The 248,016-nt window shown below is 41.0% G+C and overlaps 2 protein-coding genes across 2 annotated transcripts; one reads left to right on the top strand and one right to left on the bottom strand.

The window, feature by feature from the left end:
• Positions 1 to 19,489: 19,489 nt before the first annotated feature.
• Positions 19,490 to 20,499, top strand: tcima (transcriptional and immune response regulator a). Its single transcript, XM_084551012.1, has one exon. It carries the CDS (start codon positions 19,628 to 19,630, stop codon positions 19,928 to 19,930), a length of 303 nt encoding a protein of 100 aa, XP_084407138.1. The 5' UTR covers positions 19,490 to 19,627; the 3' UTR covers positions 19,931 to 20,499.
• Positions 20,500 to 107,973: 87,474 nt separating this feature from the next.
• Positions 107,974 to 207,633, bottom strand: zmat4a (zinc finger, matrin-type 4a; the record flags this gene model as incomplete). Its single annotated transcript, XM_084551171.1, is given in 7 exon segments — positions 107,974 to 108,126; positions 120,686 to 120,907; positions 135,425 to 135,581; positions 159,566 to 159,655; positions 184,682 to 184,783; positions 207,416 to 207,532; positions 207,535 to 207,633. Coding segments are annotated over 7 exon segments (888 nt in total). The 3' UTR covers positions 107,974 to 108,025.
• Positions 207,634 to 248,016: the final 40,383 nt, after the last annotated feature.

Below are 248,016 nucleotides of genomic sequence, written 5' to 3'. Positions count from 1 at the left end.
AAACAAAATGTACTACCCGACTTGACCATTAGCAAGCAGCGCAAACTGCATTCAGCCAGCAGGGATTAGCTCATGAGTAGCGGATCCGCTACTCATGAGCAGTGATGGGAATAATGGCGTTAAAATAAACGGCGTTAACGGCGTTATTTTTTTCAGTAACGAGTAATCTAACTAATTACTATTTCCTCTGTTACAACGCCGTTACCGACAGTTAAATGTGGTGCATTACTTGCGCCGTCAGCCACAAGAGCTGCATAGGTTTTTTTTTTCCCTCTGGTTGGGGTGGGGACGGTAGCCATAAGTGATGATGATTGGCTAAGGTAGGGTAAGCTTTCATGGTAAGCCAATCAGCGGCAGGGCAGTGTTCAGTTTGGCGGGTGTTGTTTACACACAAACACACAAACGCGCACATAGCAGTATCACTAGTAACGTTATGATACTGAATCTCACTGGAGCCTATGTTGTGAGTGAATTAATAGCCTACTCTGCATCCACTCCACGTACATTTTAGACCATAAGAAAATAAAATATTCCTTCATAGTAGTGACCCTGACCTCATTCTTTTTTTTTTTTTTTTTTTTTGCACAGCTTAATTTTGAGCTTTAGGTTTAGGCGCATATGTAAGATACTTGATATGATTTTATCACAACTGATAAATGGCAATAACAGGTAACTTTAATCATCATTTATTAGGTGTTTACTATGATTTATTATGTCTCAAGTGAATGTACTGGAAACACTTTCTTTCGCAATCGGGCCATTTTGGGTCAAGTGACTCAAGTGACTCGCAAAACCCAGCTCATATCAGTGAGTGACTCAGACTGATCCGAATCCATCAAAAGATCCGGGTTTTACACTATTAATTGTTACTCAGGAGGGTGTAAGAGACATGTGGGTATTTGCCTGCTATTTACATATGAGTATATACTGTAGCATGGTATAGCAAGGCACGCACCTTGTCTGTAAATAACAGCTCAAGATTGAATCACTGCTATGATGACTAAATTTTTAGTCAAAGGTTCCGTCTCAGACCTTTCTTTTGATGACAAGGAATTAGGTGTGCCCAGTAATCTGGTGCACCTTAATACGAAGTTGTTACTGACAGAAACACCGGCCACGACTGTTCAGATGTTGTAAATGAGAAGTGAATGAATGAATTGACCTTTAACAAACAAACTCATGTCTAACTACAGGTAGAGTTGACAGTCGTTGTTGGGTTGGTTTTTAAAGGTTAGTGAGCGTCAGTGGGGGAAAAGAAATCCAAATGTTCCTGCTGAATTAAGTCTGTTAAACAACCAAACATTATTTTTATCTATTATTAACCTCGAAAGTACCACGTATCACCTTTAATCATGTACAATTGTTTGTATCGTATTTTTATGCTGCATGCATGAATTTATGTGTCTCCTTCCAACTTTCCTCCGATCCCTTGAAAAAAGTATGCGTCCCGTATTGAAACGGGTGTACAATGTCAGTGGAATTAATGATAACACAGCACTTTATATGAAAACTTATGGTAAATTTATAACCAGGCCGTCTCCTGCTCTGTGACCAATGAGCTGACAGCGGGAATCCCACTTATCTCATTGGTCTTTTGCAACAAAGCAACAACTTTTCCTCACACTTTATATTTGCACTTCTCTTATTGCACCATTGCAAGAGGAATGTTCTGCTTTCTATTGTTTTATATTAATTTATACAGTTTTAAAGGGGAACTACTGTTTTGTACAACCTGGACCTTATTTCTAGCATACAATAATGGGCGTGGTAGTGGGGGGAAAAGGGGACTGACTACCCAGGGCCCAAGTAGGGAGAGGGCCCATGAAAATCCTGAATTTTTATTTATTTATTGAATGAATTGGGGCCTGCAATTAATTGGCGTCATAATGTATTTCAAATATATTGATAACATCAACTGAGAGAAAGAACTTTGTGTCACAGCCCTCCCAAATATATTGATGTTACGCCCCTCTGTTCGCGATGTCAGACCTGTTGTCTTTTTGTTTGTTTTTTTAATTAAATAAACCCTTATTTTTCTAACTCCGTCATTTGTCTCCACTTTATGTTGCGCCTCTCGTGCCGGGTCGTAACATAAATGGGGGCTCGTCCGGGATAATTTTTGGACCTTTTTTGTGGAGACTGAATGCTGGAGTTCTTTTTTTTTTTCCCTTAGGGTGAGAATTGGGATTATTCGAAGCTTAATTTGCAGTTGATCTTTTTTTTTTTTCTTGGATGTTTGTAGGGTCAAGCTAATCTTGCCACGTCAGGTAAATTCAATGTTTTAGAACTTGCCTGGTGTAGAAAGCCTCCGGGTGTTGGTGTGACCATCACCACTTTATTGTTTTTTGTGCGGTAACCCTGGGGTGGCCCCTGGCGTGCCTGGGAAAGCCGACGAAGACTAGCTGAGGTCTAGTTATTTAGAATTTCAGTTTGTTTTGCTAATTATGTGGTGGCATGTGGTAGAATTCAGTGGTCTTCATTTTTACAGTATTCTTTGTCGGGATGGTGATATTTTGGGTGAGCTGACTGGAGGAATTATATGTGAACATGCCCACTGTGCAAACATCAGCAAATACAGGTGCTTTGTTTTGTGTTTGTGTGTGTGTGTGACCTTTAGTTTTGTAGGGAAGTTGGCCCAATTTTGGTGGCTACCATAGTGACATTACTAGCTGGGTGAAGGCAGTAACTTTGTGTGGTGCCACATTCGTTGTGGGTGTGACGATCCCTCCCACTCTTCATTATTTGATGCTGGTTTTCAGGTGGAGCTGGGAGGGTCTGCTGTAAGTACCTGCCCATGTGGGCTCGGTTTCTTAGAAGGACATAAAGGACGGCCCTTCTCAGTGTCTGTCTCTCTCTCAGCCAGGCCTGCTGCATCCTCGTCATCATGATACTTTTGTTTGGTTTATTGTACCCTCCAACATTATAATAATTTATTATTATTGTTTGAGTTGAATTAAATTGATTTGACGGTTACTTCTGTGTGTGGCCTCCCTCTTTGTTGCCGATCTTGAGGCTAGCGGTAACAATTGAACATTCTTTTTTTTCTGCTAGCGCACTTCGTGCATTGGCATGGATAGGGGCCCACTGACATTAAGAGTGTACAGGGCCCAGAATTTAGTGCTACGCCCCTGCATAAAATACCTAAAATACCATCGTTTACTCACCAATATCACTTTTGTTTCATTTTCATTTGTTTCGGTGCCCTGGGCACTCCCGCTACATGGATATACGCTTATCTAATTATCTCCTGAACAAGTGCAAATGAAACAAAAATGATATTGGTGAGTAAGAAAGATATTTAATGTATTCTGTTAGTTGTGTTATTTTGTATCTTTAAGAATCAACAGGTCCTGCCAATATTATTGGCCGGCCCTGCCAATGAGGTGTCCCTTATTTAGTTTTCAGGGAGATGGCAACCCTAGTCCCCCCATATGAGCTGAGTTCTGCTAAAGTTTTCATCCTGTTAAAACGGAGTTCTTCATCCTCCAGAGGTTTCAGCCTCTGGATTCTGTGAAGGATCTTGAGATGATTTGGACTGGTTATAAATAGAATTGTTGCTGAACAGTGCCCAATGTGGCAATACTTCATGATGACTGTCTTTCCGGATTGTGAAACTCCTTGGACTCGACATCTACTCTACCATCACAAGAGACAACAAAACTCAGGTATTCATAGCCTGGGACAGCTTATGTCTCTAACCTTTGTAACAAAACAAAGAAGACTTTTGGCTCATGACCCGGCACTGAAAGGAAATAGTTCACCACGGGAAAAACTCCCTCAAGCACTTAAGAACATAATGAAACAAAAAGAAAGAAACCTCTGGAGAGGAAATTCAAATGGAAATCACTGCTCCTCAGTTGACCTGTTGGGCAGCTTGGATGATGTGCAGTGTGTGACAGATGATGCCATGTTAATGGGGGGGCTGCAGTAGATGAGAAGTGGAGGAGGCCCAGCTCTTACAGGCTAGGAGAGAAGAGCAACACTGGAAATAGAGATGCCCCAACTAGTGCAAGGGGAATTAACCTGCAGGGTGCAGAGTCAACAGCAGGACAAGTCTAGAAGGGACACACATTTTACAAGCTAGGCAGGCCAGATGTTGGAGAAACAGGGGAATCCTGTGTCTACATGATCTTTATGACTAAACGCCATTAAGTATCTCCACTAGAGATAAACTTGTTGAAACACATAAAAAGGAAACAAGAAAGAGCCGGAACAGAACTAAGTGTGACGAGAAAGCTACTTCAGAGAAGGTAAAGCTATATATGTCGTTTTTGGAGTACCAGCCAGTGTGCACACCCACTTGCAGCACCTACTTAACTTACCACGCATGTGATAGATTGCTCTAAAAGACACAGATTTTGTTTTTCTTATGTTTTATAGTGTATTTATGTTGTATTTTCACACCAGGAGATGCTATTCAAGTCTGTATTGCCTTTTATTGTGTATTAGCCCTAGGCTGGAGTATCTGAAAGTTTATCCCCACAAGAAATTGCGCTTTTTCTTTTCCTCTGTATGAACAAAATGAATGAATGGTATGAGAACACTCCTAATGCATTTGTTTTATGTTTTATTCTATTTTTTTTATTTTCATTTTTTTACTTTTATAACAGGAGGTGTTTTTTATTTTTCTCAGTCTATTGGTGTCTGTTCAAAATAAATGACAAAAGCTAGTCTTATACGTGTGTGAGTTTTTGTTACTTTTTTCCTGTTGAACCGAACCTGTACTGAACCGTGACCCCCACACAGAGGTACCGAACTTGACTTGTGTGTAGTATCTGTTCTGTCTGACCGACAACCAGTTGCAGGCTCCTAGGGTTAGGGCTCAATGCTGCTGGTGGACGGTTGAAGTGTGAGAGGATATACATATATATATATTTGAGATGCTGTGCACTTTTATATTTCTGTTCTTACAGTGCTTACTGATATCATTTCAAAAATTAAAACAAAGATTTTATGTGTAGATGCAAAACTAAAGAGGCAGAAGTACTGTTATTGTCCAAACTATGGACACTATTTAAAGATGAACGACAGCTCCTCAGAGGTGAAACCAAGATATTTTGGAAATGGACACTGCCATCTTGTGTTGGGGAAGTGCTATTGAGGTCCCTCTCCTTAACTCTTAATACCTGTGTAAGACCATAATATGAGGACTTTTTCTATGAGGAAAAAGTAGTTGATATGTAGTTGTAAAACTAACAGTTATCAATCATTTATCTGAAAAATACAACGCATACAGCGAGTGTCCATGACAGTTCAAGACATTCAGGCAGGAGGTGCAAGTGAATTGCTGTCTGTTTTTAAGTATACAGCCAGTGGTCTGCATAGGTAACTCAAGTTACAGATCTGGGGGGAATTTCAGACTAAAATTTGAAACGGGAGGTTGTTGGATTTCTAAAAAAATTCAGAAGCAGGTTATTTTCTATGTAAATTGGTGCTTAAAAAAAAAATCAGTTAATAGAAGTGCATTCAAACTACAGGATAAGGAATGAACAAAACACTACAACTACGCAAAGCTGCAAGTTAACACAGTCTGTTAAAAAATGTAGGTGAGGCCTAAAAGAGTCATAACGGCCATCTGATAGCTGGGCACTATACTAGTGCTTAATCCCAAAATGAGGTCCTCCTCACTTTCCATCAAATGCTCATTGGTAAATCTGAAGAGAAGAATCTGAAGAATGTGGAATTAACACTGCTCATTGCATCAACATGGTATAGTTAACCATTATGGCACCTCAATAGAGGCATTAATGCAACCTGAAGGCACCAGAACTGTACTGACAATCAATCATATAAATATACACACCTAATCTAGAAATTATTTATGTGCTGATGAAACTAAATCTTAAATTAAACTTTAAACCTAAATGAGTGAAGGTCAAATTAATGTCAACATGTGGATGAGTGAAAAAAACTCTGACTTCAGTAGCAAAGATGATCAAAGATGACTTGGCCCTTGACTCAGACGTATGATTTTTTTCTTTTAAGTCATATCTCTGTGAAGGTTCTCAGTCATCCAGGTCATGGCATTTGGATATTTAAGTCATATCACAATAACTGGCTTGCAGTTTGCAACATCATCAGCAGATGGCGACTTCTTCATTCCATAACAACCCAGCTCCAGTGAACATGAACCGCCTGTAGAGGGCTCCAGCACAACATCACCGCCATCACAGCAAATCTGCATATGCAGTCTTGAAGTCATGTTTAAATTCTGTTCATTTTAGAGATTATTATCTCAAAATAAGTGAAATAACACCACCAGCGTGCATTCGATTACAGAGTTAGTACCAGAGATGGATTTTGTGCTCAGTATGTGTTCTGTCTGGCTGACAACCAGCTGCAGGTTCCTAGGGTTAGGGCTTGGTGCTGCTGGATGGGTGAAGTGTGAGAGGATATTTGGCTTGCATGAGCGGACCTCTGCGGAAAAATGTGACTTTATCGACTGCATGCACAAAAGGTATGCTATTGTGGATGATGTTCTGCCAGGGACACAACAGTCTCTCGCACACTGCTGGTCTGACCTTGAGGATGATAACAGATAAATCAGGCTGCAGTTTTCCAATTCCCCTGCAGGCCAAGATCCATATCACATCAGCGACAGTGGGACCAGTTCAAATCCATCCTGACCTGACAGAGCTTGGCCTACAGGAATCCAGAAAATATTTTCGGTATGAACTCTAGCCTATATAAAAAGGAAATTTAGCATTTTTCTGACTTGTAGCAAAACCATAATGCAAAAATATTATTTTTCAATTCCTTTACTAGAGCACAAGTATACACATACATACATACATACATACACATGTATTAGCAGCACATTATACAAAAAACTAATAAAAGTTAAGATGCACATTGTAGAGCTATATTGATTTCATAAATAAGTGATGTGTTATTATTTCTATTAACGTGTAGCCTCAACAGCCTTGTAATGTTGTAGCTGGACAAGAAGGAAACAGCAACTCCACAACACAACAAAAATAATTAAAAATATATAAAAATATGTCTAAGAAATGAATAAAAATATCAAAGATATTAAAAAATGTACAATGCATTTTTAATACATTTGTAGCATCTGTACCAACTTGAACCATTATTTTGATGCCTTTTTATTTCAGGTCTGTGTGGCTTTATATAGACTGGTCTTCACTGACATCTCTGTCATACCCTTGTTAGTTATAAAGTGGGAATTTAAAACTTCAGCAGTCTTACTGAGATCAATTAAATCCCAACATAGTCTTGCACAAGTCCAACCTGACCTGGGATAAAGAAGAGACAACAACCATTGGCTTGAAACTGAAGCCAGAGCAGATGTACCTACAGTCTCTGAATCTCTGGCTCCACCAGACTACCATTCAAAATGTGTCAGCTTCACTAATCACTCATGATGATGCAATTAGTTATGATTACTCATTCTGCTTAGTACACAGGTGGTAATTCTGTCATCAAGCAGATAATAGGCCTCAAAGAGATGTATGTTTGGAGGAGTGATTGCCTTATTGAAATGATTGGCCAGGAACAAAGGAAGTCAGCTGGCTCATTTCACCTGTGAACTCAGGTGACAATCACATTGTTTTGATTTCGTTGTGATATAATGACTGTCATTTTGTTGTCACTAGTTGGCATGGTAGGGAATACATGTTCCACAGACAGTTTTGTGTCTGTGTGCTGACTTGTTTTAATCAGTTTTCCATTCATTATAGTTACAGCTTGGTCTCTGGCTATTGTACTAACAGACACTAGGGTTTTTTGTTGTTGTTGTTGTTATATAATTTGTTATATTATTGTTCATATGTGGAATGCCTACAATGCACCTTGCCAGTAGCCTTACATACATGCTGCTGTAGACTTCAATCAGGTTTCTCTCCTCTACCGTGCTCCACACAATTGAAGAAAAAAAAAAAAAAAAACGATTATCAGGCTTCAGTTTGGCTCCAGTACAAAGCATTGTGTGACGTCTGGAGGCTACCAGTAACTACAAACACACGTCAGCAGGGCCTTTAATCTGTAATATTGCAGTATTCTTTATAGGTTGACCTACAGTTTGCTTTTAAAATCAAAGGTGGTAGCTTTTAAGTGAATGCAATGGAGTACAAAATACAGTATATCGCTCTGAAATGCACAGGAGCACAAGGGTCACCGTCTGTGTATGAAGTTAAAACACACACACAACAAGGAAAATACTGTCAGAATTATATATAATTTAAAACTCAGAATCTCTGGAGCACCCTTTATGCTGATGATATCTGATGGTAATTTCTGATTATGTATATAAGGATAACAGCACTTTATTAATCACAAACAACGTGAAAAGCTTTGTCTTCCAGCATAGGGTTCAGAGGAGTAATGCTCTGAGCACTTGTCATCCAAAAATGCAGTTTGCACTCCAAAACAGAACCAGAGAAATGAGTCAAAACAGCCTCCTGGTGATGGTCTAGTGCAGAGTATTGGGCAGGAACTTTCTTAAAAGCAACATTTACATAACACCACACATATTTCATGCAGACAGATCCATCTTTTTTTGTCTTTGTTCTGTCGTAGTCTGGTACAAATGATCCCATCTCTGCAACCCATCACCCTAGGATTAACTTTGTGAATGTCTGAAGCTGTATATTCATGTCGTGTCCTTCAGCTATCCTCGGCCTGTTTTGCATCCATTTCTTGCCGTAAAATATTATCTGTTTAGAAGAATTGGGGGACGCTTGCGATGCTTTCACTGTAATTCTACTGGATCCTGGCTGCAGAGCTGTTGTTGACAGCTTGAAGATGAGGCAGCATTAGCCACACACATGGCTGGATATTTATTTGCGCCACGTGCAGCCACCCAAACTGGAGCATGGGGGATCATGCCTGCCTTGCTGTCCTTTCTGCTGCAAAAACACGGACTTACACTCTTCTGCCCTTTGGTTTCATGCTAAATTCTAACCCTCATGACTCCATTAGTGTTTTAACAGTGTGCATGCTGTGTGGATCACTAATGCTGTAGTGATGGTGCGACTGTTGACCTAATTTCAGTGTTTCCCTCCGTATCTCTCCCTCCCTCCCAGTCTTTCATCTTAATGCTGTTGTTTTATGATGAAGTCACGTGAAATTAAGAGGCCTCAAGTGAGATAAGAGACATACTTTTAGTTTTGCCTGTTGATATTTGCTCTCTCGCCGGCTTTCTCTATTATCAGCTCCAGTCATAGATACAGCAGACCCCACAGTGGTGAGCTATGTCATCCGCCAGACTGATTTGTCTTACCAACCAGCCAGCGGACCGGTTCAAACCAGCCTGAAGCTGAAACTAGCCGTAGCTCTCAGTTCCATATCCAGCCTACCACACTAAGCACTTTTAAACCTCCCTGAGCTCATAGAATTTCTTAAAAGACCAGCTGATAGACTTCCTCTTAATCCTTCTACTTTCATTGCTAATTCTGGGTTTTTTTCTTTCAGTCTTTTAATTCAGTTTACTGAAAAGATCCGCGCCAAAACTTTGTTTTTGCATCCCAGAAACTGGCAGGGAGGATCCCATAAAACTTTCAGCCAATTTCATTCCAGTGTAGTAAATGCCTAATACCGGTAAATAAGAGGTGCTTTGTTTTGCATAAGTGATGTTTTCCCTTCTGTCTCAGCAGTGGTCTAATTGTGCGAAAGAACGTGTCTCTGTCTGTCCGTCTGTCTGTCTGTCTGTCACGCCCGCTCTCTTAATGAGGTGTGAGTCATTTTTGTTGTTACCATGTGTCCGCTTAATAATGAGAGACGATGTGCCGGCGATTTTCAAGAAGTGCAGCTACTTCACGCGGGAGAAAGTACTTGAAGTCACAGTTCTTTAAACTCTACCCCACTTATCACGCAGACACAAACAGTAGATCAGTCGGCTTACTGGCTAGAAACTCTCAAGCTTCAGTCAGGTTGTGCATTTTGGATTGATTTCAGTTAAACATGCATTGAAGATATAAAAATTATAGGGTGTTCGGTTCACTTCATTTTGAAGATACTTTTTTCTGTAAGTGGTCACTTCAGTGTAAACTGTATGTCAGCAAGTGAATGTCTGTGAAGGTTCTCAGTCATCCAGGCCATGGTACATCCAACAAAGGTTAAAAAAGGCAACTGGACTTGTTCTCAAAAAAACTCTACAAGTCCAGTTGCCTTTTTTAACCTTTGTTGGATATCAGCAAGTGAATGTATATTGTAAATGGTTGGGCATCCTACTGTTTATAGCTGAGTTATCAGAATTGTTTCTGTGGCTTAAGCAGTCTTTTGATAAACTTGTAACGCAGAAATAATGCACGGTGAAACACAGCTGAGCTAAAAACTGCACTCTCAGTCGCAGGTGAATGTGGCTCTACTCCTAAAAGCCACTGATTCTCTAAGTCAATTTACTTGCTCCTCTAGATTTGGCTAGATTTGGGACGTATTATAGAATTCTGTCGTCCATCGATTTCATCTGAAGCTACTGCCAGGAGCTGGATAGGTAGATACAACCTTCCTCTGTCCAGTGCACCTCTAAACCTCACTTATCAACATTTCTATCTCCCTGTTTAACGTGCAAAATCCTAACAGTACTATATATACCACAGACAAGACACACAAGCACACTCAGTGTGACACCTCCTTCCAAAGAGTGTATTCTCTCAGATTTATCAAGACTCAAATCACTTGTTCATCAGTTCAGACTTGTGTTTTCCTCCCTCCGGTCTCTCTGATATGACCTTGCCCTCCCGCCTCGATGAACAATGGGCCTGCTGTGTGCCGGCTCCAGCACTTTCCTTTACCTGGCGCTGGACCAAGCGCCGTCAATTCATGTGCTTCTCTGCTGTGATTAATATGGGGTCAGAACATTTGACCGTCTCGCATCCGTCCATTTATGCATTGTGGTTGCACCGTGAAGCTCCTGGTAGTGTGTGAGTCAGCAGACCGATGGAGAAGACTGGAAGCTCGGCTTTATTATCTACAGGTGTCTGTTTCAGTTAACCTTCTACTCTGCTCATGTTACATCCTATAATTATATTTATAGCAGCCTGCATATCTGTGATATAACTGGTTACCATCAGACATAGTTTTAATTACAAATTACAAAAGTCTTTGTGGTCTGCATATTGTTATAACAGTAGCTTACCCTCCAAGCTGTTCTGTAATTAATAACTAAAATAATAAAATAATGATAAAACTCTGAATGGGGCGGCACAGTGGAGTGGTGGTTAGCACTGATGCCTCACAGCAAGAAGGTTCCGGGTTTGAATCCATGGGCCGACTGGGCCTATCTGTGTGGAGTTTGCATGTTCTCTCTGTGTCTGTGTGGGTTCTCTCCAGGTACTCCTGCTTCCTCCCACTGTCCAAAGACATGCTGGTTAGGTTCATTGGTGATTCTAAATTGGCCGTAGGTGTGAATGTGAGTGTGAATGGTTGTCTGTCTCTCTGTGTTGGCCCTGTGATAGACTGGAGACCTGTCCAGGGTGTACCCCGCCTTTCACCCAGTGACAGCTGGGATAGGCTCCAGCCCCCCGTGACCCTTCACAGGACAAGCAGTTACAGAAGATGAATGAATGAATGAATGAATGAATGAATGAACTCTGAATACTGGTTATATCCATTTTACCCACTGTCAAACTTTTTCATGTATATAAGCTGCAGGTATCCCCTCTTCTCCTCCTCTCTTCTTGTCTGTTCTCTCCTCCCTCTTTTGTTTTCTGTCTTTCTACCCAGTCACCCCCCATATGTGTTGGTTTCTGTTCAAGGTTTCTTCCTGTTTAAAGGGAGTATTTCCCTTTCCACCGCCACCCTTGTGCTTGATTCGGGCACTTTGTTCTGCGCAAATAATGTATTCTTTGCATTCTGTGTTACTAATATCTTTGTTGTCTCATTCTCCTCTTTTCTATTCCGTCTCACCTCCATCTTTTTTTCTGTCTCGCTATCTGACCTGCCTCATTCAGGTTTTCCTTTAGTGCTTGCTCTGAAAAAAGTGTTTTGAGATAGTTTTTGTTGAAATAAAACAGAAGTGAACCGAGTAAATGAAGTGTAAAATTAGGGGGAAGCATGGTGGACTTACAAAGGAACAGGAACTGATGATTTATAGTAATCTTTTCAGTTATGTTGTATCAGATAAGACAAATAACCACCTACATACGCTCTAACCTTTTCCAGTTTACTCGGCAGAGCGTGAGACTCACCCAGGTTCCACAGAGACTGTTTCGGCCTTCAATATAACAGGACGTCACAGATCGTCAAACTCACTGAGTCACTGCTTGTTTTCTGGCTCAGTGTTATGGTGACCCGTTCAAACACTAGCAGTATCCTCTTTGTCGCTCCGCCTACACTGGCTCACACGCTTGTTGTCTTCCGCTGTATTGCCATGGCGACAGTAAGGCATCTGAGCTCCTGCTAAGCAGTCAGCGGCAGTGCAGGGTTACCTCACAAAGGGTTCAAGAGTGCTGTGCAGTACAGCAATGCTTTGCAGGCTCTGCTAATGATAAACAGAGACTGTAACTGTGTATGTGGGCATGCGGTTTTATAGATGTTATGTTCTCCATGCTGATTTTTGAGCTTTGAACTGTGTTCTGATGAGGGTATTCCCATTCCTTCAAGTCTGCATAACCACGATTGTTATCATGTGTTCCGTTTGTATCAGTATCGTTAATTTAAAGCACATGCTGAACTTAAAGTGGTACCCCGCTAATTTAGTACTGCACTTTTACAACACTGTGGGAAAAGTGTCCGTTAACCCGTTCTCTAGGCGAATTTTTCAAATATTCTCCATCCACACGAACCTGGGTTTTGAGGACACTTGGGAGACTTTTGAAATACATGATGTCTCATTCACCAGACCTGCAGGACAGAGAGAGACTCAACAATCAGTCAGTTAACACAGAGGTTATTGAACATGCTCTAAAAATTCTCAGCTCAAACGTACTTAACAAAGAGCGTCCATTTTCGTCACAATAATGGCAGATGGCCTCTTCATAGAATTTGGCAGGATTGTCTCTGAGTGAAAAGTCAGGGGATCGCCAAAATCAGTAGGAGTCACCGTGTGGGGAATATGAACGTTTGTACAAAATTGTAGGAATGTTTTATATTCTGATAGTGTTAAGCTGGTTATCTAAGATTATGGGAGCAGGCCCTATGAAATAGTATTACTGGGAAAAGTAGCCATGGGTACAGTAAGGGTACCACTGAAACTTGGAGCTGTGAGGAGGCCGTACCACAACCCCATCATTCAATAACCCCCTCCCCGTAGATGAGTGACCTTAATATGATCCACCTGATCCAGTGGGGCCCGCATGTACAGGCAGTGTTCAGGATGCTGACTGGGGAGCATCGCGTGAACAGACGAACAGTAGGTTTGTCTTTGAGCCCCTCCGGCGCAGCCAGCCGTGAATCGAGCGGTAGCCGGATTGAACCGGTCGAGAGCAATGGTGCCTCGCGTTGCCTGGGTGTCCATGCGAACTCAGCGCTCGGTCATTTAATCTGCATGTGCTGGCCGGGTCCCTCGAGGGAATAGGGTAGATCAAGTGAGGGCGGGAGGAGCAGAGGAAGGAGGAAACATGAACTCCGCTTTGCGTGCAACTGTTACCGCCTGGTCTATTGTTGCTCTGAGGCTGCTCGCCCCAGCAGATTGTGAAACAAAAGTTGACGATTAAAAGAAAATTTGGCGATTCCCCTAAACCCTTTGTGCAGGCCTCGCAGCAATTCATTTGAGATTCTGAAATGAGCAAGACATAAAAACAAAGGACAGTGTCTGAGTGTTTTATGAGGCAGCTGTATAACTCATATATTATGTTAAATTAAATGTGCCTTTTTTCTGGGAAATCCAACACTAATTAGTGCAGCAACTGTTATTTCCAGCTATTATTTTCTATAATTGGCTTGTTTTTAGACCTCCTGCTTACACAATGTGCTTGCAACTGCAACACTGTCTCTAATAATATTGCTGTTTTTGAGTGAGTCAAAGTTCACCTGTGTTACCGTCGAGGCACCCGCAGTGCTAATAAAATCTGAGTTAAGTCCGTCTGCCTCACCGCTCTGTACCACCATTCTGAAATATTTTCTCCCTTTTCCCTCTAAAGACTCACACAGTGGGGGACGTATTCACTGTCCCCTATAATACACACAAACACTAGTCCCATGGAGACACCAACTCTCCCTAAATGGCCTTCCCTTCCTGTGTTAATGTTGCATAAGCTGTCGCTTGACTAACAGACATGCTGGCTGTTTGCTGCCAAAGACAGATTCCAGTAAGATCCCGGGGTTTAGATATAAACGCAGGCGTGAATAAAGACACGGACATAATCCTCTAACTGTAATCACAAAGCCTGTGGGGCGGCGTTATTCATCATTATTACCAGTTGCGGTGCAGCGTAAGATGCCATGAGTCATTTAACTCAGTTTACCGCCATTGAATACGGACACAGCTGTTAGTTTGTTTTCATTAGTGTACCAAACCGGAACATATCTATTAAGCGCACCAGTAAAATTCCTTCTCACAAGCTGTGTTCTGTGTGTTTATTTACTTCTAACACAAAATCATTTGATCGACTGTGAACTGAATGGTCAATGTGTCACAAGAACGGCGAGCCATTTTCTGATAAAGCGCTCTGCTTACTTCATGTGTTCAGAGTTGAAAAGTCAGGGCAGATTAGACACGAAGGACAGCAAACAGGAACAGAGGCATTTAGAAAACACTGTGTGTCCATACCAGAGGAAAGCAAACACCCTGTAACCAGAGATCATCTGAAATAATAAGGGTTTAGTGTGTCCAAATGTGTCATTTTGTCTTCTTACATCACTCACCGCCCTAACAAGCCTCTCTGTTCAAAGGTTCACAGGTCATTTTACCAATATCACGCATGACGTAGATTCGATTTTAAATGTAATTTTAGTTTGTACTACACCCGTTGTAAAGTCATTATGCGCATGACTTCTACATGTTAGAACAAAGGGAAGTCGAAAAAATTAAAAACTGATTCTGCTTTCTTGAAAGGACTATTTCATAATTTGAGAAATGCCCTCATTCACTTGAGAAGACTGATCACGCTCTTGCACGTGTCTTTTAAACATGAAGACTGCAGCAAACAGACTGGAAACAGAGGGAAACAACTGGTCTGGCTCCATCCAAACTATCATCTGTTGTACTGTCAGTTGTAAAGAGGCCATGCAAGAAATACAAGTATGGAGTCATTAAAAATAACTAGCACATATAGAAATGAGAGCTTTAGTCCAAAATAACAATAAGGTTAAGTCAGCACTCATCAGTCTTTATATTCAAAAAACTTCAGCTCAGTTCTCTTAATCTTAAAGTCAGACATGCAGCCATTGCATATCAATATCCATTCAAATCTGGACAGTTTTGTTTTCAAAACTGCAAAGTCTGAACTGGTTAAACCACTAATCAGTAACTGAAAATACACAATTCAACCTGTTGCATTGTTTTGATTTTTCAGCTCTGTCTCCAAAACAAGACAAGAGTCAAAGAAACTGCCGAGACAAACTAAAGAAAGACACAAGGCTTTGGAGAACTTTCACCCAGAAAGGCTGACAAATGTACTAATAAACAGTGCACGGGATGTTGATGTACCTCCAGCACAAATGGCTTTGCAGCATAACAAACAAACATCCATGTTCTCTCCGAACTCTCAGCAGGAAAAGCAAATAAAACAGAGTAGCACGTGACACAGGAGGACAGGAGGACGAGGATTGAATCTGTGATTTTCAAGGCAGACACCACCCTTCGGACCACTGTGGGCCACACTGGGTTACTGCCAAGGTTAACCCTCTGCGCTGAGATCAGGATGGATCTGCTATTAAAAACAAGTGTCATCTTTAAAAGGTTGCAGAACATCCAGTGGAGATCCCACCTTGTACTGCTAGCTCCATTTTTTATTTTTTATTTTGCAATACATTTAGAAGTACAGAGGAAATTGAGCATTTAAAATAGCACCTATAACCTTAGTGTTAACTGACTTATTGTTAGGCAGCTTTTATTTACTGGTTAGTTCAGACCTCACTCTGTCCTGGTGATAGAAACAAACAGACAAACTGTATTTCAAAGTGTATCATATCCATATACCCCAAGGTTGTTTATTCAGGCCTTACCTTGAATCTGTCTTTGGGGATCAGGTGGAGATTTAAAAAGGAAGTTAAAGCAGATATTAGGTTCTGTGTTTTTTAAAGACTCTGAGAAAGTATGTGTGTTTCAATTTTAAACTGCCCTAAATGCACATGAGTAGATCTAAATCTCACTAAAGAAGACTTTACTCTTTGCTGAGGTGGAAACAGTGGTTGATGGACAGAGCTGAAATCCAGTGGAAACAGATGCAGTGATCAAATAATACTGTACACAAAGCATGGGGCTCCAACTCCCAGTGAGGTTTCTAAACCGCTGGAGCAAAATAAACAGCAGCAGACAAAAAAAAAAAAAAAAAATAAAATCAGCCTTACTATCGAAGAAATACATGAAACACACAGAATATTTCCATATATCCAACTTTTCACTGGAGCACCTTTAGCCAAAGCACCTTGTTGCACACTACTGTTGCACCTGAAGAGAATTAGCACAGTCCGCTTTATGAACCATTTGATAATGTCTGCAGTGCAGCTGACGATGGAAACTGCTGATGATGTGCATTTTCTTTTGCAGAATTTCTTGCAATTTTATTCAGATTTGAGCTCCATTTGGATGGAGATTAAGATTCACTGTATGAAGAATAAGTGAGGTTGCTTTAGAAAGCAAACTATTGTGCATTGACTTCACTGTCTAGTTATCAAACACGGCAACACAGAACTTACATCTCAGGGAATATTGGCTCTGTGCTTCAGTGCAGGGCTCCACATGAAGTGGCACATACTGTACAGCAATTAACATCTGGCTACCTGCTGCATTATGTAACCTTCCTGAGGTGTTGCAAACTGTGGTCATAACACATGGTGTCAGCATTTCATAATGCATCCAGTTGAAAGAGTTCTGAAACTGAGGATGACAAACAAACCCTTTGTTATTCCAGACATCTCACGCCAGGCTTCAACTGACAAATAATTTCTGGAGGCAGATTCTGTGACATGTGCTATCGGGTTTTATTGCCTAAAGTCCAGCACAATCATAAACAGAGATGAAGGACAGAAACGCAACAGAGCTGGTCCAGATAGATAATGTTAAACATTGACCCTGTTACTTAATCAAGAAGACACAAACCTCTGACATTCTGCAAGTCTCAACATGCCATGAAGAGTCTTATCTGTGACCTGGACTCTATTTAGGGACATGGGAGACTGATTATGCAATGTGAGCCAAATGTTAAACAGGGGATGGATAGGGGAGTAAACGCGCTGTCTCCTGAGAATACCTCTTCAGGGGGAAAACGCTAACCGACCCTTTGAACCCTGGGTAAATTTAGTGTCTATTTTGTTATGATGACTCTTGAATGCTAAGGGTAGGGCAGGGTCAGCAGCTCAAGGCTCCGTTTTCCGTCTAACCGCTGAAACCTCATTGTGCATTGCTCTTATATAGAAGCCCGGGGACAGCTTTGGGGTCATAAATATGCCTTTTCCTTTTGCTTTTTAAGAGGAAGTGCACCAACATTCTCCGTCTCCAGTATGACAGAAGCTGTCATAGTAGCTCGAGACAAGACAGGTATCCTGTGGCGACACATTGTTCAGACAGACCTGGAAAACAAAGCTGTCAGCGAGGATCTGGGTATTATTTCCTTGTAAACTCAGCAAGGATCTCTGGCTTATTGTTCATAGTCAGTGCCACATGCCTGGCATACCGTGCATAAGTTTCAGTCTGTAGGGGATTTAAAAAAAAAAAAAACACTTCCTCAGACACTTATATTCCTGAATGCCTTTTCCATATAAGGACCCAGGCTGAGGTCGCACTGGTAGAGGGGACATTTTTGGTCAAATGCAAGTTTCTCAGGACAGCATGAGGGTTACAGCTGACCAGCATTATACTGACACTTGCTGTTGTTTATGAGGAGAGCCTCAAGTGGGGAAACGCCTCCGGCCTTATCAGCCCAAGTCAGCCAGCCTGCGTGGGCCACGGGTCACCTCCAGTTGTAAACACAGCTCAGAAACCCTCTCATGTGCAGCCCAAGGAGCGAAGCCAAATATTTTTAGCCCACTGCTAACTGGAATAGGAAGATATAATCTTCTGTAGCCATTTTGGGAACAGTAATAGCTTCAGTTAATTCCAGGGAAAATTATTCATTTAAAAATAACCCTTAAAAGAGTATTAAAAGAGTGCAGTGTTTGTAGGTGGACTACATCATGAGTGGTGATGCTGCAGCATGACATGAACAGTCCTGCAGTAAACAAATCTCTGTGTTTGAGAACAGACTAACAGTTTTATTTGGCTTATTCGTGCTTTATAAACTACTACTCATCAACCAGCTGGGATAGCAGGTGCAAAGAAGCAAATGACTCAGATGAGCCAAGGCACCATGTCACATCTGTATTTTACATCACATTAAGAACCTGTCAGTCACACAAATATACCAACAGTGCTGCAGGCTTTCTTGCTTTAACTGCTTACAGTTAGCGGTGGCAGATATTTTTTTTTGTTTGTGTCTGTTTATTCAGTGTAATTCACGTATTTTCAGTTGTGGTTACATCAGTTGTCTCTGTAACACCTTGAAAGGTGTTATAAAAGTGTACTATTATAATAATATAATTCAATAGAACATTTGTTATTTACAATGCTTTGATTTGTCCCCACAACAATGAGGTTCTGTCCACCTTGGCAGCTACGAGATGAGAAAGCTGTTTTTTACATGGATGCATCCTTAAAAATAATCCAATAATAGAAATATGACAACTACATAGTCTTTTAACTTCTTCTCTGTAAATGTGGAGAATACTACTGTAGTTTTATTTTATTTTGTATTTTTAGTTTTTGGTTCTTCTTCCTCCAAGTAGACACAGTCTGTGAGTCAACTTTATTCATTCATCTTCTGTAACCGCTTGTCCTGTGAAGGGTCACGGAGGGCTGGAGCCTATCCCAGATGTCCTCCGGTGAGAGGCGGGGTACACCCTAGACAGGTCTCCAGTCTATCACAGGGCTAACACAGAGAGACAGACAACCATTCACACTCATATGCACACCTAGGACCAATTTAGAATCGGTGAGTCAAGTTAGATAACATTTAAAAAAAAATAAAAATAAAATAAATTTAGGGCAAGAGTGAACTTTTGCACAGGATCTAGTGATTTTGCAAAAGCAGTTCAATTCTTTCTAATATATTCTTGAGTCCAAGTGGGTGCAGAGATTAATCAAATTATTAAATAAATGATCATTTCAAACTATCTCAGGAAAGTAATTGTTTCCGTCCCTCATACCAATCAGAAGGATGGATGCTTTGCACCCATCCTTTGGTTTCATCATTCAGAGCCAGGCCCACGGTGTCCAGGGCGCTGCGCTCCGAGAGGCGGCGCTTCTGTCTTCTTTACGACTGCTGATGTCACCGCTGGAAGTGCGTGCCGGCCGGGTTCAGCCCACACAACTACTATAAATACAGACGCGCTGCTGCGTCCTGCACTCACTCGCACCACCGCTCCAACCCAGAGCTTCCAGCGAAACAGTGCGCACCGAACAACTCATCCTCGCCGAGTTGGAGGGCCACAGTTGGAGCACAGAAAACCCGGAGAACAAAGAGCCAAGATGTCTTCCTACGTGTACTCTGAATGCCGCCGGGTCAGCCCGTCTGTCCACGGCAACAAGTTTGACACGGCACATCGCAAGAAGGCCGTGGGCAACATTTTCGAGAATGTCAACCAGGACGCCCTGATGAAACTCTTCCAGAAAACGGGCGACATGAAGGCGGAGGAGAGAGTGCGGAGCATCTTCTCCTACACGCAGGACCCGGAGGAGACGGCCCGAGCCCTGATGGCGCTGAAGCAGCGAAAGAAGGACAAGTTCCTCCAGATCGCGGGCATGGTCCGACATCTGCTGAAACTGCGTTGACTGTGTTTGCCGGTCTTTAACCGACCGTGTCTCTGTTCGCTCATGTGTGAGCCGAATCTGAAAACACTCCCAGTGTGACTGGGTTACAGCCTGTCGCCTGGAAACGCGCGTCAGGTGTGGAGGGGAAAAAGCAGCCCACCGCCTGGAGGACATCATGCGGCAGCTGTCGCCTCATGGATGGAGGCGGCAGCTTGAGTCCTGCCTGGAGCGGATGGAAAACGATGATGTGATTGGAAATAAGAAGGGAATACACGTCTTCCCTCAAGACTTGAATTCACTAAAGCATTCCTGTGGATGCGTGACTGTGAAGCAGCCCCCAGTACAGGTGCACATCACTGTGTTGATGCTGCAGAGCTGCAACATGAGACTTACAGTGCCGATGAACCTGCCTACATGAATGCCTGTCCTGAACACATGCCTTGTCTTTCAGCTTCATTTTGTTGTATGAACACTTCTCATTAGTGGCCACTAATGTGTTATTGTTACCAAATTCCAAAAGCACAATAATCTGCATTTATGAAATGTTCCTTGTTTGTCATTTTTTAATAAATTATTTAATTGTATTCTTACATGAATCTTTGTTTGTCCTTTGTTCAGATGTGTCATTTACTGAACCTGTATGGCAATGATGCTGTACTGGTCACTACTATAATCTAGTTCAGATGCAGTAGATTATATTACCAGCAGCTGAAGCTTAATATCGACTTTATTAAACTGTATTAAGGTACAGAGGGAACATAGAAGTGCAGAGCTTTATAGCTCAGGGATGTGTGAGGAGTCAAAGCATGAGGATGGATTGCACAAAAACAAGAACAAAAGGAAGCCTAATTATGAAATGAATAGTTCTCAAAAAAAAAAAAGGAGTAAGGAGTAGAGAACGCCTTGTATGAGTTTGTGGTTAACAAAGTGAAACAAACCACATTTTAGTCATCTTCCATTAAACAGGATGACCTCTGTATTGGTCATCCACAGGGAAATCCCTCACATCAGGCATCCAGACAACCACCATGGAACCAGGAAATAGTGATTTTAAGTGTAGATGGATACAACAACGTAACAGCTCCTGTGTGTAATGCTGAGTCAGATTATTTATTAGCAAAAGAAAGAAATGAGCAAAGAAGGGGCATGCTACGAGCATACTGTATGCCTGCCTGAGTGTTTTTCTTTGAGACACAACAGAGGACATCTGGAGAGAATAGAATCACTCATGAGACGATGCGGTTAACCTTTCATTGGGTTTCCCTCATAGACTGTACATGTATGCCAGACCGGCGTAAACCAGTTTGGCTCAGGTTGTGCAAGGATGAAGAGGGTGGGGGTGGGGGGTTGGACGGCTTTCGCCTCACAGCGTGTTTGTGTTGGAGTCTTTTTAATCGTCCCTGCGCTCTAGATAAGAGCCTGTCTAAGTAGCATTACAGGGTTTAGACGCGTGGAGGCTTTGCTTCTTCACCCTTTGATTCTTTACCCCTCAAGCAGAGTAAAAATGACCCCTCCATTACTGCTACCACTCACATTTACAGCCTATTTCTAAAGGTTTTTTTGGTTCATTTTATATCTGCGGCAGGGCGTGTATGTAGGCTTAGCTGCAGACACACATCACTAGAGTGGATGCCTGCTAATCTGCTTGCTTTGATAGTCCCTCTGCCGGCTCAAACCAGTTCCCTGGGTTGTTGTGCATGACGACATCTGACTGCAGGCGGCTCTCGCATGTGCTGAGAGATATGGGAAACTCCGGTATCTGTTGCCCCAAGGCGTGGAAGTCTGAGGTGAATAATCACCTGTGACTCCTCAAAAAGGTGTGCTCGTCTCCTGATGTCAAAAACAAATTACTGACCATGAACGGCCAGGTGCCCACGCTTAAACCTACTAATCCGGAGCACTTTTTATGGTGAGATAGGAAGGGCTTTTCCGTGCATGATAAATAAAACCTAATGTGATCTAATCAGTATGAATAATATGGCAAACAATTCAAAGCCACGTGTATGTGTTTATTAATACTTTAAAGGATTTGACACGGTTAGTGAGGCTCAGTGAAAACTTGTAATGTTTCTTATACAAAGGAATTTTATAAGGAGAATTTTTTTTTTTTCAGCAGTGCATCAAATGGCATGATGAACCACTAATATCTTATTTATATTAATTATATGTAGTTGCTATTAGGCGTAGCTCCACTTGGCTTTACAGAACAAGCCTCGGCTTATCGTTCTTATCTTTACGGCTCTCACTGTTTTGTTTTACTCTCACAGCTCTTGTTGTGTCAAATTTGGACACAGCAGGAAGTGGTTTTCATGAAATAAAAATCTACATTAAAAAGTCCCTGTACAGAACCTGCTCATGACCAAACATCAGACAAACACAGTGAGCAGTTAGCCTGTGGAGAATTTAGCAGCTAACAAGCCTGATCGCTGGTGGAGGCCAAATCAGAGCTAAAAGAGAATGAAACTTGCCACAAACGCAATTAAATATTTGGAACTACAACTGCAAGGGTTTGCTAAAAAAAAATGCCAAGATCAAAAATTCATTTATTCATGTTCTTGAGAGGCAGCACAGTGGTGAGGTGGTTAGCACTGATGCCTCACAGCGAGTTTGCATGTTCTCCCTGTGTCTGCGTGGGTTCTCTCCGGGTACTTATTAGGTTAATTGGTGGTTCTAAATTGGCCGTAGGTGTGCGTGTGAGTGTGAATGGTTGTCTGTCTCTATATGTTGGCCCTGCGATAGACTGGCGACCTGTCCAGGGTGTACCCCGTCTCTCGCCCGATGACAGCTGGGATAGGCTCCAGCAGACCCCCCGCGACCCTCAACAGGAATAAGCGGGTACAGGAGATGAATGAATGAATGTTCTTGAGAATGTCTTGAGGAGACAGATATCGTTACAGAGCTAGCGGCCAGTTAGTTTAGCCTTGTTGTCACCATAAAGTTCCAGAAGGAGCTACTCAGGACATTCTGATACTATTGGACAAAGCCAGGTTATGCTAAGCTAAGCTAACTGGCTGTTTTAGTAACTGGAAATTTAATGTGCAGACACAAGAGCGGGAACTCTACTAAGTCTGGCCAAGAAAACTGACAAACACATACCTCAAAATAAATAAAATAGTAAAAAAAAAAAAGTAGAATTTGAAAATATATATCGGTGTGTTACCACTTCAGCACAGTTTGTTAATAATACAGTCTATTTTTGCTCTTTTATCTCGCAGCTGTCCCTTTTGTTTGGCTCGTGTATCTCGCACCAGGCAGGTTTTTTTTTTCTTTTATTGGCCCCATTTCCCTTTTAGGGCTATCCGATTGTTAAGGGAAAGAAAGCTAAATATTCAAGGCAGTTGTCTTGGCTGTCTTTGCTGTGTTGGCAGCGGTGTGCAGCATTGGACCCGAGCCTGCACTCTCCCACCCTCTTCCTGCCTTTCATCAGCCTTAGAAACGGCAAAAGCTTTGATGTCAACAGACACTGTGGCAGACAGCCTCCGAGCCTGGAGGACAGTAACCGCAGAGACAGAGGGAGAGAAAGACAGAGAGAGACGAACATCCAGGGTGGAGGTGTGAGTTGAGAAGGGTCAGGGTTAAAATTACAGTTGAACAAAAGGTGTGTGAAACATCTTAATGTAATGTAAGGAAATAGAATCATAATTATATAAAAAAAGCCACTTGAGAAAGGTTGTCTTTTTTGCAATTAAACTAAATACATAAGTCATAATTAGAAAACCCTACAAATACATATTTATTTTTAATCTTTGCTGGAGTATTTTTCTATTTAGAAAAATGTGTGATTCAGTATGTGCGTCTGTCTTCCGACAAACATGCACACTGACGACAAACTGAGAAGCTACATGACCTCAAAAGAATCTAGTCAACCATTTTCCCTGAACAAAGAAAAATGGTTAGTGCATGTTTTTCTCCTTTGTTCAGCTGAAACAAGATCTGGCCTGCTCCTCGAGGTTAAAAATTCCAGTTTTTCTATAAACACAGCCACTGGTGGTTAGATAAAGAAAGCGCGAGAGAGAAAAAAAGGGAAGCAAAACGGAGAGGTGCTAGATTAGTGATTACAGTGCAGGGAGTGGCTGTCAACTCGGTTCCAGTGCAGACCGGTTCAAACCAAGATCTGCGATGAGGAACTAAGCATGAGCTGTACACAGGCTTAGGATTAGTCAGCTCACTTCTGGGAGATGCTGCCATAAAATCAGCAGCCCTCGATGTGAGTCTGTGTCTCGCTCGATGGAAGGCTGCAACACTTGGCCCGTCTCACATTAACAAAAGGCTTCTCTAGATTGGACATTTAGCTTATTTTGATCATAAATTCACCCCGCCTGCTGGATCTTTCCTGACAAAGGCAAAATAAAGTGATCCAAAATCGGAAAGAAACACGCTAAAATGATTCTATTTCTATTTATCAGAGGGGGAAGAACAGACCTTACTCACATTGCTTATTTTAAGAGCACTTTATAAACAGATGTGGCAGTTAATGTCAGCCAACCAGCCTGGCTGCTAGAAATAGTCTCACAGTGCTTGGATTTATTTATATTAATTATTATTATTATTATTATTTCACTAATACGTTAGTCTATAAGTCTACATCCTCAGTTAGGAGTAATGCTAGTTTAATGTTTAATGTTGAGAATTAGATTTAGGGTCAAAATGGTTTTAGAAGTATGGTTGGACATGTCGGCCTGTCTTTCTTAACCTCTGTTTGAATGAACAATAAAATGAGTTAACATTCTTAAGGGTCAGCATTTCTAGACATTTATCATTTTCCTTGTGCTCCAACAACAAAAAGTCAGCCTGTTCTCTTCACAAAATACAGTATGTGCACGCTGATGCAGCTACTAGGACAAAGTGGCACCACTTTGAGCATCAGAGTGTTAAAGCCCCTTATTATATATTCTTTGTACGTTTTGTATATTTGATATTGTTCTTATTGCTTACTTAGCATTTGTCACACCAAACACGAAGACAATTTTCTGATTCTGATTGTTTTCCGGTGAAAACGACGTAAGTCTTTCAGTTTTCAAAAAATAAATCTGTATTTATTTCATTTGACACAGAAATATAGTTTTGGAGGTTCCATCTTCTTCTGAATAGCCATCTGGATGTCTGGCAGTAAGCAACAGGAAAATAAAGCAGTCATTTAGTTTTCTGGTTAGAGCTCACTTAGTGACTATGCTCAAATGTTCCTGCTTAATCATCAGTTCCAGGCTCCTTGTGCCTGATCCTGTCATTATAATGAAATTAAGCAGGGCCTGCCATGGATGACTGTGTAATGTGTCACAATCAGATCCTTCTACTTTACTCCCGCTGACTAAGTTGCCTGCTCTGTTGAAGAATGTTTTTGATGGTTCAGTCCGAAGCCTTGGCCTATTTTCTGCACCACGTGTCAAAAGCAGCTGGTTGACTGGCCAGTCAGGATGGAGCAAAGGTCAGAGGGTTATGGTGATGTAAGATCCATACAGGAAGAAGGTGAAATATGTGAGAAGAAGAAGAATGCAGGAAAGGAATGGGCATTGACTGTCCGAGGGTTTTCCTTGAAGCGCCGGCCTGTCTGACTCACTGCTTTTCCTACAGGGGCCCCATCTGTAGTGGCATCATCCGGATTAGCTCATGATGGGAACACAAAAGAGACCGAAAATGAAACGCATTCGTCGCCATCAAGGAAGGATTCCTGGAATTTGGCACATTTGCAGTCTCTGATTGTCTCTGGACAGATGTCGTTCGCTTGGGATTAGAGCAGCACAGTCTGAGGGTCCTCTTTGTTGTTTTTGGACGAGTCACTGCATTGTGCACGCTTTTCCTCAATTTGCTGTGGCCTCACATTAACGTTGACATGTTGCGTCAATGGCCTGCGTCGAATGTGACCCCTTGGACCTGAAAGGCACCCGCAGAGGGACCGAGCAGACACCATGACGCTTCATCCACATCCCAAACAAAACATTCAAATCATCATGGCAGCTCACAGTCACACTGTGGTTTGCGAAAGCAGTCCTTCCTGTTTCTGTGGCTGCTTGCCGATATGACAAACATGGGATAGAATGTCCACGGTACTGTGGACAGAAAATATGACTATGTAGGACAGGAGTGCTTTTGTTAAAAGGAAACACTGTCTCCATGTGGCACATTTGGAAGATTAAATTGTTCCCCCTCGAAATTTGTCACGTTCTCTTCATTTTTGATAGGGCTTCATGGTTCTGAAGTTTAAAGTTCCATGTTCTATGACGTTTTAGCAGTTTATCACCAAGTTTGTCCAAATGGAATTCAGGGTTTTCACCTGCACACAGGTTTACTTTGGCAGTATACATGAACTCCAACCAAACTGCATATTCCTCAAAGTGTTGTCAAATACTCAGAGTCTGTTTCATGGCCAAGTGAAGTCAAGGTAGGAATAAACCAAAATGAGCTTAACAGGATGGAAATGAACCAAACATTTTTATTTTTTTTTTTAAACTTTTTTATTTATTACATGTCTTTACTAATTTGTGAAAGGAGAAAAAAAAAACTGAACTCTGGATTAAAAGTGGTGGACTGACCGACCAACACGGCCATCAACACTACTGCTGAAGACGCTAAACCAGACTGCAGCAAATGGAGTCTCTTTTTGTTTGTAAGCAGAGCATTTTGCATACAGCATGCAAACACGGTAAATTCATGTTTCATTTGAATATACTGACAACCGACTTTTACTCTTTGAAAAGCATGAGTAGGATAAACGTTCACACAAGCATTAGACCTGGTTCTTCTGTGATTCTTTTGATATGATACGAAGCATCGAGTGTAGCATTATTATTCTAATGTTGCTTATGATGAGTATCAACCAGAAGTCACACTGTCTCTGCAGCTTCTTCGTGAACATGTTGTTTTACTTGAACTTGAGATACATGAGAAAAACAGGATTTTTCTGGTATGAACTGTCCACCTTAGAGAGTTTGAGCTCCGTAAGCAGATAGTGATAAATCCCTGAAGGTTTGAATCCTCCACGAAATGTTCTGACCTTTAGTAACCTCTCAGCCTGTGTAACAGCCCCCCCTGACAGGACAGCCTGTTCTTTGAGTGTGAGTGAGATGACTCCCTGGAGTTGCGGCAGAGTCATGTCCAGGTCTCGGTCAGGATGGGGGTCCGCTATTGTTCATGTTTGTCTGTATCAGTGTGTGATTGAATGTTGTGTAAGGACTTGTGTGTGTGTGTTTTAGGCAGGTCTGGAGAAAGCCCTTTCCTGTGCGGCGCTGAAGGCTCCTTCTGGGGCTGGTCGGCCGGCGGCCCTGCAGACACACTGTCTCGCTCCAGTTCCACCGCAAGGCCTTACCATTGTTCTGCCCCTCACTCCCTTTGTCCTGTTCAGTCTGACAAAAGCCCCCCTCCCACCCTCCAACACCTCCACCCTCTCCTCCTGTCTCTTGCCCTGCAGGTGCAGCTGATCCGTGGCCCAGAGAAGGAGGAAGTGCAGGCCTAGAAACAATAGCAGACTCCAGCTCCTATTTATATATCAATTCTTTGTCTTATCCATGGGCCGCTTAGCTGCTTATTTTGGGGCTTTGACATCAGTTTGTGCAATTTTGTAGCCACACTTAACTGTAAAATCCCCTGTGTCAGCATACAAAAATGTTCAGCTTGTGATTGTTGTTGATGGCCAACAGGGTTATGGGATCCCCCTTTGACTTGGGTAAAAAGTCCATGTTTTATTGTACGTATATATTCAAGGACAGCAGGTACAGTATACTGACTGATTTTATAATGTATTATAAGAGACACTGATTCTTGATGCCAGAACTTCACCTTATCACAGATGAGGAGTAGTTGCAGTTTCCACCTGACTCATCACATACTTAAGGAGGGTGGCAGGGAAACACCCCTGGCCAGGCTGCCAGCTCAGTACAGGAAGTAGAATAAATCTACAGCATGATGAAATAAATGGATTTTGGCACAGTGCAGGACCAGCTCTATCTCTGCTGGTCAAGTGCAATCTGTCGATGATAACGTCCTTTTGTGTGTCCCAAGAGTGCTTACGAGATACACTGATGGCATAACACGGATCAAAGTGTTTGGCCGGTGAAGTGTGGCAGACAGATAAGGTGTAACAGGGCAGAGAGTGCATGTACTGGGGGCAGTAAGGCCATTCTGGAGGGTTAGTCAGACGGAGTAGACTCTGGACTCACTGATAATGGAGCGAAGTGAGGCTATTGCTGTGCATCCCCACATCAAATCACAACGGCACACACACCCGATAGTCCATAGATTGACCTTTTGTTCACTTTCACTTAGAGTATATGATACTGGCGGCCAAGAGATTGCTAAATTAAAGTTTAATTTTTGTAGATGCAACAACAGGAGGTGTTTCGTTTGGAAGGCGTACCAATCTGCGAGTCCTGATTAAAAACCACTGGGTGCGAATACATGTAACATTACAATCGGTGGCACTCCTATGCATGGTCAAAGATGCTCACACATTAGGTTCCACTCAACGGATAATTAACTACAGCTACACAAACTACCTCGCCTACAGATGCAATGAGCATGAAACCTTTGGCACGGGCATCATTTTACTGAAAAGAGAAAATGCTTATCAACTTTCCAGCAATATATTTCACAAACTAGTCAGCAACTTGAGAAAACACTGCTTGATTCAGCACCACTATCTCCTCAGCTGTGACGTGCACTCTTCTACATGTACTGCAGACTCTGCTGAGAGTATTGTAAACAATGGAGATGGAGCATGCTATGCTGGGCAAAATACTGTCGGGGTTGGTAGGGTTTCTTGATATTATGAGCTGCAAGGAAGGTCATATTGGCAACATATGCAGACACTGCTATGCAAATTGTGATATAGACTAATAAACTGTCTGGGCTGCATCTGCGCACACTGCAACGATGGCTGAAGACACTGGAATGCAAATGTTTTCTTGTGTAGGATGGACATACGCAGCAACAGAATAACCCTCCCTGAGGACTGCTCACCTAAATACAAACAGCGTGGCAGTTTGACTTCTCTCTGGTGCAGTGAAGACTGTGCATGGTGATACTGAACACTATCTAATCAAACACAGCTTGCTCAAGGGGGCCTAAAGAGCACGGCGTGTTCTGCAGTGTCATATCTTTACGGTCAAGTTCGTTTTTTCATGCAAATTTATCACAGGTTCTAATCACATTTTCAGAAAATCTGTAATAGTGAAATCTATGATAGTTTTCCTTCAGCGACCGGATATGTACTCAATAACACTAAGTTACTTTCACATTACCCAGCCTGCCATCACCTTATATGAGCAGGCTTGTTGAACTGTCAGGTTCAGGAAGTTGTAAAAATTGCAGCCGTCCTAATTCAGATGATGTGTAAAAGGTGTGGGTAGAAGGAGTGTCACCCTCATTGTGACGAACATTAACTACACACCTTAACTACACACTCATCCAAACGACCTGTCAGAGTGAAACAAGTTACAGCATGAAACAGCATAAGCTCTCAGTAAGAGTGTCTCTTAATTCGAGTTCTGTGATGATGGCTAACATTGCCTGTTAGCGGGACTAGTTGTTCATGTCTTACAACAGGGGTGTTTTATTTTAGTTTGGGGGCCACATACAGCCCATTTTGATCTAAAGTGGTCCAGACCAGTAACAAAACAGAATAATAACCTATAAGTCACGACAACTCCCAACTTTTTCCATTTGTTTTAGTGCAATGAACTAAAGATTACAAATTAGAGATTGTTTACATTTAATAAACTATTCTTTAAAAAAATAAGTGCAATATGGGAACACTGCTGTCTGCTGTTTAGTTCTGGGTCTCAGTGCTGTGTTCTGTCCACTTCTCTTTCTAAAACAGTGGACAAATGAGGAATCGAAGTTATTTTCATTGAAAAATTCCCATCTTCTATGTAATTTTTGCACTTTGCAAATTCATGCTGCGGGCAGGCTGCTTTTGCCTGCAGGCCGTATGTTTGACAACTGTGTATTACAAAGTCTAAAGGGACTGCCCCATTGAATTTCAGAGTGTAAGATATATATATATATATATATATATATATATATATATATATATGGAGTTCATGAAAGCTTCAGAACACTTCTGCCAAATCTGTGAACCTGAAAATAAAAAAGGTTACTGGTTAACCCATCTATTAGCTGTAACCAGACAGACTGACCAGTAACAGAGAGAAGCTTGAGTTTGTTTACATCCTCCCTATTGCTTTCACACAAATGTTCATTTTCACAGCGCAGTGTGAAATGCGCACAACAATAGCTGCTTCCAAACACATAAACTCGTTCAACATCCATCATCTGCGACGGGAACTTGAAAAAGAAAAAGGAAACTGATAAGGCTCAATTGCTGTGAGGCAGATTCATATCTGAGCGGGCAAACGTCAGGCATTACGCCACTGGGAGGGCGGATATGTAGTCCGTCGGCTACAGTTACGCCTATGGTCTTCATTAGCAGCTAATGCATTGAACAGCTGCTGGGTTCAGTTCATTTGGGGAAGCTGCGTAATGGACACTCGAGGGACAATGCGCTTTGTTCACTTGCAAAATCATTTGTGCATCATTTAGCTCCAAAGATATCGTGCAAATCAACCTCGATCTATTCTTCAATCTCACACTATTAGGAAATGCCTGTGCAGACACAATGGCTAGCTCAATTCCCTAAACTTGAACCATTTTTGCTTTACAATGCTTTTTGCGTGGGTTATCATGGTCATTAAAACCATCAGGTCGTGATTGCGGGAGACATTCTTGTAGATAAAGATCCTCCCTCCTCACTTAACTGTTAATCTTCTGCCTAAAGAAGTAGTCATTTAAGAAAGCAGGTAGGGTGGAGAAGATTTGAAGATTTGTGGACACAGAGCTAGAGGCTGCACTTTCAGTAAGTACTGTAGTGCTTTGTGCTGAATGCTTGCAACAGTATGTTAACATGCTCGCAATGATAATGCTGGCAAGTGTTATTTTCAACATCTAATGTTATGGTGGTGCTGAAGGAATCCCCAAAACCTCTTCCAGCCATTATGAATGTTTGGCACCGTTGAAAACTTGGTACCAGTCCGTCACTAAACCTTTCAAGTTTAAACACAGTTCACCCTGGTCATGGTAAGGTCACGGGATTAATTTGCTTGGGACCTTGAATATCTGGGTCCCATGCGAAGCTACTTGGATGAGCAGTGAAACACCTTCAACAAAACTCAAACAAGTCCCCTTGTTTCAGACTCTTTTCTGGATCTGTATGGCGTTCCATTTAATTAGTTATGTAAATGTATTTCAGTCTGAACCAAAGTGGTGGACTGACCGACAGTCTAACATTCCCTGCAGCCACACAACTAACAAGATACTGAAAATCAGACATGTGTTGCTCTTTAGCCACTGAAGGCTCTGCTGTCACCCAAACCGGTCTGTAGCTGTGTCTGTCCTTTGTTTTATGCTGTGCAGCCAAAAACATAAAGTTGCCACTTGGAAAAACCAAAACTTGAGGTAAAAGCTGCTGACAGGCTCTGTAGAGGAGATGGAAATCTGCAGACTGAGGACATTGTTTTCTTTGTCAGCATGAATGAACCTTCTCATATGTGATCAATTACTATGACAATTTATAGTTGCTTTAATGAAAAATACAGCATTTTAATGTGTTGGGGTTAGCTTATTAATAGCTCTGTTAACTGTAACTGTAGTTTGGCAAAAGCATGGTAAGTAAAAAGTCAGGGATCTCCAAAGCCATCCTCTCTGGATCATGACTGTATGAACCATATCCATAGAGTAACAGTAAGATATTTCACTCTGGACCAAAGTGCTGAACCAACATACACTCCTACAGCCCCAAACTGCCAGTATCTTTCTAGACTGTCAATCCAAAAAAAAGTTGGTCTTCTAAAAGTTGTCCTGCAGCATAGCTCAACCAAAATGACATTTTATCCGCCCTCTACTGTTCTGTTCCTCTTCTCCTGCTAAGAAGTGAAACACTGTATTTATCTTGGCCTGTAATCAACATCACTATGTTAATTAGAGCGAGAAGGAGGCAGTTGGTAGTTGCCAGCGTGTGGCATTGACTGCTCTTAATCTGGATGCTGATGTCGGCTCAGTGCAGCAGTGAAGATGAAGGCTTTGGCAAACCAGCAGGGCCACATGATAAGAGTATGACTGGTACAGAGACGAGATTGTGAGAGAGGGTCCTTAACGGGGTCAGCGGTGCAGGCAGCCATCATGGTCGTGTAGTAGAGCGTAAAGGCCCGACTTCCTGCTGGAAGAGGAAAAGTGAATCTGAGTGTGAATACAAACATGCTGTTGAATTTAAGGCACGGCAAACTTATATTTATGAAAATTATATAACAATAATCATTAACGCTTCCTCCAAAAGTCCTAATTTGATGTTTAGTGTCAACACCGAACTGTTCTCACAAATACGTGACGGCCTGAGATGTTCTAGATCGGAGTGTTTCTCTTGATGTGTGATTGTCAATAGTGGCTGTGTATGCGGGCTGGGAAAAAACATGCTTTCACAAAGTTTGGATTAAACTGAACCGAGCATAAACAACGGAAAACTAGACCTGGCAGTCTTTGGGAGGGTTGCTACAATACCGAACAATCCAGCATGTGAGCTCTAACAAATGAAGGTTTAGAGAAACAAATGTTCTGAGATATGGCTCCTAAAATGAAATAGATGGTGATTTTAGAGCAATGTACAACACAAAGTTAAAATAATCACACACTTAATAACTGTGTCAACGTGTAAAACATGCTTTAAGTGAATATGCAGCTTTGTTTTGAACATGACTGATATGTGCTTACATTACCTACAGTGTACAGATTTAAACATACAGTATATTCTAGCCGCCAAGTGGCATGACATTTTGTGCAGACATCCCTGGCCCCCAGAGGATAAGATACTTTGTAATCCCGAGTTTTCCTCAAAACAAGGTTGACATTTTTCGTATTTATTGCAATATCTTGGCTCCTTTGCAGATGTTTCAACACTTTTGTGTATCGAGCACATTAGCAAATGTACCTCAGTACTAAACAGAATATGAATCATGCGCTGCTACTATTTCTGCTTTTATTGCTCTGTGGCCGTTCTAAAAATATTTAATTGAAGTCATGTGATTGATAATGGGTTGCACAAGTAAACATTGGCAGCCGTCCTCCATCATAGCAATAAAAAGAACCCTCCGCAGTGAGACCAATCCAATAGAGACAGCCTTAATGCTGAATCAGCAGACTCGACAACAACAACAACAGTGAGTAAAATCTACAGAGTGTCTGCCTGCATGTGCTTGGACCAGCCTGCCTGCCTCAAAACCGGTTTCAGACTTGTTCAGATTAACCCCGTGGGTCAAGTCAGCAGGAGGGAGCAATCAGAGCACACCACTGCGTTATCCAGGCAGCCTGGCACCTGCAGCAAAGCCTATAAGCAGATCAGCTGTCAGCTGGCCAGAGCAAACGGACCGCACCATACACAAAGAGTAACCTGCACCGAGCAGGCAGAAATTTGCATTTTAGTGATACACATATGTGATTCTCTCCTTTTTTTGCTTTAGCAGCCAAGCAGACAAAAATAGAGCCATAACTGCGCATGATGAAAGAGTCATACACTTTTAATCAGATTTAGAGAACTGAGAACACCCAGGTGCTGTAAGAAGTTAGAAACACTAAGCTTATTATTGCCCACCGTTATGAGTCATCCCTTTAGCCTGACTGCAGTTATGTCACAGTGCTGGGCCGTCAGTTTTTTTTGTGTTATTTATTTTTTTCTGATCTGTAGCATTTCTTTGCTCTGATCCAAACCACCAGGAGCTTTCAAAGTTGCAGTAATTACCAGAATTTAACTGTTCCCCAGAGAAGGGCAAAATAGATGAGTGTGGATGACAGCTTCTTTGTGTGACTGTGGCCTGTTTGCTACGTGGAGAAGGTGAACACTGAGATGAGATGGATGCGATTACTGCTGGCATCCACAAGGAGCCACGAGAACTGGTTCTAACCAGCTACCCTCAGCTTCCTTTGTTCTCTGCACCTGCTTCTTGCAAAGCTTGTTTTCAGTGTAAATGATCTGTGCAGGACAGGGGCCCAGGTAGCAGCCTGCGGTGTTTCTCGCCAGGAGCCTTCCATCCTCTGTTACTGTGGATTTTAATGTTGTGAAATGTGATAGGTGAGTGAGAGTACATCCAAATAATTTATCAGCATTTGTCAAGGAGATAATTTTTCTTGAACCTTCTAGATTTTTTCCCCTGCTGTCATTTGCATCACTGTTACATAGTAAATGACGTCCTTAAGGGGCTTGGAGTGAGTTCTAGTTCACTCCAAGAGAATAATTAATATTTGGATTAGAGAAAAGTCTAGGGAGGCTCCTTGTGGATGCAAAGTGGAGAGCGCCATCTGGTGGTACAAGCTGCTGTTTTACTTTAGAAATATAATAATTAAAAAAACATCTTAGTACGCACTCACTCATGACACAGAACCAACAAGGCACATACGGAAAAACTGCTAGAAGATACTGCTAGAACTACTTCAGTCCTCACTGACTGATTATTGTTTATAGACTAGAAATAACAGAAATGCCATGTATTTGCTGTATGGTGCATATTTGGACAATTGCAGAAAAGTAAAATATATCATTTGATTGTCTAATATAATTGATTGTCACATATATTTAATTGTGGAACAAACTTAATTAAGGCTATTAATTGTACTTCTGTGTTTCATGGTAAAATGCTTGGTGTGACAAAGGTCCAGACTGAGCGAATATGAATGCATGGATGTCCAGTGTGTTTTATTCACTTAACAAAAAGGTGGAAAGCTTCATGTTAATATCTTTAGAATAAATTCACAGCATAATACATTGTGTTAATGTCAGGAAAAGTTATTTTAATCATGAGTTTCGGCGCCCTCCTTGCAAACACGCAAGGGAAATTCAGACTGAACTGCCAGAAAAACAAATGTATCCAATGCGCTGCAAATATGTGCATAGAAATATATCCCATATACCACTGTTACAACCTAGCTCAAAGGCCACAGACCAGACAGCAGAGTTACAAAAATAAATGGTTTAGTTCCTTAAATTAGGTAAAAAAACTTCTGCAGGCCTCTCCAGACATGCCTTTTATCCTTCACTGGTGTGGTTCTTTAATGTGATCAGGCCTGTGCACCCTACAAAGACACTTGAACTTCCACTGCAAGGCAAGTGGAGAGAGTTAAGGCATTTACCTAAAGAGGCTGATTGCAACCAACCAAACACCCCTCCTATTGGTTTGTTCATTCTGAGTCACGGTAGAAACAAGACAACAGGCCTCACTCTGAGCTAAAGATAATACAGTAATTCATAGTTACAGGTAATTATACTACTAATAAAGTACCAATGAAAATATGACTATGAATACTATATTATATTCCTGTTAATAAATCTCTTAGTCATGTGAGTTTCAGGTGGGCTTCACCAGGTTTTTTTTAATTTATTTATTTTTTTAAACTAAACTTGGAAAAGCCGTCTGGGTGATGGTGAAATAGCTTCAAGAGAAGCTGTACTTGTTTAAGCCTTATTTTTTTCAGATATCACCCAGGTCTTCGATGACTTTGATTCAAATGAGTGTATTTTGTGTGGTTGTACACTGGTTGTACACTGACTTTCTTAGGGAGCCTACCAAACCATTTAATTATTCTGATTGTTTAATGGGCGTACACTTCATTTGCCTTTATGTTGAGCAGTCTGCTGTTTTATTCCTTCATTTGAATGCACTGAAAATAAAATCTGCATCAAACCTGTGTGTAAACATTAAAATCACAGACATGATAAGACAGGGGCTGTAACACAGCTGTAAAGCTACACTGGTCTGTTTCTTTGGATTATCACCCCATCTAGTGGTCAAACTGTATACTTCAATTTGCTGCTGCTTGGATTTTAAACCATGCACAGACCTGACAAAAGCCCTGCTGGGTTCACATTTATATTGACTAAATAAGAAACTTCTTGTCCTGCAGCAAAGCAAACTAAACAGGAGTGTGAAATAGGTATGCATTGCCTTCTGGGTGAAACTACAAACAGAAGAGTCTGAGGCACCTAAAGAAAGGCGCTTCCTGTGTTTGCATCCAGCAGCCAGAGCTATTTTCTGTCCATTTGGCATGCCGATTCCTTACATTGTGCTTTGTTCAGATTCCAGTGGTCATTGTTTTTTTTTTGCTGTTAATTCCGCAATTTGTCATGGGCAAAGCTAAACAAATAGACGTAGGGGGGAAAAAAGCCCAGAACAAACATAAGCTTATGAGTCACTGTGTTTGATGCTTAGTGGGGGAAAGCAAAGAAAATGCTTTGATCTATTCAAAGGAGGAATTAGTCACACACCAAGATATACAGTAGGACTTTAAGTCTGTTAACTGACAAGTCATTAACAACACAGCGAGCGAATGAATCCACTGACGCAGCCATGTGGAGAATAAAAAATGGGCTGAAATTATTCAGGTGGTTTCTTTAAATACACTCACTTGCCAGTACATTAGGTACACTGGTTAAAACGAATGTTCTGATAAAACCGTCTTGCACTAAATCCCCCTTCATGACTCTTATAACGTTCACTTTAGGATCAGTAGATGAGTACCTGTATCCTACCCTCAGTGCTACATGAGTTGTGGCTGATAAACAATGAGTCCAGTGTCGTTATTTGAAGCCACCTCATACTGCGTGTTATAACAAAGGCGTTGAATATTTTGGCATGGCTTATTGGCCATTATTGCAGGACATTTAATGCAGGGGAAATAGATCAAGCAACGGGATAAAAGAATAAATCTGTATACATGAGACAGAATGACTGCTTTGAATCATTAAAGTGATAAAGTGGCATACCGCTCTAACCTGAACTGAGAGTTTAAAAGAGAATCTGCCATTGGGAAAGTTATTTGGTCACTGTGGTCCTGCTAAACCCTGCGGTGTGGTTCAAGGCCCCAGCACAGGACCAGCTGCTCTCAGTGATTACTGCTGCCAACAACCTGATTAAAAGCCCACTGCCTCTGTGACGGCACAGGACCAGGCCCTGGGGCCACTCCATAGCAATATGTTTCAAACCTATTCAGAGCATTTAAGGAATCAAGGGTAAAGAGGTTATAGAATGTTTACCACTGGTGAATGCTCGGGGACCCCGTGGGGCCAGTAATACAGGCTGACCTGACAGATACTATTGTTGCTGTTGGTAATCTAATGCTACAATGGTCCAATTTCCTCTCCTTCCCTCTCTCTTTATTCTGTATTTTCCTCCTCTGTTATCCTCCTCCACCCACTTCTCCGCCTGAGCCGAGCATCGCCCACCATACATGGCTATAATTATCTTGACAAACGGAAATATGGTCGATGGATTTGACAAGGCCATTTTGACTTTAATTGCTGTTTGGATGCCAGCAGCTCCTTTTGTCATGCAGTGCATAATCATTATAAAGAGGCTGCTGTGATTGCAGCACCAACCGGACAAACTTATCAGCACGGAGATGAGCTGAAGTGTCAGCCATTAACACATACACACAGTGGGCATGCAAGGGCCAGAGGACAGAAGACTAAGAGCTTTTGCTCGTAGTCAAGTGCAAAAACAAAAGCTTGGTTCTTGAATCCTTCTCAGAGGAGGAAATTATTGATGTTGGTATACTGCTGAGCTTTAACTTACTATTGCAGATTGACAGACTGGGTTGCTGTGTTGGCACTGTGTTTATCTCACGCACACTTTATTTAATCAGATACAGAATTATTTTAAAATTATTATTTCTATTGATGAAACTAAAACCTAAAAACAAATGAAAACGATGAAAAGGGTGTTCATTCCACCATCTGTGCAAGATGAGGAAGCCATTGGCTAATATTTACCCGTTGGGCCTCTGTTTTTGTTGTCTAATAAAACTACATTTTATCAAATACATGTGAGCACAGGACCCCCTAAAAAGACAGAACCGCAAAATGAACTAATGAAGCTCAGCTTAAGTTCATTCAGGCAGACTATCTTTATCCTCACTCATTCACAACCTATTTTAACCATTCCAATTTTGCCACGATCTCAATTCGCCAAACCACGTCTTGCTGTCAAATTTAAATACATTTCTCCTCTGCTGCGTTTAGATGTCACTTCAGTTTGAACTGGAATTGAGCTGGGTTGATTCTCCTCCGCCACCGGTCTTCACATCCAGGGTCCAGGTCAAAGTCATCAGGTTCCACTCATCATCTCATGCAGAGCTCAAAGAAAAACCAACACATGCACAGGTTCAGTGAATCTCAACCTTCTGGGGCTCTTGGTATTCATCGGCCCCTGTGCAGCTGCTCGCTTTCCAGCCTTAAAAAAGGAATTGTCAAATTTGACGTGACATCAGTTGTTATCTCCTAGTGTGCATCAAGCTCCAAAAACACTATAATTTCCTTTTTTCCTTTCTCATGGTTAGACTTTTTCTCGCAAAATAATAGCTCCCTGAACAGTTTGTAGGCAGGAGTTTCGTTAAAAATCTCAGGTCTTCATGCAACTTCACGCTAAAGGGCGTTATTAATATCCTACTGGTTTAGACTGGAGATCTGCACCTCTTACTATGCCTTGCTATGTGGGATTTGAAAGGATGTACACTTACACAAACAGGAATTATGCCACCTTAGCAGTGGTATATATATTTAACAAATCAGAATTTACAAATCAGACTTTTTTACATTCCATTTGGGTGAGTTTAAAGTTTCCAGTACCGGCACAGTTACTGGCTCTTAATTCAATACATGCATATGGCTTTGTCAGAGTTCACATCTAAATTCATGAGAGATTTCCAGGTGTCAGATGGCCAATTCTATCTACGCACAGGAAACCTGTTATGTGCCAGCAGACGGGTGAGGAGTTAATGAGAGAAACACTCTCGTTGGGGAGGAGCAGGGGAGGTAATGTTGGATAATGATTACTTTGTGGCTAGACAGACATGCTCTCCAATGGCCTTAAATGACAAAGCACAGCTGTAAACTCCCAGTCTGATCTCTGCCTTGCATGGAAATAAATGCGATGTTGTCAGAAATAGATATATATATATATATATATATTTTTTTTTTCTCAGGATGGATTGATGTAATTTCAAGTGATCATGTCACTGTGATTGACACTGATGAAATGCAGTCCTTCCGTTATGTTATGGTGAGTTAGAACCTAAACACAGGACACAAGGGGTGGCAGGGAAATTTAATGAAAACTTACAAAATGTGGAAGCTGCAGGGTAGGCAGCGCTGCAGGGCAGGCAGGTAAAATCCAAAAAACTAATCCAAAAAAATAGTAAAATCCAACAAAAAGAGAAAGCAAAAACCAAGCTAATGAAAATAGACTGGAACACTAGGAAACAAACAAGTTACTCAACAGACGACTTGACGAAGGACAAAGGGAAAGGCAGCGCTATATACATAAAATCAATACCATGACATCTTCCTGTGCGAAGCGTGTGCCAGACTTATGATAGTCTGAGACCCGTGAGAAAATGTCAGTCCATTATTTTCACTGGAGCATGTAGCAATGAAACAAATCACGACAGCAAGTTAATCGATGATCGAACTAAAGAGCTGCTGCAAAGAGCCTATTTCCAGACAATCTCGTTTGTCCTCTGGGTAGATTCAAAGCAGGCTGCCCTCTCTGACCTCCTGCCCAGTGCTTCTGTATAACCCCATTAAGCTGAGCAGGATGTAGCCCTCAGTCACAGGAAGTGTGAATGTGCACCGATGCAGATCCAGGTCACACTGTACGGCCAGTTCAGTATTATATATGTTTACCTTGTGCCGTAAGTTCTATCACTTTAACGTGCAGACAGTTTGAAATCATCCATATAACTGATTAAGAACATAAGAAAGTACACACACAGGCACTAAAATAAAGTGTCTTGAAAACAGCACCAACTACTGCTACTTCTCTACAGCAGAGTGGTTTGAGGCAGCTGGCCAGGTTGTAGTTCTTTATGACTCTGGCTGAGTGTTTGGGTGCTTTGTCTTCCTGCAGAATGAACTTGATACGGATCGGACGCCTCACTGACGGTACAATGAATGAATTACAACCCAAGAATCTAAAGATCGAAGAGCCTAAAACCTTCACACAGTTCTCTTTATGACATGCCTGTAGGTAAAAAATATAAGCGCTGTTTGCCCCGTTCACGGTCACATCGGAGGTTGCACACACAAACACGGTCAACTTGTTCCGCATCAAGCATGACAATTATGCAAGTGTCCCCGTTGTGTGCATGCGGCTTAAAATATGGAAGCAGATCTAGATCTATAGATAGGGTGAGAAAATCTCTTGCCTGTGAGGCGCCTGGAGGCTGCACGGAGACGGAGAGAGAGGGAGAGAGGCAGACGGGAGAGGAAGTGCATGTCTGAGCGTCGCTAATTCCCACCGGGCCTCACGGAAGACAACAACCAGGGGGCACTGAGAAATAATGTAGATAAAGTTGGATGCAGCTAGAGTGGACGGCATCAATGTTTAATAGTCTGCCATACAAAGAGACAACACATTCAGTATGTGGCGAAGTGTGACGGGAGGGAGGAGGTGGAGGATGTTGTACATAAGGGATACGGCCCATGGAAAATTAACAGAGCAGCACAGATCGCACAGACATCTGTCCTTGCCTGTGACACGTCGGGTGATTGGTGTTCAAGGTCCATTTTCACTTGTCTTTATGTCCTTCCATCATTCTGCACTGTGAGATGATACAAACGGTCAAAATACTTCATCCAGTATGGCTCATTGCCGATGCTGGTAGCTGCGTATTTAACAGGTAAATATGCAAAGGAGAGAACTGAGAGAGAACTTTGCTTGTTTTCTCTGAATGATCTTTAGATCTTCAGTAACACCCTCATGTAATGCAGCAAACGTTGAGTAAGTTCACCCTTTTTTAATTAAAGCATTCACATGCTAATGTTTGCTAATTACCCTAAATACAAATTACAACAAATTCTGATAGGAATGTCATTATTTTTGCAGAGTTTTTGATCAGAAAAGAGTATTGGACAACCTGACATTTTGACCAGATGATGGCACTAGATTTAAAATTAGGGGAACCCAAGACTCCTCTTCTGGGAACCATCTATTTAAAGACAATTTCTACTCATATTTTGACTATTATTTGAGATAATCTGACTAATTCAGTGTTCTAGCAAGGTAGTAAAATTCCAGTTGTTAAGTTGTCATTACGCCGGGTAACATTTTATCCAGACAGGACTGACAGTAGTCTGACTCCCCATTGCACACCTGACACCCAACATAAAGATAGATAAAGAGATAAAGATAAAGAGCTTTTATTTGTCATTATATTATACAAGTATCATATAACGAAATTACGTGGTCAGACATGGAGGGTTGGTCCTGAGCTGCTGCACTCGCGCGCGCCGCCACTGTGGGCCAACCTGACCGGTGCCTAACACCTAGCATGTTTTGTAGTCTATGGTCTAAACCCAATGGAAATACTGACACGGAGATCAAACCATTTTAAGTTTAATGTTAAAAGATGTTTTTCTCTTTCCAGGAATCCAATCTTAAACATTATTACAGTGGATGTTATGCTTCCATTCTATTATATTTACAATAAGCACTGATAGTTCTGGTCTATTTTATCCACGCTCTAATATGACAAGAAAACCCATATTAACATTACACTGTAACTTACATGATACACCGATCCTACTGTCACAACTAATGAAATATACATCACATGCCAGGCACTTCACCTGGGGCTCCATACTACTCATCTGTGCTCCTGGTCTCATCAATCTAGAGGGGAATCGTCACTAGGTAGAATACAGAGTGTGACCCTAACTCCAAGTGTGCCACTGAAAGTAAGAGATATTTGTTTCCATAATTCGGCCACACCTGGGCATTCCCTGTACATATGCATAAAGGACCCCAGTTCACAGTTGCAAGATGAAATCACTTGTTTATATTCATTATCAATCTCTCATGTAAAATCATTAGCTATACTTTGTATTTGTATCACGATTAGAGCTACATGTATGCTTATGTCACATGTATGTACTGTATCTATGACTAGAGTGTACATGAGACACAGTATGTTGTACGCATGTATCTTGTTCCTCCTGCTGCTCTCTTCTCCTCCTCTCTCCTCTCTCTTTTTCTGTCTCTAGCCGACAGGCCTCAAGCACTTGCCTCCCTCCATATGAGCTGGGCTCAAGGTTTCTTCCTGGTAAATAGGGAGTTTTGCCACCGTCACCTTCACGCTTGCTCTGGGAGGTTCAGGCTGGGTATTGTAAAGCGTCTTGAGACAATTTGCATTGATATTGATGCTATATAAATAAAACTGAATTAAATTGAACTTCTCTGCCCTTCTCCAATCTCCTCTCCTGGAGCTTCATTCCCTCAACTTTTTCTCCCCCTCTTGGTTACTATAGACACTCCAGCACCGTACACATACAACTGTTATCCAGGAACACATGAAAGGCTTTTCATTTTAAATTCATGAGGTTATTGTCAGGGCTATGTAGATTAGAGAGCCAGAATTGCTTGTTTACCAGGTTGGAGGAATGCACGTGTGTTGTGATCTGCCAGGCTTCTGAAAGTGCCACGTCACGGTGCTTTCACTTCCTGTCTGACCACACCTGTTACTCCCAAGACTATTTTTCCAAACCTCATGCAGCAACCTTTTTTTTAAGTGTAGCAGTATTGAGTGACCACATAGCTAAAGTGGTAAAGCCATTTAGTAAAGGACAGTTTGTGACTGTATAATGCTAGTCAGTGTATTTAAAACAGCTCATCTGAAAACACAGTAAGGAGGTGAATTGTCAGAATTTCATGACATGTGTGATCAGTAGTGCAACAAATCCAGAGAAGTCTGAGCTTATTCTGTTCTCTCTCACTTAACATACATAAGCGACAGCGCTCAGCTTGCTATATTCCTCTGGGGTGTTGATGATGAGTTTGAGGTGAAAGAAGAGCTTCTTTTGAGTGCAAAGCATGGGAAAACTGCAGCTAATGATTTATCACAGCAGTATGTGACACAGAACATGCTGGTCTGTCACAAACACAGATGGTGTGTTATCAGTGACAGGAAGTCAAATGGACTTGTATCAGTAGAAAAAGCTGGAGGGAGGGAATGTGAGTCCTGCTATGACTCTGCCCTGTCCTGGAATATCAAGCTTTCATGAAGGAAGGAGCTCAACATATTCTGAAGATACAAGGCCCAAACTGAGTTGGAAGTTTAGAATTGTCTGGAAAACTGGCACACTTCTGCTAATTCCTAACATGTAACTCACTCGTGGAACAGGCAGCAGCTTTCAGTAATGACAGAGGCTACAGAGACTGTTTGACCAGCTGTTTCCTGACAGTTTGCCACACCACGGCACTATCCATGTGTATGCAGACGGGTTTCTCCTTTGATGTGGATGATTCTTCAGACACTGACTAAATTCACTGACTAAAGGAAAAGGAAAATCACCTCACCTAAAAAAACTATTTTACAAAATGAAGCTGTGACACATTTAAACTGTTTGTTCAGGATTTGAAAACTGGTTGTCTGAAAATGTTTTCTTTTTTTAATTTACAAACCTCCAGTCATTTTTTGGATGTGAACCCCACAACCAACCAAATGGGTTTGACTCTGATTCAGTGGTCAAACTTGCCCAGCAGAGAGTCCATTTATTGCGCAGGATTAATTCCTTCGGGGTCTCCAGTTCTATACTGTGCACTGTGTATTTGTCATATATTGAGAGCCTTCTTACCTTTTCTTTCATTTGTTGGTTTGGTAACATTACAGTGAAGGACCGAAACTGTTTAAATAATATTGTGAAAGTCTGCTCCAAAATTATTGGAATTCAAATGTGCGACCTGAATTCTCTTTGGGAGAAACGTGTCCTCCAAAAAGCAAAAAGTCTGATGAACCAACATCATATTCTGGAAGATGAATTTGTTCTTATGCCATCAGGTCGGCGTTACTTGCAGCCGCCCAGAAAGACAAACCGTTACGCAAGATCATTTATTCCTTCAGCAATTACACTACTAAATACTGAGCTGAGGAAATAATTATTGACTGATCTGTTCTTGGCACAATGCACTTTAGGAGCTAGGGATATGTGCAATTCATCTTCCATTTATTTATTTATTGCGTTTTTATTACTTTTTTTGGTAATTTTTAATTTTGTATTTATTACTGTGTTTTTATTAAGCACACATTATCTTTTATTCTGGGCTGCTATTTTTATTTTTATCTTATTTTTATCTTATTTTTATTTTTCTCTATCAGGACAAGCAGTTATTTGTATTCTTTTTATCATTATTTATTCTGCTTCTGATGTCTTTTTATTTATAAATTGTATTTGGACCCAGACCTCATCGCGTTACTCCTGCTATATACTATTGCTGTGTGAATGGTTGTATGTCTAGATGGTGGATTGTAGAAACTGAATTGCCCTTCGGGGATTAATAAAGCTTTCTGTATCTGTATCTGTATCTACAGCCTAATTAATCCGACTGTGTCCTCAACATTCTTTTCAAAGAGGAATCTATCACCAGACTGAATCCTTGAGAATGCCACATAAAGACTGGTATTAAACCAACAAAGGTCATCTTCTGGTTGGCTTCTGGAACTTCATATCAGTTTGTCTGCGGAGCTTTCTCCATGCCTGCTGGGCTTTGAATACCAGGGAGGTTATGAAGTCTGTCCTACACCACTGTAGCCACATCGTCAGTCTCCCAGTAGCGGAAAAGAAAGATGGGTTAAGGCTTTGTCATGCTGGCCAACACAGTGTATTCCAGAGGGTTTTGGGAGCAATCGATGGCTGTCACATGGGGATCAAAACTAATAATGCTACCAGTTAAGTGTGGTTTATGCCTCTGCGGGACTAGATGCACGTAGCCTATGCCAGTGCGAGGCATTTATACGTGAGCTCTTCAGTATGGCTCGCTCTGTAATAATGCCCCCCAAACACTTGTCGGCGCCTTGTCTTTTTTGCCAGTTGGGTTCATTTTTGTTTCTACTTCCTGCTTCACATTCACAACAATGGCACCTGAAACGTTTGGTGAAATTTCGCTGAAGACGAGTCGTACAAATACTTGTACCTTCGAACCTCCTCAGCCAGTCTTTCTTTGATGTGCTCCATCTTTACTAATACCAAACAATCAAGAAAACTGAGCAGCTGGGAAAGCTGCTCAGGTTTCTAGATGTTTTTTTTGTTTCGTGGGTATCCTGGGTCAGCACCTTGGCCACCAGATTACCATCATCATGACATACATGGAGCTGGTCCAGGAGACAATACTTACAGAAACACTGCAAGGTGCATTGACTGTTTGATAATGCTGCTTCTCAACTTCCAGTGAGCTGACCAATTGTTATTTAGTTCTTCTCTACTAAATTTTTGCCTTCAGTTGGAATTCTTGCTCAACATGGAACCATAACAAAACTTTACTTAAAATCTGGAGTTTTCTTTTGGCTGCAAGCACAAGCAACACTAGACCCACGTGACAGATTTTCAATTAAATGTGACATCTGTGCATTGACATGCAATGCACAAAATGCTCTGATCTGCCAGTCTTACTCCTCCATCTGTGACCGCATCCACGGTGTATCTGCAGGGCTGCATCAGGCTCAGTATATCCTCTTCTGAATTAGTTATCTGAATCTAATACTTTGGCACTCTTGGGATGGATCTTCTGTCGTTCAGCGCTGATAAAATAATAGCTTGGTTGTAATCTGATGAATATGTTTATGATTAATGGTTTCGATGGAAGAGCTCTTGTAAATTAATAACTACATGATTTACTTGATATCTATATTGTATATTCAGTGGTGACCATATCCTTTTATATTTCATGAGCTCTGGGTCACAGGATCCATGTGAATCCAATTAAAGGATTCAATATCCCTGTTGATTTATTATACAGGCATGTTCCATCAGTTTGAAAAAAACAAAACAGATACATGATTGGATTGGAATCAAAGATTTTTTTTTTGACAGTCGAACAAAGGAAAACTGTTCACAAGAAAGTATGACAGTGTGATTGGGTTAGATCTTCTCTGGACTGTGACAGTTACACAGAGTGAAAATAAGAAACTTTTAATCTGCATCTCTGCGGTAGTCACTGCTAATCTATCAGAGATAATGTGAATTTTAAAGTCTGTCAGACTAAAGACTAATCAGAGGTTAATAAAGTATTACAATCCAAGCATATGAATGTATTAAAATGACACTTATACAGAAGTCACGTGATGTCAAGAGTTTTCTTCCTCCTATTTACCTGTAGACATACAGGTATGCTATTCAAGTGTATGTACTGTTCAAATTATAGTGAAATACATGAATGAACTTAGGTGAAAAGACACCAAATACAGTTGCTCTATGTTTTCACTTTTTACTGCACAACATATTACTGGTTACACAATTTCAGATTTTTTAAAGCCGACTGTTATGTGGTGAAAGTCAAGTTGACACAGACTAGTCGCTGATGATATCTCTAATAAAAACACAACACAATGGAAAGTAATGCTTTGCAACAACTAAATCTATATTCTTCACCTGAATAAACAGACAACTCAGGTGCTGCATACTGTGCAGTGCAGATATGTATAGCCTGTATAAAAACAGGCAGCAACTCAGCACCATAAATAGCATTTATTAGTACCACAGCGTGTTGTACGATGGGAAGGGTGTAGCCAGTTTTTCAAAAATGCGGTCTTTCTCTGAAGCCTTATCTGTGTACTGCAGCTAAAGGTCTAATAATATTAGATAATGAGATTATAGATTATTAATAATAATAATAATCCGCGGCCCTTCACAGGACAAGTGGTTACAGAATAAATGAATGAATGAATGAATGAACAGTAATAATCTCTGTGTTACTGCAGGGTGTTTGGTGAATTTGTTAATTGACTGCTGTCGAGAGGATTTGGACCGTTCCTCTGCTAGCGTTAGCAGGTGCCTTTTCTAAATTGTTATAGCTGACAGCTAGGTCAGAGAATTTCCAAATTGACAGGACCTGCATGATGCTCTCTGTCAGCATCTGAGAGGTCCTACTAGATGGGGAGTTGTGGGAGGTGCTTAATCGAGTCTGATCCAAAGCAGCCCTGATGGGTCCATGCCGTGTTTGTGAATGACCAATGCATTAGGCATCAAGACATAATGCCTTGCCAATTAGTGAACGTACGATGTCTGTAACTGTGTCAACAAAATCCCGGCAAATGCTTTTTATTCAAACTATACAGAGCAACACACATCACAAAAACATGTTTTGTAAAAAAAATTATTGTTGCCTAAATTTAGTTCATGAGGATATGTTCAAATATGCTAAGTTGGAAAATGTTCTCTTGCAACTGTTTTAATGAATGAATGAAAAATGGTTTTTAATATTTAACAAAAAGCCTTGTTTTTAACACTCTTTGCCCACCATCCACCCTGACCACCTCCCTATAACACTCTATACACCTGAAAATGATGTTGCCAGTCAACATAATCCAATTGATAATGCAAATGGATTTGATCTGTTGAACAAAGATTGTGCTTTTAAAGAAGCATGATTTAGAGATGGTAATTGGTAATCCAAAGCTTAAAATAACAAAGATTAATCGAGCTTCATCTAATATGTCTCTGTAAATAAATTTGTTAACTTATTAGCCTAAACCTTTGTAGCGCTCAAAGATCGGTATTTGTCAAATTGCACAGCTATGACATTTAAAAATTCCTCTATTCTGCAGCCATGTATGCACTGAAAGTCGACTTCAGTTGATGAAGATGAAACACAGATTATGGGATTCAGTATTAAAAATCACTGCGCTAATTAAACTCAGCAGTCAGATATCACAAACAGGATCATTTGTATTGAACAGGGATAAAGAGTCTCATATGGAAACAGCAACGTCTTCATCTTTAATGTCGCACTGCATTATGTAACCAACATTAGCTCGGTTGACATTTTGCTAAACCGCTCACTGGAAAGTGGTTGCTGGCATCAGTAGAGAAACTGTACCAATGTCCTTGGTACAGTCGGCAAGTCTTGCCACTTGGCAGCCGTCTTTTTAATGTCCCCAAGCAGTTATTCCAGGTTAACAAGGCCAGGCCCTTATCCATATAAAAGGGTAGGGGGCCGGCACTGTAATTCCAATGGTCAGCCAGACAATCTGATCCATTATAGTTTGAGCCTAACCCCCTACCCCTGTTGCGATCTGACCAACTTCTTAAGGGGGCATGAACAAATGCCAAGTCATATAACAATATTGATCAGTAAGGATAAGTATACTTACAATAACTGTTCAACACCCATTTGCAGCTGTTGCAAACTGTCAACTAAGCACTTGCATCAGTTCAAAATCATTCTTGACTTGATGCTTCCATGTTTAGTTGCTGTAAGGCTGACAACTGGATTTTGGAGGAGAAGCGCGAAATATGTGATATGCAGCTTATTCAAGTTTCCTCTCACTTTTTGACTGTTGTTTCTCACAACAAACCATGATTGAGACATTCCATTAGTAACAGTTATGGTAACATTTCAGGATGCTTGTCTTTAAGCCGTTTAGTTAAGTTTGGGGTGATTTGTTTGCATACAGGATTTTGTTGGTATAACTTGTCCCTAACCATTAAACTCAAACACAATTCTTGCTTTACTTGTTGCTGTCCCATTACTTGCCAATTGTTGTAACTGTCCAATAGATATTCCATCAGTGTTTTGCAAGTCTAGAGTCCTGCTGATTTTTTTAAAATGTACATTATGTTATAGCCAAACAGTCAATAACACCAATACTTCCTTTGTGACATTTACATATAATGTCAAGGTGGAATGTTAAAAGCCATAAAAAACACAATTTTTAAAACAAAGTATGAAATGTTACATAAATACTTCTTATAGCAATATATCACCATTACAGAAACACTCACATCTACTGTTTACTGTACATATAATAACAGATCACAGTCCTTCTGTATTTTTATTTTCTTATCAAAGCCTGCAGCTGGGCCCCAGTCAATGCCCACCTCCTTCATGCATTTGAAATGCGAGAGCAGAACGACTGACATTTTCGAATGTCAGGGATCGCTGTGAAAAAGCCTTGAAATATTGAGCAGGTATCTCCTGGCACACATCTGTTCTCTGCCTCCGCATTTTCTCATGCAGTATTAACCACCAGCATTTAAGGGAACCACTGATACCTTTTAATATTGATATGACAGCATCTCCACAGGCTTGCCAATTAACTTGCGAGGCTTTAAACAAAACACAGAGTGAAAAGCTCTCAAATGACCTGTGCCACCGGGGGAAATTAAGGCTACATGGAGCTTTTCCCCGGGATCTGGTTACAAAGAAGCGATAGTGTTTCAAATAACACAGCTGCCACTCAGGTTTTGTGAGACAATGCAGGAGTTTCCCCAACTGACACCAAATGTTTTTTTAAGGTGAGCACAATGGATTTGTCCTAATCCACACATTTTCCATGTCATTGTGTGACAAATATGGACATGATCCATTCTTGGAGCTGAATAAAAGCAATAATGGAGACTGAGGCAGAGGCAGCGTTCCAGTCTTACTACAAGAGTGAGGGTACATGCTTCCCCTTAGCATATACACTTTGTCCTACCTTCCGAAAGGCTGCCACCCCATCGACAATGCTACTGTAAACCAAAGGGTAGCCTATGGATTTTTGGGGGTTGGCAAACATCCTGGGAGGTACATTAGTAGTAGTGATTGCATCTGAGGTGTTTTCCAAGCACGACTACACAAACAGCACTGGACCCACTATTGGATCCAAGTTGCACATTGATGTGATACTGTAGAAGGCCCTGAATTGACCTCAAGCTTAATTGCTTTGGACCGCTTTTACATCATTGTATCACCTGACAATCTAACCATATTCTTAAGTACTATTGGGGTAAATGTCCTACTGCGGTACATGTCCCCAATTTAAGTCCATTCTGATCACTGCTTCCCGTGGGATTCTTTTTATCCTCTCCTAGAAAATGCTGTATTTCCCTCTCTTCATCCTCTCTGCTGTTGTAAGTGTGGTTGGAGTTTTTATAGTATATTCAGTATTTTACAGTTCTTAATATACTAAATTTTAGAAGCAGTAACTGTTGGCACAACTCCATATATCAGCCTGTGAATGCTCACTTTAGCTGTCTAAGTAACAGACACCCCATCCATGGCAGGAAAACCAGACAAGTTTTCTCTGTTATATTTGCAGCTCCATTCCAGGTCTGATCAGTTTCACATTTAATCCAAGCCTGGGATATAGTGGCTGTTTTTCAGCCGACTCGACTTCACTTATCAGGGCTGCCACCTTCCCTCCAAGGAGTATGAGTTTGCTAAGGTGGAGATGATGAAGCGCCTGAAAAAGCTCCATAAATTTAGGTTCTTTTAGAAGATGGTACCTCCATTAATCAAGAAGATTTAGTCAGCGGTTTTACCACTGTTCTCAGTGCTGCCAAAGTCAATGTCTAAACAGCCTGTTCATCAGACTCATCAAAGAGCTATCTTTCAGCAGGAGCCCGTGTTTGACTCCTACTCATAAATCTAGAGGAAATGCCTCGCACTATTGACTGCGGAGGCCATTCATTATTCACCTTTTATAGCAACAAATCAATGATCACAGTGATGGAAAGAGGAGTGAGATAGCCAAGAATGCCGCTACCCTCCAGGGTCAGATTCCCATTTTGGAGTTAGGAGTTGTTATTTCAGTGACGTATTGGCTAAAAGTAAAAAAAACAAAAAGCTTTCTTGAGAATAAGCACATTGGAGACAGTATGCCTTGTTTACAGATGAGCTCCACGGATGCTGCACATTCACATTCACATTTTGAACTTTTTAGGCTTTAATAATAATGCCACCCAGAAGGCGTTACCAGTTGGGACTGCGTTCACTACATCATCGTGGGGATGAATTTCAGCTGGGATCGGCCACTGATCTGTGTTGAGCCTGTCACTGACATGCCATTAATTCTAAGTGGATCTATCTGTAACTGAGAACTTAACATTCTGCAGAGAGTTCCATCCATATGGTAAAATGTCACATGTGACATTCAGTTGTTTGCTGCTTAATACTACAGTTACCTGCAGTACACACACACACACACACACACACACATACTTATATACTATATACTATGTATATAAAAAAAAAAAAACAACAACATCCCTCTCACCCTCTTGGGCTGGTATCTGTGTCATCCTCAAGCTCGGGTCCTCTACCAGAGGCCTGGGAGTTGCCCCGAGTGCTCCTACTACCACGGGGACCACGTTTGCACGCTCCACATCTGTTCCAGCTGTTCTTTCAATCCTTGGTACTTTTCAACCTTTTTGTGTTCCTTCTTTCTGATGTTGGCGTCTGCTGGTATCGCTACATCTATCACCACCGCCTTCATCTGCTCTTTGTCTACCACCACTATGTCCGGTTGGTTAGCCAGGACCTGTTTGTCAGTCTGGAAGCTAAAGTCCCACAGCACCTTGGCCCTGTTGTTCTCAGCCACCTTCTGTGGTGCGGCCCATTGGGATTTGGGTACTTCTATTCCATACTGCGTACAGATGTTCCTGTACACTATTCCAGCCACTTGGATGTGTCTCTCCATGTACGCTGACCCGGCTAGCATCTTACACCCTGCTACCATGTACTGGACTGTCTCAGGGGCATCTTTGCATAGTCTGCACCTTGGATCTGATCTACTCTTGTAGATCTTGGCCTCTATGGCTCTTGTACCTAGGGCCTGTTCTTGTGCTGCCATGATCAGTACTTCTGACAGGAAGTATATATATATATATATATATATATATATATATACTTCCTGTCAGAACCACAACCTTCATCCTGGACAACTATAAAATGTTTTAACTTGTAACATACATCAACTTGATGCAACCTGGACACATCCTCAGTGATGATACCTGGGATTTTGGATTGTCATACATTCTCTCCCCAGCGACCCAGCTAGGGTCAATCAGGCCCCAGCTTGTGTCCAGGCAGCGCTACCTCGCCCACGGCTCTCCTGTCCTCATCCACAGCCACTTTGAGGCAACTTCTGCCGCCTCAGTGACTTCCTTGATGACCCTTCGCTTACTGGCCCCTGTAATGCCAAGCATGTTGTAGGCCCTGCAGAGAGACTGGCCCGCAAACCCTCTGCATCCCACCTCAATGGGCTCATACCGCTCTCGCCCCCTGTTGTTCCGGCACTCCTCCGCTAGCTCGGCATATCTTGCCCTCTTCCTCTCATTAGCCTCCTCGATGCGGTCCTCCCAAGGGACAGTGAGCTCCAGGAGAAAGACCTGTTTGGAGGATTGTGAGATGACCAGTAAGTCTGGACGCAGTGTTGTAATGGTGACAGTTTCTGAGAATTCCAGTTGCTTCCCCCGATCAACTTTCAACTCCCAGTCTTGTGCTGTTGCTAGTAGGCCACAAATTAGGAAAGATTAATTTTAGGATAGAACAGCAAATTAATCTACAACAAATCACAGTAAGCATTTGCAGAGGGTTAGGCAACTAAAACTCTTGGTTAAGATTAGAGAAAGATTGTGACTGAAAATTATATTAATGTAAATTATGGCCTGAAAAAGTACACTGTGATAGCCCTTCATAAATGATACATTACTTCCTGCATTTATAAGCTGTAGTTGTGGTGGGCTCAACCAGCCAGCCACAACTCAGTGCTGAAAGCTTTATAGTTTTTTAGAGGCTTTTTATTTGTCACAGCAGATGTTTTGACATGCCGTAGCAGGAAAAGCCCGGTGTAATTAACACCCCTAATTACGGTTGCATTCAGTTCGTGTCAGCTGGTTCGGTGTCCTGTTGTTGTGCATGCTGGATCGGTATTATGACTTACTGGATGTCTTGAAAGGAAAGGGGACACTGCTAATGCCAAATGTCTGCTGTGAAAAGGCCTAGTGATTGGGTGGCAAAAGTGCAACCACAAGCAATTAAAGAACACAACCCCCCACTTGATTCCATGTCAAACCAGCAAAATCCATATCTCAAAAGCAATTAAAACTGCTCTCTACATTCCACTTATTTTGTTTCCTCAAGAAAAATCCTGAGAAGCAGAAACTCTGTAAGGCACAGCATTTTAAAATAGGAGTTGTTGCAGTTAGCCATCTGTTCTCCATTTTTCAGTGTTGCCTTTAACGTCTCCTGTCGTTTGTTTGACACAATGCAGCTGGGTATAAAATGGAAATTGGAGGAAGCCTTCGTCTGAAGAGTGACATAAGCTTGACTTGTAGCCTTTTTTCATATTTATACAATTTATCTCCAACAAAGTTTTTGTTTTGATATTTGAACCACAGTTTTTTGAACCAAGTTCCCAGATGTCAGGTAGAGTTAGTGGGATGGGCCACTGGTTTTGGAGTGTTTTACCCATTTGAGTTCAATATCTTAAGTTTCCCTCTTGATAATATAAAGACCCCACTAGACTCACTTTACCCATTTTAATCCATGGTTAACATTTAGACAAGTGGATACCACAAAATCATGCAATCCACATTAAACTCCAGTCATTGTGTAGTGGGCTCTGAGGACTTCCAAAACATGATTTTCCCATGCTCAGCAGTGCACCTGAACACCTCTGGAAGCAGAAAGAGCACTCATTGCTGCTTCTGCTACTTTGGAGAAGACACTGTGTTAATTTGCAGATTAAAATCTGTTTTCTCAGCAGCAAATCTTTAGCCTCTGTCTTTTGTCAATCACAAACACACTGCTGTAGTTACATTCCTAACTTGAATTCATTTTATACCTTGGACAGTCATCTTTTGTGCTGTTAACTAAAAGGAATTTAGTGCCACTCCTAATTGTAGAAATGTTCAGAGAATCCAGAGTCAAAATTTCTGCCTTGGCCATAAATAAGATCTATTGTCATAGTTTATGTCGAACATCCTTTTTGTCCAGTCAACTGTTCATTAGAGATGGGGTTTATGGGTCTTTGAAGGGAGCTGGTTCTTGTGGATACCCAGTCTGGGGGTAACTTATTTTATCCTTCGAATAATCACTGTGATAGGGGAAGATTTGGATCAGAATCATTCACAGTAGCATCACAGAGAGCAAGAAGAAAAAGCTGGACAGTTTAATGAAGAAGTATAGCTCTGTCCGAGGCTGCTCTCCGGACTCAGTGAGGTAGGAGGGTGACAGGAGAGTCCTGGCTAAACTGTCATCCATGCTGGACAATGAGTACCACCCCCTGCATGGTGACCTGACAGCACTGAGGAGCAGCTTCAGTGACAGACTGCTTCACACTCGATGTGTGAAGGAAAGATACAGAAGATCTTTCCTTCCTGCTGCTGTTCCAAAACGAACATTCTTAATATGTGTAATAATATTAAACCTCAAGGGACAAATAAAGGTTTTTCTTAATTCTCTTAATTCTTAATATATTGTAGATAGACAGATGCTTTATTTATTGCATGAGAAATTTGGCAAACACTTTGCGCTAAATGGGAATCGAACCCTGGTCCACTCCTTTACTCACCACTATACCAGCTCCTCGGCCCCCGTTATTCGTTTTAAAGAGCTGGTCATGATATTTTGTCCATATCACACAGGAAGGCCATAACTATCCACTGAGAAATTCAGTATATACTGTAGATATCCACAGAATGGCACATATCTAGAGTGTGTGTGCCAGAGATTCTTATTGCCCTGAAGCTAAACTCCCGCAGTAAAGTCATAGCTCAGGCCCACTGCTTTTATAGCATCCTTCTCCAAACTGACTGATCCTAGCCTTTATCCCGCCATCAAAGAAACGAGAGAAAACATTAAAGTGGAATAGAGAGCAAAATGTCAACACTTTATTCTCTGTTGGTTTCCTATCTCTGCAAAGATTCGGCTGAGTCTGCAAAGAGCGATGAATCCACACATGACGGCCTTCCAGGTTCCAAGAGTTCAGCTGTTGCCTCCACTGCACATCTCTGGCTCGTTTTTTAATAATTCAATTCAATTCTTCTTTTTACAATCCTCGCCATTGATGGGGGCTAGACTGCAACGGCAAAGTCGCAGATGAGAGCACTGGTGTGTAGGAACAAACCTTTGAAGCTTTTAACGTTCTGCTCTTACTCTGTTCAGAGTAAATTCACAATGCAGGACAAAAGAGGGGCCCTGGATACACAGACATTTTCATTTAGGTCTTAGATGAGACACAAGCCACAATCATTCAAATCAAACTGGATACAACATAGTGTGTTCTTTGTTATTTTCATCCAAAGAGAAATTATGTTAAATCCAAACAGAAACTATGTTGATCGTCCTGTGAAACTATTGGCCTAGATACCATGTAATACCAATTACATACCGAGTGCCAAACTACTAGCGTTCAAGCAGAAGTTTAATTCCATGTCTGTACGAACTCATATAACACAATGCATTACATTAATATAATACGAGTTTCACATTTTCAAGAATGCAAAGTGATGTCGCAGTGACCTTAACCTTTGACCTCTAACCACCAGAATGTGATCATCTCATCCTCCCTCAGTGTTTGATGGTGATTGGAGATTATATTGCTCAACCCTGATTTGTACATCAGATACAATGAAACAATGAAGTGCAAAAATAACCTCAAGAGTCAAATGGATTGCATCAAACCAGGCATCAAACATCTGTATAAAAGTTTAAAACAGCAAAGGGGGTACAAATGGATGTGTTTTTCTGAGAATTTGTGCTTGTCTTTGTTCAAAAAGCGCAACTTGTTGGTTTTAGCAAGTCGTCTGTCGTGTCCTGAAGCCGTCGGGAAAACACAGATCGCTTTATTCTCCATGCAACCACAGTAGTCTTTTTAGTTTGAAAAGAATGTAGGTTGAGGCTTGTCTCCCATCAACCCTTCATCTGCTTCTACGTTTTCATTTCCTCTGAGGGCGGAAAACCACCCTGTTCAGTTCAGCGATACGAGGTTTAAACAACAAGCAAGGTCAGCTTGATTACAGTCTCAGGAGTGAAGCCACATATTGTGTTTGAAACATTTATTTGTGCTAACCTTTCCTTCAGTCTTTTAATGTTTCATTACAAAAACAAGCTCTGCACCGTCCCCGTAAGATTTGTCAAAATGTTTTCTGGGAAAACAACACCAGGCTCTTTTCAAAAGTCAAACTGAAGTACTGAACTAGTTTATCTCTGGAGCTTTCACTTTCATCCCTTTAAAACAAAAAGACAGAATGTGCGTGGTAGCCTACAAGAAAAAACAAGACCCCATCCACTAATGGAGCTTTAACCGGATTAGATCCTCCTTCATCATAACAATAAAGGTCAGTCCACCATCAGTGGGACAGAGACTAAGTCCACTGTCATAGCTTGAGCCCATGTCTCTGGTACTGCTGCTAGATTTAGACTGCAATATGAGACTAATATATCCTTTAATTCAAACAATGAAATGGGGCAGTCATCAATAATGTAGAATGAATCTTGAAAGAGTAAATATTAATTGATTACATTGCTCCTTTGTAGAAAGACTTGTGTTAAACTCAGTCTGATAGCAGTAGCTGAGCTGGATGCAATTGTAATTCTGAAAATTAGTTGATAAGACACCTTATCACCTTAAATTAAAAAACCTGCAATACCAGATTAATTGGGCAGACAAAACAAACTGGAAACACAATACTGGCTTATCACCTGTTAAGGCTAACTTGTTAGTAAAAACTTTGCTAACAAATTTTAAATGTTCTAATTCACATTTTCAAGCGATAACGTGCAAGGAACATTAAAGCGAGTCAAAGTCAAAGTCTGCTTTATTGTTAATAATGCCAGCACATATAGAGGATTTAAACTGCGTTACTCTAAGACCGACAGTGCAACAAGTTAAACTATAACACTAAAAATATAAAAATCGAAGATAAAAAAGAAGTTAATCAATATAAACAGAAAAAGGCACACAGATTAAAATGGCATGTAGTGCCCAGAAAGCAGTCCAATGCTGCATAAAGCGGTAGGTGCAACCCCTGAGTTTAGTGTGTATATGTATATATGCGTGGGAGTCATTGTTGTGATTTCAATTACTGTCTTGATTGGAACCGAACAATTTGTTGGCGCTGCAACCACTGCACCATTGCAAGTGCAGTTACACATATAAAGTAAGCACTACACTGTGTGTTTAGTGGGTTAATTTAGCAGTCTGTTTTGATTCTGTAACACAAAATGTGGCAGCTTGTGTTAGCTCAGCTACGCCGATCAAATGCTGCTGTTGTCACTCCCTGTGGTGCACGACATGCGGTGCTCAATTTGAAACAATACTACCCTACTAAAATCCCTTCATGCAAAAGTATAAAGTACATATTGTACACAGTATACTTCACACAAATGTATTTGCAATTTCAAGCATGCCAGCATCCATTTGGCGTTCCAGTGATACTAGATATTTTCAGATGTGAAACACATGCTATTAAGTCGCTTAGTGATAGCTTTCACCAGTTATAGTTTGGAAAAACAGCACATTTTCAGAGCGACCTCTCAAACACTTGTAATGATAAGAATCCACTGGCATATGAATGGATGATCTTCCTTCGTTTCATAGTGTCCTTACTGGCAGAGAACGCAGTGTTATCAGCTTCTATCCAGCCATAACTTGTATCAGTGTTCCTAGATCGCATTAACTGCTGCACTTTGTTACCTCAAGATGCAACCATGTTCAAAGAAGTGACAGAAGTTACAGACGCTTTTGAAGGTAATGAAGCAATATCTGAAACTGTGCATGCTTCCAGTCCTTTCCCTGAATCATGTTTATCGCTGCAGATAAGAAAAGCATCCGTGCTTTTCTCAGGGTCATCTCTTTTTGAATACCACCTCTGGGAGATTGCGCAGAAGAATATCATATAAGCTATCTCCTGCTTATAATGAGTTGCCAAGTCTGCCAAGTCTCCGTTCCGTTACAGCTCCAGGAATTGTATTTTTTAAATATTCCCAGCTGCGTAAAATGCATAATCATCTGTCAGGACTCTTCTTGCAGACAAAGACAGAATTCTGTGGCTCACAGATCAAGAGATGAGCTATGGACTTTCTTTAGAACTGCTGAGAGGATGATTTACAAATCCATACGTTTCCATGCTTTTTCTTCTCCTTTGAAACCACCTTAAAACTCATAAACAGCAATGCAAACTCATTTTATGCAGGTGGTTGGAGGTTGTTTTTCACTTCTCAAAAGAATGCAACAAAACAATTTTTTGTACATGACATTTAGTTTGTGAGACTAATAGATACTGGCTACTGAAATCCTGTATTCTTGTCTTGACCTCATTAAAAATATATCAAAGCTTGTGTTTTGTTAAAAGGGTCACTGGCTAGCCGTAGCTATCCCTTGAGAAGCTCACATTCTATGACCATTGCCGTTTCGATGGAGACTTTGCTGTCATGGTTAGAATCATTATCATCTATTTAAGGTTAACGTGGTTATTTCAGTCATGAATACAATAAACAGCACTGCTAAAGTCAAATATTTTGTCAACCCATCCATCCACCCTGACGTCCTCCTTGGTGACTTTAATGCAATACGAGTCATAATTCTTGCTGTTGGTAGATTCCCCCACTTTTTCTATGGGAGAACCGTCTATAATGCTACATATGATTTAGGTATGTGAAAGACACTTAAAGCATGCGTATCATTTACATACTACAATATACAGTGGGTCATCGGAGGGGAATGTTTCGATTCATTTGATGAAATTATTTGCGAAACTTGTCACAGTGAAGCTAACCTTGTGTGGCATTTTATCATAATTAGGATATGAATTCTTTATTTATGGGCAAAATCATGTCACAGTAATCAGTTCAGCCTCTGTGGAAGTGACAGCAGTGTAACAGCAGACGGAATGGAAAAATATGATAACTAGAACAAACCAACAACATCAACAACATAGAAATAATTAAAAAGATAACAACACAACCCTTGATAACACATACACTATATTACCAAAAGTATTCGCTCACCCATTCAAATGATCAGAATCAGGTGTTCTAATCACTTGGCCTGGCCCCAGGTGTATAAATTCAAGCACTCAGGCATGCAGACTGTGAAACAAGACATTTGTGAAAGAATGGGCCGCTCTCAGGAGCTCAGTGAATTCCAGCGTGGAACTGTCATAGGATGCCACTTGTGCAACAAATCCAGTCGTGAAATTTCCTCGCTCCTAAATATTCCACAGTCAACTGTCAGCTCTATTATAACAAAATGGAAGCGTTTGGGAAAAACAGCAACTCAGCCACGAAGTGGTAGGCCACGTAAAGTGACGGAGAGGGGTCAGCGGATGCTGAAGCGCATAGTGCAAAGAGGTCGCCGACTTTCTGCACAGTCAATTGCTACAGAGCTACAAACTTCATGTGACCTTCAGATTAGCCCAAGTACAGTACGCAGAGAGCTTCATGGAATGGGTTTCCATGGCCGAGCAGCTGCAGCCAAGCCACACATCACCAAGTGCAATGCAAGGCGTCGGATGCAATGGTGTAAAGCACGCCGCCACTGGCCTCTAGAGCAGTGGAGACGCGTTCTCTGGAGTGATGAATCACGCTTTTCCATCTGGCAATCTGATGGACGAGTCTGGGTTTGGAGGTTGCCAGGAGAATGGTACATTTCAGATTGCATTGTGCCAACTGTGAAATTTGGTGGAGGAGGAATTATGGTATGGGGTTGTTTTTCAGGAGCTGGGCTTGGCCCCTTAGTTCCAGTGAAAGGAACATTGAATGCTTCAGGATACCAAAACATTTTGGACAATTCCATGCTCCCAACCTTGTGGGAACAGTTTGGAGCGGGCCCCTTCCTCTTCCAACATGACTGTGCACCAGTGCACAAAGCAAGGTCCATAAAGACGTGGATGACAGAGTCTGGTGTGGATGAACTTGACTGGCCTGCACAGAGTCCTGACCTGAACCCGATAGAACACCTTTGGGATGAATTAGAGCGGAGACTGAGAGCCAGGCCTTCTCGACCAACATCAGTGTGTGACCTCACCAATGCGCTTTTGGAAGAATGGTCAAAAATTCCTATAAACACTCTCCTCAACCTTGTGGACAGTCTTCCCAGAAGAGTTGAAGCTGTAATAGCTGCAAAAGGTGGACCGACATCATATTGAATTCTATGAGTTAGGAATGGGATGGCACTTCAGTTCATAGAATGAGTAAAGGCAGGTGAGCGAATACTTTTGGTAATATAGTGTATGACATGGAGTTCTGGGCTGAATCATGCATCACAGATTTAGAGTACCTCAGGGTAGATGAAACTGACTGTTTAAAAAAAATGCAAACACAGTCTCTTACAGAATTAAGGCTCTAAAACCTCTTAATATTATTGGATTGTGAAAAAAGAAAACATTGACACTTTACTAATAGCACTATTACAAGCAGAAATGATTCAAATAATCAAATAGTCAATGGAGAAACTGCATAATACTTGTGTGGGCCAGTCCTAAGTGCACATAATCAGATTTTTTATAAAAGCCAGTACCTGCCAATAGATATATTAGTCTAACCATTTTGCGGTCTTTCACACTGCAGGATCTTCTTTTCATGCGCCTATTAGTCATGCTTAAATCGGCCAGAGAGACTGTCAGCACAGAGCGAGTAGAGAAGGCGGTATCAGGTTATGTCTCCTCATCTGGCCTGGCAGAGGGATGGACCCATCTTGGAATCTCTGATTCCTCTCACAGAAACTTAGAGTAGATTGGGAGAAAACTGACAACTTTATCATTGATTTTCTGGATAAACCTGAAAACATGTTTTGACAGGCTCTCTCTTGCTGAGGGTCTGAATTCAGAAAAAGGAAAGTGTAAGAATATTGGAATCACTCTTCACTTTCCCTGCCCCCAGTAAAAAGAGATAAACTATTGATGGTATGATGGATTGCTAACTTTGGAATGTGGTTAAAATGTGATAAATCACGACCCCCATAATCTCAAGAAAGAAGAGGTTCAGACCACCTATATGTCTTTCACAGGTCACTGGCTCCAGCATGCTAGCACTTTACCATTCGCTACAGAACTATATACAGGCAGATCCACTTTAACATATGTTGGGCCTTTCAACATAAACTTTTCTCAACTGCACACACAAACACACTGTATTTTAAACAAAGTCAATAAAATCTGTCACCTTTACCACCTGTACTATTAAAGTGATGAACACATAAATAGATCATTCTGCATTGTACTTTTACTTATATACTACATCGATCAGGAATAACATTATGACCACCTTCCTAATATTGTGCAGGTCTCCCTTGTGCCTCCAAACCAGCTGTGACTCATCAGAGAATGGACATGGGCCTTCTGAGGGTGTCCTGTGGTGTCTGACAACAGGATGTTGTTAGTGGGGGCCTTTGGGTCCTATGGTTTGAGGGGAGGGGCCTCTGTGGTTCATCCCACTGATACTTGATCAGTTTGGGATCTAGTGAATTTGGAGGCCAGGTCAACACCTTGTGCTGTTCTTCATGTTTTTTAAGTTGTTACTAAAGCGTGTGTGTCTGTGTCAGGCTGCATCCTGCTGGGGATGGCTGCTGCCATCAAGGAGTGTCATTGCTGTGGGGTGGGGGTGCCTGATCTGGTCTAGGTGGGTGGTACATGTCTAAGTGACATCCACATGAATACAGGTCCAAAAGATTCCCAGCAGAACATTGAATTGTGACAAGCTGGTCAGTGATGTTCATGTTAAATATTGCAAACTGACCAAATAATGAGGTCAAACTAATGCTTGATTACCTACGACTACATGAATGTTCATACCCAGTTGACGTCAGCTCATCATGGATTTCTTTTTACAAACAGACAGCAGTCAAACAGCAGCCTTGGTCATAAATGCACAAATGTGCTCCAACAAAATTTTATTATAAGCATTTGATATAATGTACACCTCAAGGAAGCATTTGTTTGTGGTCTGAGACAAAGTCAATAAATAATTATAGGAAGTCTGAGATGTGCAACCTGTTTTTTACTCCCCTGTTGTGTCATTCATTAATCAGGTAATGCCACATAAACAGGCACTGAGTAATATTCACCAAACATTCAGCTCTAATCTTGCTGCAGAAATTTGTGCTGTCAGACATGTAGAAAGGGAGTTTCAGTTACTCTTACAGTCTTACAGTTTGCTTACAGAATTTCCACACCAGTGTTATAGATGTTCTAGTTTCTGTGTCAAAGATAGGACTTTTAGGGAGGGTAGCCTTAAGGAGTCAAGAAGTATAACTGTTTCAGACAGTGAATGATGTGAGGGGCTTTGTAATTGTCAAGTAAAAAAGTATGCAGTCAAGTGTGAAATCATAAAGTTGGAAATATAATAAACAATATAACAGTAAGAATCTGGATGCAGCACTTTCAGTTGTAACATGGTATTTTTGAGCTGTATTTTACTTAATGACAAGATCTGAGTATTTATTTTACAGCTGTCCAACATTTAAGACAGTTGCCAGCACTCACTAACACACACTGCGACCTATTGCTATATCAACCTTTGTGAACTTTGCCAATATCAACAGCATCTGTTTTAGCTCTGCACCACAGACAAACAGTTACAGTAACGTTCCAGGATGTAATTTGTGACAAACATCCTGAGCATCAAGCTTACAATTTTTTTGTTTGGACCTGGATGTCTATCTTTGGGCTGCTTAAACAAGTTTAAGGAGTTTCCTCCGTTCATTTAAAATGTAGTGGGGCACAGTTTGCATGCTGGTTTTTGATTGTATATAGTTCCTAATTATCCAGTTTAAATACTTTACATCCATACACGAACCTTGGAAGACAGTTCCACACTAATAATTAAATTTTTTTTTTTTTATAATTCATTCAGCTACAATCCTCATTGCTCTTACTTGTTGACAGCACTTCTGAATCCTGTATCATAATTTCTGCGATAAATCGATGCAAAGGATAACTAACCATTGAATGCATCGCTGTAATTCTATCAAGGTGGAAAAATTCAATTACTTTCTGACAAATTACGGTGTCTCTATCAATAGGGGCAAAAACAACAACACTGGCATCCAAATCAATATGCCTTCATGGGTCAGTCAGTGGTGGCAATTACTTCTCTCCTGCCAGCAGCTCATTCATCCACGGCTTGCGTTAACGTCTTACTCTGACAGAGGACTGGAGATTAGGTGGACAGTTTTTTTCTTCACCCTCAATCTCCTGCAGACAAAGGAGATCCTCTTTTCTCAAACCACGATTAGCTAAAACCGCTTCTCATTCTCCTCAGCTCCGTCTCTTTGGCTTCAGCCGCTATTAACAAGATCCAGATCATGACGGGTCCTCGGCTGAAGCATTGCTAATCAGGAGTCAGGCTGCTGTGCTTTGAGGCACGAATGTTGCATGCAGTTATTCATCAAATGACAGTTGTCGCTTTCTCCTCCTATTTAATGTTTTTGTGATGTGAACGTACTGCATCAGTATTATTAGTGTGCTTATTTTGCTGCGGCCCAGCGTAATACTTTGTTCTGTCAGTTACCGGATCAGCATTGTGTGATCTAAATGGCACAGCGAGAGTCCAAAATGAAAAGCTTGGTCTTCTCATTTGCATATCCAGCTAACATGTTACATTTCACTGGAGGTGTTAGGTCATGTTGTTCTTCCACACTCACAGGGAGCAAGAAAGGCATTTAGAGCAGCCCCTTTCACATTCATTTTTCAAGATCCATTAGCAGTATAAAAATACTGACCAATCTTTGTTTTATATATATATATATATATATATATATATATATATATATATATATATGTAACCTCTGAGCTCCTTTATGGTGGCAGCTGAGATATTTGAAGTAGGAGAATGTGGAATGTGATGCTCTATTTAAGTCTATCCCTCTGCAATGTCACTGAGATTGTTATCATAAAAACATTGGACCGTTTAAACAGTGTTCAGTAGTTGGGAACCATGTGAAAGAAGCATAATGCCACGAAGCCCGTGCTTGAAATCACGCAGTGTAAAGAAAACCTGAAAGTGACACGGAGGATTACGTCCTTGCTTTTATTTCACCCCTGCCAACCACTAGTCATCGTGCTCAAATGTTTCAAGGTCATGCTAACGATAACTGCGGTGTAAGTGCCAGTGTCTGGGATATTTATGGTCATTTACTGCAGCATTCAATCGGCTTAGAAGAACATTCCAACTGGCTGCGTTATTATGCAGGATGTGAAAATAAGACTGCTGACAGTCATCTTCTTCTTTGCGTGCGGATTGCAGATAAGGTGCCTTGCTTGCCTTTCAAGAGTAATTACATCCAACTGTGTGAAACTGACTGCAGTTGACTATGACATACAATAACAGCTAAAGCCCTTCCCTTCACCTTGATAAATGCCTGTCAAACATCCTTCAGAAATTACTCTGTCAGGTTATTCACCAAAGGCTAGGAACAGGGGTGTGCCGTCATGACAGGCAAACCAAGCAATTGTTTGGGGCCCCCAGATGGCTACCTCTTGGCATATTTTGCAATGACAACCCTGAACACCCTTAAAGCTGTGAAGGCCCTATATTGCACCGACTCTACAGCTCCCCCTTGGGGTCTCTCTTATATATACCCTATGACGGATTTAGCTAGTTTGGACTGGAGGGATAGCACATGTACATCTGTGAACATCTGACATTCCCAGCCAGTGGCACTCCTAGGTTCGCTACTGGCTGGGAATGTCCTTGTTTCTCACAGCTCATATTGTTGGCAACTTTTGGCCCACCTGCTATCTGAGAGACCTGTCCTGATTCTGAGAATAACTCTGTTAAGTTTATGAGCAGAGAAAAGAGCAGGCCGCACATCATCCCTGTCACACGGCTGAGAAATCACCTCCGAAATATTCCCTACCTTTGCTCTTCATGAATTCTTGATGCAATTACCCTGCGACAAGAGGGCAGAATGGAACTGAGGAATGGATTCAAGTTGAAATGTCAAATGAGATCATGCTGAATGCGTGATGTATGAGGCCAAGGGTAGAGCACAAGGACAGAGCTGAGAGCAAAAGCACTGACTCACAGCAGTGGCTGACAGTGAGATGTGTCTCACTAAGACATATTGAAGTACTTACTAGTTAAGCTTAAAGATAAAAGTACGTAAATGCATGAGGGAGCATGCGTGATGTCCAAGTGATGATGAATATATTAATATTAAATGTCTTCGTTTAAAGTTCTGATGCCTGAGATTTCAGTTCACGTTGCATTTTACACAAGGGACACATTAAAGCTCTGATGGAAATCACATGTAAAAAAAGTCTTGTCTGTTTATGCAAATAAATACAGTGAATGGCACATCATATGGGGTTTGATGTAACCATTATAAAAAGAATGTAACCCAAGTAGAACCTGGTGCAGTAACTTAGAAACATTATTATTACAAATGTATTTTAATTGAATTTTTCCATAATTCACATTCTCATTTGAAAGAAAACAGTTCTTTACAAATATGGATGTATGTGGATGGTATATTAAAACTACAAAAAAAAAAACAAAACACACAAACAAAGCAGTGTTTGTGATCTATTTAAGACCACAATGATTATTTTATATTTTGGTCGTCACAGGTTTGTGTTTTTGAGCTCTGTTAACTGACCAGAGATATTTCTTCCTTGTACATACATATGAAGTTTTAGGCGTGGTGACATGTTATTAAAATTCATTGAACAGAAACACTTCTGGCCTGTCCTTGAGTCCTTGAGACCCACTTTTCAAAACGCTGTTGAGACAAACTATTTTATATCAATACAAAGCAATGAAAGACACTGATTCTGATTTTTTAAAATTAATTTGCTATTTGTGCTTGGTTTATCGGTTTATTGGTTGAGCCTTTGTGCATAATGTCCTGCTACTCTCCATTCGCAAACCACTTTGTATAATTAAATAACTCCTGAATCTATCTATCTATCTATCTATCTATCTATCTATCTATCTATCTATCTATATTACAGTAAATCAAGTGAATAAAAAAGTGAGAAATTATAGTTGCAGCTGTGGGGACTTCAACAGACATTCTAAATAATAGCAGATCTGGGTTTTAGGGGTTAATAAGTTAGAGAGTCGAGGATTTAACCCCAAAACTGCAGCAAAGATGTAGTTCACCACCATCATGCTACTTAGGCAGCTTTGGCCTTGTGGTTTGAGAAGCAGGCTCAGCACTAGAGAATCACCAATTCTAATCCCACGGCTCAAAGGGTGCAGTGAATACCCTTGAACCAAGCACCTGACCCCTGCAGATAGTTAGCTCCCTCTGCACTCGCTACCTTGTCTGTATAAAATGCAGAGGAAATCTTTCCATTTGTGTAATAGACTATAGGACAATAAGGTACTCTTGTTTTTATTTCTAACTGTGCACAAAATACATACCTGTTCACATCATCTTTCTGACAAAAACAAAGAGGAGAAGTAAAGCAGAATTCTAGTTTGAAAGATAAAATCGGGCAAAACAAATGAACCCTGCTACTAAAATAAAGCTGCAAATATTGACAGAACCGACTGAAGCAAATAACTGTAAATGCTCTGTTAATCTCATTATCAGAAGGCAACACCGTCACCTGATATGAATTGCTAATTTGAAACCCACTGATGTTTTTCACCGATATGCAGCAGTGCATAATTTGTTTGACTGTGTGATTACATTTATCCTGCTCTAATGCTAAATGACTCGGTTACTGTTTGATAGGGAGCCCGACTCACTGATTGATCCCAGGAATGAAAAATAGAATCGGCTCCCTATATAGCGGCTTGGTCTGTTCATTAGTTCTCATACTCTGGCGAGTGCCCTTGTCTCAGCGATACATCAGAAAGCTGTTAAGACCTGTAAATAACACCGTGTTTACTGCACTGCCTGGGAAATGATATAATTACAGGCCTAAACTAGCCCCTTGTGGACGCTCAAGTATCAGTATGCCCCCACTGTGGGGGTAGATGGAGAGAAGAAGACTCGCTTGGAGCGGATGCGTACTATCTAATGTGTCTAATGTATCTAATTTACAAATAGCAAAATAACCTAGAGGATTGAACCAAAAGGTGTAAAAAACCCCAGATGATTAGAAATTCAACCAATTAGACAACAAACATAGCTATAACCAGAGTAGAAAGCACCATCTGGTAGATGAAATACCAATTCCATTAGCAGGTAGGCCTCTTAAAACTTCTATGTGGAGCGTAAGTCTACTGAAAACCATCCTATTGAGTGTATGCAATGACAGCAGACAATTTTAACCCTAATATTGCTGCTAATCATCAGATGAATTCTTGGGATGCAAATGAAATCAGCAATGAAGCCTTAGACGACATCTGCGGAGTGACACTCGCATACCCACTCTCCTTCTGTCAAGACGCAGGACAGTGATAACCCATTTAAGCAAGCTGGGAAAGTCATCTGTTGTACAAGATGCATGATTCAACTGCCTAAGTATAGCCAGAGAGACAGCTGTAATATTTATGAGAACGTGTGCTAAATCTCTGCTGAAAAAGAAGTCATTCGCAACCACAGTCCGACGGAGGGGCGTGGGAGTGGAGCTCCCAAGGATACGCCACACAAACACACAGGCGGGCACACACATGGCTCTAATGGAGGGCTCTTAGGCAAAATATGGATTTCCAAAGCAGGGTTTCAAGGACAGCTCTTTCACAAAGATATAAAAGATTCTCAAATGTAATATTTAGAGTAAATAAACATCCCTTGCTGCTACTGCTGCTGCTAAACAACAACAGACAAGAACCAGTTCTGCTTAAGCTTTCTTCAGAGTCACATTCTAATGTATTGAGTGTCCAGATACAGGATTCAGCTGCAGGTCATGTGCCCCATATCGTTCTATTTCCTGGGCTTATCTATAAAAGTGTGTCCTGACCCTTCTCATCCCTCCATCCATTTGACTCACGACCCCTCTATCAATAAACTTATTCGCATCATTTTAAGGTGTGGTCTTTGTTAGTGAACTCTTAAATGTTAGGCATGTGACTGAAAATTAATTTTATATTCACAACAAAAATCCAAACAGACACTTTCTGTTCATTGATATGAAGACGTACGCTGAGATAAATCTGAAACATCTCTTCACCAGTTCATCCCATATTTGAGATGCAGCGCAGTTTGACTGTGCTGCTTGAGTGTTGTTTTAACCTACATATCTAATGTTATGGGAGAATGTAGGAAAATAAGGAAGTTAGAAGCAAAGCTTCAAAGCTTCCATCTTTATATACAGACAATGGTTTCTTCTACATTCACACAATTTCTACATCAGCTCCGGGTTCTTGTTTTCTCCCTAACCAAACTTTTGGACTGCTTCCTAGTCTTGACTTACATCTGCTCTCCAACAGCAATTTAGTGAAAGCTACTGATCGCTAGAGTAGCTCTGCACAAACATTGTTGTCTCTTGACTTTTCAGTGTAATTTCTTGCTGACACTAACTTGCACTGCTTTTAAGTTCTTTGAGACTGAGCAAAAGTATAAGAATTTATGTGACATACAAGATAAAAAAAATGGAATCTCATATAAGATCTCAGATAAGATGTCACTATAATAATCTCCTGTATGGGAAATTCAACAAAGGGCTGAAGGTTTCTTTACAATCCACCACATCAAACCTTGAGTTTAACAAGCAAACAGCAAATGACAAACAGCAAATCTAAAGGCTAGTCCCCTGAACCATTATGAGCGCACATTTGGAGATGATGAGGAGGAACAGTAGGACACAGAAACCTCTTACCAGTTATCACTTATTAGCAAGACTGGTGAAGGATGGCAGGAGGTACAGGATTTTATATTATCCAGTGAATGGTTCTGGCTTACATTTATCCACCTCCATATCAGAATACAGATATTTTAGTGCAATAAACAGATATAGTAGCTTTACATTGCACCCCTATTGACTATAAGCCTAATATGACAGTATGAGACAGTAGACCCAGTTTTTCACAGTGCACTCTGCTATAACTTGGAAAAGCTGAACCATTAGCTTAAAGTTATCTCAGCAGTCTGAAAGTGTTGTTTTTTCCAAACTTTTGACGTCTGTCTCTCACAAGAGTATGTTGAGTTCCAACTTTTTTGCGAGTGAGAGCAGAGCTAAATAGTGTAAGTAAAATGAGGTTAGATTTGCCAACAGCTATTCTTAACCTTAGGGTTAGAACTGCCTTCGGCTAAGAAGGGAATCATTAAAAAGATCTACTACTGCCTAGATTCAGACAGCGGTTTGTTTTTTTATTATATCCTGTGTATGTGTATATGTACTCTTTGTACATATATAAATACACCTTTTCTTTTCAGATTAACACAAAGACAATGCTATGCAGAAATGTTGACTTAATTTGGGTTCGATTTTACAGATCTTTTTTTAACATTGGTCTGCAAGCGTTCCACGAGCCTGCAGCAGGACCCTGTACTGGATTTATTTATTTATTATTTATTTTTGTGTGAGCGTAACAAATTTTCTGTGTTCCAGGCCAGGTTAAGCAGAATTTCTGCTGCATTACTGACGAAGGCGTTTCCTAAACCTTGCTGGCTCTGCAGCATGCACCTGAGCGGAGATTGATGGGCATGTACTATGAGAAGAGATTTTCACAGATTTTATTTTTTCTACGTTTTTTTTTCTCTGCCTTGAAAACAATTTGTCAGCTTGAGCAGGTGACATTTCAGATGACACTGCATCACAGAGCCTGGATGAAATTACTTTCTACTCTTAACTATGATGCTTGCTGTGTGTGCTCAATGCATTTGTCATTTCGGATGGAATTTAATTTATCCCAAGAAATCTGCATCCTCCGGCTACAAACTTTTGACAAAACTTTAAAATTACCAAAATACTTTTGCGTGAGCCATCAGAATCATTCATGTGATCTGAATTAATGCTTCAAGACAACCAGGATATAAGGCCCCTATTCCTATGTGGCTGTGCCACAAAAGAACTGTACGTCTAGATATTGTTTTCACTCAGACATATAGCCATTGATTTCCCAGTAGAGACAGAGTTTCATAAACTATAAGTCACATTCCCTGGGTGATAGAACTGTTGAGGATGAGTCAAAGATTCAGCAGATTGTCTGCGATCATTTGTTGATTAGTGTTTTTATTTTCCATCCACGTCAGAAAAGCAAACCCTGTCATTGTGTATCTCTCTAAATATAGACATAAATAGATCATTTTGTTGTGGTCATTAACACATTACATTTAGTTCTCAGATGATCTATGAGCAGACATGCATAAGTTAGAATAGCTTCTAAGGGGAGAGCAAATAAGAGGGCAACTCACTGCAGATACAATATATTGACGTTGTGCCCCAACCTTGTGGTTCGTGGGCAACCCACTCTGGATCTCTGAGTTGTTACAGGTCTTGCGATTGGCAGCTATACAGATCAGACATAACATTATGACCACCTTCCTAATATTGTGTAGATCTCCCTTGTGCCTCCATATCAGTTGTGACTCATCAGAGAATGGACATGGGCCTTCTGAGGGTGTCCTGTGGTGTCTGGCAACAGAATGTTGTTAGTGGAGGTCTTTGGGTCCTATGGGTTGAGGGGATGGGCCTCTGTGGATCATCCCACAGATACTTGATCATTTTGGGATCTAGTGAATTTGGAGGCCAGGTCAACACCTTGTGCTGTTCTTCATGTTTTTTGAGTTGTTCCTAAACTGTTTTTGTGTGTGTGTCTGTGTCAGGCTGCATCCTGCTGGGGATGGCTGCTGCCATCAAGGAGTGTCAATGCTATGGGATGGGGGTGTCTGGTCTGGTCTAGGTGGGTGCTACATGTCTAAGTAACATCCATATGAATGTCAGGTCCAAAAGTTTTCCAGCAGAACATTGAATTGTCACAAGATGGTCGGTGGTTTTAATGTTGTGGCTGATCGGTGTACATTCAGACCTATACCAGTTCAGATATGCATGATGACTTGGTTTTAATGCCTGCAGAGTGTGGAGAATGCTCAAAATCGATACCAGCCTTCGGTGAATATTATTATGACTGGCGTCTGTACTAAAAGATACATAACAAACTTTCATAATATATAGGTCTTCACATTTGAAGCTGTCTTGGCAATTGAATGAAACATCATGCATTATGGGAAGTACATGTGTAACATAACAATCTAACAGAAGACCAATCCATTGGGTTTTTAATCACGTCATGATTCCGGAGGTGACAGTCAACAATGGATGTGATTACACTGAATTAATAATGACTCAATAGTTTATTCATTATAACGTTATGCAATTTTATATTGTAAAGGAGCCCTGCTCATGTAGATACATTAACATCAAGCTGCATGTTGCTAATTGAGGATTTAATTACTTATACCAATGAATATAAGTTGACATTTTTACAGTGTAGTGATACTGCATCAAAAGGCACTCTGCTTCCAACCAATATCAGCTAAACATGAACATATACTGTATAAATACACAAGAATGGCATCTGATAAAAGGTTAAGATGTATTACAGGAAAATCTTAGAGAATGTGCTCTGCAACTCTGCAGCTTCTTCATTCAATGCACTTTAAAAAACAAACAAACAAACAAACAAACAAAAAAAAGTGGTATTTTTGTTGTTCATTAGGACTAATAAGACTACTATTCTCCTTGTCTGTGGTCCAACAGAAACTCTAACCTTTAATATTTCAGGAACAGGAATAAATAATCCACACGTATTGATCAAACCACTTTGAACTCTCCTGATAAATAATGGATATTATGTTCAAGAAACACTAAAATAGTTGTAAGGGATTTGTCATTTTAAGGTCAAACAGAACTGACAGGAATGTTTCATTTGTTCCTATCTCTAAATACAGTCAGTGGTTCCTACTAATCTTTCTTTGTTATTTAACAGATTCTCACTGTTAATATTTTCCATTTTGTGCTTCAGCTTCCTTGACATAAAGACAAATATTTGACCTTGTGTCTGTCACTTTGGAGACTTATACCCCTGGGAGGAGATGGTGGTGGACAGTTTAATAATGAAGATCAAATGAAGTCGATATGATTCAGTGAGAGCAGCCGTAACCGGAGCAGTCTCAGCTGGCTGCCAGCGCACGCTGCCTGTTTATAGAAGTGACACTGGATCCAGAGCAGAACCACGTCTGCAGAAGCCTGGGCAAACGATGGCCTGCACTGCTGCTGCATCCTTTGAGAAGATTGACAGCGGGACAGACACTCTCTCCTGGCTTGTCCTGTCTCACTTCAGCTGATGAACAAAACCTGATAGGGTTCAGAAAATGCTTTGAGGGGGTGCTGCCTGATATCAGCTCGCCAGCCGCTCAGCCCGACAGCAAGCGAGCTGAGATCCTGTTGACAACAGGCTTTCATATCTTGTCCTGGGGAGAACGCACTGAACTTCACGCATAACACACATTCTCGCATGTGTGTGTGCGCGTGTGTATTTCTGCTCAGAAAGGACTTCATGGTGGATGTGCTGTTTTGAAATAAAAAATGATGTGGGAAATAATCGTGACTACCTCGCACTTATAGTTATGGGATTTGGCTATCATTCATGTATGTGGATATATGTGATTCGTTGGAGTGATGCCACATGGCCAAACCTACTTTGCAGGTTTCCATGCCCTCATATGTACAAGTGCATGTATATGATAGCTTGTTTTCATTGTAAAAGACTATTCTTGATGACCCTGACGAAGGCCACGAGCCGAAGCACTCAGTCTAATAAAGTTATTCCATGTACTACAAGTGTTGCTGAAGGTTGAGGACTTACTTAACATATATTTTTTTCACTCCTCAGAAATCCCCGTCAACAAAAAACTATCAAGATGGCTGGTCATAATGTCGTGTTTATCTACATCTCACTAGGCTCTCATCAGTTATAAATATTGTGCTCACATATATGAGTTCATGCACGATGAATGTTATTCAAATTGTAATTTATTCCCAGACTTTTTTTAAGTGTCCATTTTAAATAAGATAACCAACTTAGCAGTTCTGACCTGAGGCCTACAACTTCAACTGAATCCGGTTTGTGAAAATCCCTTCCAAATAAGATACTTTCTAGTTTCTGTGCTACAGTTGTATTCCTGGTGAAAGCCTTCTTGTGTTCTTTAAATGTTGGTTTCACATTTTACTGTATGTATATATGACTACCTGGTGGTTCCTGAACAATTTTAGCTTGCTCTCTTTCACAACATGCAGGATGCCATAAGGAAGGAGGCGCCAGAGACTGACTACGAGTCCCGGCCAAATTCACGTCTTCACAGCTTAGAATTATGATGACTTTTTCCTACCATAATACATTTTAAATAAATGCTTTAAAAGGAACTTACAGTGTCCAAAGAAACACTCTGAGCTCCTGTTGTTTGACATCATGAAACATAGTGTGAAGCTGTTGTATTTGATGAGAGGAGATTGTCTTTTTGATGCACCATGCAGGAAAAAACATCAACCCCAACTCCTTTTCTATAGGATGGATCATTACTGAACTGATTTTGTGTGCTGTGACTTTAAAAATTACGAATCTATCCTTTAATGAGTATGTCTGTGGCTCGGCAAGACACAATGTATCCATTGTAACAGTAAAAAAAATTTAATAAAAGAATGATCAAAACCTAAATGGAGAGTAAAATTGGTTAAAATTTTATTGCAGCCACCAGAAAACATCTAATAGATTATATCAGTAACCATGTGGCCTTTGATTTACAGGTAGTAGACAGTTTCCCGCTGAAGAGCAGAAAAAGAAAGGGTGAAAACCTTTCCTGAACATGTGAATTTCTTCAGTTATGCCATACCTCATTTCCACTTTCCAGCATGAATATGTCAATTCTTTTCTCGAGATAGCCTTAGGCAGTCTGTAAAAACTTCTGCCTGATCTGTTCTTACAGCCGATTGCACCACAGATCGTCACCATTCCAGCAGCATTTCCTGTGTCTATTTCCATATGAATGCACAATGGCGAATGCTGCTTGCCGGATGCTTGCCATTCAAGGTGGAGTAAACAGCATCTTCTGCGTACATTGACCACACATGCAAATGGTCCATACACCACAATGTGACAGTATTTAAGGCATGTCCACCCATACATCTCCTGAGTGCTGCAGCATTTTCACGTGTAACATTATGCATCCACTTCGTTGACTCTTGATCCACATGTTAACTCAGCATAACACACAGATTTTGAGTGCTTATATAAAAAGGACATTTTCTCTTTCTTTACTCAAGTGAAAGTTCCAACAAGTAAAAATCCTGTATTTGAATTCTTTACCACAAAAACAAAAGTATCAAAGTAAAACATATTTGGACATATTTAACAATGCTGAGGTATTCAAGTACATAAAACTGAAGAAAATACTTTTTAAAACCTTTTGTAAAATGTACAAGTACAATTTCTGGTGAGGACACCCCCACATTTATTCCCACTTAAAACAACTAAAATCACACACAGGTGTATGATAATAACATTGTTATTTAGCATTTTGAAAAAGGCTTGCCCTATTTAAAACTCAGACATTTAGAGGAGGACATTCAAAACAACTACCAACATGCCCAGGTCTCACCCCGAGAGCAGACCTCAAGAAGTCACCAAAACTCCAGCAGGCTCTTGCTACTGTTGATGTGAAAATGCATGCCTCTACAATCAGAAAGAGACTGTGCAAGTTTAACTTTCATGGGAGGTGTGCGAGGTGTGCAACAGACAAACGGAGAAACATAAAGGCCAGAGAGAATGTAGACAAAGACCATGACTTCATTAATAATGTTCTTTGGACAGATGAGTCTAAAATTGAATTGTTTGGACACCAGAACAGAGAACCAGCTGTGAAGCATAGAGGTGGAAGCGTCATGGTTTGGGGATGCTGTGCTGCAGCAGGACCTGGCCAGCTCACCATCAAATAATCCACCATGAATTACCTTAACTTGAGAAACAAGTTGACTATCTGTAAAAAAAATTAATCCTGAAGCGGACCTGAACCCTGCAACATGACAATAACCCAAAACATATCCGTAAATCTACCAAGGACTGGCTGAAAATGAAAAAATGGAGAGTGCTGGAATGGCTGATTCAAAGAACAGATTTTAATCCCATTGGGAATCTGTGGGGTGACTTGAAACAGGCTGTACATGCAAGAAACCCCGCAAACATCTCACAGCTGAAAGAATTCTGCATTGAGGAGTCATGCAAACTTTCCTCAGTCTGATGTCAGAGACTGGTAGATGGCTACAAGAAGCGTCTCACTGAAGTTTTGTATATACTGTTTCTGTCAATATTCCTGATGCGCTCTGAGCCATTGCACCAAAATTTAATTTTGATGTAAATCTAAATGACAAATAAAGTCTGCCTATGTCTATAGCTAAGTTATTTCAGCCACATGACTGTATTATTTTGAGAACTTATTAATAGTGTAGGGGGAAAATGAATGTGGTGCACAGTGTAGTATGCATTTAAGTTTTCACATTGCGTTCCACTTGCTCTGGAAACTTTTTACAAACTTAAAATGTCCATAGATTAAAAAGTCATAAGCATTAAAAGCAGATCTTGTTTGCAGGTGAAGGTATCCTATCAATTGTTGTAAGGACATCTCTTTTAAAGTGCTACAAGGAAAACTTGTTTTCTTTCTGTTACAATACAGCAACTACAAAATTGGCAGCAAGGCTGATTGGCGGTGCTATATCCAGGTCCAAACAGACCACATATCTCCAGGAAATAACCGCATACATACAATGGTAATGTCTTTTGGCCACTGGAATATATTATGAAACTGTCATTTGATATATCCAGTTCCAGGCAGTGTTACATGTGCTACATTCAAGTTCTTCATTCAAGTCTCTGAAAGGGCATTTTTTGCATTTAGGAGGCGCTTGGTTTAGGATTGCATCCCTCCCAGGGTGCTGAGCTCTTTACACCTGGGACAGTGTTTGCGATGAGCAGTCTTTTAACCAACCATTAAACTAATTGAACAATTATGAGTCAAGAGTAAAAGAAACCTTGGGCATTCCCCGACACTCAATTTGTATCAGATCTGTCCCAATTATCACATGGTTGGTAAAGTGATCTGTTTACTCTTGTTTTGGCTGCTACTCATTTGGCCTGCACTGTAGTTAAAATGGGAAAGTCGTAAACTCAAAGGGTTTATTTTTCCAAATGTGCACATAATGAACATTCAGGCATGAATATTGTATAAACTTTCATTAATTCTCTGTAATAGCATCCACATAAGTGGAAGATGAAAGGGTGACATTTGAGTGGGAAGAATTCATGTGCCATTTAATCCTGGCAGTCACAACCAATTTAGTATTAAAGCATTGCGGGAAGCTGATAATTATTTCTTTGACCTTAGAGACCTAAACACAAGCTCATCAATTAAATTATCCAGGTTCATTATGTTTCAAGCTGTGATTTCTAAAAACAAGGTTTACATAGCTTGAAGTCATCAAAATGAGGAGAAAACAGAACAACATGAATAAACAGACAGGCTCTCATCAGTTCTGAATCATATTTTTGAAACCAGTACTGTTCCTCATTGTACCAGACAAACCAACCAAAACCTGTATAAATACAGCTGATATTTTATTTGCCTAGCAAAATTCAAACTCCAGGAAATGGGCGGTAGATTGATCATCTGTCTCTTTTTTGCTTTCACTGCTCAATTTTTTCCTTAACACTTGAAACAAAGCTGGAAACAAAGGATTAGCATATGACAAACAAATGAAGCATGTCAAAAGACTGCTCTGTATACATATAAAATGCCTGCCACCATAAATTTCTACTTGCAACAAACATGTCAAAAGTGCACATATCTGAATATTTCAAATGTCACTTCCACATTCACATTCATCCACTCCTGTCTTATGTTGCATTGGCTGCATATGCAAACAGGAGAGCTGAGACAACAGTATCCTCGACACAGATTAATGTCTGTTTCTTTCAGGTCGTAGCCAGTGGTGCAGATTTAATAAAAAACATCTCATACGTGACTTTGAGGGGGATAAGCTGTAACCAAAAAGTCAAAACGGTGTCCAAACCAGCTTGTAAACCTTCTCTAATATACCCAGAAAGGATTGATATAATTTTTAAGTTATTTGTGGAGTTACATTGTAGACAAATTCCTTGGAACCCACATCAGCGCGAATGTCACCTGGTCTCACAACACGTGGCTGATCATCAAGAAGGCTCAACAGAGACTCTTCTTCCTGGGGAAATTTGGATTACCCTCCAAACTCCTCAGCAACTTTTACAGACACACAGTGGAGAGCATCCTGACAAACTCCATTGCGGTGTGGTATGAGAGCTGTACCATTCAGGACACTGTTCACACTCTTGCTGTCTGGCAGACACTACAGGAGTGTGAGAGCAGCAAGCACAACCAGCCTAAAAAACAGTTTCTAGCCACAGGCTATCAGGCTACTGAATCACTGAATCGTCACTGATTGAATGCAATTTTAATCTTTTTAAAACATACAGTCTCATTGCCTCATCTGCACCTGTCAGCAACAATGTGACATGTGCACATATCTTTTGCACATTAGAACAACCTAAAGCTTGATTTATGCTCGTGCGAAAAATCGTCTGCGTCGGTACGCAGAGAGTCTGCGTCGCCGCGAACCCCCTTCGCAGAGAGTCTGCGTCACTTGACGCGCACCTCCAAAAAATCCTGACTACGCGTCGAAACGACGCCGACAGCAGGGACATGCGACGCAGACCTCAAGGGCTGTGATTGGTCCGCTTTACGTCATTTCCGGTTCTCAGCTTTTCCGGTTCGTTCTGTATACAAGGGCGCCATTTTTAAAATTCTTGGAGCTGCACTTCGAGTTCAAGATGGACCAAGCACGTCTTCTCTTTCGTTTAGTTTTAAGCATTTCCACGAGAAGCATTTGTTCTTCAATATCGATCAGCTCCAGCTCCAAAAGTGTCCTCTCTCGCTCAGTCGCCATTGTTCACTGTGCTGTTCACTCTGCCGCAACCATAGAAAAAAGCCGGAACCGGAAATGAAACACTCCACGCACGAATTCAGGAGATTTCGCGACTCAGCGCCCCCTAGCGTTGTGGCTGTAAATTACCACGCACTGCAAAGAAACCGACGCACAAGCATAAATGCCAAGTGACGGCGATCATGTTCGCCGAAGCTTCGCAGACAAATCGGCGCAGAACCCTAAATCAAGCTTAAACGATATTTGCACATTCTGAATGTCTTACCACCATTTTTATTTATTTATTTGTCTGGAGTAAGTTTATTTCCTTCATATTAGTTCAGTTTAGTTGTTTATTTTAGTTGTCTGAAGGGAACTCACAAAGTAAGAGTTTCATTGCTCAGTGTAACCTTTTCTGTTTACATGACAATAAACTTCTTGAATGTTGAATCTTGAGTTGTGACGTTCACAAACGAGCCAAATCTATTGACCGGCTCTTAAAAATGAACGACTGGAACCGAGTCGCAGTTACACACAGGGGTAAGGATAGCAGTGATCCTGCGTTCGAATCCTGGTCAGCGCAAAGATGTTTACTGTATTTTTACTGTTTACTGTAGGTTTACTGTATTTCTGATGCAATAAATAAAACATCTGTCTATCTAATATTTTAGATGTACATAGACTCAGAAATCCCACCAAGAGAATATGTATTGGTAGGATGTCTAAGTTTGAATGATTCAGATCCAAATCTTTCCCTAACTCAGTGATTATTTCGAGGATGAAATTAGTTACACTCAGGCTGGCATCTTAAAAATAAACAAATATCAAAATGAGCCAGTCTAATGAACGGATCTTTGAAAGGAATGGATCTACAAGATCTGGCTCCCTTCAAAGAGCCATTAATCCCATCTCTAGTCATTTGTTCGGATAAATTCAGTGTAGGATTAAATATATACAAATAACTCTGCCGTAACCAAATTACTGGAAATACACATTTATTAATGAACCTGTAAAGTATGCAGGTCCAGAATTGCCAGATCAGCTGAATTTGGCTCAATAAAATTTTATGTGTCAATCAAGAAGTATAATGTATAGTATAATGCCATGGCATTCACTCAAGGAAGTAGAGGCATCTATGGTCCCATCAGGGTAAGGACCAGTTCAGTTGTCTTTAGTTTGATACTAAACATTTCCAGATGTAGTGAATAAAATAAGAGGAGAAACCTGATCTAATGAACAACTTGACCTTATTTCCAGCAGAAGCATTAATGTCGACCTAATAAAATGGCAAACATATACAGAAAAGATGCAAATATAATTAATTTTACTCAACAGAACTTAAGAAACAATTCAGAGTTCTCCTCTGAGCCTGTCAGCCAAGGGTAGCGCTCATAGTTGCTGTCCTGAAAATTTTCCCGGCTGGGTCAGACTAGCAAGCTCCGGGATTGGGCGGCCTTTCCTCACAACATCCAACTTTTCCTGGAAAGTCCTGTGAAACTGGCTTTCAAAGAAGATCTCCAACTAAATAAATAGCGTCTCCTGCTTCGACATCGTGACTTCTGAAAATAGCTATCAAGATGTTAACAGAATTACTTGTGCAGCTTGCAACAGATGGACATGAACTGCTAGCTTGGCTTAAACAGAGCAGCTCTCTGACCCTCTAATCAGAGGACATGAAAACGCTGACACTACCGACACGAAAACACACAATAATACGAACTTGAAATGTGATTGGTTAAAAGAACAGCATCATTACAATACATTTCAAGCTTCAGTCACCTGCATTTTTAATTGTGAAGGCCCAGGCAGATTTCTTTGACTCCGGCAACAGATGGCAGCTGAAATATGATTAGATAAAAGCTCTAATGCAAAGTTACTACTCTGCCAGAAACACTGTAGTTGAGAGACAGACAAGCCATAAAATGAAAAGAATAGGCTATTGGGAGTAATTTTATAAGATATCATGGGAAGATATTTGTGATTTTGATAAAGTTCAGGCTAGCAGAGAAGGGCTTTCTGGCCCTGGCAGCCCACCACTGTCATAACATCTTGATAGGTTTGGATTTGCTGCCAGTGAATAAGGCACTGCTGGGATGTGAACCCAGGATCTCCTGTTTACTAGACAGGCACTTTAACCAACTAAGCCACAGCACACTAAGAGCCACATATGGTTAGGAGGGGACATAATTTGGTAAGTTATAATGGGAGTTGTGCTAAACTTACACTTTTGGCCATAATTCTGGATGTCTCTAGGTTCACAGGAATGTCTCTGAAAAAGACAACTAAATGGCTGAATTTATCTGTAGCCGGGATATGGCCAATCACATTCAAGACAGCCAATATTCTTGCTGGGATCTTTTATGTGGAAAGATGGTGCCTTTGAATCCAAGTTTTCATACTCTCGAAATCTCAGACACAGACTCTCTCTTTCTCATACACACACACACACACACACACACACACTTGTCATTTTATCCTAGGGATTTAGAAGTGACAGTTCCATTTACCCTATGGAGAGTGCAAAGAGCTGGAGTTGGACAGTCCTCATCCTCTTCCATCTGTTTCCATGAGCAGAATGGATTTTACTTCATCCCAATGAGGGTGTATTTGTCGCTACTAAGAGTTACTCTTAAATGATTCTTAATTAAATTAGCTGAAACACCTCATATTTAATGCCAAATAAACTGCCAAAAAGAGTGCAAAACAGATTTATGCAGCACTGTGTAACGCTGATGCAGCAACATCAGAGGTTTCACATCAGTTGTATGTGGCTGTTTTGGTGCCTTAAAACGCAATATTAAATGTATAAAAGATTGCAAGTTCCACCAGCCATTTTTCCTTTAAATTAGCTTGTATGTATTTATTTTATTATTTAATACTTTTCCACGAAAGCTTATCTTTCACACCAAGAGAGGTGCCATATGTTTTCTGTTTTTTATTCACTATCCTGTGTGGGAACAGCTCTTCAGATACTTCCCTAATGTTAGATATTTCCTCAGGCCATCACTCGCTAGTTTTTCCATGCGAACTGAACTCCCTGCACCACACACCCACCCTCGAACAGAGGACCAAATGAAATGAAGATGACATACAGCAGAAATGTGACCCAGTAGCTCTCTGGGAAAAGGATAAAGCTGTTTGCACCGCACACAAACACACACAGGCATGTGCCTCCACAGCATAACCATCATTAGAGGATTCCAACAGTACTGACCACCCGGCTTGCAGATCAATAAGCTGGCATTCTCTGTCACAGAGCACATAATAGTGTCATCAGCACAAGCTCAGTACAATATTCAACCAAATGAAGCCTGGCCACAGAAAGTAGGGATCGTTTTCTACTTGGTTTCTGAGAAGTCCCATTAATGTTAATGGGGATTTTACAAGCCAGTCTGGTGATCTTAATTGTCTAGTTAGGAGCCTACAGCTCATCCAGATTGTGCTAGGTCATCAGTATTGATAACAGCCTTTGTACTGTTAAAGATTCAGCATTCAGTATCAGTACAGTAATTAGTATGCTCATACTATATGTGAAAAGTGTCTGGTAGCGCTTTTGTTGTGAGCTTGATTGTCTGTCATCAGTTTACCAGGAGGCAAAATGTTGACACACTTTGAGTGACAGACCGCCTCATTTGCATAATGAAGCAAAAATGTTTAAAGAAATGTGATAAGACAGACATAAATAGGTTTGAGGAAACAAATAAGGAAGGGAATACCAGGTGAAATAATCTAGAAATAAATATACTGATGAATGCATGAACAAATGCATACAAAAAATGAAGCAATTAATAAACGATAAAGCTTCTAAATTGGCCGTAGGTGTGAGTGTGAATGGTTGTCTGTCTCTCTGTGTTAGCCCTGAGATAGACTGGAGCCTCCAGCCCCCCGCAACCCTTCACAGGACAAGCAGTTACAGAAAATGAATAAATGAATAAACAATAAATGGAAAAGTTAATAAAAAGCTTACAGATTAGAGTCATGTTTTTTTGATGAAAGTATTTCAGCTCTCAGTTGTTCTGGACAAACTTTTAGAGCAGTCGTGTCTCTACTTTCCTTTCCTCCATTTGTAGCCAAAGCAACTGAAGGCCAAACTTTTTCAAAGGAGTGTAGGTTTGTGAGATCTTCTGGCTTTACAAGTTGAAAGTTTGGCCTCAAAAACTATTGGTGCATGCTTGGAGCAGTGAGCAGCCACACAAGGCACCTCGGGACAAGTTTTAGTTTTAGGTGGCTTGCTCAAGGTCTTGACTCCCATGGCTGTCGAGGGGATTCAAGCCAGTAACCCTGCAGTGCCCCTAAAATTATAGAGCAGACAGTAACTACAGGGCAGAGCTGGGATCTGAACCAAGGACCTCTTCTTTACCAGACAAGCACTTTGACCAACTAAGCCACAGGACAAGAGCACAACTATCTGGAGGGACAGTCAGAATTGGAACAACAGAATTTACACACAAACACACAATAAATGAATAAATAAATTATTTTGTATTATATCATTTGCTTCTTTCTTTTTAAATCTTTTAATCATGACAGGTTTGGTCCTCCATAGAACAAGAGCCTCAGCAAATTCTCCTACAATAATAAAGATATTATGATACTACAAGATAAAATACAACATTTTACTTTCGGTGGGATCTTATTGAACCCACAGTGCACAGATATTAAATCATAAGTCCAAAGATCTCTGTAGGCCTAGTTTAGATCAAATTAAACAGTCACATATATGTGTACTCTTAAGAAGTATCCCTTGGGACGAAGAAAATGCTAAATGAAAAATAAAATACATTATATGTAAAATATTAAAATATCTGAAGGAAATATGTAAATATAAATGAGGGTTTTTACGGCACCACATGACACATGATGTGGAGTGTCTTCCAGCTGGGCTGCATCTCCATAGGTGTGATTTAGAAGGTCAGGCCTCCGTGTTGCCCCTGGGGATTGGGTGACTATAAAAATCAGTGGCATGTGCCAAGATGAGACAGGCTTATGCCTAATGAGTGTAGTCAATAAATCTTTGATAAAGTCAGCAGTATAAGTCACTGTGCTGGGCCTCCCTGATGTGCACATGCACGCAGATAAGCAGCATGAAATCGCAAGTCTACCTGCAGTAACCCACGCATACGCAAAAAAGTGTTAATTAAACATACATGACTTGGCTTATGGGAGGGAATGCCAATTTACATACATTACCTCATACCCCAAAGGTGCTTCCAACAATCGCGTGCTTCTCTACATGCAACATGCCATCCAGCGTTATGTAATTAAACTGGATGAGCATGCCCAGACTGCAAAAGATTCAACCAGGCGCAGTGTCCAATCACTGTAAAATGAACAGTTACATGTGTCAGCGGAGGTGATTCTGACAAATTGATCATGATCTACGCACCCTACACACGTGCAGTTATGAGGAAATATGACAGTAATCTAACCAACCACTTGATGAATCTCTGAGGAGCAGCTTGCAAGATGAGACGCAGCAGAAACAAATTATCTACAGCTAAAGGTCATGTTTCTCCTGTTGCCATCGCTCTGCTATTATAATAATCTTGAGGGATTCATGATGCTTTGCTCTAGTAATGTTTTCAAGCTGTCTGGGGGCTCGAGATTGAGTGCTAATGGGAGGGAGGCCATCCTGCTGCCCTTTAGGCCCATCAATTATGAATAGGTAACATTTGTCGCTGAATTAACAAGAGCCTGTTTGTGACTGGGCTCCAGAGCGCTTGAGATCTGGTTCTGGGTGATCGCAAACAATGCCAGACAATTGATATGTAAATCCAGGAAGACTACAATGAATAAGGAATGACTTTTGAAACCTCTGCGATATAAAATAGCTGAAGACAACACAGAAGCATGTCACCAAACAATGTGGTCATTTTCTTTCTATTCAGTTTCATTCACTATTTTAGTCCAAAGTGAAATTACTGGATAATTTGAAAACTCACAGAAGATGGTTCCTAATGACATTTTCTCATAGTCCCACCAGCAGGTCAATATTTTAACTGAAATAAAGTAAAATCTCCCCACGACCCTTAACAGGAATAAGCGGGTACAGAAGATGAATGAATGAATGAACAAAGTAAAATCTTAATTCCAACTAATACTAGGCTCAGACCAAATTCACCCCTCCCAACAACTGGTACCTTGCCCAGATTCGGCCCAGATTATTTGGCAATGCGAGGCGTTTACATATCCGCTCTTAAGCCTCCTAAAAGGCTCACAGATTCATTAGGGCCAATATCGACATGATTGATTTTTAGGATTTATAATTCCATCACAGCCAAGGAAAGAAACAAGTCTAGAACAGACATTTTCCAGGCTGACCTTAGCCCGTATAGAATAACGGTGACAGATATTAAATCTCACCTCCAGTTCTCTCTGAAGAACAGACACCATGGATGAATCTGCACAAACATTATTTCATGCACTTAAGCATTAAGCATTCTTTTTTTTCTCACTGCAAATTATTAAAAGGAGAGATGAGTCCTTTTGGTTTGATTGGTGGTTGGCAAACCAGCCTGCACCAGAATGGAGTCTGGAGCAGTGGATTAACAGGAAGTCGTTGCACCACGGTCTCCAATAATAATAATAATAATAATACATTTTATTTAAAAGCGCTTTTCAAGATACTCAAAGACACTTTACATAAAAAGGACATCAAATTAGCAAAACAATGTGAAATATAACATCAAAAACACAATAAACTGAGCTAAACATTAAAAGCAATTTTAAAAAGGTGTGTTTTTGTCAGAGATTTGAAGGTAGGAAGGTCGGTACAGTCGCGGATGTGTTTGGGGAGAGAGTTCCAGAGGGAGGGGGCAGCTGCAGAGAAGGCTCTGTCGCCCCAGGTTCGATGCTTGGTCTTGAGTGGTGGAGTAAGGAGGTTTGCGTCACATGAACGGAGGCTGCGGGATGGATTGTGGCGATGGAGCAGGTCAGTGAGATAGGAAGGGGCCTGGTTATGGAGGGCCTGGTTATGAAGTGGTTGATTCAGTGCTTCCCAGTCTCTCACAATAATCTAATTGATATTCTTCAATGTATGTTGTGGTATTATTTTCAAATCTTGTGGTGAGTGCAAGGTTGAGATTAGAGAGAGGAACATCTCTCACACTTCTCCTGTGATGCAACCCGGGCAGGATTTTGGAACTCCTGTAGTCTGAGCCCAGCATGAGTAAAATATGTCATATGTCCTCATTATATCTGGATTTCCATGTGACTTGTTTAACTTCTACAGAATCACTAGGGTTTGCATTAGAATATGGAAGTACAGTAGTCCACAGGCGCAGGTACGCTTAAATTTGAATAATGATGGATGAACACTAAACAAGAGATTTCACTGAACCACATCTTGTCTTTGCGTTCTGTGCCTGTTAAACAACACATTCAGACTTTTAAAGGAAAACTGCAGTAAATATCAACCTGACGGTTTTTCATTAAAAAAAAAAAACTCCAACTGAAAGTAAAACACAAGAATAGCCACTAGATCAAATGGATTAAGATGATTGATTTTAAGGATCAACCAAATTGACCCTTTGTTGTTCATTAAGAGAAAAAATGCCACATAAGGATTTACCATAACCTATAGGCTGATTTGCAAGGGTTTGGCTTGATTTATACGCATGTGTGTTCATGAGTGTGTGTGTCCAAGGGGATCAGGCGGTCAGGGTGCTGCACGTTGTTTTACTCCATGTCACTTGTGTATGGCACGCTATGCAGCCACAAGAATGCTGCTCAAACCGTAGCCTGTCATGCCTCACACAAACACAGTCACACACAGGCACATGAAACCCACCTGCAACACTAAATTGCTCTGACAAGTCCAGAGCCCTTCAGGACAACAGACTCTGGAGGATGCATGTTTGCTGGGAAAAAGCGGCAAATGCATGTAAGAGTGCTGTTGTCGCAGAGTTTGTTTTCCTTTTTCTATTCCCATCTTTGATTGAAAAATACACCAGTCAAATAATCTGCCTTGTTTATATGTGACTGATTTTCACTTGATTAAAACTGCCAATCAGTGTTTTGTGAATGTTTATTATGATGCAGATTGCTTGACTGACAGTTAATTTTACATGTTATCTGTAGGAGGACATTATAAATTCAGCCTACCAAAACACTATGATTGGATTCATCAAATTGTCTGTATCAATGTGAGTATCATACTGTGTTTCAATCCAAAGCTTTAGTGTCCTGCTGGTCGCTTGTTTCTAAGGAAACACTGAACACTTTAATCTTACTAGCATCAAAGTGGTCTCATTTGGAGACACAGAAAACAAGCAATCAGGGCAGCTTCAAACTAAAGTCATTTCATCCATCAAATAACACTTTTCATATAAACAAAATGATATTCCATGACGTGGAGGCACCGGTGGAACATGATTGATATGCAGACTGATATACCTTGACAAGCGTGAATTCCCTCCAGACATAATGTAGGAGTCCAGCCATGCAAGAGCAAAGTGCATAAGACAGCCTGCTCATCTATTCCCCTTTCTGTATATTTTATCAGCAACTCATGTGTCACAAGAAATGGTGTGGCTTTTTGTGCATTGATGCACATTGGGCATCTTTGAAGCAATATCAATGATACACAATCACGTCTGCAGCTTGTTAATATTGTTCAGAGGTTATTCTTGTCGTTATAAAATCAGTTCATGCCAACAGTGGGTTAGCAGTGGTGAAAACAGAAGCTTACAAGCATGTGAGAGACCAAACTCTCAGGTCACAGACAGCGGTCATAGCTGTAGAATGTAAGGGTTGCACAAAGTCAACTATTGCGTGATGAAAGTCAAGTCGACACAGACTAGTCGCTGATGACATCACTAATAAAAACACAATGTAAAGTAATGATTTGCAACAATGCAATCTATATTCTTGACCTGAATACATATGCTGAGAACAGACAGCTCATACGCTACATACTGTGAGCTGCAGATATGTATAGCCTGTATAAAAACAGGCTACAATAGCGAGACGCCAGATCAACTTCCTGCAGCGAAAATTTGGTGGACAGGAGATGTCTACAACTAACTACAACCGCTGAATGAATATTTGTCCAAACTTTGAAAGGTACAATACAACAATACACAGTATGTGTTGAGGATGGATTTAGGGAATGTGTTTGGTTCTACACGAGGCTCATGAAAGGAACATGAAAACGGTTTCCACATATTATGCAGTACACTGATCTCTCTCCATTACCTCCAGACTCACACATAAACAGAAATATTTTTCACTGTAAAAGGAGCCACAGCCACACCAGCAACACTTCAAGGCCAAATACTCAATCTTTAAAGGTGAAGGAAATGCTGCCACAAGCATCTCAGCTGGTGATATAGCATGAGAACGAAGATCAAAGATGTGTATTTGAAGCTAAATGTTTTTGTTTTTTTTCATCGTGTTGTCGTTGTTAAAACAAGGAAGTGACTTACCTTTCTTGAGAAGGGCTTTTTTCTGTGTATTCTGCATTTATGTGCATGCGTACATGTCTGAACTCATGTAAAAATGTGTAGTCTATTCATACCCGTGTGTATGTGCTGTATGTGCAGCACACTCTCCTCTCTTCCTCTTCCTGCATATCATATGTAAAATTCGCTCCGGTAATGAGAGCGGAGCTTGCGGACGGCTGCAGGGAAGTTTAAGGGGGCTGCGTTTTAGCCTCAGGAAATTAGGAGGCAAAAAAAAAATAATAATTTATTAATGTACCATTAAAAATTGATTTGTGTTCATTACTTTCTCTGATAACTTTCATCCACTTTGTATGCACAGAGAGAATTTCATTTCCTCCAAGAAGAGGCATTAGTGGTCTGATGCAATAAGCGCTAAATATTCTTTATCCATTGATGGCTGAATTAGAGCCAGTGCTACAGTCGAAGTCTGCCAATCAGGACACAGAGCTATAATAAACTCAATAATCATGGGTTTAGTGAGGCATTCAAATGAATACATGGTTAACTTTGCACACTGCATGCAGGGACGATTTAACATGAATCATAGGAAGAAAGGATGTGTATTACAATTATGTGTATGCATTATGTGTTTTCCTTTTAAGTATACATTAGACCATAGCTAAACACATTGTATGGCTATGGTCTAACCAAGAATCATGACTGACGTTAGGAACAAAAAATTCTATGGTTGGGTTCACAGACTAAGATTGCACATCTAAATGCTGTCTTGCACTTACTCCTGCAAAGACTTGCATTTTGTATTAGCTAGTCTAGGCTGCTGTCTGCTGGAACACAATAGAAATGCAAAACTTTTCCCGATGACAAACAATAAAGGAGATGCAAGCTCAAACTTGTTTCTATAGTGTCATAACAGGTTATATATTGACATGGTCAGTATTATGAATTTAAAGCTGCTGGAAAGCAGTGAAATTACTGTTTAGAAGTGATTTTGCATCTCCCGACCTTTTTAACCACCTTGTATTGACATCTGTCAGCTGTGGTTAGCAACATGACACAATGAAATGGGAAACAGTAGCTAATGAAAATTAATCAGAAGCCTAGTGCAGATTATGTATTGTGAAAAATGAATCATGACAGCCCCAACACATCAATCCTGCTGTTTGACTGTCGCAAACATTAAGATTAATTATCACGTATCAACGTTGTACATTTTTCTCTAAATATACCAGACATTGTCGTTTTAGAGTGCTTCATGTTAGTGATTTTGGAAAACTAGAAGCACAAAAGTCTAAATAAGTGATAAATAAACATCATAAGTCATTAGGAGCTTTGCTATATTTAAAACGTTCTCCCAGCAGTTTCAGTGTAAAAAAAATCCACCTTTTTTCAAATGCAGCTTTTACAAGACCACTGATATCTAATTCTGAGCTACAGTATCTAAGAGGTTTGACTCTTGGGACATCGGCTATTTCCAAACCACTAGCTACTGTATGAATCGATTCATACAGTTTAAGCCACAACAACCCATTTGTGCACCTCTCCCCTTACTTTGTTGTGTTTTGATTTGAATGAGCCATGGCAAATTCATGTCCCAATGAAGAAGCAATTTATTCAATAATTTAAGGCAAAAATGTTCTCAACGTTATAAACAACAAAATATGTATTACAGCATGAGCTAAACTTCAGTTTAATTCATTGTTTGACTCGTTTTTCAGGACCACCCAACCTAAAATAATTTAAATAATGTTTCAGCACTATACTGAAGATGTGTATAGAATATAGTCTGCACATTTTCCCTTGGATTGTTCTCACTCTGCCACTGGCACACCATGCTACAGCAAAGCTACTTAACTCACTCCTTAATTCCTTCAGAACTGAAAAAGAGCAATTGCACGTATTTTGTATGCATAGTAGGAATCCATAAGGGACTTTCACTGGATTGGTTGGATTTTGCCCCAGATCTGTAGGCCTTCTTTTCGCAGACCTTATGTTTGTTCTCTCATGGCTTAAACTGGCACGCATGTGAGAGTGTGAGATGGGAAAAGGAATAAAGATTTCATACTCACCTTAGCCTCCTCAGAATAGCCCTCCTCCTCTTTCCTTAAAGGCTGGGACTGAACAGCACGCACACCCACAAATCTCTTTGGCTCACATGTTTTCAAGCCTGCGGGTTCCAAGTCCTCTCCATCACTCTTATCACGCTCAGGTAGAACATTAGAGATGATATGATTCCATCTCTGGAAACTAAACTTCAATAGATCAGGGATAATCTGGGTTGTCAGAAGGTTACAGTATAAAACTGTGCGTGCTTATGTTTATCCCAAAAAACTAGAAGGAAAATTTGTAAAAAAAAAAGAACGGTCCCAGACTAACAGCTGCAGCCTTATGATCTGTTCACTTTTTGATCGATGGCTCAGTTTTAAAAAGTGTCGTTAACAAAGTGATCAATGCAGTCTGATCCTCTTGTGTTAAGAGAGTCTGAACGACCCTTTAGAGGTCGGCAGAGATACTTCAGGAACACTTTGGCTTCTTTTCCCGACACGCCTCCTCATGCAGAAACCAATTTGGGAGCCTTTCCCATTTACATTCTATTATTTAAATTTTGAAAGAGTGAATTAATGAGTCTTGCTTCCTGATGGGCCACTGTTGTCTGCATAGCTTAATTAGAATAATCTATCTTCATGGGTCAGGACTCAGCGAAGCCTGGTACTGCTGGAACATTTCTCTGGGAAAAAAAGGAAAATAATGAAATGAGCTCCGCAGCAGTGAATGAGGGAAACATGCAGAGGGTTGGAAATGTGACACATCTAATTCTGACTATGATCATCCTTATGTCAGTGACATTATACATGTTCAGTTGTCCCAAATGTGAAATGCCTTATTGTGAAAATGGTCAATGCAGTTGTCTCACTTGGAAATACTAAAGAGAGTGCTCTGTGGGGTTAACGAGGCTGCATTCACACATGTAAACAACATGTAAATACAAGATTTTTTAATTAGTATTGACCATATGTTTTTGTCATGGCTCAGCTGCAACCTGTCAGGACTTATGGCTAGGCACTGAACCCAAACACAGGACGCGAAACATTGGTGGTTAGGCATTTAATAAAAGAGCAGATCTTGATGTAGAGGGCCTTCTGTGAACATAAGCAGGAAGTGAAACAGACAGGGCAGCAGGATGGAGCTTAAAACTGGCCTCTGGAAAACAGGATCTGTAGGTATTATACAGGTAAAGATCAGCTTCTGGAAGTCAAAGGCTTGGTTGGGGGAATACAAAGACGGAACTGTGTGTAGCAGAGGCACCCCCCACCCACCAAGAATGGAGAGACCCTGACCCTGAAAATGCTGCAAAAGCAGACTTGAAGCATAAGGAATTCAACACAAAGACTTTTCACTAGCTTTGCCAGAGTGTATAAACTAAAGCATGTTTTAAACCATAAGTTTAGTAGCCACTATTTGTTATAAAATAACCTCGATATTGTCAGTAGTGTGCAAAGACGTCATCACAGCAAACAGAGCCATATAAAACATATTTTGGTTTAACACTTTAGTGATTCTATACCTTTTCTTTCATAACTGTCATGTTTTGTTCCAAATTATTATTATTTTTTTAATAATAATCAAAAACTCTTCATAGAGAAGGGCTTTCGCTGGCACTGTATACACTCACCTCTTGTAGATGGACACTCTAAAGTACCATAACTCACCAGTCACAAGTCTGACTTTGACTTCATCATCAAAATCATGGCAACCATCATCCAGACAGAATGATTTTCTACTGGTGCAAACCTGGATCCCTGTAAAATACAGCCTGATACAGTTTAGAGTGTCATGTACAGCAGAATTTAGCTTTAAATCAAAGATTTCTCTGTGCACTGTTATAGCCAGGTCAGCTGCAGCTTAAGCTTTTCTCAGTGTTTAACCACTTCAATTGACTATGAATGAGGAGCACTAAATATGTGCTTAGCAGCAATGTAAATAAGTACGAATTAAACCTTTCAAAACATATGCCATTTGAAATAACACAGTTTGAGAGCATTACTCCCTTGGCACTGGTGACTGCGAATTGCTTTTGTCTCCTGGTATCCATCAAGTAAGGGTGTAGCAACAATAATTATAACTTATTACACAGACAAGCATAGACATTATAATTATTCTGAACAAAAAGAAGAAGCTACATATTAGGCAAGACAAAACAACTGTAGTTGCAAGTGTCTTTTATTGTTTTCTCAGACACAATAGAGCACATAACCCAGAGCACAAGAGGACTAGAGGGTGTATGAGAGGTGGGCGTCCTGTGATGAAGGAGAAACGACTGATCCAAAGCAACATTTGGTCAGAGATGGTATCACTCAAGATGAGCAAAGCAGTTCATTGGAGTTTTTTTTTTTTTTTCTTCTTCTTGCGATAACAAATTATTCGTGCACGTCTTATTTGCAATATTAAAAAAACACACTTCTATAAATTATCGTTAATGACGTCTGCGGTGGAGTCGTTCCCATCAGCTGGCGGCTCTGACATCAGCCAGCTACAGTCCTTTCAGTTTTCAGTCCATGATGCTTAATGATTTTCTCTTTCTCTACAGTACAAATCTCCAGGTCAATGTTCAAGTGGTTTCAGCTGTCAATAAAATGAGAGGTCTCTGCAAAACAAAATGCTTCAACAAGTCAAAGCTACATTTCGATCAAACACAAGTCTGCAGTTGACACAGCACTGAAAATGACAGTAGGTGAAATTACTTATACTGTAAACAGATAGCAATTACAACTTAATCTGATCACAACAGTACTAGATTATTCATTTATAGTTTACCTCCTAGTTTTTATTTATACAATACTGGCTTTTAAAGTCAACATCTTTAATTTCTTAACATGACATGTAAGAAAGAAGACTGCTACATAAGCTTCAAATAATATATATATATATAGGTATACAGTATATAAAGCTGGATTACCCTTTAAAACACTCCACAATATTAATATTCATTTGTGAAACCATTACAGTTATGGTTTAGTCCTTTGCACCTTATCTACCGACACATTCTACAAGGCTCTAGAGTGGAATGGATTCAGTATGTGTGAATGTTCAACTCTCCACAGCAGTGTTAAATTTCACAAAAGTAACCACTTACACCTCCCTGAGATGAAGACCATACTGAAATGAAAGGAGATTTTTCTAAACCTCTGATCACATACAGTAGACTGTATATGCTGCATTACACAGTAAAAGAAAAATACAGTCTTAAACTTGCAAGAAGAGGTTGTGTTTGACATCTGTTTGGACTATGAAAAATCTGCCTATTGAGTTTAGATTGTGGCCCATCTTAACTCTGATCAAAGTTTTGTAGCACTGGGTGTAATTTCTGTCACCTATGAGAACAATGTCCTCACAAAGTAATCAGCTCTGCTCTTAGATCTAGGGTCACTTTGGTAGAAAATTGCACTGGGACAAGAAACATGAAAGGTCAGACAATCAGACACTTTAATGGTCAAAATGAAACCCAGATGTGAGTTTGCAAACCGTGTTTGGGGTTAAAATGGACAGTTTGTGTTTAAACAAAGTCTGAAGGCATAGCCAAGAAGGGAACATATGACCACGTATGCGGAAACTTTTTATTAAAGCAGTTCCGAACGATTACTTCCACCTGATCAGTTTTGTGATCAGTGACTGCGTTTTAATGTTACAGAAATTGTCAAATGGAGCCCTCCTTGCCTCCTGTGGGACAATATCAGAAACTGTTCAATTGTTGAACATACTCCACCATTAGAATTGCATTTCTACTTTTTACAGATGCTGTTCTGTTTTCTTCACCAGGCCATGATCTCCAGGGTACAAAGAGGACGTTTTCAGTCAAATGTCAACCTCAGAGTCTGAGGTGCTAATATTCTGCTGGAAGAAGGACTTGGTTGGTAATAAGTCACTGCCAGAAGAGAAGGGGTCATGAGGGTAAAATGGATTCTGAGATTGTCAAGCAGAATTGCTTTTGCAACCCAAATTCTCACTTAATAAGCCTGAGACTGACACTGCAGACACATCTGGACAAAAGTTTCCTTTGCTGGGTGGCTAAACTTCTGTAACCTGAAATGAACATGGGTCTTTTGTAGACAAGACAAGAATGGGATCAACCAATAAACCTTGCACAGACTCACAGTACATGTCAATGCAAGGGTGTCATCCACAATTTACAGTTCCCTGTAACACCCTTCTCTGTACAGGTTTTCAGACGTGTGTAAATGTGTCTCCACAGGAGAATAATTCCAGTTTTAGATAGATGGGGAGCTCAGATGTTTGAAATGCATCGGAGTGGAAGCCACTATTAAGTTGAAAGGAATACAACTGGGTGGAGATGTTGGGGTAAACCCAGGACCTGCTGAAGGCAATATATAGCCCAACTGGCCTGGGAAAGATACAGGGAGCTGAGAGATGGGTAGAAAAATATCTGGACTACTTTGTTTGGCCTGCTGTCACCTGGAAGATAATGCAGCGCTGCATGGATTCAGGTGGAGCAATCAATTTAGTTTGACTTTTTTTTTTCTTTTTCTCACACATTAACTTGGAGGGTTTTATATGACCTGAGTGATTGTCTGTTAGCTTGTGTTTCTTGCCACATTGCACTTCTTCTTCGTATTGTTACCATGTTCCTAGATCTCATCAATAAACTTGGCGAGCGTGAAGTTATTACCAATATGAATGATGATGAAAATGGGAAAATCAAAAGGTGAGGAGTATTCCTGTGTAGATGCAGACATATGTTATCCATTTTGCTGGACTACCAGATCCTGTATAAAGATAATACCTTTACAACATAGTAAGAATCCAACCAGTGTCATTATTGCCATCAACCCCTTTTAAGCTGCAGGGGGATTTAGGTCCACTGCCAGAAAGTATGCAGCAAAAGCTTTACACTGTTTGTACCATACAGAATGTGAGGGCAAAGAGAGTGAGAGTTACTCATAGTTAGAGCCCACAATGCTAAATAATATATGTCATTTACTTTTTATTTGAAATAAATATGCATTGTTTCATTCAAGTAAAAGAAAACAGACCCTTATGTTCTTAATTCAAACTTCCGCATACTACAAAATTCCACGTACTGCATCCTGCAAAAAAACATAAAGTAAAATTTTGTCCATGCATTTCTAGAAAGGCTGCTGTGCATTGGATCCACTCTCAGACTGTCAGTGGATTTGAAAAAACAAAAAACTGGACACAGCTGCAGTGGAATGTCAAAGGTCAGTGATTTACGAGTGGCCGGCAATGCAGAGGAACTGTTTAAACTGTACTATATATTGATAGGTGAGAGAGCAGATGCAATGCCAGAGTGTTGAAAACAAGTCTCCTAATTTTCCTCCTTGTCAGGGCGGCCAAAGCAGACAGAGTGAAAAGCCAGGACAGAGAAAGAGAAAGAGAAAGAGAAAGAGAAAGAGAAATGATGTTGAGGGGAGAGTGAGAGCAGGGCAGAGGCAGAAAAAGCAGGGCAAGCTGACCACAGCTTGTCTGACATCAATCCAGTAGTTGGTTTTCATCATCAACCCCACGCTCACTGGACACATATCTGATTCTTCAGACTGTTGGAAAAAAAGAGACATAGAGAGGAAAGGTTTACGAGTTATTCCCTGCAAGTCTCATGGAGTTGAAGAAGCACATGGCAAAAAAATGTAACAATTAACCATCAGTCAAACTAACCTCAACCAACAATTATTTAAACCTAAACCGTCACATTACTGACAGTACAGTAAGTGTTGATTCCTAGTGTTGTTAAATTCAATCAGTTCAGTTTCATTTAATTGGACTCAGACCCATGCAGGTCTACAGAACATTTAAGATGACTTTTAGAAAGCATTAATGAATTCTGTAGAATGGACAAAGTGCTGCAGTTGAGTACTTGCATATATCAGAAAAATAGATTGTTCATTTTCTAGTGGACATAATAACCCCAGAGGACAAAAAAAGGTTCTTCCAGTAGTTTCAAGATTAACATTTGATTTAAAAATGTGACCCTTAAAGGAGATTCATTTAGTTCTGTCAGTTTCAATCCACAATTCTCCATATTGCAATGGAGTGAAAATTATAATTCTACATATCAATAATATGTTGCATGATAAAAAAAAAAAGGTAAAAATGAAGCGTACAGCAGCAGGATTCATCAAATATTCTGTCCTTCACTGTGTTTTTTTCCCTCACATATTGGCCATATGTTGATGTAGCAGACTGGACCTAGGCCTCATCTTATGATTTTATCACAAGACAATCTCTCTTGAGCTTGCAGGACTGAGTGCTCACAGGCTCACTATGCCCATTGAGGACGGAGACAAAACAAGCTGGTGGGTGTTTGTCTCCCAGACAGTATGAACGGCACCAGCAGTGCATCTGTGGTTTTAATATCAGTGATGGAAATAAATCCTGAGGCTTCCTGCGGTGTGTCCCGGTGGGGATACACTGTGACAGCGTAACCGGGGGCCCGGAAACATGATGGATTGACGGCTGGCATTGTTTTTGTTGCTTTATTTTTGCTGCACATAAACAATGCGGTTTTCTCTGTCAGCGTTGAGGGAATTGCATGTTGTCTTCAGGTGAACTAAGCAGAGTAATCACAGCCTCCACTGTAAAAACAGCACAACACAGTGGGACGCAACAACCGCTTCGCACAACAAACTGCCATGCTTATTTCACCGGAAAGCTTAATGCGACGGAAAGCACCGACGCATGCAATCACACTTACACCTCAACACACAAAATACTTTGCACTGAACCTTCCTTGACCTCTAGATCTTCTAACCCTTACAATGCTACACAAAACTTTTAAATCAAGCAAAAAAACATTACAAATCACTCACATGGTTTTAGTATTATCAAGCACACTGGCATAGAAATGGTAATAAACACAACAGCTTGGAATTATGAGGATAAAAACTACAGTCGGTGGATAATTAAAACAAACTATGAAGCAAGTCTACATTTCAAACATAAGGAAATAAAAGAATGAACATTCCAGAAATTTCCATGGCAAAGCTGAGCATGAGCTTGTTCCACAATGGACGTGACATATGGACATTTCCCTCTCTCTCCACTGCCATATATATATATACTGTGTACAAAACAACCTTGAAAAAAGCCTTAAGTGGTGGGAAATGCTAGAGAATGTAATGGATTGCTTCCTTTTTGTCCTATGCTTTAATTTGTAGTGCTTTCCTGGCATCATCCATATGTATGAATATACACTCAGCCCTATGCTTTGCATTGCCGTAGAACCTGCCTTGATTACAGTGCATTCAGGACTACTTGGAATCTCCTCTCCTCTCACAATTCCCTAGATGAAACATGCAGCAAAATGATCCCATTCAAGGAGTCTGTTTTCTCCTCCGATGCATTCTACGTCACCGTTAGTCAGATTTCTCTTGATTCGATGCAGCCGGCTGTCCCAAATAGCCCTCCAATCTGGAAGTCTGGGGAGCGGAGTTCGTATTTGTTTAATTTAGCACCTCATTACACCAGTGAGCAATCTCACAGACTGCACCTGGAGGGCATGCCACCCCTGAAACTCATATTCTTCTTGTTTGTGTGGTCAGTATGGTTGATGAGAAGTGCAGGTCAGAGGTTTGATCTCTACAGCAGTCAGTATGCTTGTCCCTGTCCACATGCAGTGGCTTTAAAATATCAGATGAACCCCTTAAACACATCTCAGCACCCTCTTAAAACTTGACCTATAGACTGTGTTGTTCATTCAATCCTCCAGGGCCAAAAACATTTTTTTTTTCCCTTTTCTTTCCAGTACTGGCCTCCTGCTTGCTTCAAACTTCTTTGACAAATAAAATCGATGAAGGATGAGGCTGTGGGTTTGCTTATAACTTTGGCAGAGATGTTATTTTGGACGGCTAAAGCGTGGGTTTGTACTGTATTTGAGCTGAAATAACCCCTAGCCCTAACCACTAACCCATTTTGACTTTTAGTTTTATTAATTATACTCTACTGAGCCAAGACATCATGACCACCTGACTAATACCCTGCTGGCCCTTTGCCACCTGCAAAACAGCTCCAGCCTGCTGTGGCTTTAAATCTGTAAAATCTCATAAGGTGCCATGGTGAATCAGGCACTAAAACATTCATATAAGAGCCTTTAATACCACTTAAGTTGCGAGCTTGAACCACTGTTGATCAGACCTGTTCCAGCAGATTCCCCACCCCTTCATTGTTTCTTTTATCACTGTTAACAGGTACTCACCAAAGCTTACCTGGCACCTGTCTTACAAAAAAAAAATAATAAAAATTTGTGAAAAAGATTTACTTGTAGTACCAGAACCGTGTCTTTACAAATTATGTTTCATTTGAGTTGAGTCTGAGGTTACTGTCTGAGTCTGAGTTAATTTGTCACAGTTTACACAGGTAAGATGATTGCATGTTGTAGCTCGCATGTTGGAAATTTCATTAACCTGGAATTGAGAGCCTCCCACAAGCATGGCTGTTTCTGAGATGTTCCTATAGTATAGTTTCACTATTCAAGATGTTTTACTAGCTATTTGGAGAAGAGGAATTCATGCATGTCTATGTTCATGTTCACATGAGGTAGTAATAATTTCTCTCAGGCTTTGGTTGATGTTCTTATTAATGACTTTCCTGGTACACCGATTACACGGCAGAGCTCGGCCAACGGCAACGTTGCGAGGACTGATGGAAGGCAAATTTTATTTAAAAAAAACTACCTGGTGGAAGCCTTTCATTCTACCTGATGGAGTTTTGTGAAAATTGAGTTAGCATACCACTGAAGCACTTAAATCCTATGGTGGCATCTAAATGCAAAGCATATTGCAGTGAGCACAGAAACCGCCAGAGCTATTAGCGCTAGCAGTCCCGGTCCAATACGGACAAGAAAGCCTTTAATTAATTAGACAAATTTTTTCTAATTGCCAACACTGCAAATACTAGGGCCACCTACACTAACTGACACACGGCCAGCCAGTGGCTTGGTGTGTCACGACCCTTATGTCATGACAGAACAGCAGTGAACATTTATTTTGTTAATGATACAACAGCTCAACCATCCCTCTGTGTCAAGGGTTTTGCTACTGTCAGAATGGGTTATAGAGAAAGTAGAGATGGTGCAAACGAACAAAGTTTAGTTTGATGTGAAAATAACTTTGAACAGAGCTAGTGCTTCTAATCAAGCATACATTAAACTGGACAGAGTGCAGTACCACTGTGGACTCATATGCTAATGAAATTCAGTCCCTAACCTACTTCAGCTTATATTAGAAAGCCAGATAAGATTTTATGGCTGTTTTTACCATTTGTCAAACTCAGACTGGAACAGTAAAAAGGCTTAGTGACAAGCACAGTGATTACCATTTCTTAAGCTTCTGTTGCTCGGTGCAGGAGGGAGAGGAATATTATATTAATTGGTTTATGCATGGCAACAGGAACGTTCTGTCACAACAAATCAAACGGTCAGATTTACAATTTAACTCACAGAGGATCCTGACCTGAGAATGAACTTCTGTCAAGTGGTTATTTAAAAGCACCTAATGTCATTGGAGGGTCACTAAGTTACACTCTTCCAGGCAGGTAAGGGCCAGCATCCAAGAAGGACTGAAATCTGATTGTCTACTCTGGTTTTGGACATACTGACCATACTGATCATGGAATTTAGAGTCTTGGTTCTTCAGAGTAGACATGTGAAGACTCCTAGTTTGAAAGGCCTTGACAGGAACCCACAGTTAATGTACGCTATTGCATGAGAGTACTGTGTCTCTTTATTAACCACCTCTGGAGAGAGGCAGAGTAGAAGTATCTGCCATTTAATAATTCCTCTCCTGCACGGCATGATGTCTCACACATTAATGATGAGCGCTTTGGAGAGTTGAGTGATTCCAACACATCTTGGTGCAAATGGACTCAGTTTGACCGAAAACAGATTTTTGTCAGAATATCTAAAAATCCTTGCTGCTTTCTACTTCCTTTCCATGAAATCACCAGTGCTTAAATGCGCATCCTCCCCAAACTGACAGCCGGACAGGCTTTCAAAGACCTTGAAGCTGATACATGGCTTTAAACCCAGGCTTCAAGAACTGTGCAACGCAGCACACTCACAATTTCAGAGATTTCAGTCAAGAGTAACATCTTTCAAGCTACTGTATGGCTTGAAAGCTTGTAGCTTTCTTCAGAAGTTGAAGAAGGGTCTCATAAGTAATTCACAGACCAGGTGGTGTAGGTTACACGGCCGCACAATGTCCAATGGCCCAGAGCGAGCACATGACCTGACCGCATCAGCTCCACAAACACGGCAACTCTGCAACTTATGTATTCCTATGGCGTGTGACAAATTGTGTCAGCACATTACTCTAGTGAAGCATTTTTCATGCATAATTCATCCTCAAGCCCACATTCCACATGGACATATTCAAATCCCTTTGAAGTTAATTCCCTCTTCATGATAAACAGCCTTGCTTGCTCTGACTGTGCTGCAGCTTATGGTCGTCCGTGTTGAAAGAAGTCACCTGTCCGAAACTATTTTACTCTACAATACTGGAGTGGTGGAGAGATTTACATTGGATAATCCAACATTCAAAAAGCTTTTCTAAGTGAGATTTTATAATAGCTGCCTTGTTTCGTTCCTTATAATAAGTGGCGATAGTGACCGCTGAGGCTACTTTCAACAGCACAAAGAAGATGCATGCCATCAAGTGGGTCATTGCTATACCTAAAGATGAATACTTTAAATAACATAGAGGTGGTGACTGTCATTTTAACCTAGATTATTTACAGGATATTAGACTTCTAATTTGTATTTTTTGCAACTGCAGAAATGGGCAATTAAGAAGTATTTTTGCAGGATGATTGTGAAAACTGTGGCTATTCACATTTAACCATAAGAGGAAAAGTTTGAAGATATTTCAAGTGACATGTCTGCCCAACTGGTGGTGTCAAAATAAGAATTGAGGGAAGTGAGTAGAATTCATCCTCTGATGGCCATGAATGCATGAACAACATTAAATGAAAATGTGCTGGCCTGGAACAGGGGAGTAGGACTGAGTGAACCTGTGCAACCATTCAAAGAGCCACAACCACAGCTTAGAACCATGCTAATATGATATTTGTTGGATAACACTGCTCAAAGCAGTGGTATTGCTAGATAGCACTGGCTCAAATGCTATTCAACTACGTGGCCTTCTTCAGCAGTGATGGACGATTTCCAGCCAGCAACATTCAACAGGAAACAAAGTGAATATTTGATTACCCTCCGACAGTGAATAAACTGAATGAGGGTTGGCATCTCATCTAGCAGCAGGCCCCAGGGAAACTATCAGCAGTAGAAAGGGAGAGAGAGAGAAGACAAAAGCAGGTAAACTGACGAGCACTTGCCCCACTTGGAGGTTGACAATTGCCTGCTCTGCACCCAGTCCCTGAGTTATCTCCCGGTGCACAGGGGAATTAATTAAGGGCTTGATGATCGGGGGGAAATGAGGCTGAATAATAAAATACGTGACGGCCTCTCTTTGTGGAGTTGCTTCCTTTGTCCTTTGTCCTTCCCAGCTCACGATGATTGTCATGCCTTAGAGCTGCTCTTGTCATCGATACCCGCCTACCACGCGCACATTAAAGTGGTTTCGAAAAATCCCTCCGCTGAGCAGCTAATGAGTGCACAGTGTAAAAATGGCCCGCTCCTTTGCAGAGCTCCCACTGCGCGCTATTGTAAATCATAGAGCCATTACACGGGAGATGAGTGCTGTGAAAATATGGGCACAGACAATTCCCCCCAGCCTCAGCCCTGGCTGTTTTCTGCTTCAGCACACAATGCACTGTACGCACTCAATATTTAGCCGTCCATCGCCTTCAGAACCGCAGGTGCTCACAGTCATTTCCCACAACTTCCCACTGATGCAATCATTTCTAAAAAACAGTGTCCCCAAGCCTCTTTTATTTCTTTCCATTTTCTATGTTGGATGAAGTTGTTGTAAGTGAAAGTCATCATATTCAGTAACTCACCAGTTACGACTGGCCACCACACTTTTCACGGCTCTGTTTACTTACAGTAACAGTGACTCATAACTTGACAGAATGATTAGTTGTGAAAAAGATGAAAGTCTTTGATAGAGTTTTGGGCCATGAAAAGCAAAGCATAGGCATAGCCTCTCGCATTGACTTTAATGGCAGACTTTCAAATTGGGAACACAGTATATTGTATGACTGATGTTTTCCAAAGATGCCCGAGAGGCCATTTTCTTTCCATGTCCAAATAAGCACCAGACTATTTCAGCTCTGCTACAACTGTACCAGCCTGTGCAAACTGTACGGAAAAACAAATGCGGCCAGCTGAATCTCTCCCGCTTTTGAAACCACAGAGTAAATATGTTGTCTGAATTGCAATGAGGGAAACTGTCAAGGCTTATTAGAGAGCGCTTTTTCCCGCTTTGAAGACGTGATTTGTATGCGCATGTTTTACTTGTTTGAACCTGCTTGAATGGAAAGGAAGAATCATGCTGCTGGTGATGGTGATTTGCGGCGGGGAGGAAAGCGCCCCGAGGGGCTGATTGCCTCCCAGGTTAGCCTCTCGCATTGACTACCATGCCTGAGAGCACCCTAAAGGAAAGGAAGACCTGGACAGACCCGTCAATGACACACAAAGGACTTCTTTACTGTTGTGCTGCCCCAGTGGTTGCTGCGAATTAAAGTCAATGGGCGTCCAATCAGTGAAAAATAACATCCAGTTTTATAGCGTTTTTAATTATGGAGCTGATTGTGTGAAACTTCATTAAGACAGACACTGACATGAGCTTTTCAAAAACAGACAAAGATACACATAGGATTATGATAGCAGAGTTTGACATTTCAGTGCATTCAGCCAAATGACAAATCACCTTGAACTGCAGTGTGACAGACAGAGAGCTCCTTATTGTTTGGCTGAGATCCAGGATTTATTTTTACAACTAAGGTGCTAACTTTAGCTGTTGGCATTTGAGTATTTTTTTTTCGGTTTTCCTCATTAGTGAGGATAAAGCTACGATTCAATATGCATTTATGAGCGATACCAGTGGGGTGCTTTGCATCTGAAGGGGAAACAGTTCCAGAAAGACTCGTGTTTAATGTTCTATTCATAAAAGTCAATGAACGCTAATGAAAATTTATTTATCTCACCATCATGGTGCTCAGTGGAGCCAGGGTTTGAATATAGAATTATTTGTATTGATTTCTAAGTTTATGATCTTTTAAAATAGCAATGTTTTAATAGTGAGTTCTGGTATATGTAAATATACTGTACTGTTTACAGTTTTCTTTCTTAATGTGCATGGCCATATATCTAGACCTCATGGGATCAATTACAAAGATGACCTTTCCTTGTAGAATGCTGTGCATTTATGCTGTAAGCTGTGTTACACATTATGTAAAACCCACAGACGCCCTGTCAGGACTGATATGTGTTTGGTTGTGCTGACTAATAGCGGCACATGTGAACGTTGGATGATTTGATTTCAGAACATTACAGGCACAACAGACACCAGCTATCCGACGTACAGTGTATACACATACGTATGGTGCCAGGAAAGAACTATACATCCGCCGTGCGCTGCCGCAGGCATGGTTCTAAAAAAGGGACGTGTGTGACGTCAAAGCGCTCTGTGGTAAATTGAAACTTCAGGGCAGAAACGATTCTGTTTCGTGTCTTTGGGCTGAGTGTGGAGCAAAGTGCCAGGATAAACAGGGTAAATACTGCTGCGCCTGTCAGACAGTGCAACCAGCTGAATTTAGCTTTCCTCAATACAATATGTATTGCACATTATGTTCTCCTTGCATAGCAGAGCGAACAGTATGAGTCAGAGCAGCACCCTACACACAACCATATCATCTACCGAGCCTTACCACCATACTGACTAAAAAAAATGACAGTAAAAACCTTCCTATTATGTATTTTTAGACATGGTACCATCTTGGATTATGGATGGCAATAGTTAATCCATTTTTGGTTCCCTAGAGGATAAATCCTACAGGCCTTTGCTCTGGTCCAACAACAGAAACAGTTGGTCATTTGTGAAATGCCCAGCAATCCCCAGAGGCTGAATTCCTGTTATTCGCTTAATGTTTCATCTATCTCCTCTAGAAGGTATGAGTTTTACCCCAAAAAGATCAATATTTACTAGATGGATTGACACTAAAATTGGTATAGATGCACACTTTCCTGAGGATAAATATAAATGGATTTAGTGATTTCTTTATCCTCTGGCGCCACAAAAAAAAAAAGGTTGGTTATGGTTTTAAGTAAAATGTCTCAACAGCTGCTGGGTAAATACACAGCTGGATGATTTTTGGCACACACATATTTGGCAGGCTTCAGGAACATTTGCCTCATTTCTATTTTGTCACACATTACATATACAGCGTATCGGGTATTTACATCGGTGCTAAACAGGGGCAGTATGGGCATTTTCACTGTGAGCATTTCAGCATGTCGGCATTAGCATTCAGCTCAAAGCACCACTGTGCAGGAGTACCACCTCAGAGAGCTGTTAAGCACAGCTGTAGACTTTCTTCTTTGATGCTGAAAGGGCTGGTAGGTCACAACGGGATCAAGTGGTTGTGAAATTGTAACCTCAGTTCAGAGCAAAGGATTTGCATGATTTGAAGACATAGAGCATGGATTTATTAGATTTATTTAGGGATGACTGTTGGCACACGTAAGTAAAAATTGTGTGTAGATTAATTATTCATCACTTACCATTTCTGGAACAATTTTCTAAACGACTAGCTGACGGTAAGATACACCACAGTAACTAAACACCTGAAATCCCGGTGAGACGTCTTCCACAAAAGCGACTTGTCAGGGGTTTTGCAGGCAAGCCAGATGCTTGACATTTTTCTTTTTGTTTGTTTGTTTATCCAATTTATCTTCCCTGATGTGTCTGACAATCTCACCATAAAGTTTTTAACAGTTTCCAGACCATATGAAGGTCATGACAGTAGCTTAACTGTGAAAAAAACAATATCTTTACAGTCACATTGCTATCTTCAGGTATTGACTATGAACAACATAGTTATATACACAAGGTTTGAAAAATAAAGCATCCAGCTGCTGCATCAAATGGTCTGCAACATATTAACATGCTCAGTAGGACCTCTGTGGCTAATAAGTTTCTGCAGCCATTAGCATTAGCATTCGGTCTAAAGCCTATTTGTATGCACACACATCTGAGCTCATGCATGTAGGATGAATACACACACATGCGCACACACACACATACGTAGCGGGCATTGATGGATGGCTGTCCTGGGAAGAGTTGATCGCACAATAATTACGCTGTCAGCTTGAGTTGACCTATTGATAGCAGCAACGTCCATCTATGCAGCACAATTCCTCAGATTAACAAGCAATTTCTTTCGTAGAGTGATGCCAAAGACAGATAATTGATATTGATGAAAAGTGAAATATTTTTACACAGAGCAGAGTTTCATTCAGTACAAATGCATTATTGTTTCTGCATTCTGTTGACTTAAGTAACACATGTTTAATTAACACAGTGTAATTTCTGTTGCATTATACTTTGTACATTTAAGAGAGTCAGTTATTATCAGTTATTGTGCTATTGCTTACTATTCTGGAGTAATTAATAATACCACAGGCAATACCTCGTCTTAAGATTCAAATTAAATATCCCAGAGTCACCATATTTACTTACAATATGCATCATTATCTGATGGTAAAACCTGTGGTTCCATTAAATAATCTATATTGCCTTAGTGTCAGGCATGCTATTTAAAATCATCTGGTGACATAATTTATTACAAGAGACAGAGTTTTAAAGTCCTTGGACTGACAGTGGATAAAGCCATTTGAATGGACCATTGATCAGAAAATACATGCAGCTAATTTAGGAGTGGTCTGTGTTGCGTTTCCATGTGTTTGTATTAATCATTACCGTTTAGTTTAATGGTGCCTCTGTTTTTTTTTTTTTTTTTTTCATGAAATAACTGTTACTGCTGTTCTAGAAGATAATAAAGAGGCAGCCTGGCGTCTGTTCCTTTGAATTAAACTGGATAACTGAACAGAAAAACATGTGACATGTCAACAACGCTCCTCTTTACAGTTATCATGCCAACTCTGTCCCCTTTTAGGCTCGAGTGGGAGCAACCATAGTAGACACAATGAATCTCATGTGTTATATATATAGTATTCCAACCTAAGTTTTACCCACAGCCTATAACATGTACCCTCATATGCTGAACTTGTTTGAATAATGACTGACGACCAATTTCTCCACAGTGCCTTGAGGTCAAAACCTCAACTAAACACACCTCAACTAGGTCCCCCGATTGACTGGTAAATAGTTGCCATCCTGTATTTGCTTTGCCTTCTCAGTGGAGCAACACAAGGAGTTCCAGTAGGTCCTCTCATGCAATGGTCGAATCCTTTTCCTTTCCCCTTAGCACTGACCAGTCCCACCAGCCTGGCACCTCTTGGCTTCTTTGCTGTACTCACTACTAAGCTCCTTCCCTCCTGCTCCTTGGCTAAGGAGCACATAAAGCTGCTTGGCTATTTTAGTCCTTCAGGTTTACCGTGAAATTCCAAGAGAGTCAAAAAGCGTCGAGCTACTTTAGGTTTTCTGTACTTCTCGTTTGGAATCTGGGGAGGTGAGAGCACGACACGAACACAACTAAGAAAGAGAGAGAAGCAATATGTATGTAAATAAAACTAGTAAATCTTCCATTATGTTAGAGTTTCCTCTAACTTTCAGGAAATCACAGAGTTTAAGCATTACTGTTGTTGTCCTTCAGTAGCTGGCTCGATAAATTAGTATTGATCACACTAGCACAGATCTCATTAGCACACTTGTCATGGACGGTTAATTTGTGTCCTTCCTGAGTCAAAATTGAATTTCTTTATCGCTAAGTTCATTTTTGCAAAGAAGGGCTGTATATTCTAGCAGCTTGACAGCTTTGTTTCCTGTCTTGTACTACATTTTGTGACCCGTGATCTTCATGTCTGTGTGACTTAATCATACACACATAATCCAACTTTAGCAGAACTAGTCGACCGCACCAACAGTAACCACTAACAGATAAAGACGTCAACAACTGCAGATACAAACTGACTTTGGTGATGGAATTTTTTCACTTACTGCTTCAAATCTGCTTATTTTTTAAAAATGAAAATCAAGCTTGTAGTGGATTTTTACATATTTACGTTTGTATGAAACATTCACAACTTTCTTTTTGTTAAAGGAACAGCATAAACATTCCACTACAAGGGTAAGGTTTCCAATTTCCACGCAGTTCCTTTCAGCCTTAGATAGACTAAACAGTGTCATTTTTTTCCAGCCTTATTGTGATAAAGAACATTTTTGTTATCCTCAGTCCCTTTCTGAAGTTTTGTAAGACACAGACCTTTCTCTGTGTAAGCTGACATCAAGCAAATAAACTACATATACCTGCAGTACAGTTGTTGCTGTTTCCTATATGGATCAAGTCAGGCTTGTTGGGGTGGAGCTGAGAGCCTGTGGTTTAACTTAAGTGTGACAGATAGATTAAAACCCAGTGGCTCTGACAAGGCAACGCAAGCATCTGTGACTAAAGCATGGGGGTTGTTAAATGGCATGTTACGCCTCCTGATGCCAGCATCTCCTTGGACACGTGCAGCCAGAAAGTGGCCAACAGGGGGAATTAATTCCAGGACACGCACCATGTTAGCGCCATCAATTCACGCCTACCGCCCAAAGCCCACACAAAGCCAAACACAGTTTGCAGTCCACTTGTTCCTCCTAAAACTGCTTTAGGTCAATTATTCGGTGCAGAGGAGACGCCAAGAAAATAAATACTCCCATAGGGGACTGAAGAAGAGAAGAGAAAACAAATTCAAGGCAAATCACTGTTCCAAGTTTGAAGGATGCCACTCATCCTGAAATCACTTAACACTATGTCAGCTGGTAGTTGGTGCTTCAGTATTCATTGCTTACTTGTGCCTGTCCATTGACTCTAACCTGGTCGAGGCAGATGGCTGCCCACCCTGAATCTGGTTCTGTTGGAGATTTCTTCTTGTTCAGAGGGGGTTTCCTCCTTCATGTCTCCAAGTGCTTGCTAAAGGGTGGATTGTTGAGTGTCTCTCTATAGTACTGTAGGATATTCATTCATTCATTTTTTGTAACCGCTTCGCCTCTGGGGGTACACCCTGGACACCTCGCCAGACTATCACAGGATTTAAACTTGAGTTGGTTAAAGGTGCTGGCATGTAACTTTAAGTTTGGACAATTCCCTTTTCCTAATGCTTCCAGAAGGTAACCAACGGTATTCAAAGGTAACCATGTTGTAATATTTTCTGTACAGACAAATGTGGTAACTGCCGAAGATCCCCATGACCTACATGCACCCTGGTCCAGTCTCAACAATAGAGTATGGATATTTCCTTAAAAATAAGAAGGTAAGCTTTTTCTCTGTGTTTTGTGATTTTTAAAACTGATGGACAGATGGTACCCAGAAGCCAGTGTTCACTTCAGTCCAATCTACTTAGAAAAATTAGTAGATTTTCTTAATAAGCTTAAACATACCTGATTAATTTACCAGATGTGACTAGCGGGGAAGTGGTTGTACGCAGCCTTTTAAAATCAGCTTCTGTAGCTCATTTGGAGATAAAAGTCTGCTATAGAGAGAGGGCACCGGGGAGCTGTCTGTTTGTTGTGACTGAATTGTGAAAGCTAGCTGATTCTCATCTTGAGATAGGCTCCACAGCCTCCATTTAACTGCAATAATCTAAAAAGAAAAAATGAGCTTCGTTCAAAAAAAAAATCCATAAAATTGTTGACTGAAATTAAATGAGGGGAAAAAAAAAACCATCACTGAATGCCTTCTTTAAATGAGCCCATCTGAAATGTCTGTCTCAGCAGTGCAGCTCTCGACAATGTTCTCATCATTTATGTATGACTGAGAAATTCACTCTTTCTGAAGTGCGTAACCCTCCCTTAAGAAGCGGGGATCTCAAGGATGCAGATGAAAGCAAAGAAAACAACATATTTTCTAGCCAGAAGATGAGTTGTAGCATTTAGCATTTTGCACTGCGGCATTAATAGTTAAAAGTGGAGATGGGCTCTGTTGCGAGGCAAAATCCACTCACTTGTTTTGGTGCTTTGAGCCCTGGAGATGTGCGTGGTACTGTGCCACCGAGTTGAGCGTGACGCTGCAGACTTCACAGGTGTAGCTCCGTTTCAGACCTGGAATCAAACACACACACATTTATTAAATAAATAAATCTAGGAAGTGAGTACCCAGTCTGCTTTTTGTCCTCTGTAAATAGCAGAGTGGCGTTTTTAAATCAATTTTATACTAATACTATTCAATCCATCAAACCTAGACAGCCACCGCTGCAAAACCCATTTCCTTTATGCAGATACGTTTCAGCCTTACAGCAGGTGAGCATTCTTGTGCCTTTTCTCGATTGCCATGACTGATAGAGGCTGCTGGTGATGAAGCGGAAAAAATCAATTAGACTTGCAGAGACAATGAAATGTCATGCATTTCAAATCCCAGGGAAATACATTTTTCCGCTCAAACTCAAAGCAGCTCAACGGCTTTAGTTTTTGTTTTTTATAGCTTCACAGAAATGTTTATCTATACAAATTATATTGTTTTGTATTCAGATTTATCTGTGTTCCAAAGCCAGTTCCCCAGATTGAACTCAATGAGAACGTCTATCAGTGCAGCACTCTGTATAAATAATCCTGTATACAGTATCTTGAAACCTTGTGCTTGATTTATTTGGCATCAACAAAATTTGTCTAATTTTCTAAAACCCCGTATGATAATGGTTGCATTGAGTCAGCACGCTGTTGCTGCATATTTGGAGCGCCCTGCGTAATCGCCGTCATGTTGTACTAATCTTATTGTGGTATGAAAAATGGCCGCCCTGATTGCCTCACTCTCACAATTGAGTTAACTCCTCCATAAATATGCCTTGGAGCAAAAGGCCAAGAAAAAATAAATGTCACCCCGCACTCATTGAATCACATTTCCATATCCTCCTCAATCAAATTTACCCTATGAATGATCGTTTAAAAAATCATTGCACCAAATAGCGAGCTGCTGAAACTTAGAAAGCACAGCTATTTTCTTCTTCCAGGGTTGTAGCAAGTGATGGTTTAAATTTTGCAGTTTGCTAATGACTTTCTTCCCAGATGTTGACGTCAGCTGTTTCTCTTCTAGCATTTTGATGGAGGGCAATATTTTCCCACCGAGGGAGCGGCAAATCTTTCCCTTTCACTTCCCTGCTGATAAGCAGTACAATACCCACTCTGTCAGTCTGCCACCAGGACTGAGATTTCAATTTTGTACCGCCGTCCCCAGACGCAGTCATGAGCTGACATTATGTTCTGCGGCAGGCACTGAGGGTCTGCTCCGCAGTGGCCCTTTGACAGCCTGCATCTCAAACAATTTTTGAAAAGGTGAAAGATTATACAGGGGCTCTGGCATCCATCACTGCCAGCCACCTGTGGCCCTTCCCTCATGGCCCTGCTCTGCATGAGCGATGAAGCATCAGGAGCCTTCGGGCCTCTGTAGTTCTTACCTCTCCATCAACTTTACTTCCTACTTTCCAAGGCATCGCCAGTGAGTCATTGGAGACTCGTTTGTTTTGGTTAACTTGTCCCTTGGCTGAGAAAAGACAGGCTGCTAAGGGGAAGATGCAGACAAAGAAAAATGTCCTCTGCAGTCTCATAATTTATTTGGGTTAGAATGGAATTTCACTACTTTAAACAAACAGCAACAGGTTGGGGAGCTGCATGTGGAGAAATATGTTGTTTGGTGTCGTTTGTCTTTATTTGATCATATAGTAACAAAGGGGCATCTTTTAAAAGAAATCCACCAATGGGTGAACTATGAAAATCAAAAAGATGAAAAGGTGCCAGAGGCATTTCAGTGAGTAAAATGAGAATCTGCTCATACCAGCTTCTCAAACCTCAGGCCATATTAACATCTTAAAGATGACAGAGAGGAGAAACTTGTGAAATAAGGGCTGCGTCAGTTCTGTCCTCAGGATAAGATTTAGGCCTGAGAGTTAATTCATTGTGTAGTTAGACTTTGTAAAACTAAATGTGGTAGTAACTGTTGTAGTGGTGGTTATTGTCTGTCTTGCCGGAATACATATTGGAGTAGGAGAAACAGTTTTTCACACCGCTGGATGTTTTCATTAACATATTTTGGAAGTGACAATGAACTCAACTAGAATCAAATCTCTAATTAATTTGTGTAAAACTACCTTCTAAGTCTGAGACATGTTAGTCAGTCTGGCCTGCTCACCGTCAGTCAGGCTACAGGTAGTCTTTAGCAAAAATACACTGACAATGAATTTTAAAATTTGAATTGGGTGAGTTATTAAGCTCTCCATCAGACAGAACGACACTACATGGAGAAACCTGAGATGAGTCACACTTATCCATTAGACTAAAAGGCAAAAAAGTTAAGTTCTATTAAGTGGATAAAATAATCACCAACTACAATTTGTCACATCCAGCTCTGGTTAACCTTATCTAAGTTTTTAGGCATTTCCTGTCTTACTTTGAAAGTTACTTAACTCCCTGTCATTGCAGATGTCTTCAGTTCCCGTCCCCTTGTGGTTGCTGCCCCTGATTGTCAGCCCTGTCATGATGTATCTCACCCTTGCATTTAGACCCTGTGTTCCCTCACCACTATGTCAGCTGTCTTTGAACTTCGTGTCAAGAAGGTACCTGCCTGTTCCAAGTGTACTTAGTGCTTTTGATCTATTTTTTGTGATTTTTGGACTTTGTCTTTGCCTGTTCTTTCAAGTGTGTGTCTGTGTCTTGGGTCGTGCGTTTGTGTCCTCCTCAACCAGTTCCTTGTTTGACAATGAATTAATTGTACTGTATGTAGAATGACTAATCTGATTTGATTGAATTTGGTGATTATGCTCCTGTATACTGATGAGTTTTTAAACTCTTTGACTGACATGAACTAGACACGTGATGATCCCCATGTCTTCTCTTAACTTGGGGGTTCTCTGAAGTGAAGCAGCTTTCTACCTTGGTCCTGAGATCATGCAACGTGCAGCTCCATTTAGGTGAACAATAACGTTACTGTTACCAAGATGCGACTGGCAGTAGTTTCCAAGAGCCTACCAGTGATGTGACGGGGAGTCATTCATAGACTGCTATGACTCATGCAAGTGATGTCTCCAAGAATCATTATTTGAGCAAGGTTCACTGGAACAATGGGAGTAAAGGTTGAACGACACATATCAGAGAACTGATTCACATGTATCAATATGAAGCCATAGATTTGACCCTGAATTCAGCAAACCCTTAGAATAAATTGAAAATATACACTCAGTTACAGAAGAGCAGTATATAATGCACTTTAGGGTTAGCAACTAATGCTACTTCTCTTCCTCATTACTGAGACATGGAGAAAATACCAAATCCATACAAGAACAAAGGTCAATAAAAACAATGTTTATTTGGGACCGGCTAAAATCCACTGTCTTTTACTTTTCATGGCATTTTCTGTTATTATTTAATATTTGAAGCTAACAATGAAGAAATATCAAAATTTTATTCATTCATTTTCCGTAACCGCTGGTCCTCCAGAGTATACCCTGGATAGGTCGAGCATGTCTTCGGAACGTGGGAGGAAACCGGAGTACCTGGAGAAAACTCATGCTGGCATAGGGAAGACATGAAAACGCTGCATAGGAGAGACCCAGCCAGCAGATGGGCTCAAACCCAGAACAGTTTCATTGAACATATTCAACTTAGTGTTTTTTGGGCATTTACCTACAAACCAATCATCATTATAGAAAGGAAAATGAAACAGTTAAACTACAGACAGAAAAGCTAATAGAATATGGTGATCACTAGCTTCACCTGTGCACTGACGCACCAATAAACCACATTAGGGTTTCTTATTGGGTGCTGAGCTGAGTTATTTCATTTGCTCTGTAGTGAATCTCTCCTCGTCCCTAAACTAATTGAGACCTATTGCCTGAGCCGTTGGGAGGGAGCTTGGTGGCAGCATGACTGATCGGCAGTGCAGTCCTCTGCGCGGACTGTTTGCAAGCTGGAAAAAAAGAAGGTGGTGCTGGTCCAGCGTTCATGCTAAATTAAGCAGCAGCCATCTGCCTCACTCAGATGCTGCACATTTAGCTCATCCCCTTTCTGTCTGCATCAGGACACCCAGGCTGAAACAGCATATGCTAAATCAGAATTTGTACGAAACAAAATGTTTGCTGAGGTGCCAGTGGAGGATATAATAGAATGGGCTGCTTTGAAAAAAATCTTCCAGAATGAAACCATCACACAAAATGGTTTTTACCCACACAGAAAACAGGAGGAAGACTGGTCTATGAAATTGGACGCTGTTAGGAAATGTGCAGTAAGTGGAGATGTACGATCTTGACAAGAACAGACATTAGCTGAAAACAAATGGTTCCTCCTCTGCTGGGTCAATCTAGAACCAGTTAGGGGACAGGCTCTGCCGTGTTCCCCTCTACCTTGATCAGCTTGTTGTAATTTGCCCGTCTGTGAGCCTGCTATTAAGGCAGTAATAGATCTATTTTAGGACTGGGGGAATGGTGAATGTAACACTCACAGCCACGAGCAACAGCTTGAGAAATGTGACTATGGGAGGCTGTACTGTAGAAGGAAGAGCTGAGAGAGGGAAAGGGTGAGACATCCTGCTAAATCGCAGCTGCCAGAAACGCATCTTCGATTAACGGCTGTGATGGAGTCTGGAAAAACACAATTTGTCTGTCAGGGTGTTTGACAGGCTAGACTGTGCGGTCTAAATTTTGGTGTTTAAGTGCGCAGAGACAAAATAAAAGAATACCGTGTCTACTTTTGGCACCTGCAAAAAGAATCTCAAAATGCCTGCGTGACAAGTAACATGACAATGAAGGAGCTGGCTGCTGCTTGATCTAGGGGTGCATAACTCACAACACAGCTTCATATAATTTTTTTCTTGGCATCAAGAGGCCAAGGTCAGTAATTTAAGTGTTTCTCCTCATTACATACAAAAAAAAGTCTGAAAATAAATGAAAATACAAAGGTTGCCTCCAGTTTCTATGGAAGTACAATCATATAGCTATACCTCCTGTTGTAACTGCTCTGGCTCTTGCAAGTAATGGGACATGAAGTGGACCAGTATGTCTAATCCAGCACTGGCATTTGTATGTGACATAACTAGACATGTTGCCCCAATATGCACTAGTTATTCCAGTGCATAGTGGGCACCACCTGTGTCGACAGAGACGGAGAACTGTGACGATGCTGCTGCTGTTAGCATGCTGCTCACGCTAGGCCATCTGTTTAGACCTTGGGGAATCAAATCGGGTGCTGTTCCGTACGTATGAACAGTCCCCCTGTAGACCTGTTTTCTGCCACATTACATCAAAAAAAGAAAAAAATGCCTGCTTTACTGAATAGTACTTTGTTAATGGAAGGAGTTAAATGATGAATCATAGCCCTTTAACTGTGAAGTTTTACACCGTGGCTTTTAATTTTTCCCACCCTCCCCGCAGTCTCTTTACTGCACTGGGAAAAAACAGTGTGGCACAACCAAGAACACACAGAATACATTCTCTTTGAGATTAAACCCGCACTGGTAGCACAGCATTACTAATGCTAAGCTCCTTAAAGCTCCATCTTATATCCCATCACCAGTGGGTCATAATAATATCAACACAGGGCTCATGACTTGGACCATGTGACCTGTAAGTGTAATTCGTCAGCTTCTGTATTTGACACAAACACACCATTCCTTTGCCTTTGTGAGCTTTTTTGTAAAAGTCAGGTTGTATGCCCGTTAAAGGCCTCATATTAAACAACTTATAACAAGTTAATGTGAGGATGGGTCTCAACTGTCCCCAAAAATGTGTTGTTCAAGACTCAATTCTATATTTATATGTGTATAATCTGAATATTACCTACCAGTGGTGGTCAGCACACCACAGGCTTGGAGAAGCAGTACTGCAGAATATTATCACGCTTTACTTCACTGTCAGACAGCTCTTTCCGATGAGATAGTGAAGGCGCTATATCCCCCTCTGCTCTCTTCAAAGCCATCGCACCCCACTCAGAAAAACAATTACCTCTCAGAGCATGGGAAATGCTCGTCTACCGCTGCCTCAATCATTAGCTCAGCTGAAAATTAAAGTGTTAAAACACCAGAATTATACAGTGGCAGACAAGCAACTCCCATGTTCTGCGAGGTGAAATTACTGCGGCTATAACTGCGTACACCGGTGCACACATTGTTCATTCTACCGTGCCTGTATACACCCCATTTTAAATGCAAATTAGCTGCAGCCACACCCCTTTCTGAAAGAGAGCTGAGTGCTATTCCTGCTGGTTTGGTGGATACCCTGGTAAAAACAAGATAGGCTAGAAAGAGAGGCTATTAAATGTTCTTTTGCTAACAAATTGATTGTGGCTATATAATGTTTGGTTCTATGTTTGTTGCACATGGTTTGTTATTGTTTTACCACGAATATACTGTATCCTCTCTCTCTCTCCCTGTGAAGAGCTTACTCCCTGCACTCAAGAGGAGCTGCCACACCACGAGGGGCACTTTGTGTTTTGCTGCTCAGTCTGAAATCATCTTTATGACTGGTTCAAGCAAGAGACACAACAGACACAAAGCAGACATGAGGCATAATGGACTACTCTTTTGACAGCCACGGTAATGGATGGCAGTGAAAACAGCAGCTGTGGTGGAGCAGTGAGTTTAAGTGAGTTTTTCCTTTCAGCGCCCCATTTTCACACCTGGTCAGACACATTAGGGAAAAGTACTAATGTTGTAATATATCGAAAAGGAAGGTCTGAGTGGTTAATTTATTTATTTTGAAATCACAGTTTCGTTGTGTCGAATTTTAACCTTTCCAGTGACAAACATTATTTGTGTCCATTGGTCCCCAACCAGCCGACCATGGGTGGTAACAGCATGCAGTGCATTTACTATTGTGAGGAGACAATGTGATTCATGGCTATTCCTAATATCCTCAGCTTTCTGTCTACTCCTAATTAGTGTTAATAAATGTGGACAAATTTTCTACAGACAACAATAGTTTTTTCATCTTAACTTTACAATACATGATTGGTTTGAAAAGGGAACCCTGGCAGGATCTCAGGGTATCAAGCCACTGGAATCGCAACCGCACTATCTGATTCAGCAACTGTCATTTATGTTAAAGGAATGCTTTAAATCAAAGGCACATATGGTCACAGAGGAATGGAGAAATGAACAAGTTAATAGTTAATTCTCTCACCGCAACAGGTAACGTCCGTTAATTTGCTACACTGAACACACGGTGCGGACTCAAGCTCATCTAATAAACTTGTGTCTCTAACACAGACTGCAGTATTCGGTGGATCAACGTAAAACCACTGAGTTATTCCGTTGAATCCTGCACATCACTCTCCGCCCATCAGCTGTCTCAGCTGACATCTTTATCTCAGTCTCACTTCGCTGCACTTGTCAAAAATAGTAAAAGAAGCCAAAAAGTCCCACTGAACATTTTCCTTCCGATTAAAATAAACCTATCACGCAGCCCAGACAGCAGTATTTAGAACGACTAATCCCACAGGGAATACTGAGTAACCACTTTGATTTATTTTCCTGTGCTCGTGTCTACTCTGCATCATTTGATATATTATATAATCCTCTCTGGCATGCAATAAGATGATTAGTGTTGTATCTTATGTCAGCTGGTGTTGGAAATCACATTAGGTAAAGTACACCCAAGTACCCAAGTATGAAACAACATGAAGGTGTGTTGTATGAGTCAGTGTTCATAGCTCCACACTAGATAGCAAATGGCTCAAAAGCAGATCAACCTTGCAGACTCTGCATGATGTCACTCTTATGTAAAGTGGATGTCAACAATGATGGTGCTGATGTCCAAGAATCCACCACACTTTGACAGATAGTACAATAAAAATACTTGGCAGCCACACAGTGAACTGTTTGCTGATGGTCAACTGAACCGATCTGCCTGTTGTCTCCCTTCACACTGTCAACCTGGGGTGCGTTTTAATTTGGACCTCCTCACCACAGAAGCAGGGCTGATGCAGCGGATGCAGATCACGTTTCATTTAGCTGCTGCACGGAGACAGGGCGTAGGTAGATAAAGGAGTCTACAGTGTGTCTGATATTTCAGCCTCTCATAGGAGGTTCCATTATGTTCCTGAGCAGTGAATGGAATCAGGCAACAACCATTTTTTAGTACGGCTATAGATAGTTGCAGCAACCAACAGTATATCATGCGCCCTTATGTCCATGCCTTAACCACAGAAATCATTTCATCTGTCCAAAAAAATTACTATTGTTGAAAGGATAGATTTAAGATTTAAGAAATACAAATGTATCAGTCACATCTGTTGGATTCCTATACTGACTTCTGTCTACACTGTAAAATATAATTTGTTGATTCAAATTAAATATATGAGTGAAAGGGCATCAAAACAACAACAACAAAAAGCAGAAAAGCAGAAAAAGAGCAGAGAGCTTTCTGAGTAGCTGAGACGTTTTACTTGAAAAATATCCCTTACAGGCTCATTCCAGGTATTTTAAAGTGGAGGATCAAAAAAAGTGTGATTAATTTGAATTAACGCATGTTAACTATGCAATCATGCAATTAATTGTGATTAAATATTTGAATATATTAAGAGCTCCAGCTGCTGTTATTTTGAATCCAAAAGACTGCTTCTACAACCACCAAATGTTATCCAGATTGCACTTAGAATGCTGTTTAAATCCTTGTCTTCATTTATTGAACTCCTTCTAAAACACCCATCTCAATATAAATAATTCCCAGTTCAATTCCTCAGTTTTAAAGGGCAGTTCTGCCCTTCCTTTCCCTTTGTACCTGAGTCAGTACAAAGACAACGCGTGAGGCTGCTCTCAGTGACTTGGGTAAAAAAATAAGATTTAGGCATTGGATTTAACACCCTAATTAATCAGGGTTCAGGTATTAAACATATATTAAAGCACGTAGTGAGTTTCCATCATGTCTATTTGATTTAAACTACTGTACAAACCATTGTCTCTGGAGAGTTTTGACCCTCAATAAATGCATTCTGGGAAGTCTGCCAATGAGTCTGTTTCAACTCTCCACAGTGCATTCACTCAGCTCATCGTTTGAAGCCAAAAGATCTCAAGACAGATAACTCGGAAAATTCTGAAAATGGACTGAAAATACCAAGAAAATGCCATGCTGAATTAACTTAAAATTCTAAAACAGTTAATTAAAAGATTAGCCCTTGTTATTAAAGCAAGTCATTGTGTGCCATTGACTCAGTTATAATGCCAAACTAATCCCTGGCCTTATGTTACCTACATTGAAAATTTTCCAATCAGTTCCACACACTTTGAAACGGGGGGAAAGAGTATGTGGAGATACGGAGGTATTCAAATCGGCTTCAGGAGAGAAAATCTCCGTCACAAGCGGAGAACGTGTGAATTTAGCTGATTACCAACATTAACGTCGAACTAAAAAGACCAGCGTATCTTTTAAACCTCTGCAACGATAAGCAGGGAGAGGTACTTAACAATCCGTTCACAATGGTGTCTTAATGGACTATCTACCACAATTTAATTTTTCCATCTCATTTACATTTCTGCAAACATTCCAGTCCTTTACATTCCACTAAATGATCGTATCTCAGTGCCGTTCCCTAGCTTTGAACAGAATGTGATGGAATTGGTTATTAGAGCACTAAAATGGGAAAATGACTGAATACTATTCAGCCAAAGAGCACACATGACTAACAGTACAGTATGAATAGAGTAAACCTCTACCATTTCTGTATATATCAACAGTTTCTCTATCATGTGAGCCAGAAGCTGGGTCTGCTCATGCCTTCTCTTTAGCCCTCTCATTTCTTTGGCATCAGCCTTCCACAGCTACACAGCTCTGTAAACACAAGAACAGCATGCAAACATCTGGATGATGGCACCTTCTGCTGTTGAATATTTCATCAAATGGCAATCTTCACACTGCACATCTTCTCTGCAAGGAGAGCGTGAGGACGGCACGGAGAGGTCATGGAGAGGGAACGGCTTGCAAAGGATGGGGGCGCGAAGATGCAAAAAAATTAGGAGGATGAAAAGAGGAAACGCAGGAGAGTGCTTTGAGTCTAAGTGTGAAGGATTTTTTCCCATCAGCAACAGCGTCAGCAGCAGCAGCATCCCCTGCCTCCGCTCTCCGTCCCGCCCAGCCCGGCCGCCTACAAAGCCTGCAGTGGTGCCATTCTCCTCTTCACAGGCTAACACTGCTTTTGCCTGATAGGATGATTTGCCACTTCATTACTAATTGATAATCGCTGGAGAGAAACGCTCATTAGTCCAAGTGCTGAACAGTCCAGCTAGCATGCCTCTCCATAATGTAATGCGTTGGGACTGGCAAATCCATCTCTTCTTAACACACTCCAAAAACAGGCATTGTGGAAAAGAGATGGAGACAAAGATGGGGATGTCTTCAAGGTTTTGGCAACCCGGCTGTCTTTTCCTAACATCCAAGTCTCTTAATGATTCCATGGAGATCTGTTCTTGTAATAGGGGGATTATGGGAGCAATGTTTACTTTGAATCGTTTGCATACTGTAGTACTGGACCCCTTCACAAAATGAAAGAACAAAAAGAGCTGCAGCCAGTATACCTTATCCCAGGTGATAGCACATGCAGTTAGTAGTTCAACCCGCTGAACTAAACGACCATGCCATGTTATCCAGTTAGAGACAGTTTTGTCACTGTCTTACTTTATTTATTAGGTTTGCATTGTTTGATATCCATTACCTGATAACCATTAGAATCAGAAATCAAGTAATTATGGCTGTGACATACAAAGAGTGACTCTTCCTGAAAAGTCTGCCATGATCAATGCACTGATCAGTAAGTTGCAAGAATATCTGGACATTAATTACTAAATTGAATCTCCAATATGAATACCCAGACTTCAACAATACATTGTGTACACTTAAGTTGTGCCAGACTTTGAACCAAAGATTTCCAGCATCCTGGTTTTTTAAACCTCTGATTTGTTTGTCTGGGTAGTCCTGTAACCTTGTAAGATTTGACTTTTGAGTGGGCTTGTTTTAGCATTTTGGTGCCATCATCCTTATCACTCCTCTGAACATGAGTCTTAACGTAATCAACCAAAGTAGACAAATATATGAGGAGAGTGAAGAGAAACCTCACTTTATTTATTAAGAAAATATATTTACTTAGTCTAAAACAATGCGTTAAATCAACTTTTAATGGATTATGGTTTTACGGGCTGCTTGGCAAATGTAAAGCAATCTACCAACAGGTTTGGATTTACAGTTAAGTATTTTTGAAACTATACAAACCTGATTGTATTAAAATGGCTAGATCTCACAAACAGTTTTATATAGATTTAAACCTAATCAAATTAAAGTTGAGATATGGCAATTTGGAGTGACCCTCTGACTTGGGCATGTCTGATCTGTAGGGGAATCGTGAAAGCCTGAAGTCCTGCAAGGATTGCTAGATACAAAAAGCAAGGTGTCGTATCAGCCAAAAATCAACTTAATATGTAATTTGGGGTGCCACATGGTATGTGTAGATATGAATATTCAGATAGTTCTCTAACATGCAATTAAAAATTGCATGTTTTTAGACAGGGATGGGATTCTTTTGCAAAAAAAGAAAAACATGTTTACTCTGCACTGTATGTTACACTGAATTATATTAGCACTGCAAATGTGCAGCGATGGATCAAACGTACTGCTCTTCAAATAGACGTCATGTGCTCAAAACCGACAGAACAGCCAACATGACAAGGCTGAACAGAGAGCGACTGCTCAATTTGCCCTCAACCGGCCACAGAGCACCTGTAAGGCACAACGAACCAATCAGGCCATGCGTTAGGGGTCCGTGTCCAATCAGCTGTGAGGACTTGTTTCTCCCATTTGGTACGGTCACGCGTCAATGCCCTTTACAACACCTCTGGGCTCCTTCTGCTCTTCTGGCAGCCGGCCCTCCGCCAGCTGGAATAATATTGTGTAATTGTTATTGACATATTGTGACTGAGAGGTGATAGGCCAGAACGTTCACTTCTCCTCCTCAGTAAAATTAACAGCTTGTGACATACTGGTGGACGCCACAAGGAGTCAAGCTGACAGCTGCAGTCAAGAGGGCTGACGTTCAGTTCAGCGGCTTAACAATAGTCTGTTATGTATCTTAATGTACTGTGCTCTCTATCACTGACCAATATTACACCTGTCACAGTACTAGTTACAGTGTTTGACAAGAAATCCCTCAGCCACCAAAACGAAAGGCAATAATTAACACCGCTAAACCATCCTTTCTCAGCAGGGATTAAGTGATTTAAATACAGGTTGCATTAATGCACCAGACAGAAAACATCAAGGACTGACCATTATATCTCCTCAAATGCAATTTCTCTGTTTTTTTTTGTTTTTTTTTCTGCGCTAATGTTTTATTAATCACATTTCTTACCACAACATGCAGCTAATTTCAGAGACAAACAAGCTTTAATAATCCCATTGTATACTATCTACTCAGCACAGCTGTCCTGAACACTGAGTCCACAGGGCAATAAGAGGTTGGTAAAGACTCAACATGAGGCCATTTATTGATTCATACAAAAGTTGCTGATTGACAATACACCTTTTTCAGCTAGAGCCAATCAAATTCTCTTATGGTCAACATATCAATTCAAAAGAAGCATGAATGTGACTTAAACGCCTCTTAGGACTGCAGATATACTGGAAATGGTGTTGTGTACCTTTCATCTCGCCCATGTCCAGGGTTTTGCCCAGTTGCTCCAGCAGATCTGCTCTGGCAGCGTTCTTCTTGTGCTTTTTGCCATCATAATGTTGCTGAGCCATGCCCGGGTTGTTGAACCAGGCGTTGCATAGCTGGCAGTAGCGGTCCGAGTCGCGGCGCTGTCGTGGGGAGGTCATGGGAGACGTTTCTGGGGAGCTCTTTACAGGACTGGGGGATGCCTCTGAAGGAAACACAATAGAAACCCCATGAGGAAGATGTCTCGTAGTGATCTATTGACCGTGATTTTATTGTCTGTAAAGAAATAAAACTTTGATTTAAAATCTTTAAACTGTACATTCAGTTGGTGCTCAACGATGAAACTCCATTACCTTATTTGCAGTAAAGAACCTTAATACAACATACGTACACATGATACACCTGCCTAACATTTTTTTTTTTTTTTGTCTTGACATACATGAATATTTGACTAGGTTTGGGACTTGAGAAGGCACCAGCTACATAAGACCTCAATAAGTACTTTGTTTAACTTAGAAAATCACAAGACTGACTCTAAGTAAAAAGGTTTGGTGCTGAAACACCAGAAAACTAATGTTAGTCAGCATGTTCTTCGGTCTAGTATGCAATGATGTAATGGACAGCATTGTAGTACCCAGTTTACTCATAAATATTTGAGCCAATTGTATAAAGTGCAAGAAAAGCTAGTGTAGACGTGTACTCAACAAAAATAAATCACAGAAATGACAGTTATCACAAAATTTTAAGAAAGAAATGTAACAGTTTTGATAAGATGTCAAGGACTGATTTCTTGCTATTATGATAACTGGTATGAGAATTTCTCGACTTGAATTAATTTTATTTGTGGGCGTCTTTCAAAGCACTCAAGGTCAACTTAGAAAATACAGCAATGCATAAAAGATCATCATTACAATAAAAAAATGCAATAAAAATAAAAGCAGATTTAAAAGTGTGAGATAAAGGGGAAACAGGTTAAACAGAGTAAGTTATTTTAAAAAGATGGGCTTTGAGTCCGGATTTGAAGGTTGTCAGAGAGTCTATGTTTCGGATGTCAGATGGGAGAATGTTCCAAAGGCGTGGAGCTGAGCCACTGAATGCTCTGAAACCCATGGGGGACAGTGGGCAGTCGGGCAGGTGGTGCAGTAAGTTGAATGGCCGAGGAGGATCTAAGACCACGGGACGGTGTGTGTAATTGGAGAAGTTCAGATAGATATGATGGAGCTTGGTTGTGAAAGGCCTTGAAGGTAGGTAGCAAGATCTTGTACTCAATATGGGATTTTTATTGCAAGTCAGTGGAGCTGCTGAAGAACTGGGGTGATATGGTCTATGGAGGCAGTTTGGGTGATGATACGAGCTGCTGTGTTTTGGACCAGTTGACATGTTGGCATGAAGACATTTGGAGGGCAGACCAAAAAAGAAGAGCATCACAATAGTCGATGCATGATGTGACAAGGGCGTAGAAAAGAATGGCAGTGGTATTCTAGAGATGGGTGAAGTCAATTATTGCCGCTAATAAATGTGGACGGTGTTATTATTGCCAGCACTTGCTGGTCTGGCAATGTTCATGTAGAAGGCACACTATGACCTGCTTTAAAGTCAAAGACTTCTGATCCAAAGTCCAGCATCTTAAAATGTGTCCAGTATCTTCTTAACTGTTAAGCCATGGCTAGCCCATTAGCTAACCTTAAGCATGTGGTCATGCAGTCACGTTCTAATCATTAGGAAAGAGGTAGTTGCTATCCACTGTCTCAGAAGTCTGGTGCAAGTTGAAGGACATGGATCACTGAGAGGCATTGTTACTCACAAGCTTCACACACTATGCTGTTACACAACAAAGTGAAGATTAAAACATTCACATTCTGTCCTCTCGGTTCTCTTCATCTGCTCATCTATAACCTCCATCAAGACTTCCCTTCAAGTTGTCCTTTGTTCTTTATCTTATATCTTATTTATAATTTTATTATTTTATTTAAATTAGCTAGCCACTGCCATTGTGTTTTGCCATTTCTCTTTGTGCATATTTTATGACCATGCTTTTACAAAGATAAAACAGAAAAATGTGATTAGAAATGTTCTATACAGGAAAAAAAAGACTGTGTATTAAAGTGAGTTTTGCTAACATTTATATATATATATATATATATATATATATATATATATATTTTTTTTTTTTTTTTTATTTGAGAATGTGGACTACTTACAGAGTCGAAAATCTCAAGTTGGCTTTTTAAAGTGGAGATTTGTTGCCAGCAGACAGGGAACATTGTAACGGCTTTAATGAGCACTGATCAGCAGGATTGTAACAGTGACTGTGGCCCTGCTAGTGCAGCCCCCTGAATAACAAGCTGTTATCTCCATTAAATGCCTGAAGAGGAAAGCCTAAATTCTACTTGGCAAACGGAATAAAGAGCCTGCTCTTCTCGGGGCTGCCCACTTGTGCCTTCACGCATGGATGACGGCATTAACCCCGAACGAGCGCCGCGTTGCACCGAGCGCTCCTCGACACAAAACGGCACTATCAACTTAATCAGTTTTAACACTCCAGTGCTCGGCTCACCCAAAGTCAACATTTAGTGTTGTTCCATTACGTTCCATTACACAGGTCAACATTTCAAAATGGCAACTCCCTTGAAAAATGCGGAGGAGAGAGAATGCATGGAACCTCAACTGTCAGCGCTTTACGTTTAGAGCGTCCTTCTGTGAGCCTTCAGTGAGTCAGAGCTGAGCCATAGGCACAGCACAGTTAACATTTGCATTACTTTCCAGCAACTGGCGATTATGTATGATTTAAATCATTATAGTGACCTCTACAACTAATAGGCCAATGTATTCTGTCAGATTTAATTTATCTATGTAGTCGCCTTTACAAGCAGGTCAGAGGTCAGCAGCATAACGGCAAGCCCTGGAGATGAAAGTGATGTAATGCCTTGCTCGAAGGACAGTAGCTTTTGAAAGGCAGAGGTTTTGTATTCAGGCAACTGAAAACCAAGATCTCGAGCTAGCAGTCTTTATAGTCAGCTTACCCATGAAGCTTCAGATTAAAGCAGCCCCACATGACTCTTTCTCGTTAATATAAAAGCTGAAAAATATAGGGAGAAATAATAGTGTAATATTCCCTCAAAGCTGTTTAGCCTTCTTGGACGTAAGAGACATAAACTAAAAGCTCAGCCCTAGCTATCAACAAGAACATTCAGGCAATTACCTGGGAGGGCAGAGACAGGGATACCAAAATAAAAATAATTTAGAGGTTACAGTTAAGGGATATAACAAAGAAGTTAGAAAACAATAGGAAGTTAATTGTTAGTTACACTGTATTCAAGCCTTATTATTAACAAAACCACCTTAGTTTAGCATAAAGGTTAGAAGAGAGGGGAACAGCTGGTCAGGCTTTTACCTAACATCAACTCTATAACACAAATTAACACAATATTAACATTTTAGCAGAAAGGAAAAAAAATACAGCTGCTGGTTGCTAAGAAATAGTGACACTACATAGAGCCCCTGGAGAACCATGTTTCTCATACATTCCCAACGTGTGGACTATCCACATTCTGTCATTTGAAATTGCTGCACTGACCTTACAGGGCAATTATTCAAATACAATTTCACGACACCAGTAACTGTAATATGTGCAATTTATAGCACTGATCCAAAGTACGGTGTTTAGCCCTGGCTCTGCTTCACAAAGCCACATAACGGACATCATTTTAAATCACTTTAAAGATCAACAATGATAAAAGGGATAAACGACTATTTGCTGCACCCCCATTTCCCAATCCTAGCCTTTAGTGCTGAATAGGAGATCGCTACAAAAGCTAGAGGATGCAATGAATTAATGGGGAACACATAGGTATCCTCATTTGTTTTTTAATGCTTTTGTTTTCAGATTTATTAAACCTCACAATATCACATACACATACTGTACTCCTAAAAAAGCGCCTCATGAACTTGCACACTACAAGTACGAATGGAATGCAATGGAAAGCTAATGCAGACCTGGTGATGAGGATGTGCAAGTCTTTCTTTTCATATATTACATTTGTAATAAAAAAAATTGATTTTAAAAGATATGTGGCAGCTGGATTATTGTATTGTATGTATACATCGTAAAAAGATCAACCTGTGCAAAATGTTCACTTTTCAATATCAGTATCTGTTCTGTATCTGTGGCATGAACAGAATGCTTTTTCCATTATATTTGGGGAACTCAAAGGATTTGGTTAAGGTTTGTAAATGATTGATGTCTTTTTTTTTTTAAAGGAGTTTGGCTGTTCTGTTCTCTGGAGTGACTAAACTTTGAGTGTGTGCTATTTGGGAAGTTAGAGTATTATTGGTGTGTGCCATTTGAACATTACTGGGAAGCTGGAAATTTCTTACTCATAACTGGTATTAACTGACTGGTTGTAATGACGTTAGGGGTAAATGGAATGTAGCCTATGGGTACTACTGGTTAGTACTAAGCAGGTGGTTCAGAGCAGTTTAGTTGTTGTAGGTTTTGTTGGTCCGTTGATGAAACAACAGCCACCTGAAGCTAGTTTGATTATGTAATGACCAGTAACATAAGTAAAACAAGCGGTAGTTACTCAGCAAAACGCTGGCTGCTCTTGCAAAAAAGTAAAATAAAATCTTTATCTTATTTTCTTATTCCAGCAAAGTCCTCTGCTGCTGACTTGAAAACAAACATGTCCAATTGTCTTTTCAAATTGCATGAGCCACTCCACTCTCTAATTTAACAGAGCTGTTTTGACTTAATTCTGCAGAGAGAGGCCCTCCTCTGCCGACACCCTTGGACGGTCAAAAAACAGACAATTTTAGTCAGTGTAGTCACGGACCAAGGTACAGGTTATGAATGAATAAGCACACTGCAAGCTTTTACAAAAAAGTAAACCTCCTGTAAACTATAGAGCACCACCAGTTCAGAGGTTGCTGGGAATTGAAAATCAAAACAATGAGCTGAAAGGAGCTAAAATGTTCTCTAGTGGTCACGGGAACCGGAGAGATGGGTAATAACTGAATGTGAGTTTGTCACTACACCTTGTCATTTAATCAATGCTTACAATATAAATACTGATTGATGCAACCTTGTCAAAGCACTGCACTATGAATGCCCACTATGCTATTAGGTTAGCGTGTGTTATGGGTTAAACAGTGTGGACGTGTGCCCATAAGACTCTGGCAAATATTTTTCTGCAAATAGTCAGGAATTAAAGGGGCATGATTACAAGGCATAAGCAAAGACCATTTATCTTCATCAGTGCGACCTTTCCATACAGTACTCTCCTAAAGGCGAAGCATAATCACATTCTTATTTAATATTCTTACTACTATACTTTACAACTGAATGCTCCAGTCATCTGTCTTGCGGCGCAGTTTAAACTGAAGTCTTTATATTCGATATATAAAGCAGCAGGCTCCTTTATAACAGGCTGTGTTATTGCAGGTTGGCTCTCTGGCATCATAGATAATCCAGCAGGCACATAAAAGAACTAAACACTTTCCTCCTATTTAGTGCATCATTAGAGCCATACTGTTTAACACCACTGTGTGCTTTGACTGAGGGTTCAGCTCAGTTCAGAAGGCGGGTCCTGTCACTATCACCAAGAAGCAGATGGTGTCAGCCCAATGTGGCACCTGCTGCGTAAAGGACACTTTAAACTCTGTGAAAAGGCCCTATAGCTTCTCTATATTATGGGTTTTAAGCATCAGCAAGATAAAATTGTGCCTTATTTTGTGGCGGAGAGAAGGATTTGTGAGCTTTGGACACGCTGTGCTAAGCACAGAACACACTAAAAACGACTCTGAGAGGAATCCAGCTTTTTTCCTGAAGCCTTGCAATTTATTTATTTATTTTTTGACAGTGATGACTGAGAAGAGCATTTTTAGGAGAATTATCAAGCACAAAAGGTTATGAATCATCTGAGTCTGATGGTCTTGACTTATCATTAAGTCAAGAAGACAGTACACATGACACATTTCATAAAGGAAGCCTTGTGTTAGTCATAGGACACACACACACACACCCACACACAAGCAGTGGTTTATTGGCCTGATAGGCTCTCTACTCTTTGACCAAATGTGAGAATGAATGGTAGTGCCTGTTGGTTTGGATTGTGAAATGGGGCAGATATTGAAGCAGTTCACCACAGGGACAAAGTACAAGTTATGCATTAGAAATTCTGGAAACATACTAGAGGATATTTTCAGTTTTCTTGTGAATGGCATTTTATGTCAAAATGTGAATGTCCTCAGTGTCATGTCACTTCATAGACAGCCTTATCCTACTTACTTCAGTGAAAGCAAGAGGTAACTAAGTGTTTTCTGCCATATGTCAGGACCATCAAACAGGGTGAACTCAACTAACAAATACAATTGTCTCTGATTCAATTCCAGACCTGACTAGTCCCGCTAAATTAAGACACTTGAAATGTGCCATACCTCAAATAAAATAGGTAGGCAGAGCTAGGTGCTGGCTAAAGCTACAAGTGGCAAGGTACTGAAGGGATGCGGCAGCTTACTGTAAAGGACTGTTCAATCATCTTTACAATCCCTATACACTTCAGAATCCATCCTGCTGCTTCTGTCTTCAGGCACGTCATCAGTAAACACCCAGTGCCATTTGAAACCACACATGCTCATGCATAACACCGCCTCCACCACGTTGTACAGAAGATGTTGTGTGCTTTGGATCATTGGTCTGAACTTCATTTGTCTAAAGAATGCTGTTCCACAACTGCTCTGTCTTTTTTAGATGATAGTGTCATATGGTCTTTCTAGTCTTGAGGCTTATGAATGGTTTGCACGTTGCGGTGAATTCTCAGTACTTCATCTTGTGTAGTCTTCTCTTTGGTAAACCTGGATCATGACATTCCTACCTCTTGGAAAGTGTTCTACACTTGGCTGGATGTTATGAATCTGTTTTCCACCAAATCATTAGGACTCATCCTCTGGGCACTATGAATGTGTACTACATTTAATGGCAATCCATTTCTTAGTTGACCAAGAGAGCTTAATTATTTATTGGTGGGACAATGGAATTAGTAGTAAATGTTTACATGGATATTAGAAGCAAGAAGACAACTTTTAAAAGCGCATCATTTATTATTGGGATGAACTGGATTAACTAGAGAATGGGGCAAACAGCGAAATGCAGCAAATTAAACGAACACGAGATTCAGTGTGTCAAACACCTGGTGATTTCTTGGCAGGGTTATAAACCCATCTGATCCCACTACTGCACCACCAGCTATAGAACATGTATATATTTTACCTGCTGCACTAATTGTGGGTTATCCATGTATCCTGACCCAGTACAAGACAGAATGACGAAGGTGACATGAAAAATTTCAAATGAAACCAGCACCCCTATAGGTGCTGAGCCGGTTAAATGTGAAGGCTGTATTGGAGCAAGGTACAGTATGTGTCACTATGTCCCTGAAGAGATATTCTTATAGCACTTTGAATTTAGTCAGATAGAGACTTTCCTGTCCTTCAGTAGAGACATTTTTTTCTTCGCAGTAATTAGTCATATTTACATCAGTTAGTGTTTTCCTCCAGGGAAACGCGTAGCACGCTTGTTAGAAGCAAGGCTTACATTTTAAATGACAGCCTGACATAAACAGCCTTATTTAGCCTTTTTTTTTTTTTTTTTGATGTAAATACATTTTTTAAATTATACAGCAGCAGTTGTTCGGGCTTCATTCAAACACAATGGAGTTGGGCGGTTTTGATGCAAAGGCAGCACTGCACTGAGAAATGTGCGACTGACTGTTGGCTTTGTCAGCCACCAATTAGAACTAATTCAAATGTATTTATTCAGCTCTTATGTGGCTGTTTGTGTGAAGATTTGCTCTTCATGGACTAGCTTGTTTAGTACCATAAAACTATTAAAAACTCCAAACGAAATCTGTATTCGCGAGAAGAAAACTGTGACTCCATCCATTTAACTCTTCCTACAATGTACTACCTTTTAGACGACCCAACTGCATGGTATTTTTCTTCTCTGTATCAGTTTAAACAAGCCCCATAACAAAATCCCAGTGGAGTGTTTCAAGATTAATTCTGTTATGAATTGAGTCTGGCTAAGTATTGTAGCATAAGGTGGGCGTGCTAACATGCTCACAGTAACAACACTAAAATGATGCTAATGAGCAGGTAAATGATGATCATCTCAGTTTATCATGTTTAGCATGCTAATTAGTACTAAAAGTACGCTTGAGGCTGATGAGATTGACATTTGGCATTAGATGAAATGTGAGGGCATTGTGAAAGTCAGTAGTCAATATGTGGGACACATTGATCTCTGGACCAACTATTTGTCTAGACTTTTCAGCTAGTAAGGCTAACAAGGCTCCATTTGCGTTATATGTGCTAGAATGTAGGAGACCTATGTACTATGACTTGTAGAAAGTCGAACTGTAATTAATCTAAGTAAAAGTAAATATTGTAGCGTGGCTTTACACAGGTACAGCAGTTTAAATTTATAATTCCACTATATGTTCCAGTTGAACCATGTTCCTGCCCGTACTTCCATTTCTGATTGGTCCAACTTTATGAGCCTTTCAGACCTAAACTGCTGCACAGCAGAACATCAGCAAAATCCCTAAATATCTATGCATGTGTAAAATTGTGCGAATGCTGAGGCAGCCCATTGAATACTTTGAGAAACAGCAAGGCACCAGAAGGCGATTTAAAAATTCAGGAGCCTTTTAAATGTTCCTGCAGTGATTTGTACATTTTAACATCAGTTCTTTGTTAACAGGCTAGGACATTTAGAGATAAAAGGCCCAGATAACTGTGATAGAAGAGCCATGGCCACGTGAACAACATCAACATTTTTAGCTCCAGATTTCTCCAGTTCACTCAGGAAATCATTGCAGGAAAATATAAATATATTTATATCCCAACATTAAGCTGAAAATGGTAAAGGAAGTGGCATTCATGGCAGCTGTTGTGCTTACAGTCCAGACAAATCCATCCCGCTTGAGCTCAAAATCAGAGTGCAAATAGTAATTGCAACATAATGCAACACCAGCAATTGATTCAACAAAAAAATGAATGCAGATGACCATGTGCTATGTGGGTCAGTGGGAATATTCCCATTTAACGCGACTGTGCCTGAGTAAAAGGGCAAAGAATGGGTTATTTGTGGAAGTTATGTGTAATACTGTGCCTTCGGGTTTAGCATTAAACATTCATTTCAACTGTCAGACGAAATTCCTGCACCTTCAGAAAGTTTAAAATCCAGAACAACAGCTTCCACAGGGCTTTTCATCAGTATGGTTACATACTGATGACAGTGCATTTTCCAAATGTTCGTTATGGGTTTTGAATAGGGGGATAAGACGGTGATGCACACTATCTGTTCAAAGAAGAGAAAAAAAAAACATCAAGTAAAGTGTATTAAACTGTTCATAAGGACTTTTGTAATGACATCCACTTCATGGCCCTTTGGTGTCAATGCTTGGAGAGGTGCAATTTTTGCAACTGTATCCTGTCGGACAGCTGGCAGGTACAACAGTGGGTCCCGAGAGAAAGGCGGATCAACAGAGGAACTCGGCCAGTCCACTGACGTTACTTATGTGGAAATCAATAGCCCGGGCCTCTAGGTGCCCTGGATTTATCTTCCTGACATTTTCTATTTGTGACAGATCTGGGTGCTTGTACAATAGAGGTGCTTTAAATTACAGTCTCAGGGCATAAAACAAGCTCAGCACAAAGAAGTTATTTTATTTTACCTGCAATGGAACAACACATTCAACCTTTTATTGATAGACTCTATCTTATCCCTTCTGATAGTACAAGTGCAGTTTGTATGCACTGATGGTGAGACAGAGACAAACAACAGTCTTTGTGCTCAAGGGTAATACTGTATATGGGTTTGTTTTTAATGGAGAGGTTTAAATGCCATTTCAATTATTTTTCCATGCTGACAAAGATAGATGAGAACCACTAAACAAGTGATCTTTTTGGGAATGAAAATGGTCCAATATAAAGTTTCCCAAACTTCACAAAAGATATTAGGAAGGTTATTTATTTAGTTTACTTTTTTAAGTGTCTGTCAGGTGGATAGGAGGTTCCACGCTGCCCCAGTAGGTTGGTGGATGTCAGTGAGATTGATGGCTGTGCCACCCCCTCTTTTGGCTAAGACGGTTCTGCCTCTGTTCTGAACCATTGGCCACAGATGGCATCCTTAATGGCGATGTCTGTCACTGACATGTGTATGGAGTGCAAATAGCAAAGGGCTGTCTGAGCACTACATCATCAGATGGATGGCAATCTGAGTTATTTTAAATCAAAGAACAGACGCAACAAAAAAGAGTTCAAGGTCTCTGGACTGAAAATATAAATATTGTTCTACTTGTGATAGTATTTGGCCTATTGAGGAATAATACACTAAAATGCTGTTTGTATTTGTAGACTTTCTGACTACCTTTGAACATTTTCAGCTCTTCACGCTCCTTCCAACACTACACCAGTCATCACCCTTTGAATATCATAATATTCAGCTTTTTCATCCCAGTCATAAATTTGTAATTGTGGTGAAGTTTTATGTTCTTTTCAGACGGGATTATAACTTCAAAACTTCAAGTCCAGAGTGAACACACTCTGTTCACGCTTCAGCTCCTTGGCTTCACAGGAGGCTCTCTCTAAAGAGGAGAGCAACACGAAAGCCATACTTTTAAAGTTTATAAAAAACACACTTTTGGTTTGTATGGATGGAGGATTGATACAATGGCTGTACCTATCATATCACATAAACAATAACGCTAACCCTTCAGAATATGAACATTTTGTCACAATGAAGTGAAAATTCTGTGTATTCTAAGACCTGAGGTGTTTCACTCACATAAATGAACAGCATTTGCATCAGTGGGAGGTGGCTGGGCTTGATGGTGGGTGTACAAAGTGCTTGACTCACATAAGAGATTTGTTTCTAGTTTAGGCGGCAATAACACTTTGGTTACGCTTCAGCTACATTTTGACTAAATTCAAATAAAGTATTTAGTAATTATTAAATTTAGTATTATTTCTCAAGTGATGGTTGAACAAAAACGTGCTGAACGTATTATATTTAATTATGGCAGTATGAATTCCAGGTTCTATGAGATGCTATGTTAAACATTTCAACAGCTGGAAATGCAGCAGTTCAGACAAGGGGTGACTTACAACAAAAAATACTTGTATACTTTTTAAATGTCAGTGTTGAGCAGTGGCTAAAGAAATAAAGAAAAACTGACTGCAGAGTCTGACACTTCCCCACAGACATCAAGCCTTGCCTCAATCACTGCCTAAGAACAAAAATACTGTATTTCAAACAGCCAGTGCCATAGCAGAGCGAGATCAGAGAGACGGGCGACTAGACTGAGGAGTAACTAAAGATTTCTTCCTGATATGAAGCAGAATTTTAGACCTTAGAGTAATTTCTTTTATGTTTTGCATATACAACAGAGAGAAAAGAACCTTTTGGCTTTTAGAGTTCAGAGAAGCTGTTATGTAGCCTCTGCGTATTTGGCCTGAAGTAGCTGCAGATTTCTTCTGTCCCACTTTTAGGAGTAAATGCTGCTCTGCTGTGGTAAAAGGAATTATACTATTCACATTTTTCAGCCAGAGGGTTGACTCAAACATTAACTCAGACACAAGCGGTTTGTTTGATTCAATCCTACCTCTTTATAGGGGAAAAATGGCTGCAGCGGCTGAGGCAGTACTAATGCAGGATAAATTCAGGACTTCCCAACAACAGGAGATCTCAGATAATACCACTATAAAGTCGCACTGCATCATCAGTCACACGGAACACCAACAAATTAAAAGAAAAGTAGTGGAGAGAACACACACACACACAAAAAAAACATAAAGCTGTGATGTGCATATAGATGGCTAGGTCAACTGGAGCACCGTGGTAAACAAACAAAGCTCAAGGCTGAACTATCTGTTCAGTGTGGACTCAGGTGCTGGGTTCCAGAACAATCTGAAATTTCTGTTTCTCATTCAGTGTTTCCCCCTGCGACCTTCACTCATTATTCTCACAACTGCCAATTTGTAGTAGATTCAAGGTAAGCAGCTGTCAGTGGATTACAACAGCAGCAGACTTCAATCACCCCGAGGTGAAGAGCAGTTGGTGATTAAATTTATATAATGCGCGCCCAGACCCGGGAAAAAACACACCAGCATGTTGACCTGCTGTTAAGAAGTTGATATTGGACTGAAAAACGATTTTAGCTAAATATCTTTTCTTTCATCCTCTGGGGACCATGAATGTTATATAGGAAGTGGAGGGACTATGAATGCAACGGATTAATTCAATAATAATAGAGACATCTGAGTCTGGACTAAGGTAGGGAGAACGGCTGGCCTTGAGCAATGATTGAAAGCACACAGTACAGGCACTCATGAAATCTTTTCTGCCATGATAGTTTGTAGATCTGTCCAAGGAATGGGAAACGATATGTACATCTTACTGTATGGAGAAATAACTAGAAGAAACTGTGTACTGAGAAGCAGATTATAAAGGAGCTTTATCAGTAGCACTTTGTAGTGTGCCTCTCATTTATCTGTTCACTCACAACAAGGATGCTGGCAACAAGGATAACAGCTACCATGCGATGTGTGTCACCACTGGGAGCAAGTTGGAGTTCAGTGTGAGGGCCAACTGACACCTAAGGCCTGGACACACTGGCGTCAAAGTGCTACTGGCGAGCTGGCAGATAATTCTGCGTCTATGCGAAAGAAAAGAACTCTTTACCCAAGCAAGTGGCAGGAGTCTGTATTCCTCATTCAAAAGGCGAAACCAGAAGAGCTACTATTAGCTGGGAGAATATGAACCTAGGAAGAGTTACAAACTGCCACACAGAGCTGGCCTCCCTTGAACCATGCTGATCAGTAGGTATAAAGTTCAATAATTACACATAGCCATGTTGTTTTGTACAATATTTGAATGTTCAGATTAGATGAAGGTGTAAAACAAAAGCCTCCTGTGTGCCCTTTGTTACTTTCCTTATTTCAGTCCTATTTCTATTCTCATGCCCTGCTTCACCAAGCTGAACAGCCAATCAGAGTGGTGTCTCTGACCGCCACTGATTCAAGATGTTGAATCGGCCGAAAAACCACAGAAGCAGGAAATATGATCAAACCAGCAACCACGTGATTGGTGGATGACCTGCTCTGTTCTGTTCTGCTTTGCTTTGTTCTGTGTTGTGTTCTTAAGGTTTGCAAGAAGGAACAGTACTGGGAAACTACTTAGTCACGCCCCAAGGTGAGCTCAAAAGTAATTTGGAGGCAGGATAGTACGAGGGCAGACTGTGAAAATGGAGACAGTAAGTTGGCAACTGACCATCTAAATGCTTAGAAGTGATGTCTAAACGTCTGAGTGTGGTGGCCAAGCATTCTATTATACAGAAGTCCAAACTTTTTAAGTACTGTTCCCTTTCCTCCCTTAAAAACAACTGATTGTAATGTCTGGAACAATGCTGGCAGTATGATGTAGCATCACTTAGCACACCGCATGGTGTCAAATGATTAAGCCTCTTAGAGAATGTGCATGACTTTATTAATTTGATTAATTATTCAAGTTCCATGCCATAAAGCATCTAACAAGTGCAGTATCTTTAATTCACGAGTCCCGCATACGTATTCCGAGATTGTAGAACAGAAGAAGAGGGTATTCTCGCAGGACAAAAGCTGTCTAAAATTCACACACATGTCTGGGGATGTGATTGAAACCACTGAACCATCCCAGAAAACCTAACGCACCACATAGCCAGAGAGATTACAGCCACAGGATAAGCTCCAAATTAATCTTACCAGTAAAACTTGGCTACAGTTTGTGATAAACTGCTGCTATCTCAGAATCAGAATTTACTCGCTGATTTATTTGCTTAAAGTATTTGATGAATTCACCCAGTTTAGTAAAAAAAAAACAGCTATCGAAGGTCTGTGCAAAAGCAACAGAAAAGACAAATACAATCCCTTCCCTTTTCCCATTTTTATGCTTGGCAAGGTTAATTGAAGATGAAGTGTCATAAATATATATATATGTATTACATTACATATACAGACTGGTGAGTGATATATATGTTCTCATCAACTGTTTGCATTTCCTCCAGTTAAAGCAGTTCCCAAAAAAGAGGAGTGTGTCTTTAGTGCAGAGTTACATCCACACGCTAGTTTCATCATTCATAAAGATTTGGACTCATGCAGAGACAAACTATTGACTGATTCAAACCAGTAAACAGAAAGTGGACGGAGAATGCTTAGTTACAGCCACAACAAGCAGACTAGATGTAATTTGTTCCACCACCTCTCAGACATGCCCCCGTATAGATTTGGCCTCTGGGCCTCTGCAGTATATCCTGACCCTTACAGCACCTCTGTGTGTGCGCGTGATGTTTCAGAGCACTGAATCAAGACCCTGTGTCTGTACACTAATGTATACACAGGACAATAATATATAAGACTCTGCTTGGACTCCAGCTCAAGAAACAACAGTGGTGGAAGTGCGGCGAGACACAAACACGTGAACTGAGCGCTGCAAGATGTTTAAAATCAGCTCTGGGGCTCTACTTAACTTCACACATACATAACAACACCTCGGATCACTGCCAACGCATATGGCGTCCTGTTTCTCATTCCTTAATTACCTTCCTTCTCAATAATAAATCCCCTTTAAACACATGTAGCTCCTCTATCATTTATACCCACAATGCATTTTTAACAGGGGCTTTACCTTTGGTTGTGATGGCAGGCTGCTCTCCCAGTAGTAGTTTTAGCCTCTTGGCGTGGATTTTACCCTGGTAGTGTGACTGTGCCACCACTGCTGAGGTGAAGGACATGTTACACAGCGTGCAGCACTTATTCTTGTCCACGTCGCCCTCGTCGCTGCCCTAAAAAAAAAAAAGAACAAAGTAACATCTCATCAATGATGCATCAATACAATACAGTTATCGTCTTGTGGAGCTTTTAAAGCAATCCTGCTTGCTACATGTATTTGAAAGATAGTGTAGTATGCTGTTGGAGAAAGACAGCTGCTTATTCAACACATCACTAATCTCTGCCACGTCTGATTTGGACAAGGGAAAATGGAGAAACCCTCCCTGTCTGAAGTGTTTAGATCCTGGCAGGATGCAAATGGAGTCGAGTCTTGTGTTTTAGAGTGTGATAGTAGGGGCCAATATGGCTGATGGTGGGCTGCTCCCCGAGCCTCCATCTGTGCAGGCTGCAGTGAAAACCCATTATCCTCGGAGAGCGGGGAGGACACAGAGCAAGGCGCCATACACTAAGCGATAGACACTCCTGCTTTTACTGAGATGTGATAGGGATGAGAGGAAAAAACGGTGTCCTGCCAGGCAGGCGGGGTCAGGGAAGGGCTGGCATCCGATGCAGGGGGAGAGGAGAGGAGGATGAACTCCATGACCTCATTCAGATGTCTGTTACTTCGCCTGGTGCACTCTACCAGATGTACAGAGTGAACAACTGGCCCCCGTCCTTTCAGGCGAACTGTCTCAGCTTGAGATAAACGGAGATAATGAGCCCATTCACCTTCATGATAAATATACCAACATTAAAAGTTCAACTGAGCAGGGTGCTGACGTGTCTGGACAGCAAGTTTGCCAAGCATCCACTGCCCAAGATGCAGACAATCAGCGTGATGGATGTTCTGCTTCGAACCAATTTCCTGTAGGTGGAGCTTAGATGTTTCATATCTATGCAAAAGAATAGCTGTCTGAAGATGGAGTATTATGATTGTTAGTCAGGCTAATGGAATGGCTTTACAGGCGTATTGACATTCATTTTCAAATCATATCAGTATTATTTCTTTGTTTTTTACTTTGGTTTTGTTTGTGTGTGATGCCAACATAGCAGATACTTATCACACGCAGAATATTGCATGGGGACTGGGGGTATTTCTCTATGATGTGGTTACTCCCCAAAGATATTGATAAGGAAATACTGACCACTGGTCACTTGGTCTGGCCACCTCTTTGGTCCTGACAACATCAGCTACTGAACGTAGCAGCCTGGATGCATCTAGCTGACTTTAGTAATGTGCCAACTGTTCATCTTGGACTTGGACCACTAAATGACAGTGTTAGTGACATTTTTCAACATTCCATGAACCGATATCCACGCCTAGAGGAAGGATTTGAATGTCTATAGGGATTCCATAACAATTACGAACTGATACAGATTTTCTTTGGTGGCTTTTAACTCCATCCAAATGACTTGAGTGGCCTCTGAAAAACATACAACAGCAGATGCACTTAGATTGAATTAATGCCAATTACACTGAACTTAAATCCAATCATTTACCTAATATGGTAAGTAAATGTGGTCTAATTTGCTTTTAACAGCTGCGATACTCTGCTGTCAAAAATAATTTGGACAGTATCTGCAAACTAATTCCAAATACAAACTTGTGCTATAAGCGATCTCTACAATGCTTGCAGTCATTAAGGATGCTGGATATTATCCAGAATACAACAGCTGCCAGCTGATGATACTGACTTTGTTTCAGAGAATTTTAACCCAATTTTTTTTTTTTTACTCTCAAAGGAACTAGTAGGTGATTGCAGCAGGACTCAATTACTCTCAGCACGGCTCAATCACTTTCAATTAGACAGCACAAGGTCTCGTGTATCCCTTTCATTAGTCTGTGGTCTATACAGAGAACATTTTCTTTTCTGTCTAGAGGAAGGCACAAATGGCTGAAAGGAATAGTAACATTACAGGGTGTTCTTGTCAATAACTGTGCTTTTCATTAGGATAATTATATACTATATATATTTACTGATGTTTCATAGTTTCCACAAACAGATAGAGCTCCAGGGTGGACTGCAGCGGTTATACTATTAGTGTGGGTGGCAAACCACAGTTTTTCAGCATAGTGTCAAGTTAATCTTAGCACTTTTATTTTCTTTAAACCATTAGGTATATTCCAACAACCGTAAACAGAGGGTATTTCTATCACATTAGAAGTGGACAATTTAAAGAAGATTTTAGAAAAGTAATTTTACCATTGTCAAGTCTGTGCACTTCATTTAAAGCTGCAACCAGGAATCAGTTAGTAAAAAAAAATTCCAGCATCTTTAAAGCTTGCTATTTAACCAACAGATCTTGTTTTCATCTATATAGAAACTGAAGTGTAAAAACACCTAATTCTGTGCTATAGGGTAATGCGACTATTTCTTAGTGAATTTCTTAAGATCTAAGCAGATGAGCCAAAACATTACAGTATGACCACCCACACATGAGTTAAACATCCCTTGTGCATGTCAAGGTCTGGAACAAGACCAGCAGGCATAAAGACCTGAGCAGCTTTGACGAGAGCCAAATCATTTTGAGATCTCCCCGCATAAATAGTGGGGCTAGGCTTTACTGAAGGCTCGTGCATGAACATGATGTCTCCTAGATACCATATAATTGAGGATACTACAGAGACATCCTTTGAGCCTCCAATAGCAGAGGTTTATTGGATTGAATGATTTGGGATCTCTTTAAGATTCGGAAAGTATACTCAACGGAGTCAAAATATTATGGCCAGTCACAGATGAAGTTAATGACTTTAATTTTGATATAACATTCACATCAACATCTGGCACATATTAGATTGTAAGTTAAAGGGGAACTACCGTTTTTTACAACCTGGACCTTATTTCTGGCATAAAATACGATCGTTTGTTCACCCATATAACTTTGGTGTCGTTTTTAGTCCTTTGGAAGATATTTAGCTCCAGCGGAGCGCCACATATATCCATATAGTGGGAGTGACTGGGGCACCGAAAAGCAGCCTCTAAATCTGCCGCAAAAGTCGTTCATTTCACCAAAATTTTGTTTTGATATGCTAGTGCTATTCCCAATTGAGTCCGGAGTTACCTGTTATCTATTCGCGGACGTGCAGCAGTTTGTTGTTCTTTGGCCAGCTGTTCCTCTCTCTGCCTCCGCATCCTCCTTTCAACGAGCTCCTCATCCATATACTCTGGCTCAAAACGGTAAGGACGTCCATCATAAACAAAGTCCTTGTCTACAACCTCAGAATCAGAAAAATATTCAGCCAGGTTGCAAAAAACTAGCAGTGGCAAATTACAGGTAAACAAGGTGGCGCTCCGAGATGACATCATCCAGGTTAGAGGTTAGTAGGTCAATCTACAGACCCCGGATGATGATAACAGGTAACTCCAGACTCAACGGGGAATAGCTCTAGAGTATCATAACAAAATATTGGTGAAATGAAGAGTTTCGCAGCAGATAATCAGTTATTTAGATTCTGCGTTTTGGTGCCCCAGTCTCTCCCACCATATGGATATACGTGGCGCTCCGCTGGAGCTAAATATCTTCCGAAGGACTAAAAATTACACCAAAGTTATATGGGTGAGTAAACGATCGTATTTTATGCCAGAAATAAGGTCCAGGTTGTAAAAAACAGTAGTTCCCCTTTAACAGCCATTTATCAATATGTCCGAAGAGGGAGAAATAGGAAGGTGTAAAAGTCTGAGAAACTTGAACAAAGTCAGTAATCATTACTGAGTCAGAGCACATATGAAACTATACGACTTGCAGGGTCTTCACAGTTTGTGGAGGTGAAGACCTACAGTGGGGGACAAACACTGAACTGGCAACAGGATGCGGGGGCATGTGCTAGGACACGCCTGATCAGCATGGGGTCCAACTTAAAACATGCAGCACTTGAAACATCTGCTGCAGAAATCTGGGTGCCAGATAGCATAGGCTGAGCTCTTGTGGAGTCTGTGCCTTGGGGCTCTTTTGGTGCTGCACAAATAGGTTCATCAGTGTAGACAAGAGATTAGGTGCATTTACCAAAAAATGTCAAGCTGTTTCTTTCACAGGCAGTACAGCATTTCCATTTTCAGTCCAAATTCACCTCATATAATAAGAAACCTGAGCATCTATTTTGCATCTACATCTACATTACACTATGAAGCAATATTACGGCCAATTCTCTATATACGTTTAACGGAACAAGCTAGGCCACTGGCCAACCAATTTCCAACCATGTAATCCAGGAGAGAAACGCATGAATTACTAAAATGTCACGTTCATACCTTTCTGCTGGGACCATGAGATTGTTAAAGCCCAACAGCCTTGTTTATGCTTTGATAAATTGTTACAAGCCCTAAATGTGACCAGACTCATAATTGAGCTGCAGTGGAGTTCCTTCACTTTGGCAGCACATGCATACACTCTGTCAGCAACTACATTAACACAGGTGACTCTTTGAATTTGCTGTTCTCTGTAGGACAACCAACCCCTCTTTTCCACACCATTAGGTACCCAGCAATACCATTTGTGGCAGCAGGAATCATGGGACCCTCCTCTGAACAAAAGCATTCAGCTCTGCAAACCAGCATGCCTGTACCCATAACCACGAAGTATTTCACACAGCACTTACACTAATATGGCTAGCAATTAAGCTAATTACAAATTAAATGAGGAAAACAGATATCAAACAGCAGCTTAAATAGGCTACTCCTTTTAAAAGTGTTGAATGCCACATCACAACGCTTTGGTTTTTCCTGTTGGGAGAGAGGTGTTTGGCTCAGACACAAATGCTTCTCCCAAGAGGAAACTAATGTCATTGTGTGGGAGGTGCTGAAGAAAACATCCAGCTCTCTAAATAAGCTGAGGGCAGAGGGTACTTAAACAGGGTTAGTAGGAGATGTTACAAGTGGCTAATGTGATTTTTTTTTTGTGGTGGTATCATAGTCAAAGTGGCCGATGTGTTATTCTCAAAATAGGTTTGGGTAGGACAAGACAGTACAGAACAGCGTCTTCCACCTGAGGACATACTAAATTCCAGTAATTCCAGTATATTTCTAGTAATATTTTGGTTTACACATGCAAGAGGCTAATATACAATGGCCTATCAAAACTGGCATAGTGATTGCCTCACAGCCGTGCGTGGAGGAGTTGAAAATATACCGACACACATTTGTCTTTTTGCTGGGATGTTGTCGGCCATGTGAGAAGTGCTGTCTTTTGTGGCACACATTTTGACCAAACGTCTGGAAAACTGCTAAAAGGAAATGCAAACTAACACAGGTCTCTATCAACTACTACTGCGCAATGTTAGCTGTTGGTGCATCCAGATAAGACATAGGTGATATTAGACGACTGCAGAAAAAATAAATAATGTAACAGAAAGACCTCAGAATCAGAGCTCAAACAGTAATGGATATATATGATTTATAATTATTTCTTGGACTGTGAGGAAGTCTACAAAGATGTGATGTTTTTTTCTCTGTGGCTTTTTTTTTGTCTCTTCGGTGGAGCAGAAGCTTGACTTACAAATTTTACAAATCTTACTTACTTATTTTTCAGATTTTCAGACCAGTCTGGTAAACATTCCTTTGGGATTTCAACACAGAAAAAATGTGCATACGACTGGATAGTCCTACAACCAATCTGAGCCCGTTCGTCGTGAACAAATTCAACTCCACAGCGTCCAGATATTGTGTATGACTGCATCGCTGTTACTCACCACATAAATCCAACTAAAACGATGTGATTGGCCCAGTACATCTTTGCTGGGGTACAATCAGTTTCCAACTTAGCGACTCTGGTCCAACTTTCCGCTGCAAAATGTGGGTAGGGTAAGTCTGACTGGGTTCCAGGCCAGAATTTCCATTAAATTTTAGAATTGGAAAACAAAACAAAATAAACAAAAATAAAAAACTTAATGGATGGTTACATTTTTCTCCTCATTTTCCCACGCCAGCATATAATCTCTGCATCACAAGCATAGACTGTATAAAGATGGACGACGGAACAGCTCCTCAAAAGTGAAGCCAAAGCAAGTAGAGCTCCCCCTGGTGACTGGCTGCAGTATAGGTCATAAGCACCATGTTAGTGGATCAGACTTGGGCTGAACTAAAACACTAATATACATTTTTTTCAAGGATGATGTTGTTTTAAGTAGTTAATATAATGCTGATGCATATTCAAGGGTCCATTTTTCTTGATGCTACAGAAACAGGATGGGACATTGTGGCTTGACATGCTAAGTTGCCATGCCAACCACTAGATTGAATTGGCCCCATGAAATGAAAACGCGAGTGAGTCTGGCAGAAGTGTGCATGGCTCCACTCCCAGACCGTACTGCGCAGACTCTGGCTCCAAAGTCGCAAGTTGGCGCCACCTGTATCCCTGGGAAAATAGCGTCAGTTTGGCCAATGCAAGGAAGTGGGGACACGTTGTCCATATTTATATACAGTCTATGGTCACAAGATCAGTGTCAAAAACTTGGCTTTTTTGCCAAAATCGTCTGGCCTTTGTATCGCAGCGAGATCGTAACTGTTACTAAAACACAACCTGCTGCCATTTTATGAAAGTCGCAGAGCATGGTCTCAATGAAGTGTCTAGGTACAGCGCTACTATGATTAAAATGGCAGGAGCAGTGCTGTGCTCAATTTCTTTTTTGCATTAAATTTGATAGAGTTGGAGCAGAAGATTTTTAGAACAAGTTCCATATCCGAGCGCCACTGACTGGTTTTTATGATGATATTTTATTCTCTATTTTACAGTTCTGGTTCAGTGGAAATAAAAATGTACATTTTTACTGCATTTTTCACGTATCACTCTGACCTGGTGACAGGGACACAATGGCTTATTTTAACATTCTCCCCAGGGTCTCTTTTCCAGAGAGACCTTATAGTTCTGGGGTTGTTACTGACTGGATTTCAAGACGCGTGTTGCTGTATGCATCGATTTTCAAGGTACAAGGTTTATTCCCCAAGACAGGGTAATATAACAAAATTCTACTTGGAGTTCTTTTATACCATTTTCCACAGTAACAAACACAACTACCAAATAATATGAGAATAACTGTATTTATATGAAAACTTTTCAATGTCGCAAGATGCTTCACAGACACAGAAAATGCATGTTAACAACAGATCAAAACAGCAGAACAGCAGATAAAAAAAGAGCGAAATAAACAGTGATAAGAGCACACGGGCAGAAGAAATTTAAAAAATGTTGAATGTAGTTCATTTTGTGATTATTTGCACTAGATGTTGCTCAAACACACTTTCCCTCAGCATGTACCATTGGCGACAAAAGCCGACCCCGCACTTCAGGCATTTACAGAATGTTTGCTTCACTTTGCAGGTCATTCTCCTGCGCTCTTCTGCATCCGTGAAGGGCACGTCCACGCTCGGTGCCTCTTTTAATGCCATCCACTACTAGGCGCACAGCAACTAAGCCAGCTGAAGCATGAAGTGCCTTCAGGCAGTGTTGTTGTTCATGCAGCACGTTTAATGCCTGATTCACATCCATAATTGTCTTTCTCTTAACCATATTGATGGTTAGTCGTCCACTTACAACGCAGCTCCATCACACGTGATAATAGATAAGATTTCACAATATCACATAAAATCATTTCACAATAATCACTGTGTTCCCTAAAGCTCTGTCTGCATTTAGCAATTCACTTGTTGCTCGTTTTGTAGCTGGCAGTGGCCACTCCATCTGGGTTCACCCACTGCTCTAAACTTGCTGTCAGCAGGGTAAATTTGCGGTAGGAACCATACATGGACTATGTTTCCTTGCAGTAAACATGTGGCGTAGTGTTTGCTTCTTATGCCAATCAACTGTACTGGTTGCCACAACACCTCAGTGGTGAGATCAGCTCAACTACACTTCACACTGGCAAAGTTGTTTTGTTCGCCCAAGATTGGTAACAATGGCTGAATTTTGTTAACATTCCACGGCCTCTTGTTACCACATCACTGCTAGCCTAGGACATTTATCAATATCCATTCTCGTCTGACCTCGTGTTCTTGTGGACTTTTGAAACATCACCAGTCTCTGCCCTTGTACTCTTCAAATTCAAAGTACGCATCTGAGCAATTACAGTCTGAATACCCAGTTGTGCACTCACCCCATCTGTTTTATTGTGGATGCCTCGGGAAGGGACTTGTATGTACAATCAATTATCCTAGATTACATTTTGCGGGCATTATATAGTACACTGCTGTTCCAATTACAGAATGAATGCCCTGCATCCTCCCGTCCTCCGGAGTTTGTACTTTGTCAAGTACCACCAAGTACACAAGTCTGATGTTCACGTACTTGGCATTAATAAATACCCCTGTTCTCTTCCTGTGTGTTCCCTTAAAACAATTTGGAACAATGAGTAGTTCTGTCCAACAGAGGAAATGTCAAAGACTGGGGGACTTTTTCTTCAATATTTGTTTGTGTTTGTTTCTATGTTCTGTTGAAGCAAAGTTACATACAGTCAAAAAACAGATGCGGTTAAATTGTACCCACTGGCGGTTTTAGTGTTAGGGTCAGGGTTAATAAACATACTGGAACAAAGCCTTCCCAGAACAACTCTTCTTTCATAGAATATTTATGAAGAGTCGGGAACCCTCCTATATGATTTCGGTTATACTCCTAGACTTGAAAGTAGGATCCACAATTTGTTACATTGACAGATCTTTGGCCGGGTACGGTTGTTTTTCTACAGATTTTCACCGATCTTTCACAGAACTTTAATATTGTTTTATGTGCATAAAGATGACATTTAATTGCATTCAAGCTACACACCATTATTCAGTTGAGAAAATCACACAATAAACAAAGCCTGAACAAGTGTGTTTCACCAGTGGGGGTCTCATGCTGCTACTTCAAAGCATTTTTTTACAAAAATGCTATTTGTAGTGAGCTGTAATCCGTGCCGATCACTACTGCGTGTATGTGTGTGTGAGTGGCTAAGACAAAAACACAGATCTTCCTCCCACAGTGTGTAATAACAGAAACACTGCTGCACAGACACACAGCCCCTCCTTCCGCCCTTGGTCTTGTCCTTCACAAACTCTAGGCACACACGCACACAACCTCACACAATTTTTTTAGCTACTGGAGGAGCAGCATCACAGCAGCAGACCTACTCCTTGATCTTATATGCAGGTTTCCTAATCATAATGAGAAAATATATATTCAGGAAGACACCACAATTCAGTGGCAGATGAGATGCCACCTCCAAACAGAAATGATCCATAATTTCATGGGTAATTAAAACTGGATAAACGAAGAGCTAATTGCAGTGAAATGTAATTAATGAAGCCGTAGGTTGGTGTATGTTGTCTGATTGACAGTCACGGCGTAATAAACAGACCTGCCTGCCAGAAAGCAGGTTTATCAGTGTTGTACTGTATTCTGATTGTAGAATGGCTGCAGAGTAATACATCTAATGTGAATGATCATTTAACTTTGGGAATGTGAAGGAATTTCTGACAAGCAACACAGTAACATGGTTTCAGATATCTTCTTTTCTGTTCCTTTTTGGTTCCAGAAAACACATGAGTCATTTGAAACCCAACACATGCTGTATTTCAGCAGTCATATATGGTTTGAATCATTTTTTATGTTTGTGTGTGCATGTGTGTGTGTGTGTAATATCTCAAGCCAACAGTGAGAAATAATTGGAGTTCTGTATTGGCAGAATATTGTGCTGTGCTGCACTTCTTTGAATATGTAACTGATGGAGGCAGGAGGAGAGAACGAGAGAGGGGGGTCGCCTCATTCCCATTCATGTGAGGCATAATAAAATAATCTTTTTGATTTGCAAGCAGTAAATTCTCTTTGCTGTCAGCGCGGTACTGCACATTTTCATCTTGGTTTAAGCAGCGTGTCCTTTCCTGCCTGTGTTTGTGGCGTAGCATAGACACGGTGCGTGATGTCTTACTGCACCGGACTGGTGTTATTCTCTTTTGTCGCTGCATCATAAACGCCACAGCTGCAACATGCTCGGACTCGCAGATACTCCGTCTAGGATGCAACGCTTTCCTTCTAGAAGTGGAGTCAACGAGCTGCACCACTCTTTAAAGTGATAGCTCTGAAGTGCGGCAAGCCTGGACTGGGTGGTGTGATTCTGGCTAAGCTTAGCAGTGTATAAATCCTGGGCTAAATCTGGAGGTCAGGGAACGCTCACTACTCATGTGCATCTCCCCTAAGGCACACACAGAAGAAATAGGACATCCAAGTGCAAGGGTATCCCTGCAAAAAAAAGGATAGAAAGCACTTGCTCCCAACATAGCTGTGGACAATGCAGTCCATTGCTGCCAAGCGGAGCATACAGGGGAGAGCTAAGCAGGGCTGACACAGTAGTCTCTGCTGCTACTGCTGCTTTGGCCACACATACAGGAAATTGACCTTCACGTTAAACGGCAGGCACTACTAACAAGGGCGAGGAATAAATCCTTACACACCACTGGAAAGTGTGTCACAAGACCATAATGATATATTATACAGGCGAATTTCTGGGTCTCATTTGAGAATGCTACACACAAACAGATTAGATCTTGAAAGAAAATGTTGTTGCTACTAATTTTCCTCATAGACTTCTGCACATTTCAATGACTGATGTCTTCTTTTCTCAATGTCTGTAACTGTCACAGCAAGGGCTGAAATGACAGATGGATGCAACTGATTGGGTCACTATGTGTGGAAAAGGTCACCATGGTTGCATGGACTGCTGAAAATGAGACTTTAATCGTCAAAAGTGAGGGAATCCTTTAAACCAATTGCTGATAAAATGGACACGGTGTACAAATGAAACGGCCTACCACAGCAGCACGACCGCCATGCACAAGCATCTCAACAGCAAATATCTGGGGACTCAAACAATAAAGTCAGTAGTGGGATTATTATAGTGACCTTTGTTTATTTCCTGGTGGCTGTTCGGGGCCTGGGACTTGAATTTGTGTCCTCATCTGTTGTGTTTCACAGAAAATCTTTGATGAAATGAAGACTCTCTCAAGCATATACGAATGGCTGGCAAGGCAGGACTGCTTTCCAGTGTACTTTCAAGTTGTAAGCACTTTGTTAATATGCATATAGACATACGAAAGCTAAGCAATGTAATTTTACATAAATGTTATGTTTTAAGTGGATGTAAGAAACCCTTTGCAGATAAATAATACAATTATAGTTACAATGACAATAAGCAAAAGCCACTGAAGTGACATGATACATCCAGTTTCACTAGTTCTATAATTTTATCAAAGGGCCACACTTTATTTAAACTCAGATCCAATTTTTTTGATATCCTAGATTAAAGTAAAAGCTGAGCTCTTTAAAAATGACTGAATTCTTCTTAATCCAGTACCTTTAGCCTTAACTTTGTCTTCACAAGGTTAAACAATTCCCTGCTCAACCTTATCAAAGCTTTTCACAATGAAATGTAATTGTGAACAGCAGGTTCACACCGTGGATGACCCAGCTGAGGGACTTGGAGGATATTATGATCAGTTGCACCGACTCAGCAAAACATACAGCTGCGGTGACTGCACGCTCAGCGCTTCTGATGAGCCGTGTCAAGCTGACATTTTCACCCAAATTAGTTTTCCACTGTTGGGAGTAACTCACATGACTCCAGACAGCATCTAAAAATATTTGGGACTGATGGGCAATTTACAGGAGAAAAAAAAAAAAAAAGCGTAGTTTCAGACTAAATCTCACATTGTGGCTGCACAGCAAGCAGTCAATCCTCGACATCAAAGATACTTAAACCGCTTAAAATTCATTCCCAAACCTTCGTATTGAGCGGAAGCTAAACTCACTGATGTTACATCTGTTTTCTCTCTCGTTCTTTTGGAATCCTTCTATTGAACAAATTACAGACCACCAAGCCCGTTAGACATCTCAGTGCAATCCAAGCACGAACAGTTACCTCTTGAGGGCTGAAAAATTGTACAACGTGTCTATTTTGGCTAATGTGTAGCGGAATTTGGAGTGCCAATTTTAGAAGGATTTGATTTGAATGCACTGAACCAGGTCCAGTCCTAAATCTGTTCAGCTGTTCATCATCCCTTACTCTCTTGGAAAAGGCCTGAAAGTCACTGAATGTGGAATATTAAAATGACTGTCATTATTCAAGCTTTGCACGGAGCATGTGAAAATGCAGCCTTGTGTGGTGTTGGCATCTCATGCAGTTCCATTCAGCACTGTCAGATGGCTTTCTTTTTACAGCCCCTCACTGCTTTTTGGAAGTTCCATTTTCAGGTGGTTCATTGCCCTCAGTACTGTCCCTCTGGCCTCCTGCCTTTATTCTGCTGGGCCCTTCTATCTGCACGGTGAGGGATTTTGCTAATTCATGGGCCTTCATTGGAAAGAAAGGACCACCTTCCCGAGCGCGCCAACTCACATCCATCGCCTTTGCAAAGAAGCACAGGAGAAGCATAAAATGTGGGAACACTTTAGGAAGAGACATGGAAGAGTGGAGTCTAGGTTCCACACGGGAAGTGAAAAATACATTTAGCGGAGCAAAAAGTAAACAGCATCGCCTCAGTTCATTTTTCAAACAGAAGAAGATTGACATTTCATTTCTTGAGGAAACATTTGATATGATATCACTCCACAAAGTTGTTTATTCAGCTTTGTGCACTACAGGCTGTGTGCGTTTATCCATTAGCACTCCTCTGTAAAGGGATATTTAATTATTTTGGAAATGTCGCACAGGAAAGACTTAAGAGTATTGTATTCAGGCAAAGGAGGGTAAAACTGCTGCATCAGGCCACCATGTATGCAAAAATAGAAGACAGGGAAGGAGTGGAATTAGGACTGTAAGGCTGTAGAGTACAGACCTGTCTGTTTGGTTGTTTTGGGCATTTCATCATTTTATTCTTTAAGCACAAACTCCATTGTACCCCAAAAAGAAATGGAGACTTGTGTGTCTGACTCTGGTAACTTCTAAGTACAGAGACTAGACATGGGCCAAAAGGTAGGTTATGGTTAGAAGTGACAAAAATCTGCAACAACAGAAATTCTTCCTGTACCAAAACGTCGCCTCAGCCTGAAGGACGACATAAAAAGACTTGTCACAGTAGTATTATTGTATGGCAGTGTACTAGTAGTGTAGAGTACAAGAACTACTACTTAGTTATGGTTTCAGTGGTTCCAATAGCATTTAATATAACTGTAATGTGACTGATAACGGGAACAGAAGCAAAAATGACTGTAAATAAAGAACTGTACGCACTGTTGCTTTAGAATCAGAATCAGCCAGACGTCCCATGCCCACCAAATTTTTGTGTGTCTACAATAGCTTTCTAGGAAACTGATTATGCCCCTGCAAAGATCTGCCGGGCAAATCCAATCCTAAAACATGTCTGGCTGTAGCACTATCTAATCACATCCAAAGGTATTTTTTTACTTTGTATCAGTTGAAACGTGCCCCATAATGATCCAAATGGCGTCTTACCAGTCTTATATTCTGATAAGAACACAGCCAACCCAACTACTATGTGTACACATACAATACATTTTACTCTATTGTTTTGTATGTACTTATAGGCATATGTACAAATAGACATAACAGCTAAGTCCAAGGATGACAAAAACAACTGAACCACCCTGACACAGACTTTGTCCAAATTGGTCCCATTAGTCCTCACAGTCAAACCATAAATGTACAACTGACTCAACAATTAAAATGCACATCCCCACCACAAAATGATGGAGTTAACACTGTTTGTTCTGTTATCAAACATCCGTATTGCTTCCATTGTTGTGCTTGATTTAAACCAGATTTTCTTTTTTTCTGTCTTTGGGATTTTCTCGATAATCACCGTGCGTAGCTTTGTGCACGCTGAATGCTATATGGTTCAACCTAGCATTAAATTCACAAGCTCAGAGGCAAACATGCATCAGATAAGCTATATAAAATACATACATGTATATAAAATACATGTACATGTGGTGATCTGCTGTTCAAATGAAGTCATCAAGTGGTAATGCAAATATGCAAATCAGATCATGACATTATGGACATGTGTGAGTAACAGATTTTGTTATGCATGCCTACACATTCTGCATGGTATAGCCATCTGTGCGCTATGCTAATTTCAGCATATGTATGTTTTTCTGATAGTATACTTTCTAATTTAATTTACAATTTGGTTCATCCCACTGGCATATATATATATATATATATATACATATACATATTATGTATATATATCTATATATACATATAGATATATATAGATAGATAGATAGATATATCGATCTATATATATATATATATATATTATTTTTTTTTTTACAAATGCATGCCCTTGATTTCATTTTCTTTCATTAATTTATTTATTTTTTAATCTGCAACTGTGACAGAAGAACAGTGTTCTTTTTTTTTCTGTCCCTCGAACTCCCTGGCCATGCAGCTGATTCAATGTGCATACATGCATTACAAAGTGTGCGTGGCCGTAAGTGTACGTGCTCCAACAGTGCAATCTGCTGGATATTGCTCAAGGAGAGGTCGAGGCAATGAAGCATAAGACTCCAGTCACTTCTTGTTCAGTCAAGGTAGCGTGTGGGACACCTGTGCCATCTCCGGTGTGAGCTCTCCGTGTCTCCACCAGGATCCGGTGGCAACACTGCAAGTCTGATTTAATGGAAACTGGCAGTTGAATAAACTGACAGGCAAACACCAGAAACAGCCAACCAGCTACACACATGAACATGCGTTAATGGTTTTCACTTCTGCTGGACAAAGCCCTAAATTGGGCATTGATAAGAAGAAACAACATAAAATGGTCAGCAAAAAGGAATTTGGGGTTTGTGCAGTGACCAGTGCAGATTTTATGTATCTCCTAAAGTGCATCACTTTGATCAAGACTAAAATATTTCTATTGCCATTGAATGGATTATTGCAGTATATATTTTTAAGACACTCATGGTCCACTGAAGGTCCTTTCTCCACTAGTGTCCAACAGCAGGTAGACTTCTAATGATCTACCATAAGTGGTTACCACCAACCCCAACATGAACCCATGTCCGGTCCTAACTTCTTCTAACTCTAACAAACCTAAACCCTTAAACCAAGTTTTCAGCCTACTACAGCCATTTGAAGGTGCCAGAAATTAACGCCAGGCCAGGATGCCTCCACTTCATACTAAATTCTTCACTCCCAATGTCCTAACCTGAAGCAACTGAACAAATGATATGTATAAATCATACTAAAACAACCATTTTTGTTAAATAATAAAAATGATTACACTGGCTGTCGACATAAGCAAAACCACTAACAGGAACCACAGAAGCTGTAATGAGCAAATGTCAAGTATTTAATGATTTACCGTATTAATCTTGTCATATCATTTATTTGCCCGACTAATCAATTACTGCACTCATCCTTTCAGCGGTATAAAACATAAATCACAGCACAAATGCATTTCCAGCACTGTAATCGACCAAAAGCCTCTCTACCTCGAGGGAAGGTCCAGCTACTGGAGACATTTTCGCTGAATCGTGCAATTCTTGTGCAGCTATCCATATCACATTATTAATAATTTGCTGTTCAAATATCAGGACAGAAGATTTAGCGAGCTGCAAAAACAAATGAAAAAACATCGAAGTGAGCTCTTACTGGCAAAACTGCAGTCATGCCGCTTTATTTATTCCTTGTTTGTCACTTAGGTTTCACTGTTTAATAAAATAACACTCTGGTTCTTTCTCGCTACACCACAAGAAAGCAAGGCTCTCTGCTCAAAATTCAACAACTTTATATCAAATTTCGAATAAACCACAAAAACGTGCCATTTTACAGCCTTAGCACTCAACATGACAAAGCCCTAAAACACTACTTGACTGATGCCCCCTCCCCCTCTACATGAGAGCAGGTTATCACGGCAAGTAGCATGACCAGCAGCGTGTACAGTTGTCAGATGCCATCAGCTCAACTGGATCCAGACGTCGGGCCATGCCAGGCCGTACGCACTCCTACAGTCTCTGGAGGCAGTGCTGCAGAGTGTATTTTTAGATTGTGCCACCTTATAAGCACAGCCTGGTCGCATCACATCTGTGTAGTTTAAGTAGAGCCCTCTCCCATCAAGGCAGTGTGCCCTTTTACCAAGGGCCTAAGGTCAGACTATGGATCCAACGTAGATTTATAGTGACACTTGAAAAAAAACAAAGATGAAACAATGTATGAGTCTAATCCTGGTTTTGTCACAAATGTTGTCATTCTCTTCAGAAAATCCCAAAACAAAGTAAAAACACACTATCAAATGTTCAGAGTCACTACATTTGGTAGTACCCTGCTAATGACTGTAACAGCAGATCTTTACCAGTAGTGTGGATTCAAAGATGTGTCTTGAGGAAAGGTCATGGATGTCATTAAAATCAAAAGGCTTTGCCTACTTGGGTGAGTGATTTTGCTCTACAATCTGTGCAGAAACTGGATTGATATTGGAGCGTACGTAAAATATGAAACGGTTTATCCTTGACAGTAAAAAAAATGCATTTGGATCCAGATCTTGGGAGCAAGCTGAGTTTTTGTCTTGATGACAGGACTAAAGAGAAGGTTGGTCTGGACAAACTGTACTGATATCTTGCTGGATAGAAGGTCAGGGCTCCTTAAATCAGCTTATGCAACTGGGAACAAAGTATTATGTCATAGTTAAAAGTTAATGATAACCGCAGAATGACTTAACAGAGGTCTTGGAAAGGACATGACATGTTTTTGCCTGTAAACCAATAGTAATATATGCTTTCACCATCATTCATCTCTAATGGACGAATCGCAATGAATTAACCTCTCCTCACTTGATCTGAGAGTTTCCAGAATCACACAACATAGCCAGCCATGGCTCACAGACTAGACAAGAAGAAGGCTGAGCAACATTTTGGTAAATGGTAAATGGTCTTGTTTTTATATAGTGCCTTTCTACCTATTGGTACTCAAAGCGCTTTATAGTCACAGACGCATCTACCCTTCGCTGACACAAGCACACACACATTCACACACCAGTGCCACACACTGGGAGCAACTGGGGGTTCAGTGTCTTGCTCAAGGACACTTCAGCATGTGGCACACTCCGGGGATCGAACCACTAACCCTCTGGTTCATGGACAACCCGCTTTACCTACTGATTCCTCAGTTGGCACTGGTGATGATCTTAAGATTATAACATGATAATACAGAAATTTTGTAGATAAGTTGTACAGCACAAGATTTTTTTTCAAGGTTATTCTCCATCTCACTGGACATCAGTTGTTAGGAGATGTCAGAAGGAACCTCATTATTTAGTGTCAGCATCTCATGGTTGGGACATTTTGTTTCTTTTTTTTTTGTTATTTAAAATTCATATTATTTTACTTTAAGCGCATTTGACAACTCTTTTGCCCAAAATAACCCTCTTCTTCAATCCTAGACCCTCATTCCACTGATCCCTCCCTTCCAGACTTTCCAGAAATAGGTATTAAGTCCAAAGTTGATTTAATTTAAATAGCAGTGAGATTAGGAGAGCTGTTATATCTGCTCCAAATGCCTCCCTTGGCTCTCAGTCTTGTCTCATGACAGGACTCAGAGATTTTTCTGTCCCCATCTTCCAGAGATCAATTTGACTGTTGCTTACCTGGTCAATGGCATCTCGTTACAAGCAATACAGTCACTGTCAACACTGGAGCCACCTGGAATGTATTGCGTTATGATTTAAGGTTGATGGATGCCTAATAAAGAAGGTTTTGTCATTCTACCGCAGTCACAAAAATAAATCTGAATTCAGCTGGAACAGAGAAAAACATGTCAACAGCATGCAGAAGTAAAGAATAAGGCTTTTAAACTTAAGCTTCATTTTATTGTAGTATGTAGGTGTGGCTCCCTCGATACCACGTGAACCAGTCACTCAGCTAATGACTTCAGTTAAATAGGCTTGCCTCAGGTGTTTCAACCCTGGTGGATTTGTCCTGGTGGATGTAAAATACAATGGATCAATCATGTGTATTTGTAACCTAACCTCTACAATAAAACACATCCGGAGGTAAGTCCCCATGATTTATTGAATAGGATTACATAGACTTCATGGACATTGACTTAATCCTATTAGTTCCCTTATCCTTTGCACTTTCATTTATGTGTTATGGACAATTTGGCAAATATTTCCACATAAAACTGCTTTAAGACATCATATGCGGGAAAGATGTGTTCTAGTTTAACACAGAAAAAGCCCCCAGTACAGCATGGCTTGTTGAAACCACAATGTTTCCTAACCAAAATGTTTTTGTTACCTAAAACTAACCACAGATGGAATTCCAGTGCCCACATCCAGTGGATTGTACTCCCTTCCTCCAACCTGACATCCTTCCTGTGACTATTCACCTATACTCACGCATTCAAAGCAGTGAGTGACTCAGGTGCTGGCCTAGCCATCTGGAAAAACATGTGATTCAGCATGTGAACATCAGTAGCTGCTAAACTGTCATCCTTGTGATTAGCAGACAATGTGGCACTTCATCTGTTTGTAAAGAATTACCTCAGCGCAAAGTAAATGAGAGAGGACTTCTGCAGCATATTGCATTTACTGTGGAATACATAAGCCGGGGTGCTACGTCAGACGGCCAAAGCTCCATATTTAATGAGCGCAGCAGTAAATTAAAACTGCCGTCTAGGGTTACCTGAACTGATAAAGCGACAAGATAGGCCTGGATCTGCCTGATTCACCTCCACAATTGCACGTCACTGTGTGTTTGCCTTGTGATAAATAATCAGAGCAGCATCGCCCACACCCTGGAGGAAACACTGATTTGTTACTTCTTCTATTTAAAGAAAAAATAGATGTCAGCCATGGTTTCTAGATATGCATAAGGTTTGGATTCAAATCAGTTCTTGGTTAACAGTTCTTGGTCTTCTAGACTAGAAAGACTCCCGAAGACAAGTCTAAAATCACCTCCATGGATACAGAAGTGTTAATCAGTGACAAAACAAATCAGCATGTAAGGTGACCTTTGGAAAGCAAATAACTTCTGACAAAATAACTGTTGAGCTCTTCGTGCTGATTAATCTATCATGTGCTGTTCTAGCAAAACAGTGACGTACAAACCCTCTTTGTATTCAGACGAAGCAGTTCCCAAACGGGTATAGCGTAGATTTACACAGAAGCTCAGCTCAGCCATCCCCCACATCAAGAGGATGTGGATGGCACGACCCATCAAGGTCACCTCACATGAACAAGCCTGGAAGAAGACGAACACTCTTTTCCCATTAACATTCCTGCTCGGTGATGCCACGGGGTGGGGAGAGATTCTGTGAGAAGAAATGGATCCATGTGGAAACCAGTTTCCCAGCCGTTCTTGTTGACACAGCCGTTACAAAGCAGACACAGATTCTACCTGACAGCCATACACAAAATGCTAACAGCTTTGATACTGAGAGCAGCTAGAATTATATTAAAGGCCACACTGGAGAAAAAAAATAAATAAATAAAAAATACATCGTATAAAACTGCTTCTACCTCAGGCCCTTTGTCAAGTTCTGAATCACTCTGCATGAATATTTTTCTCATCCAGCGTGGTTTAAATTCTTTAGTGGCAGACAGCAGCTAAGAATGCTTACATAAGTACCATATTTGAGTAAAGTTTGAAAAGGTACTGGTGGTAATGCATTTTATTTCCTCAATGTAACATATTTCATGAGTAAATATTCTACCTCTTACCCCATTACCATTGTATAATGTTGCTTATTGATTTAATACTGAACATTAACACATTCATATTAATGGGATAAAGATGTACTGTGTAATAAAAGCATCCCTGGTGCATAGTTAGAAGCTTCCTTCAGTTTAGACATGATATACTGCGACCATTCTTCAGCTCTCCCGAAATGTGCATCCAAGGCAAATTGCTTGTGATTCGAGCAACAGTGTGCTTCCTGGCCTCGGTTCACGTGTTGTTAGATGCCACTAACAGCTGCTGAACAGTGCAATCATGTACAACCGTAAACGCACCACAGCAAGCCATTATTTGCTTGTGCAGATCTTCAACCATGTGTGCAACATACAAACACAGAGGAAACTCGTTTAAAAAATCTGTTCTAAATAATTCATTTGTACTGTTTAGTCCTGGATTTGCAGTTGTTAGGACATTACTTACGAACAATGCATTGACTACCAGGTTGGTCCAGATTTATTCCTCATCTGATGAATACGAGTTCAATATTCAGTGTCCTAGACATTTCCAAATCTGTAGTTGCAAAATTATTGCAAATTTTTTTCTGCCTTCATTAGCTGCTGCCTGCTGTATCTGGAAATGCTGAGCAGTGAGAATGTCAGAAGACAGTAACATTCCCAGACAAAAAGAAAATACTCTGTAAAGCTGAGGGGAACTGCACAGTTGGTGAAGTATGCGTGTGATCCACTTTCATTATGCCACTACTAAGGAGTGCCACTTTAAGTGAAAACATTTGCATAACTGCTTCCCCTGCACTTAAAACAAAATTTTTTTTATTTGAGTCTCATTATGTTACAAACCAACAAATCATTCAGTGCAGATTTTCCTTTTTTTTCTTTTTTTCTTTTTAACAAATTCCAATGTGTGCACACTTATTAGGCAAATTGTATGTTTTAATTTGAAGGATTCATTTTAATATTTAAGAACTGCAGTGCTCTCGGTCATCCCAAAATGTTAATAAACCTCAAACCTGCATATTTTAGAAAGTAAAAGTGAGGTTTTGGCTTTCTTAGGAGAATATCTATGTGTGCACAATTATTGGGCAACTATTAGTGTGCAGAAATATTGCGCAACCAAATGAAAAATTAAAATGTACTCATCTCACTTGTTTTTTTGCTTGTTAAAGTGAGAATAAACAACCAACTCAAAATTCACGACATTTAAAAAGAAAATCAGTGACCATTTCTGGCCACCATTCTTTTCAATAACAGACATAAGCCTTTCAGTCACCTGTCAGTTTCTTGATCTGATCAACTTTTTGTGCAGCAGCAACCCCAGCCTCCCAGACACTGTTGAGAGCGGTGTAGTGATTTCCTTCACCGTAAATCTCACGCTTGAGAAGGGCCCTCAAGCTCACAATAGGGTTTATGTCAGGTGAGGAAGGGGGCCATGTCATTATTCTTTCATGCTTAGGGCCTTTACTGGCTAGCCACGCAGTGGAGTGCTTTGATGCATGCAATGGAGCATTGCCCTGCATAAAAATCATGGTGTTCTTAAAAGTTGCAGACTTTTTCCTGAACCACTGCTTGAAGAAAGTGTCCTCTAAAAACTGGGTTTGGGAGTTAATTTTGAGTCCATCTTCAACTCGAAAAAGTCCAACTAGCTCATCTTTGATTATACCAGCCCATACCAGTAGGCCAGGTGGAGCTCTGTGCCTCTTCCAGCCACAGGCCCATCCATGTTGTCCATAAAGAGTTACTCTGATCTCATCAGTCAATAAAACCTTTGAAAAAGTCTTGACGTTTCAACTTATGTGTCTTGTTCAGTGGTGGTTGGGTTTCAGCCTTCCTTACCTTGGCCATGACTCTGAGCGCTAACACTGTACTCACATTTGGACAGGGGGAATGCTGCTGTGAGGATCATGTTTTTTGACTTCTCCAGCGCATTCAACACCATCCAGCCCCTGTTACTGAGGTTCAAGCTAATGGAGATGGGCGTGGACTCACACCTCACCTGCTGGATAGTGGACTATCTCACTGGGAGACCTCAGTATGTCAGGTTGGGGAACTGCACGTCCGGGACTATCGTCAGCATCACTGTCACTCTCCCCTGTCCTATTCACTCTGTACACATCAGACTTCCAAGTACAACACAGAGTCAAGTCATATGCAAAAGGTCTCAGATGGCACTGCAATTGTGGGGTGTATCAGGGATGGACAAAACAGGAGTACAGGAATCTAGTGAAGAACTTCGTATCATGGTGTGAAACCGTAACAGTTTTTGACATTTCAGAGTCAGTTAAATCTCTTTTTTGGTCCATTCTGCCTGAGGAAATGAAGATGCCTAATAATTATGGGCATTTGGCCATAATAACTTAGGTCACATACTCCCTCATTACACAAATACACATCACCTGACACTCACTTGCCTAATAATTGTACACACAATGTAACAATGCAGCGGCCTTTATTAAAGAAATAAACTAGAGAAAAACCCACATATACTATATATGATGCTAAGAACTGGTCAGTGTGTGGTACGCGAGTTGACTGGAAGAAAAAAAATGTCATGTCAAATGTTCCATGTTCCACATCAAGTAGGGCCATCATTCACCACTGTGATCCCACATAATGATAAAAGCATCGGTATAACCCTGACAGCAGAAGGAGTACAAGACTCCTGTGTCTAAGAGATTGCAACAAAAAAAAATGTAAAAAAGAGAGAGAGGTTGTCAGAAAAATACATTTTGTCGATGAAATGTGAGGGAGAAGAGAGAGGGGAGGAAACGCAAGGCAAGGGAGAGAAAAGGAGCAGAATGAGAGAATTAATGACAACAGAATGGTAGAAGTGGAGAAGATGAAAAAACAGAAATAAAAGATGGCGATGGGGGCTGCAAGCAGGGGAGAACAGACAAAATGGAAAGAAGAGTAAGAAAATGGATTAGGATTGAACCAGAAAAAACTGACAGGTGGGAAGGGGAAGAGAGGGAGCAACGTGGCAGAAGGAAGAAAAAAATAGAGAGGAAGATGTGGATAGATATAAAGAGAACAAAAGAAAGAAAAAATAGAAAAGAAGAGGAGAATACTGGAAAGGGGTGAGATGAAGAAGACAAATAAAAGCAGAAGGAAATGAAAGGAAAAGACAGAAAAGTAGTGGAAAAAGACAGGAAAGAAGAGGATAATGGAATGAAAATCTGAGAAAACAAAGAGGTAAAAAATAAAACTTAAGGAAATAAGAAAGAGGTGCATGTGCAACAAGAGAAAAAAGAGGAAAATATGGAGGAAATTCAGTTATTAAAAAAGCAGGATAAATGAAAGGAAAGCAGAAGATTAAACGGGATATGAAACAAAAGAGGAAGGATAAATCATGGAAATTATTAGGAAAAGGAGAACAGAGAAAGGAATGAAACAAGAAAGGAGTGCTGAATAAGAGGAAAGAATACTTGAAGGAAAATGGCAGGGAACAGAGATAAAGAAAGGACAAAAAAAGAAGTAGCGGAAATGATAGGAACCTAAGAGGAAAGGGAGTTGGGGAAAACAGATGAGTGGAGGCGTATGTCTGGGGAAAAGAGGACAGACAAGTAGATGAGAACAAAAAAAAAAAAAAAAGACAGAGAAGACTGATGGGTTAGAGGGGAAATGCACAGCCAAAAAGAGACAGAACTGCAGACCGGATGATGAGCTGAGGCAGCAAGAGAAAGCAATAGTGTCCCTTGACGTATCCTTATCTGGTTCAGAAACCCAGATTTCTTAACGGAAAGCTGGCAAACCCCCCCCAGTAATCACAGCAGAGACACCAAGTCACTTCACTCAAGTGTCTCCACTACATTCTCCTCCATCACCCCAAGTCAACCCTGAACTCCACTGGAAAGGAACTTGGAATAGAAATGCCTCTAACACAAAATCTCAACACACACCATGGAATCTCAACATGGTGCGGCTTAGTTCAGTGAGGGAAGAGCTGCAGAGTGGTCTCACCTTCCCCAGATGGAGACAAAGAGGAAAAGACACCACTTTCAGCTGTAAAGATTACACCAGTGAAACAACAGACATCCCTACCCAAACTTTTATCAAACAGGGAACGACAGACCACATTATTGTGTCTGTCAGACACGTCATGTATTTCCAATTTACAAGACAGGGAGGGCTGTGAGGCCCAGATACCTCACAATGTGCCTTTGTGTTTGATGAAAGGTTGGATCCCCTGGCATCCAACCGCAGCGCTGTCACTGTCGCATTGTTCATTAGTCTAGAAATGTAGTACTGCTGTTTATCTGTCAGCTATTATGACACATGAAGTGTAGTGGGGGTCGCCGGGGTGTTGGAAAGGCAGAAAAATCCATTAAAGATAAGGGTTTCCATGTTGGAACAGCGGCAAAGGAGTGATCTGTGCGTGTTTCTCAGTGATTACAGACAACAAGGGGAACATAGGGTAGGATTGACAGAATTCACACGGGACTCACATTGTCTGTTCTGAGCTTCTTGGCAGGGCAGCCTCCATCCACAGGATGTAGCATGTAATACAACCGCACTTTGTTGGCATGTTTCCGACTCTGGAAGAGAGAAAAGGGAGAAATCTTATTATGACGGCTTGAACGTAGTTGATCCTTGTTTTGATATTGTCTCCTCAGGTTCGACTGTGAATTGACCAGGACATCCTGTGCTGCTTTCTACAGTTTATACATTAAAGGTATGGTGCAAACATTTGGGTTTGGATTACCATACCATGCCCTCATTCACGTTTATTTGGCACTCCATATACTGTGGAGTCACACATTACATGTGGTGCTGTTTAATCCCTTAAGTGCTAGGCTGTCTTTTGAGATTTCTGCCTGGAAATGCATCTACATTCAATCAGTAAAAGCAAACAAGTCTGGGCTTTATGGATACACTTGGTATAATTTTGAATTACAATAAGTATTTTTTGTTCCTTCAGCAGGCCAAAATGAGATTTGAAAAAGTGTTTATTTTTTTCATATCCATAATGAAAACTGTCGTCTAACAGTGAGTCAGCAGCCTCAGATGCTGTTGAAGCCGTTAGCCTTCTGAAGCCTAAATTAAAGAGAAAAAACCTCCAGTTTGTTACAAAAATGAGCGGGCAACACTTCATCCTAACATCAGCTAAAATCATCAGTAAGTAATGTCAATGGACTATTCATACAACGCTTTTCATATCAAGTTGTTTGTTTAAATCAACAACCAAGATAACCACGTGAACCTACGGATAGTTTTTCTACTTCACTGACCTGACTGGCTCGCATCTCTCATTTTCAGCAGGCAGCAGTTTCAGCAAAAATGTTAAAAAATCCCAACTGTACACCACCTGACTGGCAACAAACAGCAGATGGAAACCAACCGGTGAACAAAGTGTAACATTCAGCAAATAAACAGCCAGATATTTCCATCAGGATTTGGAGGGGCTAAGAGGAATCTAACGGACCACAAACTAATCCTAATGTTGAATTCTGTAATTTCATATCTAAATACGGTTGCGTTGCGTAGGGTTGTGTTAATTACTTGTTTCCATTACCACTAAAGTAAAACTTTTGTACAACCGGTTCTTGAAAATTGCATGCTGGATAAGATGTGCAGCATCAGTCTCCATTATACATTATCTTTGTCCATGCTGGGACTATCTCACAACAGTCCACTTGAGTATTCAAAGTACTGAATGTCACTGAAGTACTTTTGAAATCCACCAAGTACATATAGTATAGTGGACTAGCAAAGTGACTTCACTGCGGAATGGGAGCACGCCAAAAACCTTAGTGCTTCAGACATGCTCTGATCAAGTCGCACAGATTTAGGTTTATGCTCTTGCAGTGGGTCTACGTGGAGCCGAAAGCATTTCTACCTGTGCATGGGTGAGTCGGCATTGTCCTGTAATTGCGCTGCTAAAACGCTGGCCAGCGTCTGTTCAGCTGTATTGAGTTTCTCTCTGTAGTTCACACGAAAGTGGAACTGAGCGGCTCAAGTTATTAAATGTGGATCAACAGCTACTTTCACTGAAATCGCTGCAGCACAGAACAAAAAGAGGACATCTGAGCAGAGGTGGCTGAACAAGGGAGAATTTTTGGTGCTCGGCCGGCCGTTGAAACATGCGAACAAGGGAATGCATTTTGGACCAATCACAGCTGTTGTGGTCAGGTAGTTAACTTTCTGGGGAGGTGAACGTCATGTGACAGTAGTGATTTCTCATAAGCAACAGCCACAGATGTTCCTATTGAAACCCCAACTCCCCGCCAGTATTTTGGAACTGAAGAAGCTACTTGGATGAGTGGCGAAACATCTTCAAGAAACTCTAAAAGTCCAGTTCCCCTTGTTTTCGATGACTGAGGAACCATCACAGGCATACCTATGGCGTAGAAGTGATGTGCGACTATAAACCAAGCTGAACAGTTCAAACCTCGTCTCTTGGGTCTGTACACTGGCAGATTTCTCCCACATCAAGCTGACTATAGCAATCGACTCTTCATGTATTGTTTAATGTCCCAAGGCCCATTGACACAATCCCATGAGATGGAACTATATTTGGCACACAGCATGTTCCTGCATTTCACTTCTGTGCTATCTTGGAAGCCTCCTATTCATGTCTGAACTGCTATAATGTCACCATCCAAGTGCACAAGCTAATCTCATTATTAAAATGCCAAAACAGTAAAACTCATATTTCTGAGGTTATGCTGGAGGAGTCAGCATCCCGCTGCTGCAGAGTATAAACACTCTGGGTAATCACCATCATATACTAATGATATTGTTTTGAAAAACTGCCCAGTTAAGTGCCTCGCCTTCATAAGTCAGGTTAGTCACTGTTTAAATAGGTTTTTTACAGCTGGAGGGAGAGAGATATTGGACTACACTGTATTAATGGGCCGTGTTACATCAATCTGTGTAATTCATTAAAAAACAAACAAACAAAAAAAAACAAAAAACACCACCTTTCCTCCTCTTTCCAAAGCACACTCCTGTTTCAAAGATCGGGCTTAGGTTAGAGGTCCCATTAAAAATAGGTGAAGGCTGTCAAATGAAGTGCACTCTGCTGATCCCTGATACTGGACTCAATTGATAATTAGCACCCGGTTCAGTGAGGGTAAAGCAGGAGTCTTCTTACCAGCAGCCCATTGATCCCCAAGGATCTTATAGCACAGCCACGACAGGAGACAGGCAGGATTTGGGAGGACAGATTAGTGTATCTGAAAATGATTCTCGTCTGAGGTCAGATGATTTAGATGTCAAGCAAAAGTGACGCAAAGGAAGGAGGAGGAAGTATGAGGAGAGGAAAAACCGCCAGTGACAGTGTCGTTGCATCATCAGTGGACGTCACAGATGAGTTTATAGTCCAGGACGGCATTACTGAGGCATTTAGCAGTGTGGAAACGTGCCCAGTGTCTTTCTGCGTCAGGCAGCAGGATAACCATAGGCTTCTTTTCATAAATGTACAGCAGACAAACTCATCTTGCCTCGTCAGTGGGCTGTGGGAATAAATTTGCTTTGCCTGTCTGGTTTCCTGGCAAAGATACAGCAACATGAGCCCTGCCACTTCTTTCAAAGAAATAAAAGACACAAGAAATTCACTGAGCACTTATCAGTAAAACGCGGTCTGTTTTCATCTACTCCTTTTTAAATAGCATTTGCGTAAAAGGTGAAAAAAAAAAGGTGTCAACACTTTTAGCTCAAATGGGTAAGAACAAAGCATATTCTGCCTCTATTTAAAACACCTCTGGCTCCTGATGTATTTTTGGAATACGAAGTGGCTCTACCCTGAATACAGTATAACATGCTCACTGCAACAGCAGAGAACGCTTCAAACTCAGTGTGAAGAAAGTAGAAGAGAGATTTGAGCATGTGAAATTGCGGTTTTCTGCCTCGCTTACCACTAAATAATCAGACTAAAATAAATTACGGGACATGTAGTAGCAGAATCAGCTTTGTATTGTTCGATCTATTTGTTCCTGTGCTAAAAATGTGATTTAGATCTATTTTGCCGTGCAGTGACAGATTATGATTATGAGGGAAAGGGGGACAGGAACAAGACAATCAACCAGAGTGTAACATCAATTTCCTGGGAGGTCACTGTCAATAGCCGTCATGGAGACATCATTTTGGAGCACGGTGGGGATCGAGACACACACATGGTTGTCCCTTTAGCAACGGTGTGCGGCACACAGGAAAAAACAAGGACTATTGGTGCTCACCGAAAGACTGGTAACAGAAAACGGCCATGAAGACGTGCAGAAAAGGTACGATACCAACCAAAAGACACTTGAATGGCCCCTGCTTGGCCAATGGGTGTGCAGAGGGGTACAACAGGGATATACACACTTGATGTTTCTCAGTACAAATTAAGTGCTTTCTGCTCAGAATTAGGTTTTATTGAATAAAAGTGAGCGTGTCACTAGGCAATACGCCTGAGGTATATTACATATACCCTAATACTTGCTTTACCACCATGCTGCTCTCCATGCTACAGTGAATGCTGTTCACTCAGTGTCCCCTGCAGTATGTCCCCCAGCACAAAAGGCCATGCTGTCATAGTTCCTTGGAACCTCTACTGCATTTTTAAATGTGCTGGCAGGCAGTGTTCTACCAGAATATCAAACCATTTAATCTGTGGTTCCAAAACACTTCAGAGAAACCAGATTTTAAGGATTCAATTGTAATGTATCTGACTACTAAACGTTTCTCTTTAACCTGTTCAATAATTTGAACAATTTTTTTTTCAGCATTGTCAGTACTGCCTGGGAGATTTTAAATTCTTCTTCAAAAAAAACCCCCACTATGTAAGAAAGTGGATCCAGGCAGGTAAATGGAACACTTTTACATCCGCACTAAACCTGAAAAAAGTCTGTGTCTTGTATTTCACAAATGCAGTATTTCATATGACTCTATTGAATTGTTTGGAAATGCAAAACTGCACTGCTGGAGTGCTTTTTCAATTAACTGAGTTTCATATGTCTTTCAAGAACAAACTGAACAAACTGAATCAACTTATTTGATGTGCCATTTGTTATTTTATCCTTCCTAACGCCTCCATCCTCAATCCTTGAGGGGCCTGAAATTAGACTCCGTCAACTGTTGTTTGTCGGAAGTAGGCTTCCCAAAGGACAGCTGTGAAACCGCATCATCCTTTAGACTCTTTAAAAGCGATATGTCTCGTTTAATGGAAACAAGGAAACACATTTCCTTGATTACACTGCTGTATATACACTTCCTGCTCAGAAACACCACCTAAAATGTAAGGAAAAAGATCATAAATCACAAACAAATCACCTGAAAATGAACAAATCGTTCAGTATTGCACTTATAAACAAGCGCAAACATCTTGTAAACTGATATTTAACTTGAAAAAAAGGCTTCATTATTTTTCAGTTAATTCATTCAGTTAATGAAGGCAACTTATGAGCAGCTTGCTTCAATGTCTCTCTTGAAAATCTGATGAAAGCGTGCACTTTGGAGAGCTCATTCATGTGGGAGTTTTTTTTTTTATCTTGGCTCTTGTTTCTGCCTGCAGGTCCCTTGTTGCCTCCTCCCAATGTACTCTACCAAATGCTAAACCTGCACAGTACTATTGCCTGCATCATTCAAATCTGGAAAGCAAGCAGAACAGTACGTTTTACCTCTGTGTTTGTGCTAAAAGTGTGTGTGTGTGTGTGTGTGTGTGTGTGTGTGTGTGAGAGTGAGGTCAGCTTGAGTTAGATCTGTTGAAAACATGACAAGTAAGGCTGGTGACTAATTTAAAGAGCAAAGAACAAAGCTCTGCCCCACAAGTCGCTACATTAGTTTCTAGGCACTTATTTTTCTGCGGACTGCTGTGCTTAAAGACAAAATAACTGCTCACTGAGAATGTATAGTTAGACTACTTTGGACCAGCTCCCCTATGCTTATATGAGAGGGAGGCTAAGTGCATGCCTGACATAATCAGGGCTGAAGAAAAATCCATACTGCATTATCGCCACATCAGTGAGCGGATCAGGGCGATTGTGGGCTCTGACATCCCCCTTTCTCTGGGGCCACGGTGAGCACTGTACAGTTCAAGGGACTAACACGCAGGCATTCTTCTTCGATTTAAGAACTGATTTTCAGAAGTAAAAATAGTACGTGGGGGAGGCAGTAATGTAGAATAAAGTGAATGCGTTCACACTGTGTTTTTAACAGTTGCCAGCCAGGTGCCTTTGAGCCAAGAACTCAAGCCTACTGCTTCTAGCTGTTCAGTAGCTGCCAGCAGCAGCCTGTGACTGCACTGAACATATCTCTGCTGTAAATGTATTTACTGGTGTGGTGGCTAGCACTGATACCTCACAGCAAGAAGGCTCTGGGTTCAAATCCACCAGACGACTTGGACCCTTTTGAGCAGAGCCTGCATGTTCTCCCTGCGCCTGTGTGGCTTCCAGCTTCCTCCCACTGTCCGAAGACATGCTCACTAGGTTCATTGGTGATTCTAAATTGGCCGTAGGTGTGCATGTGAGTGTGAATGGTTGTCTGTCTCTCTGTGTTAGCCCTGCCATAGACTGGAGACCTGTCCAGGGCGTACTCCGCCTCTCGCCCAATGACTGGTGGGATAGGCTTCAGTGAGATTTCTAGGGTTTGACAAGGCATGTACAGCATGTTCTGGGTGTTGCTGGGTGCTACAGAGTCAGACAACTAAACCAAACACAATCCTATAGATTCTCTTTGAAATGTAATGTTAATACACTTGATACCTTTTGCATGTAAAAGTGTTTATTCCTGCTCAAAATGGTCTCGCATGTGTCGGCTCGCTTTTGATAGTTTGACTGAACCATATTTGCTGGCCCCGTCCCCAACTGTGACGAACTAGGCAATACTCTGAGGTATTATGCATAATCCCAAGCCTCGCTCTGACTAGCACTATGTTGCTCTCCATGCTACAATGAGCGATGGTCAGTCAGCCTTCCCTACAGCGTGTCCCCTGACCACAGGAGGCCACGCTGTCACTGTTCCCTGAAACCTCTATTGCATTTTTCAACACGACCGCAAGCAGTGTTCTGGCAGAATTGCATATACAATTTAAAACTGTGGGTTTTAACCACTTTAGAGGACAACAACCTTTTGAGGATGAAAGTACGTAGCTAAGTAAACTTAAACTCTGTTTGTAGGTTGTTCAATGAAATTTGGTGAGTTGAATGACGAAACCCTTTGTTTAAAGAGTGAAGGGGACTGAACACAGCCAAAGTGTTTAAAGTTTGTGTAAAGTAAGTGGGAGACGAATTGCTTGCACCATTTCCATTACTGGGGGATTGTAGCAAGTATGGTTAACAAGAACAGGTCGCACGGTCTCAAGTAAAATACAACCTCCTCTCTGCTCGGCTCTCTGCCGTTTATATATGCTGAGCTTGGGGTTGGCTTCTTGTAAACCCTGACCAACACAGACAGAGCAGAGGAGACAGAGGCAAGGAATGACCACTCAGAACCAGGTTTTAAATGTTGCTATTAGTTAGTTATGCAGGATTTGATTTCCTTTTAACTTATTTTAACAGCCTGCCCTTTTAAAATTTCTAATCACAGGACTGTTTATAGTAAATGTTTTAAGAGATGATGAGGATCGTGAAATAGTCGGCAAAGGCTTAAAGCATCCAATCCAGGACATTTGTCTTATCAGCTCAGTTTAGAGCATTACAATACGTGGCTTTCCCCATCCCAGGGCCCTGCCAGCAGCACGGTGAGTAAGTTGAGAAACTGCCCATTAAGGATGTATTTATGCTGATGACTATTCACCATAGAGTTCTTAATGATGTGATCTAGTGTCATTTATTATAAGCCCTACCTGCAGAGTTGTTTTTTTCCACATTATAAATATGATGAATGACAGCATTCTAATCTGTGTCTCCTGAGTATTAGCGGCGAAAACATGTCCCCTTTTTGTGAAATTATGTAACTTGAAAATTGTTTGTGGTCCTACTGCACATTCATCTGAGCCACTGCAGTTTGGCCACAATGTTCTTTTGTCCCATGTGTATAATGTAAAGCTGGCACAGGGCAGTGTCTGCTACAGTAGAGCGGCAGGTCAATTAAAGTCTGAGTGACGTGTCAATCTAGACCAATATGCTGATAGACTGTATGCAAATGAGCTCATTTGCTTGTGCTGATGTCATGTTTTCTAATGTCTAAAGACCACAGCGTAGTTGGTGCAGTGATGAAAATGACAGTTTGTGAAAAACAAAAACTACAGTGGACTTGTTTTTTTTTCACTTTATGATTAGTTATAAAAGCAAAAGACAATAACAGCATTTAATAATTGTAAATGGCTTTATGGCTTTATTCAACATCATTATTTTAATAGGTGGTTCATGATGTGTTAAGTTGACGCAGAGTCTACGGCAACGACGCAGAGCCTAGCGCCCTAACTGGCGTGCACCTCCCCAGAAATGTAACTACATGCCACAGCGATGCAGAGCGCAAGAGCTGTCATTGGTCCACTTGGTAGTAGCCTGTTTCTGCTTTAGTATTTCATCAGATCAATAAAAAATTGGTACGGTTAACTGAGGAGGTTTGGAGATACAGACATTTGGCTGGAATTTCGCCGAAAGTTTCTGTCGCCATCGTTGAAAGTGAAGCAGGAAGTAAAAACTAAAAATAACCTGACTGGCAAAAGAGACATAGTGCCGACTAGCGTTTGGGGGGCGTAATTACAGAGGGAGCCAGACTGATGAGCGCACAAGTATAAATGGCTCGCAGTGGCCTGGGCTACATACATAGGTTACTGGTCTATGTCTCGCAGAGGTATATACTCCACTTAAAACAAACCACAGTAAAACCTAGTCTGGAAGTCTGGCCAAATATCACCCATCCAAAATATTTTTTGTGGTGGAAAGTCGGTCTGGGGTTGCTCCGTTGCGAACTGATTATGCACTGGGAAAGATCAGTTGGACCAATCAAATCGTTTGGTCGGGCTTTATGAGGTGATGGACAGATGAGTATTAGTAATCATGCACATCATCTGAGGGCAGGGGAGTTTAATTTGTATACAACTACTATCTTCAGTCAACTGAATGAGCTGCATGAATGAATAACTTGTGCTCTAGCTGGTAAACACCAGAGAACATGTCATATAAAGCCCTATTGAGAGCAGATTTTTACATTATCTGTTCTGGTCAGTAAATGGTTACAGCTGCAGCCCTGAACACTGGGTAACGTACAAGCCCATTTGGTGACCAATGCAATGGCAACTGAATCAAGAGAGCAGGAACCCATAAATGTACATCAAATGCCTGCTCCGGTGTCCTCTTCAGGTAGCTATTGATTATTTTCTGGCTTTATCCTGCAGACTATTTGTGTTCATTACAGACCAAATCCATCATTTCCTGATGGTTAAAATGTCATCCAGATTGATGCACCAAATTACAAAGTAGTGATTATTTCTACAATATCAAAGACACTTGCAGGGACTGCAACATCATTCACCAATTACTGTCCACTTGATAAGTTTAGGTTAAGACTGAGGTCTGCTTTAAAACAGAAAAAGTTGACAGAAATTTTATTGCCTATAAACCTGATGGGAATCCTGGTCTCTGGTCTGACCTTGTCTATGTGACAGGACTTAGTCTTAAATATCAGGAAACCAGACTGAAATACTCAACTGTCTGTTTTCTATTGAACCTATTGTAACATAAATGCGACCGCATCCAATGCAAGGGTGCAAGATTTATGTGCCAAACTCTTTAGTGCAGGATGTGATGTGAATAGATGTTGTATGATATGAAGCCTAAGCTTAGGTCTCAATTGGCAAAAGAGGTAAAAGTACTATATTATGCAAACCTTTAATGCACTAACAACTAAATCAAATCTATTTCCGTTCTAACATCACTGCTTGGCGTGGCACTTGGTAGGTGTTTTGTTCCAGCATCTTGGTGAAATTGCCCATGTCCTGTGGATTCATGATTCAGTGTCTTCTGTTTTCTTATGTAATCCAGACTGACTCCTTGATGCTAAGATCAGGACTCTGTGGCAACGAGACTCTTAACTCCTTGTTCTTTTCTGAGGCAATTATTCTTTTCTGACTAATTAATAATTGCAATCCTGCTGGATGGATTTATTACTGATAAAATGTCTCCATGGTGCTGGAGCTTGAGGGATACAAATCTGTACAAAGAACAAAATATATAGATTTAAAACCTAAAATGCTTATATTTTATTACAGTTCCAAAGACCTGCCTAACTTTTGCTTTAAAGGGCTAGTTTCCATTATTTTACCATCTGAGGTCATCGTCACAGCACTCTAACTGCCATGCCTGTTACACAATTCACCTCAATACCTCCCTGGTCTATTTGGAGCCTTTTAACCAAACGCAGCCTTGAGTGTTTTGTGACTTGCACTAGACCAGTGGCTGTGTGCCAGTGAGGCCTCTAATTATAGAAAGTCAGACAAAAGCGGTTGTGACAGAGGTCAGGTATGCTTCAAGACACTCAAGACCCGAGCTGAGCAGTCTTACTTAGCTGTCTCAAGATGATTTAGGCAGAGGATTTCCGTGCTTACCAGTTAGCCCAGGGCTCTGCGATGTTACTGACTGTTGTTGTAACCCCTCCAGCCTACAACAATGCTCTCTGCTGCATGGAAAAGGCACCACAGTCACCACTCAAACAGGCATGATCTCATGAATCATCACTCGTTTACATCAAAACAGCCAGCTCACGCAGGGTTTTGACGGGGGGTTGCACTGTGTTTATTCAGAAAGACCCCTTAAGATTCAACGCTTCCAGGAGAGAATGAAGCAGCTAAAGCTCTTCAAAACTAAGCAGCAGAATGCAGAGAGTGGGTTCAACTGTCGTGTAACATTTACCTATTAAAAAACCAAACATCAGTCGCTCATGATTGATTTCTGCTAATTGGCTGTGTTTGGAAACCCCAGTTTACAGTGAAGGTCTCAAGTGGGCCAAAGGTTAATGTGAGGAAGCTCTTCGATTGGATGTGCTGCAAGTTTTTCAATCGTCAAAAGAAATACTTTGATCCTTGTTCTTTTAAATGCATTCTGTGTTTTATACTTGATCATTATTATATGATGTTATGCCACAATTTAATTTGCAAATTTTAAATTACAGTCTTAATCTTGGCTCTATAAATGTCAGTGTTGATGTAGTGGTCAGTAAATCCTCCACCTTGGTCCAGACTGTACCGTCTCAACAGTTACAACGTTAGACTAAAGAACCGTACATTCACAGTGCCCGTCAGGGTGAATCCTACTGACTTTGGTGAGTCACTGACTGTCCTTCAACCATCTGATTGACATTTTTTGTTCAGCAATAAAAAGAAAACAACTATGGGAAAGACTCAGTGCGCAACAAATATTAAATAAGTCCCCAGAGGATGCATTCTAATGAGACAGTGATCCTGTCTTTTTGACCTTTGTGCTAGAGCAGCAGCTCAAGGTTTCCAATTCACCTGTCAAACATCTCAGCATCTACTGCACAGATTTTAGTTCTTTATCAATACATCTATTGCACTGTTTGCAGAAGAATCTTTTTCACATTCACTTTAAATAAAATCAGTGAAATCTGTGACCCCTTGCAATGAAAACATCATGTTTTTGTTCTTCTCATAAAGAAGTAACTTGACAACATACATTATTGCTATCATTTTGACGGAAGGCCACTGAATAGGTTAACATGCATTGGTATAGTGAGTACTGAAAGCATTCTGTAAGATAAAGTTCTACGCATATGTTGCACATGACTTGGTCAGTGTACTTGGTGGTCTAATTGGAATATTTAATTGTAACATCCCTGTCTGTCAACTGTCAAGCTGACAAATAATAATCATTCAAGGAACGGTAGGACACTTGCTAAAGTGGGTTTCTCATTTTAGTGAATTTGGACTCAAGCAGGTTCCAAATAAATGTCATAATCACTGTAGAGTGACAGCACTAACTATCTTCAAATTATTTGTTAATTTTCCTGCATGCCTGTGGATGTTTAAATATGCATAATATGCACCAATTTCCTTAGACTCATTCATTATTCACTGCAACTGCTTAGACAATGTAACAGTTTAGACACCCACAAAAATAGCTCATTTCAAATCAGTGTTTGATGAATTCTGCAGTTAAAAGAATCTGAATTCTGAAATGTTGCTGACCTTCATTCTGCTGCATTCACTTGAAAAATGACTGGTTAGATCCTGAAGTCTTGTTTGCAGCCGCTCCAGAAACGCGATGTGTTCTTAAGTTTCAGAAATATTAACTGTCTCCTAAACAGCAGGGATGGTGACTTCTGGAGATTTTTTATCTTTTTTATCCTCTCATTTTTTGGGAGTGGTGGCACGGAGTGAGTAAACAGAAGGAAACACTTCAAGGATTCATGCTGTATTCAAGCTCAACATGGTTTTATAGCCAATTTGGAAAAAACACTCAGGATTTGCAGGAAGGACACAAGACCTGATGACTTTTCACTCTGAAGCATGGATCTTTAAGGCGCCTGTGAACATGAAAAATGGTGCAGGAGTAATGGAAGTGGCTGGGTATAGGAACATTCATGCGCCTGCCGAGTTGCACTTGGAATAGACCTATCCATCAGTACAACGTGCATCAGTAGCATTGGGAGAGGTTGAATATATGGGCACTAACCTCTCATTTCAAATAATTTCCCCTGTCTTGTTGCATTTATCACTCTAATACCTGCCATCCTATCCACTGCTGGAAATAAACCTCACTTCAGGCAGCTCATATCAACACGAGAAACTGCAATCAGAGCATAAATCACAGCAGGTCTTCAATTTGTTATCAGGACGTGAACCAACTTCATTCTTCACTGCTGCCAGTCTGATGTGAATTAAAAGCAGCCACACCACCTCATTGCTTTTAGAACTAATCATTATCAAGTGTTTTTTGTTGTTATTTTTTTTATCTCTAATGTTTAACCCTTTCCACAATAAGGAAGAACACTGGATCTTGATTGGCATTATCATACACAAGCTAAACCCCTCTTGGCAGCAGGCGGAGGATTGTTGATCAGAGATCAGTGCACAACGCAGGGAGCAAACCCTGAGACTGCTGACTAGTGTCACCAAAGTAGGCCACGCAGTCAATTCTCAACTCCCACTAAAAACATGGTATCGACCACGAACAAAACCCTTGGAGATCAAAGAGAACAGGCCCGTCGGCTTTGTGCAGCTTCCTCTATTAGAAAGCACAAATGCAGCTATTGCAAAGCATTCCAGAGAAAAGACAGCATCCAGATATTTATGTTACCTCAGCTGAATAAAGAAGTTCCTGGAACAGGGCACCCTGTCAGTTTATGCATGATACACATGTGCTGGTCTAACACGCCATGAAAGCTACAGCAAAACTTAAAAGAAACATTGCAGGGTCAGAGACAAATGTAAAGTGTAAATATATAATGATTCCGTGGGCAGTTCAAGCACACTGTCTCCCTGCTAAGCCTGACAACTGTTCACTCCACTGATTTTCTTTTTGACAGGTCCTAATGTTATATCTCCTTCCCATTCCCGAGAGCTTAGAAAGCTTTTGTTCTCCCCTCCATCAGTGGATTTCAAGCTGATTTTTCATGAAAGTTGGACTGATAAAAACTGCATGTGAGCGCTGCAATAAAAATCGGTTCTGCTTGCTTCTTACACACGGCAGCAGGGGCTAAAAACAATCCAACAAAAACTTCTAAAATAGCTCAATCAAAGCCCATAGAGTATGATAACGGTCAGGATCGAGAGGTGGGTAGACAGTTGTACTACATTCCCAGAGTAGATTTAGATAAAGAATCACTTTCACTTTGACAAACACCACATTACTTTTGTACATATTTGTACACAGTTTGATCTTTGAGGTGTCAAGCACCAACATGACCCAGTTTCAGAAAAAGTAATCATGTTACTTCACTAGTTACCCTACAGCCAAAGAAAGTACTCAGTCAAGCAGCTCTAAAGCATCCACAGTCACCACACTGGGGGCGGCTGTGGTTCAGTAGGTAGAGCGGGTTGTCCACAAACCAGAGGGTTAGCGGTTCGATCCCCGGAATGTGCCACATGCCGAAGTGTCCTTGAGCAAGACACTGAACCCCCAGTTGCTCCCAGTGCGTGGCACTGGTGTGTGAATGTGTGAGTGCTTGTGTGAGCGAATGGGTAGATGTGTCTGTAACTGTAAAGCGCTTTGAGTACCAATAGGTAGAACAGCGCTATATAAAAGCAAGGCCATTTACCATTTACCATATCCTGAGAACCGATTCCTATTCGATGCCACTGTGTTTGAGTAATTCATTTTCTACACTTGGAATGGTGGCAGCAAGCGCACATGCAACAACAGATGCAATGCAACAAGGCAACAACAACTTCTTTTTCTTGGAGGGAATCATGTAAGGTTCAAATATGGGCTTGCAAGGTAGAACAGAACTGTTTTTGCGTATAAAGCTACACCCTCCAATGAAATCAGGCATGTTCCAAATGTGGGCTTTAACTGTAGCGTTTGCAAGCGGCTAAGATGACACAAAATTCGGGGTGTCCAAGAAGCTGGAGTCGAGCTAATGCTGTTATTCGGTCAAGTGCTCGGTTGTTTGCTAAAGGAATAGATAAGTGTTTAAAGTATTAGTGCATGTTTTCTTCATTAGCATTTAATTAAAAAGATTTAAGTGGTCCAAAAATAGCGTCCCAAGGACCCCCATAATTGCAGTGAGCTATAATGATCGTAACGTTCTCCTCAAATGCTCATGGTGCACTGCATCCTCTGCATCACCGCACTGCACCAGCGCCACGGCAGCTGTGGCACACAGAATTGCCATGGCACACAACAAAACCATTTTACCACGCCACCGGCGGCGAGATGCACGGTGTTTGAGAATCTGGCTCGTTGTTTTTTAATTTGTGCCTCGTAGGGCTGGAAGCACATGTGAGCGACAACGAGGGGAGGGGGGTTTATATTGAAATCAAAATCACGCCTGGGATTATGGGTTGAGTCACGCCGAAACTGTGAAAGAATTCAATCTAAGCACGAGCGGAATCTGAGTCTCACGTTCTCTTAATTTGACGCACTGCACGGACTAATCCCCTCAGAAATATCGTGGGCTCTTTCAAACTCGTTTAATCATCTCTGAATTTCACCTCTCTCTCTGTCTCTGTCTCTCCCTCTGTCTGCTTTTAAAGGACGGACTAACAACTGATCTCTTAGGACTATTTCTATTAATAACCCCTCCTTCTCTCCACTGTTTCCCAGTGAGACAGGCTCATAATTAAACTGAGTAAACGCTGCTACATTAGAGCGAACTAAATAAAAAGCACTAAGCATCTCGGCGGTGCTGTTTTTGCTTACACAGGAAGCTTTGGGACACTTTGCATTTTGCCAACATGTTCGGAAGCACTTTTATTGCCTTCCTCTTCCTCTCGTGTCCGTGTGTGTTATTGTCACTTGGCATGGAGACAGATTCGTGATGAGGCCACGTTTGTCTTTTTCAGTTTTCACTTTAATGAGAAAGGCTAATAATGAGGCAAAGCAGCTTTACTGTTGATTATGTTTTCCACTGATCAAACCCAAAGCTCAGAGGAACCGCACTTTTCAGCCTCTTCGATTATCAGGCGGCACCGTGATGATTCGGTCTCATTTACTGCAGTAGATTATATACTGTCGGCACTAGAAATGGCTAATATTTCCATCCCATTAACTTCAACGCCTGTGAAAATGACAGGGGATGATGGATGGGTGCAGTGTGGATATCACTCTTCCAGTCACAGACAAGAGCGTCTATAAACTCTCCGACCGACCTGCTGCAACTATTAGCAGACGTCACCAGTGTGTTAATGATGCATGTTAAGTAATTAAACAGGAATCATAGATATCATTTCTTTCTTTATCTGACAAACACACTGAACTGTGTATGACGGATTGCAGCCAGGACCGAGCATGGCTGCACAGATATGTCCGTGTTGGCTGAGTGCACGTGAAAAGTGATTAGAAAGCTTTGTCTTTAAAATTAAAGAGATGTTTGGATTGATACAATAGGGACCAGAGGACAACTCCAACTACTACTGAGCTACTGCGCTTCACTAATCCTCTCCCTCGAAAATCAATGTTTGTAAAGGTCAAACAGAGCAGGCATGGAAAATGCAGATCAGCTCGTCAATAGCTGACACACTCTCCCATACACCCACGTTCTCCCATGTGAGCGGACGGAGGTGTAACGGCTCAGGATTTATAAAAATGTTGAGCTGAAGGCCTTCTGAGGTCACCTTGGGATGAATCAAGAAAAAAATAAACAACATCTGGCTGAAGAGGCAGATAATCACTTACTTAATGTGCATTTCAAATGTGGGACTATATCTATCCAGCTCATATAGCATGTAACACATTAGGCCCTGCTTACGTATTGAGTTATTGTGTAGTTATTGTCAGGATATCTCTACATCTTCACATAATGTTTTGTTTAGCCGTACTTATGGAATGACAGGGCTTGCTGATTCAAATAGTTAGTCTGCCGGCTGGTCGCCCTGCCACTTTGTTACAGACAATGGACTGATTGCACAGATGGAATCTCCATCGAATCACCCCCTGGTTTCCTGAAGAGCACTCCTGAAGACATCTCAATTTTGTATGAATTTTAGCTTCACCTTTCAAGATGAACTCCCTAAGCTGCAGGGCCAATGTGAATAGAAGGTCTGAACCACAATTCTACCACGTGATGAAACAGAAAAGAAGCCGAACAATCCATTTGAATCATAGACAGTAGTACAAGTCGACCACTTCAGTGAATGTGCCACACTCTGCAACCCTCTAAAAATGCCAGTGGTTCTCCTGTTCTCTCCAATGAACTTTGTCCTCAAATAATAATAGACAGGAACACCTATAACCATGGTAACTGTACGCATTAAAATTTTTAAAAGACATTTTAAGCATGAATGCAGTAAAATTATTTCTGGTATAACTCTGCGGTAACCAAGGCATCTAGTTAGACTGCCTGCTGACCTTCCAACATCACAAATGCCATCCTCATAAATGGATATATTTTAAAAATCACTGCCTTTTCTATTTCTACTTTGACCTTAGCTCCACTTTGCCATTTAAATTTGCCCTTTATCCAACTTACACTCCACTGAACAGTCATTTCCATCCCCATCCCCCATGTTTAACCCCAATTCTTTCCTAATGCATCACTGTAAATAGAGTTAAATCATCAATTTGTGTGCAAATCTCCAGCGAGACTATAAGACCCCTTCTTATAATAAAAGGATCAATGTGACCTATTCTATACATAATAGGCATGCATCTTAGTGTGCATTCACCCTGAATGGTACGTAGAGGCCTCACACTATGATGATCACAAATACCATGTGTGTTGGAGAGCTGGGACAACTGGGGATGAGAACGAGCCGCGCGATTCCTTGAGGGCAGATAATATCAGTGGAGCTGGGCGCAGTTATTTGGCCCAGTGGTCTCTTCTGCATATCTACAGCTTCATACATATTCAGCAGCATGTGGGGATACAGTCGGCAAAACGTTCAGGACGAGGGTGAGCCAGGGGGTTAAAACCAAAGAGGAGAGTGGTAGCATCAAACTTAAAGTATATGACAGTAAAATCATTCTACATGGCCAACAATGACACTTTTTTGTAATCGACATGACACCATGATTCATACTATAGTAACAGAATATGACATTCATGTGAATGTTCAACTGATCCTACCATTTACAATCAAGATTCTGCAAAAGATTCACAATGCGGGAAGGCAACAGGGGATCATACCGTGGTTTGTTTGTCCACTTTCTGGATTGTGTCCGCATTCAGAAGTATGTCCTGAATCCAGTTAAAAACAAAAAACACAGCATGTATCCTGACTTTTCAGGAAATTTATGCTGTCAATCTTTTCACCTCATAATAAGAAATAAGGGCTACATGCAGCCCCCATCACACATCACATTTATTATGGAGTAACAATGACTAAGCACTAAGCATTTACTGAGTTTACTGAGGAGGAAAAACTTTTAAAATGCTTTTGATGATTAAAACTTACATTCTTCTGGGCAAATGGCATTGGTTTCGTTATTGTATGGGACTTATTTGAAAAAGTGAAACAAATTCAATTTGGTATGAGATCCATGCTTGTTCTTTTGGTGCTTTTAGTCTTTATTTGATACTGAACGGTGAAAAGAAAGACAGGAGAGGCCAGGCTCACATGCAACACAGGTTCCCAGCTGGAAATGTATTTTTAAATCAAGATGCTGCAGTCATGTGGGATGTACTGTAATGGTCACAATGGTCTGACAACATTTGAATATTTGACTGATGTCAGTTAACCAAATAATAAGTAATTTATAAAACGTTGGAAATTGTAAGAAAGTAACTATCACAGTTCAAGGTGATATTTTATCTAATAAGCCAAAGACTGCTGCGCCCATAGTGCAAGAAGGAACACTTCCAGAGGTCTTTTGTCCCCTCAGCAGTCAGACTCTTTAACATCAGCATTTCTTAGCTCTGCTGCTGAGCTTCTTTCAGGACCTACAAGAGCACAGTATATACAACCTGTCATTATCTCACGTCTTTCTAGTACAATACTTGGTGCAACTCCTATTGGAGTTTGTTTTTATTCATGATATTCATGAATACCAATATGTTTAGCCTTCTTACCACCTCAGCCCTCAATTTACAGTCGTTGGTTATTTCAACTTCTGGTTAACCTGATGCAGTATGTAAATATTTGTTGTACCATTTTACTTTTATATAGTTTATCTTGTCTACCTTATTTTATCTTTTAGATAGATAGATAGATAGATAGATAGATTTTTATTTGTCACATGCACAGTTATACATAGTACAATGTACAGTGAAATGTGTTGTTGTACCTGCAGCCTGTAGTAAAAAGAAATAAAAAGAAAGAAATATAGTACTACAGTAAACAGTAGTATGCACACAAGGTAAGCAATATAAGTGTAATGTACACCAATAGAGAATTAAATATAAGAATAAAAAATAAAAATAAAAATAAAATAATAATATAGACTGAATAAAAATAAAAATATAGACTGGTAAACTTGGGGGGGGGGGGGGGGGGTTGTATATGTACATCAATTTACAGTGTTAGCAGCTTCATGAATAAAGTGCAGTGATATTTAAGTCCAGTTAAGGCTCAGAGTTGAGCAGGCGGATGGCATGGGGATAGAAACTCTTCTTTAGCCTCTCAGTCTTTGTCCTCAGGCATCGGAAACGCCGGCCTGATGGCAGTAGAGAGAAGAGAGAGTGTCCGGGGTGACTGGGCTGTTTCAGGATCTTTGTGGCCCTTAACCTGCAACGCTTGGTGTAAATGTCCTGCAGGTTGGGGAGGGGAGTTCTGATGGTCCGCTCCGCTGAACGGACCACCCTCTTGAGGGCCAGGAAGTCCTGCCTGGTACAGTTTCCCATCCAGGTGGTGATGCTCCCACACAAGATGCTCTCGATGGTGCAGGTGTAAAAGTTTCTGAGCACCTTGAGAGGGAGCTTGAAGTCTCTGAGGCGTCTGAGGAGGTAGAGAAACGCTGTCTGGCCTTCTTCACGATGATGTTCAGATGGTGAGTCCATGACAGGTCCTGTGAGATGGTCACTCCCAGGTATCTGAAAGTGTCCACTCTTTCCACCTCAGAGCCACAGATAGTGAGTGGATGGAAGTCCCTCTGCTGTTTCCTGCTGAAGTCCACTATCAGTTCCTTTGTTTTGCTGACGTTCAGCAGGAGGTGGTTCTCCCGGCACCAGTCCTCCAGGTGGGACACCTCCCTCCTGTAGGCTGTCTCGTCGTTGTGGGAGATTAGTCCTACAACAGCGGTGTCGTCAGCAAACTTAATGATGATGTTGGAATCTGAAGTGGCCTCGCAGTCGTGTGTGTACAGCGAGTACAGCAAAGGGCTGAGCACACAGCCCTTTTGTATCTTGCACTGTTGTTCCCTGCTGCTGTAACACCCTAATTTCCCCACGGGGATAAATAAAGTCCTATCTTATCTTATCTTATCTTATCTTATCCACAATTCAAAGATCATATATCATATATTATATATATTATCATATAGTGAAAAAAGTCACAGGGTTGTAAAAAAAGCAACAGATGTATGATTATCAAAAAGGCTGCAGATGCCAGGTGTTCCTTCTATAATTCAACTTTAGTTTTAAGTGTAATTAAAAGTAGTGCCAAACCTTATTCAGTCCCAGAAGGCACCAGAGCAATCTTAACCTTTAGTTGGATACCAATCTCATAGGTTACACTACTCCAGACCAACAATGCATCTATTTAGTCGTACAAATAAAATATCTGCAACTAAACGAAAAAACAACAGGAGGGAAAAGGATGTAGTAGGGCATTCATTCATTCATTCATTCATCTTCTGTACCCGCTTATTCCTGTTAAGGGTCGCGGGTGTAGTAGTGCAGTCATATTCAAAAATGTACTCTAAGGTTACACTGTTAATCTGCTCAACTCCTGGATCCCTCTCCTCCTCATCCAAACCAACCGAGACAAATGCTGCACGGTCAGCAGCGGCAGCAACAGACTAGCACATGAAATGTTGATAGGCAAACTCATTTCGCAGTGCAACCAAGATAATAGAAACCAATTAGCGAAGACATGAGGTGGACAAAGAGCGCAGCAGTCACAACAGCACAAGTCAGGCAAATGCTAACTACTGTTACCGTCCATATGGCCGCTGCTTCTCAGCAAGTCCATGGGATAATGATTATGCTCCGTGCTGTGAGGAGAATCACATTTCAGTGCATTGAAACACATAATGCGGGCTTGGTGCAACTTCCAGAGAAAGAGTCACACACGCTGCCGCTTTGCTTTAGTAGGGTGGCATTTTGCTAAAAGACTCCCCAGTGCTGGAAAATACCAGCTGACAGGTATTGTCCCTGGATATGGGAATGAGATTATTCAAGCGGAAATAAGCAGTACTTTAGATCTATAGGTTGTCTGCTGTGGGATGTAGACTGCATGCAGTGGAAATACACTTCCACTATTAAAAAAACACAAAAACTTTTAGCTCCTTTAGTGAGCTAAAAGGTGGGGTCAATCCCGAACCAACCGGACCTGTTATTAGAGCCAGTCAGCACCGTCCAACCTGCAAAAATATGAGTTACTCAACAACCCAAACCTGACCCAGTACCAGAGCTGAAGGTTGCTGTAATCATAACAATGACATTTATAACTGTTCCTTCTTCACTCCCAACCTCAACTTTACGCAGCACACTGGCAATTTAAAGTACAAGACCTTGAATTATGTATAACTAGAGGTTAATTTCCTCCATAACCCGCTCCACTCCCAGGTTATCCAAACATTTGATCTCCCATTTATTATTTAGTTATTGAGGTGGCTTTGTCTGGGTCATATTTGTTTATGCAGATTATTGACAGACGGGGAATAAGAGCACCTGCATTGCCTTGTGCATACATGTGTGCATGGTACAAAGATAGAAAGACTAGTAAACACATGCTAGCTTACTGCATGCAGTGTTTCTGTAAGTTATTTCTTAATGAGAAAGCCATGGCTTTTAAAGCCAAACAATCCCATAAAGCCAACCAATATTTCTCTATTAACAACTGTTCACATGAGCATGCCTCGTGTGAAAGGAGCTGTCGCTAATGATCTACTACAGAGCTTTTAGCACCTCGCTGTTTTGGATTTTACAACGCTGATTACATCTCAACACTTTCATTAACTTTACTTCCAAATACTAAGCACAAATCAGCAGTCAGATAGTGTTACAAAAGTACCTAGTAAATACAGACGAGCATTTAGCAAATAAAGAGTCAAATATTTTACAGAAGAGATGGTGAAGACTAAAGTGAGACTGTGTATTGGACTCAGTGATTCGGTGACATCTAGATCCTAAATGTGAACATGTGAATTCAGCGTTGTTTTGTGACTCCAACTGTTGATAAGTCCCACCATATACTGTACATGATAGGGTGTATTCACTTTTTAAAGAAGGGGAAGGATCCTGTTGCCATCGTGCAGACACACCAACCAGTTTATTTCATCTTAAAATGAAGGTAAACACAGTGGATGCTAGAGCAAATCTCTGCCTTTCTGCATCAGAGGGCTGCGGGGATTTAATGAACTCAAGGAGAAGACTTTCCCGCAGCGCACAGCAGCTGTAGACAAAAGATACCGGGAAAACATGTATATTAATGTCTAAATAAACAGCATTATTGCTTTAACCACAGTGTACCTTATTTTCTATGCTGATTTAAACGCTTAGTGTTTAACTAGACGTTTTTATTAATTATTAATCTTAATCTCAGATGTCTATCCTGAGCACAATACCTAAGACATATTTTCTACCAAATTTAAATGAACCTCCCACTCTGCAATGAGCACCACAACCATGCGCATAAGCTAAAAGTGAGGGTCAGGAAAACATCAAATGTTTCTAGCACTGCTTGCTCTTGTTGTTGCGCTGCCAGAAAATATGTGCCTTAGGACCTTGAAACAAGCCACCCCTGAAACACAACACTCTCAAGCAGATAAACTCCTTAGCTGGCAGTAATCACTTTCATCAGCACTGATAAAGCTTCAGCTAGTGTGACTAAGACAAACAGGAGCTGAACATCTAGAGAACAATATATGTCTTTGAAAGCAGTTCCTTGATATTAGTATGCTAACAGCACGCATACACTACTACTTCCACACCTCTAATGAGCACTCCCGGGTCACTCCCTATTCTAGATTCTCTGTGAAGTGAGAGGGCGGTGTTTTTTAAGTGGCGCTCCTGCAGCGTTTGCAGCAGGGCAGCCTGTCAGGAGAGGCAGCGGTGCACACGCGGCCCGGTACACATGCAAAGAGACAGACGCATAAATTAACATGAGCCACGCGAGTCTTTGAACTGAGAACCAGAGGCCGCTCTGATCCGCCATGCAGAGGAGCTCTGGCTTTGATGTGTCTGAAAGGGAGGTTTAAAGATCAATTACATTTCCACTCTCTACTGTCACCCGAAGACTGCTTTAACTTTTTGACTTTAAAATTCGATTAAAAGCCATGTACAGAAATTCAAAGGGACGCCAGTTTGATCAGAGATCCCCATATTAGTGTGAGTCAGATGACCAGTCTGTCTAAAAGGCTTTATCTGGAGGGGGATTAAGGACCCAGGCTTTAAAACTCAGTTTGATTGGAAGACTATTTTATATTTTTTTAAAGTGATTAATTTGGTTACGTACTATGTTTTCTGTATGGCCAGGGTAGAAGCGATTCTCAAAGCCTTCTCTTGCCTGCATTCAATTACATCTCTCTGATATCTGTCATTTTAGTAGACTTGAACTGTACAAAAGAATCTAAGCCTACAGTACAGGCACGCTGCTCGCGTTAAAGCTATGCTGACACTTGGTACTGTTGCAGCATACATAAGCCCCGCTTGCACCTCAGAATCCACCTTTGAGACTAGCTTCCTCCACGCAGGAAATTATTATGGCCGCTCACCTGTCTCCACTGAGCTGAGCTAGCTGGAGAGCGCCAAGGTCAGAGCCTAGACACCAAGACAGGGTTGAGGATTGCACATGGACCTCTGCACACACTGTTAGGAAAAGTTACAAAAATTGTTGCATGCAACCCTCTGAGACACGGCTTTCAGACACCAGTAGACTATCGAACAACCACTTCGCCTGAAGCATACAAAGATCTTTATCTTCTGTCTTTATAATGACTTTAGACTTTTCTTCGTTTGGCCACAGTTCTGAGGCTGAGAGGAATTCTCACACAACAACCTGAGATGCAAGTCATCAACGGTCAGTTACAACTGCTCTGAGTCCAAAAACTGGACATCATTCAGCTCCAACGTCCTATTCTGTAGTCACTGAAAAAAAGATATTTTGTTCAAAGACATAATTTCAGACTCAGTATTCAACAAAGCAAGTCTGATGTTATCATCAACTCTTTAAAGACTAAATCTTCAAACACATCACAAAATGAATAATTATAGACCCATCTATGCAAACAAGACAGACTAAGCTCATCTTCTTAAGTGCAAATCCACCATCCCGATCTGAAAGTCAAGTACACACATCCTTTTTCCCATCTACTTTTTTGTTCTTGCTGTCGTCACCATGACCCAAACATGTCACGAAGCATTAGACCCTAACTGAGCTAAAAGAGAATCCAAATACGCTCCGTCTCCAGAAGGCAACAGGCCAAGTGCTGTATTCAGCATTTACCACACAATAACAAAATTAATATTTGATTTGGAAGGGTACAGCCACTTCATGTCTCCTGCAACGCCCTAAAGAACAAAGCCGTTCTCCTGTTACCCACACTGTTAAGGCTCCTTTAAATAGAACTCCACAGCCGCACGGCGAGCACAACACCCTGCAGGAAATTGAGTTTGACTTGTTAAGAGTTGCAGGAGAAAAGTTGACTCAAAGACAAAGTAATACAAACTTAGGACAAAGTGACATTGTCACGTAAATTTAATAAATATGTATTCCTCATTGATAAGAGTTCACCTCAACAGTGAATCAGCATGACCACAAAAAGATCAATATAAATGCTAAACTGACTCAAGGTCTCAAACAATTTTCCTCCAGTCCATGACGGAACAGCAACCAGACGTCCTTTGCTAACACTGAATGAACCACATTGTTCATATGAGTCCTTTCAGCTCCTGTTACTGCAGATGTCCAGCAGCAGGCCGGCATGTCAGATGCACCGGTCTGACGGTGGCAGTGAGTGAGAGGCGGCCACTGAAGGGAGGGTAATGTCCCTTACCTGTCAAGGCAGGGGGGAAGGAAACCAAATGGTTGCTTTACTCACTCTGTCCTTGAGGAGATGGATCAGAGTGGCTTCTACCTTCTCAAGTTAAATGACGGGTGTGTGCATGCACACAGGCTGCACATACACTAGGAGGATTATAAAAATTGTAATCCCTTACTGTTTGCCTCTGAACAAAGGTATAACATTAGTGTCACACAATGTGAAATAAGCACACTGAGCGCTGCGGCCCATCAGTGGACGTTACAACTAGACAGCACCCAACTCATCATGGCATCTGAGGTAAAACAGTCACAAAACAAACTAATCATATTGCATAACTGTCCTCCAGTGTGTGCTTGTGCGTGTTCTTGCATAAATATGACTGATCTGAGTGTGTTTTATATTTCTGGCTGCTCGCACGGCCAGACTTGCTGCCACGTTCGGCGCCTGTGTTTACACACTCCCTCAATTTGCAATACAAACTGAGAGAGCCCGGTGCCTCCCCAATATATTTTGCTTTGCTTGTTCACCGTAATTGCACTGTCAAAATGATTGCGGCAATAATCTGCTGGGGTTCAAATGTCACGACACATGGCACCTTTTAATATCTGGGTTTTAGAAAATATGCCTTAAGATCTCTTGAAGCATGAGCCGTGGGGAAATTACAGCCAAATCGCAATTTCTTCTCGCAATTATTCTTTCATTTCCAGGGTTGCTCTCCACTGATGACTAAATGAAAAAAAATAAATAAATGGGTAAACTCAGGTGTGTTACATGTATATTGACAATGTTTAAGCTGCAAGGGCTCAGGTGTATAGATCAGCCAAGAGTCTCTGGAGGGAGAGCCAGAACAGCGTGACCCAGAGCCTCTCATTAGCTTCACAAGAGTGGTGTAGTGTATCCGAGTCATGTGAGGTAAACGTGTGTGGGCGTCTTCACCTCATAATGGGCGACCCTCTGGGACTCGGAGATGAGCTGAGCGCTGCACACTTTGCAGTAGCTGTCTGTGAAAAGCCCTTGGTCCACCTCTGTTGACTTCATCTGGAGAAAGAGACAAATGCAGATATGGTTACTGACCTGGGTGCACTTTTTGGCAGGTGTGCACCAAGAACTGAACACACAATACTGACCACGCTGAGCTCCAAATGGAAAAAAGTCTGATAAAAAAAAAAAAAAAACCTGCAAGACAGCACGGCTAAGATGCCAGATGTATTATTAAATTTGACTTAAAAGTTTCAACCACTGTCACTAAATCACTAACTGAAAAAAAAATGTTGATGAGGCAAATGGCACCCAAGTAATAGCCACAATGATGAGTATTTATACATAAAAGTAATGAGATTTTCTTTCTTTCTGCCACTAGGTAGATGAGACAAACCAAACAAGATGTGATAGAGTAAACAATAATCTCATTCCGTTGCTGTTAATCAATATTTCATTACCTCGAGCATCTGAGTTAGTCACAGATGCTGAGCAACTTTTTGCATGCATTGACTCAGAAAATCCATTTAATACCATACACGTCCCTAAAACTTCAGGCACGGAGCTGAAATGATTTTTGATGGTGATAAATAAATAACAACGACAGATCACGCTGACTGAGTTTTCCCTGGAAATTCATTAAAACACACAAGAGAACGTCGGGCCTTGTGCTGCAGAGAAAAGAAAAAAGAAAAAAGGGATTCACTGAGACGTAGCTGCATGGAGCTTTTATTTCCACAGCTGAACCATCTCTGCTTTCTATTACTAATTCAGCCCAGCTTCCATTAGGGGTTCACATTTCATATTTGGAGGCAGTCAGGCTCAACTCATCCTCATTTACTCAGGCACGTCTTCATTAGAAGCAGCAGGAACAGATGAGAACTGAGGTCATGTGCATGTGAAAGAAACTTTACCCCAAAAGTGTTTGAAAACCAAAATGAAATAAAGAAAGCTAAAGCCTATACTTTGTTGTAGTTTGTTGCTTTTTACGTACAAATGGTTGCTGAAATCCTCACAAGCACAGAGCTAAGCAAAAGGAGGACGACCTGCAGCATCCTTTAATAAGTCTTCATGAATACCAACTGCTCTGCAGAAATCTTTGAGAGATTTTAGATTCTGGAACCATACTTATTTAAACTCTTAAGCTGACAGGCTTCTGTTTGTGGATACACCAACAGATTTTTGACGTTAAGCACATCAGTAAGAGCTTGTGTCGTCATTTAATGCAGTTAAGTATATTAAATCTTTTAAGCTGTTAAGATGTGAAGTATATTTCCCGCATCATCTCCTGATGCACTGTAAATAAATGATGACTTCAGTGGGTTGAGGCCACTTCAAACACGTCGTTTTAGCCCGAAGCTACAGGTACTGTAAATATTAAATATGAGAAGTCTTATAGTAGTGTAAGAAATGCAAACCCTTTCTGCAGCAACTACAACTTTCTGATTCTACATTCTTTTGTAGTATCTTAGAATGAATTGTACATTCAGCCTGAAAACTGTTATAGTGATAGTGAATGATTTTTGGTGGAAACAGGAGTATTTCAAGTATTTAAATGCTCTTAAATGACTTTTAATGTGTACATGATGGGTTCAGTTGTAAAAAAATAGAAGAGAAGTTTGGAGGTAACACTTTAAAACTTAAAACGTGTTGCCTAGAAGTTGCAAGGGATTGTGAGACCTGCATTTCAATGATACACACCAAGGTTTTGTCATAAGCAACTTGTCCATGAAATCATAGACAGAAATCATAGACACCACCATCCATAGAGGGCAGAGAGCAGTTAAGTGTGCCTTTAACGTTGGTTACATATTGTAACCACGGATTCTATGAGTGTAAGCTATTTTTTTTATAATTTTTTTTGTAACTAGAAAAATCTAAGCTGTGGAGTATAACTACCACATCATCTCCTGATGAGGAGTAAATAAATGATGACTTGAGTGGGTTGAGGCTACTTCCAAAAGGTGGTTTTAGCCCGAAGCTACAGGTACAGTAAATACGAAATATGAGAAGTCTTTCAGTAAACGGAAGTGAAAGAAATGCGGCCTCTTTCTGCAGAAACTACAACTCTCTGATTCTACATCTTCCGTAAATATTTTACATCCCTCTATTGATCTGTCCATGCATCTATTATTCATTTGATTGTGTAGTAAATCATATTTGGTGGAAATAAAAACTACTCGATGTTCATACATACTGCATGATTCTTAGACGTTGCGATGGATTTTGAAACCTACGTTTCAATGACACACGTCTAGGTTTTGTCAATAATCAACGTGTCCATGTACACAAATCATAGATGCCGGCATCCAGAGAGACCGCAGAGAACAGTTAAGTGAATCTAATGTTGGTTACATACAGTACCCACAGATTCACACAGTGTAAGCGCTCCCCTTGAAGAGATGTTGCAGTTGGGTTTATCCCTGAGCAGTCCTGAAGGCTGTGAAAATGTTGTGACCAAAATACAATATGTAATATGTAAGTCAGCTATATTTTTAGTAGAAAAAAAGTGAGTATCAAGTCCACCTGGTGGCCTAGTTATAAACAAAACACCATTTGTTGTAACTTTGTTTATTGCAAATCTAGTCATGATAATTTGTACAAATTAAACTAGAAAAATAAGACACCGATCAGGCATAACATTATGACCACCTTCCTAATATTGTGTAGGTCTCCCTTGTGCCTCCAAATCAATTGAGACTCATCAGAGAATGGACATGGGCCTCCTGAGGGTGTCCTGTGGTGTCTGGCAACAGAATGCTGTTGGGTCCTATGGGTTAAAGGGAGGGGCCTCTGTGGATCATCCCACAGATACTTGATCAGTTTGGGATCTAATGAATTTGGAGGCCAGGTCAACACCTTGTGCTGTTTTTCATGTTTTTTGAGTTGTTCCTAAACTGTTTTTGTGTGTGTGCCTGTGTCAGGCTGCATCCTGCTGGGGATGGCTGCTGCCATCAAGGAGTGTCATTGCCATGGGGTGGGGGTGTCTGGTCTGGTCTAGGTGGGTGGTCTAAGTAACATCCACATGAATGCCAGTTTCCCAGCAGAAGATGGTCAATGTATTTACTTCTCCTGTCAGTGGTTTTAGTATGGCTGATCGATGTATGAAAATACCTTAAGAGGCCATCCATTATTTTTACATATAAAGTCAGTTTACTTGTTATAATGTCCTTGATGTAATAAGGGTTGTCCTACAACAGAATATTTGAACTGTTCAGAATTTGATCTAATGGAAGATGCTGTTAAGTACAGAATACCAGCTGAAAAGTGTAATAGAAATGTACTAATAATAATCCACATGAGATTTAGATTATTAGGACATTTCCATTACAGAGGTAAAAGGCAGAATATTTCCGAGTGTGGGAAAGTTTTTATAAGAAGTAAAACAGTGGGTGAAATGACTGTGAGAAAGGAGACGTTTGAAGTGGAAAACCTTAAATCATCACTGACTCTAAAGCTCCCCTCAGCCCTACAGACTAAAACTCAGCTAACTGTTTTGGTTTCAAGGCCTGGAGCTTTACATTTCTGGCTCGCGCACTGTTTTCATCACCTCTCTTTCCAGAAACAGTTTGTGGTTTTAGCCAAAAGAGATGTCTGTTAAACTCGCAGTACACAACCTGCAGCGCCAGACCAAAAAGTTACCAACAAGCCAGCAAAGTCAAAGTACTTTATTAGAGGCTTTGCTTATCATGTGAACAAACACAGTAACATCAACACTGTTACATGTCCTTCCTATGTGTATTTCCAGTACTAATATATCATATGCGATAGGACTTTTACTATAAACATTATTATTACTTATTCTGTTGATAAAAACAGAATCTAGTGATTCACAAAACTGGATCACTCGATTATCTATCATATCAGGATAAACTTGGGAGTTGTAGACTTTTGTTTCATCTTTAGAATTCACATTATCATTCCGGGACATGACATGACCTTGGCAGTGACTTATAGCAGGGAGCTCTCTGAGCCTCTAAGCTGCTGTCCTTCTGCTCTGTGGTATGCGACAGCCCAGAGGCCACGGCCGTACTGACAGGACAAGGATAAAACATGACAGGGGTCGAGGTGTCTGTAGACGAACCCGCTATAGACGAAATGAAATATGAATAAATCAGGGACCCCGTGCTCATCCTCAGTCTTGTAATCAGTCGAGAGCAGCTTCGTTTTCTGTTCAGATTCTGCGGGACAAACAACACAAATGAGTGCCTTTGAGAGCTCTATCAGCCCGCGCATGTGTTGGACCCGCTGCCCGTTTTAGCAAGGGTGCGCAGATGCTGGAAATGAATGATTAATCACCTTAAATTCTGTTATGAAGCAGAAGCATCAGCGGCTGCATCAGGAGTAGTGCGACAAGATGCAGACGCAGCAGCTTGGGAACAAAAACAACTCTTATCTTCAGCTTTAGGAAGGGTTCGTTGCCACGTCATATATTGTTAAGTTTGCGTGTTTATCTCAGCAGCTGAAGGACATAAATTAATAGTGGTTTATTTCCACAGTGTCTCTCAGTAATGCACAATCATGATGGAGTTCAGAAAGCATGTACTGCAGTTTGTCATGTGTCAGGATATGGACCCTGACTCTAATCTCTGCATGGAAAGTCACAAATTAAAGGATTTCATTCGTCATTTATTGATTATTTATTAGGAACTGCTCTATTCAAACCAGTCACTGTAGTTTTGGCCATCATCAGCTATGTTAACCAATTACTGAAAATGAAATTCTCCTGGTAGGAGCATTTTCTGATCGGTGTCAAACTGTGGTTTGTTAATCTCTCTGAATGCACATACTTCTTGTGCAAGGTGTACAAAACAAATGGTTTTCCAGGTGACTCGTGTCTATTCCCCGATTGGTTTATGGTTGAACACTCTCGTATTGGAGGCGTCTCGGTTTTACTTTTACACTGTTCAGCTCCTCATTATTCGACCAGTGCTACAGTGGAGGCCAGTTCATGTGGAACCACACAGCCAACTCAAATACTCTGCTTTATTATTGCTTTAACATTACTTAAGTGTGCTTAGCTGTGGCATAGTTGCAGTTCAGCTGACCCTTCTGCTTACATCTCCTGTTATACAGCTTCTTCACCAGTCTTGTATTTCCACATTACTGACCGTGCCTCCCCAACCTCTTGGTACAACTGTGTGAAAGGCACGACTTGTGCTCCTCTCCAAATTTAAATTGATATCTAGTTAAAAAAAATGATCCCAGATCCCATTTTGGACACAAATGTAAAATCAAGAACATACCTGGCCTCATCTATACTAAATTTTGGGGTGTTTGCAGTAGACAGTTTAAGTTATTTTAGCTTTTCCTTGCAAGTAAGCTTAGCTAACGTGGGTCTGTGTTTCGTTCTACTGTGTCAGATCTTAAAAATGAACTGGTTGACAATATAAATTATGTCCAATACTGCAGAATAAAAATGTTGCTTATCTTTTAAGCTTGTACTTGACAGAAGCACTTGTCCCCGCATGTGTCTATCACTTAGCAGGACAAGAAAGAAGGCAGTAAAGTCCCGCTGAGTGTGAAGTACGGCTCTCCAAAGAGCAGCCATTGCTCCCTAAATTAACATGTTCCTCTCCTTGGCGATCAATTCATTAAGCTAATGGATTTCACTGTCAGATACACTGCTGTAATTGCAAGAGGTTTACCCTCTTCTAAATGAGAAAAATATTAATTTTCAACCGGAGTAATTGGATAAGGGGAGGCATCACAATTGTAAACCGAGGGGGGTTCGCTGCACAATTTAATCATCAATATCTGATCAGAGCAGCTGTTGTCAACATCATTACAGCCAGGCTTTCTCGGAACAGAACCTGAACTCATTACGGAAGTCATATTGCCACTTTGGTGAAGGAGAAACACGGGACAGAGGCGTCACGGAGAGAAAAATGCAGTACGCCTTGCACTGATGATCAAATTAGCAGGAAGCCAGAATGTTTCTCACACCTAGTCAACACTGTTTACCGTCTGTCTTTTACTATGACGAGCCGCCAGGAAATCAGCAAAGGCTGCGCAGAGCTGGATGCCTGAGGGTGGGGGGGGAGCAAACAGAAAAGGCTGATGAAACAGTGGGAGGGAAGGAGGGCAGGGATGAAAGGGAGGTCACAGCAGCGAAGTTCCCAGCAGATGTTGGAGCTATAAAAGGTCAGTTGTAATTCGTAAGGGAGAGCATTAAGCTTGGAAGCTGGACGAATGCCCATGCAGAAGAGCTGGATCCATACTGGCCTTTCCGGGAGCTTGCCACTTTGGCTAAGGACAGCACAGTTAATAAATCGTGATCACCACCACACCATCACATTTACGGGGCGCCGCTGCTGTCATGGCACAAAAATCCTGTCTTTAATACTAGGGCTGGGTTTAAAAGATGGTTTTCCGATTAAATCAATTCTTATTTAAAAGAGCCAATGTCATATCGATTCATAAACTCCTCAGATTTTTAAAATGTATACCTCCAGTCTCACGAGATTGGCTTTGCGTAACGAGTTTCCCTAAACATGACAGAAGCTACAACTCTAAGCCAGCAAGTTGGGTTTAGAAAGTCTGACGAGCGAGGAGAGACGCAAAGCCATATCTCAGATATGCCAACTATAGGTGAAATAATGTAGTAATACCACAAATCTCTGAAAAGAATGACATTAGTTTTGTGAAAATCTCTTTCATTACTAAGCAAAACTTTTCCAAAACTTAAATATCTCTAAATAAATCCAGTCGAATTGAATTGGGACCTTGAGAATTAAATTAAATTCATGGAGGAACAGTAGCAACGCCCAGCCATATTGAATACAATTATATATTTCAAACAGTAACTCTATTTTCTCCTTATTGCTCATCACTTCTTGACTGTCTTGACTGTTCTTGAATAAAAGGAAAGGTGAATCATTCAGAAACAAAAACTGCTGATGTTGCTAAAAAGAAGATTACCGTAGGGATTCATCTTCTGGGAGACAACAATTTATTTATTTTTTTTGGCCATCCATTCATAATCATTAGAACCACTTCAGCCTGCTCTTAGTACTCACTAAAAGTCAACTAAAACTAATCTAACTTAAACTAACTTACCTAGGTTTCCATCCAAATGTACAAAAAATATACCAAACACTGACTTCTACTCACTACTGATATGCAAACACTGGGGGTAGGTTTGTCAAGATGAACACTTGAAGGTGAATCTTCTGTGTCTCCCTTTGTGTTTTTGCAAAGGACAAACTGAAAATGCACATATGTACAGGGATAAAATACACCTATCCGGACTTCTACTTGTGGGACCATGAATGTACGATAACATGAAGCCGTTTCAGTCTAGACCAAAGTGGTTGACTGACCATCCAACTGGCCCACACTGCCATCCCTAGAGCCGTACCTATAAACTAAGATACAACTCTTAAAAACACTTCCCCACAGGAATCATCCCATAAAAACTGGAGCAACGTGATTATGATATGTGTTGCCTCATCCTCAACTAATTTAATTTGGAATGATACTGTATTCACTTGGGGTGATGCTGCCTCTCCCACACACGGCCATTAGAGCTCTCCTGAGAGAAGCTTTTGTGGCAGAACAGCCCCAGACTGCTCTCTCCATGCTTAAACTGTCAGAGAGATATAGTATATGGAACAATATCTGGAAAAAAAGCAAAAACAAAACAAAGAACAGACATTTTATAAACCTTTACTGACACCAGCCTTGAACATTTTATCCCCTGTTGCACTGTGCACAGTTGCACTGAGCAATTCTGGCCACACTGGTACCATAATTCTCAAAGCTCGAAGTTTAAGTGTATAGTTTACTTTTACTTTGTTTATCATTTTTACTGCTTATTTCACATTAGGCAGCAGCAGCCAGCCCCTGTAATGCATCACAGCCAAGACAAGCTTTGGGTGCTTGTAGGGTTGATTGATAAGATTGTACTTGAGAAATATGCCCTTATAAATCACACGCTGCAACGGCCTTACAGCGTAGCAAGTATTAAGATTCAAGAACTTATTCTTGACAAATAAAGAAAGTAAAACAGAGACATGTCAGCTAATGGCTTTACGATGAATAGCTTGTGGTATACAGTGACTTGTTTTGTCATGTAGCCCATAAGAATTTATAACATTTCTTATTGGCATGGGTATTTCATTACAGTACGTCAAAATGCTAGTCACGGTATCTATCTGGGACAATTCACAGTTTGGGTAATTTTAATGCCGCCCCAAGCATCCACAGTACGTGGATTATTTGTCAGCCCCCACCACAGCACTAATTACAGTCTCAGTCACCTGCTGGTTTCCGGCAAAATCCCAAACAGACGTCCTTGCTTCTATGAGAAGATCTTTTTACAGGAAGAGCTGCTTGTCCTCTTACTTCAGTACTTTTTCTCTTTTTCTTTCAGTCACCGATTGGGCCAACCAGCACACACGCTACCGTATTGCTGGACCATCTAAGTACACTAGTAGATTGCTGTTTGAATTTGACCCAACAATATGTACTGGATTACTTATTGTTTTTGTGATGGTCACCATCAAATTGAAAGATGTTAACATTTGTCTGTGAATTGATAAAATTTGAGAATGCTATTCAAATATTTGGTTTGAATACAGCACACAGTATCTCATAGATAAAGCTTATAGTAAGGGCTGGGCTGAACCATCCCTTAGTTATGCTGCTACAGGTCTAAGCAAGTGGGGGACGATGCACTGAGCACCTGTCCTCTACTCTCTTCTCTCTCACACTGAGCTCCTATCCTCTAATTTCGTTTTTTTGGCACCGAGCTCCTGTCCTCTAATTTCTTACTACTCTAATAATCTAATACTCCTGCAATTCTGTGCTACTACTGAATAGCATGTTAACTACTGTGTGTCCCCCTCCGCTCCATTACTTCCTGTTAAACCGTCGCTTTCAGGCTTGCTCTGGGGGTTTCAGAGCCAATTTTGTAAAGCATCTTGGGACAATTTGTATTGTTATTGATGCTATATAAATAAAGCTGAATTGAACCGAACTGAATCTCTGCCTCCCCTCCGATGCACCTGCAGTTTTTAGTGTAGTCCTGCTGAATGTTTGTGTCTTTGAATACATCCAGTATTTTCTCAATGTTCAAATATTGTCCAGGAGCCTGAGTGTAATTACTGTACAACATTCTATCCCCTACCTTTCCCCTGCAAGATTCAAGATTCAAGATGTTTGTCATATGCACAGTAGAAACAGCAGTTTACACCACACAGTGAAATTCTTACTTTGCAAGTCTCCCTTTCTAACGATACTAAATAAATAGAAGAAATATAAAACCTATGAATATACATACAAAAAAATGTTAATGCCATCTAAATGGGGCTGCACAGTAAACATTCAGATGACACAACGCACTTTCATAACCCAGGTAACATCCCACAGACTCGAACATCCCACTAATTTAGGAGATAGAGGACCATGCATTATTCACAGTGAAGATACTTGAATTCAAGCAGTGTTAAACAAGTTTATAAATTATACAACACCCAAGACAGAGCTTTTGCTTTTGACTTGCAAGTCCTGGGAGCCACTGACTCTCCCCAGAGGTATTTGCAAAAGCAATCTGCCTACACACTGTCGAAACATAATGTTAACGTGTAATCACATTTGTAGTTATCAAAGCAAACTAATGGTTGCAATTTTTTTTAACTCAGTGATTAGAAATTGTCGTGTACATGGCCTGGAATACAAATGGTAAGGCATTACAGAAGAATGTAATTAAGGTATGGATTTTGAGACAGAGTGTCTTGCAGGCAGGCTGCGTGAATTAGTCCTACCTGGACACTTGGCAGCCGTACAGTGATGTAATTTTAATTTGCAGAGAAAGAGAAACTTTCACACAACTCTTTTTTTTTTTTTTTTTTTTTTGCTCATTTGTTTGTTTTTGATGGTTTGATATCTATTGGCAAGGTACGCTTTTTATGTTTATTAAAAATAGAAACAAATCTTTATTGGTTCAAAACAGGAATGAAAATGAAGTATAGGCCTGGTTTATATGTGTTCTGGGAGGGATGTCCTGACCCATAATGTAGCTTAATTTGAAAATGTAATTAATTCAGGTAGGAGTAGCATCCTTGCTGTTGTTTTGAGCTGTGGATGAATGGGAGATAGAAGTGAGACTATGGAATGGAGTAGGCCTGTCTGAATAAATAAGTTTTGAGCTGAGATTTGAAGGTGGTGACTGAGTCTGAATTTTTTTAAATGTTCCGGGAGGGCGTTCCAGAGGCAGGGGGCTGAATGGCAGAAGGCTCTGAACCCCATGGTGGTCAAGCGAGCTGTAATCCAGTAATATATGATGGTGAAATGTCCTACTCCACATGACAAGTACTTTAAGTGCATTTTGCATTGTAGTGTATATACTACTTTTACTTAAGTAAAAAGTCATTTTTCTAATGCTGACTTTTGAACATAACTGTCCAACAGTGATCAGTATAGTCTGTACCAACTTTTCTGCTGCTGTCTCTCCATATGGTTCAGACCCCACGCTCATTTAGCTCCAGAGAACAAAGATCTTCATTCTCAATGTTTTATCTTTCCGATGTACGTGCTGTCATACGGTAAATTGCCACTCGCTTTATGAACTGTGTTAAAAGCCCAGCCTTCAGCTTTGAGAACAGCAAACTCGTAGAGTAGCCTGTACATCCCCTGTGGGCATTCATCGGGTGTCATTGGAAGTAGATCTCCTATCCTTGTTTGTGCTAAAACCTAAATGTGTGTTAAGCATCATAACTGGACTTTTAGGTTCATTCGTTTCTCTGGAGATGAAGAGTGATCCATCAAGAGTTTCGTCGTCAAAGTTGACAGACATGACACCTAGGAGGAAGAGGTGGCAAGAGGGTGTACAAAGTGGCTGACACCCTTTTTCACATTCAACCTGTGAAATGTTCTGAAACAACAGTGTCCCCCAATGGCATATCTGTCACGACTGTACAAGGCTTGAACCCAAATGCACAACTCGAAGACGATGTTCAAAATCACAGTCTTTATTTCCAAGAATAAATAAAAAAAACACTCAACACGAGGCAAAAACACTATAAGAAAATGACGAGGAAAAGACAAAATCACTTTCTACGAGGAAAAATACTAAGAAAACAAAAGACTAGAATAAGAAACACAAAATCACTCACTAAAAAAAACATAATCTTAGGTGAGAATAACAAAGTATCAAACAATCAAGGAAAATACCAAAAGCTCTAGGTAAAACAATGACCAAGGCAGAGATGGTGCTGGTTCTACTGGCATGAGACAGGACCAACTGTCAAAGGACTAAGAGAGACACAGACAATATATACAGGCTGAGGTTATTAGGCACTGGTGCAAACAATCAGGAAGGGGAAGACAATCACAATAACACAAGAGGAAACGGTTAAAATAAAAGCGGAAATAATAAAACACAATGCTAAACATGACAAGCAGTCAACTGTTAATAATTTAGGCATATGAATATGAGACAAAAGTAGAACCTCAGTTTAGCCTTGCTTTTATTTCATTTCTATTTATATGCACATAGGTTTGGTAATTTTATGCAAAGAGCCATTTTAAGGCTGTGTCTTCTTTTATTAGGTGTGGAAGTAACATATCAAATGAACGTCAAAGGACATAACTGTGATAAGTTTAAGACATCAAGCCTAAAGAGCTACTGACAGAACTTAACATTAAGTACCTTCATTAGAAATGCTTTTCCAGCCCTCAAAGCAGCTGCCTTTAGTTGATGTTGTGTTGTGCGCTCTGTCTTCGGCCTCTGTAAATCTGGCGACTGGTCAACATGACACCTTCCTGTTCCTGATAAAAGCTTTTGGTTGATGGACACCGTGTTTGGACTCCCCGTTCTGTTGCAGGTTAAAGGTCTGACCAATGAGACTGGAGGCATTGATTTGCACAAATCCAGGCATAATGAGTGTGTGAACTCCTCCTAAATTCATCCAGCTGCTGCCATCATCAATAAAGAGGGGTGAAACAGATCCAGAAGCTGCCCTACATGCCCAGGACTCAACATGACCTCCTGCATGTTTCACTGAAGAGCTGGAATGGTTTGGATCATGGAGCTCTTCCAGTCTTGCATCTCACTTTGTTTTCTTGCTGTATAAGATAAGAGGGTTGCATCCTGCAGTACAGCCTCCATAATTTTTCTTCAGCTGCTCTGCTGATTGGCACTGATGTCAGTTATTCGGCAATTTTTCTTCACAGCTCAAAGGATTCTTTTCCAGGGGTGACCTGTCCTATTGTTTTCTTCAAGTCCACCAGAGATTTATTTTCCTTCAGAACTTTCCACACTGCTGTGCTTGATAAATCCCTTTCCATTCTGTGAACCTGACTTACGTTTTTGTTTTCTCTTCTTACAGATGAGCTGTTTTTCAGAGTTCTCTAGTCGTACGTGTTCTTCCTCTATAATGAAACCACCACAAGTTAATGGCAAAACATCAGTCATTTAAATCAATCCATTTAGATGTTTATTTTTTTTTAGTTTTCATTTCAAACATTAATCCTTATTCCTTCCAAACTGTGTGGTTTGGCATTTTTTGTAATATAGAATTATCACGGACTGACTGTAAGCTTGCGGTAACAACTGACCTGGTGAATTAACCCATAGAATTTAATTCCTAGAGTCATTTAGCACTCAATCTGGCTGTTGGGACATTTTCAGAATGCTGATTAAAACATTTTTAAAAAACTTTCTAGGGAAAAATAATAATCTATTGATGAAATGATGAAAATGACCCAGACTGCTGTAGTAGAAGCCCCTCAGTTCACAGAATAAAGTAGCCTTCACCAATATATTGCAGACCTGTTTAATGGAGAAAGATGACTCCACATGGGCCGATGGTGGTAACTCATAAATTAGAAGTTGGTCATTCATTCCATATGCAGTATTACAAGTGGTAAAACCGGCAATTAATCATAACTGCACAGCACATTAAGAGTATCAGCTTGAGAGAGAAGTGCTGGGCTTTGAGCTACTGTCAAAGGGAACTGCTGAAGCACTCAAAGCAGTAAAAGTCATAATGAGGTCCTGTTAAAAAAAAAAAAAAAAGGCTCACAGTCTGCACATTTCTCACGACGCTTGAAAAACTTTGACAAGTTTTAGGAAGTGTGACTCAGTTTTAGGTACCGGTGGTAGTTAGGGGTCTACCTGACAAAATCAAAAATACAAGACTTTTCACTTTCCGGGACATTTAACAAGCCTTCACAGAGAATATCTCCATCTCCAAAGGTTTTACAGCATGAAAACATAATTGGCGTTGATTACTCTGATGATATATTGCAGGTGCTCTGGTTCTCCACAGCCTGTTGTACGCAGGTTTTCATCCAACAAACCAGCCAGCCCTGGCTATTTCTTACTTTCTTCTTCCTCACTGCAATACTTGAGCACTGATCTATCCATTTCATGTTGTGCAACCTTGTTTTTACTGAATCTGTTAACAATTGCACGGCAATGTTTCTTGTAGCTACTTCACAATAAAAGCCTACAGAATTCAAATTCCACTTTCACATTGGGGCTGCATATTAGGCGTCAGAAGTTGACTTGTATAACAGAAGAAACCTTAACCAGTGCAGATAATGAATTGATTTTAAGGACATGCTCATTGATAAGGTATTCCACCAACTGATCTTTTTTTATATACATACTTGCAGGTATGAAACTTTGTTATTTAAAACACTCTATCATATCCCAACTGCCCAAAGCAGAACGTACACTATGTCCAAAATATATGATAAACTAAGTCAAGTGATTTTCACAGCAACTGTGGAGCACTTGAAATGTGCTGGCGGGGATGATCTAGTGAAAGAGATTACATAAGAACAGGGGCAGACAGCCTTAAAACAGATTCATTGCACTTCAGTCTGTGCGAGACACAGCCTTTTATAGTTCAAGGTATTACATCGTCTGCACTGCACTCAAAAGAAGTTTAGAAAGATAAAAATCCAGATATGGATGCTTTATGTGAATGTTATGGGCTTGCACCAGCATCTTTAGGTGATATACTGTAGAGCTGCCGAAGAATATCAGATTATTGGAGAAATAAGTTTCTGACTTTGTCTAAAATGCTGCATGGACTCACTGATGTAGCTCCTTAGATGAACTGTAGGAATTACAAACTCCGACATAATACGAAACAGTGCTGTACAGAATATGGTATCATTTGTCAGCCTGCTGGCATGAAGATAGATCTTCCTCTGCTTGAAACAGAAACCTTCACAAACTCACTAATGAATGAAGTGATGAAATACCTTGAACTAGAGAAGACAAAATTCAGCCTGAAGAAAAACTGAGGAGAGATTTCACAAAATCTGGCAACCTTTTATTGATCACCTTTAGTGGTAGGAACATTCATTTACAGAGGAACATTTCCATCAGTTCCTTAATCTTACTTTAAGAGTATCAGGAGTACCACACTCAACACCAAACCACACTGATTTCAACTGAACCGCCAACACAAGCACAACTGTCAGTTTTGCACAAAAATAGCTTTGGCTTGATGCAAACCTTCAGTCACCACACTCTGAACACAACAGCATATGTCAGTGCAGTTATTCCCCTGTGAGGCTGCAGTGCAAATGCATGTATTCATCACTAGGCATGCAGTCGAAGTAGGTGATACCGGGTCTTTAGGAATTCAACCTTAGAGTGCACCTGGAGTAAAAAAGTAAAGACTTTCTTGCAACAAAAGTCAGGGTGCGCATACAACGAACAATCCTGATACTACAGTTTACAACAGTTTGTCACAAACAAACTGTTGGATGAAGGTTTGACATAAAGGGTCATATCAATAACACACAGTTCTATGGAGTCAATATACAGGGTCTTGCAAATTTTACTCAAACAAAAGGACCAACCTGCAGCATCAGAAGACTGACATCTAACTCCCACCAACTTCCTCAAGGCCAGTAAAACATTTGCAGACACTGCTTTGGAAGACTAGAGCAACAGCATTTCAATTACAAAAAGCTGTCTTAGCACTCATCATGGGTGATCAGTTTGGCTGTTATCTGAGACAATTATGCAGGGAAATGAGGAAAAGCAAATGAATGGGGCACTTTGACAGATGTTTCAAATCACCACATGTACAAGCAGCCATGATTATAGCTTTAGTTACATTTATAGTTGTAGTAATATGTCATTTTGACCATCTGGCCTTTTCTATTACATATACAGTATGTGCCATTATGGTCAGTATATGCTCCCTTCTCAAAACTCCATTTAAGCAGACTGTATCCCAGACGAGCTGCTATCATTGTTAAAGTTGTTGAGTAAAGTATTTATTATGAGTTTATAGTTCCACTATAGAGACTTTGAGTTCCATGACAGGCCAAACAAAAATTGCAATTTGTGCAGCTGGTGATGACTAAGGTTTCAAAGGTTATGGTCATCTTAGTCCACTATTCATTTATATTCTCCAGAGGTGCTCTCTGCAGCACCTGCATTTTTCCTCATTTTCACTGAGTTTGCAAGCAAAAGAAGATGAGTTTTAAACACCAAGCACAGCAGGAAGTATCAATCACGGATATGGCGCGACGGCCAGCATTGTTCTTTTTAAAAGAATGGTACTGTAGTTATCTTTGCTGACAGTGAACGATGATGAGGAGTAAAGTGAGCGTGTCGGTCACCAGTACTGGAGGAACTCCAATGCCGGCGTCTGGGCCAGACAACAATGTAAAACCCGACGTAAGCAAGAATCCTGCGCTTGAAAAAAACCTGACAACTAAAAATCACAAAGCTTGTAGCACGGAGAGATAAACACTCTTATGCGCCACGGCTGTGCAGAGAACTCTGGGAGTGATGCCACAGCTCAACAAAACTAATCCTTACAGAAGCATTTGGCAATAATTCTCCTTAATTATTAATCACATCTACACTACACAACCATTCGCTGGAGCTATTTAATCACAGTGTGATTATCAGGAGTTATTGAAATATGTGTCACTATAACCTGTATACTTATTAAAACATGACAGTATTTTTTCTTTATCCCACCACATCCCTACTAAGACTAATTAGGTGTATCAGGAACTACCATTTTAGCCAGATTTCAGTCTAATATGAAAAACTACACAGAAATATGTATTTTTTTCCTCATCAAGGTAGAAAACTCTGTATAACATTTCCTCACAATGTCTTGTTTTGTCCAACTGACAGTCTAAAACCCCAAAATATCTGGTTAAACATCATGTATGAAAATGATCTGACTGTAAAATTAGTTTCAGTTGAATATTCTGACTGATCGATCACACAATCATTGCCGTTTGTCAAAATGTCAGCAATGAATCTGTGAGCAGATCACCTTTAATACTGGAGTCCATCCAGGAAGTCTTTCCAGACATTTATATGCCACTATTACATGTTACTATCTCTGCTCCACCCCTGCAGCCCATATTCCACATGCAGTATACACCCACTAAGCTGTGGGAATCATATCAATTAGGCACCACCTATAAGAGCCATGTAATCACATCTGAATCATGTAATACTGTATATACACCAAAATGCTTTATCCTCATGCATGCATGAATGTGCTTGCTTCTGTGTCTCCTCCTTTTGTTCCTTCATTTCTGCCCCATTGTCCAAATTTGTCTTTCTCTGTACTCAGTTGGCCTCAGGCAGGTGGGTCTCCCCTTATGGTTTATGCCCAAGGTTTCTTCGAGTTAAACGTCCACAACCTTTGTTGGTCCGCATAGCTGTTAAATATTGACAGTATTCTTATTGCAGAGCCTAGAGCACATGCTTCTGCAAGGCATCTAAGTAAGTCTGAGCTGAAATTCAGTATTTATAGTTATGAAAGAACTCCATGTGATCCGTTTGGTTTGTTTTTTTTATTAACATTGCCCTCATCATCTCGTCCCTCACAGCAAGTTGTAGTACTCATTATTTGTTCCACACCCACTGCTTGATTGTAACAGACCACATTCTCAGTTGCAGTAGAGGTCCCGTGTTCATTCCATTTGTTAGCCAGTGCAGCCAGGACAGTCTGCTGCTTAGTGAGACATGCAGATCAATCTATTGGTTTTAAGAAATGACATTAGACAGCAATTCTTTCCCAGATATGATATACCCACAGCCAAGAGCTCTCCAACTAAATATCAGGCTTTGTCTTCTCCACCAAGGCCCGGAACCCACGGTTGTCACAGACTATACAGTAGATGCAGCCTCCCTTGTGACAAACACTCGATTGCCCGCCATGGCGCACTCATCAGCCTCTCCCTTACTTCCTTGACCTGGGCCTGACATTATAGATTGCCCTTCAGAGTAAAGATGTGCCCTTTGACTGCTAAGACAATAAAATTGGGTTATTTAAACTCATTCTGCATCCATCAATGCTCCACACTATAACAAACTCCAAGGTTTCCGGCGCAGGCATCCTCACATGAGCCACCCACCGTCACCTGTGCCATCAGGGAGGTCCCTTTCCTCTGAGGCCACAGGCAGCATTATCAGCCCCCACTAGTGGAGACCAGGTTGTATTTCCCCGGCACCTGCTCCCTCCGTGTCTGACCGCTCTCCGTTAATCACATCATTACTTTCATCCCTGTGTTTGCAGGCTCCACAGTATCCCCTTGCAAGTACATCCTTTCATCCCATCAACAATTCCTCTACACCTCCTTGAGCTGTACACAGTAACGCGACTTCTGCTCCTTCCCCATCTTTGCTTTACAATCTTTTCAGCCTCATCCTTTTTTCTTCTCCCTCCCGTACGCAAATGTTTTGTCAGCATGTGATAATCTTTACGCCTTGGTCACAGCAGCGCCACTCCACATCCCCGTCCAGCTTCATCAGTCCATCGCCCTTCTCCTGTTTCTCCATCTTTATCAGTCAGCACATTCCGTGAAGCAGTCATGTAGTTATTATGAGTTGGAGTATAATTCACAAAAAAAGAGAATAAGTTATACTGTACTGAAGAGAACTGAGACTACTAGCTGGTAGGGGATATAGAGGGAAAGAAAATAAAGGCCAAGAGCATCTGTCTGGCCCCTGTGTGCTCACTGTGACCTGTAGGATCTATACAAACTGATACCTTTATCATCAGCAGCATTTTGTCCAGCTGGTGCTCCGGGCCCAGCGAGACACTCCAACATTGCTCCCAGGGGGACAAATTAGCCGAGCTGGATGAGTGAGGCTGCACGCTCACAGAGCAGTGAGACTGTACTTCCTATCCCAGAGCTTTGTGCACTGTCTCTATCTTTCTGCCGTTTTGGCTATGGGGAGGCAAAGGCAAGCCAAATTGTAATGTCATGCCTCGAGGTCAAAACAATGAGCAGTTACTTTGTGTTTGCTGCTAAGTGGCCTATTCCCATGCAGTGTGACCTAAGCGGCGTCCACAGATCTGATGAGTGAAAACATTAGCGCACACACACTGGGCAGCATGCCTGCACTTCAGTAATATAATCAGCTTGGTGTTCAGCCAGAGCAGACATTTAGGGCTAATGTTGAGTTGTCGCAACAATGAAATTGTGACACTGGTCGGCCTAATGAGATTAATATTCTCCAGTGCGGGCAAAACATCAAGGGGTATTCACACTCAAATAATCTGCTGTAAAAGAAAAGCCACAGCCTAAAACATCACTGCACGGACCTGTTGCACAGCAATGTAGCTTCACTAGCTCGGACATCACACACAGTACAGCTTGCACACAAAGCACTTAACATGAAACGTGCATGTCCATATATCGATCATGGGGTGCATCCACGTCTATATTTTGTTCAACTTCAGGGTGAAATGCAATGCACATTTAGCCTAGATCTGGTTGGTGCTCACAGGGCAATTGAGACAAAGTTCTGACACACTCTCAACGCTACGTACTTAATGTGACTGGACAGGAAGTTAAACTGAAAATGGAGCATCAGCAGTTGGTGAGGACACACAATTATCTCTATTTCATGCACCAGTGTTCAGTATATGAACAGCATGTTTAGTTTGATCGAGCATGTGGGATACATGTAGAAATCATTTTAATGTATATGCTGTGAAGGCACTGTTGCTGCCTGCCAGGCAGCCTCTGGAATGACCTATTCACCCGACAGTTTCTCTTCCATAGACACATCAGGTAAACTGCTTGGTAATATGCTTATAATGTAGGGTAGCAGCATTGGTCCATGAGCAATGTGTATTATTCCGGGGAGTCTTTGCAAGTGGGTGGAGACCAACCCATCTCAGCTCGACTCACTTGTTCTGGATTGCTGTGTTCACACAAGCCCAAACAAACTGACTCTGGTGGGAACCGCTCCTGGTTTTAGAACAATGACCAAGGTGTGAAAGCACCCTTAAAGACTCCTGTGGTGCAGCATCAGCCAATCAGAGGATACAACATATTCATCCAGAATTACATTTGAATCTATGTTACCCAAAAAATATGCACATTTTGTAGCTTCCAAATGGTGGAACATCAAGCTCTACTTATCCCAAATAATAATGGTAAAATACTGATACTTTAGTTGGAAAAACTGTCAAACCAACAGTTGGATTTGTTTCACTATAATTGTTGAAAAAGTATTTTATACTGACTTTGTAAGAATAAGGGACACTCACTGGCACTAGGGCTGCTCTACAGAGCTGAGCCCAGTCTACACCCTTTTATGTTTATTTGTCATTCTGCTGCTATAAGAAACAACTGTAAGAAAAGATTTATCACTTTTTCTTCTATGGTGCAGATGACATTGCTTAGTTGTTTGCTTCAACACAACACTCCGCTCCGTGACAATAAAAGCGCTCAACTCAAATTAGGGAAACACTTTGTTACTCGCGTGCTATTTATAAAAATCCTTAGACCCATCTAAGTTGACCTTCTATGAAAGAAATAATAGAGACAGAACTGGAAACAACTGCGTCAAGAAAGCCATGGAAAGCAACAGAGAAGAAAAGCAATTTTGACTTTACAAAAGCAAACAATTATTGATGGAATGGAAGCATGGAGCTTCAAAGTCTCTTACTCACAGGCATCACAAATTACAGACGGCAGACAGAGGAATGAAAGTGTTTTCCCCCTCAGCTGAAGGATTTCAGAAATAGAAAGGATGACTTGAGGGCTTGGAGAATCAGTGGAATATTAAAGACAGGGTTGATGAGGGAGCTTTATCGTCTGAGGCTGTTTCTAACATGTTGCTTTTCAGTGCCCAACTTTCTCGCACAGGCCTAAAAGAGAGCTGAAACGACAGGGAGCGTTTGTGTCGCAGTATCATTTTTAAAAAGACCCAGTGGTGCCAAGACGGTGCCATCGTTCACTTTACATGAGGCGATGCCATCATGCAACTTTAAATGAGGCAGATGTAGCTCGGAGCTCCTGCAGAGCTGGGTGAAATCCTGCATTATTGTCTTCCTCATCCTCCTGGAGGCTTGAAAATGCCTCATCACATCATCCAAATCTAGCCTCCACAGTGTGTACTGAGCCGGTGCTGCAAGAGAAGGAGGAAGACTTCTGACAGCTCCTTAACTCACAAAACAAACTATCGGGTGAAAACAAATGGGCTTGAAAAGATTTCTTTTCTATTAACCTGCTTATGATATCTTGGGTCTGTCTCTCTGTGTTAGCCCTGCGATAGACAGGCGATATGTCCAGGGTGTACCCCGCCTCTCGCCCGATGACAGCTGGGATGGGCTCCAGCAGACCCCGCGACCCTTAACAGGAATAAGCGGGTACAGAAGATGAATGAATGAATGAATGAATGATATCTTGGACGTTGTATTACATAAGGAGTCACAACACAGTGGTGGCCAAGTCACTGCGGGCTGAAAGTCAAATAGAATTATTGTCATTGTAACTGAATTTCAGTCGATAATGCAAATAGTCCCTCTGATTGTCATGCCATGCAAATAGTGTTAACACTAATAACTTTTATCATCCACAACAAACATAAATATCAGTTCTCAAGTTGGTATTGGCTGCAATTTTTGACTGTCGTACCCCATCAGCCACAACAAACAGGTTATTAGTCAAACTCTCCGCTACAATAAACAGGTAATTAACAGAATTAATATATCAGAAACTACATATAGTTATCAGTTATCCTATTGCCCACAATATATCTGGCTGCAGCTCCTCGGTTGAGAGGTTTGTGTTACTTTTTGAGGTAATAAACTGACCAAATGTTCAAACCCCAAAGACATTCAAACAAAACTAGACTCTATACTGCCGCCTCTCTGCTAATGTGACGCACATTTTTCATTTCATTTAGAGAAAGAATAATCAAGGAAACAATTATCAGATGAATCAACGGTCACAAATTTTTACCGTAATTACCTTTGCAGAAAAACAAACAATGGAGCTGTGCGTCAACACACTGAACAAAGCAGCAAGAACTGGAACGCTGTATCTATCTCATAAAAAAAAACGGGGGGCCCGAGAGACATCGAAGCAAAGACTGGAACAAGCGTGCTCCATGTTGTCTGTTTTGTTTGCTCTTCTCCGCAAGAGAGAGAGAAACGATCACTGAAGTCCCAAACGGCAAATATTACCACAAATAAATCTGTATGAAGTGATGGAGAAAAAAAGAAATGAACAGACTTTCTGAATTAATGCGTTTTCAAGCAGAAACAATTGGGGGGTTTATTGATTAGTTTGTCTTTTTAACATTGTGAGATCCTTTCAGTCTAAATGTTATGACTTTGCTAGTCATAAGTGTCTCAAAAGGGAAGTTATTGTTCATTTCATTAATCTAAACTCATCAATTCTAGACAATGGAACATTTTCTTTGAATCTTTCCATTTACTTATTTCATAAGCAAAATGATCCAAAGACTTGGGGAAGAAAAGATTTTTTAAAAATGCAAATGAAATAAATAATTCATACTGCACAGTTGCGGCAACCATTCCCTCTGTGGAATCCTTTCTCCTCCCATGTGCTGCACATAAAGCATCAGTTCCACGTGTGAAGACGAGTTCCCAATTTTAAAATCTCATGCCCTGCTCTGGCTTACACCGTGACCCATTTAAATCAGACGATCTAGTGAGAATTCAACCCTGTGAACTCCTTCCCTGAGGTGACAAAGGTGTGTTCATCTCCCTCATGCTGCACCTCTGCCTTCTAACCCACCACTTAAATGTCACCTTGAGAGAAGCAGTTCTCCTGCATGCAGAGCGACCTGGGGAGGGGGTGGATGCTGACACAGTTACTTTGCTTAATATTCATCACTGATTGTCTTGGGTAGAAGAAGAAAAAGCCACGGGCTGCAGAATTAACCTTATTTTGAAAGTCTGAAACTGATTCTTTGATGATTTTAATAGCACTGTGTGTGCCGTCCTGGACCATGCGCTGTATTACTGAAAGTTAAACCTCTGACTGAAATCCTCTCTGGCTTCTTATTATAGAAGGGGGACTCCCTTAAAGGTCCCCCGGGACTGTCCCTAGACCGCTCGCTTGTCCAGCATGAGGGACCTGTTCTACTCAAGAGGGGAGGTCAACCTCCACCAACCAGCCTGCCCCGCTTACTTTTTTACGCCTGTGTGTACCGCTGCGCACAGGCAGCCCCCGCTGCGCTCTGCTCCGCTCCGGCATGCAACAAGAATCTCGGAGAGGAAAGAGATCAGCATTCAACACGACAACCATGCCTGTCCCCCTGCAGTAAAGCATCCACACAAAGTCACACTCACTCACTCCTGCTCTGCTCGTCTCTTATCACGACAGTAGTACAGGGAAAAAGAGATGGGGGAAAAAAAGAAGAAGAAAGAAGACGTGGGGGGCTGACAAGTGGAATTCGAAATGAATGCAGCCTACCTGTAACTCTACACTGTAGCCCTGATAGAAGTGCGTCGGGAACACCGCCAGCTGATGTTGCACTTGTAGGGACACTGTATAATCCATTAACCAGAGGATGCTGAGGAGCGACAGGCTGAGCGGGAGACGCGTCTGCTGCTGGCAGCGGTACTACACTGTAGTACAATCTGCCGCTGCTCTCCGCCCCGCTGCGCTCCCATTGGCCGCGCCGCGCTCATCGGCCGCGTCAGTTCACTTGAGGCAGGAGGCAGGAAGTGGCAGCTACCCCATCAACAAAGATCATCTGCCCAGGCCATTCATAATATACACAGGAGGCAGGAATGATGATGGAAAAATGTGGCTAGATGTTGGGCAAGTGAGAACTGTAAAGGATTAGTCTTTCCACATCACTACGTACACGTTTATCAGACAAATGAACCCTTTGACAAACATCAGTGTAACAAGAGGAAATGAATAAAATAGTATTTCTGTGCAGCCTACTTTTTAAATTTGTCAGGTTTTACAAGGTATTCTGCAACAAACTGTCACTCCAGGGGCCATTATGACACTGGCACCGCTGGAGAGCCCTCCTGTTGCCCATCTATAGGCTACAGTCTGTGGTTGCACATAACAGGATTTGCCACTCCAGGTGGCCATGTACAGGCAGCGGGGTTTCCTTGTGGGGTGCTTCAAATGAAACAGGAAAAAATCAGAGCAACTTGATGACAGTCAGATGACTACATCACTGTTGCCCTTTTGTCCTTCACTGGATAAAGCGCACCCAACCAATTTGATTGCCCTGGCAGATCTTTACTGGAGCATATTCAGGTCCCAACAGAGTGACAACAGACCATAACTGGGCCGGCTTTGAGGCTAGATGATGTCTTCCATGAGCTACATTTGCTAATCTTCTCTATAGGAAAATGTAATCGTAAAAAGCCTAACATGGAGTAGTACCAAAATAGTGTGTTTCTGTATGTTTTGATTGATAAATTCGTAGTTAAGTAAATTGCTATTGCTCCTTAAAATACCTGCACTGCTGCAACCACATTCAGCACACAGCTGTTTTTTTTTTTTTTTATGCAAACAAAAAGGCAAGAAAAGGAAATTATCCAGCGGAATGCAAACTTAAAGAAAAAAAACAACACCAGGAATTGTTCGGGCCCGACTCTCTCTCAGGATGTAAAGAATGAAGGCTCATTATATGCACACATGGAGAAAACAGAAACGTCACAGTTTCATCTTGTTTTCACTTTCGACTGGCACTCTTTGAGCGCCGTCCTCTAAATGTGTCCTCTTCTTCTGCAGTGGTTTCATGGCAGCCGACTGCAGAATTAAACACACTAGTTGTTTATACTGCAATACATGCAAATGGACTCGTGTTTTCTTTTTCAGATTCACACATTCTTGAAATTTGGTAAAAAACACTTGGACTATAAACCCATTTGAAAGTAGCTGGTCAGCACATTTTATAAGCTAGTTCTGAGAGAACATAAATCCATGCCCCTCATAAGTCCTAATACAGGACTGTACTACACTGATTTTTTTATTTGCATGTAGTGTAGCTGCTCCCATGCCACGTAAACAGTGTGTGAAACAGATACTGATAAGGTAAGCTCGTGGTGATGAGCGCCCTCCCCTCCTTCAAGGTCCACTTCAGAATGTGGGCTGAGGTTTAAAGGCGACGCATAGCTGCAGGGAAACATTTATGTGCAAATAGGGTCGGCAGTGCAATTCGCAAAATATCTCCGCTGCTGATTATTCCAACTAGGTCAGAATATCAGGTCAGAACAGAATTACATATGGTGGAGGGGGAGAAAGAAAAAAAAATAAAGCAAGAGCATGCAAAAGTCTTTCATCTGCCCTTGAGCACAGTGCCCACGGTCCAGATGCTTGGCCTGTCATGACAAGCTTTGTTTGCAGTGGGAACCATTTCCAATTTTGGTGTTTATCCAGAGCTTTGTGCGCTTAGCAAGCATGCAGATGGTAATAATAACATGTCCATAACTGACATGACGTGTCAATAAAGGGTTTTCCCATATATCAGTTTATTTAAGATATTAACATTGAATTTTTTCTTTTCTTGCAATCTAAAGTGGGCAAAATGTTATTTCGTTGTACAGCTGCACACAGCCCCTCTTTGCCCCTAATACCTCTCTCTGTGCCACAAACAAACCTTTCAGGGAATAACCCCCCCCACGCTCTGAATTAACTCAAAATCATGCACATTAGGAAGGTTTATCGTCTGCTTTTCCCTGAGAAAACAGCTTTTTCTATTACAATTTCACAGATCCATCCAAGTTCAGATGGTTTATCTCATGAAAATCTGTCAAAATCTCCAAAAACCGGTGCATGAGTCAATGGCAAGCATGTCAGGAGACAGATATACATGTACAGTGTGATGACATTGGAATACACATTCGCACATTGTACATAGCTGCTTGTCAATATCAACAAGTCGCTTAATGCTCCCTCCATCCATATCAGTATTGACAAATATCTCACTATATCATAGGGATATTGAATATAAGACTCAAAGGGTCGCCGTGAGGACGGGCAAAGAAGGTCTGCACCACAGCTATTAACAACACCTGGAAACATATAAAACACACAGAGCTGAACAGCTCGACCAGCATGAAATGGTCAAACTAATTGTTTGAAATAATCTCTGACTTTAACCAGCACTGTTGTGGCTGAAGCATCTAGAGGACAGCAGCGAACATGCTGAGGTGAGACTGACAAGCATAAAGACGCCTTTTTCTAACCAATTTGCTTGTAAGTGTCCACTCACGTCCCTTTATATCAGAAATACACTTGACAAGAAACAAAAATCCATTGCATCCCTAAAATTCTTTATCACTGCTAACGTGATCCTTTGAAAAAGCAAAAAAGGCAAGCATCAAGGCCTGAACCGGTGACCTTCCAGTCAGGTACAGAGCCGGTGTCAATGCCACGCCACCAGACTCCCTCTGGAGAAGAGTTCTTTGATCACAGCTGCTTGTTGGCCACCGAACGGAGCTGTGAGAAGAGAAAATGTGTCAGGGCCAGATGATCTATTTTTGTTCATTTGTACATTCCTTAGCATCTCATTACTCAGTACTGCGTTGTAGAGTATATTCATGATATGCATTATGGAGGACTGGTTGTAGCTGAGCGTTGAATATTAATCCTTCCCTCTTTTACAGCGTTACTAAAATCTGATTCCCACCTCCTTTATAGGCTAAGCTGCGTATTTGCATCGATCTATTTACAGAGCACCATTAATGCAGTTTGTCATCAACTGCTGCACTAAAGACTCCCTACGACTCGGAGATATCTTGCAAGGCGTAGGGAGCAAAATATAGGCCATTCCTAAAGGTTGTGGATTTATGGGTGAAATCACTGCCTCTGGTAATAGAATACGATTTTGCTGGTCTCCCTGAGGGCAGAAGCAGGAATTATTTCACCACAGACAATAGGTTCTTACCTAAAGTTCAAGCATGTGCAGCTGAACAGGGTTAGATTATCCAAATAACAGCAGGCAGCTGCAATTAAGCCTTTCAAACCTGGCCCAGTTTGTTGTAGGGAGCCTTTGAGTAAGTTAGTAGCATACATGCCTGTCTGTGGCTGGCACACTGTTTTGGCTCCAGTTTCTCCTTTTTTATTTATTTATTTATTTTCCGGTTTGAGCCACCAGACACGAAAAGACCCAGTGCCATCAACCGTCACTCTCAGCCTGGTTGCTTATAGCAACCAACCAATACTACGGGTGCCAGACTGAATGTGGCTGTAAACTCTCAAGAACAAAGGCCATAAGGTTCAACTCATCATATTTTGTCTTTAAAATGAGATAAAAAGCTTGAAAAGCCTGGAAAGTTAGGTATGGTTGCACTGAGAGAATCCATACACAATGCTTATAAAAAGTATTCACCTCCATTTGCTGCTTTTATACATGAAGTCATGGTCAATATAATTTGACTTTTTTGAGAAGTATTTGCAAAAAAGGCTTCGTACCTAACGTATAACGTATGTTTCTGGGAAGATCATTGAAAAGTATGAGTCAGGAGACATCTACAAAAAGATTTCCAACTCACTGGACATCCCACTGTGTTCAGTTAAATCCATCATTAAGAAATGGATGGAGTATGGCACTTATTTAAATCTGCTTAGAGCTGGCCGTCCTCACAAACTGAGTGACCGGGTAAGAAGACGACTGGTGAGGGAGGCCACCGAGACACCTACGACCACTCTGAAGGAATTAAAAGCTTCAGTGGCTCAGATCGGAGAGACTGTACATACAACCACTGTTGCCCAGGTTCTTCTCCAGTCGAAGCTGCATGGGAGGATGGCAAAGAGAAAGCCACTGTTGAAAAAAGCTCATATGAAATCTCTCCTGGAATTTAACCAAAGGCATGTGGGAGACTCCAAGGTCAATTGGAAGCAGGTACTTTGGTCTGATGAGACAAAAATTGAGGCTATCAGACTAGATGCTATGTTTGACGAACACCAAACACTGCAAATCACCACAAACGCACCATCTCTATCGTGAAGCATGGTGGTGGCAGCATCATGCTCTGGGATGCTTCTCAGCAGCAGGCTCTGGACGGGTTGTAAAGGTAGAGGGGAACATGACTGCAGAAAATTATCCTGGAGGATAATTTGACTCAGTGTGCAAGAGAACTGCGACTTGGGAGAAGATTTATTTTCCAGCAAGACAACGACCCCAAGCATACAGTAAAAGCTACACAGAAATGGTTCAAAGACAACAAGATGAAGGTTCTGGAGAGTCCAAGTCAAAGCCCAGAGCTCAATCCAATTGAGACTTTGTGGCTGGACTTGAAAAGAGCTGTTCACACGCGACCCCCAAGTAACCAGACAGAGCTTGAACTGTTTTGGAGGGAAGAATGGAGAAAAACTGCAGTGTCCAGGTGTGCCAGTCGGATTGAGACATATCCACACGGACTCACTGCTGTAATTGCAGCTCTACTGAATTAATTGACCTGCTTAGTTTATTTATTTATTTTTTGACCATTGCAAAATGGTGCAAATTTTTGTCAAAACAATCCAAATGATATTCACCATGATTTCATGTATAAAAGCAAAAAAGGTGAAACATCCAAGGGAGTGAAAACTTTTTATAGGCATTGCAAGCCGAGCATTAGATTGCCTTTTACTAACATGAATAGAGACGGAATTGTCATATTAGCAAAATTGCTTAGAGTTAAGATTACTGAAGAAGGTTACTTTACTGTTAATACTGAGATTAAAGTACAAAAAGAGTGTGTCAGACAGATTTGTGTGCCAACAGGATTGTCAGATTGGTCGGTTTCATGCCCAGTTGAGCAGATTTGCATTTCATTTTGATGGTAAAAAGTGTGTTGGGTGGTCAAAATTTTACTTTTTAATGCAGATGCAAGAAACAAACCTTAATGCATTTTCTATTTCCATTGTGTCCAGAGTGTACCGAATGTGCTCCGCTTGTGCAAAGAGCAAGGTGATCATTGTATTGTCATCAGTTTGTGTTACATAACATGCAGTGTTGGCTACAGTTGTTCAAGCTGCCACTCTGTAAGAGTAGAGAAGTGGTCCATCAGTCTGTCAGTGGCTACGTCATCAAACGGTGTGAATAGTTGTGATGGTCGGCTGCAGGGGTTTTTTGCTGTGTGATTATGTGATAGGCTACAAGGTAAAGTGCTATACAAAATATCTATCTAATAATTTGGGCAGTTTTGTGTGGAAGAGCACAGGTGGTGCTGGATAACACTTGAAAAGTTAAAAATTTGAAATTATCCTAGGTAGTTCCTGTCATGCGATTCAGCTTCAGGGCTTCCAACATGCTCCTGCTGAAGTGCAACCTGCATCTGTAGCACATGTTACATCACATTCTGACTATAGATATGGTTGCCAGATTTCAAAGCCCCAAGTTATTTTTTATTCTGTGAATTTGGATGCCCTTACACACTGAGGGGGTACACCTGACACATTTGCTGGCACAGCATGGGAGAAAGAACTTTCCTTTTATTCAATTTAATTATTAGGTACAGATCCATAAAGATGTAAAGCAAGAATGATGCGCAGTAATATACACACAAATATGACCTAATAAAACAATAAAAGTGGTAATATAGTGCCTAGATCAGAGGGGAATCTTGAATTGAGTTTGATTTGGTGATATTATTTGTTTTTTAATAAAAAGCCAAACTAAGCCTAGCCTGGATTTACCTTAACACACCCCCATACACACAAATGTGTATGCAAAAAAAAAAAAAGAAAAATGCAGAGGTGCCAGACAAAGAAGACAATGGGCTCTGCGGACTGGCATGAGAGTAGTGGAGATGAGAGATCCTGACAGGTGAAATATGAGTTCCACTGACGCAGGGAGCAGGAGGATAACCCAACCGAGTTTACACACACACATAAGCATGCAGCTGTATCTTATCATACCTCTCCTCTACAAATGCTTTCCTTTTTTTAGCTCAGCGCTCTGATACATCACTGCAGAGTGTCACATATCGAGGAGGAGATGTTTAGTCATTCTTCTTTCACTCTCCCTCTGTCTGACCACATTTTATCTGTCGTCACCTATTCTAAAGGTGGTGGGGGGGGGGGGGGGGGGGGGGTTGTTAGGGATGTTATTCAAAATTAGGCTCTCACAAACGTAGAAAACCAAACCACACTTAAAACCTCAGTACAACCTACAGTAAAACTGTCTCACACACTAATCTTCAGCTTCAGTTTGCATCTCACCTTCTAGACTAGCAAGGTTTAGGAAACAAAGGTACGTTTGTTAAGGTTAGGGAAAATTAATGGTTTTGGTTAAATGTAGGTCAAAGTGTCATGTCTAAAGTCACACCAGACATTCTTTTTAAACCAGACCTTGTGCTTTTCTTTGACCTCTAGGCTGAAAAATTGAGTCCAAAGAAATTCCATGAGTACCCTATAAAGAGCTAAACATAGAAAAAAATAACAATACTGTACCCAATACCGCTGCATCTACTCCTAGAGCACCGCTGGACAATGTCAAGGTGTGGTCAAAGTCCAGTGTGGTTCAGTGTGTTTCCTGTTATGATGTGTATGCTCCTCCCACTCACCAGTCATTAAAGGTCTGTGCAAGTTGGTGTAAACTGTTTTTATACGTTTTGTCCTGTCTCTGCAGGTTTCTTCACGTTCGCCCCAGGATCCCAGGACATAAAGTGTCATTATAATAAGTTAGCAGTTTCCCTTCCCTCGCGATATTTGAATAGCACAGACCACAGGCTGGCTGATCACACAGGGTCATGGTTACTAGTGAGTTTGATTCTATCTCTCTCTCTCTCTCTTTCTCCATCTCACCCCTCTGGTCTGTCGTTCACTCTCTAAATAATGCAGGCCCTCCGATTTGTATTCTGCACAGACCCTAGTGGTAAATGGGCAGATATGGTAAGCGAACATGGAAGGCTGGACACACTCTAGTGCTCCATTGTTGAGTGCTTGATTGAAATTGCTTGGTGCATCAAAGGAGCACACTTGGCAATTACTCACACACATAGCAATTATGATACAATATGGCTTTGCAGACAACAGCACAGTGGGTTGAGTGGAAAACAAGCACAAAACACATTTTGCTGAGAGGTTCGGTTCATGGATGAATGAAGTGCTTTCAGGTGACCATGAAGACCGTGAAGGTCTGCAGCTGTTGATGGAGTTGTGGCTTTTGTCACTGACAATTACAACTAATTTTTTGGACAGTGTGGGTGAAAATATCACTATACTCCATTCTTAACACACAAATGCATCTTTATTCACTGTCTCTTAAGAGATGAAATAAGATATTCTCTGTCTTGCAAATTACAACTTTATAAGAAATAAAACACACCAATGGTCAATTCAGACTGAAGGTCTTAGCTGCTACAGGCTTGCTTCATCTGACATGACCGTAAGCTAATAATGGCTAATGTAAGCTAGTTTAATTTTAAACAAATAGCTGTTCCTGGCATGGATACTAAAGATTCTAGATTCTGGTCATAAATTGTGGATTATATTATACTGACTGGAGAGTTTAACTAGACAATGTAAGGAAAAGAGCACACAAATTATGTTAGTGGTAGGGATGCAACAATACCACTTCTTTTGAAACCAATATGATACCAATACTTGGATCTGAATACTTGTCGATACCGAGTACCGATGCCGATACTTCTACCACAAAAAAAAAATGCAATGAATTGGAAGACAGGTTTTATTTTCTTCTCTGCTTGTTACAACAAATGATGATGATAAAAGGTAAAAAAAATAAAATATTAATAAAAATGACTATAAAACTAAAAGTTCTGCGATGGTTTGGCTGGTGTGCGAGCCCCGGAACGACTTTGAATGTAGTGTGACTTGATGACGAACGAACTCCTCATCAATCCACTGCTGAGGTCATGGCTCTGATTGGTTGAACGACTAATCAGAGCCATTTTGTTGTAAACAAATACCACTCCATGGCACACAGAAGAGTTGCTCTTACACTGTCACCACATAAACAAACAATTTGATTGGCTCAGCAGATCATTGCCTGAGCATAATCACTTCCCATTGGAGAGACTGCAGACCAAATTTCCCATAAGTTGGTCAAGCTATAAATACTATAAATGTCCCAGATAACAAGATAACTGAGTCTAATGTGAATAATTATTCAAACTTGTTGTGTTCAAATGTACATAAAACCCCTGACCAGATTATAAACATTTTATTTAAAGCACTATGAACTATGAGTGTTTACAGTAAGCTCAACAAACTTATAAAACTAGTCCATTACGTCACTGCAGATTTGGTGTTGCCCAAGCACTCGTCATGTTGCCAGCTATTTCAAAATGAACTGCAGAACATATACACAGCTCCTACTATTCCCATGATGTACTGCACCCAGTTTGTACTATATGCTATATGATTAATTAATAATAAATTAATTAATTTATTCCCAGGCTGCCTCCTGCTCTTTGACCAATGAGCTGACAGCAGGAATCCTGCTCATCTCATTGGTCGAGGTACTGTAGCGTGCAAAGAAGATACCAGAAGACAACAAAGCAACAACATTTCCTCACACTTTCTGTTTGCACTTTTCTTATTGCACTACTACAAGAGGAATGTTCTGCTTTCTATTGTTTCATATTAATTTATACAGTTTTAAGTTAAGCAGGATAAGTTTCTGTTTAAGAAAGATACTTATTTATTTTAAAAATAAATTGTTGAATAATTATTTGTTTTCCACGTGTTCATATCACTCAAAAATATGCATCTAATTCAACTGAGGTTTGAGTCAAATAGTTAAAAAATCGTTTCCCACACACAAATAAGGGTTAAAAAAAAAATGGTAATCGGGTCGTCCGGCCCTGCCAATGAGGTGTCCCTTATTTATTTTTCAGGGAGTTGGCAACCCTAATCATAATACATACTTTATTTAAAGTAGTGGATGAAAGTGCACACAAAGAAAAGCTGAAATTTTTGTTTGGGGGCTATTTTATTTTAACCATCAATGGCATTTTGAGGCCATAGCATAAGTGGTGGCAGTTATCAAGAGATCTGAGATTGGAAGCAGGGCCCAAACATTCCTGAATAGTTACGGACATTAACTATTCTTTCAGGTTTGAATTCACAGTCCACTCATCCGTTTTCTTTTAGCTCCATTTTGGTCTCTACCAACAAATGAAAGTTGCTATCTTTGTCTCATATTTACTGCTGGGCCAGTGATGTACATATTATCAGAACCTTTCTTACCTTCTACCTCAAGCTACAAAACTCAGATAATCAGTTATACAAATGTGGGGTTTGTATAACCAAAATCATAAGTCAAAAGATGTTAAAACTATATAATGTACAGTACGTAGGTATGTATGTTTGTTATTACAGCTGGACACACAAGTGAGTTACCGTATTTGACCCACTGTTTATCTAAAAATGTTGACTACACTGTGGATTGCGGTACAAAGTCAGGATGGTTGCCCACATTTTGAATTCATGACAGGCATCACTTTGTTGCATCACAACATGTATGTTAAATACTTTCATCTCAGTAACCCTGGAATCTGTACCATTTGTATCCAACATAAACTCAAAGATCTGGTAATCCTGTCATACAGACACACTGCTACAATCAGGCAGACATGCTCTCTGAGCCTAAAATAAGACTGCCACCCAAAACACACAGCTCTGAGTCAAAGATTCCTTGCAGTGCATCGTCTTCACGTCTCATCGCCCCAAGGGTGAGAGTCTCCGGGTCATCACACAGGCACCACTCTTGCACACTACATGAAGCTGGCAGCCTCTACTCGAGGAGCTATGACTCCATCCTGCTGCGAGGTGACAGCAGACAGCCTTGTCCTGTGTTCAAGATGACTTCAAATTCATGCCTCCTTTCTTTTCTTCTATTTAATTGAATTTATTAGTTTCTTTTTTGAGTGCCTTTGAACAGACCAACAAGTTCTGAGATGCATACACTTTTTGTGCAGTGCATTTTTATACATCCATGTCTTTGCATATAGATAACTTTTTTATGTCAGTGGCTCTCTCAAGGGTCTACACATAGCATTTGCATGCGGGTTCACAGGCACACTCATAAACACACCTGACATGTTTCTGGCCATTACACTGCGTTAGTATGCTTAACACGGTACAGCTGTTTGCATGCCAACACACACGCAAACACATTCCACTTAGGTTAATTAATAAAACGAACAGGAACGTTTGCAGACACCTGCGTGCCGACATGCATGTGCACACACTCTCACGCTGTCATTTATTACTGATGCAGACAGTGGAAACAAGATTGCTTGCTTTTAATTCTGGTGCGTAAATCAATACTACGGACGTGTCTTTGCTGCTGTGATAAATGTGCTTGCCAGAATATCCAAGGCATCTCTACCTGGAACACTAAATTCAGCAAAAAAAAAAACAAAAAAAAAAAACAACAACTCAGAACTGCTACCATCAATACTTCACCGCAGTTGCAGAGAACATTGCAACTCTCAATACTACTAGTTCTGGTATATCTGATAATACAGTGTGTCTACTACTTTTACAACAATTATTTGTACTACTAATACTTTTATAACTGATAGTTTATTATGATCTACTACCCAGTACTAATGCTGGATCATCAACCAGGCAAAACAGGCAAATGCCCAGTTTGCACCGCTAAGCTACAATACCAGCAGTGACGGCTCCTCCATTATTAGGAATTTTCTATTTAGTTTCTAGCCCTGTTGTAATAGACACAACCCAGACAAAAACTGAGAACAGCATGGAATTCGCCTTAACTGGAAATGACATGTGCATGTTAAAGTGAAGGCATTTCAGCTTTATCTGTCAAACATGTTTGTCTTTAATAGACCATTTTTGCGACTGACATTCTAACTTCTCTAAGTGGTGAAACCAGCAGGTGGAACTGCTGACATATGATGGTTCTGTTCCAGTAAGTAACCCAGGAAGCCAACATGTACAACACTAAACCCTGAACCTTTTACCATCACACTGAATACAATGTAGGGAAACAGGGAAAGTATATATGTACTTTCCCTGCTTTGGCAGGTAAAGATGTCTTGTGGAATGCAAGTCTATACACTGTATATTATAGACTGTATACAAAACTGAACAACTTGCCAGCTCCCCAGAGGTGAAGCCAAATAAGAAGCCTGTAAATCATAAAGCTTGCCAAATTAAAAAACTATCTAACTACACCTCAGAAAAATGTTGCAACATCTTGTTTTTATCATGTCATCATCATAAAGCAGTAGTGGAGACGCCTCTAGGCCCCGTTCAGGAACATGGAAGGACTTTTCTAACGTGCGTGCTTCACAATAGGGGTAGAATGAGCAGGTGGTGAGCACTGCCTGGTTTTCTCCACACACAGAGCTGGGAAGTCTGCCCAAACAGTTCGGCTTTTGTCTCATCAGACCTGAGAATCTTTTAACTTGTGCTCTCAGAATCCGCTTGGCAAACTTACAGCAGGCTGTCTTGCGCCGTTTAGTCAGGGTGGCTTCAGTCCAGCTGCACTACCACAAAGAGCTGACTAATAAGGCGCTGCTGAAACGGTCATCCCTGAGGCAGTTTCTCCCTTGTCTAGAAAGGGCTTCCGAACCTCAAAGAGAATAGACTGGTTCACCTTCTTGACCAAAGTCTTCCTTGCTCTTGCTTTAGAAAGGGTTTCATACCCTCTCTCTGATCTATACCACACCACACTGTTAGCGTGGGAGTCTACAGAGAGTTGATTGAGCTTCATAGCTTGGGTTTTGTCCTGACATTTGAATTGAGGGACCTTATATAAATAAGGGTGGGTTTTTTGAAACTATGTCAAATCAATTCAAAGAATGTTAAAGCACCAGTATAACAATTTAGAATGCCACAGCAAAAGGTCTAAATACTAGTAATAATACATAATACATAATACTATGTTAGAGACTATAGTTTTCTACTTTAGAAAACATTTGTAAAAGTATCTAAAAATACTGTATGTTGTTACTTGGTCATTATTGGATGATGTGGGTCTAGACTGATGGTAACTGTATTGATTAAAAAAAAATAATAATAATTTGAAGGTATACTTTCTAAAGATACAGTGTGAAGCAAAATAATGTCAATATTTGCATTGTCCAAACTACTTAAACAAGCGATTTTAAATAGTACTTCCCACTTTAAGCAGAGCTTCAAATTACATTTGTCTCCATCTTTACTTCATGGACTAATCAATGATATGGATTTAATAATAAAATGTCAGCGTCCCGTATCCATTGCCTACATTGTGTCTGGCTTGTGTTGTTGGCAGCATCCGTGGAGCCGCTGCCACAGTGGGCCTTCCATCCAATAGGGTGATTTATTAGGAAATACATGCTAGATCAGCTCCCAGCTGCACTACATGGACCTGTTCGTCTGGCTATGGGCCCCGTTTGCAAATCTCATTCATCATCCCACCCCCCACTGCTCGAACAGAGGGAGGGAAATTAACATTGGCCAGCAATCATGAGCCAACATTGAAAATCCAATCAAACTTCTGACACTCATCCATGGTGTGGCAGAGTTGCCCGATAGCAGCTTTCCAACTTCAGTCCTTCCTGACAGCCAATATTCACCCGGTGTCTGCTGACATGCCCTGTAGCAAGGCTATGGACAGCTATTTGGTCATCCGTCCCTAAAAGATACACTGGATGCCTAAAACTAGACTGAAACATGCTTACACAGATGCTCAAATTTATCCACACACACACACAATGTTGCATGTCTGGCTGGGTGCAAACATACTCCTTGCATGCTAGTTATTTAGTGCATTGGAGGCACAGCTTTGTGCTTTACGCTACAGAGGTTAGGCATTCACATGTTTCATGCCAGCCCCATTACTGGAAACAGGCAATGTGTGAAGGGCAACCCTAAGCAATACTGATTCTGATTTGTTATGGGCTCTGTCATGCCTTATCATGCAAATGCTGTACAGGTCATTTCTGTCCACTGCACTGATCTATAGCCACTTAACTTAACAGTTCATTTCCTCTCAATCAAACGCCTCAAACTCCTAAAATGACCGCAGTGAAAGCAGTTGGCTTGGTATAGAACTTTGTTAGAATTACAGGCTGTGATATTTTGATCTGCAGCGGCGCTGTGATCAATGGAAACTCAGCTGAGTGATATTATTTTAGTAGTCATCTGTGCTGGTAGAAAGTGTTCAAGCCCCTGTAAAATTGGGAGCAGGGAGTTGAGACCAGCCAGTCTGTCGGCTCTTAGAGGACAAACTGTGGACCCTGCCAGGATCTAGTGCTCTATATTGTACATAACAAATGGTGCCAGCCAGCCATTGCTCAAAGACTGCCTGTTTTTAGCCTGCATGTTTCTAACATGGACAAGACAGAGAGAAAAAGATTAATAAGGTGCGGTTCATAGTGTACATGTCCTTTCATAATGAAAAACAGGACCCTCCTGTGTGTAAATTCTGTCGTCTTTGGACATATCTTGGAATAATATCTTCCATAACCTGAACAAATATAAAACATATGATCAAACATAAGGTCAGCTGGAGTGAGCAGAACCATACTTCAACAGAGTTAATCTGGGGGTGTGCATGCCCTCCAGTACTTGCCAACCTGAGGCTCTCCCACACATGCAACTATCGTGTAGTACATGCAGTTCCAGCAGGAGAGCGCAATCTGCTGGAGACTTTTTATAACCCGGTCAAACTGAACCCAAATTTCTCCCAGGTGGGAATAAAATAAAGCTGAATCTTACTAATATCCATTTTTTTTTTTTTTTTTTGCACAGTACCAGCAACCCTTCGCTGAACCAAAATATCATTCTGTCAGCCAGCTAACATGCTATTTGCTCCAGTCATTGCTACCTGGTCACAAGGGTGCATAAAATTGTTCTGCACACCACATCAACCAGTCAGAACCAAGAGAAAACAATCCTTCCTTGTGTGCCCCTTTTCTTCTGCAAATGATCAGGATATGAAAAGTCACTTTAGCTTTAAATGCTTGTTGCTTTTAGTTCTCTTACCTTTTGCTTTACTCATGTTTTATGTTTTTATTTATTTCTTCAGGTGTTGGCTTTTAAAGTGCTTTATAAATAAAGCTAGATAGCATTTAATCGTTTTTCCTCTGCTCGTTTTTCTTCAGCTTTTGACTTATTTCATCACAGTATTTCAGCTTTATGTGCCAATTGTTTGTTCCATGTGCTCTGTGCCCTCTTACCTCCACTTAGCTCTGCACCTCAGCCAAACAGGAAGTGAGAGTAACCAAGGTGCATTATAGGGGAACCTGGACTGTACCATGTTGAGTGGTGGTGGTGGGGGGTTGTTAAAGCTAAAGACTGAATATCCACTTTGGCTGATTCTCCTTATATTCTTTTGGCAAGATGTATTTTTGTTTTTGCATGTTAGTGTTCTAGCAAGCCACCTGAACTGAGTGACAATTCTTTTTTTTCCCATTTTTTCTTTCATTTGGATAAACCTTTCAATCAGGATATAAAACTCCCACATGGGCTCCCAGTGGCTTAATTCTGAAGATTACACACTGCATATGTGTGGCATCCTTTACACTACTCACAATAAGTTAGGGATATTGTAAGAGACTCAGTGGATGTCATACATACGGTGTTTGTTTCACTTCAGAGATTTTTGCGATAGGGAGGCAATTGTATTGGGGTGATAGACACACCTCATTTTGTGTTTTCCACGTAATTGTCTCACTGTGTACAGTGTGCCTTACATATTGGGGCCAATACCAAAAAATACTAAAAGACAACCCTTTTCAATGTGGGATCAATTTCAACATTCTGTGGGTATAAAAAGCTGGTATTGTCAGTAAGTCATTCCAAGTTCATCATTCGAACAGCCATGAACACACGACGTCACTTAATGGACGAGCAGCGCCACCTGGCCATAGCGCGCCTTTGGGTCGGTGGCAGGCAGTCAGATGTTGATTGTGAACTTGGTGTGTCTCAAAGTGTCATCAGCAGACTTGCATCAAGACACAGAACTACTGGCAGAGTTTGTGACAGACCCAGGAGCGGAGCCCCACGAGTGACAGACCGCAACGATGACCAGTACCTAAGAACCTATGCACTCAGACATCGTTATGCAACTGCCACACAGCTGCAGGCCTGTTTACGAGATGTGAGGGGTACTAGGGTTTCCAGACAAACCATTCACAACCGACTCCACCGCTTTGGCTTGAATGTCAGACGACCGTTGCAGGTGATTCCACTGACACCAAGACACCGCCGTGAACGTTTGCAGTGGGCACAAGATCATGTGACCTGGACAATGCAGCAGTGGTCTACCGTCCTGTTCACTGATGAGTGTCGGGTCACCTTGCACAGAAATGATGGTCGTCAGCGTTGCTGGAGAAGGCGAGGTGAGCGATACGCCGAGGTCAACATGGTCCCCAGGGTTCGCTTTTTCACAAAAACAATCCTAAATTTCTTTTCTCCACAATAGACCTTTTAACAAACAGTAATTTTAACAAGTCTCACAAAACAATATCAGATACCCTCTGTGAGGACTTTGCAGACCACTTCATTAGTAAAATTGATGATATCAGATCCAGGCTTTTATCTCAACAGATTTTAACTGTCGCCACACCTGGATCTTCGACTTTACCTGAGGAAACACTGGAGAGTTTTGTCCTGGTTGATGCAAGGACACTTGGTCGAGTTTTCTCCCAGGTAAACCCCACAACCTGCCTTTTAGATCCAATTCCCACACCGTTTTTTAAAACATTTTATGGGCTCCTTGAGGAACAGCTTTTAAACATTGTGAATTGCTCTCTTCAGACGGGTGTCTTCCCCACCTCCTTCAAAACGGCGGTGGTGAAGCCCCTTCTGAAGAAGAGCAATCTAGACCATAACATTCTTAATAATTACCGGCCTATATCCAACTTACCATTTTTAAGTAAAATTTTAGAAAAACTGGTTTTTAACCAATTAAATTATTTTTTAAAGTCAAACAATATTTTAGAGAGGCATCAGTCTGGTTTTAGGACGAACCACAGTACCGAGACAGCCCTTTTAAAAATTTTAAATGATATCAGGTTCACTTTGGATAAACATAAACTTACAGTCTTGGTACTACTGGATCTAACCGCCGCCTTTGATACAGTAGACCATCACATCTTATTAAACAGATTGAAGAACCTGGTCGGCCTCTCTGGTACTGTTTTCAACTGGTTCGTCTCTTACCTCACAGATCGCCACTTTTTTGTGAGTATGGATACATGTTCCTCAAGAACCCATGAGATCAAGTGTGGGGTTCCCCAGGGGTCAATTTTAGGTCCAGTTCTTTTTAATCTATACATGATTCCCCTTGGGGATGTCATCAGGAGGCACGGCATCAGCTTTCATAGTTATGCTGACGATACACAACTGTACATGGCCGTGTCTCCTGATGACACAGGGCCTATTGATGCCCTTTTTAATTGCATTTTAGATATCAAGTCATGGATGGCAGCGAATTTCCTGCAGCTCAACCAGGACAAAACAGAGGTTTTAGTCATTGGTCCTGAAGGCCAGAGAGAGAAACTTTTAACAAAATTACAAGATTTTAAACCATCGCAAATTGTAAAAAACCTGGGCGTGATTTTTGACTCTGAGCTCAGTTTTATCCCACATATCAAAAACATAACAAAGATTGGTTTTTACCATCTTAAGAATATAGCCAGAGTCCGCCCATTTCTCTCTCAGGCCAGCACGGAGGTACTGATGCATGCTTTTATCTCTTGTCGTTTAGATTATTGTAATGCCCTGCTCTCTGGTCTTCCCAAAAAAGGTATCTCTAATCTCCAGCTATTACAGAACTCAGCTGCACGAGTGCTGACAAGGACCAGAGGGCGGGAGCACATTACACCTGTTTTAAAATCGCTGCATTGGCTTCCCGTGCGCTTCAGGATTGATTTCAAGGTTCTTTTACTTGTTTTTAAGTGTCTTAACAGTCTTGGGCCTTCTTATTTATCTGACTTACTTTTACCATATCAACCCTCGCGGACCCTGAGGTCCTCCGGCACTGGCCTTTTAACCATACCTAAAGTTAGATCCAAAACACACGGGGAGGCGGCTTTTAGTTATTATGGTCCCCGATTGTGGAACAGCCTGCCGGAGAACCTCAGGGCCTCAGAGACTGTTGATGTTTTTAAAAAGAGGCTCAAGACCCACCTTTTCAATCAGGCTTTTAATTGACTTTCTAAATTATTATCTTCCTCCTTTTAATCAGACTTTTACATTTTAACTATATGCTATAGCTACATGTTTTTATCTATATTGTACGTTTTATCCCATTTTACAGTTTTAGTTTTAGTCCCTCAGTTTTTAGCAATTTTTAGCTTTTAGTAGTTTTTATCAGACTTTTTTGTCATTTTCTTTTCCATTTTTATTTTTTAATTATATGTTACAAATACATGTTTTAATTTTATGAGCAGAAAAGCATTTTATCTACATTGGTCATTTTGTCCTATTTTACAGTTTTAGTCCTTGGCTTTTAGCCCCAGTGTTTCCTCATGGGGGCTGACCACACTGGGAGTTGCTGCTGGTCTACTCACGGGGGTGCTGTCCTATGGGTGGCTCTGGCCCTGGTGGCTGGAGGGCTTTGCACCTTGGTGTGGGGCCTCCTGTCGACCCGGGTCGGGGCTGTCTCTCTATGGCAGTGCTCCCTGTAGTCGTGGGCTGGAGGCCCTCTTGGTGTGGTTGGGCCCCAAAGGTGGCTCTTTCCTTGCTCCAGGTCTCGGTGTCTAGCCATGTCTCTCTTGTGCGGGGTGTGCGTGGGGTGTGTGTGTGGGTGTGTGTGTGTATGTGTGTTGGGGGTGGGGGGTGGGGGTGGGGTGTGTGTGTGTGTGTGTGGGGGGGGGGGGGGGGGGTATGTGTGTGTCTCATGTCTCTGTGTTCTTATGGGGTGGGAGGGTTGGATTTTTTGTTCTGTTTTTGCTGTTTTTAGCCTCTGTGAGGCACTTTGTATTGCTTTTTTTTTTTTTTTTTTTATAGTTTTTTTTTTTATTGGAAGTCAAACACAGTAAAATCTGTACAAAATGAGCAAAGGGGCTTCCAATATCCATTTTTCCCCGTTTTTGATCCCGCCCACATTCCCAGCTGAATAGCGGACAACGACAACCACAACAACAAAAAACAACAACAAAAACAAACCAAAAAATAAAAATAAAACACACAAAAAAAGAAAGAGAAGAAAAAGAAAATATTTTAAATAGATTAAGGGGGGGGGACTCGGTCATCACAATCAGGCAGAGAATGGAGACATTCAATATGAATCAGGAGCGGCCTCCATGTTCTTTCAAAACGTCCCAGAGAACCATTGAGGGAAAACCTGAGCTTTTCAAGTTTAATGGACAATAATACCTCTTTCACCCATCTACTATGAGATGGCGGTTGGGGGAGCTTCCAATTAAAAAGTATGAGACGCCTAGCCAACAGAGTGGTAAAAGCAAGGACAGTCTGCATGGTTCTGGAGGCAAGAGGCTGCAAGGGAGAACCAAAAAGTGCTGAAAGAGGATCAGGGGAGATGGTAGTGTCATACGCACTGCTTAGAGTTGCAAAAATTTCAGCCCAAAATGTAGCAAGCTTGGGGCAAGACCAAAACATATGGGAATGGTCAGCCGGAGACTGACGGCATCTGTTACAAGAGTCGGTTACATTGGGGTACATCCGTGATAACCTCTTATTAGTGTAATGAATCCTGTGTACCACTTTACATTGCAAAAGGCCGTGTCGCGCGCAGACTGAAGAGGAGTGAACCAAACGCAGAGCCCGTCGCCAGTAATCCTCAGACAGTGTAGTTTCAAGCTCCAGCTCCCAGGAGTCCTTGGGACCGAATGCTGGGGTGTCAATTTCAGAAGTAATAAGGCCGTAAATACAAGAGATCAGTCGTTTTTGTTTTGGATCAAGCGCCAGTAGCGAGTCCATCAAGGACTCCGGAGGCCGACTAGGAAATTTAGGGTTCTGAATCTGAAGAAAGTGCCTTGTCTGAAAAAAACGGAATAGGTGCGATTTGGGCAGGTCAAATCTCACGGAAAGCTCCGAAAAGGACATGAATGTCCCTTGGTTGTAAAGGTCTCTAAGTTTGGTTATCCCCCTGTCAAACCAAGTACGAAAGGCCAAATCAACACAAGAGGGCAGAAACAGGTGGTTATTCACAATGGGTGCAAGGTCCGAGGCTTTATGGAGGCCTAAGCTTTTCCTAAATTGAATCCAGATTTTAACAGAATTGTTTACCACAGGGTTAGGGGAGAAGTTTGAGGCAGATAGTGGAAGTTGAGAGCAAAGCAGGGAATGAAGAGAGAGTTTAGAGGAGGATAGTTCCATATCTACCCATGCTGGGCATTCCACATCTGTTGGGTTGGTAATCCAAAATAGGAGTTTCTGAATATTACAGGACCAGTAATAGTGTAAAAAATTGGGCAGTGCTAGGCCTCCAAGATCCTTCGGGAGTTGTAGGATAGATCTTTTGATGCGTGGATTTTTATTGCCCCAGAGGAAGGAATTTATCGATTGATCCAGTGATTTAAAAAAGGGCTTTCTAATGAGGACGGGGATGTGTGAAAACAGATAGAGAAACTTGGGCAAGATAACCATTTTGACTAGATTAACACGACCTACCAGGGATAAAGGGAGACCAGACCATCTGTCAAAATCCACCCTACATTTTTCAAGAAGAGGAGCAAAGTTTTTGGAGAAGAGTCGGTCGAATGAATCTGTAATGTGTATCCCCAAATATTTAAATCCATCTGTAGCATATCTGAAAGGGAAAAAAGCAGGGGGTATATTTCTGGCCAAAGAATTAATGGGAAAAAGCTCACTCTTATGGAGGTTGAGCTTGTAACCAGAATAGGATCCAAATTTGTCAAAGATGTTCAAAACCACGGGAAGAGAGGCAGCCGGGTTAGACATATACAGGAGGAGGTCATCAGCATATAGAGATAATTTGTGAACTTTACCAGCTCTAGTGATGCCCTCAAACCCATCCTCCTGGCGCAACCAGACAGCAAGAGGTTCAATAGCTAGGGCGAATAGAAGGGGGGAAAGAGGGCAACCTTGTCTGGTTCCACGATGGAGGGGAAATGGGGCAGAGTGGAGACCATTTATGTGAATGGAGGCAACTGGGTCTGTGTAAAGCAATCTGATCCAAGATATAAATTCTGGAGTGAAACCAAATTTCCGCAGGATAAAAAAAAGGTAACTCCATTCCACCCTGTCGAAGGCCTTCTCCGCATCCAGTGAGACAATTACTTCTGGATCAATTGAGCTAGGCGCACTGATGACGTTTAGGAGCCTCCTTGTGTTATGGAAGGAGTGCCTTCCTAGCATGAAACCTGTTTGATCAGTTGATATTATGTTAGGTAGGACCCGCTGTAGGCGCAGGGCAAGAATTTTGGACAGGACCTTAAGGTCAACATTCAGGAGTGAGATCGGCCTGTAGCTACCGCACAGGAGAGGATCCTTATCACTCTTAAGCAGGAGGGAAATCGAGGCCTCCGACAGGGTGGGAGGCAAGCGGCCCTCAGCAAAAGCTTCATTGTACATGCTTTGGAGGAGTGGAGCAATAGTGGGAGAAAATTGTTTAAGGAACTCAACAGTGAACCCATCAGGTCCCGGAGTTTTTCCACTTTGAAGTGACCCAATTGCCTCCTGTACTTCCTGCACAGAAATTTGACCTCCCAGATCCCTACCCAAATCCTCGTTTAATGTAGGCAAAACAATCCCATCCAGAGGGTTGTCACCCACCCAAACATCAGAGGGGGTTTGTGAAGAGTACAGATCAGAATAAAATGAATGAAAAGTATCACAAATCTCGGCAGGGTCTGAGGTAACTTCACCTGACTCGGATTTGATCTTGGGGATCAATCTGGAGAGAGTGGCCGCACGAGCTTGATGGGCTAATAATCTTCCCGCCTTGTCCCCAGTCTCAAAGAAGCGTTGCTTAGCAATGAATAACTGTTTCTGTGTTTTATCAGTGGATAGTAAGTCAAATTTGGACTGAAGCTGAAGGCGTTCTTTATAAAGAGAAGGGGTCGGAGCAGTGGCATACAGACGATCAACCTCAAGTATTTCCTTGATGAGCGCCTCCGACTCCGCTCTCTCCGCCCCCCTCAAGGACGAGACATATGAAATAATTTGCCCACGCATGAAAGCCTTGAAAGCTTCCCAAAGAGTGCTTCTAGAGATTTCTGGGGAGTCATTGGTGTCAACAAACAAAGCGATCTGTGTGTTTAGGAAGTCCTTAAAAGAGCCTTGTGCTAGCAAAGAGGAGTTAAGTCTCCACCGTCTAAAAAGTGGGGTATGATTGGGGAAATTAATATCTACTGATACGGGGGCGTGGTCAGAAATAACGATGCTATGGTATTCACATGAGTGGATCTCTGATGCAAAATAATTGTCCAAGAGAAAAAAATCAATCCTTGAATAAGAGCGATGGACATGCGAAAAAAAGGAAAAAGCCTTGTCAGATTGATATTTAGCTCTCCACGGATCGAGCAAACCCAAACTGGTCATATACGTGTCGAGGACTTTGGCTGACCTGGATAACGCCTGAGGCTTAGTGGAAGATCTGTCTAGGGAGGGGTTTTGAATCAAATTGAAATCGCCACCAATAATCAAGTAGTGATCATCGACTTTAGGGAGAGAGGAGAAAAAACTAGTAATAAAATGATCGTCATCCCATGTAGGTGCATAGACACAGGCCATTACCACAGGCAAGCCACAGAGTCTCCCGGTGATAACTACAAATCGACCATTAGAGTCCTCAATAGAGTCTGAGAATACAAATGGGACATTCTTATTTATCAGGATAGCTGCCCCTCTGGCCTTGCATGGGAATTTAGAATGAGACATATGTCCTAGCCAAGGTCGGTTAATGAGGTTAATGTCTGAGGAGCGGAGATGAGTTTCCTGTAAAAAGAAAATGTCACCTCCAAGCAGCTTTAAATGCGACATCACCTTGTTACGTTTAATGGTCTGGTTGACACCCTTAAGGTTCCAAGAGATAAAACGAAGATTTCTACCCTGAGCCATCATATCAGAAAGAGACAACGAACTCTCCAATGCCTGACGTGGTTCCCGAGCCAAAGAAAAGGGGGAGAAAACAAAACAAAAACACATAACAAGAATAAACCCATACAAATATGACCTCCCGTCCCCCCCCCCCCCCACCCAACCCTTTTCCCCAACACAAACCGAGTACATCCACATCCTCAATCCCAACAGGATAACACCTTCTACTTCCATAACACGCTGTACTCCACGGGGTCATCCCGACAAACAATGTGTAAAAAAAACATACACCTCATATGAAAGAACCACTTAAAATTAGAAGAAAGATAACATTGGCAATAATCCAAGACCAGCCAATATGGATAACGCAGCCCCAACATTTTTTCCCAAAAAGATGCTATTCCAGTGAATAGACCTTTATATAACACCCAAAAATCAACAACGAGAGGTAGTGGGTTTAGAGGAGAACAAGTAGGTTGAATTACCTAAAGAAAGCGAAATGTGGAAAAAGGAGGGGAGTAAGTGTCAAGGAAAACAACATTCCCCAAATTGAGTGAGCCCAAGGCTGAGCCCGGAAGTGCCCCGCACTGGTATCAGTAGGAAAAAATGAATAAGTAATAAAATAATAATCATGACAGCATCACAAACAAACGATGTCCCACACTCATCAGTAGGAGATAAACACAGTCCCCGCCGTGACTGACCAGAAACGCAACAAGTCCGTGGCTGCGTCTCCTGCAGCTTGATTCGAGTGTACACAGTTCACGTGCCTACCCGTTGCCATGGAAACCGCGACCCAGCTGACGGTGTCCGTAAAGCAGCAAGTCCACGGGACCGCGAACAGAGGTAAGGGACGAAGTCCCGATGAGTCAGATGAGTGGGGATGGGAATAGCCAGTGCGGGTGAGTGCGGAGGATCCCATGCTGCGTGTCACTCTTTATCCAGCACCCGCTCGTTGTAGAACGCCTGCGCCGCTTCCGGTGATTCAAAAGTGAAAGTTTCCTCCTCATGCGTAACTTGCAGACGGGCAGGAAAGAGAAGCCTGAACTTCACTCCTTTCTGGTAGAGAGCCTGCTTGATTTTGTTGAAAGCGGCTCGTTTCTTTGCAGTGATGGCGCTGACGTCCGGATACACGCGGAGTGTTGTGTCCTGGTATTTAAGCTCGTTCTGTCTGGCCCAACGAAGCACCTTCTCCCTCTCTTGAAAACGATGAAAGCATATCACAAAGGGCCTGGGTCTGCCCCCCGGTCCGGGTCTGGGGGCCAGGGAACGGTGTGCCCTCTCGAGCTCCGGAGGTTTGGCGAAAACGCCCGCTCCGAGGTTTTCCACCAGCAGGTCGGATATGAACTCGATCGGGTCCCGTCCCTTCTCGCTTCCCTCGGGAACGTTGATTATCCGGAGGTTGACTCTCCTGGCCCTGTTTTCGAGATCGTCGAGGCGGTCTTGCAGAGATTTGTTCTGGGCTTCCAGCGTCTTTACCAACTTTTCAGTACCAGTTATGCGCTCAAAATTGTCTCCGGCGAGGCTCTCAGTAGCAGCGAGGCGGCCATTAAACTCGTTCACCGTCGCCCGGAGCGCGTCAACAGAGGACTGTACCGGCTGAATTAAAGTTGACATGTCTTTCAGCAGAGAGGCTCTTTGTTTCTCCAGCTCGGAGACCAACAGGCTCGTTGACAAGACGTCTGGCTGCCCGGCGGCAGAGCCCGAAGTCCCAGGGTCCGCGTTCGCCATCTTAGCTAGTTTGCTAGCAACAGTAGCTGTAGCAGCGACACCTCGAGTTACAGGGCAGTTCGCCGAACCAGCCTTGGATTTAGACATTTCACGGCCGAGGTTTTAGGTTTAGATTACCAATCCTTCGCTTTCCCGAACAAATGGTGGTGTTTACAGGGATAAAGTGAAAGTTCTGACGGGAGACCTCTTCCGAGCAGCTGCCTCCTACGTCGCCATTACCGGAAGTCACTTTGTATTGCTTTTAATAGGTATGAAAAGTGCCATATAAATAAACTTGATTTGATTTGATTTGATTTGGTGGAGGAGGTGCAACAGTCTGGGCAGGCATCACCAGTCAGCGCAAAACAGATTTGGTTATTGTAGATGGCTCAGTCACTGCACATTCTTACCTCAGAGACATCATAGAACCCATCATCATCCCCCAGTTCCGCCAGCACACCCCCAACTTTCTGTTCATGGATGATAATGCTCCACCACATCGTGCCAGAATTGTCACAACTCGACTTCAGGAAGTCAGAGTGCCTCATATGGTATGGCCAGCAATGTCCCCTGACCTGAACCCCATAGAGCACGTCTGGGACCAGCTGAAGCAGAGACTTGATGATCGTACCCCAACCCCCACGTGACCTGGCAGAACTGCGTGTAGCACTTGTGGAAGAGTGGAACGCATTGCCTCAGAACAACATCATGAGGCTAGTGAGGAGCATGATGTCAAGCTGTCATTGCGGCAAATGGTGGAAACACCCGCTACTGACACTGTCAGTTTTTGTTATTTGGGGCTATCCTTGTTATTGTCTAAATTTTTGGGGTAATAAATATTAAACTCATGAAAATGGTTTCTTCTCATTCATTATTAGTAATATCAAAGGGAACTTTTACTTATTTCATTAAAATTCAGACCAAATAGGAAAAGCACTCATGTAAATAACAATATCCCTAACTTATTGTGAGTAGTGTATTTGACTCCTGACTGGGGGACCTTTTTCTTCTCGGCAAAAACTTTCCAGTAATTACTGTGATTTTCTTACTTCTGCCCTGCTGTATTTGGTTTATGCAAAATTATTATCTTGGTAAGGACAAATACATAGACTTACACTTTAGCTAGCTTAGTTATCGTTGTTATTGGCAAACAAAACCACTGCAAAGTATGACTGACAGTATATGTGTCTTTGGTGATAATATTATTAACTTTAAAAAACACTACCAGTCACCCTAATATTTCATTTTTTATTTTTATTTTTTTATTGAAATGTATGCAGTTTAATGCCTCATTTTACTCTGAAATGAAAGCATAGAACACATAAACAACTGAAGTAAAAAAAAAAATCAAATCATGGAATCAATTTCTAAACCAAATATATTCTAAACTTTCGACTCATCAAAGTGGTTACCTTCAGCATATGTAACATGTGGCATTCTTTCTAAAATGGAAAACAAATATTGTCAGAACATTCTTCCCAGTTATGTTGCAGAAGTTCCCTTAAATGTGTGGCACTTGTTGGGTGCTTTGCTTTCACTCTTCTGTCAAGTTTATCCCAAACCATCTCGATGGGGTTAAAGTCTGGAGACTGTGCTGGCCACTCAATGTTTTCAAGCTTGCCATCATTTGTTTTTTTCGAAAGTAGTTCTGGCGTAGCTTGGACTTCAGATTGGGTCTGAAGATGGGTCATTATCTTGCTGTAGGATGAACTCCTGACCAACTACATGCATATCAGAGGGTACTATGTGGTGCCACAGAATGATGTGGTAGCCATTTCGGTTCAGGGTGCTGGTCACTCTATACCAGTCACCGACCCTGGATCCAGCAGAACAGCACCAGACCATCACTCACCTACTCAATAGAGTACAAAAATCCTGTGTTATGAACCTAAGAGTTCCAATTTTAATTCATCAATCCATAATACCTTCTTCCAGTCTTCAGTAGTCCATTTGCAGTGCTTCATGGCCCAGGTGAGCCTCTTTTTCTTATTCTGACGCTTTACCATGGCTTGCTAGCTGCAACTTGACCTGCTAAACCTGCTACTCGAAGTCTTCCCTTCACAGCTGAAACTAAAACTTGATTACTACGACCACTATTAAGCTGGGCTTGAAGCTGTTATGCTGTGAGCCACCTATCAGACTTGTCCTCTGACTTTGTTGAGGCTTTTGGCTGTACCTCAAGTATTCAAGAAAAGTTGCCAACTTTTAAGGCTTTTTGAACTGCAAAACAGCTTTTAGTTGTTGAACCATTTCTTATTCCCTGAAAAAGTTTTACTGTATAATTTAGAAATGTACATTATGTATCCTTTTGTTTTAACCTCTGGCTGTTCGCCACTTACCTTTGTATCATTTTGACTTGAACTGCTGTAATTTCAATTAAAAAATTTAAAAAATTGGGGTGACTGGTAGTGTAAGTACTCAAAAAAAATATTGTTGATAGTTGTGGTCTTCTATGTCTATCGCGTGCAAAGTATAAGACATCTCCAATAATATTTTGATAAAACCCAGTGAAATTAATTGTCTAACAGTAACTCATCAGACAACCAAATATGTACTTGCTTGACCCGTAGGGGACTTTGTACTGGTGGCAACAAGTTTGGCTACCCCAGTGTTGCTCTTGTGATGCTGGTGTTACTGTGGCTGTCAGAGGAGATAGTGGATCGCATTTACTTGATATCATTCCCGGGCTGTTACCTTGCACTTATCCTCACCTTGCCAGACAGAAAGAAAAAACAAGAAGAGGATTAAAGCTCAGTACCTCTGCCAGGGTGACGGAATAGGGAGGAAAACAATGCCGGGTGGAAAAGCACTCAGCAAATCCCTCACTAACCTCATTATAACCTCAAAGGGAGATGACTGAGGCAGAAAGGGTAAATCCGCCAGCTCTCAGCCATGACGGGGGGCTGATCATTCCTTATCAGCATCACGGACCTTCAATTCTCTTGATTAAGGTTTTAACAAGGGACAAGCTGCCATGAGCCAAAACACAGTAGACAGCTTGTCACTGCTTCTAGTGTGGCTTCAGTGTATCATCGGGGCTCATTACATGTGTTATACACACACATGTCGCTCTGCTATTGGCATTTTTGTGAAGATGTCATATTGCACTTTCAGCGTGGCCAGGCTCTGATGTGACTAATATGATGCATTGGGTTATATATTGAACATGGAATTGATCAAAAGTTCACTATGGGACACCCGTCACCTACAGTTAAATCCAGTCCGACATTCAATCATTGATGGTTTCGTACATGTAATAATCTCTGTTATTTGCAAGGTGGTTGTACAGATATTTAAAATTTTGGTGAATACGCAAAATATTGACACACAGCTTACTTAGATAAGAGCTCAAAAGTATGTTAGAGGAAAATAAGCAATATAAAAAAGACATTTGAAAGAAATGAGAAAACTATTTCCCATTGGATCATCAGATGTAACAAAAAGCTCCATAGGAAGCTAGTAAGTATTCAAGGACATTTTTTTTTTAAAAATTCCAGGACATTGACATATTATTACCGTACATAGAAAATTATATCAAAGAGCTGCTTATTTAAATATCCAACATACAATGAAGCAACATTTTAGCCACAAGAACGAATTCTTTTTTTTACTCTAACACCTGTATCTGGTGTTGTAGCTTTTTTATCTCAAGTTTCTTCCTTTTAATTTGCCATCTCTCTTATCTTAGGCTTTTAGCTCTTTCGCTTTTGAAAAGTCTAGTGGAAGAGGGAAGTAACCACAAATGAAAAAAAAAAGAAAGAAAATGAATTAAGTGTCAAGGAAATATAAGAACAGTTCGGCACACGGCCTGAATGTTGCAGAAATGGCCCACCAGCTACAGCTGCAGCCTCACTCTCCATTATTGGCGCTATCCTCCGTTGATGAACAAGTGATGAACAGGTGCACTCAATCACCTGCTGTTGAATGAAGGATGGGAAGTGCCTGGAGTCGCCCAGGAGAGAAGACACAGGGCCGCGGCACGAAAGAAGCCTGCAGAACACCAAGGACATACACCTCTTTTATCTTGAGCTTTTGATGCTTTTGTCCTTCTAATTTCTTTCAGCTCTATCTAGCTTTTAATCTTTAGCCATCATCTTGTGGATCTTTTAACTGTTCAGGTCTTTATTCTTTACCTTTTGCCTCTTTTCTCTTTGCTGGTTCAACTCCGTTCTAACTGGCAAAATGCTGAGAGTAGGGAGACTGAGCTAAAACAATAAATCTCAGGGTTGCAAAATTAAAACAAAGACCTGGAAAATCTTAAAGAGCAACAAAGAGGTGAGGGGAACTGCAGCTATGGGTGATAATTCTGTGAATCTGTCACCATGAGCAACCCATTTTCGCCTTACATGTAATCGCATGATCCTCTATTAATAAAAAGACATTAACTAGGTCTAAACAACATATTAACTCAAAATCAGCCTCACAAATTGTGTGCATCTCTGCAACTGACACTTAAAAACAAAAAATATAATTCTCCAGGTCTCAATGAATCACAGATCCAGTGACCTAGATCTACTGCTTTCACAGCCTTATTTTATATCGGCATACACCGAAAGCAAATGTCTTGAGATTCCATCCATTTGAGGTGAGCATGGATCACACAGCTTCTGAAGAACAGTTCACCCCGCAGAATGGCGCGTTGTTAGAGAATCTGTGGCTCTCTAGAGAGAATACAGTCAACAGAGGAGGGGAAAGCACCACATCTATGTAGAAACTGATCAATAGTCCACAGTTGAACCAACCATCAATCATTTGGACGCAGGGGAGTTGAAGCCCAGTGCCTCCCCATTCATCAGAATGAATAAACTATGACTGTCGGCACTGTCAGTCTAAAGCTCAAGGGATTCTGTCTTCAATGGTGGTATGACTTCTTTCAATTTTATGACGTTTTTTAATATACAATGAGCTACATTAAAGAACGTGAGGAGTATTGTGTATCCTGATAGTGCTATGGAGCCAGTGCTGTCTTCAGTAGTGTTTGAGAGCAGCACCATCTTGAGGTGATCTGAAGACAAGACATCTGCATGACCTTCATCTTTCATTCAAGTGGAGTATATCTCTGCATTGCTTAATTGCGAAAGCTTTTTTGTTGTTACTGTTGTTGTTTTTTTTATGAAAAACAAATCTTGTTCAGGTGTGCTTCAAAAGACAGAGCTGATGACTAGTGCACAATGTGCAGAAAAGGTTGACGACAGTGTATCTTTACGAAATAAGCATAGGTAGTTTGAAAACCCCGTACTTAGAGCATTGCACATTTATGATTTCAGATATGGCAGATATACAATACGCAGGTAACATACAGTGATCAGGCATTACATTATGACCACTAATATTTTAATTTTTATTAATTATTATTATTATATACTGGCCTCCTTTTGCTGCCAAAACAGCTCTTACCTGTCAAGGCATGGACTCCACTTGACCTCTGAAGGTGTACTGTGGTATCTGGCATCAAGATGTTGGCAGAAGATCCTGTAAACTGTGAGGTGGGTCCTCCATGAATTGGACTTGTTTGTCTAAGCACACCACACAGATGTATGATTAGATTGAGATCTGGGGAATTTGGAGGCAAAGTCAACACCTCAAACTCACTGTTGTGCTCCTCAAACCCTTTCTGAACCTTTATCGTGCTGAAAGAGGCCACAGCCATCAGGGAATACCGTTTCTATGAAAGGGTGTACATGGTCTGCAACAATGCTGTAGGTGGTACATATCAAAGTCCACATGATTGGCAGGACCCAAGGTTCCCCAGCAGGACATTGTCCAAAGTATAACACTGCCTCTGCTGGCTGCTTTCTTCTTATAGTGCATCCTGCTGCCATGTGTTCCAGAGGTAAGCAACGCAGAGCACCCAGCCATCCATGTGATGAAAAATGTAATTATATGCCCATTGTTGGCACTTTCGTCGGTGGACAGGGGTCAGCATGGGCACCCTGACTGGTCTGCGGCTATGTAGCCCCATTACCTTTTAATCAGAACCAGCACTAAGTTCTTCAGCACTTTGAGGAACAGTAGCTTGTCTGTTGGATTGGACCACCTGGGGTCACCTCACAAGAGCTGCAGTTTTGGAGATGCTCAGACACAGTTGTCTAGCCATCACAATTCAGCCCTTGTCAAACTTACTCAAATCCTTACGCTTGCCCGTTTTTCCTGCTTCTAACACATCAACTTTGAGGACAGAATGTTCACTTACTTACCTATTAAATTCCACCCACTGACAGGCGCCATGATGAAGAAATAATCAGTGTTATTTCACCTGTCAGTTGTCATAAAGTTATGCCTGACTGGTGTACATATTACATAAGACCATGTGCAAGACAATATACAGAATATAACATGAGCTATAGACATATAAAATACATGTGTCAAGTGGGGATGCCAGCAATAATGTGATTAATATATGGCAGTGAGACAGGGATGTATGAGTATACGCACTGATCAGTGATTAAGGGGATTGCATGGAGAAAGTAACTTCAGCAGTATAAGATATTATTTATGGCTAAACTAAAACAGTGGACTTCAAAATAAGTCGTTTACTTGGAAATGCAGAGGATTTAAAATGCATTTTTATTGTAGAAAATACCTTGTAATTTATAGCTTTTAAGGACACGTGGATTATAGTAATTATTTAGATGTATCATCTTATGTGAATTTAACTAGTTTTATTTGATTTTATTTCACTTTAAAGCAGATATAGAAAGGAGCACAGGAAAGGAAATATATCAGGGTTCTCCCCTCCACACCTCATTTGATAGCATTTCAACCCAAACCACTGCCATCCCACTCCTACAACCACAGGCAGGCAATCTGGACTGTTTCCATTTAAGAATGAGGTCCCAGAAAGGCAGAAAAAAAAAAAAAAAAAAAAACCTTGCTAGGGAAAGAAAATTGCACAGTGTGAACGCAGAAAGGCTGTAGAGCCAGCGGGGGGGGGGGGGGGGGGGGGGGGGGGGGGTTGCTGGTCATATCCCAGTCGTGGCCACCGGGATGGAGGGCTGCCAGGCAGCTGCATGCTTGTCTTGGTGGAACGAATACAGAATCAGCAACCTCCTGTGCTGCCAAGCAAAGGATTGAATTTCGGTGTAAATGTGCAGTAACATCTCACCTCATCTCCTCCTAGCCAGAATAGAACAGAGGCTGGTATCCACAAACCTGACTGCCAGACCTGAGGTCAGGCAGTATGTGAGAATCATTTTATCATCTTGGTTTGAGCTACTTGGAGCCTGTGCTTGGTAGGGATTTATAGCACAGTGGGATCAGTTGCTAGCCAGAAATGCTTTACACTTGAAATATTGTGAACTTTGTGACAGTGGGAAAATTTTCATTTAAAAATTTCAGTAAATAATCTCTTTTGTACTCGATATCTTTGACGTAACAGCAATTTAGAAAATGTAACTGCAACGGCAGTCTGTACATTTATATGCATATGAATACACTGCTCACAAAAATGTAAAGGAACACTTTAAAAACACATCAGATCTCAATGGGAAAGAAAATAAATCATGCTTGATATCTATATTGATATGGACTGGGTAAGGTCTTAGGAACAAAAGGATGCCACATCGTTTGATGGACATGGAAATAATCAGCCTACAGAGAGCTGAATTCAAAGACATCTCAAAAATCTAAATGAAAAAAAAAAAAAATGATACAGCAGGCTAGTCCATTTTGCTGAAAATTTCATTGGAGCAAATCAAAATGGTACTCAGTAGTTTGTATGGCTCCCATGTGTTTGTATGCATGCCTGACGATCTCAGGGAATGCTCCTAATGAGACTACAGATGGTGTCCTGGGGTATCTCCTCCCAGATCTGGACCAGGGCATCACTGAGCTTCTGGGCAGTCTGAGGTGCAACCTGGCAGCATCGGATGGATGGAAACATAATGTCCCAGAGGTATTCTATTGGATTTAGGTCAGGTGAGCGTAGGGATCAGTCAGTGGTATCAATTCCTTCATCCTCCAGGAACTGCCTGCATACTGTCGCCACATGAGGCGCCAGGAGGAACCCAGGACCCACTGCAAAAGTGTAGGGTCTGACAATGGGTCCAAGGATTTCATCCCAATACCTAATGGCAGTCAGGGTGCTGTTGTCTAGCCTGTAGAGGTCTGTGTGTCTCTCCATGGATATTCCTCCCCAGACCATCACTGACCCACCACCAAACGGGTCATGCTGATTACAGGCAGCATAACGTTCTCCACGGCTTCTCCAGACCCTTTCACGTCTGTCACGTGTGCACAGGATGGCGGTGCTGGACCTGCCAAATCTGGTGTTCTATGGCAAATGCCAATCGAGCTCCAGGTGTCGGGCAGTGATTACAGGGCCCCCTAGAGGACATCGGGCCCTCATGAAGTCTGTTTCTGGTTGTTTGCTCAGAGACATTCAAACCAGTGGTCTGCTGGAAGTCATTTCATAGGGCTGTGGAAGTTCTGTTCCTCCTTGCATAAAGGAGCAGATACTGGTCCTGCTGATGGGTTGAGGTCCTTTTATGGCCCTGTCCAGCTCTCCTAGGGTAACTCTCCCCTGGAATCTCCTTCATGCTCTTGAGGCTGTGCTAAGCGACACAGCAAATCTTCTGGCAATGGCATGTATTGCTGTGCCATCCTGGAGGAGTTGGACTGCCTCTGTAGGATACAGGTATCGCCTCACGCTACTAGTAGTGACACTGACCCTAGCCAAATGCAAAACCAGTGAAGAAAAGATGTCAGAAAAGATGATGAGAGAAGAAATGTCAGTGGCCTCCATCTGTAAAACCATTCCTGTGTTGGGGTTCATGCCATTGTTGCCACTCTAGTTCACCTATTGTTAATTTCATTAACACCAAAGCAGCTGAAACTGATTAACAACCTCCTCTGCTACTTAACTGACCTGATCAGTATCACATTAGTTTAATTGAATTGATGCTATATACTGATTAAACAGTGTCCCTTTAATTGTTTTGAGCACTGTATATGGATTGTTTTCTTCAGATCTTTATTAAAATAACTTGTTTTTATGTTAAGGACATGGAATGGATGTGTGTGTGTGTGTGTGTGTGTGTGTGTTGGGGGGGGGGGGGGCGGAGCCTATCCCAGCTGTCATTGGATGAGAGGCGGGGTACACCCTGGACAGGTCTCCAGTCTATCACAGGGCTAACTCAGAGAAACAGACAACCATTCACATTCACGTGAACACCTGAGGTGTGGGAGGAAGCTGGAGTACCAGGAGAGAACCCACGCAAACGTGGGTAGAACGTGCGAACTCCACAGAGAAGAAAGGCCCCAGTCGGTCGACAGGATTCGAACCCAGAACCTTTTTGCTGCGAGGAATCAGTGCTAACCACAACGCCACTGTGCTGCCCCACTAGTGCATTAAATTAATTTAATCCATGCTGTGTTCTGCTGCGAGTTTGCTCCAATCTAACACTAGAGGGTGCCCCATCCCAGCCCTCAGACTTCCTGTCCAGGTCTCATTGAATCAAATCCCATCAAACCAGTGGGACACAATAAAACACAGAATTATCTCCAGTGACTGACATCTCAAGGCATATACCACAATAATATTATAGACTGGTTTCCTAACAAGAAACGGTAATACCACAGACTGTTTAGATGAGTTTTGACACTACCCTTGGGTATTTAAACTTACATGAGTAGATGTTTTTGGCTACTTGCGGAAGTATGGCCAAGCTGTAAACACTCAAAGATCATCTCCTAAACAAGTTATCGCTGACATGTTAGCAAACAGCTGTGTTTTTACAACTTTAGCCGTATTAGGCGTTGCATTTCTGTCTTCCTGGTAAGATTAGGTTCAATAATTACTCTTCTTTTTGGCTCAAATGTCTGGTACTTTATCTGTAAACTTGACAAAAAGTCAAGTAACAGATTCTGTGGTTTGAAATACCATAAACAGAATAAAAATGTATCCACCAGATGCATGAACTGCAACCAAAAGTACAACATGTCTCACTGAAATTTAGAAAAATAGTAGTACAAAGTAAAATAAAATGTAAAGTACACGTATGTTTTCAGTTTTTTTTTTAATGTACAAAGTTGATTTACACCACTTGTGCATGCCTGGCTTAATATTAATTATTCATACTACATGATTTTATTCATCATGCTCATTGTTATACAAGTTGCATGACAAAAATCTCACTGGAAAAACATGATTTATGTTTATTCTTTGCTGCAGCCTACATCCATTTGACTCCCTACTTACCGTGACGTGCGTATGAATTCCCATAATTAAGATTTATGGCCTTTGAGGTAGGAACAGTAATTTTAAGCGGGGTTTCCATCTACGTCAGTCCATATCCAAGAGAGAAGGAAACTGTCTGGTGACAGGACTTTGTGAATTGAATGAGTGATGGATGGAGGATGTGTGCCTACAGGGAAGTGAACCGTATTTTCACATTGCATTCCCGCCCATAATCTGGTTAGCTCTGTCACCAGCTGCTATTGATACAGAATCCATCTGAGGATATATCTGTATCACAGAGATCATGTCTAGACCACCTCCTGCTATATTTTCTCCCTCTGGATCTAGCCTGATATGATCAATAATGACCTTTCTGCAAATGCCACATATTAGCCAGTTAGTGCCATCTACTATTGATTTGATGGATATTTCTTTTGACGCTTTTTTAATTGTATTTCTGGAGGTTTTTCCACACAACAGGCCTGTCATTTTCCTCCCAGCAAATGTTAACATTTCCTATCAGCAGCTTCAGTACAAAAAAAAAAAACTCCCATCGGTTTCTGCTTTCAAAGAACCGTCTCAGCCGAAGCCCAGGCAGTGATGTTTTTTGCCGACCCTGCTGATCTATGACCTGATACTGTTGCCCTAACAGAAACACCATGTCGTTCATTAGGAGCCCTGCAGGCTTGGACAAATAGCAGTTCAGTCTCCCATTCAGGGACGGTGAAATACGAGCCAGCCATTTCTCCAGACCCATTCTTCAGATTATCCTCCTATCCACGGCCCACACAAGCATTCCTCTATTTGTACTGTAACCTAGCTAATAATGGGCACTGCAGCACAAGGTATGCATTATATTGCCGGGCAGGGAACTGGCTCTGGTGTTGAATGGTCATTATTCATTTTTCAAAGACTGCATCGCATGTTGAATGTTGACTTCTGCGTCGTATAATTTCTTTAAAAACATGTCATTCTTTCACTAACTGATCATCCTCTGTGAAGTTTCCCATCCTCAAGTCTGTGATGCTGGAAACCAGTGAGGTGCAGGGCAGATTTATTACTGGTCCAATCAATTTCAACTGAATGTCTGGGGCTCAGTGAATCTTACCTTTGTTTTTTGAATTTCAGATCCCAATAAGAGTTTGTGAGATGAGGAAGCTCTAAAATGGTGAAACGGCAAAAATAATTTAGCTTTTCTTGTCAGGTCTTTTTCCATCTCAGAGTAGTTGCAGTGGTTTTTGGTTTGGTTAGCAGGACAGATGTGCATTTTAAATGCAGAAAAAAAATCTTCTTGGTTTTTGGTTCTTGGTTCTAACCCAACCATTAAAAATAACAACTTGAAGTTTTGGAAAGTGCAATACCACCACTGACCACGAGATGCTGAGATGCCTCCACTTCATTCACTGACAAAGTGTTATTGTATTCTCAATCCCTACAATTACATGATACATTCATGGGATTTTAAAATGTATAGAAGGTTTTGCCTCATCAATGACATAGTCTATTAAAACAAAAGACTGTGTCTTCATCAGACATATGTTATACTGTGTTTGTTGTTCTGAAGTTACACTTACAAGACCCCCTGAGGGATGGTTATGTGGAAAAGGCAGCACATTACCTATTGACATAATATAACTAACATAACAATAGCCCACGTGCGGTTAAATCAGTCATCCAGTATCCTTTTTGCCTGAAGTAGTGGAGAGTGTTTCCAGAATAAGAAAAGCAGAACAACATCCACTTTTTTTCAGAAGGTCTGTGCTCCAAATGGAAAAGATGGTGCCACTGAATCCAAACCCCCGGGGGCAATGACACATTTTTATACGTATGACCAAATATTTCTAGGTGGGATTCACAGCTTCAGTTGACAAAAACTCAAAAACATTCCGTTCTGTTCACCATGTTTTGCGAGCGTCCACCTGGTTTGTTCCAGGGTTCAGTGGCTGATGTGTTTCCCTGCTCCTCCTTAGTTTACTGTGGCGGTTACTGAAACTGTAAAATACAGCACAGAATCTGTACGAAGCCTAACTGTTTTTATGTCCAGAGCTGTTCATCATCATTGCCGCCAACTTACATTTGGCGTTATTTAGTAGCATTTTCTCTTAAAATTGATGCTACTTTACTTTACTGGCTAACTACTGTAGCTTTACTAACTAGAAGCAGACTTCCCAGCACTGGTTTCCTCAAATTAAAACACACGTCTTAGGCTGGTGACAGTCGCACACCAACACAACTGTCAAAGTTGTCATGTTTCTTAAGTACTTGTATTGCCTGCTGTTTCCTGACAACACAGCTTTAATGTGTTAAGCCTGGTTTATACATCTGCAACGGATCCGCTATGCTGGAGACTACATGAGTGGCCCTCATAAGTTGTAAGCATTTATACTTGTGTGCTCTTGTGGGTAGTCTGTGGCTAGTCGGTTATGTTGGGTTCCTCTGTGTACTTCAAAAAGGAATTGAATTGCTCATGTTTAAGTTGGAGCTCTCAAATGTTACTTTTACTGAAATTGCAAAAAGAGAGAAGACATCCATGTAGATGTTGTGTAGGAGGATATTTTGACTGGCCACTGAGAGACGTGGATGAGGATGTGCATTTCAGGCCAAACAAAGTTGCGTCAAAGTCTTTGCCACTGTGATGTCTAGTAACATTTCTGGGAAGGTGAAGTCTAAGTACAGCAGATCTGATTCTGAGCCCAGGCTGCGTAGGAACGGTGTAGCTTCATACAATACCTGTGCAGTACTGAAAGTGCAGATCCAACCTGAGATTATAAATCTGTTTTAAGTTACTGTGAGTTGATTTTTGTAACTTGAAACGAACTGAAAGCAGTGACACCATGAAAATCCGGTTTAAAACTGCACCTTTTTACAACAAAAGGCCAAATGTTACTCAATTAAACATGAATAAGTAAGTCAGGCATTGTAGAAACTTAATCACGTTACTGCTGTTTAACACATGTGACTGGGAGAATGTGTTGGGAAATGTCACATTTTGACTTGATTATGGAGGGGGAAAATTCAGCCAAATTTAAAAGTTGTTAAGATACTTCTGCCTGGACCAAAGTCTCAGACAGACCAACTGCCAGACCAACATTGCCATCCCAAGAGACCCAAAACAAAAAAACAAAAATTGAAGAAATAACTAAAATGTTCTTGATTGGAGTAACATTTGTTCAAATTAACATTGGGATTAGGTTTGGGATTGTGGTAAATGTTTTGACAGCTACAATTTATTTAGTGTTAGCTTTGTAAGCTTCTGATCATGGTGAAATAAGAAAAACACCCACCCATCACTGTAAACTCCACTCACACAAGAAGACGCTGTGGCATGAGGTTGGAATTAAAAGTAGATCATCAGAGTTTAAAGGAAACGCATTCATCCATCTAACCTCTTCGATTTAGCTTTCATGTCAATGCCAAACTGCTTGTTTCTCAACCTCTCTTTCATTTAGTCGTTTGGTGAAAAGGAAATGTGCTTTTTGAAGCATGGAGAACAACCTGAATTGTTTAAGGGTACGCAGAAGGCCGTCATCACTCTGCTTAGACAGATGTTCATCACGTTTGATAAATGGGCTGGTAGGAGCAGTAGGGAGTCTTGCTCGATTATGGTTTTGGCCCATTGGGCTGCTGAAAAAGTTCTTGGGTTAGCATATATAGTGATCAGATATCTTCAGCACTATGTGTGTGAGAAACCTACCTGTATCAGGCCAGTCAAGCATTCTCCTCCTCCTCTTCTGTTGTCTTATTGGTTCCCATTTGCAATGGAAAACAACATTTTAGCTAACAACCTATCCCCTGAAAACTGGAAGTTATTAAGTTAATACTTAATTATTAAGTATTAAGTTAATTTGGATTGTGCATCAAGGTAAGCCTGCTTAGCTCTTTCGTAAATGCTTGTGAAGATACGCAAAGAACATGTTTATGTTCGCTGTCAAACAGGGGCATACTTATCAGATCCATTTTGTGATGCGGCCACTGACGCTGAAGTGGATTCAACACATCTTTTTGTTTTGGCAGTGGCACGCTCCCATGACGTTCCACTTCACAAGCTTCTGTGAATTCAGTTTAATAAATGTACGCAAGAGCCACATAGTGAATCATCTGAGTTTTTATTGAGTAAAGGCATTCCATCAGTAAAAGTGGCGTGGCACAGTTTACATAGTGTACATGTATTATGTACACTATGTAACTATGTTACATTGTCACAAATGTTATTCTGTTACCCCGTCTTGCAGAGACACTGTCACAACATCCTAGGCTTAACGCCCTTATCCAAGACAACTGTGATATAAACAAAAACAAACATACATGAAATAAAAGCTAGAGCATTTTTGCAGCTATCCCAGAATGATAATGAGTGCAGCCAGACTATTCTCCTACCCTGTGCTGTGGACATACAGTTGGTCTGGCTAAGAGGGTCTTGGCATGGATTTCCTGGCTTCTTTGTAGAAGTGAGCATGGGCCTAAGGCATAAAGGGTAAGAGTGGTGATAGCATGGTTCTGCATTTTTTGAAATCCATTCAAATTAAACAGTGTATTAACTGATATTTTTGAGTGTCTGTGAAATCTAGAATTGGAAATTTGGGATGTGTGGCTCCATTTCCATTTGGAGCCTTCCAAAGATGCAGTGCAGGTTGCTGGCAAGACTAAACACATGTGGATATGATGACTGTTTTGCAAGTATTTGGTGGTAAGCCAAAGTATTGGGCAACATCCAATTTTTACCTGATCGATTCAATTGCAGGTTTTGACCTCTTAAAATCCATCCATCCTTCTTAGATGCTGTAAATAGTGCTTTAATAGGGACTTTTTATTTTATGTTATGGTTAATAAATCAGACACCCATTTACCTTGGTTGCATTCTAATTTAAAATATAAATGTCTGAAACCTGATCAACTGAAAATCCCAACTGTCTCCATGCATAGAAGCGTGTACTAACCCTTTAAAAAGCTGAAAAGCTTGAAGCTATTAGAACATTCCCTCTTAGAAAGTTGTGAATACCACATCAATGTTTCATTCACAGAGACAACATAGTAAATGCGAGCCAACTTGACGACACCATTGCTTCCCAGAATCTGCTTTTGGCCCAGAAGGAGGGTCAGAGTTTGAGTTCCAAGAACACATTGCTGTTGGTCTTTCTTGTCAAGAAAGTGTGTCATTACATCCTGCAAATAAGAGGTGCCTTTATTCAGAGGTTACAACCACTGGCAACAAAAAACTGAACAGACTGAATGAAATGGAAAAGCCAGAATCTAGTGTTGAGGAATGTGTCTCACCTGACCTTCATAGTTCTTGAAAACCTTCCCCACTGCCCTTCTTGTAGTGGAGAAGTTATGTGTGTTGAATTGTGATATGGAACACAGAGTTTCGTATATGTCTCTATCTGTAATACTGGCTATTTGGTACCAAGAAACAGGACAAAAACAGGTTGAGAAACTTTGCACTACACCGTGACTGTTAGACTACACGGTCTGCTGAGAGACAAGTGTAGAAAAATGTGTAAACGAGGCATGGCTTCCACTTAAGTATATGTGTGTGTGTGTGTGTCAGTGTGTCTGCACACACATTAAACCGCAGTCCCCAGGGAATCTTCATTTGCCTTCCCTTAAGTGAACTATATAAACAGATAGGTCTGGAAAAAATCTTCCCACTGAAATATCATTCTAACATCAACCTTATGGGTGTTTTCCTAGCTGCTTGTAATTTCAAGTTTATTTAATCAGAGCTAACACAAAGGGCCAAATCATCAAACATGTTGGGAACAAACCACTATCAAAAGCTGTGCCTGGACTTGATAGGCTCATCACAGGGTGCCAAGCAGCCTGGGATCTTTTTTCATGAGCTTTGGCTTGGCAGCAGCTCGGAGAGTGGTGGTGATGAACAAACACAAACTAGACAAAAACACGGTTTTCTGTGACGCAGGTAGAAAAGACGACACCTATCCTGGGTGAAATATTGTTTTCAAAGATATAATGAGTGTTGTTTTAGGTTCATCCCGTAATTGCTCAAAGATATTTAACATGTATAGTCAAATTTGTAAAATGTGCTTTAACAAACAAAACTTCTACAAGCACTAAAGTATTTTTTAATTACAGTGTAACAACTTCAATATAATGAGTGTGTTTATAAAGAATCAGCAAAGAGTAGCTGAGCCATCTATTTACTCTGTCAAGACGAAAATGGTCAATTTAATCAAAATGTTGTAATGTTGTTGTTTTGCACATAATATCGGTTTCAGGATCTTTAAACCTTAAACCAGTGCATTTCACA

The sequence above is a fragment of the Chelon labrosus genome, assembly GCF_963514085.1.
Source record: "Chelon labrosus genome assembly, chromosome: 9".
In the NCBI taxonomy this organism is placed as follows: domain Eukaryota; kingdom Metazoa; phylum Chordata; class Actinopteri; order Mugiliformes; family Mugilidae; genus Chelon; species Chelon labrosus.
The sequence above is the reverse complement of the archived record's forward strand: the minus strand, read 5'-3'. Positions and strand labels throughout refer to the sequence as shown.

Coding starts and splice junctions, on each gene's coding strand:
- tcima (XM_084551012.1), top strand. CDS start 19,628: ATGTCTTCCTACGTGTACTCTGAATGCCGCCGGGTCAGCCCGTCTGTC.